Here is a 288,358-nt window from a genome sequence, read left to right as displayed (position 1 = left end):
ATATATATATCAAAGTTAAAAAATGTACAACTCTATTATCATTAATATTTATTATCATTATTGAAGTGCAGTTTTGGCTGTTGACAATGGATAGGCCATTGTATTTATTGTTTTGGGTCTTTTTTTATTGTTTTTGGTGCAACATTTTCTAACAGGGAGTGAGATTCTTTTTTTTATTTAATTTTTGTTTGTTATTTTTATTCATTTAGAAGTTCTGGTTCTGGACATTTCAATGTTAAATGAAGGTTTATTTGTTGCATTTTAAAGGGTGTACTTGCATTATTATGACATATTAACATTATATTAGTGGTTATTTTGGTCTAGATAATGTTGACAATGATATTGTTTATCATCAACAATTTTTTTGGACAAAATATCATCCAGCAAAATTTGTTACTTTCCCAGGCCTAGTCAAAAGTATAAAAAGTATTTATACATAAACGGTCCCTCCTGAGATCTGGCCGTTATTTCATTTCTGTGTTAGAGGACATGCTGAACTAATGTTTTACACATGATCATCACCCTAACATTTGTCACAATGATCAATTTTATGTCTATCGTATCTTCATTATTTCAACCTCACCTGTGAGCCTCCAGCCTCTGCTCCATCTCCTCCAGGCTCTCGTCCTCCATCTCCTACAGCCTCTCCTGCTGTACCTTCACCGGTCTCTCCTCCTGCATCTCTGTCAGTCACCTGAAAAAAAGATGCATGAACTATAAACAGTGGGAGATTTTGGAATGGAACAAACAGAAATATTTACAGGATGGTTCTAGTATGATTCACAATTATTATTAATATAATGTGTAAATTATTCATTACCAATTTGAGTGTATAAAAACATATTAAATATGTTTTTTCCCTTAAAAGTGTTTAAACAGTTGTTGCATTTCAACACACAAAAAATAAATGGAAAAAATAAGATAAATCTAATGAAAAGTGTACATCTTTGACATTAAGCTTAAAAAAATCTGTTGACGATGATACTGTTCATTTTTCAGAGCTTTTTAATGTGAAAATATGCATTGCAATAGATAAGTTTACAATAAAGTTAAATGATAAAAGTTTTGAAGTTACACTTCTACTACTAGTAATAATAATTATGATGATAATAGTAATAATAAAACATAATAATTATAATAATACGAATAAATTGTGTCTGAGGAGTCAGTTATGTGGAGGAGATGAGTTTGTAAAAGTTAGTTTTGAGTATGTTTGTGAAGGAGGAGGTGAGTCTGAGCTTAATGCAGGGGTGTCACATGTTCCAACTTACGTTTTGACTTTGAATGGAGTCTCTTATATCCACTTTCGTTTCTTGACATGCTGCCTCCTGGCTGTGCATAACTACCAAAGACTCACAAATGAACACTTATTCAAATGTTATGTAATGGAAACTGAGCTGAGCTCTGATATTACACAGCGTCTAGTTGACGATGTGACTCAGTACCGGTGTTCCCTAGCGGCTCCAAACTAGCAAAACAACGTGAGCACGTTCTGTTTACAACTTGAGTGACAGCAGCAACAGCCAATAATACGTTAGCAAGTATCAGCAGAGCCAATAGATTAGCTTTTGGGTGGGTCTAATAGGAAACCGGTTTCCGTTTCGGTCCTAGTGCTCAATCAAATCCATTTAATGGAGCGTAACATTGTTTTTGGACGGAAAAAAGTGAAGGGGACCGAAACTGCCTTTTGAAAAAGTGGGGGGGACATGTCCCACCCGTCCCCCCCCAAAATTACGTCCCAGCTTTTAGCACCCCCTTTTGTCCAATTGTAGAACCAAAACCTCGCTGTGCGTTCATCTTTTTAACACCTTAATCTAACTACTAACATGTCTCCCCAACCTTCCTTAGTGTCTAAACGAGTGAGTCATCAATAAATTAAACAAACGAGCTGTGTTCATGATCTAAAACATGCAGGAATTGTGGTGAAGCTGAGGTCCCAACAGGGCGGCACACCAGTTTGAAGCTGCAAGTGTGATTTTCTGGCCGCAGGGGGGGGCGATAGGGGCTGGGTGGCCTTTCAACTACCCTGTAAAGGGTCATTTTAACACATAGTGGCTCACGAAAATGATTTAAAAATATGAAAAAGTTTCAAAGTATCCCTTTTCTTGTTTCACCATCAAAAGTGAGTTCACGGCCACTGTTGGCAACTGGTTTTTAAACCTGCACATTTGAACTGGAATTACACTGATTTAGCACCTATGAAAATCTTTCTGTGAAAACTTTTAGAAAAGAAGTTTGCACGTTTTTTGTCACCCACTTACCGGAGTCTGGGTTACAGGGGTTGGTGCTCCAGCAGAGAGGTCCAAACTTCCCTTTTCAGGGCAACCTTCCCCAGTTCTACTTTATGATCTCCAAGCATTCCCTTAAAAACTTGAAGATATTTTCCTTCCAACGTGTCCTGGGTCAATCTAGGGCCCTAGCAGAACAGGTCCTCACCTGATCCAGAGAAGGCAACTGGACTTATTTGGTTTCTTGAAGATGTTTCACTTCTCATCCGTGGAGGTTTGCCAATTCTAACCAGAGCAAAGCTTTTCTGATGAGTGGCAAAACGTCTTCAAGAAACCAAATAAGTCCACTTGCCTTCATTCAAACCCCTTTGGATTGCCATGACCTGGATGACTGAGAACCTTCTCCAGAACATGCCCTCACCTGGGATGCATCCAGGAGGCATCCTCACCAAAGGCCCAAACTACTTCAGCTAGCTCCTCTCGACGTGGAGGAGCAGCAGCTCTACTCTGAGCCCTTCACCCTATCTCTAAGGCTGAGGCTGAGCTCAGTCATCACAGCTCATGACTATAGGTAAGGATTGAGACTGTCTTAGGTCCTCTTCATAACAGCCGAATCACTGCATACAATGCCCCGATCTGCCTGTCAACCTCCGCCTCCCCTATTGGAAGTGGGTGGGTCAATTCCCCTGGCTCACAGTTGGCAAATGTGGAGGTGTAAAATGAAAATATGGTCAGATTGCAAAATTTACACATGCATGTGAATTTGGTGCAAGTTTTCTTGTTGCAGCCTGCTCACAAAATGCCTTAACTGTCCTCAGATTCACTAAACACAATAATGGTAACAGAGTTGGATTCCAGACAACGATTTTTTTTTTTAATTCCAAATTCCCTCCAACTCTGGTGAAAAACCTTGTAAACATCTTGAGACTTTTTGAAAACAATCTTCAATAACGCCGCTGACATTTTTTATCAAAGCCCAGAGTTACTAAAGCTTTAATAAAGACCTCTGCTTCACCCCTTTGGCAGACGGAGAGCCCTCAAAAACAATGATTTACTGTTAGACTTTTAATGAACAGGCGTGTGTTTATCAGCTGTTTTACAGCAACATCGAACATAATTTAGAACCACGGCAAGAACAAAAACACGTCTACCTTATTATTTCAACAGCCATGAGTCATGCTCACCTTTTTAAGCAGAAAGGACGGGCGGAGCAGATCAAAACGCTCTAACAGGAACAAGAATAAACACATTTGTTTTTTAAAAATCCCATTATTGAAAATGGGCGGAGGTACAAACATCACAATAGAAGAATGGCAGGTAAAGACACACACACACACACACACACACACACAGTCTGCCTGCGCAGCCCTGATTGAGTGTAAGTTTCTGCGTTGGCGGTCAAGGTCAGCTGATAATGGGAGTGACTGAGGACAGGATGATGCGGCGGGGGGTCGACAGCAGACTCAAGTAATGAGATTTACAACCCTGAGCCCGTGCTGCACCCCCACCTCCCAATGCCTTAGCTAACATGATTTATAGATCTAATAGAAGTCAGCGCTCCCACCTCAGATAGAGGCCTCATATTATCACTGAGGGAAAGTCGTCTGTTCAGCCGTGCGAGAACACAAAAACAACTTTACCTTCATGCAGCTGTTTTATGTGATGTGCCAGCATCCTTTAAATGTCATTAACTAAAAGAAATCTTGTTTTTAATGTGGAACATTTTATTTGTTCAACACACTTAAGAAAGCCAATCAAGTTTGGAACTAACCATCCCGGACAAGCCCCCATGTTCAAGTTGCTGCCCAGTAAGCTGGATCATAATGATCAAAATGGCCTATTTATCAGAACCAAATTGCAAAATACGTTAATATTAGAACCTGTTAGTATGTTTAGCTGGAGAATTACTGCTTGACTAAATATCAGACCTGTAAATCATTATCATCAGACTTGATCAATTCGTAAAATAGTCACTCACACAAAATTATTTTGGGTTGTATAAAAGCCAGCATGCAGAAAGCTCTGTGTGTAGCATTGGAGCACCCTTGGCTCTACAATAAAATTGTTCAGACTGATCGGTGGTGCTTGTGTATAGCAGACTCGCCTCTGTCAGTGTGCCCTAGGGCAGCTGTGACTGCAATGTAGCTCATCACCACCAGGTTGTGAATGTGTGTGAATGGATGAACTACTGATCATGTTGTAAAGTATCTTGGGGGTTCTGGGACTCTAGAAGGCACTAAATCAAATACAGGCCATTTACCATTTACCAAATTGCAGATACAGAAATTGTGTCTTAACTGGATGTATCATTTGCCCAAATATAAATAAACTCTTCAGAATTAAAACTAGCTGAACTGACGTGTTTAATTTACTGGCAAAGAAAACCTGATGTCAAATCTTTAGAAAAGGCACAAAAATGAAGAGAACAGACCTGGTAATTTAGTAATGAATCAGATTGTATTAGGGTATCCACAAGTACTTCATAATATTGTCCTTTATTTTAATTTTACACAATGAAAATGACACTTTTAATGTTTTAATCACTTTGCTCCCAAATCGATTTAAAATGCATCTTGCCTGCTGTTTGATCGGATTTCTTTGTCTTAAAAATTCTACTTTTGTTCAATAATTTCATGAGTTTTGAACTATTTTTCAAGTCTCCGTGCTCCCATAGTAAGGTAAAACATAATCCTGTATGTTTCTAAATAAAATACAAGCTATCAGTGTCAAAGAAAGAGAAATAACTCATGGAAATAGAAAAGATGATGACAGAAAGAGGAGAGAAAAGATGCCATTTGTCCGTGTTCTTTCCATGTGATGAGACTCTTACTAAAGCTGACATTCAGCTGAAACAACACACGGATGATGCTATTGTTCCAGTCTTCTGCCATCTGAGGCAGACTGAAGCCACAGAACTTGCTGCTCATTACCAGAACAACCTCTCTTGGAGCTGCAGAACAACACAGGCGGCATTCGCCTCCTGCTCAGCTTTGTTTACTGACTCTCATGTGCAAAAAGAGCACAACAATATGGTGGCGTCCAGATTGCCCTCCAATAGATGCAGTGTTAATATTTGCACTAAGCCTTCTGTACGTGTTGAAAAACGTGGTAGATTGGATTTTCAGCACACCCTAACCCCCCGTTAGTTGTTTGTTCTAATGCAGTCTCCCATCTTTGTGTGTTTTGAGAATTAAACCAATAAGCCCCCCTGCTAAGCTGAGCTGAGCAGTTATTGATGTGCTGCCTTCTTTTATTGTCTGGAGTTTATTCTGTTCATATTTATTGTGTCTGCGTTTGTGCCAAGAAGCAGTTAGTTTGAACAGACCAACGCAGGGGGGCTCGGAAAGCTGCAAACAGCTGTGGAGTTTCAGGCAACAATATGTCGGAGAGAAAGAATTAATGCTCTGCTATCTGTTCAGGGTAAGTGTTTCTTTAATTCCCCCATTTGTTCATAAAAGTATCATTCGTTTTCTGGAACAGTGTGTTCGAAAATTGAGAAGTTGAAGATTTAAAAACCATAATTCAAGCTAAAATTCCTTTATTTTGTTATTTTCCCATCATGACTTTTTCTAATGTGTGCAGAACAACCCAGAACTCATTTTGGTAAATAGAGATGCCAGATTGCACAAAGGCATAACTGATAGTGCAGAAAATGAAATTTTAAGCACAGACGGCTTCCATTCATTTTAGTTTCATTATTTAATTTCTATAAATGACCTGTTTGTTGCTCGCAGTTGTCTTTTTCAGAAATAAATCCAGAGTGTGATTCTCAAATACTTTTTTTATCTTTTATTTCTGTTTTATTTCAGTTGTAATCTGGAAATTAAGCAACCTATTTGCAACCAGTGTGAACAATTACCCCCCTGTCACATTTCAAAGCATAGAATGTGTTAGATGTTAATTTCATTCAGTCCTTATTAAGACATCTTGGTGATCAGAATAGTTAAAACATCTTTTGGTTTTCACTTTAAAAGTTTTTCTTTGATTTAATCCTGATTTTCTTTCTTTATGCTCTCCTCACACACCAGTTCTCACCCAATGAATCATCACACCTGTTCTGCATCATCTCTCAAATACAGTTTGTTTCTTTGCTAGTTTATCCTCATTCTACGGTTTTGGTTTTGTTGTGTAGTAGAAAGAAGTGTTATTTAGTTTGTGTCTACCTTTAATTTTCACTCTGAAAATGTTCCTTTTTCCCATAAACGCACGATCATTTAAATAACCTTTTCAGATGTCAGCTTTAGTGTCCTCTGTTTAGCCTGTTGATGTGCAACAAAATAAAAAAACTTTAGGTTCAGCTCTATGTCTATGTCTATGGTTCAGCTTGACAGATTGGAAAATTTAAAACCTTTTTTTGAAAAACAATGTCCCAAACCAGTGGGCCAAAGACCGGTATCAGTCCAGGGATGGTTTATGGGAAGCACAGAAAGAAATAAAACAATATATATACAAATATATATATATATGTATATATATTGTTTTATGTGTAAAAATGCTATTTAGCATAATGCACCAATCTACATAAAAACAGTTTTCTTTAGAACTTTTTTAATGTTGTTGGCTGTAATCATGAAGCATTCCAAATTGAATCATTAAACCTATAAGAATGTGTGTAAATCTGTCATTTCAGAGTTTATTTTTAATTGGAATAATTCCAGTTTGGTGACTGTTGATTTAAACATTTCTTTCTGAAAAATGTATTTAAAACAAATACGTATGACACATTTTTTAAACATAAACATGGTTTCTACACTGAAAGCATGTAACATTTATCATGTTGGCATTTAATAATGAAGTTACAAAACCAAAACATGACCTAATGTAATGCAACCAGTGCACACGATTCAATTTTGTCAGTCCAACAAAGCTGCTAACATCAACCAAAACATTTGTTATCATAACTACAGCTTTTCGCCTAGAAGTCAACGTCCATTTTCATGTTTATATATTTAATATATCAAATCAAGACTCTGTTTACAGGGATGGACACTCCATGGAAACAAAAATCCTAAAAGCAGCAGAAACATCACCATGTCTTTAGAGATCCAGTGTACTTTATAGGAAGCACATTGTTTAAGGGTTTAGGAGCTCTTATTATGAACTTGTTTTGTTTTTTCCCACTTAGCTCTTATACCTGAGGAAACAATCTCAGCTGTGTGGACAGTTAAATGGTGTTGTCAAGTGCCTCTGTGATTTTCGGCTCAGTAGAGAAAATGCAGTGTTGATTTCTCAGTGGTGCCGCGTTATTAGTGCAGGACTGAGGGTGCCTGTTTTTCCTTTGCTTTATTCCTCTACCTGTGAAACTAGAGTCCTCCGTCCGAGCTCCAGGAGACGCCAGAAAGTCTGAACGATCCAGAAGTAATCTAAATGAGAAAAGGGATGCAGGGGATGGGTTTTCTGGTTTGGATGGTCAAGAATATGAATCCAGAACATAAAGCGATGGGAATAATAGTCAAACACAATTATGCTTTTATTCAAACATTTACATCAGCAGCTTTTAAAGGCAAAACATCACATCTTGTTTCCTCGTCACAAAAGAAGACGAATGTTGTCAGAGAGCTTAAAATGGCTCCTGAAAGTCAGAATACTGGAGCTGAACCAATCTCAGCAGACGGTGGACAGACTTGTGGTTGGATGGCTGAGTTCGAAGGCAGCAGCTTGTTAGGATGGAAATGGATTAACGCGAGGCACAATGGGAGTCTTAGGCGTGTCTGTGGTGTTGTGTTAAAGCTCTGTCTGTGTTGCCCGGGCTGCGAGACTCATTTATGCCCAGCGGTGCATGCAGCAGCCAACTCTCTCACACACAGGGCTTTTCTAATTGCCACGGTTTCTTCTGTGCTTGCAGCACAGCCTCGATTCAGCTTCCATCAAAGCCGCGAATTAACCTGCAGCGCGGCACAAATGTCTGTTTGTCACATGCAGCTGGAAGTGGAATTATTTCTCCATAACACTGTTGTGCCACGTTGTGGAAAAACATTTTACAGACGAGCAGAGAAAATCTGAACCTATTTCTTTTACCGGCAGCAGAATAAATATTTTTTTATCTCAACTGATTAAACTCGCATTAAATATTAACTCTCATTGAATTCTGGGCACACATCATGACGGCGCATTTAAATGGTGATTTTGGTTTATTTAAACCACCAGTTTTCCAATTAGAGTGGCTTTTGTGGCTCCGCTGGTCACGCTTTCAGGAAATGAGATGGAAGAAAAAACTGCAAATATTAGGATGGCTGGCGTGAGCGCCTTACAGCTTTCCAAAATAAATGTTTGTTTATTATTTTTTGTCCCGCTCTTCTGTATAAAAAAAGAATAAGCTCCCTTGGCCATTTTCTAACTTCATCAGCCAACTTTTGACTTGCAACCTGATTTAAACAAACCCGAGTGGTTTCTGGTGATGGCTGCATTGCTTTAGGGTTACAGGTATAATCAGGCCCACATTTCAGTCCAGAAAAAACTATCCATCATTCATCAACACAAAGATATTTTCTCTAATCTGGTCCTGAGAGCTGATGGGCACCAATATTACAAGATGTCAAAACAAAGCTTTGACTCCTACCTAATTTATTCTGCCCCTGTGGCACATTTTGATTTATGAGTCCTTATGGCAGCCCCTTTTACTCTCATCTCAAAAACCCAGAGAGGTCCAAACATTGTGCCAAAAGTCCCATGACACACAGCTTCGCCTTGTTCTGCAAGACTATTTGAAAACTAGAGCATCCATGCAGCTCTGAGCAGCCCTAACTGCGGGGTGCTAATTTTGATGCTCTGTGTTGCCTATTCAAAAAGTGCAATGTGCAATAAAAATGATAGAATATTTGCAGATTGGCATATTTTACAGAATTAAAGACTGTAGCACTACATTTTTTGCTGTTTGATGCAACTTGCTCATGTATGTTGATTGTTATCACAGACATGGCTGAAGCAAAATATGAAATCTTAAAGAAGTCCTTCACTCATATGTTTATTACATTTGCAGTGGTCTATAGATGAATGCCTTGTAAGTCGTACTCTGAAGAAAAAATGTCTGGTGCACCTGTTCCAGCATAGAGAATTCACCCAGAGGAGAAAGTAGCTTTCAGATGGCAGGATTTGGAGTCTTTTTTTCTGATAACTGGACATCTTGCCTCCGACTGGCTTACAGGAACTCAACTCTACCACTGACTCTTTTCGCTCTGCAACACTGATGTTTGATCTCCACAAATAACACAAGCTTGAAGGAGTTCTGCAGTGTGGAGGTGTTGCTAATGCTAACAGTTAGCTAAAACTAGTCGAGATGTGCTCTGCTGTTTCCTGGAAGCTAAACTAACAACAGCCTTCCCCGTGGCGAGTCAAGATAGGCGAGTCCAGAGCCCTTTTTACAAGACACACCACAAAATTACCGCAATATTTGTCTTATAGATGCGGCATGTCAGCATGGTGACGCACACATTTTGGGGTATTTGTTCCGCCTCCCTTGGTGGTGACATTGCAGTAATTGTTTAACTTATAAATGGCGATTCCACCTTGGCGCAACATAGGGAGGTGTCAGCATAGGGAGGTGCTGCATGGTGGTGCAGTTGTTAGCACCGTTGCCTCACAGCAAGAAGGTTGCAGGTTCGAAACTCGGCTGTGGCCTTTCTGCGTGGAGTTGCATGTTCTCCCCATGCATGAATGGGTTTCCTCCGGGTACTCCGGTTTCCCCTACAGATCACAACATGCCCTACAAGTAAAAAAATTGTACGTCGCTTTGGATAAAAGCGTCTGCCAAATAAATAAACATAAACATAATCACGTGGGGAGTTACTGCCAAGCTCCGGCCGGCAACTATATTGAAAATGAAAGTGAAAACAAGCCGTAAGTTTTGCTTTTGTAAACAGAACCAGCTGAGATGATGATCTGGAGCGACGCAGCGCTCCTGGAACTTTACTCTGTGACAGCTGGAGGTCAGATCACCAGAGACTGCAAAGGGACTGTGGGGGACAGACGATTGTAATAAAAATCAAGTTATGTTCAAAGTTAAACGTGAGTCTGCTGCAGTGCGGAGACCCCCCCCCGTACCCCCTTTTTGCAGCCATCTTTTGTGAAAAGGAAACTATTGCGCCACATTACTGCCGCGGTCTGACCACGTGTAAACAACCTAAGGCTACCAGATGCTGCTTCAGCGTGGCGGCAAATTGTTGTTTTGTGAAAAAAAAAAAGACTCATGAATGTTAGGTGACAGACAAGAAATAGGTGTAGGAGACTTTTTTCATCTTCAGCCTGAATGTTAAACACAGAATGATCATTTTCTACAATAATAAGTAAAAAAAAAAAAAAGTTTCTCAGTGAAGGACCACTTTAAAAATGCTCTAAACTTCTTAATAGACTTAACACATACATACTTAGAGGAATTACTATTATTATAAAAAAGCTGCTCATTGAATTTAAAAATGATTCAGCTCAGTTTCTGTAATGAAACAAAAAAAATGGCTGCATCATTAACAACATAAAGCTAACTCTGACGACTCCCCTTTGAAAGGAAGCCTTTTCACAGTGAAAATCTCAAACATAAAAGAAAGCGGCTTTGATTTGAGTTAACCCACTTGTCTTTGAGCTGTGGGAGAAGACTGGAGCAGCTGGAGAAAACTCCACAGACAGAGCCAAGGGAGACTCCTCACAGAAAGCTCATCAAAAGAAAATCCAGAGAAGGAAAGCAGTGGAGGAGACGCTGCGCGACTGACGGCCGGTGCCTCAGAAGTCAAACAAAAACGTCACAAAACCACTTGGAGGAGGAAGAAAATGCTGCAACAAACGAAGAAGAAAGTCTGGTTGTTGCAAAGTTTAAAAATATACATTATTTCTAAAAATGCCATCTAGTTTATTGAGTGTTTACTTGTGATTGATCGTGTTGTTAACCCACAACCTAAAGAAACCAGTCCCACTCGTATCTCTTACCTTTTAGTCACCCTGGTTCACAAACTAACAAAACCCTGTCATTAGGTCATGTAGCTGCAGCACGTCAGGCTCCATTATTACAACAAAATGCCAGATTTTTATTCAACTCTAAAAGTATTACAAAAAACTACTTCTGCTCCTCAACAAAAGCTCCTACTTCTAATCTGTTACTATATTTAGAAATCACACAAATTGTCACACACAATATTCTTAAAGAGTGAGTTTGAGGTAAAAGAGCACGAAATGTGTTCATGGTCACGGCTCAAGTCCTGTGTAAGTGCAGCCTGTGTAAATGAGGACTGACAGGCCCCGAATGCCCTCTGCAGCGAATAAATGGATAATCGGGAATCCTGTTGTGATGTCGCCTGTCCCCCCCCCCCCCCCCCCCCCCACACACACACACACACACACACACATCCTGTGTCTGAGATGAGACACAAAGCCATCTGAGCACTCCAATAACACAGCCACAGATTGATTGTGTGTGTGTGTGTGTGTGTGTGTGTGTGTGTGTGTGTGTGTGTGTGTGTGTGTGTGTGTGTGTGTGTGTGTTGTGCGAGACGTCGTGACAGAAAGATGAATTTATTCACTGAGTTTCACAGTATCAGTCACACTATTTACATATTTATTTGTTATATTAAAATGCAGTGACAGCGATGTTATTCTGCTGCTCCCTCCATGCTGTCAGCTTGGCACTTCTGCATTTTGCATGGACCTTTAAAGAACGGGCAGGGACACACGTCATGAGGTTTGAATCCGGTTTTTGCATTTCTATCTTTCACTGGCACGGACGTAAATCAAGACAGAACAAACGGGAAAATCTAAATTAGTCCTGCACAGGAAATTAAGAATGAACTTTTATTGTCTTTAAAATGGCAATCGCATAAAAGGGAAATGTGTTCACGTTCAGTTGTCTCTGCAGGCAAAAATAAATCTACAAGTTTAAAACTCTTGTGTGAAATTCAAAGTTTTGCCTCAGTAAAAACCACGAAATCAGTATTTTAATTAAAATAATATATTGTACAAGAATTTTTGTGCCATCTTGTCCCAAGTTAGACACAGACAAGTTCCAGATTCTTCCAGTCTTTAAAGTAGCTGTGTGTAGTTCCTGGCACTAGGGGGCAGTACATGTATTTCAGGGTAGTTTTACATCATGACTAGTTTAAAAACATTACGGTAAATGTTGTGACCTGTGGAACGGAAAGCATGCAACCTCGGCGTGACTTCTCAGACTTTGATGGTCCTTCAGTTGATTCCATCAAGAGAATGCAATGTCGATGTTGGTTTTCTGGCGCTGTAGTCTCCGGATCTGCTCAGAGTCCTGCACCTGCCGATGACATCGCCATACTATGTCAATACCCCTCGGCCAAAATATTTTGCATCTCTTTTTCGATTCTGCTCTTCACATGGGTTTTGTAAAGAGTTTAGCAGTTTTGTAATTAAATTTATGTTTCTTATACCTAAAAGTTTTCGAGCATCATAAAGTCGTACATCCAGCCAATCATCAACAGGCGCTGGACACTGAGCCGGCCAGAAGGAAAAATGGCGTCTAATATGGCGTCCGCCAAAGATGCTAGACCCATGCCCTATACATTAGAAACGATTTTTATGGTTATATGCTACAAAGCCGTCAATATTTTTCAACAACTGGACATCATTTGATCCATTTTTAACAATGTCATGATGGATATTTCCAGAGATTAAAGGTAAAACTCCACACTTCTGTGGTGGCCTCATGGAGGGGGCCATTGTCTAGCACACTGCTGCTAACCATTTAATCATTCTCCCTCTCCTGATAATAACTTTTTGCTTTCCTTGACGTTGGATGTGCTACTACTAGTTTACCCATTTAATTATAGATCCACTAGGAAAAATACAATAAAGTTTATCTCTCGCCGAATAGAATATTTACTAAGAAATCACAATGTAACCATAGACACATTGCTTGGTGTGTGTGTGTGTGTGTGTGTGTGTGTGTGTGTGTGTGTGTGTGTGTGTGTGTGTGTGTGTGTGTGTGTGTGTGTGTGTGTGTGTGTGCGTGCGTGCGTGCGTGCCTGCCTGCCTGTTCTGTCTTCTCAATCCCCAGTGGGTCGTGGAGGATGGCTGCTTATACTGAGCCAGGATCCTCTGGAGGTTTCTTCCTGTTAAAAGGGAGTTTTCCTCTCCACTGTCGCTATATGCTTGCTTTGTATGATGATTGCATCAAGTCACTGACACTAGCCAGTGACTTGATGCAATTTGCTGGGTTCCTTATATAGGAAACTTATTTCTGATTGGATTAATGAACTGACCTGAATTGGAATGTTCATTAAGTGAAGTGCCTTGAGATGACTCTTGTAGTGATTTGGCACTTTATAAATAAAATATAATTGAATTGAATTGAATTGAACTTCCCCTTTAAGGCCGCTCTCCTGCAGGTTTTAGTTTCTCTGCTCCAACTTAGCTGATTCATTAGCTCAATCACCTGTTCAGCATGTCCTTGAGTTCTGTAGAAGCTGGTTAATCACCCATTAATTCAAACCAGGTGTGCTGGAACAGGGAAACATTTAAATTATGCAGCAAGGTTGTTTTTCCGAAATTACCAGAAATGAACACCGGTGCATTTTAGGGTGTTTGAACCAGTGTTTTTATGAAGGTTTAGCTGTATCTCATATCAAAAAAGGCTATAAGAAGTTAAAATCCCACAGAACTGCTCATTTAATGGCCAGTTGCAGCTCATCTTGTGTTATCCTGCAATGGATGCATTCATTGCACAGTTGCATCAGATTCTTACAAGTCTGATGTTATTAAAAGAGCAGATAAAAGGATTTCTAAGAAATACAAGCTGCGATGCGACAGCTTTATCTGATGGGACACAAAAAGGTGGAGGAATTACTCCAGTAGTCGCAAAAGTTTCAGACAAAGTTAAATAAACTGGTTTCCAAGAAATACCTGGCAGATAGTTAGATCATTTGTAGTTAATCAGAATTTTTCAGATAATATTTTTGATGGCACGTTAGGAAGAATCAGATGCACAAAGCAAACATGACATATCAGAGAAAAGCAGTACTAAGAGATGCAGAATCACTGTGAGGTTGTTGTTAAAAATACAAGCAATCAGCCCTAGGATGTGATTTGAATCCTAAACCAGATGCGATGCTTCCTGCAGAACCAAGCTAGATTCCATAAGCAGCATAACAACAAGTTTAGTCCCTCAGAATCCAATCAGACCTCAAGATTTGGTAAAAATACAAAAGACTCGTCCTTCAAAGCAAAACAGAAAACTTCAAATAGGAAAACATTTTATATTCTAAAGCAGACATGAGCTGAAAGATGCTGCTTTTTTCCTGTAATTCAAAGCGTCAGCACAGAGAATTTCAAGTTCAATGGAACATAATGTGGAAAAAAGGGAACCGCAGATTTAACACTTTTTGCAAAACAAAGTGGCATTCAGAATCAAGAAAAACATGTTTTCCCCCCTTTCCAGCCTTTGATAGAGAAAGATAGTGAAGCGTAATGAAATAAAAGCCAGAAAGAGGAGATAGACTAGCGGGCAAGTCACGTCCATCTGCAATGCACTTATCAGGTGGGGGATTTTCTGGAAGTGTCAGCCGAATAGGAAGCCTTCAAGGCTCTCGAGGAAAGGGGATGCTGCAGTAGTGACAGGGCTATCTGCCTCTGACAGCCCAAAGACCTAAAACCGGATGGCTGGAAGAGATAAGGCTCGTCGGCAGTGGACACACACACAAGCACATGCACATACGCGCACGCCGGCCTGCATACGCACAAATACACAGTGTTGCCATTCACTTTCATGAACAAATTCCCTATAGCCTGACCACTCGCGCATTAATTCACTCATGCACACACACACACACACACACACACACACACACACACACACACACACACACACACACACACACACACACACACACACACACACACACACACACACACACACACACACACACACACCGGTTCCCTGTCTGCCAGCCAGCGAGGCTTCCCATTAGCTGTGCTGCAGTGTGCTGGGAGAGGAGCGCTGGGGCGAGAGACATCAATTTGCTTCCTCTAATGCGCTCGCTGCCCCCACAAGACATATTGATTATTTCTTCCCCGCAAAGCGACAAATAGCAATTTCGGGGGCATAATGGAGATAGATGGTTGGTTTATAAGATGCCCCCAAAGAAAAGTTGTAAGGGGGTGTAGAGCTGAGTGGGGGAACGGGGAGAGTGGAGGCAGGGGATGGGGATGCTCACCCTCCTCCCACTCATCATTCACCCGTCTGTTTCCTGCTCGTAAACTTTTAACACCACCTTGTTCACTTTCCCCTTAAAAACAAAGAAAAACAGAAGAACAGGATGTTCTTTTTATTTAAAGGATTTCTGGTAAAGATGTTTGAGGAAGGTGAGGGTATACTGGGGGCACAGATGTTGAGGCACACCAACAATGCGCATTCATTACGCGCCTCCTCCTGGTAGCGTCGCCTCCTCTCATAATGGTTGGACTGCAGAGAGCAGCTGGCTGCCGCAGTGTTTGCTCTGCCTCGCCCTCCGTCTGTTTCATCACATCCCCCTTGTTATCATCGGGGGTCTGGTCCATAGGATGCTCTTACGGGGAGATCATGAAAATGAGATTTTCAGAGAACTGTAGGTCGACCCCAAAGGGCTGAAATTCCTCTGAATTTTCAGGTATTTCTGTTCTGATGGATTGTTCCTGACATTCTCATCACTGGGTCAAATAAACACCCACCAGTTGAAAGTCTGTAGCTCAATTTTGGTTCCGCTTTTGGGCTAAGATTGGTTTAAAGCAGCTACGGCTTAATTTTCTAACCACCTGTTCTGTGTGTGCCTCCATTATTTATAGGATGAAATTCTTTATCTGGCTGCTATTTTTACTCATATCTACTGTTTCCTTCTATTTCTTCTCTGTGGCTGCTCACTTTAAAACACCCTTCCACATTTCTGTTGGCTGATAACTGCCAGCTGTGGGAATCACAATCTCCAGGCAGTAATTGAGGTGTTACACGTGTGATGGGGCTTGATAGCTGCAGAAAAACTTTTCTCTGCCAAAAATGATGCTTTCGTAGTTTGATTGTAGGATAGAAGGATGTTTGTTGGCCCATTTTGCTGATCTGATCCATGTGCTCAGCTTGGCTTGTGATTATTTCACATAAAACCACCTGCAACACTCAGAGACACGGCGAGGACGATCCTCTAAGCTGTTTGCCGTGTGAACAGATGGTTTAAGTTAAGACATACACACCCTGAGGGACTCCACAAGTAAACATTTGACTGTTGGAGCTGAAATTAAAATGTCAACCTATTCACTTTGTTTGCATTGGCAAATCCTTATGCTGGCGTGTGTGTGTGTGTGGGGGGGGGGGGGTTAAGAAGCCATTCAGGTCATCACACAAGAATATGAATTTTACAAGAATATTTGTAGCAACACCGACAAGCTGTAGCCTATCGATCGTGTTTTCTTTTAGCTGCGGAAACATCTAAATCATATGGTTATTTTATGGACCCATGGGACATAATCTGTGTTACAGATGTAGAATGAGTCTCTACAGTAGAAAACTGATGGGTTGTGACAAAAGGACTTAAAAGCAAACCTCACTTGAGCTGTAAAAATGTTTTTTTTTTTTTCAAATGTAGAAACGTTGTTTATGGCTATTTGGCCTGCAGCTCTATGATTTTATTCAAATAAATTTAAAATCCCTTTAAGCTTCAGGAAGAAACTAATAATGATACAGCTGCCATGACCCATTCCAAAGTTCTGAGAAAAACACCACTCCGATCATATATCAGAATAACATCTTATATATAAATGCATTTATTAGTTTTTACCTCTTTATTTTTCCCCTGAAATTTGTGGAACTCACTCCATAGTCTAGGGAAGGGATGTCCACACTTTTCAAGACAAGGGTCTTCATCGGCCATGAAGCTGTGAATTGTTTTATGTAAAAAATATTTTTGATTATTTTTTACATGTGTACATCTGAAAATAGGTCTAAATTTGGCACATGAGTAAAAACCTGAAAGTATCAACAACCTGAGGGAAAGACAAAATTCATCATTCTAGACACTAAGAGGGTCACAAATGTCCCCCCGGCTACACTTTGGACATGCCCCCTCTAAGGGTTTGGGCTATTAAGGGTAATTGAACAGTTGGCTAACAATTTCACTACATCAGATTAAAGGAGCAGTGTTGTGGGATTTAGTGACATCTAGTGGTTAAATTACAGAATAGCAATAAAGACTAAATCCCTGCATTCCTGATTATGCTTTTCAAGACATTTTAATGGCAGGACTAGGCGGTTTTAGCTTGCTTTTAGCACCCCCTAGTGTCCATTTAGTAGAACCAAAAGCAAAACTCATCTCCTTTCTGTGCCTTCATTTTTTTAACACATCCATCCAACAGCTGAACTGTTTGTCAAGCCTTCCTTAGTGTCTACAGGAGTGATTCATCACTTAAACACATCAGCTGTGATGATGATCTAAAACAAGCAGGAAATGGGCTGGAAGCAGACTGCAGCACCAGGTATGTCAGCTCCATCTTTTTCCAAGTCCAACAGACTAGACCGTCACTCTGAAGTTGCAAATGGAATACTCTGGCCACAGGGGACAATAGGAGTTGGTTGGCCTTTCAGTAACCCTGTAAAGGCTTGTTTTAGCACATACTGGCCCAAGAAAATTATTTAAAAATCTGGAAAAGTTACATAGTATCTTTTTAATACCAGTTAAGTCTAATTTCTTTAAAAATAATTAAAATGAAAGGTTTTTGTGTTTTTTCAAACCAGTTAAACATCTACCATTACTCTTCTGATGCCATAATTGAACAATTCAATCCCTCATATCAACCGCAAGCTTTTTCTTTTTGCCAAAATGTGCTTAAATATTGGTTTATCTAAAACAAAAACTGTGTATCCATTTTAAAAACCATTCACCTTTCCACAGGTTAAATGTTCTCCAGTCCGTACTTGTGCAGCATTTCTCTTTAAAATGACATTTTCTGTAAAATCAATATAAAAGCAAAAAGTCATCCAATCCCCTCACAATGTTTGAACACTAAGTAAACTTGAGCACACATACCTTCACTCAGGCGCTCAGTGTTTTGGATTTAAGTAACATGATTATTATGAAGCAAGGAAGAATTAATAATTCAACACTGACATTTACTTACAGTTTCTCAGACATTTGCAAACTTTTTGTCGTAGAATGATCTATTTGTTCTCTGTTGTCTGGAGCACGATGCACCACCTTCTGCAGATCCATTGTGTGCATCGATTTTGATCCAAGCCACAGGAATGTATTTTCTTCCTGAATGTGTAAAATATTGCAGGGGAGGTTTTTCCGAGTCTTTGATCTCTGATTTTTCTCAGCGAGCTGTCTTCCTCCTATTGCTCCTGCCTCACTTTATCACAGCTGCCCTTGAATATTTCATGCAGGCTTTTTCTTTTCTTTTCAAACCACTTTCATTGTTTAGTCACCAGAATACCCTGCAACTCATGTACTTGTTTAAAGCTTAATTATGAATTATTCAGCCTTTTAGAGGATGCGGTGTGACAGAACAGGAAAACAGGGAAGTCGTGGCTTCTCTGCTCTAACTGATATAAGCATAAAGTGAGCACTTTGATGTTTTTATTATGCATGCGTTATACGACTGTCATTTTAAAAACACTTTTTGTTTTTAGATAAAACCTAAATTTTAGGTCACTCATTATTTTAAAAGTCATTGTGTTTGCTCCATAAATGAAATTTTGACAATTTAGAGTGTTTTAATTTACAAGTTATTAACCCTTTGATGCATAATGGTCACTACAGTGGACAGGTACTCAAAATTGTTATTTATTTATTTTTGCTATTAAGCACAGCTGTTGAAGACTTTATTGCATTTGAGCCCCTCCATTTGGACTTCAGTAAGCCAAGCCAACATATTTCATGTTCAGAATGCACGCTGTCCACTGAGGTGGACATGTAATAAATTATTTGTAAATTAACAAAACATTACAAAAAATATTTGTTGAAATTTGTTTCATTCACACCTAAAAATGAATGAAAAAATTTGTTTGAAAAATCATGGTTGAAGATTTCATAATTCATGCATCAAAGGGTTAATATTTATTATCTTACCTGTTGTTGGTGGCTGTCTTGGTAGCTGACAGCATTTACACACTACAGGACTAAGTTAACACTTATTAACTGCAGCCAAACCTATGATGTATTAAAAGGGCTCCTGTTTCATAAATTATGCAACATTTTATCAGAGGTGTAACCCATTTTTTCCTGATTAGAATCAGTCACTCTGAGTTTTTCATGTTGGCTGAACATGAAAACAGTTTCCTGCACCTACCTCCTGCGTTAGCTTCTAAAAAATGGTGAATATTTAGGGTTTGAAAAGCCTGACAGATCTACGTCACGCTGTCACCTAACATGCATGGGCTCACCCATCTTGACTCATGATGAAGAAGGCTGTTGTAATTTTAGCATTCAAGGAACAGCAGCAAACATACCGATTAGTTTACGCTAACCGCTAACATTAGCAACATCACCACACAGCAGAAGCTCCGCCAGGCTTGTGTTGTTTGTAGAGATGAAACATAAGCATTGCAAGTCAGTGGTAGAGTAGCGTTGCCGTCATCCAAGCCTGTGTTTTTTTCCTCCTTGGTAACATCTTACAAGGTAATAATTTCTACTAGAGGCCAAAGCAAATGTATTGATTAACCCTTAGAACCTGCACACCACACAGATCCACAAATGAACCACACCTTTAAAAAATCTTTGTAGTTCCATCTGTTTTCATCAAACTGAAATTTTGAACTTCCTGCAGGAATGACTGGATGCATCAGAAGTTCTACATTTAAAATAATCTTAGAATTTCATGTAAATAAAAATAAAATAAATTTAAAAAACAGCATAAAAAACATAAAATTTGCAGAAGCAAGTCACATTTGTCTCGGCTGCACTCGTTTTAGCTGTTAGCTCGTCCGTCTTGTTGGACATAAACACTATTCCTCCATAAAGAGGCTATTCTGTAAGCCATCAGTGGGTGAGATGGTCATTATTTCTAACTTTTACACAGAAACTCACTTCAAATAGGTGAAAATACTCCTCTAAGTTTTTTAATCATTCTCGGTCCATTTCATTGCCTTTTGGTAATAAAAGATCTCTACTTTAATTGTATGCAACAAGCCTTCAACGGGCCATTAACCACAATAAATAATTTCCTTGAAGACTTGGGGAAAACTTTGACCGTTCCAGTCGCTTTTGTTTCCCATCTCCGCTTCTCCACCAGTTTGGTTTCTTAAATGAAGGTAATGCAGTCATTACAAAGTGTAACAGCGGCGAATTATCTGCTCACATATGAACTGACATCCTTAACGAAATGGAATTTTAAACACCGCAGACAATCCTCGGCAGACTAATAACAACGTCTTCCCCAGAGATGTGGCAGACCCAAATTATAGGAAGCAGCCAAGACAGACAGAAGTAACACAGGGCCGCATGCAAAATGAGCTTATTATCCTTGTTACTGTCAGTGCAGCACGGCCAAGCTGTCAGTGATCACAACAGACATGTTATATACGAAGGCGGCATTACAGGCACCTCGCCTGATAAGAGGAATGACCTGCAGCAGTGATGAAAACAGACAGTTTAGATGGAGAGGAAAAGAAGGGATGGATGGAGGAGGCTGGGAGAGGGTGTCGGTGCTGGTGCACGGTGATGATCTAAGGATATTGGGTGAGAGACGAATAGATGGAGGGATGGCGGGCCTGAAGGAGGAAGAGATGGAGCAGAGCGGAGGGGAGGGGAGGATAGAGGGCACTGGCTATTATTCTGCATCGATTTACTCCAGTCAGGGATGGCAGAACGTGTAATGAAGTGTGGGATCTAGGGGTTGCCGCATGCGCTTGTCTGAGCCTTATAGCTTTTTGGTTGTGGGCTGATGTGTCACTTGTGTGTGTTACACACAGATGCTGAAGTCTAATCTGTTAAGGCTCAAAACAAGAGTCGTTTCAGAAGCAGAAACAAACCACCTGCCAACATTCACAGATAATTATTCAATAAAGACACAATTTCACTTTCATTTACCAAGCCACCCTTCTGTGGCTTCCCTCACCAAACAATGAACAGAAATCCCCATTTTCCACCCAGGTTTAAAACAGAAAACGTAATTATTTGGGGCAGAGGACACAGAAGATGTCTGCAACTCGGAGCAGGAATTTCATCATGCATAGCGAAAGGTTGCAGGAGGGAAAATGACATTACTCTGCTACGAAAGACGCAGTTGTACCCCTGTTTGTTCCCATTCTTTCACCCAATTCCCGTGTTCCATTTTTACATCCTTCAACTTTTTGCATCCCTGATTCTCCACCCTCCCGAAGCCCCGCTCTTCCTTGCCTGGTCTAATCCGCTGCTCGACATGCTCTGTCTTTGTTCTGCGACCCTGACAAGTTGTCTCGCTCCCCGTGCTCCAAGGACAGCCCCGGTGTGCTCCGGATAATGGAATGAAACACAGGAGTGATAAACCCCCCAAGGATGCAGGTGGAAAACACAAGAGCATGCCATCCGAGGTGATAACACTCCATTCTTCTGTGTCTCTGTTGGGGGAGTGAGGATTGTGGTTTCACGGGAAAGGCTTTGCCGATTTGCTGCTCCTTTTCCGCGGGACGTTCAGGCGGTGTCACCAGAGGAACATTCCCAAGTCTGTCTCAACATTGCTTTACATTGTTGAATCTTAGAAAGGGTCAACCTCTGAAAGTTTCATGCATCCAAAAATCCCATCCAACAGATGTTTGCTTTGTCCGTATACTCAGGAACGCAATATCCCTCATTTAATCTACGCTGGTGCTTACTAAACTAACAATTAATTCAATTCAGTGAAGCGAGCTAATTAAAACTAATATTTATTCATCCGAGGGCTCTGCTGTCACCAGCTAAATGACATCAGTGAGACATTTAGTGCAGTGATATGCTCCTGCAGCTGCAGGAAAGTAAAAGTACCGGTCTATAGCTAAAATAATATGTCGTCCGTAAAAAAAGAAACAAAGTTCAGCTGCTGCATAAAGTTTGTTGTAATATAAAAATATATAATGACATGAAAACCATGAATGTTCAGCAGAATCCAAAAGAATGATCAACTTCTAATAGGGATGGATGACTGGGAAATAAAATAACATTCATAAGGACAGTCTGATGGAAGAAAGATGCTTTACTGACAGATTAGGGTCCGGTTGGGTTGACTGAATAATGTTTGAGGAACAAGCAGAATATCTTCCAAACCTCTGATGCCTTCTCTCTAATGTTGCAACTGCCAATGTTTGAACAAAAATATAATGATAGCTTACATTTACACCTGCATTCATAACAATATGAACAAGCACATGCTGCCACGTTCTTCCTCCTTCTAATTAAAGTATTATATATGTTAAACTCAAACATTAGAAAGCCTATAATTACAGCTATATATTAAATATTATATACTATATATTAAATGGCTGCCACATACACACATGTGTGTATGTGTATGCACATTCTGCTCTTTACAGAATCATTTGATAAATCCAGCAATTAAAACGTATGTTTTAATGTTTGTTAAAGAAAATGTTAAAAAAAAACGTAAAATCAAGTTGAATGATATGTAGTTTGATTTTCTAAACTGCTGCTGGATCAGAGGAGCATCATTTTTATGACCGTTTTCTCTGGAGGTGTGAATCTTTAGGCTCTTGATGTTTCAGCCTGATTACGATTCTGTAGGTTGTGATGTGATTATAAAAAATCTATCATTGTTTCTCAAAATATGACTGATTTCGGAAAAAAATTAACTGATTCCCCTGTCAAGATTGTGATGCATCAACAGACAGATTAGATATCACACCCAATATTTTTGCTGATGCGGATTATCTGGACATTGGGGTTGATTAACAGTGAGGCCATTTTGTGCCTTTTGAGCCACCGATGTGTTCCAGGTGAGACATCTTCTATTTGATATAAGATTCTGGAGATTTTGAGTCTTCTTGGAGTAAAACTGACACAGAGGATCAATAAAGGTGATTGGTGAAGAAGCGAGTTTTCCACAAAACAATTACCGGAGTTCAAGGCCGCTGGTTAAGTTGAAAAGATGAAAGTTTGCCATTTCTGGCAAACCTTCTCCAGTATCTTCAGCTATTACACTGCAATCCAGCCACTCTTGACCCCAATCTCCCCCAATATCCGCACAGCCATGGAAGGTGTATTCACTCGAACCCACCACATAACATCGACACCATCTGATCTGGCCTTAGCCACACGTAAAAATGGGGAGGGAAAGTGTGGGTGGAAGGCTCAGAAAAAAACCTCCCTTCCTAAAAACAGAAAAGCGGCAATTAAACGCCAATCTAATCATCCCTCTGGTAAACGAGCCCTGCAGTCTCCACCCCCCAAGGCTTTTCTTCCCCTCATCATCGCTGGCTATCGGCTTAATTACGCCCCCACCTTTCCCAGATAAGAGAGTGATAGCCTTATCACCACAGCTCATTTCCAAATCCATGAAGTTAATAAAGTCTACCTCACGCCTGAGTTCTGGGGCCAAACTTTTATTAGCTGTCACAGAGAAGGGCTCGGTGAGGTAGTGCTCTGCCTCCTCTTACAGCCAGAGGAAATCATCGTCTGCAGGAGGTTAAAGACAGCGAGGCGAAGGACTTTTGTGTCTTAGGCAAACGATATGTGATTTTTCACTCTGACGGGGGTTGAGTCTGCATGTTAGTTTTATGATTCCTGTGGTTTCTTTCATCAGTCACACAGTAGTTGGATTATCCATTGACTTTTGCTGTTTCCCCAAATCTCCGCCTAGGGAAAGCTACCTAATTGCCCTTTTTCCTGGGTTATGTACTTAACCGTTGACAAGTCTTTTCATTACGCGAGATTTAAATTAAAATAAATGTGCAACGATACTCCCTGATTGCTAAAACTGACAGTTTTTCAATTCATAGTTGATTGATGCAGCTGTAATCAAAATAATGGATCTTCAGATGCTTTTCAGTCGGTGCTACCTTGACTGGGAGTCCTCCAACTCTCCGTGCTGGCCGCTGTAATCAGTGGGGATGCAGCTGGCTTCACCATGATGTTCCACCTGCATGCTCCCCTGAGTAAAGGGCTCTGCTTCACCGACCAAATCCACTTTCTCGTCGTATACACAGCGGCATGGCTGGTAGGGGTCCCACATCGATTTCAGGGAGAAGGGAATGCTGGGCGGACCCGTCACCGTCGCAGCGATGCTGGCAATGGAACGAGACGGGCTCCCACTAGGTTTGGGTCTGTCATTTATTTCTAAACGACGGCAGATGGTGGGTTTGGCACTGGCGCCGTCGTCTCAGTCTCCCAAGGTGCACTGGCGTGATGGATGTGGCGAATAGGAGCGCTGCAGAGAAGGCTGAGGCACATCTGCGCGGGCCGATAACAGAGGGCAGAGGATGTCTGGGCTTTCTAGCATGCAACTTCCTTTCACCTATTTCTCATTCCCAAACAGACCTCCTGAGGACACAGCATTCTGTGTTTATTTGCTGCTTACTTTGATAACTTGACTTTTTATCCTCCTTATCAGCAGGGCAGCCTCTCATTTTTGTTCAGGTGGACTCTAAAGTTTGACATCCCTACCAGCTAAGAAAAATCCACTATACCTAATCTCACGAGACTCTGAAATTATGGCTGGAAGGGCAATAAATCATTGCAACACTGTTGCTGGACCTGAGTTAATATTCTTAAATGCAGATTCACTCAAAAAAATGACACAAAAATTTTTTTTTTCTTTTATAGGTGAACATCTTTATTATTTTAACGGGTCATTGTCCTTATCTTTTATATGTATTTGTAACAGTTAAGCTATAATAAAGTGCATCTTAGAACAGAATGGCAAGCTTCTAAAAATAAAAGTTGGAAGAAACATTTAAAAACTCCAGATTTGCTGGAATAGTTGCTGAAGTCTTACAAATATATTTCAATAACATTTTTTGGGGGAAATATTTGCTTAAAAACAACTCATTCCCATTCAGACTTGCATGAAAATATATTTTTTCTAATTCTCTGTGCCAAATTAAAGCTGAATATTAGAATTATATAAATGTTGATATAACAAAAAACTCTCCGAAAAAAACTTGTGACATGAACACTTGGGAAACCTCTCAAAATCCACGGAGTTTTTCCTAAAACATAGTTTGTGGCTATAAATGTCTGCTTCTTGCAGCTGTAATGATAAGAGACTCTGAATGTGGGCAAAAGGTTAACTTATGTGTCATACGTCAACTTAAATTTACTTGTGAGTGCAAATGTTATGACCTCGTCAAGTAAACATACTAAAACAATCATTGAGCACAGATTAATGAAGCATTTCATTGTTTATAATTAGCAATAACAAAAGTTCATTCAAAGATTATTTTTAATTATAAAATCTTCTTTTCTTCTGGGAATAAAGGAGTTTATTTTAAGAGTTCCTCTGTGATGGACCTTGGAGGACCAGATGTTATTGTTTGTTTTATTATCTCTGCAGTCCAGCTGGTGTGAGGAAGTAGGCTCTGATTAAAGGGGCTACGTGCAGACTCTCGGACTCCTGTCAGGGGAAAATACAGTAAGGTGTGTCATAGCCAGGGTAAATTGACCTGGCTGTGCATTTGACCTGTGGGATCTCAAAACCAGGCCATTTCGTGACGTTACATCTCCCCCCTTTTACAAGGTCACGGTGGTCCGAAAGAAGCCACCTGGCATTGTAACATCCCAGAGGCCCGAAGGACTCCGTCGCGGAATGGCAGATGCCATGTCCCAGTTGAAGGCAGAAGGAGTGAGGAAGCATTCCCCATGCCGGTGAACAGTCACGGATCATGTCTTTAAGAAGTGATTAGGTCAACAATCTGTAGATCATTTGTATATCCCCGTAACAAGAAGAATTTCAACAGCAATCGATCATTTGTAATTCCATGAAGTGATTATTTCAAAAAGGATAAATGAGCTCTGTGCTCCCACAAAGCGTAGTCCACAGGTAGGAGGAAGAAGAGTAGGGACCGGACAAGGCCCCAGGCGAACCGGAAAGCTCCCGCAACCACGGCAGGAACCACATCACGTCCAGACCCAAGCAAACCGGACCCTCAGGTAGCAGGCGTCCGAATCAGGCGATGGTGTAGAGAGGTCCTCCCAGGAAGCGGAGACCAATGGCGAAGCTCAGGAGAGGAGAAGAGCAGACACAGGGCACTTCAATGTAGACACACATAGACGTCTGATGCAAAATAACAAAGAAAAATAAACCTAGCAATATATGTGCCTGTATGTGCTATGTGAAGCAAATTATGTGAACAGAGTTCAGGTGTAGGAAATGGATGTAGTAAACTACGTGTACCGGAAAAAGTGTTGCAAAAAGAACAAAATGTATACAACCCTAAAATATAGGTAAGGGAAAATCAACTCTACTGAGCAAAAATGTTATCAAAACAGGAGGGCAAAATAATCTGTTGCCCATTACTGGTAAAAATCAAAATAAAATTAATAATAATAGAAATGACGAAAGAAATCAGCTGCAATAAAATAATGCAGAAATGTATATCTGTGAATATCTTTCTAACAGAATTAATAATATAATTACTAGTAATATAAAGAAGAAACACTAAAAATGTTAATCAGTGTTATTATTAATCAAACCTATATGTGAATATACCCCCTAAGGAATTATAGATTAGTTGATCAAAATAAAAAATGGAATTTGGATAAACATAACAGTTTGTGGAATACTCCCTTTTACTGTTAAGACTTAACCATTACAGGACTCCAGGAACCCACAGCATGACCATCCCAAGTCACTCCCAGTCTGCACGTCATGTATAGACAGGAAACACAACCATGCACACACACAAACACAACAAACTTGTGTAACCTGAAACAGGGAACTATGGGACTGACGAGTCTGGACAATAGAGATCATCCCACTTGTGAAGCTAAAAGCCTAGCTGAAGGCATAGGGGGTGCAGGTGGAGGTTCAGGACCGGCCGGCACAGGTGGAAGCACCTGGGCAGCCGGTGCTTCACAAGCAACCGGTACGAGAGCTCGAGATAACCGGCCACCCACGTGGCGGACCGAGTCCCCTAGAGAGGTCAATCGTGCGGATTGGTGACGGAACAGGAAAAATGACAACCCCAAAGACAAACAAAGGTTTAGGCATGCAGTGAATAACATGACAGAATCAGCGGAGGACCAGGAGTAAGACACTGGTTGAAACCTGAGACCAGGATCTGCAAATTTCATCATTTCTGCTATTCTTTAAAAGCCCTACCAAAGATTAAAGCCAGCAATTATGGTAGAACTGTTGTATTGGATTGCATTAGATTTCAAAGGTGATGCAACAAAGTGGCGCCGGGTGTGACAAAAAACCTTCAACTCGACACTTATTGTTCAGCAGCAACAGATGTTTGAGAAAACAGATGTTTAAAATCACCAGAATGTGACACTTTTTCAAACAGATTGTGACTTACATGTTATAAAGATGCATCGATGACAATAAAAAGGATTTAGAGCACACACTTTCTTCCCCTCCCCCCCGCACACACACACAGGTTCCAACAACACATCAAACGGAGCAATCACAGCCTCACAACGCCCTTGCAAAGGTCATGTCAGCTTCATCATCCTAATCACTGAAAGACACTGCATCCTGTGATTTAGGCGGCAGTAAAAGGCATCATAACCCACCCAGCCGCATCCCTGTGACTGTATCCACGGCAACAGAGGCCTGGCGCTGGCCCCCGCGATGGACGATGCATCTTTGGGATTCTCGGTGCATCGCTGCAGGGTGACAAGTCAGGCGTAAAGAGTCGATTTAGCTGTGGCACCGGGGAGGCTCGCACATTAGCAGGAAGGAAATAGGAGCCAGCAAATACTTAGTGGGTGATTGGCTCCGCAATAACAGAACACCCCCTTTGGCAGCTCGTCAAGCCGTGCTATACGGATGCCATTACAAACAGGGGGCCATTAGCAGGCACCAAGGCTTTGTGAAGCATGTCGCTGCATCGCGTGTCTTTAAATCGCTCCCAGGAGTTTTTATAAACCTACAAGATAGATAGATAGATAGATAGATAGATGCTATTTTGTTATTTTACTACTAGTAGTACTTTATGACAACTGCTACTGCTTTATGGTGTTTTACTGCTACTTTACAGTGTTTCCCTACAAAATGATGGCATCTTACTATTACTTTATGGCATTTACTACTTTACCGCTTTTTACTACAACTTAATGGCATTTTACTATTTATGGCATCGTATTACTACTTTAAGATGTTTTACTACTACGTTATAGCATCTTACTACTAGTTTAAGGCATTTTACAATTACTTTATGGCATCTACTACTTTGTGGTGTTTTACTTTTACTTTATGGCAGCATTTCCCAACCCTGGTCCTCAAGGCACACTGTCCTGCATGTTTTCCATGTTGCCCTTTTAAACGCTTGTGTTTCCCTGCTGCCACACTCCTGTCTTAAATGAATGAGTGATTAACAGGCATCTGCAGCCCTTGATGTCCTCCTGAGGAGGCAATGTAAATCACATGTGCTGAAACAGAGACATGAAAAACATGCAGGACAGTGGTCCCTAAGGACCAGGGTTGGGAAACACTGCTTTATGTTATCTTACTAATACTTTATGGCATTTTACTATTACCTTGTGGCAACCTACTACTACTTTATGACATCTCACTAAAACTTTAAGGTGTTTTACTATTATCTTGTGGCATCTTACTACTACTTTATGGCATCTAGTACTTTACAACATTTTACTACAACTTTATTGTGTTTTACTACTACTTTATAGTTTCTTACTACTATTTTATGGTGTATTACTGCTACTTTTTGGTGTTATAGTATGGGCTGCATGGTGGCGCAGTGGTTAGCACTGTTGCCTCGCAGCACGAAGGTCGCATGTTCGAAATTCGGCTGCGGCCTTTCTGCGTGGAGTTGCGTGTTCTCCCCAAGCATTCGTGGGTTTCCTCCGCGTACTCCGGTTTCCCCCACAGATCACAACATGCCCTATAGGTTATAAATTGTAAGTCGCTTTGGATAAAAGCATCTGCTAAATAAATAAACATAAACATAATTTTCAGTGTAATGTTCAGAATTTTAAAAGATTATCACATGATCTGCAGTAAGTGCACTTACAAACAGTAATATGCTTATAAATTATTAAAATAATGTTAATAATGCTAGTAATTCATTAATAATTAATGATGCAAAGCATTAAATAAGCAGTGAGCTTACTTCAGCACATGCTGATGGTCTTATAATGGTGTTTTAAACACCTTTAACTGCTTTTTGATGTTTTAACAAACAAATTAAAAAAATTCTAGTTTGTTTATTTTGTTGTTTTTCACCATTTATCCGAGTCTGGGGCGTGCAGCTCTATAGCAGTAAAGCCCAAACCATTATCTCCCTAGCAACCTTCATCAGCTTCACTGGATGTCTAAACTTCTGAAATATAAATCCTTTTTAAAGATATTTGTTTGTTTGTTTGTTTTTGTCAGTAACTAAAGTAATTAGCAGCTGCACTCACAGATGTTGGATGAAATAGCCAATTAGCAGATTTCCAGAGCAAAAGTGTGCACACTGAATATATTTTTGCTCCAAACAAAAGCTGTTGGTAAATTCCAAGGGGCTGATGGAACAATATGCAGGGAAGAGGAGTATAACATGTTTTTTCTGCTTCTTGACTCTGATTGGTTTGTGCTTGACTGCATTACCAGAATGACAGAGCAGAAATGGGTTTTCAGCATCAATTTGCATCTGCGTTCACACTTTATCTCACAGGCTAAATGCGTATTTTGCTCAAACAAATCCCCTCTTGAGATTTTACTCTTAAAAAAATAATAAATAAAATAAAGGCACCAATCACTGGCCTCAGTTTTGAAAGTTTATCGAAACTTTGCTCCAGAGAGAAGATATCATTGCATAAAATGCAACAGAAAACATGATTTAGACTTTTGTAGTTCTGTTTTTTTTTATATCACAGCATCTCCTTCTATGAACCCATCTGTTTTTTTTTCCACTCCAGTAATGAACTTTGCTGCTAAAGTTCTTGCTAAACTTTCCAAGGAATGCTGAAAACGCATAGCCTGGCAAGCCAGACTATACTAGGCTAGAAAACGCACACAGTCACTGAGAAACACTTGAATACACCACCAAGTTGTGTGTCATGCAAAAGGGCAAATGTGCACGCTTCACTCTTCTCCTCCACCACCCAAGAGATGCTGCACACATATCCCGGGAGGGTTTTTTGTTGTTTGTTTAGTTTTATTTATTTATTTTCCACATTGCACTGCCCCACGGGCACCCTCACCGACTGGCATCTCATTAAGGGAGCAGAAAGCTCATGTGCTCACTTCCAGACAGGCCACGCCACAGGCTGCATGCTAATTGCGGAGGCGTAGCCAGCTCAAGGCGACCTTGTGTGGTAGAAGGGGAGGGGGTCTTGGAGAAGTGGTTTTGTGTAGTGTCTGTGCAGCTGGGGGGGGGGGGGGGGCTGTCCTTTCATCCTGACCTTGTGCAGTTGCATGCTGGACCGTTCTCTGGATCACGCTGTGCAGTAACAGTCTCATTTTAAACATCTGAGGTAACGTCTTCTCTGCTCATCAAATGGACAGTGTAATGAGGGAAGAAATCTTAGCTGGTGACATTTCTCAGATGTTAATTTGCTGCTTATTATAAAGTTGCAACACAATCAAAACTCTCCATTGGACTTATGCTTGACAACTCATTAGTTTGAGGGCTTTGAGTGAGAGGAACACTTGAAACGGGTGATAAATTAGCACATTTCTGCATTAATATGTATACTGCCACCTTTTGTAACATTAATTCACAACATGCCTCCGCTTTATTACAGTTCCTGCGTTTAGGTCATCTTCACAAAGGGCATGTAATTTCCACTGAACCCGAGAAGCAGCTTTATAATCCCTGAATATGAAGGCATGTGATCCACACCACTTTTTTTTTTTATTATTCTCACACCATCTAGTAGAAGTGGACTTCGCATGATTAGAGCTTTTCAAAAGCTGAACCCTGTCTGGCTCTGTATGTGATTTCATCGCCACCTCTCCGTGGCCAATAACGCAGCCTTTTGTCACCACAATCAATCTCAGTGCTCACACCTGGCAGGTTTTCTCAGGTGGCTAAACTGTAAAGTCCTGAGATTTATTTCCAATCAATGACTCCAAACATGAACAGATGGATAAAATCTTGAGATAAAAGTAAGTAAATAAATAAACAAGATAGGAGATGTGGATGTATGTGCAATGACGTGTTTAATAAAATAAAAATGTAGCCAAGGCTCAGACCTGGACACGGTTTAAAGCAGTCATCTCTAACTCCCTTCCCTGAGGGCCGGTACCCCGCATGTTTTAGTTGTTTCCCTAATCCAACATTTTTGAATCGCCTGCTCAGCAGCTCATCGAGCACTGTAGAATCCTGTTAATTACCTGCTGATTAAAATCAGGTGTGCTGAAGCAGGAAACGCAGAAAAACATGCTGGATACTGGCCATCAGGGAAGGGTGTTGGGGATCACTAGTTTTGGTTTACTTTCAGCACCCCCTAGTGTCCGTTTTAATTCACGGTGGTACAAATTAAACTGTTGTATTGTAAAAAGATGGTAGAAGATTCATTTAAATGAGCTCAGGATGTGCGGAAGAGGAAGCAGATAAAGGAGAAACAGCACCTCCGTCACCCATGGTGTCCCTCAAGGTTCTGTGCTGGGGCCTCTTCTGTTCCTCTTCTAACTGCTTCCTCTTCAGCACATCCTGAGCTCTTTTAAAGGAATCTAACCACCATCTTTATGCAGATGACATCCAACTGTACATCTCCTTTAAGCCCAATGATTTGTCTAAGTTGCAGCTGTTACACTCCTGCTTAGACTCTGTTAAAACCTGATTGCCTGGGACCTTTCTACAGTTGAATGAAGACAAGACCAAGATCCTCCGATTTCCTTCTTTCCTATTCATTTTCTCCCTCTATTTCCTTACATTTTTAGTTGAGTTTTTTTATTTATTTTTGTCATTTAAAACATTTTTTTTTATCTTTTTTATATTTTAAATGATTTGTTTTTATAAAGCGCCTCAGGATTTTTATGCTGAGAGATGCTATTTAAAAGATATATTTCTTTCTTTTTTCTTAAATCAGCTGTGTTCACGATCTAAATTGAGCAGGAATCATGGTGAAAGCGCACTCCGCACACTAACATGTCAGCTAGCCACTTTTCTATTGACTAACAAAGTTCCTGATAAGTAGTATGGCAAAGGTTCTGGGAGGAGGAGTTGTGTGATTACAGGGAAAGGCTGTAGGGTGCCGGCAAACCCAAACACAGATTCAGAACAGTGGGTGATATCAAACAGGCAAGTTACCCTACAAGCCATGAGCGGCTAGCTGACAAAACTGGGGCTGACAGCAACCAGCTGGCTGACAGTGCTGTTTAGTGGCAGCTAGGGTCCACACGGCACACTGAGAATTTGATGATGTTTGAGGATACCAGGACCTCAAATAGACATCCAAAAGCATCAGTGACTGAGCATTTGCCTGGTAAGAAGAGAGCTTAGTTTCCCTTTAGTGATCTCTGAAAGGCCAGTTAGCGAATCTTGTTGGACAAATCTCTTCCCAATCACCAGCCATGAATTCTTCTTAACATTTTTTCAGCACTCCAAGTAGAAATCACAAAATATATGACTGAAGTACTTGCAGGGTTAGGGCAAGGGCTGCTCTGATCTAAAATAATGTTGCAAAGCGTGAAATCTTCAGTTAGAATTTGTTGCTTCCTCACTCAAAAAACAAAACAGAATCCAAATATCTTGTCGTCGTCATCTTCCTCCACTTATCCGGGTCCGGGTCGTGGGGGCAGCATCCCAACTAGGGAGCTCCAGACCGTCCTCTCCCCGACCTTCTCCACCGGCTCCTCCGGCAGGACCCCAAGGTGTTCCCGGACCAGATTGGAGATGTAACCTCTCCATCATGTCCTGGGTCGACCCGGGGGCCTCCTGCCGGCAGGACATGCCCGAAACACCTCTCCAGGGAGGCGTCCAGGAGGAATCCTGACCAGATGCCCAAACCACCTCAACTGGCTCCTTTCGATCCAGAGGAGCAGCGGTTCTACTCCGAGTCCCTCCCGAATGTCCGAGCTCCTCACCCTATCTCTAAGGCTGAGCCCGGCCACCCTACAGAGGAAACTCATTTCGGCCGCTTGTATCCGCGATCTCGTTCTTTCGGTCATTACCCAAAGCTCATGACCATAGGGGAGGATTGGGACGTAGATCGACCGGTAAATCGAGAGCCTGGCTTTCTGGCTCAGCTCTCTCTTCACCACGACAGATCAGCTCAGTGTCCGCATCACTGCAGACGCTGAACCAATCCGCCTGTCGATCCTCCGATCCCTCCTACCCTCACTCGTGAACAAGACCCCGAGATACTTAAACTCCTCCACTTGAGGTAGGACCTCTCTCTCTACCCGGAGTTGGCAAATATCCACATATCTCATTAAAATAAATTTTATATTTTGGCTAAATTGAAATTCTACTCTGCAAATGCAGGTCATGTCAAGTGAGCTGTGCGTGTGTGCGTGCGTGCGTGCGTGTGTGTGTGTGTGTGTGTGTGTGTGTGTGTTAGAGATAAATAAAGACACAAAGAGACAGAGACCAGGCCATTTTAGAGTCGTTATTAGTCCTTTCATGTCACTCATTGATGAAGAGGTGCTGCCACGAGCCAAAGCAGCCAACTCCTTTAGTACTCATTAAAATGTCATCATAATAAAAAAAAAAAATCAGGCCTTTCACTGATGAGTGTTTCATTGCCTTCATGAAAATGTTCTCCGTTTGGAGTCGACGGGAGAGAGAAAACCGTCAGTGAGCAGCAGAGATAAAAGGAGCACAACAGAGCAGACAAGGCGCTTTGTTGTGGGCTTGAGAGGGCAGCTTTGATTCTTGGACCATTAAAAATCTGTTTATTTGGTAATCCTTCTGAAACGTGCAGAGATACAGAAAACTGACCGAAATTAGAGTTTTCTTCTGAAAATCAGTTGTTTTGACCCTTTCAAAAGAAGGTTTAACAAATCTGTTTTGCTCTCGTTTCAGACAAATTATTCTAATCACACTTTGCAGACAGGCTCATCATCGAGGCCTAGGGGTTTTAGATGAATCTGCTCAGCTAAAGCAGTCGGAGTAATTTTTTAACTGCCGACAAGCAGAAGCTGCTGCTAGAATACAAAGCTGTACGTTGTGGTGAAGAGAAGAAATAAAGCTTCACTTTGCTTTGACAAACTCACCTGCAAACGTAGTTTAATATTTTAGAATATCACCTTGAGCCAAATATCCAGAGATGACCAAGAAAATTACATGGATTTTACTAATTTGTGTTTCCATCTGCATATTGGGCTCAGAGGGTACTTTTAATTGTGAGTGACCTTTCAAAATAAGACAATCAGTTGACGGTAACCATGAAATCTGCATGCTAGAGGCCACCTACGTCTTGATCATCTCACTCTGACATTTCCTGCTCCTTCTACAAAAAAATCCTCCTTCAGATGGAAACAGATTTTTTTTTTACCGTATGTGAAAATAAGCAAAGGCCCTTTTTTTGTGGTTCTTCATCATACACAGAACAAATATGCTTGTTTTTACCTTTGCTGGTATGTTTTGACGTCTACTGCCACCTTCGTCAGAGCATCCACCAATGTTGGTGGCGTCACTTCCGTTTATCTGCGAGCCATAGAGGACGATATCGTTCTCTACAGTCCGCGCCTTCTCCGTTGATCACCAAGTCCCATGAGTGATCCATCGTGTATACTTCCCGTCCCTGTGCATGGTCCTGGGTCCACGTCTCCCTATCTTAATCAGTGGATGTCATTTCTGCAGCAAAAGCCGAAACAAGCTATACTTGCGCTGTGTATAATGAAGAACCACAAAAAATGAAAATGGATAGAAAACACAAAACAAATGTAACAAATAAGCTAAGTCCCTTCAGAATAAAAGCTTGCATAAATAATGAACAATAGAAGATGATCAAATTAGTTATTTTCCTGTTAATTTAAAAAAATCCATCTGTTGCAGATCTTTTTAGCATTTTCTTCATTTAGTCTGCATGCTCCATTCCTTTTGGGATTTCTACTGATTCTCATGGACCCTGCAAAGCACTGCAACATGAATCAACAGGGGAAAAAAAATCATATCTGACTTTGTTAACAGCACCTTTCAACCTCACCGGTCACTCAGACGATGCAGGGAGTCCAGAGTTAATCTTCTACTCACTTACAAAATGCTTTCACAAGCACTTTTAACAGTGGGGATGTGGGAAATTGGGGGAAAAAAGCAATGTTCTGATACCCCTGCAGTGGAAAACCAGCACCAGCAGAAGCTGAGGACTATTAGATGGAGTATAAAGGTCACTAACGAGAAAATTTCAAACATGCATACTTTAACATTAGACTAATGAAAGTCCTGCTCCCTTAATGGCACTGAGACGTAAAGCTCAGCGAAGCTTGCCTGTTACAGGAGCGGGTTCTCAGATGAAAGTCGCTTTGACCCAAACTTCAAAGGCACAATCAAAGATTCGGTTTAAACGGACAAAAATCCCTCAGTGATTCGTCTCCATTAGCTTATTTTCCTCTGCTCCTTTTGTTTTGACAGATTTCCAGTTTTATTCTGTTTCTGAGATTTCCATTTTTGCTGTTTGTCCCAGAGATGATAAAAAAAAGCGCCACGCAACAACAGTCAGCATTCACACTGTATCCTGCAAGGGGAAAACAGGCAGCGCTGTTGCAGATCACAGTTCAAAATTAATGCCGCCATATGTTGTTTCCAAAGCGCTAGAGTTAATTAAACAATTTGCTTTCATCTTGATGAAGAAGTTGAAGATTTTGCACCATTTGTTTTGTTGCAGCACGCAATCTGTCTGTTCGCGATAATCAAATTTCCATTCAGTGTGGAGCCGGAGTAACAACATTAGCCGAGTGAAAACGCTGTTCCTTTGAGCTGTGTGTTTTCTTTATTGGATATTTTAATTGTAAATAGAAACAGGAGCGTGCCATGATTTATTAATGTGGGAAACCATGAATTATGAAAGCAAATTAAACTAAATTCATGCACAGAGAGAGAGAGAGAGAGAGAGAAAGATGGCACACACACGGCGCACACAAACATTCAGTTCATAGTACATTAGTGTCCCTGAAGACTTTGCATATAACTACTTGATTGGCCTCAAGGGATGTAATATCTGTGTTTTAATTTCAGATAGCAAGTAAGCATATCCAGTTACAAGCCATTACAAGGGTTTAACGTCAGGAAATGTGTCAGGGATAAGCTCGCATTTTATATCCTCACATCTTGGGATTTAGCATTCATAATACATACAAAAAGAAATAACAGCTGTTTAGGTTATAGCCAGAGTTTGTGTGCAGAATTTGCTCACACATTCAGAAATATATATTGGGAAATAATTTAATCTCCATCCGAGTGCTGATTCTGAATAATATGACAAACATTTCAGAAGCAAATAAAAGGAAATTCGTTCACTCCTGTATTGCATTTGCTTTTTGTCCCCTCAGGATGCACGCTCTGGGTAAAAATGATAATTTCCTTCTCGTGGCTCTGACTTTGTGTTTAAACTCTCGCCAGTCAGAGCTTCAGTTTTTGGTTTTTGAACAGACAGATGATGCCAAAAAGGTCATTAGCCAACTCGACGCAACTGAATTCTGGACATAGATCAGAAGCTAGTTGAGATGTGCCGATCCAAAGAAAATGAATGAAAGTTCATAATTACTGGAGCCTCTAAAAATAACTCAGATTTGGAAATGATGATTGATTTTGTTTTTACCTTGTGAAGAGTGATTTTAAAGGTGTGGATTACTTGTTTGTTCATTACATTTGCAGTGTTCTGTAGTGTAAATCAATGCCTTGCGAGTCCTTTAAAAAATTAAAAAGCTACGATGCTCCTGTTCTGAGACGCAGACGTTTGATGGTGCAGAGGTGAGCTGAAAACAGCAGGACTGCTGATTGTTATCAATGATATGCAAACACCTCGCTTCTGATTGGCTAAAGCCTACTGCACATGGAAGCGCACTGTAGCGAGTAACCTTTCCACTGCCGTTACGTGCCGTCGATGCTTCCAGTGTGCAGTAGGGGTAACAGAACGTGTTCAGCCATGTTGCAAAGTCACTATCGCCAAGACACTCTGCTCTTTCTCTCTTCACTGCATAAAAATTTTAAAAGCCTTCTTGTCTGCAGGTGCGAGCCGAGATGGGTGAGGCCATGAATGCAAATTCACAGTGTGACATAAGTATGTGAGGATTTTCAAATCCTAGCATTTCACCGTCTATCAGAAGCTAACGCAGAAGATAGGTGTAGACCTGCATGAAAAACTCAATAGTGACTGGTTATAATCTGAAATGTTCATTAAAAAATGGATTTTCAGTCAACTACGCCTTTAAAGAGGCACATTATCGTCGTCGTCGTCGTCTTCCTCCGCTTATCCGGGTCCGGGTCGCGGGGGCAGCATCCCAATTAGGGAGCTCCAGGCCGTCCTCTCCCCGGCCTTGTCCACCAGCTCCTCCGGCAGGACCCCAAGGCGTTCCCGGACCAGATTGGAGATGTAACCTCTCCAACGTGTCCTGGGTCGACCCGGGGGCCTTCTGCCGGCAGGACATGCCCGAAACACTTCCCCGGGGAGGCGTCCAGGAGGCATCCTGACCAGATGCCCAAACCACCTCAACTGGCTCCTTTCGATCCGGAGGAGCAGCGGTTCTACTCCGAGTCCCTCCCGAATGTCCGAGCTCCTCACCCTATCTCTAAGGCTGAGCCCGGCCACCCTACGGAGGAAACTCATTTCGGCCGCTTGTATCCGCGATCTCGTTCTTTCGGTCATTACCCAAAGCTCATGACCATAGGTGAGGATTGGGACGTAGATCGACCGGTAAATCGAGAGCCTGGCTTTCTGGCTCAGCTCCCTCTTCCCCACGACAGATCGGCTCAGCGTACGCATCACTGCAGACGCCGAACCAATCCGCCTGTCGATCTCCCGATCCCTCCTACCCTCACTCGTGAACAAGACCCCGAGATACTTAAACTCCTCCACTTGAGGTAGGACCTCTCCCCCGACCCGGAGGTGGCAAGCCACCCTTTTCCGGTCGAGAACCATGGTCTCAGATTTGGAGGTGCTGATCCTCATCCCAGCCGCTTCACATTCGGCCGCGAACCTACCCAGCAAGAGCTGAAGGTCAGAGCTGGATGAAGCTAGGAGGACCACATCATCCGCAAAAAGCAGAGACGAGATTCTCCTGCCACCAAACTCGACACACTCCACACCACGGCTGCGTCTAGAAATTCTGTCCATAAAAGTGATTAACAGAACCGGTGACAAAGGGCAGCCCTGGCGGAGTCCAACCCTCACTGGGAACAGGTCCGACTTACTACCGGCTATGCGGACCAAACTCACGCTCCTCTGGTAAAGGGACTGAATGGCCCTTAACAGAAAGCCACCCACCCCATACTCCTGGAGCGTCCCCCACAGGGTGCCCCTGGGGACACGGTCATAAGCCTTCTCCAAATCCACAAAGCACATGTGGATTGGTTGGGCAAACTCCCATGCCCCCTCCATCACCCTTGCAAGGGTATAGAGCTGGTCCACAGTTCCACGGCCAGGACGAAAACCACATTGCTCCTCCTCTATCTGAGATTCAACTATCGATCGGACCCTCCTCTCCAGTACCTTGGCGTAGACCTTTCCCGGGAGGCTGAGGAGTGTGATCCCCCTATAGTTGGAACACACCCTCAGGTCACCCTTCTTAAAGATGGGGACCACCACCCCGGTCTGCCACTCCCTAGGAACTGCCCCCGATGACCACGCAATGTTGTAGAGACGTGTCAACCATGACAGCCCTACAACATCCATAGCCTTGAGATACCCAGGACGAACCTCATCCGCCCCCGGGGCTCCGCCGCTGTGTAGTTGTTTGACTACCTCAGCAACTTCTGCCCCCGAGATCGGACAGTCCATCCCCAGGCCTCCCAGCTCTGGTTCCTCCTCGGAATGCGCATTGGTGGGATTGAGGAGCTCCTCAAAGTATTCCTTCCACCGTCCGACTATAGCCTCAGTTGACGTCAGCAGCTCCCCATCCCCACTGTAAACAGTGTGAGCGAGTTGCTGCCTTCCTCTCCTGAGGCGCCGAACAGTTTGCCAGAACCTCTTTGGAGCCGATCGATAGTCTTTCTCCATGGCCTCACCAAACTCCTCCCACGCCCGAGATTTTGCCTCGGCAACTGCCACTGCTGCACCCCGCTTGGCTATCCGGTACCTGTCTGCTGCCTCCGGAGACCCACAGACCAGCCACGCCCTGTAGGCCTCCTTCTTCAGCCTGACAGCTCCCCGAACCTCTGGTGTCCACCAGCGGGTACGGGGGTTGCCACCACGACTGGCACCGGCCACCTTACGACCACAGCTTGCAACAGCCGCCTCGACAATCGCAGAGTGGAACAAGGCCCACTCGGACTCAATGTCCCCCACTGCTCTCGGGACGTGGTCAAAGCTCTGCCGGAGGTGGGAGTTGAAGACCGTCTTGACAGGTTCTTCTGCCAGGCGTTCCCAGCAGACCCTCACTATGCGTTTGGGTCTGCCAGGTCTACGCGGCATGTTCCCTTGCCATCTGATCCAACTCACCACCAGGAGAGGCACATTATGCACAAAGAAATTACAAATTAAAATTTCCCAGTTGGTTTTGTCCCAAAAAGGGAAATAAGCATAGAGCCACTTCTCACATGCAAAGCAGAGCTGCTGCAGGAGGAGCAGCGGCTCTATTCTGAACCCCTCCTGGATATCGGAGCTTCTCAGCTTATAGCAGCCTGAGCAGGGGATGGGGGGGCATGGCCACCAACAGCTTATTATCTCTAATTGAGTCCTGGAACTGCTCATTCTGGAAGGTACTAAAACTGCTGAAATTGTTTTATGTGAGAGGGATTTGGTGAGAAGAACTTAATCAACATGCTTTGGATACACCAGGGGTCACCAACTCCGGTCCATGAGGGCTACCATCCTGCACAAGTTAGCTGTTTCTTTGCTCCTACACACCTGATTGAAATGAATGAGTAATTAACAGGCCAGTGCAGAGTTGAGGAGATGATTAAATTTCTCCATTCAGGCGTGGTAGAGCAGGAAACAGAAAACTAGCAGGATGGTGGCCTTTGAGGACTGGAGTTGGTGACACCTGGTATTGACCATAGAAAAGACATAACATCCATCCATCTTCTTTATTCGCTTATCCACGTGGGGCTGGTGCCTATCTCCAGCAGTCTCCGGGCAAACATGCAGGGTTCACCCTGGACAGGTTGGCAGTCCATTGCATGGCAACACAGAGACACACAGGACGAACAGCCATGCACACACACACACACACACACCCCCCTAAGGACAATTTTTGAGGGTCCATCATTCTGACGGTCATGATTCTGGACGGTGGGAGGAGGAAACTGGAGCACCCGGAGAACATGCAAACTCCTTATAGAGAGACCCCTGGCTGGCTGGGATGCAGGACCTTCTTGCTTCAAGGCAACAGTGCTAACCACTGCACTACTGTGCAGCCCAAGACATGACATGTCTCATTTAAATTTTAATTATGCATTTACCATTAACTAGTTTAGAATTGGTGAACTTTAGTGATTTAGAGTTTGCAACAAAGCCACGATGAATTTTAGATTACCCTAAAGAAAAATATTTTCACTTTCAGAAAGTTTTCAGCTTTTTTTAATGAGCATTTTCAAAACACCAATGGTGGATACTCACTTCATGCCATCCTTCAAATGTCTTTCCTGAGTTTTGATGGGATTTAGGTCTAAACTCATTACAACAGCATGCCCGTCTTTCCCCTTCCATCTTCAACTGGTTTTCTGGCACCGACTGACTCATTTTCCTCAGAAAAGCCTCGGTAACCCTGTGATTTCAGATTTACTTGATACATTTGGTGCTTCCAACCCCAGAGGCAGTAAAGCTGATGAAGGCTTCAGAAACTTTTATCATAAGGAGGTTTTTTTCCTCCTTTTCTTTCCGTGTGGACTTTATTTCTTCCCTCACAAACAAAATGATGCAGTGCCTCTCTGAACTCTTTCTGTACTGGGCAAAAGTCCTGAGACATCACTCAATTTATTTATGGTCTTTTTTTTTTGACATATTTTCTAAAAAAAAAAAAAAAAGAAAGAAAAAAAACTTTGATAATCTTTCAACTGGTCTTGATCAATGGATCTTCTGGCTTTCTAGGAGTTTTTCCTTACATTTCTTCCATTTTCAGTCTGGTCCTTGATCCTGACTGTGACAGCAGGTTGTGTGGTTTACAATGAGGGAAAGAAGGAATGTAAAAAACTGCATTTGAAAAATCATGTGTTTAAGAAACTGGAAAACCTTTTTAAAAACCCAACACAGAAACCGCAAGATGATCTTTGATTGATCCATCTTCTGCAGCTGCCTATTATGACACAATCCAATTGCCATAATGGGTTTTTCCTACATTTAACTAAAGAAATCAGAACAAATTGTGGGTTTTTTGAAAGGTGGCAAAATGCCTAAAGATCCCAATTTAAAGATTTTAATGACATCTCTTATTTGTTGACCAAATACTCACTCATCCCTTAGCTGTGGAGCTCCTTTTGCCTGAGTGATGAATGCCTGAGTTAACTAGCTTAATAAACATAAAAGCATTCTTCTGAAATATGTGGACTGAAAATAAAAGAAAAAGCAACCAGACACCAAAGACCTTCAGAAAGCTGGAAGAAAGAAATGAAAACTTGAAAAGGTTATGAGAAAGTCTGATTTTTAAGAAGCAAATTAAAAGAGGAATCCCTCAGTAATTTAGCACAGAACTGGACTTTGTTGCCTTAGACTCTGTTTTGCCATTTTTTCTCTCCTTTTTACTCAATTTAGCTCATCCGTGCAATAAAGTTTCCCTTTATTTTTGACTTTTCTTTATTTCAACTCCCCTCCAGTAACTCATAATTGGATTCAGTGCATGTTAGACCTGTTTCCAGACGGTGACACTTGGTTTAAATGTTACACAATTGGCGAGTCTGTTATAAAAAAGCAGAAACGTAAAAATTAAGCCAGTTACCTGCTGCAGCTGAAGCCCATTTCGAGGGTGTGATACAGCCTGATAAATAGAGCGATCGGGAGGGAGGAGTGATGCTCATTTGTGACATTCTCATTCTCATTCTCATTTCATATTCTCGCCAGTTGGGCATGCCGGAGTTTTGAGGTGTAATATAGCCCTGCCAAATCAGCAGTAGCCCCATTACTCATCCCCCTCTGTGCTGTCTCCTGGCTGGTGCTCCGGCGCTAATGCAGATTACAGGGATATATGAGGGCTATTTTGTTCGCTGCAGGGTGGAAACGATCACAGGCAACCCCATCCCTCTCTGATGCACGACTCTACATCTGTTCCCCCCAACAGAGCCTATCGGGATATCCATCAGAGCCGAGCTCTTATCAGATCGGAGCCCGGTACATCTATTGCACATCAATTATAGATGCCGGGTGTAAAGAATTGGGTCACTCTATCAACACTTGCTCTCGATCCGCAGAGACGTTGTTTAGATAAGTGATTAGTGGCTTGACTTTAGATACGGTTGCTGCATTTTTCTGGGAGTTAAATGATCCATTTATGATACAGCTGAGGCGTGAGGGCTGCTGAGAAGGACAATTATGTTATTTTTTCTAATGATGGATAATGGGGAGGTTTAACGTTCTTATTTATTTATTTTTTTGCAAAGACAGGAAAGGTGAAGTTTTAAAGTATCTCCAAAGGGCCTTTTTTGTGACATTTTTACATAGTGTCAGGTGTGCATGATGTGCAGGATGCTTGATGCTCTCCTCTTGAAAATCTGAAGTGATAAATGAGACAAACTACATTCTCTCCAAAATCACTTGCAACTTAAATTCATTTCCAACTCGCTCCCTGACAGAGAACACAGACATATTATTCAAATTTCTGTCTGTTCTGCGATCAGGACACAACCAAAAAAACCTGCACATTTAATCTTCATGCAAGTCTCCGCTCATCTGTTGGGTAAATAGACCATTCATCATATTACTGGGCTTTTACAGGCTGGCTGTTTGAGTGATCTGTCTCTCAAACAGCCCCTCTCCCTGCAGCCCAATCAATCATTTTTCAATGAAGATGTCACAGCTCATTGTACACAGTGTTATCCCAAAAGATTCCCAGAAGGTTTTGGATGACGGTTAAACATTTTGTCCACCTTTATGCTCACTAGAAGGGTCAATTTTTCCTTAAATATAATTAAAATTTGAGAAAAATGGGTTATATTATTGTGTTTTCAAACATTCTCACCCTCTTGGAGGTGGTAGCAGGTGCAGAAATCTCTTAAGTGTGCTTGCCATTAACTTTTCATTAGGAGCCTTAAACTGCACAAGTCATCAACAAGTAGTCGCTGCTCGTCGTAATTGGTTTGTGGTTAATGTCTGTTTTGTGTCAGCGAGCTGGTAAAATCGCAGCGTGAGCTCTTTAACTCTCCAGATTTTCTCAGGAAGAAGCACTTTTTAAAGACCGACAGCTTAAACCGTGTGCAATTTCTTCCAGGCTGAGCGTTGTTCTTCAAGCTCCTCATAATGATCCTTAATTCAATAACCAAGCCTTAGGATTGCCCGATAACATAACCAGCCGCAGTGCAGTAATAAAGATTTCACTCAAGCTGCATTCTTTCGTTTACACACCTCTAATCTCTGTTCTCCTGTGTTCCTTTGCTTTTGTTGTCGTTGCAGGATCCTGGAGGGTTTGGTGCAACAGCTGGACCTGCAGGCGTGATGTTCCATGGACAAGAGTGTTTCCACCAAACACAGAGCAGAAAACACACATCAGCACGACACTTTAGTGTAATTATCAAACTAACACAAGTTTCTTTCATCACTAAACTTTAATAACTTTAAATAACATCTATGTTTAATTGAGTGTAAGTCCGTTAGCTGAAAAATCCAGATTTATCAGGAAATATGTTAATAATAAAGACTCAACTGTTATTCTATGAATATTGTATAAGATAGACATGATTTAGTCAGTTAAAATTAGATTAATTGAGGTAATCAATGGTTTATTGCTTGATGCCAGTGACCAATCTTATCACAAATGGTTTGATTATTAACATTTCCATAGATCGACTGAGCCATTAATTGCCCTTTTATATCATATTAATCTGTGAAATGCCACCAACATGCACAAAAATAGACAAACACACATGAAATGTCAGTTTGAGGTTCACTAACCTCACCTCGGCTAGTTCACTTATGTTTATATAACAAGAAAATCCTTTTAGTGCTTCATCAGAATGGCCTTGACCAATAACTAGCAGGTGATTGACTGAGAGAGTCACAATATTGGTGACGTCATCAGAAGGAGGCATGCATTCAAGAAAACGAAATAAAATCAGTGTTTGGGATTTTTCTTTTTTTTCTTTTTTTTCTTAAATCTGTTTATTTACCTTAGTAACCACCAGAGTGAAACTATTTTTGTTTTCTTTGTGTTAAAAAATATTGAATAATTGCCTCTAATTTGATCGTCAATAGCGACCATTGAATTAATCTTTAATCTGATACATTACCTATATTATCACCTGCAGCCCTCACAGTCTCCATGGAAAGTCCCACTCTTTCTGCAGTCAGATTAGTCAGATTAAATCTGTTACCTCATTGCCAAAGCTTTATCTCATGAGGTCGTTCGGTGGCGCATCCGCCCTCCTCCACCTCCCCACCCCCGGCGCTCCTACGTTGCATAATTAAACTTGAATTAGATCATTAGCATACAAAGCAGGAAACCTACCGCTGTGGAGTCATACATATTTATCCGCCTGACTTGTGCATGCACACACTTGCACTGTAACACCCCCACACACACACTCATACACTCACGAGCACCTTTTGCTTGCAAACACGAAAGGCTTTCCGGTGCAGAAGAAGAGCGAACACACAACTGCATATTACCCACAGTGTGTCTGGTTTTCAGAGGCAAATATTTATCTGTGAACCATCTGCTGAAACACAGGCTTTCATTTAAACTACACTTTAAAAGGCGTGCCTGTGGAAAGTGTGTGTGTTTGGAATCAGAGCAGATGGATTTTGATTAGGTTCGTCAGAGTAGGTTGCTTTCAGCATAGCAAATATAGCTTACACACAGAGGAATTTTCTGAATCTACCAACACCTGCAGAACAAACTCATCTGCCGCACATAATCAAACAGAAGCAGGCAAACACCGAGCGCCGCCTTCTGAATACGTGTGGGTTCCCTCTGCCTCCTTTCTGTCTCATTTCCTTGCATCGTTCCACTTTAATATCATCTTTCTCCTTGACCACACTCCCCGCTTCCTGTGAATCTCTTTCTGCTCTTCTCCTTCCAGCAGAGTGAACAACTCCCTCCTTTTACGGCTACTTTGGAGTCCTCTATTAGTATTCTCTCCTCCTTCCTGCTTTTCCCTTCCTCCTGTGAGATTGCTGTTGTGTCTTATGGCTTTTTATTCCTACGTGATGGTAGATGGGTTCATGTAGGAGTAGAAGCCACTAAACACGCGGTGAGCGCTCGACATGCTGGCTGACACATGCAGAGAGCTTCCCGTGGATATGACAGCTGCCATGTTCACATCAATGTCCTGCCCATTACCCACAATGCCCACTTTTGCTGGAGAGCAAGGATAACTTTTAGACCAAAGTTGCAACAAAATGTAATCGATGCTTCCCTCTACTTAAGTCTTGCATTCCTTTTTTAGGTAAACAAGTAAACTTCATTCTAAGTTTGAGCTGAAATAAAATAAAAAACACCCATTTTTCTCCTTCTGCATGCTGGCTGCATGTGTCTTGAATTTAAGACTCATTCCTTCACCCCTCTGCCCTGCAGTCTTTTCTCTAAAAGTGGAACCATAAAGATCTTAAAACCAGTAGAAATGAAACAACTGATGCAGGTAGGTCATCAACGCCGTCTGATAATCTGTTCCCTCGCGATGACAGACGTGTTTACAGAAACCGGTCGCAGCGTCTCAGTGTGATGTAATGTAATGTGTTTATTTAAAAGTAATCAGCTTATTGTAACGTGTCACGTGAGTGATTTAAATGAACTATTGACATAGTGGTAAAATATTTAACTTGTAATTTTCTGAAAAAATGTGCACTTTTGGGGTTTTGGTGGGTTGTAGTACACCAGGTGACAAAATTATAACAAATAAAGCATTTCCTGACAAGTTACATCACTTAACTCGAGAACTGGCTGGCTCGCCAACTATGTTGTGGTCAGTTTCCTTCATCATCCATGAAGGGACTCAATGAGTGACCAAGAGAGATTTAAATAAACACTGATGGTCAAGTTTTACGTGGTTCAGACAATTCTAGAACTAGATCGTTCTCTCTAAGGGAGCAGCAGCACAATCATCTTTAGATGCTTTAGTTTTATCTACGGCAGAAATCTGGAAACGGGGAAGACGAAGTTACTGTCACTAACAAACGTGAGATATTATGACTCTTAAAGGAGTTTCTCTGGGACTGGCTGATGTCAGCAAAACAACAAATAACTTTAAGGGAAATATTAATCAATGCAAACTTTGTTTGTCCTCGAGGATAAGGCTCGCAGTTTACAGACGCAGATCTGATGCACCATTTTTGTGATTACAGGAGTAAAATCTCCAATAATAGGCTGCTCCTGCAAAAGAAATGGTTTCATTTAACCTGTTTATACAAATGCAGACTATTTTAAACTAAAGCTGATTCGACGTTAAAGCATCAATAATTTATGTTCATCCAATTAAAGCAGGAGTGTTCAATCCTTTATCCTATCCTACTTGTTTCAGATGCTTCAGCGCCACTTTACATTTATGTTCCCCTTATAACTAGCTAATAAATAGTTCATAAATAAGTTATTAATTAATCTGGAACACTTTCTAAATTATAAATCATGTGTTAAGTAAGGATGAAAAAGAGAGGACATGTTTGGCTCAACTTTTTTGCAAGAAACCGGTCAGTTTTCTGACTTTGTCACCCTTAATTAATGCATAATGAGCAATTATTAATAGGCTAATTAATGTTAAGTGTTACAGCTTATGTAACATATCTATAATCTATTCATCAGCCACCGAATTTGGAAGTCTTATTGAGTAGTTTTACATGTTGCTTTGCTCCAGATCATGAGTGACTGACATGTTCTTGGAGGACATGAGGACACCCTGAGGAGGTAAATTAAAGGAAACTAGGCTATTTTGGCTTGCCTCTAGCACCCCCTAGTGTACGTTTGTAGAACCAAAAGAAAAACCTCCCACCTCGCTGTGTGTTTGTCTTTTTATCACCCTAACCTAACAGCTGAAACGTCTCCCAGCCTGGAGGGAGTCATCACTAAATTAAACAAATCAGCTGTGTTCACTATATAAATCACGCATGCTGAAACCAGACTGCAACGCTGGCAAGTCAGCTAAATTTTTTTGTCAGTCTGAAGTTGCAAGTGGAAAATTCAGTCCAGAGGTGATGATAGGGGCTGGGTGGCCTTTCAGTAACCCTGTAAAGGTCATTTTAGCACATACTGGGTCGAGAAAATGATTTTAAAATATGAAACATTTGCAAAGTGTCCCTTTAACATTCAGCTACTGAGTCAGGTGTTGGAGCAGAGATGCTAAAACATATTGTGTGAGGCTGATGAGGTCCCAGTCCTAAACATAAAACTAACTCTTTGTTTATATTATAATAGGGACACGAGCAATTCTCCAAACTTTGATTTTAAAATATTGAAATTCATGTAATCTGCTGAGCATTTGAGACAATTCCTATTAATGTTCTTGTTGCAATGAAAAAAAGTAATCCGCTTTCCGAAGTCAGCAGCAACGTTCCATTTTTGTCTTGGAACCACTGAATCATGAAGGAATTGTTTAAACCAGTTTCCTGTTGATTTCCTCCTCCACCTCTTTAAAGCTTAACGTCTGGAAAACTAACCCAACCCCTTCACTTCACTCTTAAATTATGCCGAAAGTTTGGCTCTCTAATAATGGTATTTATCAGCAGCAGATTTCGCCCGAGCTGAACTCGGTGTCAACTAATTAAGCAAGAAATTCAAATGATCCTGCTGGTGGGTCCACGTGGGTGCTGCAGGCTTTGGGTTTAAATGTCAACTCTGTGTTTGTGTTTGCTGTGAAATAGGCTGCTGGCTCTCTGAAGCTGAATTAAGCCTAAATAGGATGAGTCCCCCCCCAAAAAAGTGAATTATTAATCAGTGGATATTACAGGAATCAGACACATGTTTGCGATTGAGGGATATTATATCAGAGGCATAATAAATCAGGATGAAATTGAAATAGATGAGGTCTGTGGACGTTTAATGATTAATTTAAGGGTAGTGTGATCTAATATTTAGTGGGAGGGTTGAGAAGTTTCTCGTTCTTGCATTATCGGTTTAATTTATTTTTCAGGTTCCCACTCCTACGTAGGCTCTTTTCATCAGTTTTAATCGAGTCATGGGGGGTTGAGAGACATTAAAGCAGGATGAGGAAGGATTCGATTTCTTTTTAAACCTGTAGGGGGTCCCCAAGAATCTAAAGGTGGGAATCAACCACAATGGCATCTATGGGAAAGTGTCAACACTATTTAGAAGGCTTTATGAGCCTCACCTGCAAAATAATGGTGTTCATGTTCAGCTCCAGTTCTACAAGGTCCCAGAATCCTGAATCTCAGGTAAAAGAAGGGAAAGCTCTGGAACAACAGGGTTTTCCTTTGACGGCTGCATCCGTGCTGCATGTTTGTGTACAGTATGAGCGTTGTTCCACTTTATCTGCTCCCCCCTGCAGCTCCAGATTGATTCTCCTGTAATAAATAATGCTCTTTTGTCTTCTGTGCTCCATTTGTTCCCAGCTGTAATCTCACTACTGCTCAATAAATGATGGATAATCCCAGCTCAACCTGCAGCATATCTCTTGTTTCATTTGTCTGTCATATATATATATATATATATATATATATATATTTTTTTTTTTTTTTTTTTTTTTTTTTTGCTATTTTTCTGTTTTAGAATAACGCACACTTCCCAAGTCAAAAGAGGAGTTTCCCATCTTCAAATGTGCTCAAGTCTCACTAGACCCTGGTTCAAAACATGACACTGGAGCCAATCTGGTTCATTTGAACATTATATAAGCGGCAGCTGAAGAGCGCTGTAGCTCATTTAGCTGCATATTCTTCAATAAGTGGGTTGTAATAAACAAAAACAAACTTAAACACATGGAAAAGCTAATTTAGTGTGAGTCAATCTGTTTTTATAGCCTCAATCCCTCGTGTTGAAAAGCATTGAGTCTCTTAACCCCATTAATAGAAAATAGAGGCATTATGCTGTGCTGTTACTCCGTCCAGTCGACTCGCATCAGGTGAGCTGAAACAGAATAAACTCCAACAGAGACTTGCAGAGACACAGCGAGACTCTTCTACTTTGTCTCTGAGAGTTTGAGACGCCTACACACACCGGCTGCCTGCTGTCTGGGGGAATCGCCTCAGCCTTCTTTTTTCTGATGAAATCAGAGGAAATCCACAAGCTGCCCAAGGCAGACCACACACTTCTCTTCCCCTCTTTTTGTTTCCCTTTAATGTCTTCCACATTCAATCTTTTTTCAGTGGAAGGGTTCTCCTTCCAGCTCTGGCGCTGCTGCTTTTTTCAATTAGTGGAAGGCAAAGATGTCCCCATGTTTGTTGGCACACACGCTGATTAAATAATCCCTGAAATTTGGTTAGAGTGCACAAAAAGTGTAATTAAAGCACAAAATCTGTTAACTACCGACACAGATGTGTCCTCACAGGAACCGATGTGGACGATGAGTCGACATGGCTGCAGGTTGTTTAGAATTCCAACGATTAATGCGGGGTGATGAAATAAGATCCCAAAATCGAGCCTGATGAGTTAAACAAAGTCATTTGTTTCACAAACAACATTTGGAGAAATTCAGCCAGATTTATTTCAAAGTAAATATACTTGCTTGCCGAATAAAATATTTGTCACCATTTTAGAGGAAAATGAGTTATTTCTAAAAGGGGGAAATGATTCACTGCTCCCTGCTGGGTTTGTATTTTCTAAAAAAGGCTGTGTTGTTTTTGCCTGCAAGGCAAGAAACCTAAAAATAAAAGCTCAGAAGCAGCAGTGAGATGGAGTGCAACAGGAAGTCAAATCCACACTGAGATGAGCTGATTAGCTAAAAAATGATTCCTGATGGAGCAGCTTTAAATCCGCAGGTTAAATCTCAAAGTATTTTCCCAGTTTTCTGGCAGCTATTCAGGTATTTTTCATGTAGCCATCGGAAGGCAGCGAGGAACAAGAATGGTTCTTGATTGTGACCATTTGTTTCCCCTTCAGAGTGTGAGATGCACCGCAGCAACGCTAATCCTGCCTAAGGAGCTGAGAACAGTTTCCACTGAAGATCTTCGGGGCGGGAAATTTCCCGACAAGCTATCTCAATCATTTCAGCCAAATCAGCTTAATTTTTACAGTGGAGGAAAACATCAGCTGGCTACACATCCACTGAACAGCGTGCTCAGATGAATTCAAGTCTAAACAACTTGTGACTTACTTACAAGTTTCTGCATAATCGCCTCGACCCGAGCTGAAATGGAAGAGCCTGTGAAGGCACGAGCAGCTGGAGTTCTTGTTTTGCAGCTTCTAATTAAAGAAAAAAGCTTTAGTGGCTTTGAAAGGTCCACATGGCATTTTGGAAATGATCTTCTCACAGCGTGGCCTGTATGGACATCTCATTGTGACAGCAACATGCTGAGTTCCACAGATTTTTCCCCGACGTCTCAGTGAAACCCATCATGACGAGACGATGACTTCTGTTAGGGTCCACTTAATGAGAGTGTAGCGTCAGCGCTCTGGCTGCAATTACAGTGTTTAGGACTCTTTAATGATGCGTTAATGGCTTGGCTGTATTACCTCTCAGCTGCCCAAACAACATTAAATACCCTGCGGCTGATTAATCCTGCATCGACAAAAACACCCAATTAGAAAAATGCTCGAATCAAGATCTGCCAGCAAGTTTTTGAGCGAAACACAAAACCATCGAGAAAAACTTTGCAAGGCTTTTTCTAGGGAAAAACTGCAGGATGGAGAAAAATTAAGCTTTTAGATGCTTTTTTGTTATTTTTGTTTTGCAGACTTCAGAACAGGTTGGGTGAAGTAACTTTGCTCAAGGATGCAGTAGTGAAACACACAGCTGCTTGGTTAGACAGGGGGCCAACCCTTTGACCCCTCGGTTATATAACACTATCTGTGCAGCTGCTTACTGCATCTGCTGTGTCTGCATCAAAGTCAGACCTAAGTTGTTAACCCTCTCAGGCTCCAAATAAGTTTTGATAAAAGGACAAACAACGAAGTCCTTCAGGGGTACTACTGAGTTAAAAAATGCTCGTGAGATACGTATGTGGAGTAACCAGGTAGGTTTTAACTGTTGCAAATCTGCAACGCCTGCCTCCAGAGGGTTAAAACGTCTTACAAAACTTCTACTATTGATGTTTCTATTGTTATTGCTTCATGACGGAAAGAAGGATCTCAGAGTATCATCAAAGGAGCAACATCCTCTGGAAAATGGTCCTTGCAGATCTAAATTATTTTATAAACAAAACACTCTTCGCTCCTCGGCACATTTCCGTTAAACACAATCAGTCTGCGATGAAACTGAGCTCAACGCCCGTTGTCAGCATCAATAAAATCACAAAACAAATACAAATTATTAATGTGCAACATCTGAAGCCAAAGTCTGTGGGGGAAATAAATTTTCCCATAATTTCATCGAGTCCGCAGAGAAGGTAGACAATCAAGTGATTTTACTTAAGAGTGCATTAAAAATGTCAGAAAGCTGCTTAAATATGATTTATTTTAAATTAATAACCCCTGAAATAGCTTTGCAAGAAATAAAGCAAACGCCTCCTAAAAGCTGATTTAGGCTAATAATCCACCTGGTCAGTGAAAGAGACAGCAGGGGGATATTGATCGTGAGGCAATAATGAACACAATTAAAAGAAGGTCTAATCTAAGAAAAGCCAGTGGGTGTTTGTTTTAGGTGAGAATTAAATGGCAGCAGTTAGAGAAACAGCTTGATTTACAGAAGGAGGCTATTTCAGGGCTTCTTTCCTCTCAATCATCCTCACCAGTAAAATGATCATTGCTGTTGTGTGGTCCCCGTTGTCCCACCATTCGTGTATTTTCCATCACTTTTCTGAAGGTAACTGAGGTGAGCTGTCCAGGAGGAAATGCCAGAGATCCCTCCCCAGAGACTCTCCAACTTCTCCAGGAGGATCTCACGACATTCCCAGCCCAGAGAATCCCCACTGGTCCTCCTGCTTGGAGAAACTGCTGGAAAGAAAAGGTGACTAGAAAGCATCAGACGCCAAATGGCTCCTGGTTCATTTCGAGGACGAGGGTCTTTGGTTTTAATCTCTGTTCTCCCTGACTGAACTCTTACAATTGTAAGTCATTTCTAAGACACTTGTGTCCACGATTTGGTTCTTTTGGTCATGATTCAGCTCCCATTAATCGTAGTAGAGTAGAAAGTGGTCCCTGAGTGGGGATGTTTTGCTTTTTCAGCAGCAAAGTAGATTCACAAGAACAAAACGCTGAATAGTGACTAAAAAATATACTAAAAAAATGTATCCATTGACTTTGTTTTTTGTTATTGTGTAAGAGATTGTAGAAAGTCACATGAAGCAGCGGGAAGGGAAAAGCTGTTTACTGGTTTTGTTGGGAGTAGTGGTGGTTAAAGAGTTTAACAGCTGCTGGGAAGAAGGAGCTATACATAACGTTCCTTCGTGCACCAGGATGAGCTCTCCAGCAGCTTCATGCATGAGGTGGGAGATGTCTAACAGTGATGTTATTTTCCCTAAAGTCCTCTTGTCTCTCCACCACCTGTGAGCATTATGTCACAGAGTAGGCATGTCCAAGGTGTGGACCGGGGGCCATTTGTGGACCTCAATGTGATTTTGGGCGTCCCTCACCTGAATGGTGTAATTGTGTCTCTCCAGCGGGCTCCAGATCAGCACTTTTCGGGCTTTTTTGGTTTGTGTTTTTACTGTAAAAGTAGCTATTTTAGAGCTTTTTAGAATATGTCCAAGACTATGAACTTCATCAGGGGATACGTTTAGATATGGCAAAAATTGAGTGCAATCCTGCTAAACGTTCCATTTCAAAATTATCTCTCAATTCATTGTGAGGAAAATTCGGACAGCGAAATGAACTTGTACAAACCACATTCGTTAAAAATCTTGATCAATTTTTTGACCTTTAATTTTCAGATAAATATGAAGTTAAATTCTTCTACTTTATCACCTCTGAAGTGGTCCTGGTGTAGCACAGCTTGAGTGAGACATGCGTGTCACCTCTTGGCAGGAGTAACAATGTTTTTCTCGTGGCCTTTACAACCGCGCACGCACGTCTCAAATTATTAAAAGAATTGAATAAATTGGAAAACCGTGTGCACTGTTTCGACACAGATTCCGTGATTTATGCTGTAAAACCGGGCGAGTGTGTTCTACCCACAGGATCGCTTCTGGGAGATCTGACCGATGAACTTGGAGGTGATTCCATTCAAGAGTTTGCATCATCGGGGCCCAAAAGCTACGCTTACAAAAGCCAGGACCGCCAGCAGGTGGTGTTAAAGGCTAAGGTTAGCCTTTAATCTTTTATCTCATCTAATCAGATTAATTTTGACAGCGTGGCACAGCTGGTGGAGGGATACCTCGGTGGAGAGAGGGGGGAGTTTCTGCAGGCGCGTCAGGACACCATTGGGAGGGATAAAGAAAGGTTCACGCTCTCAAATGCTTCATTTGTGAAAACGTTTCGTGTGGTTTTTGATAAACGGAGGTTATTTCCTGACGGAACAACTCTGCCTTTTGGTTATTAGATTAGTGAAAATGGAAACTCATTTTGATCCCAGACTGAAAGTCCCTTTCAGTGCTCTGATAGCAGGACCATCAGGCTGTGGGAAGACTTTTTTTTTTGTAAAAAGCATTTTGGAAAATTGTCTGGAATGTATGACTGAAATGCCAAAGAATGTCATTTGGTTTTTTACTTCTTATCAGAAAATGTATAATAAAAATATTGGATTGTTTCAAGGTCTCCCTTCTTCATTCAATGACAATCAAATGTTTCCACCTGAGCAAACTCATTTGATTATTTTAGATGACCTGATGCAGCAGACGTCCGACCATCCGGAAGTGGTCAAATTATTCACTCCGAACAGACATCATCAGAACAAGAGTTTTTTTACTCACAGAAAATGTCTTTCATCAAGGGAAAAATAACAGATCGATCAGTCTAAACACTAATTATTTTATTTTTAAAATTCCACGAGATAAACTGCAAATAAATGTTTTAGCAAATCAAATCTACCCTACTCAAAAAAGATATTTTCTCGAGAGTTTCCAAGACGCAACGCAGGACCCTCACGGATATTTAATAGAGGATTTGAAACCGGAAACACCAGAACGTCTAAGGCTGCGCAGCGGAGCACTTCCGGGTCAAATGCCGGTGGTATATTTACCTAAAATAGAACAATGTCGTCCAGGATAAAAAGCAACACCAGGATTCTCAAGGCTTTGTTTCGCATGAGCCCCCGGAAACGTCACGAGTTTTTAAAAGACTGCTCGCCGGATGTTGTGCACGCTCTGTGCGAGATTGCTTTAAAAGTGCTGAAAGGGAACATCCCACTCTCACCTTTTCAGTATAAGAAATTATCTAAAAATAAAATGTTCCTGCGGAAGTTGGCTGATAACAAAACTAGCTCTTTTAAAAAGAAAAAGCTTTTAATCAGTCAAAAAGGCAGATTTCTGCCGATTCTCCTAGCAGCTGTTGCACCTCTACTAGGAGAACTAATCAGTGGTGTTATAAAAAAATAGGAAATAATGGCTTCTCAAAAAAATGTTCATGATTACGCCTCAACAATTACACTGTCTCACAAAACCTACCATCAGAGACGTAGCAGAGGCGGATCTTGACGCGGCTATGAAATAATTCATGCAGGAGACGGGACTAACGCCGTATGAGAAAATTAAGAAATATAATGCACTGCTACAGCGTTATCTTGCTCTGGCGAGAGCCGGATTACAAGAAGATTTACAGATTGTCGTCCCCCCCACTGAACAGAACTCTGAATCAGCTGATGCCGCTGCTGCTGTTGCACCAGCTGATCAACCTGAAGCTGTCATTCGAGACGCACTGCAGAATTTGCCGGCACACAGCAGGAGAAATGCAGAGTACCTGCTGAAGATGACACGATTTAATTGGGGACCAACGGGTGAATTTATATATAAAGGCGATGTGCAGAAAGGATCTCACATCCTTGACTTGGTTAAAAACGTCACCAATCTGTTAAAAAAAACAACAACAACCAATGGGGTGGATCCATTTCCTAAAAACTCTGGTGGATAAAAATGTCCCGTTATCAGCGGTGACAAACCCGCTCGCGTTTCAGCAGATTACGCAACTCAGGAGCGAAGGGGGGTTACTTCCTGCTGCGGGTGAAAAAAGAATCAGCTCCTGGTCAGGAAATGCCCAGTATTTTAAAGAAGATGAAACCGAAGAGAGATATAATTTTATCTCCCAGTTGGAGTGATCAACCCGCTTCGAAGAAATGGATCCGCTTTAACCCTTAAATGAATCACATATTCAACTTTTTGTTTGTTCAATAAAACATTTATTCAAAACAAATTTCACAGTCTTTGACATTCTTTTAACATTTTGAGAGTACAATTTATCTGTGTGAAATACAAATCATGACATTTTATACAATTTCTATATTTTTTAGCAAAATCATAAACCATCCATCAATACATTTTTATGATATTTAGACAGAATTTGTTTGAGTGCAGCATCGCGGAAGGTCCTCTAATTTGTGGCAAAGGTCACATTTACCCAGCTGGGTCTAGCTGGGTCAAATAGTATTTTTAAATCCACAGATTAACCAAGGAGCCATGACGTCTGGAAGAACATTTCACCATATCTGCTGCTGTTCCATCCCAGAAGAAGGACACTTCAAGTTCACAATAATAATTAAATAATAATATTAATAAACTCTTTGATTTTATTACTTTTTATTATAATCATCATAAATGATCACTTGGTTCAGTATAAAGGTATTTTAATTACATGAAATGAATTATTATGCTTTGGGTATAATAATGATTAATTATGATTATGGTCATCGACATTATGGTTGATGACAGGAATGTGTTCAGCAAAGAAGGTCACTTCCACCTTATCCATCTAACACAGAGTTCATCTAAACCAGGGATTCCCAAAGTGTGAGGGGTGCGCGAGCTGCCGCTAGGGGGTGCACGAGGTGAAAAGTGTAATGGCTGCGGAGCTCAGAGAAGTCTGTGATATGTCACCATTAGCGTAGAAACTCATTTGTGGGTGGGCCAAAGAAAAAGTAAGTGGGCACAATAAATGTAATTGAAAACAAGTATATTTTTGCCTGCGTGTGTGTCCTCCACATGTGCCCTAGCTTCATAATAACAATACGCCGAGCTTCAGCACTCTGGCCTGCGCACGCCGATATGTTCCGTCGCGCGCGCGCGTGTCCTCCGCATGTGCCCTAGCTTCATAATAACAATGCGCCGAGCTTCAGCACTCTGGCCTGCGCACGCCAATATGTTCCGTATTTGATCATTTTTAACGGTGTTGGAGGAATCTGAAGGTGGCGAGTCATTCTGGCAGATTGTAATTAACACCTGTCTCATGCAGGTGTTCTGACATTGTAAACCTCACACACAGAACATTGTGGATGTAACTAAATAACAAGAAATGATTCCCATCCAGGCTATTAACAGCGCGCTGAAGATCTGAAGTTCAGAGTGCGTCTGTCAGAGGTCAGACACGTTCCGGCTGAACCACGGCTCACGGGTGCACAAGTGAGCACATCTGGGCTGGGCAGAAGTCATTTTACAACATTGGTTTAAATAGCGCGAGACGCGGTGACTTGAGCGGCTGTGCCGCGCGCGCACGCGCGCGCGCACACACACACAGATTCAATAAGCGCACACGCTGCTTTAACTCCGGCCGCTGTCAGACTGAAGGCAGAAATGAACGCTGCCTCCACCGTGATAAAAACTTTTAAGAGGTTATTTTTCATTCAAGGTCAAATTAAGATATTAGCTTCTGGGATGAGTCGGGTCCGCTCCAGCCAGTGACTCCTCATGAACCTGACCACAAGTCCACTGCAGCATTTGTTATTCCGGTCCGCATGACAGTGGATCGCAGATTCAGCCACACCATAAAACAGCAATAAGTCGGTCTGAGGCAAAAGTGAACATCATGGCTATATCTTGTCCCCTATTGACATTTGATTACGCACAAGTAGGTGATCCGTTCAGGTTTACGCAGAGCAGAGGGAAGGAGAGCGCTCTGGCCGCACAGGTTAAACGTTCCTACTTTAAGAAAACCGTTAAATTGCATTGTTTATGTGCTACCTGGGCACATAAAGGAAATTGTAATGGTATCAAATGTTTATTAATCACTATTTAAAAAATGAAAGTGATGGGGAATTTTTTTAACCCTTTCTGTTACGCTTGACATCTGATATATATATATATATATATATATATATATATATATATATATATATATATACACATATATATGTATATAGAGCCATGCCCCGATGTGGGGGCTGGGGGGGGGGGGGGGGGGGGGGCGTCGACATGGTCGGGACATAGAAGGGGGTGCGCGGCTAAATAAGTTTGGAAACCACTGATCTAAACAATAACTGCCAACACATGTTTTGACGCATGACCAAAGCTTTCTTGCCGAGAGAGTGGGAGTGTTCTGAGAGCTTTGTAAACTAACCATCACCAGCTTCAAGTCAGTTCTTGAACCAACATCATCCTGAGGAGACGGGACAGCCGTCCTGACCCTCTGCCAATCTGTTCTGTCACGCCGACAAGAATAGCTAAGAATAAACAAAACTGTAACCAGCTGATGAAAAACTTCTTCCAGAAGTTATTGATTTCTGAGTTAAGTTAAGACAAGAAACTTCTAAACAGTTAAGCCAAACGCTCGACACTGTGTACCCGGGACATCTCTGGACCAGAGGATCGGTTCACTCGCGTCTTCTCTGCTGGACCGAGTGTTATCTTGGATGGACACCAGCCTCCTGATCTCCGGATTCACAAAGAGGGTCTCCTGTTGGGTGAGGTAGCACACAGGAATGTGTTTGATGCTGTTTTCTCTAAGTAAACAACTCAGTTAGCCGCAAAACATCATTTCCATCCAGAACACTTTTCTCTCTCTGAAAGAAATCTTCTGAGAATTCCATTCACGCATCCAAACTCGTATTTCCATTTAGTTTTCACCCAGCCACAGGTTTGCCTCTTAAACAAGTTTAATATCAAAGCTGTTAAAAATTGTCATTAAATTGTCATCCATGAATTGTCGTTTATAATTGACGTTCAAATCTTTACGTTTAAAATTGTTAGTAATAAAATTTCTTCATTTTAAACTTGCCTCATTATTGAACTAAACACAGAAAAAGATCATTATTTCTGGTTATTGAAAAAGCAAAGATTCCTCTGATTCAAAAATAAAATTTTGCTATAAATTTAATTATCTTAAATTAAACATTAATCTTTGGATTAAAAATAGACCAAGTGAATTGGTGTATGAGCTTCTATTGATTATATAAGTATCTTGAATATTTATGCATGATATAAGCTCATATGCCAAAATGCTCGGTCATTCTCAGAATCTAACAACTGATAGCAAACAGTGTTGATTCTAGTATGTATTAAGCTCTAAATAGTTGGCCTACCCACCCAGTCTTATTCAATAATCTGGCGAGTCATTCTTTTACAAAATAAAAATGCTATTTCTGTGTTTTATTTTCAATATTTTAATAAAAACGGGAGTTGTGTCACTGTAATTTTCTTCCTCCGGAAACTTCCGGGAGGGAAGCTTTTTGCGGTAACACCGACATCCGGCATAAACATCCGGCAGTTCTAATACGGCGATAATCCACGAGTCTGTGGGACTGTTTAAAAGACATCCTAATTGCTAAAGTAAGTGAATGTGTTGTTTGATTGTGTGTTTGACCGTTCATTCGTCACTTTGTTGAGACACTGCGTCTCTAAGTCAGAGAACTCCTTCTTGCTCTTCACGTTAGTGAGAGCTAACCGCTAGCCAGCCAGACCGGCTGGAAATATAGCACCCCGTTCTCCGCTACAGCTTAAACGCTCTTATCTTAAGCTTTCGGGAACGTTCAGATTTAGTCTGATCGAGTGGTTTTGTACAAATTCGTCACTACCGCTCCCCAGCGCGCACCTGCTAGTTTAAAACGAACAAGAAGGTTCAGTTTTAGACAAGATAGCAAACAATAACTTTCCGTCTGAACACCGGAAAATACAGCTTCATCCAGCGTAAGTCGACCTGCCAGTGCATGGCGCGCCGCAGCTGAAGAGGAAATCACCTTATCAAAGGGGAAATACCTAAAAAAAATTCCAGAGTTAGTTCGGCTCGTGACCGCCAACGTAGCTAAAAACATATAGTGATGTTGTTGTAGGAGATAGGGTTTACTTAGATAGAACCGAGCAATCAAACAGGTCGCCGCCGACAGTAGCGTTCCCGCTTAATCCTTTTGGGTAAATATTCGGTATCAAAACCACTGTGTTTTAGCCAAAAACCAAGAGTTTAGCTTCAATAGCTTAGCTCGCCTAGGAATCTGGTTGAAGGAGCGAAGCACAGGCCTCCATCCATTAACCATATTTCCTTAGCCGATTGATGCTGCTATCTTGTGGCGATTTTAACACCCGGCTCAATAAAGTTCATTTTCTTTTCTGTTCTTTGTTGTTTCACTAAATAAGCTTATTTCTCAAAATAAGGTTCCTAGTGTATTATCAATGTTGTTCAAAGCAAAAATTTCTCCTGTAACACAGCTCAGTTATTAACAACTGAATCAGCTTCCATTAATTTTATGATAAATTAAAGGGCTGTACATTGTTATTAAAATGATCTCAGAGGAAATTAAGCTATTAACATCCCTGATCCTAGAGATGAGGAGCCAGTCCCAAATTCAGCTCGCTGAGATGAGAAGCCAGTTTCAATTGCAGACGGCTGAGATGATAACTCAGCTCTCCAAACTGCGTCAGGAAGTCAACGACATTGAGATTAAAACAAGCATGCTGCAGAGAAAGCGAGTGATAACTCCATGCTCCTCTGATCTCCCGCCTGATAAACAAGAATCAAAATATTCTGATGATCTACTTGGCTCTGATTTAAAACAAACACTCTCATCTCTGACTAACAAGCCTGACATAATTTCACAACATGGTGATGTTATACCAGATGTAAAGCTCTCTCATATTCATCTGCTTCAAGAACAAAACCTGCAAACAGAAGGGTCGGTCCATCAGGGAACAGAACCTGTTCCTGACGTTCACCCCGTCGCCGAGTCTCCCATAAAGTTCTTGGGACACCTAGTGCCCCAGGAAAAAGGTGGTAAATCTCTGGTGTCAGTCAAGCTGACCCAGAATCTATTCTGCGGCGCACTTCTCGACAAAAGTTCAGACTTTACACTGGTAACACGAGCCATGTTCGATCGCATTTGCATTTCTTGTGGAGGGGGGGTCAGGCCCCCAGAAATCCCATCATGTTCTGTAATTGACAGGACTTCCTCTCATGACTCAATCTTGTCTTCTAGGTTCGATCTCCAGATAACACTCTGTCCCGTGACTCTGACACACCCTGTTTAAGTCTCCGACCATGCAAGGATGAATTTCACCCTTGGCATGGACTTTCTGAGCCGCATTACTGCTTTCATTGATGAGGAGGAGGGAGTGCTCTGGTCAGAGGGAGACCTGCCTTCGACCGCGGCCCTGCCTCCGGACCTCCACTGTCTCACGGTTGGTAACTCTGAGCAGGTGGGGACACCATGTTCGCCACCTGGTTCAGAACCTATGCCACCACAGATTCAGCTTCCATCACAGTCACAATCTGCTGATTTCTCTAACATAGCTGAAGCTCCTACCTCAGTAGTCGACCGAGACAAACAACAGCTTGTGTTAAGTTATCCTGATTGCAATAATCTTTCTCTTTCCACCATGTGGACAGGTGAACACCTCACCAGTTACATGGATGGGCAGAATCTCAGCTTTGACATTCGACTTCTGCCAGAGAACTTCCTCAACGGCCATTTCATCGCTTGTACAGATGAGCTTGCCTCTCAGGGTGAGACGGTGGACACATCATGGGCCCTGAAAACCTTGTGGCCCCCTGACCCCATCTTAAAACCACCTGAAGGGTTTGTGTCTGTTCATCTTGGCTTTTCTGTAAATGACCTTGTCAGTCTTCAGGTTCAGCATCCTGCTGTCAGCGGGATGATCCTGAACCCTTTTGACCCAGAAACTTTTCAACATCTTTCACAGGGTTTTGACTCCGTGCCAGAGCTGCGTGCTCTATCTTGTGCTCGTGTCATTTCTCTTTCAGGTGTTGGCCGCTCGTGCTTCGGACTGATGAGAGAAACCAGCATCTCTAAGATCAGTGATGTCCACAGAGCCTCTGTGGCCTCGACAGCTCAGATCCTGCAGGAATCGGGAGTCCATCCAGGCGGAGCTGATGCTGGCAGAGACGCTCCACCGATGACTCCACACCCTGTCACAGGGAGAGTTGATGGTGGCTCAGAGACTCCAGCTGACGCTCGGTGCTCTGAGGTGGGATCTCCACCCACCGAAGGGGGGGCCGACGCACTCACTGACCTTACTCCACTACAGCAGGCGCTGATGACCTCTAAACTTCAGGTGGGTGAAACACCTACCAAAAGGGGGGTCAGATGTTGCCCTGTAAATCGGCTGGTGGACCCTGATCTCTCTGAATGCACCTGTGTGTCAACCGGGGACCTTCCCGGGAGCATATCTGCTCCGGATCCTCGTAAGCCTGCACCTGTCTTTAACCTAAAACATTCTTGGTTTCAGACCACAGGACAGAGGATGTTGCTCCTGCTAGTCACATGTCTCTGTCTGTTTTCTCAGCAGCACTCTCTAACTCGACCATGTGGATCTGGGTTCCATTTGGGTGAACATCCAGGGGACTCCCAGATACCTTGATGTCCATCCATCACTTGTGGGTCCAGCCAGTTCAGTCTCGTGGCGCTGTGACTTTTTCTAGTGAGCGGGCTCCCCACTCACTTGACTCACACACTCATCCACTGTGAACAGTTCGTGTGTGAAACTCTGCTCATATTTTTTATCAAAAACACCTCTGAGTTTGGAAATTCTCACATCTCCCCTTTTAAACTTCATTTTCTTTGCAGGCTTCAGTGAGGTGGCTCCGTAAAGGTTGTGAAACACCTGCCTTTGATTTTTCATGTTTACTTCAGCAGGGGGACATTTTGATGGAAGAGCGATGGCTATGGTTATAACCTCGTACTAAATCTTGAATCACATGTAGAGATGGGTGTTTTTGGCTGTGAAATATCTCCACATTCTACCTTTTAGAGTTCTATTAAATCTCTCCACAACTCTGGCCTTTTCACTGCTGGCTGTGGCAAAGTGCACAATGCTGTGTTTCTTTGTGAGGGCATCAAATTTCTTGTTAAAAAATTCTTTACCAGCATCTGTCTGCAGTTTTTTAGGGGTCCCACTGTCTTTCAAAACTGAGGCAAAAGCTTCTGTAACATCCTTCCCCGATTTGTTTTTCAGGACTCGTACATAGGCTTTCTTTGAAAATACATCTATGACAGTTGATAGGTAATTAAAGCCGTTGTTTGATTTTGACAAGGCCTGCATGTCGCATAAGTCAGCTTGAAACAGCTTTAGTGGCCCTGAGACAAAAACCTTATTTCTCGGAAAACGAACTCTTGCTGGTTTGTGGTGTGTAAGCATCCTGTTCTGAGAGAAAGTTGCGAGCCTTATCTGATGAAACTTTCTCCCCAATCTCTCGTTGTAAACCGGTTCTAAACCTTTCCACACCTCCGTAACTACCCTGATGTTTTGGTGAAATATAAACCTTTTTCATTACTTCCTCCATCTCTGACTGATGCTTGAAAAAAATGATACATATTCATTCTCATTATTTTTATTTCATAAATTGTACACATGTGACAATAAAGCTAGTCAGATATAAGAAATAAAGTCTATTCACACTGTAAAAACAACCGTTCGCTCCAATCAAATGTAAAATCTAATCACACTGTAAAAATCAGCCGTGAGGCCTAGTCAAATATAACGAATAAAATCTAATCGCACTGTAAAAAATAACCGTGCAGTTGTAATGAATCAATAAGAGGGTAAATTGGATTAAATAAATTGCTTAAGAGCTATTTATTTTTATTGTCATTACTTGTGACCCATAGCTGTGATAATCAATTAATTATAGAATATCACCTGCTTGGTCTTTAAGATGATTAGGCAGAAGATTCTAAGACTCTTTGTTTATTCAGGGACTGTCATCACTTCGTTTAGGATTCAATAACCAGTCAGGTTTGCAAACAAATAATAATTTATTTTACAATTTAAGACTTGACAAATGGTTTAAACTATTATTTACTGTGAGAGGATGCGAACTAAGAGATGGGTGTCTGGAACTAGGTGTGAATATAGTATTTCAGAGTCGGTATCATGAGAAAGCTGAATCCTGGATGGAGGAAATTTGGTTTGCAAGTAAGCTACAAGGTGTTATTCATCAAACTGCATACAGACGCTATCTGCGTGTCTACATTAACCATAGAGGCACCCACTTGACGGATCCAAAAGTCAGAGGGGGTCGGATGACCGCTGGTACCGAAGGCTGTAGAGTACCGAGGTACCGTCCTTTCAGTCCTAGAGATGTGTCTCGGGTCACGCCAGATGGATGGAAACCACGTGTCTTGGACTCTTAAGGAGTCTAAACAAATGAGCTTTTCTGCAGGAAGAGACTTTCTTGTGGTTCGGCTTCGCAGGTGCAAAAGCTTAAGGTTTTGACTATGTCAAAATCCTTCTGGTGAAAGAGGCTCGCTCAGACAGCCGTTCTGAGCTTCTCTCTCGCTGTCTGTCTGACTGGCTCTGTGAGAGTGAAGCTCTTTTTAAGGCCTGGTGTTATCTCAGAAGTTGCCAAGCATCTCAGAACACAGTCTCCGATTCTGAACTCTGAAATGTGGGACAAGGTTACTTATGTGTCATGTCTTTATCTTAGCCTTACTCTGTCTGCAAGTGTGATGACCTAATCCAGTAAACATACTTAGTATCATAGAAACAGATTCATGAAACATTTCATCATTTATACATGGCAATATTTAGTGATTATTAATTATAAAATCTTCTTTCTTCAATGATTATTTTGAAATATAAAATTATTACTTTTAATTATGAAATCTTCTTTTCTTCTAGGAATAAAAGTTTATCTAACAGAGTTCTGTGCAGAACCTTGGGGAAAAGAATCCTACTAGTTCATCTTTCGTAATTCTTGTCATGTGTCTTGCCCATGTATGTCTGATCTCTGAATTGTGTGTACTGAAACTCTAATTTCCCTCTAGGATTAATAAAGTATCTTTGAATTTGAATTGAGTTATCTGTTGAAGCTTCAGTTCAGCTGATGAAGTCATCTGATTAAAGAGCCTGCGTGTAGACATTCCATCTCCTGTCAGGGTAAAATACAGCAGAACATGTGTAGCCAGGGTTATTTGCTTTGGCCATGCATTTGAACTGTGGGATCTCAAAATCAGTCCTTCTGGTGATGTTACAGGGTTAACTACTAGAAATGTTTATAATAAAAAAACAAGTTGCAGAAGGGACAGCGTGCCCCCCACAGTTCGCTCCACCACCGCAACCAGTGCATCCAGGTCAGCTTTGGTCAGGCGATCATACACCGGTAAAATGTCTTTGTGAATGGGCATCACAGCCCTGAATCCGTGCAGCTGCGTCACAGCCAAGGTGAGCAGGATCTCAGTGTCCAGCTGGAAGCCATGCAGACTGAGAAAACTTTGAAGAGCCGGAATCAGCTTAGGTGTTAAAACTCTGCTGATAATGTCAGAAAGGTGAAAATAGTAAAATAATTCATTTTCAGCTACGTAAAGACATTCATGTTGCTGCTGACTGGGGTGATCGATCTTGTATCCATGACAGATTGTAGGTAGGAGAGCTTTGATCGCCATGTTGACCAAGTGAAGAAGCCCCATCTTCATTCGGTCCACCGTGTCTTCTGAAAACACCCGGTCAGGCAGACGTAGAGGCTACTCACCGGTGCTCTGGATGTCGAGGGTCTAATGCTGCTGCTGTTGCACACCGTCCTCCCGAGCCGGTTGAGGCAAAACCGGTGGCGGGTCAGGGATTGATGTCTCTGAAGAATGCGGAGTATCAGGACTTGCCGGAGTCTCATCAATCCAGGGTCTGAATGGTACATTAGCATAGATGGTCTCCGGAACCTCCATGATTGTGGGGAGCCGTGGGAAGTTATCCTCTGGAAGGCATGATGGTGGTGGCAGCGACATGGGCCGCAGACTGCCGTTGTATCTTGGTGATGATGAAGCGGCTAGCACCCAGCTCGATTGCGGGGAAAAGCTGTCTGGGATCCATAGTTCATCAAGGGTCGACTGAGTGTAGAAACCCATCATGCTGATGCAGTAGATCAGGGATTCCCAAAGTGTGGTGCAAGAGCTGCCGCTAGGGGGTGCGCGAGGTGAAAAGTGTAATGGCTGCGGAGCTCAGAGAAGTCTGTCATATGTCACCATTAGCGTAGCCAGAAACTCATTTGTGGGTGGACCTAAGAAAATTAAGTGGGCCCAATAAATGCAATTGAAAACAAGTATATTTTGTGTGTGTGTGTGTGTGTGTGTGTGTGTGTGTGTGTGTGTGTGTGTGTGTGTGTGTGTGTGTGTGTGTGTGTGTGTGTGTGTCCCCTCCGCATGTGCCCGAGCTTCATAATAATAATACGCTCCGAGCGTCAGCACTCTGACCTGTGCACGCTGTTAATAGCAAGATATATTTCGTATTTGATCATTTTTATCGGTGTTTTTATCGGAGAAATCTGAAGGTGGTGAGTCATTCTGGAAGATTGTAATTAACACCCTGTCTCATGCAGGTGTTCTGACATTGTAAACCGCACACACAGAACATTGTGGATGTAACAAAATAAATCAGGAAATGATTCCCATCTGAGCATTTTAGCATTATTGGGTGCGCGGCTAAATAAGTTTGGGAACCACTGCGGTAGATCATCTGGGATTAAATGGTTTCTAGCTGAAAGCTCTTTATAACTAGTGATGGGGGGGGGGGGGGGGGGGGGTCGTGGTTCAATGATGCGACGGCTGCTTCTCCTCCTCCTGAGGTGGGGCTTGGAATTCCAGCTTTTTTCGCACTGTCAGAATGTCTTTCCAGCAGCGGCTGGTACGAAAAAGTGAAGTAATATGAACCGCCACTTCATCTATTTTCTCACACCAGGCCTCGAAAGGTACAACCAGTAAAAGTCGGTAAATACCGCATTCAGCATGCACATTTTCCAGCACAAAAAAGAGCTCCGATCCTCTCTACCGGACCAAGGCCTTGAAAATCCACTGCTCTTCCGCATCCTCCAGCCCCTCCCATGAAGCTCTGAAAGCTATCACGGCATTCTGGATTTTATCCAGCGATGGAAGAGCTTGCAGCCTGTTGCGTTTTACAGCCGGACGAGGTCTCTCGCGATCATCTTTGTACACCCTGCGTGGAACTGCGAGGTTGTGCACTGCCCAGTCTTAGGAGAGAACTGCTGAATGTGATAAATGTTGCTTGAGAGGTTTGTCCTCAGCAACATCATGGATTAGACACAGCTCCTTAGTGTCATAGCTGAACCGTTACCCAAAACTACCGGAATAGCCGTAAGGTTCCAGCGGCCATATTTCCTCCAAGGACTCTTTACCGCCAAAAGGAGGAAGCTGAACTCTACACATGTAGAATGTAGATTTGCGGGGAGCACCACCCCCTGCAGGCAGCTGATGAATCGCTATGGATTTTTCACAGAGCAAGGTCTGTGATAGCGGCGACGGCGTGTCCACGCTCTCCTCTTTCACCTCCTTCTCCTCTCGGGTAGAGGTTGAAGCATCGGTTGTAGACACTTCATCCATCTCCTCTTGCTTCACCATTTTCTTAGAGGTATTTTTTCGGCCTTTCACCATCCTGATACGTTCTCAGTCTGTCCGCTGAAATGGATCAGAGCTTTTAAAGAGGCAAGCAGGGTTGGAGGGAGGGATATGGGGTATTACGTATGAAAGGGAGGGGCTGTGGGAACTGTGGGGTGAGGTATCCTAACACAAAAGAGTTATCAATCCTAACTTGACTTAAAGTGGTGCAGATTGAATACATCAAAGCAGATCATCAATATACATCTTGACAGAAGGGGTCTTGGGGACTACAATCAATAACTTCATGGGTCATTACACAACAGTCATCAATTCATGTCTTGACATATGGGGTCATTAAAGGTCATATCACAAAAGATCATAAAACAATACACCTGTCAGTTTTGTCTTACGGTGGTTTGGGGGAGAGGTCATAAAGGTCAAAGAACAATAGACCTGTCAAAAATAGTGGCAAAGGCTGGTTTCTTCACCTCTCTCTGTAGAGACCGAAAGAACAAGATCACAGATACAAGCGACCGAAATAAGTTTCCTTCACATGGTGGCTGGGCTCTGAGATACTTAGGGCCTGTCCACACGTAGCCGGGGATCTGCCCAAACGTAGATATTTTTCTACGTTTTGGTCTGTCATCCACACGAAAACGGAGTTTTTTCACACGAAAACGGATCTTTTGAAAAACTCCGGCCAAAGTGAAGATCTGCGTTTTCTCCGTGTTGGGTGTCGGCGTGTGGACGGACATAACCGGAGTTTTAAGGTCCGCAACGTCACTTTCTGCGACAAAAAAAATGCTGACATCACGTGTGCGACCTGTGTTTACACTAGCCAACAGCATGGATGCCCTCAGAGCTGCGCTCGCTTTATCAATTGTCCAATTGCTTTTTGCTTGTTTGTTTTTGCAAGCGGAATTACTGCTCCTTGCGGAAGACCACAGACGAAGGACGAGGTTAAGAACGGGGGAAGTACTGCCGCCTACAGGTCTGGCATGTCCTTAACAACGTATTTATCCGGGTACGTGTGGACAGAGTTTTGTTTTAAAACGAGGTGGTGTGGATGCAAGTTTTTGGAAGGGCGGATATTCGTTAAAAAAAAACCGGCTACATGTGGACTAGGCCTTAGTCATCAGTGGGGAGCTCGGAGTAGATCCGCTGCTTCTCCACATTGAGAGGATCCAGTTGAGGTGGCTTGGTCATCTGGTTAGGATTCCTCCTGGATGCCTTCCTGGTTAGGATTTCCAGGCAAGTCCAACTGGGAGGAGACCCAAGGGAGACCCAGGACACGCTGGAGGGACTATTTATCTCAGCTGGTCAGAGAACGCCTTAAGATTCCCCCAGAGGAGCTGGCCCAAGTGGCCGTGGAGAGGGATGTCTGGGCCTCTCTGCCTAGGCTGGTGCCCCCGACTCTGGCTAAGCGGCTGAAAATTAATGGATAAATAAAAAAGTTTTATAGTTTCCCTTTAATTTTTCTAAAAACAATGCCTGATTTTTTTCTACTAAAATATCACATTTTGTGGCCCTTGAAGACAAATAACACAAGGATTTTGGCCCTCTTCAATAAAAGAAAAGAAAAGGAAACTCCTTTATGACTATAAACGCGACAAAGCAAAGCATAATGACTATTTTCATCCTACCATTCCTCATTAACTAATCATCAGGATGCTTAAACTCCTCCCATTTAGGCACAAGCTCACTCCTAACCTGCAGGCACCATTCCACCTTTTTCCAGTCAGACTCGGGAATAGAGACTCTCATCCCGACATCACACTAGACTGCGCTCCACGCCACAAAGGTTCCTGCTAGTGAATTAAAAACTGGTGTCAAACACAGACATTGAGCTGGGGCTTTTAATTTAAAAACAGGAATTGGATCTCACTATAGTAATATAACAGGTCTAGCAGCTGCTGAAAGTGACCATTTAAATTCAGCGGTGTCTTTGTAATTTTATAACCTGTTAGAATAAAACTTGTAGAGCTAATAATCATCATTTTGTCCACCTTAAAAGCCTCTTTCGGGTTGTCAGGCAGGCCTGTGCTTTAAGCTTCATCTCGTTTGTCTCTTATCCGCCCTCATCAGCAGGCAGGAGAAAGAGGTGGGGGTGGGGGTGCTCATCCATGATCCTAAAGAATGTAGCATCCTTATCAAAGGCCTGGGTGCTGAGCCTGGGTTAAAAATAGAAACCAAAGGAGATTGGCATCGATTTCTGCAGGCGCTGACGGCCCGATTGACAGCAGCACCGCTGCATAGGGCTGTTGAGCCATCGAGGGAATCCGCCAGACTGCCTATGATGAGATGAGATGGAAGATAACTTCTGACAAGCCCTCCACCCGCCACCCATTTCTAATCACCCCATCTCCACACACACACACACGCAAACATGCACACATGGAGAGAAAAAGTAATTACCGCATGCACGCACACACATGAACACACACACATTTGCTGCCCCCTGAGCAAGTAATGGGTCTTTGGCTGGCTGAGCATCCACCTGTCCTCCGTCTTCTGCCAAGTCAAAGCTCATGTGCTCACACACATACAAAATACCTCTGGAAGTCCCTCCACAACTGGCCGCCGCCATCCTCACGGCTTATCTCACTCAATTATCTTCCATCAGTGAATACGGCCTAATATCCACCAGGCTTCCTGTCAGTGACCTTTGTTTTACTGCTGTAACCAAACCACACAGTGATTGGTGTGATTAGACCGTCCTCTTTAGTGCATCTCAATGTTATTCGTCTCCTCCAGGTATTAGAAGCGATTGAATCATGAAAATGGATGCTGCAGCCTTTTGCAGATGACAAATCTCTTGTCCCAGATAAGTGTTTTAAGTGAATCGTGTGGCATCTGAAGCACGGGCCCTGATGATTGTTCAGCTGCAACTAGCTAGTGGCCAGGTAGTGATTCATGCTTCAAAAAGAGAAATCGCATTTTCATTTTGAAAAACTCCCCAAAAGAGGATAAAATATCAGGAAATGCTCCCAACCTCGGCCAAATGTATGTAGCTTGAGGTTTTCCTCATAATTCTCCAGGGAAGTGAGCATTTCCCAGAATATTCCCGTCACTGCTGTGCAATTCAACATTTTTCTTCAATTATTCAATGTTTCAGCCAAGTTTCCCCGAGAGCCACAGCCTGGATTTCAAAAGTAAGAATTGAGAGTCAAAACTCATGACTCATCATGACAAAAGTCAGTTTAAAGAAATGGTTTTAACATCCGATTATGACTAACGTGTAATGTTTTCTTAGGAATGTGATAACTTAGAGCAGCCAATCGTTTTTTGTTTATATCTCACTCTAAAATAATCAGAATTCTTGAAAAAAAAAGAACTGTGTTGCGTTTAATCATAGATTTCATCCATCCATCCATTTTCATCCGCTTATCCAGAGTCGGGTCGCGGGGTTCAGTAGCCTAAGGCATAGATTTCTAAACTTAAACTAAATATTAACACTCAGAAATAAAAGTTAAAGCCATGTTTAGTCACTAGGACAATTTCAAAAATAATATATCACGTATGATGAACCGGAAAGCGTCAATACTTTTTCTGTGTACATTTGCAGTCAAATATTCTCAAACCTTGATTTGTATGTATAGGTAACCACTTTTAGGACTGCATTAAGCAACTTTTATTCAAATACTTACTCATTTGTTTACATAAATTTGGAAAAATGTGAACAGAAAATAATATGTTTGATTTTTATCATGGAAGTGTTTTTACCTGCTGCATCTGTGCTTGATTGTTGAAGAACATTGCTGATGATAAATAAAGCATATTGAAAATTATATTTTGCAAACACCGCTCTAACAAAGCCAGGATTATCCAGAGGAGACAAAACAATGATCAATAACAGCTGAAAGGTTGACTCTTTCTCATTATTTGCTGATTTGCAACCGTTTTTCAGATGGACTTTGTCCTTCAGGATGATCCATGACTGCCTCGGAGCCAACAACTCTGGGTTCCTCATAATTAGAAATATATTGGCATCTCTGAGAATCAGTTTGTTTCCAGGTTGGGATTATACCAGGGATGGTGGATTTCCCTACGGGTCCACTGATGTAGTCTCAGCATTGAGCTTTAAAATAGCTAGGTGTTTGTCTCCCTCTGGTGGTGAAAATGTGTATCTATCTAATTTATCTCCTGGAACAGATGCAATAGCAAACAATCTACTAGAAATTAATTAATATGAGTTGGGGAGATTTTCTCAGCACCCTGGTTGTGTCCCCAAACCTTTGGAGCTGCAGCACATCTTGATCCATCCTCTGAAGCTATTTAATTCTCTTCCTGTCACGTCGTTCTGTGTTTTATGAACGTGGAATAGGAAAGTGGTCAGTGTTGATCAGAAAACACAGTAAATTTAAAATTTTGACAACTTCTCAGCAATTCCAAGCCCACACTTGCACAGGGAGAACATGCTAACTCCACACAGAAAGACCACAGGATTCCAACCGACAACCTTCATGCAAGGCAACAAACTGCCACCAAGCAGCCCCAGAATGGTTTTGTAAAAGACTTTCTCTTACTGCACCTTTAATTTTAAGGTTTGGCCTCCAAAGGTCGTTGGGGGTAATTTCCTTCACTTCTTTTATTGAGTAACTATGGTAACGGGGATGTGGTTTCCATGTGGAAACAGCTGGCTGTCTTTCCTTTATCATGGGACATGTGATTAAAAACAGAAGAGATGAGAGTTTTGAAAAATATCAGAAATGTGTGTTTTAATAATATTTGTTTACAGCTGATGGAATAATCCAGTCATCATCCCAGAGTATTAAAATATTATTTAATTCTGTTTAATCTCTGATGTATCATTTATATTTGTCATTAAATAAATGAAACCAGAAAAGTTTGTTGTTAAACAAACCTTTATTTTGATAGGAAAGACACGTTAAAACAAGTATATCGCTCTTGTTCTCATTTATTTATTAAATCCACGGAAAACCAAAGATCAAAACTATTTGTTCCTACATCCAAACATGGCTGTGTGCTTGAGATGTGTTTCCATGTTGCATTTTGTGCAAAGGTCTTGAGACAGTTGATCTCACCTGAAATAGGAAACTGATGCAGAAATTAACCTAATTTTATTAAACACACACACTCACACACACACACACACACACACACACTTTTAGGCAACTTGGGTTGCCGCTGTTGAAACTTCAGAACTTTTTGCTCAGCACCAAACTTGAGTTAGAGTTTAAAAAAAATCCTAACATGGAAAAATCCTGTGAAAGAAAAGTTTTAATAGTTTCCCAGAACATTTATATCTTCCTCCAAATTATATTTTGTGTGTGAATCTGCATTCAAGAGGCTCAAAAGTAACAGCAATAAACCCGCTGTAGAACTTCCAGCTCTCCCTTTCTTGTAGCGATAAATATAGATTTATCTCTATATGTATCAAATGTGGTGTAGATTTAGTTTGTTTTCGTTGTTTATAATCTTATATTAATTAATTAGGGTGTTGGGTAATTTTATCAATCCAAGATTACCTTAGGGAAAGTTCAAAGCACAGGGGGTTATAGTAATCAATCGATCAACACCAATACAAATCATAAACCATCAATTTAGACTTTGCAAAGTGGAGAGAAAAGATACACACCAAACAAGGTTGTAGTTCACTCTCATCAGACAGACGTCCTCCGAAAGTATTTATTGAGCACACACACAAAAGATTGACACACACACATTTTGACATTCCTTAGACTCTCAGGCGGGAAGCTGTAAAAGGGAGACTAAGCTTTCTCCAGGTGCACCCTAAATCAACAAACTTTCTCAAGGGAGTTTTACTGATAAGAGGTCGGTGCCAGGGCAAGGTCATCCTCCTCCCTGTAAGACCTGCTGGAGCCTGTTATCTATCAACAGAGTAAAATAAATGGATGAAGCTATGTTTAAAAAAAACACCAGAGTCAAGGCATTAATATCAGTTCAATAATGTTAATATCAGTTTTTACCCAACACGGGGCACCACCAAGTCTTTGTTAGTGTGAACTTGGGACACTTGAATGGACATTCAGATTTGTTCAATGTAATCAGTCTCAACTTTAGCACCTCAACTCAACCTAAAGGATGAATTCTTTCCAGAATGCGCCGACTATTCTCAAGATCGCTAGAAATGATCTGGCGTTATTTACGTTTTTGTGAGTTTATTACAAACATCAGTTAATACATTGATAAAAGGACCAAACACAGCTTATAGTTACATGCATGTAATTAAGAACATGGTTATACCCAAAGCTTTATAGCAGTGATATGAAATAAGTGATCTGTAATAAAGTGGAAATTTGGTGACACACGAGATTATAGTAAAATGGGGAATAAGTTCTAAAAGGGGAACAAAGTGAGTGTGTCTGTGTGTCACGCTGTGAGTTGGGGGAGGTTAGGACCCAAGATGCAGTAACCAGGATGACACGAGGCAGGAGTTGTAGAAAAAGAGTAATTTCCTTTATTAGGGATAATTGTCCAAAGTAAAAACTCCAAAAAGGGCAGGAAGCCAAAAACATAAATCCAAAATCCTAATGCGTAAAATCTTAGAGACCTAGAGACCAAGTGCTCCTTTAAAGAGCAGACCTGGAGATATCCAAAACCAAGAGACCAAGAGAGGGAACGAGACAACACTGACACAAACAATGGACTGACAACACATTGAGACGCAGACAGGGTTTTACACACAAAGGGAAACAGTCAGGGAGACGGGTGACAGGTGTGTGGGGAGTAATCAGAAGGGATCCGGTGAGACCAATTAACTGAGTGGGGGGGAAACTGACTAGGTAAAATAAATCTACAGATGAGTGAACTCCTAGAACCTGAAAACAAGACACCAGAAGAAAAACACCAACAGGGATGGGATTACTATATCAGAAAACACTACGTAGAGAACCTGAGGGAAACCTGGAGGGAGCTTGAGACCTATAGGGGCACATAAACCAAAGAAGAACACCTAAGAGGAAAACCTGGAGTGGGCTGGGGAACACAAGGAGACACATGAGGAACACAGACACATAAGGGGAACCTAGAGAGGGATGGAGAACACAAGGAGACACATGAGGGGGACGTAGGATGCAGATCATGACACTGTGTTCATATGGGTGTAGGAATGCAGGAGGGTGTGTGTGTTAATGTATGTGCGTGGATGCAAATGAGAGTTGGTGTGTGTGTGTGTGTGTGTGTGTGTAAGCAAATAAGGATTTGTTGCGGCAGAAAAAGAAGGGTAAATCTTGAGAGCTAAACGTGAATTTGGATCGAAATAAAACACACCATAAAAATGGGATAATCTGAATTCATGAATCGGCTTAACAGAAAAGTCAGCCAGATGAAAATGATTCACAGACCTGTTTTCCGTCGCCAAGAGAGTGACCTGAGGGCTGAAGCAGCCTGTGCCCTCGCTTGAGTGAAGCCTCCAAGGGCTGTAGGACTTTTGGCACCCAGAGTAGGTCAACGGCGTCTGTGGGGTGGAGGATGTGGTATTCCTCTATCATGGCTTGACTTTCGGTTCTTGCAGCGGCACCCAAATGTAGGATTCAGAGCGTGGGTCCAGGTTCAAAAGCGAGGCGGGATCGAAACTGCTATAAGTTAGTTGTTCTCATAATGTGAAAACTCGACCGGACCAAGCCGACTTCCGGTTTTACGTAGAAAGTCAAAACAAAACAAAAGGAGTTGCCTCTGAGTTTTACCGTAACTTTTGAGAGCTAATGACTTAACTTTTAGAGTGGCGGTTTTTGCTAGGCCAAGATGGAAAAAGCCAAGCAGAGGTTCGCTTAAGGCATCTTGTTCTTTTTTCTGCCGTCACGAGGTTGAACTCTGGCCTCTTATAACCTTCCTTGGTCACGGTCAAATGTATTTCACTCCTTAACCACTGGATGACACTATGTCTCTTTCAAATAACTCAATCTTCCCACCAGTGAATAGTTCAAATCACAATTTACTAAACTTATTCCAGATGAGGCATCCAAGTAATACTTTAAACAGGAAAGAACTAATTTCATGTCTTAAAACTGGACAGTTTTGCCATTAGTATGAATTTTAACTGGAGAAACACAAATTGATAGAGGTTTAACATAAAAGAAAAAAAACACAAAACAAGCAGTTAGGTTTGTAACCGATAAGATTTTAAACATTTACTTGGAACACCTTGATTTCTAATGGTGAACAAACCTAAAACACCTTTTGACTGTGGATAAATAGAAAATACCAGGGTCTTGAAAAAGACTAAATTCTGGCACCTTCCAGAACAGACCCTGAGAAGTTTTACAAGTACCCAAGCCTTGGGGGAGAGTCAGGTTTTGGCAGGTTGACAAAGAACAGACCAGTTTCTGATATCGTCATGCGTCTCCAACTGGTACAGAAGAGAAAAACATGTCACTTGGTAAAATTTATGTCCCTGGGGGAAGGTAGGAGCTAGCCAGTTTCAAATTCCCCCCGTTGCTGTTAAGTGTGACAGGAAAAACTTTGTGTGAACCCGACGAAAGTTAAAACTGATGATATTAATTGTGGATTTCCACTACATTCTGTTGCTCACCTGAGAAAGAACTTGAACGGGGGGAACGGGGGATAAAATCTACCAGTTGTACCTCCGCATTTATTTCCTGCCATAAAAACAAACAGTTGTTTATTTATCACACATGATTCAAACTGATGTTAGCATCTACATCTGACCTACGTCTCTTTTTACCTTTTCAGTCACATTTGTAATTATCTGCTGGAAATAGTTGTGATGATTCTTGAGCGTTACAGGTCAGGTGTGATATTATTACCAGTCCCTCCGACCACCTTGCCTGCTGGTGGTGGTCGGAGGGACTGGTGGCGCCTGTGCTCGGCAGCCTCGCCTCTGTCAGTGTGCCCCAGGGCAGCTGTGGCTACATTGTAGCTCATCACCATCCGTGTGCGAATGTGTGTGTGAATGGATGAATGATACACTGTAGTGTAAAGCGCTTTGGAGTCCTTTCTCTGAGAGGTGCTATACAAGTGCGGGTCATTTATCATTTATTTATCATTTAACTAACTAACAGTCCAGGTGCAAACACAACACAGGGTCATGTGACTGAAACCAAGCAACTGGAGTGGGCAGCTCTAGGATTCATGAGTCCGACTGCAGAGGTTAAGAAACTGTCCTTGTGGTGAGAGGTTCTGGTCCGAATGGATCGGAGCCTCCTGCCAGATGGGAGCGAGTCAAAGAGACAGGGTGAGACAGATCAGCTGTGATCCGACCTGCACGCCTCAGTGTCCTGGAGGTGTACAGGTCCTGTATGGAGGGGAGTTTGCAGCCAATGACCTTCTCAGCAGAGCGTACAACACGCTGCAGCCTCTTCTTGTCCCTGATGGTAAGCTCCAGCGTACTACATGGTGATTGAAGAGGTGATGATGGACTTGATGACTGTGGTGTAGAACTGCCTCATCGACTATACTGGCAGGTTGAATTACTTCAGCTGCCTCAGGAAGTACATCCTCTGCTGGGCCTCTTTTATGATGGGGGTGATGGTGGGCTCGCATTTGAGGTCCTGGGTAATGGTGTTGCCCAGGAAGCAACATGAGTTCATCATTGTGATGGGAGTGTCAGACAGGGTTATGGGGGGGGGGAAGTGGTGCTGTGTGCTTCCTCAAGTCCACAACAACCTCCACTGTCTCCTGGGTGTTTAGTACCAGGCTGTTGTGGCTGCACCAAGACACCAGCCGTTCGACCTCAATTCTGTAGGCTGACTCATCCCCGTCAGAGATGAGTCCGATGACGGTGGCGTCGTCTGCAAACTTGATAAGCTTGACAGACTCATGGTTGGAGGTGCAGCTGTTGGTCTACTGGGAGAAGGGCAGAGGGGAGAGAACACAGCCCTGAGGGAAACTGGTGCTGATGGTCCGCAGCTCCAAGACGTTCTTCCCCAGCCTCACTTGCTGCTTCCTGTCCATCAGGAAGTCAGTGATCCACCTGCAGATGGGGTCAGGCACATTCATCTGGGGCAGTTTGTTTTGGAGGAAGTCTGGCAGGACTGTGTTGAAGGCAAAGCTGAAGTCCACAAACAGGATCCTGGCATAGGTACCCGGGGAGTCCAAATGCTGCAGGATGAAGGGTAGAGCCATGTTAATGGTGTGGCAAGGTGGAGAAACTAGGGCCCGGGCGGGATTCAATCCCCAGACTCCCAGGTGAAAGTCATGTGCGCTAACCAGTCAGCCAAAGGGACATCCCCTTGGCCAAGTAGCCAGGGCGCATGATCAATCGGGTCACAGTGACAGGACACTAACACTGTCACAATGGTATCAGCCACAGACCTGTTGGCTCTGTAGGCAAACTGCAAGGGGTCCAGGAGGGGAGCCGTATTATTCTCGCTGGTTCAAAGGTCAGCAATTTATTGAATAAAATATTTTTGCATAATTAGATTACTACACCATAATAAGTAATGTTTTGTTTCTCCCTTCAGAAAGCATAACCTTTAAAGCAAGGGTCAACAACCCGGTGCCCTCAGGAGACCTATAAGGTGTCCTCGGGCCTTTTCTAAAAATAGCACAATTCACCGCTCAGCAAAGTATGAAATGTTATTTTCTGTGGCAATTTTCCAAATCATTTCATGTGATTAAGACACATTTGTGGGAGCTACAGAGGAAGACAACACTATTAATGAGTTATACAGTGAAAATCTGGGAAGGAGTGGTGGAAGCTAGGCTAGTGAACATCTGTGAGCAGCAGAACAGTTTGATGCTAAGAAAGAGTTCTGTAAATACTACTTTTGTTTCAATGATTCTAAAGGAGAAGTGTAGAGAAGGTTAGAAGCTAATGACGGTTCTGAGAGAGGAGCTGTGGAGCATAAGGAGGTCTGGAGTTACCAAAAAGTATTAGAGTGGTGAAGAACATGAGAGCTGTGAGACGGCAGTGTAAGGACTTTAAACTAAATGTATAGTGTAACTAAAAATCGATGAGACAGTGAATGGATGACATGTGATGTAATCAGAACCAGCAAATCCGAAGAAGCGATTAGTTCTGACGGGAACTGAAGATGTTGTTTTGAAATAAGCTTGGGTTAGTTTCAGAACCGCATGAGACACCATCAAGCCGGGTCTACCTGCCTTGTGGAAGTCCTCGGTAGATCAGGAATGCCGAGGTCCAATGAACCCTCTCTGGAAACCAAGCTGGTAGAAGAAGTCGCGGTTCCGACCAGACCCATCTTGAGTCACCTCCGGCACACGACACTTTTACTGGCGTCTGGTCAGACCCAGCCTGGGTCGGTGGAGCTGTTATTCTGAAAGGAGCTGTTGTTGCCGCTGGTTGTTATAGCGACTAGATTTCTCCAGCTTGACGTGGTTCTTTCGGTTGAAGAGTTAAAGTTCGGATTGGCCACTCCGACGCTTGCTCTGGAACGCTTTGAACTGGCGTTAGAGCTGACGTGGCATCGTTATATACCTCGGATGTTATGGTTAATTATCGAATGAAAATTACCAAACACCGTCAGAAGCACGCCTCCGTCAGATCTGTAAGATTCTGGTTGGATCAGTGAAAAGAATGTGTTATGTCTTTTAAACACTACGTGAAACGAGTCCTGTTGGAATCCTTAAAGAGCAAGTCACCCCCAAATAAACTTTTTTTTTTGCTGATAAACTAAATAAACGAGTGTCTAATTGTGCTGCAGACACGTGTCGTCAATAATTTGGCACTTCAGTGCATCTTAGTTAAAATTTAAATATTCTGCCTAAAACTGTCAGTGTTGTGCCGTTGTCAGGTAAAAACTCTGCACTGTATTTAAATTAAAATCTGCCACCGCTATTGGCTAAGAGGTAAGCTATGATGTAAACTAGTACATTATGATGTCACAATGCTGTCGTGAGCCTGTGTGTGTGTGTATTTGTTAGCAACTCCGCCTTCTCGGTCTGCCAGGCAACAGCATTTGTTGCATTTTTCAAACATGAAGTGGAAGTGGAGTTAGACTCTGGTAGGAGTTGACTTGCTCTTTAAAGTCACAGTACTTATTATTGCTATAGAATCATAATAAAGTAATTAATATTTTTTATTTCACAGGTCAGTCACATCTCATTATTGACTAACACTTTGATGGATTAGCTTTATTAAAATAGAGTTCTTTGATTAATTAAAAGAAAAGAGTTCATTCTTCATTCTTCTGTCTTCATTGCTGGAACGTAAACAGTTTAGAAGCGAATGCATGACCTTGAGGCTGTTTCATGCACTCTGGCACCGTGTCAAAAGGGAACAGTTGTTAGAGGATAGAAACGGCTCCTTCCTCATGTTACAGCAGTGAGGGGTGCTGTAGGAGTTACAGAGGAGTTTGGGGGGGGGGTGCTCTGACCCCCTCCTTGTTCGCTTTGGTAATGGACAGGCAGATGGGAGATGTTACACAGGAGTCTCCATGGACTTTGATGTTTGCAGGTGACATAGTGATCCGCTGTGAGAGCATGGGGCAGGTAGAGGAAGAGCTAGAGTGATGGAAATATGTACTGGAAAACAAAGGAAAGAAGACAGAATCCAAATGAGAGGGAACACTTGAAGTGGGACAGTGATGTTACAGGGAGTAGAAGTAAAGAAGGTAGAGGACTTTATGGACTTAGGGTTTATGGTCCAAAGCAACAGAGAAGATGAAAACGAGGTGAAGAAGCATGTGAAGTAGATTTGAATGGGTGAATTTCAGATGTGTGTGAAAAAGGTTTCAGCAAAAATGAAAGGAAAGGTGTAGAAGACAGCAGTGAGAGCAGCCATGTCAGATGGTCCATGAGGACAAGTCAGACAACATAGGAGGAGGTTACAAAGCTCAAGACGCTGAGGTTCTCTTCGAGAGTGAGGAGGATGGAAAGGATCAGGAATGAGTCCGTCAGGGGGAACAGCACTTTATATCTTTTGCAGATTGTGTCAGAGAGGTCAGACTGAGATGGTTGGACAGGAGATTTATGAATGTGGTGAAAGAGGACATGAAGTCAGCTGGTATGAGGGTAGAGGATGCAGAAGACAGGTGTCAGAGTCCAAGCCCCCAGGCCGGGCTCTCCCAGCTGACCGGCTTCCGTCTTGGACCACATTACCCAGCATGCCCCTCGCGGGGATTCCCTTCACGTTGCACCTGCGTCATTCCATGTCTATATATGGAAGACGCCACACCGGCTCTTCACTCAGTCATCGTTCCACCGTGATCCATGATCAGAGCATTCCAAAGCTACTACAGCTAAACCTCCACCTTTCCTCCTCAGACCTCATCCGTCAGCCTCTCCAGCACAGCTTTCAGCCAACCGTCTGTGTAATAAAAGCTCTTACTCCCGAACCCAGTCTTCGAGTCTGACAACAGGACTAGATGATTGTCTCCTGAAGGGAAAAGTCCGAAGAGAAAGACTTTTTTTTAAATCTCTGTTGCACTGATATAGATTTGGAAATTTTAATGTTTAAAGCCTTAAAATGTGTTTATTATACATTAAGTTTAGTTAAGCTCAAATCTACTCTGGTTCAAAGGTCACTATTGTGCATCTGACAAAATCAATCAACCTGGTAGCCCTTCGTATGGCTCCGTAATCGTGAAGTAGCTCTCAGCCTCACAAAGGTTAGTGACCCCTGCTTGGATTGTTGTTGTAATGCTACCACATCGCCACCAAATGGTGACTGAAGTCCAGCAGAAACGGCGGACAAAAACCGAAGAAGAAAAAGAGGCTGCATGTTAGCATGTTCACAGTTTCGATCAATGGTGTCAATAATAGACATATTACATGATGTATTATTTATGCATTTGATTTTGAAAATTTTTGAATTCCAAAGCTCACACGCACTAACGCCACACTTCCAATTTCTCGCGCTGAATACGTCACGCAACTGTACACTTTCTCCTAGCTACAGCGCTAATAACTGCGTATTATCGCCCTCCAGTGGCGACAAGCTAGAACTACACCAGGTCTGTAGAAAATCTTCTGGCTTCCTTTTCCCAGCGAAGCTGAAAAACTATAATCTTTGTTTTTATTTCCCCGGGAGGAGAAAAGGGAACGACATTTATAAGTTACAATAGTTTCTTATAAAATATGTTAGGTGAATTCTTAAAACAATATAACATGTGTGGCGTTTTCAACAAGGGAACTTGCCCTAACAATGGTTTCTCATTATTCAGCTAGAAACAAACAAATTGAAATGTTATTAATGTAACATTGTTAAACACCAGTATTGTGTCGCATCAAAGTGCTTAACCCAGCTGGTCCTCGAGGGCCGGTATCCTGCATGTCTTTGCCCCAACACTTCTGATTCAGTGGTTGGTTCACCTGTTCTGCAGCTCATCAAACTGCAGAAGCTTGTTAATCACCTGCCTAATGAAATCGGGTGTGATGATGCAGAGTTGAAATGGACCAGGGTTCCCCAGCCCTGCTCTAGAGTCATGGTCTTTTATAAAAAATTAGGGATTTTTTGCCATCTGGTGGCAAAAAGCTAAAATTACACGTTGGTTCTGTTTAGCCTTGTTTATTCAGATAAATAGGAAATTTCAGTTATATCTAAACTCATGTGGTTTAAAGGAAACAAATTAAAGCAGGAGAAAAACATTTCCAAATCCACCCTATTCACAAAAATGCTTCAGAAACCTTCCAATAGGTCGTGTATATTTTACAGCAGTTGAACATAAATAACGACAGTAGTTAACCCTGAATGTAGTATTAGCAAATAAACATTTTCTGTTAATATGTTTGCCTGCATGCTATAACCTTACTAATTTAAAAGACACAAAATAAAAAAAACTGTTCTGCAAATAAAATAAATGTAATTTTTTTGTTCACGAAAATAAACATTTAGTTTTTCCACATTTTTATCTAATTTATTTTGTACATTTTGCTCATCGTTGATTAACATTGTGGGGTTTTTTTTACAAAGCAAATAGATAATAGATAATTAGAGCATCCATTTTGCCTATGAAAACTTAAATCTGGCATTAAATCATTTATTTTTTTTCCTCTGTAGAATTTATTCTACCAATCAAAATACACTGGACATGCTCATTAACCCACCCTTCTTACCCCAACATATGACGCTTGACCATGTGGACCAAGACCCTGGTCATCTTTAAGAGTTTATACCTTTTTTGTCCAGACACACTGATCTAAGTAACAATGGTGGAAGGCAAACAGCTGTTACTATGGGCTTTGCTCACTTCTTTGGACTTGATAGCAGAAACTTTATTGATATTTATTCGTCACATTCATTCATTCCTCTTTATCTGATGTGTATTTGTCTTGTCCTTTATTTGCTATATATAGTCAAGCTGTTAATGAATGTTATAAGTCTTGTGTTGTTTACAATAAATTTACATTTTGATGATAAATTGCCATCTTTCATGTTCACAGTTATGTGTGGACGCAAACGTCATGCATTGAAATTCTTGCAGCTTGTGCATTCGGCTGTTTTAGAGCAGCTGCTGCTCTGCAGGACAAAGACTGCTTCAGGGTGGAGATGGCCATGGCTGAGATGGTAAAGATCCACTAATGAATTGGACTTCACCACTGCACTTTAACTTACACATTATATAAACAATCTCATTTATCATTATTTCAGTGGTTACTCATGCTTCACGTATGCACACATTGCGATTACTACTACTACTACTACTAATAATAATAATAATAATAATAATAATAATAATAACTGTGGCTTAATTATAAGGTTAAATAAGAACCGTTTGAGGACCGAATGAACCGAATCTTGCTGGAGAACTGATTAAAATGATTCAAATCCTGGAAAAGAACTGTCATTTCCATCATGGTTAAATTGCGCCCTCTAGCGTCCATGTGCCTGAGCTGCCTGGTCGATCCGGTCTTCGTCAACCAACCAGGAAAGAGGGTTTGCCATGATCTGGACCGAGGCGGATGAGACCAGAAACCTTTGTTCTGTTTTTTTTCCCCTTCCAGTAAAAGACGAAATCCAGCTGCCTGTTCATGCGTCTAGCTAAACCGCACTCTTATTTTATGAGTATTCCGTCGCAGGTGGTTGATGTATTAATCAAAAATTAGAGGAATGTTTCTAAAATAACGGGGGGTTTTATGCTAGGTCCGCGTTTTCTTTTCCTGTAGCCACAACCCGAAGGCGACTTCCGGCCATTTTTTCTTCATTTTTATCAGCTGCTAAATGGAAATAACACGCGGAACTGAAAGTGGAAGCAACCGAGGTGCGTGAATGGTCATAAAAACAATAATTACAGCTTTATAATTGTCCGACATGCTCGTGTGTTGGCATCAGTTATTAGCTACCGTGACCTCAACGGCTAATATAAACAACCGCTTTGTTCTCCTAATTATCCTGGGGTGGTTTAGGAAGTGGAGGTTGTTTTGCTCCCCTCGTGGATCAGCCGTCGGGTTTTAGCTGAATTATCTGAGCCACATGCTAATCGATCGCAGCGTTATATTTATGAACTTGTCCCTGTCGACTTCTGTCAGAAATCCAACAGCCTTTGAAGCTTGGTAACAAGGGTCAGCTGAAGTAGGTGTGGGTTTGTTGTGGCTGATGCTGCTGTTGTCACTGCCAGCAGCTCTGGCATGTCATTATTTATTTTACAAGTTTACTTGTGCATGCTGAGCCTCCTGGCTGTCATCTGATGTGTCAGCTAGACGCTTGAATGAATGAAACTGTTTTTAAAGAGAATCTGTTCCAGCATGCATCCTGTCGGGTGGTTTATAAATAATCCAGTGGATATCTTAAACACGATGTGTTACTACAGTTACTACACAAAAACAAGCAAGTTTATTATGGCTCAGGAAATCCACACTACCAGTTCAGCTCACACTCATCTGACTGCATTGTTTATTTTATGTCATTTATTTATGTATGATGCTGTCACAGAAGAATAAATAGATTTAAAAATGCCTCTAAACTCCAAATATATATATATATGAACTATAATATTTTATTATTTGGGGGTCAAAACCTACTGGACTCTGTTTTTAAATGGCAATGAGATAATTGGATAGCCTAGATTTTTTTTTACTGTCAGGTCCTGATGTTTAACCAAATGTCATGCTTTGGTTATTTAAATGTACAAATAATATAATAATCTACAATTTGACTGTATGGTTGCTTTCATTGTTTACTTTTTGAGTAACTATAACAAAAATTAAACATCCTGCCAGCTGATATGCAGAAATGATCTAAACACTTAAAAAATATAGGGATTCACATGAAAATATAAACAAAGTTTGTGATTTTTGAGACTTGTTTATTCTCTACCTCTTCAGCTAATGATCTTCCCGTCCGTTATCTGCGGCTCCTGGCTCCACCCTTGCAGATTCTGTCAGCTGCAGTGTGGCAGGTTGTGCAGCAGGGACTCGTGGATCACTACGGGATGCTGGAGGAGTTTGTTACCATGGTGACGGAGCTGGTCCCAGAGCTGATGAGCTACAGTCAGAGGGCTCAGCTCATCCTGGGACTCAGAGCCAGGGTCAGGAGCATTCCCTGTTATAATACACAGAGAACAAGTGTTTCTTTTTATTTTTGAAGTTTTGAACTTTTAAAAACTGCACAGCAAATTTTTGTTTATTTATTTCATTTTTTTAGTGTAAATGTTTGTGCAGTTGCAATAGTTAACCATTCCATCTAGCCTTGATTTGATTTGTGTGTGTGTGTGTGTGTGCATCCAGCTGGTCCTGGAGCTCTGTCGAGGCGAACACCCGGTGGACATGCAGACCATTCAGCCACATCTGGACAGAATCAAAGCTCCCGTCAGCACTGCAATGGATCACCATGTGAGTTACCTGGAAAACAAACTGTTCCCGCTCTAGCCAGGAACGGAATAGCTGAAATTCTCTTCTCTATGTGTGCTTTGATCAGGTGACGATACACCAGGTGGAAGAGTCGGAGGTGAACTTTGTGGAGCTGGTGCATTCGTTACTGGAGGATCCCTCAGAGAGGAAGTATTTTTTCGAAGTAAGACGTCTCCTTTTGTGCATTGTACTTCTTTGGGAGTCTGCAGGCTTGATAAACGGGACTGCTGAACTATTCCTGTTCAGGAATATTGATGGTAGCCTAGCTTCTGCATCACCTTAGCACTGCTGATTGTGTGCTGAAGTCTTCTGGACACGCTTAGATGCCAGTCAGTCACGGTTTGAATTCCACAGCCTTGAATGACCTTTTATAAGAGGATGCATTCAGCATAAAAATCATGCAGATCTTACACATGTTGCAGCGTTTATGTAATCAGACTAATGCCAAAAAAACAACAATGAAGGGTTTTCATCCAGAAGAGCTAATGTGATTAAAATGAAAATTACTTTAAAGGCCAAAATTCAAGGAAAATCCTGCTGCATCCTCTCATAGCTCTGCGATTCAGCAGCTCCAGTTTGGTCTCTGGTTTTTGGAAAACAAGCTCAAGAATGTGTCTGGATTTAAAATACTGGGTTGGATTTGGTTGGAGATTGCTTCTGTCTTCACTCAAAGCAGCTGAAAAGAAAAGCTTTTAGAATCGCTGTTTTTAACAGTTTTTTCTCCTCCAAAACGAGGCTAGATTTTCTGGTTTCTCCTAGACTCTAAGCATAAACACAATAGATCTGAGTTCAGTTGGAAGTATTTAGTAAAATCAGATCAACTAAATGTTCATGAGAAAAGGGTCTCAACCTCTTGAGGAATCTGTTCAACTTAAGGTCGATGTGCGTCTTTAACAGCAGATTTTACGACATTATTGCAGAACAGACACAGATTCCCATTCTTGTCTCGAGTATTTGCATTGATTAGAGGCTTAATGAAACTCTACAGTCATTAACATTATTATTTGTGCATCAGTGAGAAAATGACGTCCCTCTTCTGCTGCAGCTGTGAACTCATTGGCTTATTCAGATCTCCCAGAATGCATCTCTTTGATAACTTTTTTCCCCTCTTTCTCATTTGCAGGAAATCTTTCCTGTATATTTTGGCCCAAAGTACGACACGGCTCTTGAGATGCTGGTCTGGGAGTTCATATCGAGGCTGGATGAGCTGCTGCCTGTTCCAGACTTCACACAGGTGTCGTGTTACTTCAACTACGGCTTGGAAAACAACCTCAGACTCAAACATCGTTAGTCCATCTGAGACCCCAGTGGCTAAATATACTAGTTGTATTAGTCTGACTCATGTTGTTTAGCTAACGTAGCATTCTGTGGCTCCAGGAGTTTTCTCTAACATTGTTCCAAACTGAGCTTTGAGCAGAGGTTCAGCAGAAGGGCTCAGGTGATGGGGGGAGGGGTTATCTGGGTGCAGCTGCTACGGTGTCCCAATAGACCAAACAGTCACTGGCGAAAAACACAAAACCAAATTTGTGTCGATCTCATAAATAAGGATATTCTTTTCTTCTTGAACGTGGATTGCATTAATTCCTAATAATTGCCTACAAGTACATCCATCCTAGTTAAACTGTTATTTATTGCAACTGCAGCATTAAAACATTTTAGACTAATAACAGGCTTGATGAAGATGGTAACTTAATCTTTTTTCTCAGTTGGCAGCTTTTCTCACAGACGCTCCGTCGGTTCTACACGACTGTTTACAATCTGTTTTCCCACCAGACGACATGAAGGGTGTGCTGGAGCACCACAGGAGCCTCGGCCATTTTGAAGAAAAGGGTACGGCTACAGGCGCTTGTGGTTAACACCATCCAATCTTCCTGATGGCTAAACCTATTTCTCCTTTTGCCAGCTTGTAATGTTTTTAACGTTTTTATTTATTCCAGAGCTTCTAAATTCTGGTTCCTGAGTTTAATATTTCTCAAATCAGCTCATGTTGGCGTGGAATAATTATGAGCTAATGTGAAGATGCATTAATCATGTTTGTTACATTTTCATTGATTCTTTTTTGTAATTAGTTTATTTTTATTCTGAAATTTAGAATCAAGATTATTGCCAATGGATGACTGCATTCTGTCCTCCCTGTCGCTGCCTCCCGGGGCCAGACCGGCCTCGGACACAGCCTCCTGCTCCCAGACTCTTAAAGACTCCACCCATCCAGATCATAAAGCAGCATTTCTCAGTGCTCCCAGCAGCAACATCGTCCTGGAGAACCCGAGCACGAAGAGCTTCGACTCAGCGAGGCAAAAACTGAGGGAGGAGAGGGACCCTGGAAGCAGGCACCTGCAGGCCCGAGGAGCACATGCATCCCAGGATTGGAGCGTACACAACTCCACACGCTCGTGTGATGACACGATAGACCTCACCATGTCTAACGAGGTTGCTGACACCGACTCAGAAGCAAGCAACCTCAGCTTATCGACCAGTCTGAGGAAGAGGAAGCGAAGTGGAGGGGTGGACGTTCCTGCTAAGCAACCTGTGGAGGCTTCGGCTTTCTTGTGAGATATTTGCTGTTGCTACTGTTTTATTCAGTTCACATCACATTTTGTGTGGCGTTCACGTCTCATTTAGGGTTCATTTCCTTTCTAACCTTTGCAGGGATTCATCTGTGGATGGCGAGAACTCAAGCGAATCTCCTTTGATCTCCATATGGGGGGATTACACAGGTTTGTCATGTTTCTCTTCCGATTTCTTTCTGTTCATCAGATGTCTACTGACGCGTCGTGTCTGATTTCAGACACTCAGGAACGCACTTTTCCAGTTCCAATGGACTCAAAGGTTCCCTGGTCAGACGAGGAGACACTCCACCTGCTTGACATTTGGGGCAAGGACTCCATGCAGCGAGCTTTGAAGGGCTGCTTAAAAAACAGACACATATTTACTCAGATTGCGCAGAAGATGGCCGAGAGGGGCTACATGAGAACGGTGGAGCAGTGCCAGACGAGGATCAAACGACTGAAGAAGTGCTTCCGCCAGAGCCACAGGTAGCTGTGCTCTTTATCTTTTCACACGTGGGATGTTGGAGTAACCTTTGTCTAGAATTCTTATCCATTCTTGGTCTTTTGTTAGAGGGAACTCGAGGCAAGAACACAAATTTTATTCCAAGCTGGAGCAGATCCTCATCTTCTCAGCTCCCTCCACTGTTCCTGAGGTGACCTACGACGTAGAGGAAGTCGCCGACGAGGAAGAGTCCAAAGACGGAGATGAGGACTTGCAGTTCGTGGGACAAACTGGCCAAATGGAAATTGGTACAATGTCACAAAATTGTCACTAGATGTCACTAAAGCTCAACTTTAGTAGTTTGGTATGGTCGACTAACAGTTAATGCAGATTCTTAAAAACCTTTAGACGTTTTTAATGATTATTTCTGATTAGAATGGGTCACTCTTGAGTTTTTCATGCAGACTGAACATGAAAATAGTCTCCTACACCTATCTTCTGCTTCAGCAGAGAACCCCCTTAACTAGTAGAAGGGCAACTGTCAGTGTGCCCCAGGGCAGCTGTGGCTACATTGTAGCTCATCACCATCAGTGTGTGAATGTGTGTTTGTGAATGGATGAATGGTACACTGTAGTGTGAAGCACTTTGGAGTCCTTACTCTGAGAGGCGCTATACAAGTAAGGGTCATTTTAACTATTAGCATTAGCAGCTCCACCACAAAGCAGAAGTCCTTCAGGATTGTGTTATTTGTGGAGATAGGACATCCATGTCGCAGAGCAAGTGGAGCCAGTGGTAGAGTTGTGTTGCTGTTAGCCAATCAGAGGCAAGATGTCCAAAACTCAGGAAGTAAGACTCCAAATTAGGGCTGTCGCGGTAACCGCAAAAATGAAATATCGCAATATGAAGAAGCCCACCGCGCTGCATCATGGGCCACCGCGATTACTGAACTTGGTTCAACACAATGATGCATGTTGAGAAGGATGGCTGCACTGGTATCAAAACGAAACGTTACTTCGCTCCTTTGGGAGCACTTTGGTTTTCAGTACGTCAGCTGCTGCGCAGCCAGAGTCCTTGGCCGAGACAGAGCTGCCACCAGCGGCAAAAAAATAATAATAAACGCTCGGAGACCTGCTGAAGTCCCGGACAAGCACTGCTTCTGCAGCCGTCCCGAAGAGAGTTTGAGCCGAGCTGGAGCTCACTCGCTACCTGCAGGAGGAACGCATCCACCCTAAAGAAACCCCCTGACATGGTGGAGCAACAAGCGGGAGAGATTCCCTTTGCCCGCCAGTCGCACGCAAGTACGTGTGCGTTAGTGCAACGAGCGCTCCATCTGAGAGGGTTTTCAGTGTTGCTGGAAATGTTGCCACCCCTCTCAGATCCTCTCTCAAACCGTATATGGTTAACATGCTGGTTTTCCTTGTAGGTAACAAGGACGTGACCGAGCTATAAATCACCGTCATTTGTGTGTGTGAAAGTGAAATGATAGTGCGCCCTCCCCCCGGCGCGCGCGCGCCCGGTACATGTAATTTTTTATGCTTGATTTTAAACAACTAAACAAAATGGGGACTTGTTTCTTATTTGTTAGATGCTGCAGCCAAATTTGCCTTTAAAAGTTTAACCTTCTCCTGAATTTTGTTGTTTTTAAGTTCAGTCGGACTCCGACTGTCGGAGAAACAAACGTTACTGCGATCTGTGTTGTTACTGCCCTTTGATCTGCATTCAGTAAAGTGTTATAAAAGAAGACACGGCAATTTTTAACCTTTTTTAAATGTGTAAACATTATGTTTAGATAGTACTGCAATAAAAAAAGGGCTGCAATAATATCGCACACCGCAATATTAAGCCACCCTGAATCACCGCAGGAGGAATTCCTCAACCGCGACAGCCCTACTTCAAATCCTGCCGTGTTAAGCTTCCCCCTGATGTGGCATTCTGCCAGTTTCTGAAATAAGTGCGTCTGAGCTCCCCCCCGAGTATGACTTGCAAAGCATTAATTCCGACTACAGACCACTGCAGATGTGTTGATTAAGGAAGTGTCCCATACCTTTAATTTGCCAGGCATTTTCAAAGGTTGTCAATGTTTGTGTTGAAGGAACTCGAAGTGTGCCGTGGACAGACCTGGAGTCTCTGGCCCTGATCAACGTCTGGGGTGCCGACAAGATGCAGCAGGATCTGAGAGGAGTGAACCGAACTGGGCACCTTTTCTCCCTCATATCCAGTCAGCTGGCCTCTCTGGGCTTCTCCAGAACACCAGAACAGTGTCAGACCAGGCTGAAGAGGCTCAAATCAAATTTCAGGCAGTGCTACCAAAACAAGTACACTACAAAAGATCCTTAAAAGTCTTCTTCTTTTAAGATTTTCATATAACTGATCATCCATCTTCTATATTTTACAGTTTGAAGGGACAAGAGCAAGTAAAATGCAAGTTCTACAACGAGCTGGGAAGAATTTTAGTGAAGGGCTTTGAGTCATTAATCCAGATGGAAGAAATGTCAGCCAAGGGAGAAGAGAGCGACTTTCTTCCCCCCAGCCACCAGGAGATGGGTAAAGCAAACAGAACAAGTGTTCCACATAGCAGGGTTTCCCCCAGCGCTTTATAAGCCTGGCGGCCCGCCAGGCTAAGCATCATGCCCCGCCCCCCTCCCCAACCCTACCGTGTCCGCTGACACGAATGGCGCAGCGAAACTAGAGTCCACCATCAGCTGATACCGGTGAGAAACAGCAGCGGAACTTGTGCAACCCCCCCACTCTCGCTCTCACAGAGCGCCGCGGGACGGAGCGAGAGACCCCTCCCCCAACGGCCAAAGCCGCACTCATTTTCTGGAGGAAGCCCTGCATTAGAATAATTTAACACACTGTTACACAGCTCTCAACTCTGTCATTCAGAGGTGGAATAGATCCAGTAATAAACTTTCTTTGTTTTCCTATAGAGTTGGCTGCGGGAGCTCAGGAGGACCGTAAGAAGGTGCCATGGTCGGACAAAGAGACCATCATCCTGCTGGAGATTTGGGGTGACACACAGGTATCATCCAACATTTACGACTCTTAAACCAGATTTTCCAGAATTGTTTGTGTCATTCAGAAAATATTTGAGGCTTTTGCTCTTTTTCTCAGGTCCAGCAGTGCCTGAGGCGCTACCCGCACAACGGGCACGTCTTCACCGAGGTATCGGAGAAACTCAACGCCAACGGTTACTCTCGCACCCCAGATCAGTGCCACACCAGGATCAAACGGTTGAAGGCTAACTACCGCCAGTGTAAAGAAAACATGAGGTAAGTTTAAACTCTCGTCTCGGTTTCTGCGCCGCCAGCCGGCTGCGTGCGCTCATGTCTTTAACCTCCACAGCCTTTCTGGAACGGATCACGTCGACTTTAAGTTCTACGACCTCCTGGAGCAAATTCTGGAAAAGCAGCCGTCAACGTCGGCCGCCGTGGTGACGGACTCCATCGAGATATCAGAAGACTCCAACGAAGAATCTGCAGCGGAAACAGGTGTGAAGTTGTGTTTACGTGGCTGCTTATTTACTTGTGTTTTCTGTTTCATTTTTCAGTTTTGGACAAAGTCAGCTTTAGAGTTGGATCACTTTGTGCTTTACTTTCTTTTTCTGATGTTTCAAACAAACTAGTAAACAATTTAATTAATAATCATTAAATTAATCCAAAATTAAGAAATAGGATTTGCAAACAAACTTCATTTACTTGCATTACAGCTTTTTACTCGATATATTTAAGTCTTCTATTTTCTTTTGTAATTTATGAAATTAATCAAAAAGAGGCGACAAGATTAAAGTAAATGTGCTGTAATTTAATTAATCTAATTAAACATTAATGATTGCTTGTGACGGTTAGTATAGGGGGAGGGCTAGGGCTGACAGATTTTGTCTCTGATGTTAGAGACCCCGGTGTCAACAGAAAGACCAGCCTCCAGCTCATGGTCAGACCAGGAGACCCTGGCGCTTATCGAGATCTGGGGCCAGGAGGAAGTTCAGAAGTCGCTCCGTGGTTTTATCCACAACGGTCGTGTTTATGCCGAGATTGCCGACCGACTGCACGATCGGGGCTTCTCTAAAACACCCGAGCAGTGCCGCTCCAAAGTCAAGTCCCTGAGGATCAACTTCCGGCAGTGCTACGACCGGAAAAAGTGAGATCAGTCTTTCTGTTTCTGTGCTTTACCCTTTTATTATAAACTCAAAACAAATGTTTGTATTTTTGTTAGATGTGGAAGGAAAGTCGATTACAAGTTTTACCACCAGCTGGAGCGAATCCTGGGACAGGAGGCCGTTTCTGTTGATGAGTTTGATGAACGGGACGAACAAACAGAACCGGATCCAGGTACCATCAGGATGCTGTTACACATCTACGCCCTTCTGGAGGAGACATGGTTTTCATGCCTTTGTCTACCTGCAGGAGTCACAGACAGCTTAAACGCACCGTGGACAGAAGAAGAGACGGTCGCTCTCGTTGAGGTGTGGGCTGCTGATGATGTGCAACACAGCTTGAAGACCTGCGTCCGTAACGGGCACATATTTGCAGAGATTGCTGAGAAAATGGCCACCCTGGGCTACCTGAGGACAGCAGAGCAGTGCCAGTGTCGAATCAAAAGGCTGAAGAAGACATACAGGCGTTACTGCAACAATCGCAGGTAAATTAAACAGATTAGTAGTGGAGCTCTTCCACTTAGCTCCTGTTCTGCTTACTAAGACTTTGTGTTTTCCAGAAATGGAGGGCGCCCTGCAGCGTTTCGATACTTCAACCTCCTCGCCCCGGTTCTCGGTGATGACTCAGGAATTGCTGATGCAGACGTTTCTGCAGCTGAAGCTACATTAGAGCCCATCTTGGATGCTGATCCGGTTTTGTGTAGGTTTAAATATTATCCGCCTCTTGCTGAATGACCTCTTCAGCATGTTCAGAAGCCTGTTAATCATCATTTGATTCAAACCAGCTGAGTTGGTGCAGGGAAACATAAAAACGTGAAGAAGAAGAAAATATCATTTCTGTAGCGCCTCTCAAGATAAAAATCACGAGGCGCTTCACAAAAACAAAAAATGTAAAAATATAAAAAATAATTTAGAAAATGGTTAAAAATATATTTAAAATGAGCAAAAAAATAGACAATTGTGATAAAAAATGTAAAGAAAGAGAGAGAATGAATAGGAAAGAGGGAAATCAGTGGATCCTGAGGAAGGTGGAATGGGTGGGGAGGCAGACAGTGGCCCTCAGGGCCTGGACTGAAAGGCCCCGCCTTAAGCCGAGCGTACACTGTGCGACTTTTTCACTTTTTTGAGCCGATTTTCCACTCGTGCGAGAATCCACAAGATCGGGGCGAATTTTGCGCTGAGCGTCGTGTAGTATACAGGGGGTTACGAGAGGTGATTAACACCACGTGACCGGCTACTGATCAGCAATCGTGAGCTCGCACGGACTTCTGGTGTGTTTGATATTTTGCTCGTCCCTCATGAGGGTATCGCACTGTATCAGAACCGCTCACGGCGCATGCACAATCCTGCATCAACGCCGCTCGCCCGCTATTTCCCTAATAACACACGCTGTTCGTTTTTATTTCTACACGTTTTTTTACTTTCAAAGATTGTCAAGAAAGCGTGTTTGTCGTGTTCATGTCAAATTAAACTATCACAAAACACAGATTTACTTTCTTTATTTCGTTTTCCTCATCCAACCCCATAAATCCCTGTGTGTCCTCCTGCAGCACTCCCGAAGGACAACAGGCAAAACAAAAAAGTCTTGACGTGTTGAGTAAAAACTGCTATTTTTAGCATATTTTTAGGTCTGACGTGTTGCTACCAGACGTGCAGTGTGAGCAGTCAGGTCGCATCCGAGAACTGGGTCGTACAGTGTCAGCACATGACTCATGAGATCTGCCCTGCGAGGAAGTCGTACAGTTTGAGCTGAAGCTGAGTGCTACGAGTGAAAAAGTCGCACAGTGTCCGCCCAGCTTTAGAGAGTCGTGCTGCATTTTTGAGCACTGACTCAATAAAACTCTGGTTTCCTGTTTTAGTCGAGCAGCCATCAACAAGCCACCTCCTGACTGACATGAGCAGAAAGATGCCCTGGTCAGACCAGGAGACTCGCACGCTGTTGGAGATCTGGGGAGAGGACAACGTCCAGCTCACCCTGAGGGGCTGCCTGAAGAACCGACACGTGTTTGAGTACATCTCAGAAAAGATGAGCATCCACGGATTCATAAGGACCACAGAGCAGTGCTACACCCGCATAAAACGCCTAAAATATGGCTTTGTCCATGAAAAGTTAGTCAATCCCAATTATTTTAACCACAAGTTTGTTCATGTTGTAGCTGCCTTTGATTTAACAGTTTTTTTCTATTATTATTTTCTTTAAATGTAGGGAAGAGTTTAAATTCTTCAACGAGATGGATAAAATCTTCAGGAGGGAGGTGAAGGTGGACGAGTCTGTCGCAGAAACGTTGGCCGCAGAAGAGTCGGACGACTGTGCTCAGGAACAGGACCAAATGAAAAGTAAAACTACGCTGGAAACCAAAATATAGAAACTTTTTTCTGTTGTGGAAAGAGGGAGGGGATTATTGTGCAAATGGCACCGATTAGGATTCACTACAATATAATCATCTGTTTGGGCGTCTTCTTCAGGTCTGCTAGTCTGACCTGTTAAAACCCGATTCACATCAACACTAGACTAATGCAGTGAAATTACCCAGTAAAGATGCTGTGAAGCAGGAACTGTAAACAGTTGAGCTCACAAATCCAAATTAAATTTACAAATTTGAATAAAAATTGGAAGCATTTCAAAATAAAACAGGAAGTGATGGACCTTATTGGTGAAAGGCCAAACATTTAGAGTTTTCTCAATCTTCCAGCTGATACAACTGCAACTGGAGGGATTTATTTATACAGCAGCAACGTGCATCTTTATCCCTTTAGTTGTGTTTTTCATTCTTGAAAGTCTTTTTAATTAAAAGTGATTGTTGATCATTATTTTAGTTGTTTTAAAATGCAGGTTTTAGTTATAAAGTTTTGTAAAATTTCTGAAACTTGAAGTGCCATTTCATATTTAAGCAGATGTATATAAATAACTTTGCTCTGTTTCGTATAGATAAAATTTGTTTTTCATCTCCTCAGGCAGCCAGTGGGCAGCTGATAGCACGAAGCTGGCTTGGGGCGACACAGAAACCGAGACTCTCCTGGATATCTGGGGGAGCGAGGAGATTCAGGAGAACCTGAAGAGTTCTGCCAAGAACAAACAAATCTACAAACAGGTGTCCCGGGCCATGGCCAGCCAGGGCTACGTGCGCACTCCCGATCAGTGTCAGTCTAGGATAAAGAGGCTCAGGGCCAACTTCAGACACTTCCTGGAAGGACGACAGTAAGCACAATCGACTCTTGTTGAAGCTGCATGATTTCATAACTGTGGGTGTTGAGGCGTGACTTTTTTACTGATGTTGCATCATTTCTGCAGGGGAGACAAACAGGAGTGCAAGTTTTTTGACCAGCTGGTGCAGATATTTGGCGACAAGTATGGAATGAACTCCAATTCTCCGCCTGATGAGGCACCTGAAGCCACGGGTATGTCATGCCTGCTTTATGCATTTATTGTGAAATTCTTTTAGTTTGTAAATAAATGTTGGCCATGAAGTAGCACCTGGCACAAAAATGCATCTGAGTAATTGTTTTGCAAAGTAATTATCTTTCAAAGAACATAGCATGTAATATTGTGGATGCACATATTTGGACAATAAATATCACCTCTGGTTGAATGTAGTAGAAAATTAATCCTACATCTGTTTCTGTCTGACCCAGAGTTCTGAAATCACCCTGCAGCTTCAAAGCAAACAAGAATCATGAAGAACAAAAACAATAATGATACAATAGTTACTGCTGTGATAAAAAGCTCCTTTTATATACTTTTACATTCTTTTAGAGATAAAGACCTACTTCAGGTTGAAATCCTGTGTGTGTGTGTGTGTGTGTGTGTGTGTGTGTGTGTGTGTGTGTGTGTGTGTGTGTGTGTGTGTGTGTGTGTGTGTGTCCTTCAACTAGAGTGTCTTATTAATTAATGCCAGAGCCATGACACGATGCTCAGGGTTCGAAGGACAAAAACTGAATAAAAGTCTAAAAATCCTCCCTCATGAGAACATGTTTTTGTAGTAAATCATTTTTACTTGAACTTAAATTGATTCAAAGCACATGTGAGTAGAATTGCATAAGAGACCCTCCTTCCTGTAACTAGTCTTTTTTTTCCTCCTTATACTTGATTTCATGTGTTAATCTTTTTCAATTGTTGATACAGAAATTCTTGTGTTTCAAGTTAAATTATTTTAATTGCTCTGTATTCTGTGTTTGTTGTGGGTTTAATATGTCAAGACTTTTATTTATTTAAATTATGTGTATTTTTGAAGTTTTATAATTTGTGCGTGTTAGATTGCAGGAGTTTTTCCAAATCCAATTATTGGAGAGAACTGTCAAAAGGCTTTTTTTTTTCATATCATTAAAATAATTCAAAAAATTGTCTGATTGTGAATTTATTGAATGAAGTTTTGCCTGAAATGATTATGTCTTCTTTATCAATAGTAAAAAAAAAAGCATTACATTTGTAATGAGGTTGAATTTCCCTTATAAAAAGAAAGAGTACAAACTTAAACTTAGATGAAAAAAATGTAGCAGTGAAATATGAAATGTTTTACTAGAAGACATTTAAAAAATCTTCCTTTTAGTGATTTTAAGTATGGTAATCAATGAAAGGGTAAGGTAATTGATGCTGCTAATAGCTTATGTTTTAATTTTTAAAGACATGTTTTCAGTATTTGCTTTTATAAAGATGTAAAATACATTTATTTTGATAAATATCCCTTTTTCTACTCCCTAGACCACCGTAACACGTTAAACCCTATACTGTCCACTAGGTGGTGCTAGTGGACAGTAAACTATCCTTACCAAGCTAGAGTTGACTTTGGACTGTTCTTGAAGCATCCTGTTCACATCACCTTATTGGCTGATTTGTAAAATGAGATGAGAGACTTCTTTTCTATCTTCAAACTCAAAACCTGACATCTATATACAAGCAGGAGTATTATTTACTTGTATCACCGCCATAAATGTGTTAAACAGATAAACAGACTTGTTTTTAAGTTGCAAATGTCACACAGAGACAGAACACATATACTTGAAAACACATGGTTCTCAAAAGTTAAAACAGTAATTATGCGTCTAAATCTGACAGAGCATCCAACCGCTGGAGCCTGTCTGTGTCAGCGAATGTGTGTTTGTGTGTGGATTACTCATGTTGTGAGGACATAAACCTGTAATGGAGAAAATTACTAAAGAAATTAAACATCCATAAATTAATAAATGTTTATAGGAATACTCATAGTGAGGTAATGATTATTATCATGGCTAATCGAGACATATGTGTGTGTGTGTGTGTGTGTGTGTGAGAGAGAGAGAGAGAGAGAGCAGTCACCGGAGGCTGACAGGCTGACTGCAAGCTGCTGGGGGAATGGCCACATTGAGGCTGTTGCTCACAATCACAACACACACAAACACAGTGCCACATCACCAACATGTCCACTCTGCACTCACACACTCTCTCTCACACACACTTTTGCCCTCAATTTAGGTGTGCACCTTAATGAAGCCACTCTCCTTAAACCAAACACGCCCCAAAATGTTTGTCATCCATTCACACTTTTTGTCTCCTGTGTGTGTGTGTGTGTGTGTGTGTGTGTGTGTGTGTGTGTGTGTGTGTGTGTGTGTGTGTGTGTGTGTGTGTGTGTGTGTGTGTGTGTGTGTGTGTGTGTGTGTGTGTGTGTGTGCTTACACAAAAGCACATGCCATCTTTTAACAGTGGATGTGGTTTCATGGAAGTGGACTGTGCAGATTGGGCTGCATGGTGGCGCAGTGGTTAGCACTGTTGCCTCGCAGCATGAAGGGTGCAGGTTCAAAACTCAGCTGCGGCCTTTCTACGTGGAGTTGCGTGTTCTCCCCATGCATGCGTGGGTTTCCTCCGGGTACTCTGGTTTCCCCCACAGATCACAACATGCCCTATAGGTTATAAATTGTAAGTAGCTTTGGATAAAAGCGTCTGCTAAATAAATAAACATAAACAGATGGGATATTTTTACATTGTTCTTGAGGTCATGGCCCTAGACTTCCAACAGAAAACCACACAGATCCCAGGGTGTGGATGGCTCTGAAAGGCTACTTTTAACTGGATTTTCACAGCAAAGCTTTGCAGTGAGTTAGTTTATTTCAGCAGCTGTACAGTAATTGTGCATGCTCCTTTTCACCCATAATTGGATGAGTGTTGCATGATTTATAGAAGATGATAATGGGTAAATCATATAAAAATACTTATATAACAGAAGCAGAGATTATCTCGTCGTCGTCGTCTTCCTCCGCTTATTCGGGTCTGGGTCGCGGGGGCAGCATCCCAACTAGGGAGCTCCAGACCGTCCTCTCCCCGGCCACCTCCACCAGCTCCTCCGGCAGGACCCCAAGGCGTTCCCGGACCAGATTGGAGATGTAATCTCTCCAACGTGTCCTGGGTCGACCCGGGGGCTTCCTGCCGGCAGGACATGCCCGAAACACCTCCCCGGGGAGGCGTCCAGGAGGCATCCTGACCAGATGCCCAAACCACCTCAACTGGCTCCTTTCGATCCAGAGGAGCAGCGGTTCTACTCCGAGTCCCTCCCGAATGTCCGAGCTCCTCACCCTATCTCTAAGGCTGAGCCCGGCCACCCTACGGAGGAAACTCATTTTGGCCGCTTGTATCCGCGATCTTGTTCTTTCGGTCATTACCCAAAGCTCATGACCATAGGTGAGGATTGGAACGTAGATCGACCGGTAAATCGAGAGCCTGGCTTTCTGGCTCAGCTCCCTCTTCACCACAACAGATCGGCTCAGCGTCCGCATCACTGCAGACGCCGAACCAATCCGCCTGTCGATCTCCCGATCCCTCCTACCCTCACTCGTGAACAAGACCCAGAGATACTTAAACTCCTCCACTTGAGGTAGGACCTCTCTCCCAAGAAGAAGAAGTAGAGATTAATGGAAGTAAAATAAGTTGTACAAATGCATGAAATGAATACAGAGCCAACGGTGTCTATGCATATATTTTTTAACCAGACTAGTTGCGTTATGATTTATTTTAATGGACCCAATAAAGGAGGAGCCATGATAGCATTGTGCAACCTGCCACTGATTCATGCAGCCTGAGGGCAGACTTTTCACCTCATGTCACTACAACAGGCAGGCTCACGTCCTCTGTGTGTGCTTGCAGACCTGATATTCCCCAGCTCTCATGCATACGTTTTCTTGCTCTCCCTCCACACACCTCAAAATAAAACAGAACACAAGGGTGAGGGAAAGATGCAGATTGTGTGCATGTGTGAGAGCGTGTGCAAGGATCCTCCCTACCTCAGGGTTGTGTATGGGCTTGTTACAACAACATTCTTTCACTCAGCTGCTTCTGAACAGTGCATTCCAGACAGAAAAGGAAGAGAAAAGAAAAGAAGAGAGTCATCAAAAAGAGAAAGAATGGCGGGAGACAAACTGATAAAAGAAAGGAACAGAGAGGGAGAGACATACGTACAAAGTTTCCTCCTGCGCTCTGTGCTAAAGTGGGAAGACAGGAACACAGGAAATTGGTGAAGGAGGAAGATGGGAAAAATAATATTACATGTAACCGATCCCTGGTGTGATATTTGAACCCCTGGCCCCCCTTTTCCCACATGGAGGTCAAAGGTCAGGTTCAGATAAAGTACAGAGTAACGAGAGCCAGCCTGGGAAAGTAGAAAAGGAAGGTCATGACATCCTACCATGCAGCTATTAGGCAAGTTATACATAGACACGCATGATCATCTTTGGTGTGTATTTCTACACCAGTGGAACTAACGTGCTCTCATAAAGCGAATCAATCATTTCTGCACAAACTATAATTTGCTTTAAACCTTTGAATCAAAAATGTGTTCAATGTTTTTCAAAAAGTTATCTTACAGAACCTGTAAAATAACCAAACATATATTTATATGCATTTGTTACATTTGATGTTTTTCTTTGAAAATACTGTAAAATAGCAATTCATTAAAGGTCTAGAACTCCAGAAAAACATTTTTTTTTATTATTTCTGATTATAATTGGTCACTCTGAGTTTTTCATGCAGGCTGAACATGAAAATAGTCTCCTACACCTAGCTCCAGCATTAGCTTCTGACAGAAAATAGAAGGTGAAACTCTAGGATTAGAAAAGCCTGACAGATCTACATCACACTCTTAATTAACATGCATGGATTCATCCATCTTGACTCACGACGGGGAAGGTTGTTGTTGGTTTAGCGTCCAGGAAACAGCAGAGAACTTCTCGACTATTAGAAGCTAACCGTTAGCATTAGCAACTCCACCACACAGCATAACTCCTCCAGGCTTAAGTTGTTTGTGGAGCTAAAATATCCACATTGCAAGTCAGTGGTAGAGTTGCATTGCTGTTATCCAATGCAAGGTGAGATGACCAAATAGGAGGACATAAGACTCCAAAAGCTGCTGTCTGAGGCTCAGCTGTGATGTGACTCACTTCTAGTTCCTAGAAATGGTGCACCAGTCATTTTTGCCCTCCGAGAACGACTTACAGTGCATTCATTCCTGCTAGAAACCACTACAATTGTATTGATTAAATGAGTGTACAACACATTTACACAAAGAAAAACAAATAAGGACCAAATAACGCAAGATAAAAACCAAGTGTTCATCATCAAAACAACATCAGTGGTTGCTTTCTTTGGCATGAATCGTTTCTCACAAACAACACACATACATATATATATATATATATATATATATATATATATATATATATATATATATATATATATACAGCCTATACATTTGGAATTCTATATTTGATGATGTATTGCAGCAGTTGGACTGGAGACTCTGAAACAAGGTTTGCTTAATGAGGATGGAGTGGAAACAGAAGGGACAAGGAAGGGGAAAAAAGCAAAGAAAACACTCAGTATGTGCCGATATAACAAGCAAATAAGTTTAAAGACTAGAGCAACAAAAAGCAGCTTGTGTGAGTAAAAGCTTGCTGGCACAGCGACAGCGTCCCCTCTTCTTCTTGCTCCTGCTCCCAGTGAATAGATGGTTTTGTTTTCTGTCACTGGTAGAACGAAAGGAAAACAAAGTAGCTCAATTCCCTTTTTCTTCTGTGTTAGTTTATTGGAGAATGGTTCATCAGGAATGAAGGTCTATTGAGTTTCTGTCTCCCAAAAGTCTTACGGAGAACACCAGTCTTCTTCATCTGTTCTTCTCATTTTTTGAGCTATAATAAAAGTTGAACTACCATTTTCTAGATTAGACATTCTATGGACAACATGAATTAAATTTGATTTTTCTGTTGCAATTTAAATGCATTATTAGCAGTATTAAAATATCTTAAAAGACTCATCTCACCCAGCTCATCATCTATTTAACCTCCTGGATGAAAAACTGTAACACCAGAGCTGTAAACTGTGCTACCTCCAATACCGGGCATATTATTACTTCATACTGTGATCCATCTATTAAAGTGTAATTTGTTGCTTCCCTGTGCAATGCTCTTACCAGACAAAAGTCACGGCCATCTTCTTCCACTGAGGCTCAGCTGTGATGTGACTCACTTCCTAAAAAAGCGAAGAAAACACTCCCATTTATTATCAAAAACAATAAATGGGAGTCTGTGGTGATAAAAGTTATTTTCTGATCCTGTTCGATATGTGTCATGGATTTCACTTATAGTTTGTGGGAATTTTAATGACACATTTTGATGCCAGGAAAGTACTTATTCACAACAGGCAACAAAAGATCCTTTAGGTTTTGTGTGGGAAGATGTACTGCCCGTCCCAACAATTTTACATCATCAAACCAAAGAGAAGAAAAATGGCTTTGAGTTTAGCGAGCTTCACATCCATCTTCCAGGACTAAAGAAGGAGAATTAAACATAAGAAAATCACTATAAATCTGACCATGTGGAAAGTGTCAGAGTCTGCTGTGATATCATAAATGAGACTTCTGATTTGTTGTCTTTTTATTAGAGAATTTTTTTTACAAACAAATACATTTCAAATTGTATGACAGACTGAGTTGAAACGTATAATTATCATTTTAACTGAATTACAGCATATGTGTAATAACATTGTAGCCTCATTCGCTGGAAGGGGACAGTTCATGTCAAATTCTGCATGCTGAATAAATAAATTGATTTGAACCTTTTGCTGATTATATTGTTTTGTTAAAAGGAGATACGTCTGTTCATTTTTCTGAAGTGACAATAATACACATTACATGGATATCTTATTTATTTATTTATTTATTTATTTATTTATTTATTTATTTATTTATTTATTTATTTATTTATTTATTTATTTATTTATTTATTTATTTATTGATTGATTGATTGATTGTTCCCACTATGAATGTTGGATGCCTGTGGCTGATAAACTGAGAAAAACAGGCATAAGTTTTATCCAATCACGCGAGGCCGTTTGGTAGAGCTGCAGCCGTCTCAGCCAATAACATTCTGTCACACGTTCTCTTGCTACCAATCAGAAACAGGTATATCCTGGAAAAGGCGGGACTACATCTCGTCGGTTTTGCCCAGTCCGGATGTTCTCCAGTAGCGAATAACGAGCACTAGTGTGAATGTGGCAATCGAGGTAGACAGGGAGGGGTACAGAGACTGACCGGACCGGGTTTTTTGGTATTTTTTCTTTATTTTGTATTTTCTCGCCGAGCCTCGTACTGACAGTTTATTCCACGCCGCGGTTGTAAACTTGTTCGAGGGGCTGGCTAGCCGGCCGTTGCAGCTTTTCTTTGGGACTAACTGCTGTCGTGAAAACAGTCCAGAAGAAAGAAGGAAAGGCAGAAACAACATGGGGCGATAATAAATAAATGTGCTGTGTTGTGGACCGACGATGACTCTCTGGGAGGACCCGTGAAAGCCTATTTATTTTTATTTATTTCCCCTTCTCCCTCTCCTTTGTCCTCTGCTGTTTTATTTTTAATGTTCTCCTCCCCTTGTTAGTCTGGGAGATATATTTAAACGGAAAAAGGCAGCGTTTTAAGAGGACTGAAAGATGGACCAAGCCGGCATCCTGAGACAGTTTATCCAGGGGGTGAAGACCATGAGTGAAAGAGACGAGAAGAGGGGGGAGGACAACTTTGGCAGCGACTTTATGGTGAGCCTAATTCAGCAGGAGTCTAAAGCTAGACTTCTTAATTTTTCCTGTGTCAAAATATCCACGTTTTCCTCATGTTGACCCTTTATATCCGAGCCCCCTTTCCCGTCTTATGGTTCCCTGTATCCCCCAGGAGGTGAGGCGGGGGCGGCCACACTATGCCCACTTCCTTTTCCTCCCATTTCCAGCCTTTATATGGCGGCCTTGCATTGTCTCCCGAACCGCACAGAAACGCCACCAACTCCTGTCTTCAAATCAAAGAGGCAAACAGCAAAACAAGTCACGTCACCTTAAAGCCATTAGATGTTTTTGTCTGGCATAGCGAAGAGCAGCTTTAGCTAAGGCTAAACTGGGATGTTCTGGTGTTTCCTATTGTGTTATTCTAACAGATCTTAGGTGCACACTAGTTCCTCTACCTCCAAGTTCCTTTGTTGTATAAATTTAAATCTACATCAAAAATACAACTGTACTGGGAACACGTGTTCTGCAGTGATTGATAGACTCACCAGTATTTGCATCTTCACTTTGTAACATAACACATCCTGTAATGTGAAACTACACCATCTAAAATGATAGCTAAGTTTAATTTAAACAGTTATGTGTGATAATCACGCAACTCAGTGCAAATAGTAATACCCAACCACAAAAACTACCACTCCCCTCCTCTACTTCCCTCTCATAATCATCAGCTGCAACTTGTGTCCTGGGCATGCCTGAAATTAAATATCTGAGCCAGTGTTGAGCCCTTTTTTGTAATTGTTTGTTGATGAAGTCATTTCAAAACCACATTTAGTTTGTTTTGTGATGACCACAGACTGCTCTGTAATGGGTCTGCCTCTCACTACATGTCTGGATGTTGCAGTTCTGATCTCCTAATTGGACCTCTCCCACTCCTGGGCTTGTGGCTGAAATAGTCACAACATGAATGACACGTCCATAATAGCTTTTGTGCTCAAGTGGCCACTTTAGTTGGGTGGCTTTGATTACAATGTTTCAAAATGTTATGTTAAGGACAAACATTTAATTCCACGTTTGTGATTTTTAGCAATCTGAAATATTGTAAAAACTGTTTTTCAAATAGTTGAAATACAAACTAACCAATATGTTTTGTTTCCGGGAATTAAATGTTTTAGATTGAGTTGGTTTGGAGTCCCATCCCTGTCAGAGTTCTTTTGCCTACACTTGCAAACAAACACTGCTTACTTCCCTGCTTCATCCAAGCTGCTTGCTGGAGCTTGCAACATTCTTTCTTGGCCTATTTCATAACATTTTGTGCTGGCTCAATAGTGGAACTTTTTCAACTCTAATTCATACTCTCAAAAACATTAACTAGAACTTCATGTCGGGCTAGTTGTGTCCTCACTCCTCAGACGCTAAACTTATCAATTCTATGTAGGAATGCACAATATATCGGCATCAATATCGATATCAGCACTTGTAAGTCATTTTTTAACATATCGGTATCAGCCCGATAAATAAAACCAGGCTGATATTAACAACCAATATTTTTTCCATCTTTCCATTTGTTTATCTTTTTCAGAGGGTGAGGGAGGTCATGTGTATTTGTTTAGTCATGTGACAGTTATTTTAATCATCGCAGAAGTGTAAATGTGTGTGGTGTGTGTACATAATAACGTAAATTCAGCTTTAATAATTTTCATTCTGTACAAAATCTGGTGATTTTAGAAGCATTAATGTCAGTATATTGGTATTGGCAAATATCAGTTATCAGCCATAACAGTGATTCATATCGGATATCAGTATCCGCCCAAATATTTCAAATCAGTGCATCACTAATTCTATGAATAGTTTTAATTTCAGAAAATCAAATTGGATTATCACATAAGGCATTCAGAGATTGGATAAAAGCAGAAGAGCTGCTTTTAAGTTTTATTGTGGTTTATTTATCATGTAAAGCTGTTGTTGCAATTATTTTACATTAACATTCTGAGAGTTGGTAACCTGATTGCATAATCACAACTTGAACACTGTTAGAAAGCACAACTCTGCTGGGGGTACTAGACTATGTAATATATGTATTTTACCAAAGTTGTCCATCCATCTTCCTTATATAACTGTATATTTCTAATTGTATCTGTTTTCTGAACCAAACGTATCCAGAGTTCATGTTTTAATGATTTAATCAATCAATCAAAGCTTTATTTATAAAGTGCCTTCCGCAACCCTGTCAGGAAGCCCAAGGCCCTGAACTTGGTACAGTAGAAGGTAAATATATTGAATAAATCAAAAATAAAAGCAATTCAAATTACACAAAAGGCGAAACATTCTAGTACAGGACAAATGTGTAAAACAATGGATAGAGTGAACCAATGAAAACTGTAAAATAAATTCAACATAAAAGAGGGCCAAAATCAAACATGTTCAGGAAACGCCAAGCGGAGGAGGTGTGTTTTTAGGCGACTCTTGAAGACTGGCAGAGATGGGGACAGCCTAACTGATGGTGGCAGCTCATTCCAGAGTGACGGTGCTAGGACTGAGAACGCCCGGTCCCCGCGAGTACGACACCTAGAACGAGGAACAGCGAGCAGGCCTTGGTCAGAGGAGCGCAGAGCGCGTGATGGGGAATGTCTGTTCAGGAGTGTGGCCAGATAGGGGGGAGCACCACCCTGGAAGAAATTAAAAACAAAGACGAGGAGTCTGAAGTGTGAACGATAGCAAACCGGAAGCCAGTGCAGGGAGGCCAGAACCGGACTGATGTGGTCCCGTTTCCTGGTCCCAGTCAGGAACCTGGCTGCGCTGTTCTGCACAACCAGTAGGCGATGCAGTGATGACTGACACAACCCTGCATAGAGAGAGTTGCAGTAGTCAAGCCTAGAAATTACAAAGGCATGCAGTACCCGCTCCAGGTGGGCTCTCGACAGCATATGCTTGATTTTTGCAAGGCGTCTCAGGTGAAAGAAACTGGACCGGGTCACAGAAATGATGTGAGCATCAAATTTAAGTCCAGCATCAAGTTTCACCCCCCAAACTGTTGGGGGTGAAAAGACATGAAGACATCAAATAATCAAAATTAAATTACAGTTTCATCAGTCACTCACATGAAGACAAAATTAACAGACAGCTTAGCTATAAAAGCAGACGAGCTAGCCTGGCAGGTCATCCTATTTACATAAATATATTGGTTGGCTGTCCATTGATGGCTCTCTGTTGTGGGGTGGGATCTACGGATGCCTTTCAAACTGCCTCCACATGCTAGTTCAGTGGTACTCACTCCTGGTCCTGGAGAGCCGGTATCCAGGATGTTTCAGTTTGAACTCCGCTTTAACACACGTGATTTCAATCAGCAGGTGATGAACAGGCTTCTGAAGAGCTTGATGAGCTGCTGTACAGGTGAATCAACCACTGAATTAGTTGTGATGGAGTAGAGAAACAAGAAAACATGCTGGACACCGGTTCTAGGCTAGAGAGGAGCTGCAATGGAAGCTCGGATGTGTAGATGCTTGAAAATTAGAACGCAATATCACTCAGAACCATTCTACAGAATGATTGAAGATCATAATTGACAATAGTAGAAGTGTATTTTTGTTGTGTGATGTATACTCCCATTGTGTTTTACCCCCATTCTGTCATCTTTACTTGAGCTGACTTTCTAAAACACCACAAGATGCTTGTGAGGTTAGCCATGCTAACTTTGACTGAAGTACTGAACACAAAGGCATAAAAATCATTAAACAGGATACAATTATGGAAAAACACAAGAATACATGCACAATTCTCTAGAACCAGATCATTTAGAAAGAACGACGAAACCATTGTAAAAATCATTGCCCATTACTTTATTTTTACAACCATTTGGAGCTGAAATTGAGCACAAATGTAATTAATTGCACAGCACAGATAATCTGAGACAAAACTCTTTTTACTCCATAAACATATGATGCATTATTGCGCTTTATGCTGTTGTTGTACATGTATGCTGCCAATTAGATCAATGTAGCTTCTGCTTTTAGCACTTCAAATGTATCCACAGCCTTTACAGCAAAGATGTTCTTATGTTTCACAAGTGAAAGAGTCCCAGTCCAAACCAAAGTTTTGTATTTTTTGTAAGGAAGATCTTTTAAATAAGAAATTATTTCTCTTTTTAGACACCTTCCACTGCTTTTATTGGTTTCTGTCAACAAATTCCATCAGAATCCCGCATTAGAATTTTCTGTTAGCCTTTAGGCTATCCTGCTTTTTTTCAGAGAGTATCTTCACTCACAGACAGTTTTTCATAAAAGCTTTTTTGGAGTATGGTGGTGCTTTAATATAAACTTTATTTGTCACATGGTTACCCAGAGTTTTTTTTTAATGTTGGCTTGTTTTAGTAAACAAAGCTTGAAGTAAAATTTGTTCCCTCGGCAGTGAAAAGTGATTACGATGACAGGTCAGCCTGGAATCAAGAAAGCGCCGGTGTTTTCCTTGTGCCAGCATACATTTACAGTTGAGATTTACCAGCAGAGTTCTTCAGCTAATCGCTGCCAGCCTGTTTTACTGATGCCAAGCCTTATGTGACAGACTCGTTTGCTGAAGTCAAACTCGCGCTGCCACAAGCGCATGGGGTGTGCCCTTCTGTGTAGTGAGTCACCAGAACTCCCTGACACAACTCCCACTTTAGCTGTCTATTGTTGTTTATATATAGAATGTGTTTTATAGGCATAATTACAGGCTCTGGTGGGGGTAAGGAGTCAGCGATTATATGCTTTGTTCAGTGGGCTTTTTTTAAAAGTCATTTGATGGACAGATAATTTTTCCATCTGCCATCAAAACCAGAGTTTTATTTATGATGAATCACATTAGAAACATCAACGTAATCCATTCTAATTGTTGGGATTACCTTTGTTTACATTGAGTTGTTCATCTTTGTTATATTTAAATGGAGGTAAATTACACGAGAGATGTTTGTGGCTGTGGTTCTCGGTCAACCCAGTCAGTAAATCAAAAGAGACTATAAAAAAATGATTGTTCAGGCATATTTTTAAATCCTAATATCCTGGTGCTTTACATTTTCAGAGCTACATTAGACTGGATGTTGTGGAGCAGTTATTTATACGTCTTCATATGGACCAGAGTTGCACAATGTTACGTTTGAGCATTGCAGTTGTATGTGTGAGCTATAGTCGCACCGCAGATGTTTGACTCAACTTATTCTCATCTTATGTTAAAGAGGCAATGTGTAGTTTTTACCAATAATTCCTGGAAATATCCATCAAAACGTTGTTGAAAATGAATAAAATTATGTCCAGTTGTTGAATATTTTTGTCAACTTTGCACCTTATAACCATAAAAATCGGGTCTAAAGTACATAGGATGCTGGTCTAGCGTCTTTGGGGGACACCACAGGGTTTCCCCCAGAAAATGAGTTAAGCCTGGCGGATTCGGCCGTCAGGGGGTTGCTGCACACGTTCCGCTGCTGTTTCTCACCAGTATCAGCTGATAGAGGGCTCTAGTTTTATTGCGCCGTTTGTGTCAGCGGACACGGTATGGTCGGGGAGGGGGGCGGGGCATGACGCTAAGCCTGGCGGGTGGCCATGCAAAGCCTGGTGGGCCGCCAGGCTTATAGGCTTATAGGCTGGGGGAAACCCTGCACCATATTAGACGCCATGTTTCCTTCAGGCTGGCTTGGGTTCTTACGTTTGTCGATGATAATAATAATAATATTAATATAATAAATTTATTTATATTGAGCTTTAAAAATCTTAAAATGCTTACGGGGGGAAAATGATGTCACAGTAGATCATTGGCAGGACGTACGACTTGCTGAAGTTACGTTACGTGTGCAAAAACATTTAGGCAGTAAGGAAAACAAATTCAATATCAAAACTACTAAACATTTTCCAAAACATACGTGAAAGAGCAGAATCAAAAAAGAGATGCAATATATTTTGGCCAAGCGGAATTGGCATAGTATGATGATGTCATCAGTATGCACAGGACCCCGAGCAGATCTGGATAGTACAGCACCAGAAAACTACAATTGCCATTGCATTCTCTCAATGGAATTAACTAAAGGATCATCAAAGACTGAGAAGTCATGCCGAGGTTGCATGCTTTCTGCTCCACAGGTAACATTTACCGTAATGTTTTTTTTAAACTAACGTCAGTTATGGCGATATGGTGTAAAACTACCCTGAAATGTATATACAGCCCCCTAGCTCCAGAATACTATACGCTGCCACTTTAAGGGTACCTGACGCACAGTAATCCACCAATAAGGATTGTTCTTCATCAGTTTGTGGAGGCCAACCACAAGGGAATAGGTAGTATCACATAACCCAACCCTTCACGTGAGATATCTTTTCCTAATTCCATTGGCAATTCGATGTGTCAGTCAGCAGTAAACTACATACGTTACAATAGAGAGCCACACTTTTAACCTATCGGCCAACGAGCAGGGTTTTTAACCCTTCACTTCTTGGGTCAGATAATATGTTCATCAAAAGTTTGAAGTTAATAAGAGGATGCTAATGAGGTTATGAAGAACACTTTGTTAGAATGAGGTGCAGCTGGAGAAAAATTTGAAGGATTTCTGCGGTTGATTATGTTGCGTTGTGGATGCAAGACTTGTGGAACAAATTTTATTGGATGAATTTATTTAGACTCTTGTACATGTAAAAAGCCCATTTTAGTGCAAGATGGCTTCATTATGTCTATGATAATCATCCATTGAAAATTTCTGTGTTTTTTGATAATGCCATATATATATAATTGGGTTATTAAAAAACTGCAGTGTGATTTATTTATTTATTTTTACCAATATCATTCAGCCTTAAAATGAATCATCTTCTATTTTCTATCAAGTACATTTTAGTATGTGTTCATCTGAACCACTGTATTTGAGAACATTATTGATCTTTGTAAAAGCCAGCTCAAGGCTTTATAGTGTCGGTCTAGCTATGATATCTTTAACATAGCAATCAGATAAGGCAAGTAGTTTCATTATTTAGGCCGTGTTACATGTACATTAAACGTTTATGACCCAAGAATCAGCTTCTGCTAAAACGATCCATCTTTAGAGTCTGCACAGCCAAATAATGGCCAGTTCACTTGTTACACAGGGATGGTTATCAGCTCAGTCAACCCACGGCTTCCCAAACTAGCTATTATTTTGCTTATGTAAGAGAGGCGCTTTTTCTTTTAAAGCAACCTGTCACTTAGAGAAGCAGAAGCATGACCACCTTTATAGAAGATTCAAGGGTTTAGGAAATGCTTTAAAATTAGCTCGAGACAAGGGAATAGTGATTGACTTTTCTTATCAGCACAGACTCATCAGCAGGTAGGAGGAACAGGTTTTGAGTCGAACACTAAACACGTAAGTGGAACTGTTTTAAAAAGGGAAATAAAAAGCAGTAGAACAGAACAATGAAATCCAAAGTCAATTCAACATTAGCTTATAAAAATCAAGGTTGTAATTGTGATTTCAGAGCTAATATTTGTTATACTGATGTTGTTTGTTTTTGAGTATTCATTCAACATGTAATATGTCAGAGTAGTGCCATGACAAATCCTTTACAGAAGCACAAACCTGACTTTAATGTTGCATCTTTATGGACAGCAGGTACGTGCTGTTGTCCTGTGTGGGCAGTCCAAAAAGCACCTTTCATATATAAAGCGCCTTCATTTAATCCATTTTTGCATGTGTCACACATATCATGCATGCTTTGAAGGTTGGAGTATAGAGTTTAGCTCAAAAGGCCGGCTGAGTGAACACACAGCTGTTGACGGTGGACATGCAGGCTGCAGGGATTAAGTTGACTCCTGTGTCGAGGGAATTGCTCCGTATCCGGCTACCAGAAATTTCTTTTGGAAAACACTCGTCCAAAATGCTTAACAGTGTTTTGTTGAAAATCTGTCTTATGTGATGTAATTAAATTGCAGAAGACATTAAATCTGAAACCAAATCTCAACTTTTTGTACTCAAACAAAACATCTGCAGAGGAACACAAAGGGGCATGTTGGGATGGAGCTGTTTCATTTTGAAAGTGGTGAGAATTTTGACAAAATACTTGCTTTTATTGTAAAAAGAAAAAGCTTAAACTAGAATGCTATGTGCTATTCATTTTAGCCTCCTAAACATAACATCATTAACATCATACAGCAGCTGTTGCTTGTGAATTATTAATGAATAAGGGAGTGAGGTTTATGTTCTTACTCTAATGATGTGAAAACGACACATTTCTTCTTAGCTGGGAATGTGATGCATTATCTGAAAATGAACAAATCTGTGTGCAGATGTATTAACACTTGTCAGCAGGTGAGACCACAGAAGTATCAAACAAGAGGGTGTTAAAGGAGCTCAAGGCAAAAGCAGGAAACCAGTTGTACAACAGGAAGTGGCTCTGTGTTTTACCTTTGCTTCATGTGATGTTTTACTAACAACACGACAGAAACACACATGTACCTTCTTTTAGGCTCAGAATTGTAGTCTAGACAGCTTTTAAGAGTTTGGCCCCTGTGTGTACGCGCATGTGTGTGTGTGTGTGTGTGCGTGTGTGTGTAGGTAGTCTTGCCACACCTCTGCATGCTAATTACTCCCAAGCAGCACATCAAAGGAAGTGAAAAAGTGCAAACACACATGCTTCTGTGAAGTGTCCTGTTTGTTAGACATAAAAAACTCAGAGGGGAGGCAGAAAAAAATGCCAGTAGCAAATAAGAACGTGTGTGTGTGTTGCACTAACAGCCTCTGCTCTTACCAGAGGGGTTCCCCTTCTTGCTTTAGAGCTGTGCACGCCTGTTAAGTGGCAGTTTTTACACAACCACAAATTTCTGGTCAGGGATGCGAGGCCCCCGTTTGTGTGTTACAGTACAGCGTTATAATGGCTGCACGCAGTGTGTGTTTCCATGAGAAAGGATGGTGTGTTTGACGTTGAAAAAGCTGAGTAGATTATCAACATTTTAGGATCAAATCTGATTTTCTCCCCTACAAGTTAGCAAGGGTTTCACCATGTGGAGGATGTGTGGCCTGTTACACGAAATCCAGTTGTAACTGCTTTCCACTAAACATGTGATAACACTAGAACCTGTTATTGGCTCTGGGAAAAGAAAAGAAATATCCCAATATATTGTAATATGAATTATATGGTGGAGCAGAGATGTTCATTATGTCTAAAAATGTGTTAACTTTATTATTACTAGTTCATGGGTCTTAGTAATAATCTAAGTAGTACACCTGTGTTTGACATTGTTGTTAATAGATATTTGACTTTAAATAATAAAGCTAGGTGTTTTGATTCAAGGTTTTAAATGTCAAACTCAGGATCTGATTGGTTGCTGGTCTCCTTAAACCCGCCTCCACTTCCTGACAGAAGGTTCTGCCCCAGTGAGGAGTTGGTGCTGCAGCAACAGCACAGCTTTCTTTGGTCCTGGAGCTGGTCCTTCTGCAGAACAAACTGGTTCTGAGCAAGTTCTGCTCCAAACTAGCTCTGGAACCACTTAGCCAATAAGGCCTGTTGGCAACTTTGGCGCAAAGCAGAACCTGAATCACCTAATTGAGAATTAAAGAAAAATATTCTTTAAACAATAAACAATATTACGTGTGTTTTTACTCTAAGCTGCTGACAAAAGCTGTTAACTTCCCAGGATTTGAGGGAAACAACTTTTCCTACACAATGTAAAACTGCAAAAATTTGCCTTGTTGGTTGTCTTCTCTGCTATCTCCATCAGAAAACGAGAATCCAGCTGTGTTTGCCTGTCTGTGCTTTTATGAGCTTGTTTTTGTGCGTGGTTGCAGTTGCAGAGGGGTACACTGCAGGGCTCGGCGGCTGTTTCTGTGTGTGTGTGGAGACTACTGTCTGCCCGCCTCATGTTACTACAGCAAGTAACACGACTTCCAAAGTTCTTTTAGTGTCACAAGCCTCCCGAGCTTTCACCCACCCCTTCCCACAGCTGAACCCAGACAGCAGGCAGTTTCTGAGAAGAAACATAGCACAAAATTTCCGCTCAGCAGCTATTGTGTGTGTTTGTGAGGCTTTACAGGATGAACGTGAGCAGACCCACCAACATAGCAGGAGTTAATTGATCAAGATAAGCAGATGACACGCCATCAAACAGGAAATTTTGAAGCTGTGAGGCTGGATAGAGTTCTGTTTTTGCTGTTTATTTGTTTTTTAAAGATGTATGGATGAATTTGAGCTTGATTGAGACTTAATATATGAGCGTAGAAGCAATCAATAAATATGTGCACACAAAATGTCCCAGATGACTGGGATTACATGTGGATACAGAAACGTGGACAAAGTGGCTGGTACCCTTTGGTCAATGAAAGAAAAATCCACAATGGTCATTTTATATATATATATATATATATATATATATATATATATATATATATATATATATGTATATGTGTGTGTGTATAAATGTATATGTATATTAATTAATTAATTAATTTATATATTTATTTACCTTTGTTAGATTCGAGTTATTTCTGTGACCATTGTGGGTTTTTCTTTCATTGACCAAAGGGTACCAACAATGTTGTCCTCGTCTGTATGTCTCAGAGGTTGTTTATGAAAGGAAACCAAGGGAAAGTCATGCTTTTAATGTAAATGTAATCTTTACACAATGTGTCACATGCTGCCAGCTGCAGAGCAGAAACTAGTGATCATTCTGTGTCTTACACGAGGACCAACATCCTATCACAATCCTCCTGCAGCGCTGCACCTGAAGCTTCTTAATATTTTTAACAAATGAACCTGCTTTTACTTTATTCTTGGAGATTATTTGCAGTTTCTTACTAGGAGTGAAATCATTCATCTGTTTGTCAAAAAGATGATCAGCTCAGATAAGAGAAACTTAAAAGTTTAGTTTTATAATTTTTTAATATTTGAAACATTTGGATTTATAAGCAGATTGTAAAAGAAGAAACTAATCTTATTTGTTTAAAAACTTCAGTTCTTTATTATTGTATTATTGTATATAGTTATCAAAGCAGTAAACATTATCCCATTAGGCAGAGGAAGCCGTTTGAGTATCTTTTCTATCAGGGTATCTGCAGGTCCTTAAAAAGTCTTAAAAAGTTTTAAATTTGCTTTTCCAAATTTAAGGCCTTAAAAATCCTTAAAAATGACAAATAAACCTTAGTTTCCAAAGGTCTTAAATTACCAAAGACCCAATAAACAAGATTCTTTTATTTCTATAAAATTCTCGTGAATTTCTAGTTAGTGGTCAGCATTTTTTGTGTATGATATTGGCGTAAGCGGAACCGTACACATTCGGTTGGTTGTGAAGGGGGGCTATTTTTAGATGAGCATGCTAGTGGGAGTTTGCGCCATGGGGAGGTGCAACATTAATGGTAACTGGATGGCTAATCCCACGTTCGCGACGTGGTTAGCACCGGATCCAGGCAATAGCTGGAAATTATAGCTTAAATTAAATAAAAAAAAGCTTAAATTTGGTCAAAGTGGCCTTAAAAAGGTCTTAAAAAGTCTTAAATGTGGCTCCCTTAAACCTGCAGATACCCTGTTCTATGTACAACAGTCTTGGGGTTACTGTATACCTCTGACTGTATGTGTGTTTTAGACTGACCTCAAAGGAAGTGAACTCCCAGAAGTGACGATGGTTAGAATGGTTGGCTGAACTGTCTGCTCTCAGTTCAACACAGGTGCTTCCCCCGGTCAGTTTGAACAAATTCTCTGACTGCATCATTCGTCGCAGACAAACTTACATGCACAGTTACAGCCACGTTTGTTTCCTTGTTACGTCGAGCATGAGTGTGTGCGCCTTGATGTTTGGATGTCCACAATAGAAGAAGAAATGAGGACAAACCAGACGGCTGGTAAAAGTCACAATCTGCTTTTTGTCACAGAAAGACTGTAAAAGCCCAGATGTGCTTGAGCTTTCCCACACCCTCGCCATTCCACCCACCTCATTCAGCCAGTCGTCACTGAATTCAATCGACAGCTTCATGATGAAGTGTGTAGGCTTACTCATTTGGCATCTGATCCAATCTGTTTGGCTGAAAGCTCTTCAGCCAATGCAAACCACTGACTCACGTGGTTAGAAAGGGTCAGAATTTTTTGCTTCTGCGTTTTTTACCTCATAAGTCAAAACTTTTGTTGGGGTTTATTTTTACACTCAGCTTAAATAGTCATCTGAAAAGGCAACTTGTTTGACTACATTGTTTTACTGTGAGTCCTTTTGTGAGTCCCACAATGTCAGAGTCCTTTTAAAAGGACTCTGACATTGTGGGACGTTAACTAAATTCCTTCTTGTAAAAGTTAGACGTATGAACGAACAGAACTCCGTTTTTGATTTTGTCTGCAGATTAAAGTGGAAGTTAGATGACTGCATAAGAGAACGTCCTGTCACTCTTTCAGTTTTTGAAAAACATATTTGTCAGTCTATCTTCTTTGTGAGGCTTTTGTTACGAACAGCTCATATTTTTAATAAAGTTATACTTATATACTTAATGTCTCAATTTAAATTGGGGAGTCAGTTGAGAGAAACCAAATTTTGTTACCTTTTTTAAAGTCTTTTCTTATAGTTTCTGTGATTTTCATTATTCCAATTCATCTCAAAGGACAGAATGCAATTGCTTATAAAAAAAATTTATTAACTTGAAAAATATGAATCTGGTGTAGAAACTTCCACATAGATTACTAAAATAAATAGTTTAGATATTTTCTTTTGAGTCAAAGCAGCTTTCTGTAAAGCACCTACATAATTGTTTTGACCAGACGTTAAGAAAAAGCTGGCAGAAGAAGAAAGAGGGCATCAATGACAGTGATTGGGTTAGCAGAGAGATGGAAGCAGAGCAGCAGACTCACAGACCTCCTTTTATTTTCTGCTCTGTTGCAGTGCATCTTTCCCCCTGCATGTTTGCAGCGTGGTAGATGGATTTTTCTGAGAGCATTGTAAGGGCTGACCTATTTTAGCTTGTGTGTATGTATGTGTGCATGGAAGGTGACCGTCTGCCACCAGCGCCCTACAACCCAACTTTCTGGCTTTGCTCAAAAAAAAAAGAAAATTAAATAAACACACACAACCTTTTCTCCCTCGACTGCAGGAAGAACATATTTCTGCCAATCAGTTCTCACTGCTGAGTTCAAGAACAAGAATGTGAGTGAGTGTGTTTGTGAGTGTGAATTATTTAGCATGCCAGGGAAGTGCAGAGACGCTGACTTATTCAGCTTGGAGACAAAAAGTAGGTTAGATCCACCAACAACTCTAAAGCTTTGCAAGCTTCTCTCTTGTCACGTTTAGAAATCACTGCCATCGTTTTCTTTGTGCCTTTGCATCCTTGAGCAGCTTTAAGCCAAGACAAGTCATTGTGAAGAAACGTGTCGGTGAGCACACATGAGTCAGGCGCTTCCGGAAGGGGGGTGGGGGGGGTCTGTGAAGTTGGCACAGGTCCTTTGGGGGCTCCACCCTGTGTGTGTGTGTGTGTGTGTGTGTGTGCGTGCGTGCGTGTGTGTGTTCACAGGAAACTTGCCAAGTCAGTCATGCTGTTACTTCTCTGTCTGATAGGAAGTGAGGAGGAACAGAAAGAAGGGGGTAAAGAGAAGTCGTCAGAGCAGAAACAGGAGTGGTTTTTCAAGTGTGAGGAAAAAGTGATGAAAGTGGAACGCAGTAGAGGTCAATCAGCTGCTGAAACCCAGGTTATCGTTTTCATTAATTACCAGTTAAACTCACACCAGTGGGAGGTTTTCAGTATGTCCTCCTCATAAATGTATGAAAACCAAGGTTTTTGTTAAATTCTGTTAAAGTCTCAGCCTCGCCCCGAGTGCCCGTGCCCACATCCAATTTTAAGCAGCACCTAGACACTGGGGGCTCTGGGGGTAAGTGGGGATGTGTGGTGGTGTCAGCTGGTGTAGGCCAGACGATGCCTGCGCTGCCCCCACCCAACTACAGAATGCACTTTAACAATATGCATCAACACCACATTGATGCAGGCGAAGGGAGACTAGGGGTCTTATCACACCTCTGTTCTCCGTTAGCTGTCCGTAGCTGGAGGCTAGGAGTGGGAGCTGGTCATCTGGTTGGTGTCTGAGGTGGCGTGTCGCTAAGCTCTGTGTTGGGCGGGGATACCTGCTCATGACTACCCTAGCAGAACGAGGTAAGCTCAGGTGTCCGGGAATGGTTGAGGGGGCTTCTCTGGTGGCTGTCTCCCTGGGATCCCTGTAATTCGGAGAGACCCATGGATCTCTAGGGCTTGGAACTCCTCCATCTTCCACATCCCTTTGGGGCCAGGTCTGTCTGTGGCTCCTCGCATTCACTATTGGACACCCCTTCAGAGAAACCATACATATACAAGTGGGTATGCACACAGGTGCTCACATGGAGCTCTCGCAAGGATGGACGTGGGCATTTTCAACACCTGTGTGGTAGGGATGCACCGATCAGGTTTTTTGCTGCAGAATACCGATATCAAAGAATGCTGATCACCGATACCGATCACCGATACAAATCTGTGGATTGGCCGGAAATTTTCTACAACATTATAATGAGTGCTACAAACTACATAATCTGGGAATAAAGGAAATGTAACCTAATCTAAAATGGTCTGTATTAGGGTTGTCACGGTGTGAAAATTTAACCTCACGGTTATTGTGACCAAAATTACCATGGTTTTCGGTATTATCGCGGTATTTTTTTTAAACTTGCTACATTTTCACACTATTAAATAAACCCTGTATGTCAGGAAATATTGTCTAAATTTTGCCTAAAATGTGTTATTTTGTAATTATGTTTATTTGTTTACATTTTTCCTTTTAGTCTTTAAAATACCAATATTTGCCCATAACTTCTTATTTTATGTCTGTTTGATGTCATCGTTTTAAAAATATTAGATCAGATGATACTCAGTACTCAAGTAGCCTTCTAATCAGATACTTTTTTTTTACCCTTACTTGAGTAATAAACCCTATATCAGGAAAATATTGTCCTCGGTTTGTGTCCTTCCAGCGAGCTTTGGAGATTTGGGAAAATGTCATCAGGCAATAATCATTGTTAAATTCATAATTATTCTCTGAGAGAGACCAACTCTTATCTGCCCCTGGGAGTCCCGTAATGCATAGCGTCATTTCAACACGGGGGTGTCCACGACACGGTTTATATAAAAGGTAGCGACGCTGCGGCTGCTTTATATAGCCACTCGTTGCCTTCTCCCTCAACCCAAATCCTCGGATCACGCATTTTAGCTAAAACGCTAACGTTAATTTGCCTTGCGTTGACTGTAGAGTTGTGGGTGATGGTCACGCAGATGTGTCATGAGATTTGAAGCGTTGCTGCCTTTCACAGACACTTTCTGCACGTGCTGCAAACAGGATAGCCGTCTTCTATAAACTCCCTCGGCATTCTTCAAATATCTAAAATATGGCCGTACTTCCGACTTTGTCTTCTTTGAGGGATAATAAATGTCCTCCTGAGCGCTGCCGTCTCCTCCTTTGACCATTATTTCAGCTTTAGCTTCAAGAAAGTTTTGGTTGTAAACAACAAAGCGTGCATGTGCCGCCGGCAACTTCAGCAGATGATACGGTGGCTGGTAAGGGTCACCACGCCTACACCGCAGCCACGGTAAACCCACCGAGATAATATAGTTTTTTTAAAAACAAGACGGTTATTATTATTAACTATTTTTTTAATGGGGTTTACCGCTACACTGGTTACCGTGACAACCCTACCTGATCGGTCTGCTTTGATCTATTTTGAAAACTCCGATCAAAACCGATAGGGGCGCTATCGGCCGATTACGATCAAATGCCGATCCATCGGTGCATCCCTACTCTGTGGTGGCTGAGGTTGGCACTAAATGTACTATGAATTATTACCGTGTAGCAATTAATACATATTAATTATGACTAATAAGATGTGATGATTCCATATAAATATGAAATATCCATTCCGAAAGCTGGAATGCTTATTTGCATCTAAGGTTGATGTTTGTTTGGCTCTAGAAGAGCCGGTTGTCTGGTATCAGCCACAGCGTTGCAGAGGCTTTGACAGGAGGTCAAAGGAGATTGTTTAAAAAGAGGCTTCTTTCCCGAATTGGCTGGTTTGAGGGTCAGCGAGAAATTGAATTACTCAGGAAGTAATTCTTCTTTTATTAAACTACTTTGTTATGTTTTCTGGCCAAGTTTGGCAAATCAGAATTTGACATGTTTCTGAGTATTTACCAGTATTTATCAGAAAGCCACGCCTTCCTTCAGATACAAAATTCTTAACAATGTGAATAAGAGTGGCTTAAAACACTTATGTGAGGTGAACCTTTACTTTAATTTGTATCTCATGAAGATGTGTATGAGTGTAGATAATGATTAACTTGTTAAATCAAACACATACTGATTTGTGATATAAATGGATCATTGTAAGAACAATTTTCATTTCAAATTCATTGATTTAAGCACAGATTATTCAAACATTTCATTTAATCGTCTTGTTCATTATTCACATAAGATTATTTTAAGCTTATGAGATGTCAAAAGTCATGGAGTCTTCCCTTATTCAGAGTGAAGAATGTTGACGTCTGGCATTCATGCCATGAGTGCGAGAACCTTGGGTGAGAATGTTCGAATGTTTTGTCTTCATGGAATGTCAACACGCGCTGAGCAGAACCTTCTGGATTTAGATGGCCAAACTGAAAGTGGATTTATGCTGTAGATGAAAGGTCACTATGTTGGTCAGTATATAGGTGAAAATGGACCCTTTTGGATGTTACAACTCCCCCCCCCCCCCTTTCCAAGGTCACAGGGAAAGACCACAAGGCATTGGACAGTCTGAGAGGCCCTGAGGACTCAGCAGAGGAAGACAGAGTTAGTTCTCAGGCACCGAAGCATCAGGAGTGAGGAAAGTAAAACCCCCACACAGAAGAATAGTCAATAGATATCCCAGTCAGGAACTAGTAATCCCACTTAGCGAAATCTGCAGGCAGGGACCATGATGAGAAGGAAACCAGAGCAATTAGCAGAAACAGACCAGATCCCAGCGATCCGTAGCAATCCAGGAAACCATAGCAGGAAAACCATAGGACGTCCAGAACTCCAGAAGAACTGGAACCCAGAGCAGCAGACCCAGGCGATGAAGCAGCGATGTTATCCCAGGAAGCGAGGACATCTGGCGAAACTTAGCAAAGTATCAAAACACACAAACGAGGCATTTGACCGTAGACCCACATAGATAGCGTCTGATGGAAAAGAACAAATGAAAAAAAAAAACACTAGTACTGTATGTACCTGTATGTGCTATGTGTATGGAGATTATGTGAAAAGAGGTCAGCTTAAAGGAGTGGATGCAGTAAACTACGTGTACTTGAAAAATGATGCAAAAAAAAAACAAAATAAACAAAACCTTACAATATATGTAAGGGAAAGTCGAAGCTTTAGAGCAAAAACGTAATCAAAAATGGAAGAGCTAAATAATCAGTAGCTCATAACTGGTAAAAAAAATTGAAATTGAATTAAAAGGAAATCATAAAAGTTTTGTAATAAACAGAATGATAATCAAAATAATGTAAATATGTCTGTATTCCTAAAATAATCAATAATATAAAATTGAAAAAGAAACACAAGAAGTTAATCAGTGTTGTTAGTAGTCAAACTTATATGTGAATGTACTACAAAAGGAAGTAGTGATTAGTAATGTCAAATTGAAGTATAAAATGAACTGAAATCAGTTACAAAATGTGTAAAAAATTAAAATTTTCTAAAATGTCTAGGATTTGAAAAATAGAAGTTAATTGAATTTGGATTAACTTAACAGTCAGTGGATTTACTCACTTTTAACTGTTATGAACTTAGTCATAGATCTATGGAAACTCACAGCATGACATCAAAGTCAACCAAGTCTGTACGTTATGTTTAGACACGAGTTATATCCACGCACACACACATACACTCAACAGAACTTGTGTGACTTGAAACAGAGAACAGAGGGAGAAAAGATAAAAATCATTCCCCCTTGAACACTGCTGGACATACGACTAGAGATGGAGATGTAATTGGAGGCGGCTTGCCGGTAGGTGATGGAGTACCATTTGGAACTTTCGGCGTCAGAGTTGATATTGGACGGTTCCCCAAAAGGTGGAGTGAGTCCCTTAAGGGGGACAACCGTGCATAGAAGTGTGGGAGTAGTGCGTACGCCAGCCCAAGTGACAGACAGCAGTCGGAGCATGCAGTGAGGAAAATGACAGTCGGAGGAGGACCAGAAGTAAGTCACAGGTTGAAAGGAGATGTTATCATAGAAAGGAGAGAACTTTACAGCAGACCTGTGTTTATCTGGATCCAAGTAAAATAAAGAGGCCTCACCAGTGTGGACTATGGTGGTCTGTAAGACTTGCTGTCAGGGGAAAGGTGCTTCCCTTTTTAAGCTTGGTGACGTGACGTTGGACAGTGGCAAACCTGATGAAGTTGACCGATGAGACACCCAAGTTAAAGAGCGACCCAAATGTATTATCAAATGACAGAAACTCAGAGACGAGAAGCTTCTCTCTGTTGTGGAAACCAGAAATCACAGAATTAGAAACTTTGAATTTCTGTACCTGTAGTAGCATGTGAGAGATGTTTTTGTTAGAGTGCCACATTCTCATGTGAGTGTAGTTGGTACCAGAAAGGGCGTTAAAGGAACTTCGAAGTTCCCTAGCGCATGCTATGTCAGGGTCAAACTTTAAGAAAATCTTTTGTGTGAATAGACGGTGGTTGGTCATTAACAGACCTGGGCTCTCCCCAAGTATGATACCTGAAGGGGAACCAGGTTCACACAGTTGCGGAAGAGAAGGTAGTAGAGGCGTAGCCGCATTGGACACCCTGAAGATGCACGTGACCAGCATAAGATAGAACAAAAATCTGAAATTGTGTGTTTCTCAGCAAAAATAGTTACTTTTATATATCCTCATGTTGTTGTTGCAGTGATATTTTGGTCTTGTATTTTTGTGTGTCCCCTTTCTCTCTCTCTTTCTGCAGGTCTAGAACCAGATTCTTGTTCATGATTTATTGATTTTACAGGGATTCTTTTTCTGAGAGAAAAAATGTAAGCTGTTTTTAATAAAGATTAATTTAGGGCATTAAAATCCAACATATTTGTTAGTGTTTCCTTTAAACACATCTGACCTTTAGCAGACAGAAGTTCTCAGTTATTCGAATAAACATTTTTTTTCCAGGAGAAACCGAAATACCCTACTGTAAACCACATTCCACATTTCCTCTTTTCTTTTGCCATTTTCCCAACCGGAGTGACTCCTCCATTTGTTGTTCTGCGGAGATGAAACACGGCTGAGCGCTGGATAATAAGCGAGAACAGAGCCGAGGACAATATTTACTTGTGTTTGTGCCCTTTCTCCTCACCCACCTCCAGACAAAAGTGACTGAGTGTGTGAAAAGTGTGTGTGAACGAGACACGGCTGTGATGAATGAAAGAGTCTTTTAAAACATATCCACTCTTCTCCACAGCCTTCATCTCTTTTTTACTCCACTCATCTTTTCTTGCAGCTCTCCTTCAACTTGTGCTTCAGTCCGCTACTTTTGCCACAATACTAAAAATTCAAACTCAGTATCGATACTAAAGAAAAATCTCCACAGTCAATCAGATTTTTATATTTTTGTTTGAAAATATGTGAATCCAGAATCTTAAACTTTTTAAATAAATGTTTCCAGACTAACTTGATTCACAGACACCACTGATGTTATGATTGGAACCATTTTAAAGATGTTTTTATTCTTTTATTATTTGCCAAGCTTAATTAGTGACATCCTCCATAAACACACAGATTTTTCAGAAGCAAGTGATTGATTACTGCAGATGTTGCTTTAAGCTAAACAACTAAAACCAGACATGATTAAAATGATTTAAACGATTTAAATTTAAAAAACAGGTTTATTTTCCAGCTTGAACACAAACTTAAACTCACTCTGTCAGAAAGTCATATTTTCCAGAAAGTTTATTGCCTCCATGGCTTCATCAATTGCTTTTTCAAGGATACTTTGAAGGATTAATGTCATTTTGTGCCCTGCTGGTCTTAAGTGTGTATCACACTAAGTCTGGTAATAAAAGAGGACCCTCTGGACTCATGTTAACTTACTTAAAATAAATGTTATGTCATAATTTAGCAGAATAAAACTCACCAACCACATCAAATGTAACTAATAATATCAACAATTTGTCATTTGTGAAATCTTTCATTTTTATATTTATTGTATTAATTAACAAGTTTAGAAGAAATTGGGGTGACGGTGGCACAGGAGTTAAGTGCTCGCCCCGTTGTTCAGAAGGTTGCAGATTTGAGCCCCGCTCAGTTTGTCGCTATCGTTGACACTTGACCCCCCTTGCCTGCTGGTGGTGGTCGGCGGAACCAGTGGTGCCAGTGCTCGTCAGCCTTGCCTCTGTCAGTGTGCCACAGGGCAGCTGTGGCTACACCGTAGCTCATCACCACCAGAGTGTGCATGTGTGAATGGGTGAATGACTGATTGTGTTGTAAAGCGCCTTGGGGGGTTCCAGGACTCTAGAAGGCTCTATATTAAATACATGCCATTTACCAAACGTAACCCGTGGATGTTATGGTGCGTATAAGGGGATTAAAGCTACTCGAGTTTGCAGACGATACGGCCGTTGTTGGACTCATCTCTGATGGGAATGAGTCAGCCTACGGAATGGAGGTCGAACGGCTGGTGTCCTTGTGCAGCCACAACAACCTGGTGCTAAACACCCAGGAGACAACGGAGGTTGTTGTGGACTTGAGGAAGCACACAGCCCCACTCCCCCCAATAACCCTGTCACCCTGACACTCCCATCATGATGGTGGACTCATTTTGCGTCCTGGGCACCACCATCACCCAGGACCTCAAGTGGGAGCCCACCATCACCTCCATCATAAAAGAGGCCCAGCAGAAGAAGTACTTCCTGAGGCAGCTGAAGTAATTCTACCTACCAGTATAGTCGATGAGGCAGTTCTACACCGCAGTCATCGAGTCCTTCATCACCTCTTCAATCACCGTGTGGTACGCTGGAGCTACCACCAGGAACAAGAAGAAGCTGCAGCGTGTTGTACACCCTGCTGAGAAGGACATTGGCTGCAAACTCCCCTCCCGGACACTGAGGCGTACAGGTCCGATCACAGCTGACCCGTCTCACCCTGGACACAATCTTTTAGACTCGCTCCCATCTGGCAAGAGGCTCAGATCTATTTGGACCAGAACCTCTCACCACAAGAACAGTTTCTTCCCCTTTGCAGTTGGACTCATGAATGACAATCCTAGGACTGGTCACTTCAGTGGCTTGTTTCCTGTCAGATGATCGTGTTGTGTTTGCACCTGAACTAATCCGTACCTGCACTGTCGTGCCGTTTCTCTAAATTGCTACTCTATACTATTAATTTATCATAATTACATTCTTACTTCCTATATTTGCTTATCTCTTTTTGTCTTTCTTTTTTGCACCAAGTACTGCAGCAATTTCCTAATGTTGTGATTTCTCGCACATATGGCAATAAAACCCTTCTGATTCTGATCAAGAACGAAAATGTCATCATTTAGAGTTTTTACAATAGAGATTGACTTTTTTTCACGGTTTGCTGTAAAGGAAGTGAACTGTTCTACAAGGGAAGCTATTTATCATCCCTACAGTCTGACTTCCAGGTTTTTTTTTTTTTTTTTGTGTGTGTGTGTGTGTGAATCTTTTTCTGTCCGTGTTTCTTCCCGGGCTGCAGCCCAGCACAGAAGCAGACCTCTGTTGTAAATGTAATTCACATGAGACCAGAGGAAAAGTAATGCTATTACCACACACACTGACATAAATGAACACACATGCACAGCTGCGTCGCCGCCCACGGCCCGACTCTTTCCCTTTGCTTCCTCTCCCTCTGATCACGATAGTCTTTTATTGTGGTTTGCAGAGATAGTTATGTTTTAAGGGCACTTCTCTCCTGCTACACCAAACTGTGTTCTTGTTTCAGTAGAGCGCCATGAGCATAGATTTGCAACAAAGTTAGGTGATTTAAGGATTTTAAATATCTAATAATTGTATTCAGAGCAGTTGGGGAGTTGTGTTGCAAAGATGAAATAAGAACAGGAAGTAGGGTCTTTGGCGTGAGAAGCTCAGGAAACCCGGATGTGCTGTCCATGCTGCAGTAAGGAGAGGAAAGCCTGCCGCTGCTTGAGCCAATCACAAGAGGTGGGGCTACTTTTCACGCAAGGCCTCAGAGGCCCGAACGCCCACGCCAACTTTCTCAGACTCCGTAACTATGGGTAGGAGTAAAAGAGAATATATGCGTGATGTCCAAGCTGTTTCAGAAAGCACAGAAAGGCCCCTGATAGTGATACCATGCTATCAGAGCTTAGAAGCATGAATTAGTTTTTATGGATTTAAAAAGTTTTCAGATAGAAGTCTGTAAAGGTTTTACTGGGACCCTCAGGATGGCAGCGATGGTGTTAAACGTCACACCACATGGCTGGCTGCAACATCCTCACTTGCCTTGATTTTCTGAAATATTGGAGTTATTAAACTTTGTAAATCATGAAGAATTGTGGGACAAACTTAAACTATTACACCTAAATTGAGAATCGTTGCTGCAAATAAGGTGATAAAATATGTCTGCCATGATTTTTCTATTCACCAAGATTAGTAGATTTTACAACTCATATTTAGATTAGTGAGTTATTATTGTTGTGATGTAGCTAGGCGTTAAACATTGAGAACCTTGGTTTTAGGTCACTCAGTTGCTCATTAAGTTGGTTTCTCACTAACATTCACCAGGGTCTTTTATTTTCATGTGCGAGTGGCAGGGCCTCGCTCTTGTGTCGATGGTGTTTCAAGATTCAAAGCTGTATCGTCATATATGCAGGAAAAGTGTTTCTCTATAAAGTGAAATAAAAATAAAAAATATCCTTTCTTTTTCTTCTTAATGGCTTCCCCCGCATTGAATACCAATAATTTAGGTATAAAATACATAAGGTTAAAATAGCTTGTGAAATGCAATAAAATAATTAAAGGTCTGGTTGACTGAAAATTTTTTTTCTGATTATAATTTAGTTTTTCATGCAGGTTGAACATGAAAATGGTCTCCTACAGCGATCTCCTGCATTAGCTTCTGATAGAAAATACCTGACGGAACTCCAGGATTTGAAAAGCCTTATAGATTTCCTCACATCACACTGAATTAACGTTCAGGGACTCACCGATCTTGACTCACGACGGAGAAGGTTCTTGTTGGAAACGGCATTAGAATGCACAAATCAGTCTCAGCTACTTAAGCTAGCCGTTAGCATTAGCAACACAACCATAAAGACGAAGCACCTTCAAGCTTGTGTTATTGGTAGAGATAAAATTTCCATGTCACAATTCAGTGGTGTAGTCGCGTAGCTGTTATCCAGTCCGGGGTGAAATGCCCAAATATCAGGAAACAAGACTCCGAAATCTGCCGTCTAAAGCTCAGCTGTAGCGTGGACAACTTTTAGGTCAGAGAAATGGTGCACCAGTATATGTTTACCCCCCAAGAATGACTTACAAGGCATTCATCCCTACTAGAGACCACTGCAAACACATTGATTAAACGAGTAATCCACTCCTTTGAGAATTTTAAATTGTACAGAAGCGACCGTGATGTTCTCTCTGGCCTTTCTTTATCTGGTTTTCACAAATCAGGAAACTGAGAGTCGTTCAGATGGCAAATAAATGAAGGGTGGGGCATAATTAACGCTCTGACTGTAACAAGAACATTTGCATAACATTCGAGTGAATGTTTGTTTGCAGTTGTGCCAAAAATTGAACGTGACCCCTGACCTAAAGTAGTTTAATCACATTTATAATTAATAAGGACCTTTGTAAGTAAATGGATTGATTGGAAATGTAAGTGCTCTGCCTGGTTGAGCTCTGCTGTGTTTGAGAACAGCCAGCTAAGCTTTTGCCTTCTGTCAGCCAAGAGACAATGTAATTGTTCTCCTCCCATTAAGTGAATGTGTCTTCATCAGTGTCAGCCTCTATTAGATTTGGCTGCACTAGACTTTAGGCTGCGTCACACATCAAAGGAGTGTGTCTGTGAGTCAGCGATACCTTGATATCAGTAGCATTTGTTTTCTTGGACTCGTGTTTGTTGCGTTTTTGATGAAGAAACGACTGATTTTATTCATCTGTTATTTAACCTAACTAAAGAGGAGAAGGTCTCTGATACTAATCAGAGGTGGCAGAGTTTGATGCTGATAAATGGACTCGTCTGACAAGTTGAGTCTGTTCTTTTCCGAGTTGTCTGATTCTTTTGACTTCTAAGAAAAATGAATGCACAAATCCGTTCCACCATTTGCGTTTTCCCTGCTGTGTGTTGACACATGCAAACAGATGTTATTATCTGCTAATAACTCCCCACATGTTTTTGTTTTGTTTTTTAGCGGTTACGACGGCTATCAACCAAGTACCGGACAGAGAAGATCTACCCCACCAACGTGGGAGAGAGGGAGGAGAATGTCAAGAAGAACAGATATAAAGACATACTGCCGTGTAAGATCTGGTTCATCGCCACTGAAGCTCTTAAAGCATTTCTGTTAATCTCATCAGTCTGCATTTCAGACTGATCCTCCAGCAGCAAACATGCTGTGTGCATTGGGTGTTGTGTCAGCAGGCTGTGCTTTATTTGACTTTTTATCTTTCCCTTTGCTCACATGTCTTTAGATGACGGTAACATTTTGTACACAGGTTTGATCTGAGCAGTGCTTCACAATTTAATCTCCATTCAGCCTTGTGTCCTGCAAGTGTAGCAGCTTTAAAATTTCATGCATTTATCCGCTCAGCTTTAAAGGTCACTGCCTGACTCCACAAATCCACGTTTAATCTAAAGTGATATCAGCACCTACACTGTAAAAAAAACAAGGTGGTGGAGGGGGGTATTAAAGCTAAAAGTGGAAAGAGGCCTGACAGTTTGAGGACGATGAGAAAAAATAACTGCAAATTCATACATTAATCATTTGTGTTTGTGTAAATGTTAACAGAATAAACACGGTGTTGTGTTTCTGCTGTACGCAACAACCTCGGGGATGTTCATGTGACCCAACATCTGTCCTAGTTTTATGTCTATCCTTTTCTCCACTTTCCATCCATTCATTCGTTAAAGCTTTTAGTGAATGGGCTGATAAATCAAAAGTAGGAGCAGGCTCATCCATAACAGATGGACCAGGAATGAGGATAAAACAGTTTCTCCGTTAAACTCTTGAGTCAATCATCATGTCCCTGTTTGCTCTTTTAACATTCTCTCATTCTGTGTTTCCCCATTTATCTCATTCTGATATTAATTTTGTGTTTTTCTCTCCACAGTTGACCACAGCAGGGTGAAGCTGACATTAAAATTAACCAATCAGGACTCAGATTACATAAATGCAAACTTTATTAAGGTAACAATCAAATTATATGTTTTTTTCTCTCAATTTTTGTAAAGTACACGATTATGTTGAAATGTCTAGTTTAAAACAGTCACAGTGCTTTATGTCGTTGCGTTCAGGGTGTGGATGGCCCAAATGCCTACATTGCAACTCAGGGTCCGCTGCCAAACACGGTCCTCGACTTTTGGAGAATGAACTGGGAGTATAACGTAGCTGTGAGTACGACCCCATGCAACACAGTCTAGTTGACATCTATTGGGAAATAGTTCATGAATATAACACTGTTAATTACAATGAAGGTGTTTTATTGATAAGTCTGTTTTTAGCTGTCAGATTTCGTTTCATTGCAGAGTTGGCTAATAGCACAGATTAATGGGAGTGCTGTTAGAGCTACCTACGCTGGTAACACACACAGTTACGTTTATAATTATTACATAGAAAAAGAAAAGTTCTGCGAGTTTTTTGGAATCGCTTGAAAAGAAAAACGTGGTGATGGTGGCAGAGGAGTTAAGTGCCCATCCCGTAACTGGAGGGTTACAGGTTTGAGTCCCGCCCAGTCACAGTCGTTGTGTCCTTGGGCAACACACCACTTCACCCACTTTGCCTGCTGGTGGTGGTTGGAGGGACCGGTGGGGCCTGTGTACGGCAGCGTCAGCTGTCAGTGAGCCCCAGGTTAGCAGTGGCTAGGATGTCGCTATCACCATCAGCGTGTGAATGGGTAAATGATTATGTTGTAAAGCACCTTGGGGGGTTGTAAAACTGTAAAAGGAGCTACAGGGAGCCTAAGTCACACCAATCTATTTTGGTCTATGGGTCTCCTACTGCACCATTTTCAGGAAGTAGACTGAGCCACTTCAGAGCTGAGCTTCAGACGACCGGATCTGAAGTCTTATTCTCTGATATTTGGACATCTCGCTTCTGATTGGATAACAGCAGCGTAACCCTATCCCCCGGCTCCATTTGCTCTGCAACGATGATGTTTTATATCCACAAATAAAACATGCTTGGAGCGTTTCTGCTATGTGGTGGAGTTGCTAATGCTAACTGGGAGGTTGTACTAGCCGAGACGTTCTCTGCTGTTTCCTGGGCGCAAAACCAAAAACGGCCTTCCCCGTCACGATGGGTGAGTCCATGAATGTTAAGTGACAGTGTGACATAGATCCTTCAGACTTTTCAAATCCTAGACTTTCACAATTTCACATTTCACAAAACTCAAGCGTGACTAATTATAATCAGAATCACTTTTTTCTGTCATTCAACATCCCCCTCTGCTCTTTAAGAACTAAGCCTATCCGTCACATCTCATTCCGCAATATCAAAAACATTAACCCAGTCACCCTGTCATCTATTATTAACACTATATCCATCCCTAGTTCTGCTTCTCCTGACCATCTTGTTTCTCATTATAACTCCACACTCCACAATATCTTGGATTTTCTTGCCTCTGTCAAAACTCTGTCCGTCTCCTTTACTAACTCTGCCCCCTGGTTTACCCCTGAACTCCGACAGATGAAAGCCAAAGGACGTCAACTCGAACGCCTCTATAAACGAACTGGTCTTGCAGTACCCAAAGAAATGCACAAAACTCATCTGCTTCAATACTTGGACTCAATTAAACATACAAAATCTGCTTTCTACTCTGGATTGGTTTCCTCCAATGAAGGCAACTCTAGGACTCTGTTCTCAATAATGCGCAATATTTTTCATCCCCCGGACTCTCTACCCCCCCCCCCCCCACACACACACACACACACACCTGTATTCTGCTGACTCATGTAACTCTTTATTAACCTTCTTTATTCAGAAAATTGCATCCATACACCAGCAATTAATTCCAAGTTCTTCCCCTCCCCCTGAGATTTTTTCACCCGGCCAGTCATTTTGTTCCTTTCTTCTTCCCACCTCATCCGAAATATCTGATATTATCTGTAAATCCAAGCCCACCACCTGCTCTCTCGACCCCCTCCCTACAGTTTTGGTTAAAACATGTCTCACCTCCCTTCTCCCTCTCATAACCGCCATAATCCACTCCTCCCTCTCTACCGGTATTGTTCCCTCACTTTTCAAAACTGCATCTATTACTCCAATATTAAAGAAACCCGGCACCGATCCCAATAATTTCAATAATCTTCGTCCCATCTCAAATCTTCCCTTTCTTTCAAAAATCCTTGAAAAAATAATCTCTGCTCAACTCCATGCTCATCTCACGCTCAATAGCCTCTATGAGCCCTTCCAGTCTGGCTTTCGTCCTGGCCACAGTACAGAAACTACACTCATAAAAATCACTAATGACCTCCTCACTGCTGCCGATACTGGACTGCTCTCCATTCTCATCCTCCTCGACTTGAGTTCAGCCTTCGATACCATCTCTCACACCATCCTCCTCCATAGATTGTCTTCCCTTGGCATTTCTCATACCCCGCTTGATTGGTTCCGTTCATATCTCTCTGGCCGTACTCAGTTTATTCAATTAAAATCCTTCACTTCCCGTCCCTTCCCTGTCACTACTGGTGTCCCCCAAGGCTCTGTTCTCGGTCCACTCCTTTTCTTCACTTACCTTCTTCCCCTGGGAAATATTTTCCCTAAATTTGACATCCATTTTCATTGTTACGCGGATGACACCCAGCTCTATGTATCCTCCAAACCCTCCTCTTCACTTCCTCCTTCCTCCCTCACCAATTGTTTATCTGAAATCAAAGACTGGTTCACATCAAACTTTCTCAAACTCAACAGTGATAAAACAGAAATGTTACTTGTCGGCACTAAATCTTTACTATCCAAAATCCACAGCTTTACACTTCCCGTCGACAACTCCTTAGTTTCCCCCTCCCCTCAGGTCAAAAGTCTGGGTGTCATCCTCGACTCCTCACTATCCTTCCAGTCCCACATAAACAATATTACTCGGTCTGCCTACTTCCATCTACGTAACATTAACCGCCTACGCCCCTCCCTCACTACTCACTCGGTCGCCATTCTTGTCCACAGCCTCATCACTTCCCGTATTGACTACTGCAACGCTCTTCTCTTCGGTCTTCCTCACAAATCCCTCCATAAACTCCAACTTCTCCAGAACTCGGCAGCCCGCATCATTTCCAGAACTTTCTCCTTCCACCACATCACCCCTGTCCTTCAGCAGCTCCACTGGCTTCCTGTCACTTCCAGAATCCAATTCAAAATTCTGCTATATACATTCAAAGCCATCCATAACCTAGCTCCACCGTACCTCTCAGACCTCCTTCATCCTTCATCCTCCACCCGTTCCCTCAGGTCCTCCTCCTCCATCCACCTCTCAGTCCCACCTTTCCGTCTGGTCACTATGGGGAGCAGAGCCTTCAGCCGCTCTGCTCCCCAGCTCTGGAACTCACTTCCTCCTGACCTCCGTAACATTGATTCCCTCACTCTCTTTAAAACCAGACTCAAAACTCACCTGTTCCGTCTAGCATTCCAATAGTTACTCTCGTTGCTCCAATCTGTCTGTTTGTTTTATGCTGTTTTATCTTTTATTGTTGTGTATTTTATCTCTGTAAAGTGTCCTTGAGTGTTCAGAAAGGCGCTTTTTAAATAAAATGTATTATTATTATTAAATAAGATTTAAACATTTTTCTTAGGCTCTCTATATCAAATACATGGAATTTTAGCGTTAGCCAAATAAACAGATTTTTGTTTTAAGTAAGGTTAGTTTTTGTCCGGTTTGGTCATATTTCTTTCTGCTTTTCTGTCTCTACAGGTTATTGTTATGGCTTGTCGAGAATTCGAAATGGGAAGGGTAAGATTGTTGCTTCTCATTTTTAGCAAAAAATGTTTTCTGATATTTCTACCATGGCTGCAGCTCATGGTACTAGCTCCTAAAACATCTATTAATAAATTTCTCTTCTATTCATCATTGATAGTTATGTTGAGGGTGGTTCATGAGAACACTTCTGATATTTCTTTGTTTTCTTTCTGCCATGCAAAAGCAGTACTGTTTCCCTCATACTTGAGCTAATTTCAGTTAATTCATGTTTGCATTAGCTACTGGAACTAAAATTAAGTATAACTGACTTGTTTCATGAGGAATTACCACTCAGATAAACACAGATATTAAATGCAAAAATGCTTTGGCTTCCTGAAGAGTGAAGTTGTTTTTCAGATCAGGAATGTGGAATCAAGGCAGCACCTTATACAGTGGTGTGAAAAACTATTTGTCCCCTTCCTGATTTCTTATTCTTTTGCGTGTTTGTCACACAAAATGTTTCTGATCATCAAATGCATTTAACCATTAGTCAAAGATTCCACAAGTATTTACGAGCATCTTCAACTCCTCACTGGAGGCATCTCATGTGCCTGCCTGCTTCAAGATCTCCACCATAGTCCCTGTCCCCAAGAAACCAAGAATCAGTGGACTAAATGACTACAGACCTGTGGCTCTGACATCTGTGGTCATGAAGTCATTTGAGCACCTAGTTCTCCCCCACATCAAGACCCTCACAGCCCCCCTCCTGGACCCTCTGCAGTTTGCATACAGAGCAAACAGGTCTGTAGATGACGCAATCAACATGGCTCTACAATTCATCCTGCAGCATCTGGACTCCCCAGGTACCTACGCCAGGATATTGTTCGTGGACTTCAGCTCTGCATTCAACACAATCCTGCCAGACCTCCTCCAAGACAAAATGTCCCAGATGAACGTGCCTGACCCCATCTGCAGGTGGATCACTGACTTCCTGACAGACAGGAAACAACAAGTCAGGCTGGGGAAGAATGTCTCGGACCTACGGACCATCAGCACCGGCTCACCACAGGGCTGTGTTCTTTCCCCTCTGCTCTTCTCCCTGTACACCAACAGCTGCACCTCCAAGCATGAGTCTGTCAAACTAATTAAGTTTGCTGACGACACCACCATCATCGGACTCATCTCTAATGGGGATGAGTCCGCTTACAGAGTGGAGGCTGAACGTCTGGTGTCCTGGTGCAGCCACAACAACCTGGTGCTAAACACCCAGAAGACAGCGGAGGTTGTTGTGGACTTTAGGAAACCCACACACCCCATCGCCCCCTTAAACCTGTCTGACACTCCCATCACAATGGTGGACTCATGTCGCCTCCTGGGCACCACCATCACCCAGGACCTCAAATGGGAGCCCACCATCACCACCATCAGAAAAAAGGCCCAGCAGAGGATGTACTTCCTGAGGCAGTTGAATTCAACCTATCACCACAGTCAATGAGGCATTTCTACACCGCTATCATCGAGTCCATCCTCACCTCCTCCATCACCGTGTGGTACGTTGGAGCTACCACCAGGGACAAGAAGAGGCTGCAGCGTGTCGTGCGCTCTGCAGAGAAGGTCATTGGCTGCAAACTCCCCTCCATTCAAGATCTGTACACCTCTAGGACATTGAGGCGTGCAGGTCGGATAATAGCTGACTCGTCTCACCCTGGACACAGTCTCTTCGACTCGCTCCCATCTGGCAGAAGGCTCAGATCCATTCGGACCAGAACCTCTCGCCACAAAAACAGTTTCTTCCCCTCTGCAGTTGGACTTTTGAATGAACATCTTAGGGCAGCCCACTCCAGTTGATTGGTCCCAGTCACGTGACCCGATGCTGTGCTTGAACCATTCAACAAACACTCAGATAAATACCTACACGGAGTAGATAGCTGCTTCTCTAATTCTTGCCACTTTTTACATTAATAATTTTATCATGAGTGTTTTATTAGTTCTTATATTTGCTTATCTCTTAATTAATTGTTATTATTATTTTTTTCTATCTTACCTTCTGCACCAAAATACTGCAGCAATTTCCTAATGTTGTGACTTGGCACACATATGGCAATAAAAACTTCTGATTCTGATTCTGAAGTAAACACAAAATGCAGTTTTGAAATGATGGTGTTTATTATTTAGGGAGGGAACAAAATCCAAACCTACATTGCCCTGTGTGAAAAAGTAATTGCCCCCTGAACCTAATAACTGGTTGGGCCTCCCGTAGCAGCAATAACTGCAATCACTCGTTTTGCGATAACTTGCTACGAGTCTTTTACAGCACTCTGGAAGAATTTTGGCCCACTCATCTTTGCAGAATTGTTGTAATTCAGCTTTATTTGAGGGTTTTCTAGCATGAACCGCCTTTTTAAGGTCATGCCATAGCATCTCAATAGGATGCAGGTCAGGACTTTGACTAGGCCACTCCGAAGTCTTCATTTTGTTGTTCTTCAGCCATTCAGAGGTGGATTTGCTGGTGTGTTTTGGGTCATTGTCCTGCTGCAGCACCCAAGATCGCTTCAGCTTTAGTTGACGAACAGATGCAGCTTTAGTTGACCGCTTTAGTTGACAAACAGATGGCCAGACATTCTCCTTCAGGATGTTTTGGTAGACAGTAGAATTCATGGTTCCAGTTATCACAGCAAGCCTTCCAGTTCCTGAAGCAGCAAAACAACCCCAGACCATCACACTACCACCACCATATTTTACTGTTGGTACGATGTTCTTTGTCTGAAATGCTGTGTTACTTCTACGCCAGATGTAACGGGACGTTTGCCTTCCAAAAAGTTCAACTTTTGTCTCATCAGTCCACGAGGTATTTTTCCAAAAGTCTTGGCAATCATTGAGGTGTTTCTTAGCAAAATTGAGACGAGCCCTAATGTTCTTTTTGCTTAACAGTGGTTTGCGTCTTAGAAATCCGCCATGCAGGCCCTTTTTGCCCAGTCTCTTTCTTATGGTGGAGTCGTGAACACTGACATTAGTTGAGGCAAGTGAGGCCTGCAGTTCTTTAGAAGTTGTCCTGGGGTCTTTTGTGACCTCTCGGATGAGTTGTCTCTGCACTCTTGGGGTAATTTTGGTCAGCCGCTCACTCCTGGGAAGGTTCACCACTGTTCCATGTTGTTGCCATTGTGGATAATGGATCTCACTGTGGTTCGCTGGAGTCCCAAAGCTTTAGAAATGGCTTTATAACCTTTACCAGACTGATAGATCTCAATTACTTTTGTTCTCATTTGTTCTTGAATTTCTTTGGATCTTGGCATGATGTCTAGCTTTTGAGGTGCTTTTGGTCTACTTCTCTGTGTCAGGCAGCTCATATTTAAGTGATTTCTTGATTGAAACAGGTGTGGCAGTAATCAGGCTTGGGGGTGGCTACAGAAATTGAACTCAGGTGTGAAACACCACAGTTGGGTTATTTTTTAACAAGGGGGGGGGGGGGATTACTTTTTCACACAGGGCAATGCAGGCTTGGATTTTGTTCTCTCCCTAAATAATAAACACCATCATTTCAAAACTGCATTTTGTGTTTACTTGTGTTATCTTTGACTAATGGTTAAATGTGTCTGATGATCAGAAACATTTTGTGTGGCAAACATGCAAAAGAATAAGAAATCAGGAAGGGGGCAAATTGTTTTTCACACCACTGTAAGATGAAAACATGCTAAATATGCTAATTTCTCAGCAGTAGTTGCATGATGATGAGACGTTATGCATGTGTAATATAATATTTATCATTGAACATTAATAATAATAATAATAATACATCTCACTAAAATAGCATATTTTAGGACACTCAGAGACGCTTTCATGCACTCTCACATTCACACACTGCTAGTGATGGTAAGCTACTTTGTAGCCAAAGCCACCCTGGGGCGGTCTGACAGAGGCGAGGCTGCCATTTGGCGTCGTCGGCCCCTCTGACCACCACTAACACAGGCAAGTTGGGTGAAGTGTCTTGCCCAAGGACACAACAGCAGGATACCTCTGGCGGGAGCTGGAATCGAGCCCATGGCCCTCCGATTATGAGGCAACTGCTGCCCCATTGCCTAACATTGCGAAGAGGATATAACATGTTGCAACCCTAGGGGCATTTAGGAGACTCGAGGCCAATTTAATTTTCACATATATATTCTAGCAAACTTTCCTTTATTAGATTTCTTTGTGTTATTGATGTTGTGCACTCAAATTTTGCAATATTGATCGTTTTCTTAAACATTGTGCAACCTTAGTCAGCAGGTACAAAAGTATGCTTGGAGACTTTAAAGCCAGCAGTTGCACATGACCAAACAACAAGAGAACTCAGTTGAAATGATAAAAAGACTGCAAATCATTTCCAGGTGAATAATCCAACACATAGTCAGGCAAAGGATATTTGTCCTTGCCTGCCAGTCGTGGTGAGCTCCCAGAAAATAAGGAGTGTAAAACAAGAACAGTGCCATTATAAAAGCTTCTGTGGTTTTGATGAAGATGAGAATAAAAAATGACTTTTGACACAAATATGTAGCCAGAAATCAGTGCAGGCCTAATTTTAGTGAAAATTGCGGTAGGAAAATAAAGAAAATCACAATCAGAATGGTTTTGTCGCCTTATGTGCGAGAATCACAACATTAGGAAATTGCTGCGGTACTTGGTGCAAAAAAGGAAGATAAAAATAAGAGATGAGGAAAAAATAGGAAGTAAGAATATAATCATGATTAAATAATAATATAAAGTGGCAATACTTAGAGAAATGGCTGCTATATACAAGACAGTGCATAGGTACTAATCAGAGCGAATCGGTTCAGGGACAAACACAACACTGGGGTCATGTGACTGTAGTGGGCAGACCTAGGTTGTCATTAATGAGTCTGACTGCAGAGGGGAAGAAACTGTTTTTGTGGTGAGAGGTTCTGGTCCGAATGGATCTGAGCCTCCTGCCAGATGTGAGCGAGTCAAAACGACTGTGTCCAGGGTAACACGGGTCAGCTGTGATCCGACCTGCACGCCCCAATGACCTGGAGGGCTACAGGTCCTGTATGGAGGGGAGTTTGCAGCCAATGACCTTCTTAGCAGAGTGTACAATACGCTGCAGCCTCTTCTTTTCCCTGGTGGTAGCTCCAGCATACCACACGGTGATTCAGGAGGTGAGGATGGACTCGATGACTGCGGTGTAGAAAAGCAGTAGCAGCAGTGTGAAAAGTTGATCTGTTGACTGCAGAAAGCATAAATCCGATCAAGTACATATATTTCTATTTAATATTTTTGCATCAACTACTTTACCTTCTAAAACGTCAGAGTGCAAATTAGTTCTATTAAATTCAATAAATTAAAACAAATTTCATGTTTGCATATTTTTTGACGTGTGTGTGTGTGTGTGTGTGTGTGCGTGCGTGTGTGTGTGTGTGTGTGTATATGTATATATATACACTCTTTGAATAGTAACTGCTGGTGCTCTGAAATGTGCATTCCAGACCACAAATTCAGTGTGTGCAGGAAGTTGTGGCATCTTTTTGGTGTGTTGCCCTGAGCCAAAGCCATCTTCTTTTATTTTCTGCTCAGAAAAAGTGTGAGCGGTATTTTCCAAGGCTGGACGAGGAGCCACTGACTTTCGGACCTTTTCAAATCTCTTGTGTGAGTAGACTAATGTGTAAAATTACAGAGGAGAGCATGGAGGACGAGATGTTGGACTCCTGCTTTTCTCACATATTTTGTTCTGAAAACTGTTTCAGTGGAAAATTGACAGTTTTCTTGTCTTTGTTTTCTAGGAATCAGAGCAGACCAGAACAGACTACTTTATCAGGACTTTGATTGTGCAGTATAATAACGTAAGTTACATTTCAGTTTCCTTCAGAGCTGGTTAATGAATCGATTTTAATGATTAATTTGGATTTGCTGTTTATGTAGATTACATTTTGGGGAAATTTAGATTTTTTTTTTCACTCCTTGGGCTTTGTTAGTTCAGGTCAGCCCGCATGCCTCCTTACGTACAGGGTTTTTCCCACCACTGTTTGGGTAAGGCGGTCCTCCTGAATGGTTTTCCCACAAAAACAAGCCATAAGATTAAAGGTGTGCAACACTGAAAACCCTTTTTTTATGATTATTTCTGATTATAATGGGTGGCTCTGTGTTTTTCATGCAGGCTGAACATGAAATCAGTCTCCTACACCTAGACCTGGGACGATAACAAATTTTGCTGGACGATATATTGTCCAACAAATTATTGGAGATAAACAATATTATTGTCAACATTATCGAGACCAAAATAACCACTTATGTAATGTTAATATATCATAATAATAATGCAAGTTCACCCTTTAAAATGCAACAATTAAACGTTCATTTACCATTGGAATGTTCAGAACCAGAACTTCTAAATAAATAAATAAAACAAATGAAAAATAAATAAAAAAGGACTTTCACTCTCTGTTAGAAAATATTGCACCAAGAACAATATAATAGATCCTGTCTCTCCAAAACAATAAGTACAATGGCCTATCCAGTGTCAACAACCAAAACTGCACTTCAGTAATGATAAAGTTTTACATTTAGTTATTCATTTCTTAACCTCGATATATTGAGGCAGGAAAAATATTGAGTTTGTTTTCATCTATCGAACGATTAATTGATTTGTTGATTATCGTCCCAGCCCTACCTACACCTATCTCCTGCATTAGCTTCTGATAGAAAATAGACTGTGAAACTCTAGGATTTGGAAATCCTGACAGATCTATGTCACGCTGTTACTTAACATTCATGGGCTTACCCATCTCGACTTACGATGGGGAAGGCTGTTGTTGCATGCTTGGAGTTTGTTACACATCTTCCCCGGCCCGAAAAGTCTTTGTCACTTCTCTCTGTCACTTGTAATTTCTGAAATGAAAGGGAGAAATCTGATTTAGTATGAAAAAATAGAATAACATTGATTTTATTTTTAAGCTGTCCATTTGTTTCACTAATGCTAACTTTCATGTAGTTATCATTGCTGTAATATTGGCAAACTACTGTATAAACGTTTGGTTTTACTTTTCCACTTTTACTTTCCAGCCAGCGCTTCGCTCTCAGTTTTAAATGTTTTTGTTTCCCTGCAGGAAACTCGGAGGATAACTCAATTTCATTACATCAACTGGCCCGATCATGATGTCCCGTCATCATTTGACTCCATACTAGATATGATTGGGCTGATGAGAGAATACCAGGAGAATGACGATGTTCCCATATGTGTGCACTGCAGGTAGGTCTTTACACGCCTAGAGCTGAAATATAAACACCTCCTGTACAAAAGAAGAGCGTAGAAGTCTTAAGTCAACAAAAGAATAAACTGTAGGTGATCAGTCAAAACAGAATCAACTAGAAGGTTGTAGATGTAGGTTCTGTGCTCTCACACATGCATGTGTTTACACACACACACTTCTCTCCATGTGTGTGTAATAAGCCATAATGAGCAGCCCGAGGACGTTTCCGGGTTCCTATGTTCCACAGCAGGATTCAAAGCCATGTCTTTGTATTTGTGAAGATGCTTTGTGTGGGCTGATGGGGGGAACCAGGCGCTTTAGAGTCCCACAAAGCTCTTTGACAGCGTGAGATCAGGTTTTATGATTTTATGCGTCATGCACGATCAGCTACTGTCTACTTCCTGTCTGAATGAGGCGTTGTTTTGTTTAAACATACCTGCATTTAACCAAATGTGTGACAAAAAAGTAGCTTATATTTTTAGATTTGTCTTTACAATTACATGGTGATGTGTTTAATGTGCTTTCTGTCCTCTACAGTGCTGGCTGTGGGAGGACAGGTGCTATTTGTGCTATTGACTACACGTGGAACCTCCTCAAAGCTGGAGTATGCAACACTTACACGTCCTGTATACTTCATGTTCTCCACAAACAAGGAATCTAATGTCTGTTCAAAATTTTCTCCACTCTTACAGAGAATTCCAGAAGACTTCAATGTTTTCCGGTTGATCCAAGAAATGAGGACGCAGCGGCACTCTGCTGTTCAAACAAAGGTTTGTTTAAGACATGAATTCACCTGCTTCCGACTCACATTAATGATGCGACCAAATGGTCATTTTTTCTAATATCAGTTTCTAAGACAAGTAGTTATATATAAAGTTGTCTGAGGCTTTCTGCCTCTGGTAGGGTCACCCATGGCAAACAGGTCCTAGGTGAGGGATCAGACAAAGAGCAGCCCGAAGACCTCTTATGGTAAATGGCCTGTATTTGATATAGCGCCTTCTAGAGTCCTGGAACCCCCCAAGGCGCTTTACAACACAACCAGTCATTCACCCATTCACACACACATTCACACACTGGTGGGGATGAGCTACGATGTAGTAGCCACAGCTGCCCTGGGGCGCACTGACAGAGGCGAGGCTGCCGAGCACTGGCGCCACCGGTCCCTCTGACCACCACCAGCAGGCAACGTGGGTTAAGTGTCTTGCCCAAGGACACAACGACAGCGACAGACTGAGCGGGACTCGAACCAGCAACCTTCCGATTACGGGGCGAGCACTTAACTCCTGTGCCACCGTCGCCCCCTTATGATGAATTATATAAATGGAAACCGTGTTCCCTTGCCCGGACGTGGGTCACCGGGGCCCCCCTCTGGAGCCAGGCCTGGAGGTGGGGCACGTTGGCGAGCGCCTGGTGGCCGGGCATTCACCCACGGAGCCCGGCCGGACACAGCCCGAAGAGAAAACATGGGTCCCCCTTCCCATGGGCTCACAACTTGTGGGAGAGGCCAAAGGGGTCGGGTGCAGTGTGTGACGGGTGGTAGTTGAGGGCGGGGACCTTGGCGGTCTGATCCTCGGCTACAGAAGCTGGCTCTTGGCACATGGAATGTCACCTCTCTGGTAGGGAAGAAGCCTGAGTTGGTGTGTGAGGTTGAGAGGTTCCGACTAGATATAGTCGGACTCACCTCAACGCATGGCTCTGGCTCTGGAACCAGTTTCCTTGAGAGGGGTTGGACTTTCTACCACTCTGGAGTTGCTCCCACTGAGAGGCGCCGAGCAGGGGTGGGCATACTAGTTGCCCCCCATCTTGGTGCCTGTACATTAGGGTTTACCCCAGTGAATGAGAGAGTAGCCTCCCTCCACCTAAGTGTGGAGGGGACAGGTTCTGACTGTGGTCTGTGCTTCTGCACCAAACTACAGTTCAGACTACCCACCCTTTTTGGAGACCCTGGAGGGGGTGCTGGAAAGCGTTCCTTCCGGTGACTCCCTCGTTCTGCTGGGGGTCTTTAACGCTCACGTAGGCAATGACACTGAGACCTGGAGAGGTGTGGTTGGGAGGAACGGCCCCCCGATCTGAATTCGAGTGGTGTTTTGTTATTGGACTTCTGTGCCAATCATGGATTGTCCATAATGTTCAGACATAAAGGTGTCCATATGTGCTCTTGGCACCAGGATAGCTTAGGCCATAGCTCAGTGATCAACTTTGTTGTTGTTTCATCTGACCTGTGGCCGCATGTCTTGGACACGCGGGTGAAGAGAGGGGCGGAGCTGTCAACTGAGCACTATCTGGTGGTGAGATGGCTCAGATGGTGGGGGAGTATGCCGGTCAGACCAGGGAGGCCCAAATGTATCGCGAGGGTCTGCTGGGAACATCTGGCAGAGTCTCCTGTCAGAAGGAGCATCAATTCCCACCTCTGACAGAACTTCCAAAATGTTCCGGGGGAGGCGGGGGACATTGAGTCTGAATAGACCCTGTTCCGTGCCTCCATTGTTGAGGCGGCCGACCGGAGCTGTGGTCGCAGCATCGTCTGTGCCTGTCATGGTGGCAACCCCCGAACCCGCTGGTGGACACCGGCGGTTAGGGATGCTGTCAAGCTGAAGAAAGAGTCCTATCAGGTCATTTTGGCCTGTGGGACTCCAGAGGCAGCTGACGGGTACCGGCAGTCCAAGCGGAATGCGGCTCGGGTGGTCGCCAAGGCACAAACCCGGGCATGGGAGGAGTTCGGTGAGACCGTGGAGCAAGACTTCCATACGGCTTCGAGGAGATTCTGGTCCACCATCCAGCACCTCGGGGGTGAAAGCAGTGCGCTACCAACACTATCTATAGTGGGGACGGTGTGCTGCTGACCTCTACTCAGGACGTTGTGGATTGGTGGGCAGAATACTTCGAAGACCTCCTCAATCCCACGACACGTCTTCCAGTGAGGAAGCAGAGTCTGGGGACTTTGATTTGGCCTCTCAAATCTCTGGTGCTGAGGTCACTGAGGTGGTTATAAAGCTCCTCTGTGGCAAGGCTCCAGGGGTGGATGAGACCTGCCTGGAGTTCCTTAAGACTCTGGATGTTGTGGGGCTGTGTTAGCTGACACGGCTCTGCAATATCGCGTGGACATCGGGGGCAATCCCACTGGACTGGCAGACTGGGGTGGTGGTCCCCTTATTTAAAAAGGGGGGCCGCAGGGTGTGCTCCAACTACAAGGGGATCACACTCCTGAGCCTTCCTGGTAAGGTCTATTCAGGGGTTCTGGAGAGGAGGGTCCATGGAATTGTTGAACCTCAGATTCAGGAGGAGCAGTGTGGTTTTCGCCCTGGCCGTGGAACATTGGACCAGCTCTATACCCTTAGGGGGATCCTGGAGGGTGTGTGGGAATTTTCCCAACCAGTCTACATGTGTTTCGTGGATTTGGAGAAGGCGTTTGACCGCGTCCCTCGGGGGGCCCTGTGGGGGGTACTCCGGGAGTATGGTGTACCAGGCCCTAACGGGCTGTTAGGTCCCTCTATGACCGGTGTCAGAGCTTGGTCCGCATTGCCGGCAGTAAGTCGGGCTCGTTCCCAGTGAGAGTTGGACTCCGCCAAGGCTGCCCTTTGTCACCGATTCTGTTCATAATCTTTATGGGCAGGATTTCTTGGCGCAGCCAAGGTGTGGAGGGCATCCGTTTTGGTGGCCTGAGGATCGGGTCTCTGCTTTTTGCAGATGATGTGGTCCTGTTGGCCTCATCAGAACGTGATCTTCAGCTTTCACTGGAGCGGTTCCCAGCCGAGTGTGAAGCAACTGGGATGAGAATCAGCTCCTCTAAATCTGAGACCATGGTCTTGATTCGGAAAAGGGTAGAATGCCTTCTCCGGGTCAGGGATGAGGTCCTGACCCAAGTGGAGGAGTTAAAGTATCTCGGGGTCTTGTTCATGAGTGAGGGAAAGATGGAGCGTGAGATCGCTAGGCGTATTGGTGTTGCATCTGCAGTGATGCGGGCGTTGTACCGGTCTGTCGTGGTGAAGACACGCTGAGTCAGAAGACGAAGCTCTCGATTTACCGGTCGATCTACATTCCTACCCTCACCTATGTTCATGAGCTTTGGGTAGTGACCAAAAGAACGAGATTGCGGATACAAGCGGCCGAAATGAGTTTTCTCCAAAGAGTGGCTGGGCTCTCCCTTAGAGATAGGGTGAGAAGCTTGGTCATTCGGGAGGGGCTCGGGGTAGACCTGCTGCTCCTCCACATCGAGAGGAGCCAGTTGAGGTGGGCCTTTTTCAGCCCCAACAAAGTTCCATGTACTATTTAGAGTCTCAAACAACAGTTTCCAATTGTAATAATAAAAACGTTCTAGAACCCCTTTAAACATTCATTGCTGCTCTTTTATGGCTTTATATTATCCAATCTAGCTCCAGTTACTGGTGACTCCTTTCAGCAGCCCAACATGGATCATGTCCAATGTCCTCGTCATCCTACATCACACGTTCCTTCTCTTGTTTGTTTTCACTAGTTGTAGATGTTTTTCTATTATGTGTGTTTTGTTGTTGACTACTAATTGGACTGAGTGTGGAGAACATTTATGTTCACCAATTAATTTGGTGTTATCCTCCAAGGTTCAGTTACATTAGTCAGCTGAAAACAGTAGTTTGTTTTTTATCTAAATTAGTTCATTCATTTTGAAGAAATAATTATTTAGTCTGTTGTTTAACAAAAAACTCTGAAAATGGCTAAAAATGATTGTTTAAAACGAATAACAATATTCTTTTCCATCAACAAATCTCTGTCTGACATGAAGATGGTCTTTATTCTGGTGTTGATTTTGTTGACTCTCATCCCCTTTTGCTTCTTCTCCTTTATCTTATCCCCTCCCCATGGAACTCCTCTCTGCATCTCTTTTTCATCCTCTGCCTCCCATCTCAACATGCTTTTGTCTCCCTCTCTGTCTAGGAGCAGTACGAGTTGGTTCACAGAGCGATTGCTCAGCTTTTTGAAAAACAGCTGCAGCAACTGGAGAGTCCCACCAACACACAGATACACGATGGCATGGTATGAAACGTTAACATTGTGCACTTTGTTTGGTGCTAAAAGAAGAGGGATGGTGCTGAGTAACACTTGAAGGAAAACAAAACAAATAATTAGTCACAAGAGGATAGAGAGTGGGAGAAATAGGGGAGAGTCAGCTTTCTGAGAACTCTACTGTCTGAGGGCTGATCTCATTCTGGTTTGCTTTTTACAATCTTCCATTACCTCCCAGCGTCCATAAAAACATGAATAATCTGTTTTATCTTCCTGCAAATTCTCTGTAGGATTAAAATATAACTTTGAGACAAGAAAAGAGCCATAGTCAGTTAAAGGTAGGGTCGGTGTTCCTGGAAAAAGCTGATCTAGGATGTCGCATTTTGAAAAAGCACAATTCAAAGGTCCAACCCATCATCTTCAGGCTCCCCTAAGCAATGCCTCCAGAATACAAGAAAACGCCAGATGCAAGGGATACTGTCAAACGCCCAGAGAAACTAAATGTTGTCTCAACTTTCCACCCATGATTAGCACCTTTTTAGCCATTATTCATAACATCCCTACGGAGCCTCCAGGCTTCTGACAGACTCCTCTGGTGCTGCTCAGGAATTCTTCGGACTCTGGCCCTACTGAAAGTTTAAAAGAGAAACCACTGGGACCCTGATCAGAGATCCAGCTAAGAGGTCTGGACATTTTACACCGGAACCCCCTCTGCTACTTCTGCACAGGCTATGTAACAATTTAGTCTGCTAGCTAATATAGCCGTTCTGGCTCTGGCTTCCCTTCCTGTTTAGCTGCTCCAAGCTGAAAACACATTATTAGTGCACATAGTGGGTATGAGCAGAGATGGGAGTGAGGGTTGGTGGTCAGTTTATTGAATGGATCAGAATCCAATCATGAAAAACAGGACATTCACAATGGGTGGGCCAGCTTTTTCCAAAATTGTACATTTAAAGTATCTTTTGGGAGCGGTTTCTTTCTACAGGAGCCAGTGAAGGCAAAAATTATTTACTTATTTGTAACAAGCAGTTACAAAACTTTCGCCATTCATAAAAGTTGTTTTACACTTTTAACTCCTTGTTCGTTGCCAGCGATGAAATGGAATCTGATGTGCTTGTCATTTTGCTGGAGGTTGAACCATCTGACAAAGTACTCATTCCAAAATTGTGCTCCCAGGGATTTTTGACCCTAATAGGGAGCCTAAGTGTCCTCCCTTTCCGGTCGGCTCATGGGTCCCTGGAAGAATGAAAACATTTTATTTAAGTCAATGGAGCTAAAAGAGTTATTTTCTAATCCGCTTTGCCTTACGCCTTGGATCACACATATGGTAAATGGTAAATGGCCTGTATTTGCATAACGTATTTTTAGGGTTTTACAACCCCCCAAAGCGCTTCACATCACAATCAGTCATTCACCCGTTCACACACACATTCACACGCTGGTGGGCATGAGCTACAATGTAGCTATAGCTGCTCTGGGGCGCACTGACTGAGGCGAGGCTGGCGCCGCCGGTCCCTCCGACCAGCACCAGCAGGCAAGGTGGGTTAAGTGTCTTGCCCAAGGACACAACAGCAGAATTCTCTGGTTGGAGCCGGGATTGAACCTGCAACCTTCAGATTACTGGACAACCCGCTCTACCTCCTACCTCCTGCAATTTAAACAAAAAGTAATGATGTGTTTTTCACCCACGCCAGTCACGTACTTGAGATTTATCAGCTTGTAAAAGTTTGTAATTAGCTTGACTACAAATCAGACGTCAGTAAGTCGCATATATGACTTCACCACAGAATCACCTCTACCCTATCGTAGCTGCTACTTACCACATGACCAGGTTTATAGTGGTTCTTTACTCCTGAAGGAAGGATTTGAAGTTCACTGAACTTACAGCTATTTCCCTCAGTTTTTCTCCGTGTCTGGTTCGATGATGTCCCTTTGGTTAAGCGCTTTTGTAGTCCTGGACATATTTTCACACAAAACCTAAAATAACGTTTCTCACCGTAGAAAATAAGCACTTTCTTGGTGTAAAAATTTGTCTTTAAAATTCAGACATAATATGTGAAATCCATGGCACATAACAAAGAAATTTAGAAAATAGTGTTTTTAACCCCATTGACTTACATTAATTTTTTCGTTCTTCCAGTGACCCATGGTCCGTAAGTAGATGGGCGTGACCTAGGCTCCCTATGACCATCCATTGGTATGGTCCTACTCTTAACACAATACTGCTTGCTTGCAACGATTTAGATATATACTGCCCCCTATCGCCAGGGGAAATACACATAGTCACTTTAAGGTTTTAAAAAAGGTGAATTAATTTATATTTGTTTGTTTTTTTAATTCCTTTTATTAGGTTAATAGACTCCTATCTTATTGGTGCTTCATTCAGAAACAAATTGAAACTCCCATGTCTGTTTGGTTAAAATAGAGACGTTGTAAACACAGTTAGTTTTTAACCCTTCCTTTCTTTTTAAACCATTTATCTGAATCATTACTGTCTAAGTTCATGTCTAATCTTGCAACTGCTACTCTTAATTCTAAAGAACTAAACACATGTTGTATGCTAGAATCTATCACAGCTGCTGGAAATCTGTTGGTAATTATAAATCAAGAAGGACAAAAAGATGTTCCTACTGAGTCAGATGGCTCATTAGGATAAAAGTAACAGAGTTACAAACTGCAGAATTACCCAAACAGTGTTTTGTAAACTGGTAAAAAGACACAAATTGTGATAAAATGTGAGCGGAGGAAGATCAGCACATTTAAAAACTGACAGCCCAGACATGAGGAGTTCGCTGGCAGCAAACCAGCCAGCTTCCTGCGCAGGAAGTCGTGATGACATCACCCCAGGCTCTGAATGCACTTTGACTCTGAGAATAGACGAGAATTCGCTGGGAAAGGAGGACCTTAGTGAGACACAATCAATCTTTTTATCACACAAGAAAATACTCTGCTGAGCCTTAACCTGATCTGTGTCTCTCTAAAATAGGGACAGAAAGTTGAGTGAAAGTTTGTCATTAAACATTCGGTAAAAGGGTGTGATGTCATCTGTAGTTTATTTCTGCTGATTTTAACTGTGGAGTTGCCTCACACACAGCTTATCATTATCAGGGAGCTATACTGACTCAGTCCGTACACACATTGACTCATGTCCAGTCAGCCATTGCTGAGGAATCCAACACCCACACAGGTGCTTCTAACGGCAGTACGAACAATAAACCTACACATACGCCCGTCCTACGCTCACTTAAGTGCTCGTTTGGACTCCGCGTTGTGCAGAATTACATTCCCACCAAATAACATCATGTAATACTACACTAACTACTTATCTGGGCTGTGTTTATACACCAAATCCCCTGAATGTGCCAACAACTGGGGATGTTTCAGACCGTAACTGTAGCCCAGTTTGTGAAGAGTTTATAGCCAATAAAGTTTGCTCGTCAACGTCTCCGGTGGGAGCGTCAAATTAATGAGACACAGTGGAAGAGAAGGAGGAAGAAAGAGAACAGTGATTTTTGAGCCTGTTCTTAATGAAGTTATTTCTAACAACCTCTAGAAACCTAAACTCCATAAACACCACAAAATAATTTTTAGCTGTTTTCACCTTTGGTTACATGACACATTTGACTAATTGCAGGAGAAATGCAAAACATGCTGATGGAGCAGTTTGTTTGCTAACTTTAATCCAAATGTGGAACTCTCAGGCTCCGAAAACGCTGTTTCATCCATGAGAACATAAATCATTTGTGTGTTTCTCCAGAGTGAAAGCAGTCCAGAGAAAGCAAGTCATCAGTCTGATGAGGAGAGATGGGACGCACCGCCTCCAAAACCTCCTCGCATACGCAAGTAAGATCTGTTCTTCTTGGACAGTTTGGTAAAATCCTTTCTTGTCCTTGTCTAGTTAATATTTTTAAGTCTGTTATTCTGTTAAACTTGATCATCAAACTCGTCATTGCAAATGAAAGTTTGCTGAATTATAATCATTATAAGGTATTATAAACTGACCGATGCTCATCCCCAAAGATAAAGTAGCAGGTTTCTACAGGGGTGAGAAGTGTCAAGTGTTGCTGCACATAGAAGAAATAGTGTTTTATTAAAAAAATCAAGCATTTAAAATGGTTTGTTTGGCTTACGTAGTAAAAACACAAAGCTGCTCAAACAAAAGCAGCAGGAGTTTTTCCCACCAGAGTTTCTGGTGTGGCTGCTCCGTTTCAGCCCCCGGTCTTCATCCAAAGTGAACTTCTGTGTGGTTGTTAGCTGCCTGAGGAGGAGAAGCTTTTGGAGATCATTTTGCCACGCTACAAATTGTTGAACGCACCCAAAGCAATATAAAGGGGAATTATTTCAGTTTTTTCCCATCTTTGTGAACAAATATTATTCTTATGTTCATGTGGACACATTATCTCATAGAATGAATTTGTATACACATAAATACAGTTATGTTTTTCTGTCGTTGCTCCCCCTTCCCTTCACATATGTTTTCCTCTAGCCCTGCAGGAGATCTGCTCCACTTCTTACAGCCTATCTACAGTAACCCTCCCACCCCTCTTATGCAGCAGTACATATTCTCCACAACCTTTAAACAGAGTTTCCTCAGTTCTGATGCTTTAATGTCGCTGGGAATGTCTTGTTGCCGGGAGACACCGTATCACTTAATAACGTGTAGAAAAATGTTTGTTTATCTGGTCTTGCTATCTTGTAAGCTTCTTAAGTAGCAGAAAGGAAAGGGAAGGAAAAACGATTTGGTCAGAAAAATCAGACAAGATGTTGGCGTATCATGAATGATAATGAGTAAGAAACCGAATCCTGCTGATTTCCAATCGAAACTCCTCTGACAAACGTCTAGCCCCTGAAACCGGATTGCACAGAAGGCATTAAATCATACTAGAAACTGGGGATGTTAAAACCATTTAAACATTATAAAACATAATGGAACTTACTTTTTTACTCATAAAACACACGGGACAATAATAAAGGTCATTCTCTGCTGTATTTCAGCAAATTGCAGCACAGGCAGCTAACGCCAGAGCAATGATGCGTTCAGGAATGCTCGGCAATACGACAGTTTGCATAGCTGTGACATGAAACCTCACATAAACTAAATAGGATAACACCATTTAAACATTATTAAACATAATGGAACATCTTGACTCATAAAACACTGAGTAATGAGAAAGGTAAGACTGTTGTATTTCAACAGACTGCAACCCAGGACCACACAGAACAAGCAGCTAATGCTAGCACTGGCTCCAGCAATGATGCGTTCAGGGACGCTCGGAAATATGTTAGCTTACTTAAAGGCTTTCCAACCAGATTGATTCTTGAGTTTTATTAATCGATTCTGAATCTTTATAAGTAGAAATAGCAATTCTGATGTGAACATTTTTTTTCAGGCACCTCTACTAGAAACCACAGCAAATTGGGGAAAAAAAATGACCTTTAAGTGTTTCTACTCACAATAAATATGAAAAAAGGGCAGGTCCCACCAGCTGATGAGCTCAAAAATAACATTTATTCAGGGTGTTTTTTAAAATCAGGGATTGTTGCAAACTGTATCATATCGATATACCCAACTGTATAGTGAGATCTGGGTCTGCTCAGACTGTAAATTATATCTGCATCACAAAGAAAATAATCTCTTAAATCTTTTAAGGTCCTGTTTGAGTACAACACACACACACCTTCCCATTCCTTTGGAAACACCTTGTGATGAGGTATTTCTGAGGAACATCTGACCTAAACATTTCCTGAACATCATGAAAGACTAAGCAGCAACTTCCCTTCCAACCGGACTAAACTGATCATGCTCCTGGTTTCTCTCCTAGTTCTTTTTTTACCAGCTGGTTTGGTAGGAAACATTTTCTGGAGGTCCTAATTTTAGACTGGAGCTCCAAGTCTTCTGTTTACTGCATAGTTTCTTTTCTGCTCTTAATAAAACACACACATTTAAAATTTGAGATGCTGCCAAGATAGCTCACTTTCCTGGAAACGGGACAGAGGAGAATCCCTGAAATATCTGCTTGTCTCTTTTGCCATTTGTCCTTCTCTGACGTCTCGGTATGTGTCCTTTGTTCTGTGTCATCTCTCTGTCTCTAAAGAGGTGAAGGCCCAGTTTAAGTCAAGAAAATAATCTGTTGATAGTGGGAGCTATTTTTAGCCAGATAAGTCACTTTCAGCCAGCCGCACTCCCTTTAGGTCACTTCAGTAGTGTGTGTGTGTGTGTGGGGGGGGGCGGGGGGGGGGGGGGGGGGGGGTTAGAGAGAGAAAGATGGAGGGAGATGAAAAGGAAATCCAGAGAGGTTGGATACTACTACTGAGTCATGGCTTTGGTTGTTTTCCTCTTTCCTTGGTTTTGCATATCTGTTTTAAACGCAGCCTGAAACTGGAAAATATTTCTGCTTCAGTGGATGAGAGCAACCAGGAGCTACTGTGATGCAACATCTTCTCTTAGGCCCGATTCACACAGCAGGATTTTAAGTCTGTCAGATAATTTTTAAAGCATGAGAGGACCCCATACACAAAGATTTAAAAAAATCAAGGATATAATAGATATTGTCCTACATTGTGTAGTTTGTTGCAACGTGATAAAAACTACACACAATCTGATTTCACACACAAACATTCCCGGTCAGATGGGAAATCTCGTAAACCTCTTGAGATCAAATGTGACTTCAGAGAAAGCAAACTTAATGGAGATGCAGCGTGCTTCCGTCACCTCACTTTCTGATTGGCTAAACGTCACATGCAAAAAGAACAATGTTTGTCTTTCAAATTGGACCAAGACAACCCAACATGTTGAATGCCCCCGATTTATGCTCGTATTGTGTCAGTGTCCTTCAGAACAGACCAGAGTGCTCTTAACACACCACTCACAGCAGGGGAATCTGATAAGATTATCTTTAGAGCCATTAGGTAATCGGCCCCAAACTTAACATTGTCGGTTCTGAAATTGTCATAATTATGAATGAACCGGGCTTTAGGAGCGCAGACGTGGACCAGATGAGAGACTATTGAGTGACTTTAATAATTAAGATGATGTGGCATAACATTTAATTGCAAACATGGCGTTGATGATTTTAGAAAGTATTTACCTTTTAAAAATAGAACTTTTGAAACCTCTGAGAGTTAAATAAAAAACCTGTTCAGCAGTCTGATGCTCAGAGCATCCAGTGAAAATAATTTTCTCTCACTTTGCTTTTATTATGTTATTCATATTTACATCTGAACACACCCGTCTGTGTGCAGATCCTTGCCTGCAGCCACTTCTTCTTTTTCAGTGTTCATACAACACTTTTTCCTTGTGTCTTATTAGTGTTTGCTCAGCCTCCCCCCAAGGAATAATTAAAGTTTCATCACGTTATCTTCTAGGACCTGATAAATCTGAGCCTCTTCTTAATATCCCAACCCCTATGGAAGCAATCAGCACCAGCAGGAGTCATCGCTGTGGTTGTTAAATGTATCTTCTGCTTGTTCAGGCAACAAAGATAATATAAAAGGAATTCTCGTGGGTAACTTATGTTTTCATTAAAGAAAACAAAAGGATAATGTTTGGCCGGGGGTGTAAAATTGCCACTAAATGACTTGTGGGAGGCAGTGGGACGTTGAGGTTGTTTCACAAACTAACTCAATATAAACAGCAGTGCTCTCCTACTCCATGTTGTTACTGTGACCACCTCATCACTGTTAACAGAAGTTGTTAAGTTATTATTCTAATGTTTATCAATTAGAACAGGGGTGTCAAACTCAAACTCACACGGGGCCGAAATGAAACTCTGGGACGGAGTCGAGGGCCAAACTTAATATTTTTGAAAAAGTGACGGCAAATTTGCACATTTTCTTTATCAACATATATGCAATTTTGAACCTTTAAATTTGGAAACAAACATATTTCTGCATTAACACTGAATGTGGAATAACCAAATTACACACGAGCAAGTCCGTTTTAAATAAAAGGCATCAGTGGTATTCATTACTTGTGGTATAATCAGCATTTTATAAATCTATTCAGGATTTATGTTTTCTTGTTTATTCATTTTTCTTATTTTTTATTCTCCCTTTTTCCTCCTGTAATAAGTGTCATCGCTGCTGTGACATCTAGCTTTCCCCACTGAGGAACAATAAAGGGATTTTCTATTCTATTCATCTATCTGCAGCCTTTCCACTTCCTGTTTACTGTAGGTTAAATCTTTTCTCACGGGCCAACAACAAAATAAAAAAATCATTTTATCTTAAATGAAAATGCAACATCTCACCTGTTAACTTTCATGTTTTCGAGCAGAAAACCAACATATTTAAAGCTCACTTTGCTCCACTGGTTTACTGTGATGCTCACCTGTTCCAGCCAGATACCTGCATCATGGGGTTGATCTGAGCTGAGGAGGAGACTCCTGTTGTTTTGTTCATCTTCATCATAATAATGACAACATGACAACAGGTGCTCACATAGGTTTGTGCTGATGAACATGTCTGAGCAGCTTGACCACGTTATTGTGTGTCAGGGAGGAAACACAACGACAGCAACCACAGAGCCGTGCTGGTTTGAGCGTGTCGCTGTTCGCTGGAGTTATATCAGCTCTGTCTGGACGTTAGTTGGAAAACTTTCTCTTTCAGTCGTGAACACATTACTGAGCGGCTAGAATCTCCGTTTCTGGGCTTCAACGTCAGAAAACAGCTGAGTGAACTCGGCGCTGAGAGGAGTGTAGTTTGTCCGAGACAGCGGAGCTGCAGACACCCGGCAGCAGGCGCTGAAAAAACACAAAGGAGGGGCGCGTCGGCTCCGCGCTGACGCCGCAAAGCATCATGGGAGTTGAAGTCTTTGTGGTAAAATCGGCCAGCGGGCCAGTTTTAATATATTTTTGATATTTATCTCGCGGGCCACATAAAAATGCTCCGCGGGCCGCATCTGGCCCGCGGGCCTTGTGTCTGACATATGTGAATTAGAGCAAACTAGTTAAGAACATATTCTAAATGTTAAAGACCAAGTTCACTGTAAAACGTTTTTTTACATGTTTGAAATATGGTGGGTCACTCTGAGTTTCACATGCAGGCTGAACATGAAAAATAGTCTTCTACCCTATAGAGCTCCGGACGTCACGCGACTCTCAGAGAGTAGACGCCATGTTGGCAGGCAACAAAGGTAAACAAGATGAACGAGATCGGCTTGGATTTTACTCCGTCTGAGTTTACTTCCCACTTTAAAACCGAAGAAATCGTTTTATATAGTCAGAAATTAAATAGACTAAACATCTCCGACCCTTACCGTGCCCCTGGGATACTTTTTAAAAACGCCAGAAGCTGTCGGAACGGACTTCTTACTGGACCTGGCCGGGGAACCCCTTGGGATTCCTCCGGAGTTGCTGGCCCAAGTGGCTGGGGAGAGGGAAGTCTGGGCCTCTCGACTTAGGCTACTGTCCCTGCAACCCGACTCCAGATAAGCTGATGAAAATGGATGGACAAATAACATAGATTTACATGTAAGTAGTTTAAATAGAGTGCTGTGCTGTTTGAATGTATAAACTGAACGCTAAGAGAAATCACTAGTCTGATTTTTTTTCCGTGAATAAAATAAATATGTCAGGCAGGAGCATCTCAGGATCTGTCTGAGATCTGTCTCGGTGAGACAGATAGTAGCAATCCAAAGTGCTTTTTATGTGTGATCTGACAATTGATCAACCATTGCTTAAAAATTAAATACAGCTTAGCCGGTTAATTGCTGTGATCCTAAAACACGTTAACGTTTTACGTCACGTTTACTTGTTGCTATGAGTAATGAGACAGAAAAAGCCACGCCAAAATAAGTTTAGGAAGCCCACTAAGAATCGTAATAAAAGCATTTAAAATAAACACCATATACAGTTGAGGAAACGTTGGTTTAAGTACCTGATATGAAGTGGACGTTGCATAAGCGAAAACCTTTACTCTCGGGATCCCACAGCTTCATTTTAGCCCGGTCACTAGCGCGTTTTATTACAATGATCCAACGTTTGTGGCGCTCCGGATCTTGGGGAATCCTGTAGATGGCTCATTATGTCGTCCACGTCCGTTCTGCATCCTGGGGCACAACAGGAATCTACCATATTTCCCGTTTGTTTGAGTTTTCTGACAATAACAAATGTCCAGCTGCGGGCTACTGCCTGCCAATATGGCGCCGTTTCGATTTGAACTGTTGCATGCCGGGAGAAGTGACGTCAACTCCCGGAGCTCTATTTCCTGTGTTAGCTGTCATAGAAAAAAGAGGATCTTGCTCGGATTAGAAGAGCCAGTCAGATCTATCTCACTGAAAATTAACATTTGTGGACTCGCCCACCTTGGCTCACAATGGGAAAGGCTGTTGTTGGTTTAGCATCCAGGAAAGAGCAGAACACGTCTTGGCTAGTCGAAGCAAACTGTTAGCATTAGCAACTCCACCACATGGCAGAACTCCTCCATGCCTGTGTTATTTGTGGATATAAAACATCACCGTTGCAAAGCAAACACACTCAGTGGCAGAGTCACGTTGCTGTTATCCAGTAAGACTCCAAATATTCTTCAGTTCCTGAAACAGAATCGTTGGAGCTGTTTTCTCACTGAGGTCGACAAGGCATTCAGTTATACTTGAGACTATTGCAAACGTGTTGAAAAAGCAAGTGAACTTGGTTTTAGGACATGCTTCTTCCAAATGTTGAAACGAGGGCACACACAGTAGATCACAGGCTTTATCAAAGAATGAGCCAGTAACAGTCGTTCTGTAACACATGTGCTTAATGACGAAGGCTTTTATTGTTTGACTCTAGCATAGTGAAGGAAAGGAAATCCCCGGTGCTTGTATGCTGGCTGTGTTTGTCTGTTTGCCTTTCATCCATCATCTCATCATCATCATCATGAGAAGTCCTTATTGTTTTAGCCCTGTGGTCTTGGATTAGCACACCACCACATCCTTTGTCTTATTTCAGCCTTTTCACCTTAACACACATGCAGCATGTAAATGCATATTTAGTGGATTGGATCCATTTCTGACTACTTGTTCTGTGTGGGGTTTTATTTCATTTTTTGCTCTGCACACATGATTGATTTATTTTCACTGGGTAGATTGTAGGGTTAGTTTTATGCACTTTATCATCTGAAGGGAAATAAAACTTTTTATTCTCTTCTTGACATAAGAATGCTGTTTAATGGAAAACACTTAACTCCCATATTTGTCATACTGGACTTTGTAGACTTGTTTAATAAGAAGTTAAACTGATCATCAGTCAGTTCTCAGTTAGCTAAACATCAACAGGTAATGTAATACTTTAATCTACAAAATGTGATCTATAATGTAAAAACAGTCTCAACAGTGCCATCTCTGTAAGGTGCTGCCCTCTAGTGGTAAAATATACTGTTTAGATTACGAATTAATGATTCAGAGTGTTTATCTGCTTTTGCCGTCACCTGAGTGTGCATTCTTTCTCCTCGTCTAGTTTCCAGTCAGAAGGTGATGTTAAGGAAGAGATTATCCAGCCCCCTGAAGCTCACCCTGTCCCCCCGATCCTCACACCGTCTCCCCCTTCAGCGTTCCCCACAGTCACCAATGTACGGCAGGACAATGACCGCTACCATCCCAAACCTGTCATACATGTCCTGGCTTCTACACAGCGCAACGCGACACAGGTTGTGAGTAGATGTTTTAATTATAAATCTGTCTAATGAGGAAAGTGATTAGTTGTTGATTTGGCAAAAATTAGCAGAAACTGTTGAAACTGTGACACTTCTTGTTGTATACAAGAGCTGGGGTTCACTCTTTGTTTTTTTAATCCCATTTCAGAATGCAGATGTGGACCAGGAGCAGAACCAGTCAGAACCCAGTCTAACCAAACAAACCAGCCCATCAGAGCAAAACGATGTAGACCTACTCAGCCAAAATCAGCAAACTCAGGTCTCAGATCTGGATCTCAATGACAACTACAGCAACAAATTGTCTTCAACGTCAACCCAGTCAGAGTCGGGTCAAAGTGAGACTCCCTCATCGCCCCTCTCCTCGACCGTTGAATGTTCTGGTGCTCCTCGGATCGAGAGGAAACTCAGCATTGAGATTAAAAAAGTCCCGCTCCAGGAAGGACCTCGCAGCTTCGACACCTCCTCTTCCGTTGGGGCCCCAGGTGGATTAGGCAACAGTTCAACCAACAGTAGTTCAACGCTTCATAGAAGCCACGCCTTCAAATCTCGTTCCTGTCAGACCCAGCTGACGTCTAGCTCCTCGCTGTCGGAGGACTCGGGCACCGAGGGAGGAGCGGGTGGATGTGGAGAAAGTCACACGCATGGGGATGTCCTAACCAGACCAAATCACCTTCCAGTGAAGAGCAAAGAGAAGGGGAACGCATACGAAGAGAAAATGGTGGAGCTGAAATCTGGTCACGCTGTGTGGATGGAGCACGGCAACAGTCCAGAAAAACATTTCCCCAAGACTTCCTCCTCCTCTTCTTCCTCAGACAGAGTCGCTCCATCTTCGTCATCCTCTTCCCACCTCTCTTCGTCATCTTCCTCTTCCTCCTCCTCCTCCACTCCTGTTAGGACTGCCCTTAGTTTCACCAACCCCCTCCACTCTGATAACTCAGATGAGGAGGGGAATGGAGAAATGCCCGAAGGAAAGGAGAGTTATCATACAAACGTATCCACGGTAACGACCACCGTAGCCGCGTCCCCTCACCATGACACCCAACAGTCGACCAGAAAGGTGCTGACGATGTCGATTGCCGGACAGGCCACTCCACCTTCCACAACCACAGCAAGTATGTCAGCCAGCTGCTTTTGGTGTTTCTAAATTGACTTTTTGTTTTTGTTTTGATAAAACGAGTGTTAAACAGTTTAATAGTTAGAGGTGATCACATTTATTGTTAGTCTCGCTGAGATTCTCTCTATTCAACTCATGCAAAGGCACCAAGTCTTATCTGACAACATGCCTGTATATCCCACACCCACACACGCACTGATAAACCACTCTTACCGTCATTTTCTGGGTCAGCAACACATCTGACCAGATGCTAAAGATTAGCCCTATTTGTTAAAACACACAGAATCAGAGAGAGAGAGGGAGACATAAAATAAGTCTGCTGTCGGATTTGTGAGGTAGGTTGTAAACATCACATCTATCAAAACACTCTTCGTTGTCCGGCTTCCTGGTGAATAACTCTGGGAATGAAAGACATGCTGTTTGGGTTTCTGTGTGTGCATGTTGGGACGGTGAAGGATCAGCATTGCATGATACTCACACATGCATGTCAGATTGAACAAAACCAGGTGACACGTTTTGTCTTTCTCTCACAAATGCATCGACACCTTGTGGTTTTATTCATCTGAGGGGTTTAAGACCGAGATTCCTTCTCTTCCTTTGTGATTTCAGAATCAGATTCTGAAGCATGATTCTTGTTCTGGTCTGAGCTGGTGTGAGTGGGGGAGTTTGAGCTGGACTTTTATTGGAGTGGATTGAATATTCTAACACATTTTTAATTTTCGCTCATCTGTGAGCAGATTTTTGATTAGCCAACTGCTGATATGATGTGAAAAGTTAGACTAAACTATAAATAAATCAGTCAAAGCTGAGTTTGACTGTTTGGTCTGCTTTGCTCTTCTTTTTTTTTATTTATTTATTTGGGCATACTCGTGTTTTTGGCGGGTGCATCTTCATTTACCAAACACTAAGCGGCTGCTGTTTGATTTGTGGCAAGAATCGAATGGCTGCTTGTTGATGGTTGCACTGAACAAAATGTTGCTTTTGTGGTTGAACAAGCGGAAGCTGGTGGTGGCTGCTTGTTTCTCTGGCTGCTTCACTAAAGAAACACCGAACCCTTACTCCGATGCACACATTGTAGTCGTTTATGAGCCTTTAGTTTGTGGCTGAAACACCAAAGCACACTTTACTGTAGGTGTACAAATAGATGAAAGCTTAATAATGAAAAAATAAATGAGGAAATGAGGTTTAAGGCAGTGATTTCAACCTAAAACTGCTTTTAATGTAGTCCTCTTTAAAGTATTAAAAGTACATGAATATTTGTTGATTATTGTAATACTAAATAACACCCTTTAAACAAAAGCTGTTACTTACACAGATCTTCAGTTAAACCTGTTATTTTATTAAATAACTCAGAAATAGCACGGTCATCTCCAAGAACAGTGTTGGGCCTCTTTAAACGTCTTTCCTGGATTATTTTTGTAGAGTTAAAATAGAAAAGTTTCTAAAAAACAGGAAAAGGGTTCACGTGTTTTATTATAGGAAAATATAGAAGTAGCATTTAGTACAAGAAACTAAACTGAAAATATATTTTTATTTGATTAAATGTTTTATTAATTTAACCTTTATTTGTAAATGTGCATACTGCATAAGTTGTACAGAGTGTTGAGAGCAAACAACATTTAGGATTAATTGAAAAAATTTGTTAAATTCTAATAAATTCCACGAGTCAAATGGTTTCCCCAAAATCTAGAGAACCTAAATCAGGCCAAAGTAGCCGATCATATTTCATGACATGATCTTTTTGGACAGTGTTTAACCTTGCTCTTTATTTGACCTCTGACCTCTTGACCCAGACTGCTGGGACAGCGATGACTCCCCTCCCCCCCTCCCCGAGAGAACCCCTGAGTCCTTCGTATTGGCCACAGGTGCGTTTGCATTGGTCAATATCCTCAGTTGTGTGTCCAGTGGAGCGGGTTCACTGGGTCGCCTGCCGGGTCGGTGCCGTTGGTCGGATTGGTGGTGAAGAACTTCAGAGGAGACTTGAAATGTGCCACAAAGATCCAACAGTTCAGATTTTGTTCCGTTGATGTTTTCTGTTCTGTGATTTTTACTTTGAGGGCAGTGATCAGAGTTCTGCGATTGTGAAGAGAATCAGCCAGCGGTGGTTGTTTGTGGCTGGTTTTACTCTCATTTGACCTGGAACCGGAGGAACTTTGGTTTCTGGGTGGGAGAGCTTTTCTGAACTCACCCCCCTGTTGTGTGTCTATCTCGTGCATTTGATGTTTTAAGTGAAAGGCTGATGATAAAAATCGCAGCACAGGAAAAGTGACTTTGTAGATGCTTTGCAAGTTTTCAGACACTAGAGGGCAGCAAATGCTGTTTTAGAAATTTAAAACTAGCGTTTGTGAGTTGAGGCTCAGTAAGTAAAACAAGACATTCCCCTGAGACCTGAGCTTTTTTAGTGGAAATGTTTTCATTGTTTTAGTTATTTCAATTTAGTAGGACCTCATAAACATGGAAAGTGTTTTTTTTTAGTAAGAAAATCCTGTTTTTCTATTTAAAGTAAAGGTCCCAGTTGAACAGAATAGAAGCCAGCATCCTCTTTAGGGGGTGCATGGTCCCAGGAGGCAGGAGGAGATGATAGTTGTAGGACAAATGTTGTTTGCTGCTTTCATATTTGGGGTGTGTGTGTGTGTGTGTGTGTGTGTGTGTGTGTGTGTGTGTGTGTGTGTGTGTGTGTGTGTGTGTGTGTGTGTGTGTGTGTGTGTGTGTGTGCGTGTGTGTGTGTGTGTGTGTGCGTGTGTGTGTGTGTGTGTAAAGTGTGCGATTAGGTTAGAATGTGTATCTACCGGTACTCTTGTGAGCGTGTCTTCAATGTTTTGCAGATTAATCTTTAAATTTTGCTGCTAGTTAAACTGACGGTCATGCGCTCTCCCCCTCAGACCCTGTGGAAGTAAAAACATCTGCTTCAGCTGAATGGAGTTCACAAAAAGGTTTTTAAAATACATACACACACACACACACACACACACACACACACACACACACACACACACACACTACCTTAACTCTTTCCATTTTTCAGTTTGGCTGGCTGTGTGCGCACACATCCCTGTTTATTTGCTCACAGTTGTTAGGAAGCAGGAACCAGGCCTGCTTTGCGTTTGTAAATTAGCCTTCGCACAATAGGGATAACAGCAGGAGTCAGGTGCAGCTGTAGGAATGAGACTACGGGTAAAAGGAGGGAGAAAATAGCAAATTAAAACATGTCTGCAGAGAAGTTCAGTAAGAGTGTTGGTTCTGATGTGGGCATGGCAGCCTGACTGAAACGGAATAACTTGATATAAGAATAAGACATTTTCAGTATAAACAAAAGTGTATGTTTAATCGTTACTATTTCAACTAGTTTTGATTTGTCATACCATTTGTTTTACACTTCTCATTATTCTGTCTGCTTGTGTTTATATATGTCAGATTGTGACAAGACACCTCCAGCTGATCCAGGATCTGCTGGAAGTACAGTAGCAAAGAGCCAAGCAGACCTGGGTGGGTAAGTCTGTCACATTCCTTCTTTTAGACTTAGTTTTAGTTGTTTTTGACAGAATGGCTGGAAATGTTTTTTTTTTTGTTTATTTCATTCTGTTTAGTTTCTGACGGAAACACTGCTCAGTGGCATGTTTTCTTTTTAAGTCAGCATTTTTTATGTGTGCGGTAGCTTTTGCTGATCAGAAAGCAAGCTTTGAGCTGCATGTGCAAGAAGAAAAAAGGTTTGGCTTTGAGACCAGTCTGAACAGAGGGAAAATTCCTGGATTTCTATTCCATTCAGAGAAAAGCAAACCCAAATGAAAACTTTCCCATTTTCTCCTCAGGGTTCGGTAACCACTGCATTCAACCCAGAAGTCCTCGAGAACGCCCCCTTGGAGTGGACATGATTGAACAAGCCGTCTGCCTGTTCACCAACAACATCCTACCTTGTCAGGATGTGGGCTCCCACCTGGATGGTCCAAATGAAACTTGCTAAATGCCACACTGACCAAATAGCACATTATACAGAGAAGCTTCTTCTGTGTGCAAACTTCCTCCTCGTGTCCTCCTTCTAAGTGCCACCGAGCAAAATAACAAGCAGCTACTGGTTTAAAGACATCCAAACTTTTCCTCTTCAGAATGTTTATGCTTAGGCTGTTTGCTGGCCTGAGATTAGTCTTTGCCCAGTTAATGGTTGAAAGATCAATTTTGAGGGGATTTAACAAAGATGAGGCCTAGCGCCCCCCCCCCCCATCCCCCAACTACATGTAAATTTCTCCCTTTTTTTAACACAAAATAAAGTGACTTAAAAATTACTTTTACTCGTTGTTTTAAGCCAAATGAGAGGAATGAGACGTATTCAGGAAAGCTAGTGTGGGAAGCAGATCCCCGAGTTAAAGAAAACAAAACAAGCTGCCTCTCAATGAATGAACAATCTTCAACGCGAACTTGGATAATCTTTTACTCATGATGCAATCTTATCAGAACGGTGTGAGAGGTTGCTATAGGAGGCTTTCTGTGTCTCTGTGTGCTGCTGCGTTACAACCACTCTGCATAGAAACGGCCACGCTGGAGCTGATGATAATCATCTCTCACCTGTTTCTCATCTGTGCTGTGGTTTCCTGTTGGATTTTATTCATGTATGGGAAAAATGTAAAAACAGGCCCTAGTGATTTCTGTTTCTCTGCTCTTTTGTTGCCATCAGGACATGCACCCATTCACCTAAATACAAAACGAGTTGGTTTGCATAAAGCTAAGCTAACTTGAAAATATTCAGCTGAAAGCAATAACTTCCAAACTTACTTAGAGGTTTAAGGGAATACGACCATGATGCCAAAGCATCCTAAAAAGGTTCCCAAACAAGTTGCTCGTAAAACCTGAAGTTTTAATTTATTTATTTAAAATGCATTTGAATGTATTTCACCATATTAAGAAGGGTGATAGAAATCAGTTAAGAATCACATAAAAGGGCAAATTTTATTAATGACATCATTATCGGCCAAACTCTGAATCATGAGACCACGAGCCTGTTAAGGACGTGTCCTCTTACTATAGAAGCTATTGGCTGCTTTTCACTTCCCTTTTCTCCGTTTTAGTGTTTCTTTGTTTCATTTGCTCGTCTCGCTGTCTCCTACACGTTTCTCACAATAAAACCTCCAGTGTTACAGAGTATAGATGTTGCACCTGAAACACTAGAAACTGGTTTTGACAGGTTGAACGCTCTGTTGTTTCTCTTTACCGGCTTCTGTTTGTGTGATGTAGGGATCCAGTAAGAGATCATCAACAGCAGCTAAGGACCCAGGAATTCTGTTTTCTTCTTATTGTTAACATCTTTTTTTATTTGCTACCACGACGTCATAGTATGTACATTGTTTTTCTAAAGATGAGAGCTGTACAGGGCAGTTGAGGTATATAATATTTCAAATTTCTTTTTACTGTTTCCTAAATATTTCTATTAACAGAAGATGTACGAAAGTCAGTGCATGATGATGATGATGATTATTATTCTTCCCCATAGTTTTCTTTAGATGTGTAAATTATTCAGTGACCCTTTTGATTTTGCTTCTGGCAAATAGTTCAGGGTTAAATTGTTATTTTTCAACTGTGTGCTTAACAGATTGATAAATGTTTTAGCTGTTGGCAGAGAAATGGCACAAGCTGCCACCCAGCCTCCTCTGAAGACTACAATGGGCTCCGAATAAGATTGTAATAATATTATTAATGCTGATAATAATACTGATGGTCATTTTTTGTAAATGGTATTTTAAAAGTTATTTTTGTATACGCGGTTTTGTTGCATCACAGCTCCCACTCTGAGTTCATGTCTTATGTTTTCACCGGCTCACTCCACCTCTTCATTCTATTAAATCTTGCTAATTATTCCACGCTTTCTCCTTTTTCTTTGTTCTTTCAGTGGAACGACTGCGACAGACGGTTTTGCACCTATGTGCCAAACGATCACGAGTGATTTTAAGATTTCAGCAGTTTAAAGTTGGAAAAGGAGAGATAATCTTTTATGGCTGTTTGACCAATTTTTGTTTTTCCTCCATCGTCTGGCACACACACTGATACTCTTATTTACAAAACTTCAAACTCAGACAAGAGCCCACCTGTGCCTTTAAGAGATGCCGCCCACTCTAATCATTTCCTGTCCCCTCCAGTCATCATTTGACTCACGCCTGAGGTGTTCAGTTGCTGCTTGCTCATCACTTCAGAAAAGAAAAGTCCAGTCTCACAAACACAAATGTTTGTATGCTACAGAAATCAATCAGTAAAAATTAACGTTAAGTAAAGATGTCTGCTTTATTTCTTTATTTAAATGCAAACATGATGCATGTATCAAATGGCTTTTAATAAACCGCTTTATCTCCGATGATGACATAAACTTGTGAGCTGCTGGAGGAAGTGTGAGTAGAGAGCAAGTTGCACCAGGAAGTGGATTAAATGCTAAATTGGCCTCACACACTACTATGACAGATGTAGGAGGTGGTGTGTACGCACACTTTGGCCTGGCACCTTAAAGGTTACACGTTTATATTTCCTCCTATTGAGAGACAGCAGCAAGACACTAATTACTAGTGCTTCCATGTTGCCAATGCTCATTTCAGATTTACTAAAAGCATGAATATATTCAGCAGAGGTGGTCTTTAGTAAGTACTCTGGATCACAGTTGTGCACAACATGGCCTCTTTCTACTGTAAAACATGGTGGTGTTGATATTTGCATGTGCCTTTTTCACAGCAGCAGTTCATGCTTATTTTTAAAAGCACTAATGGATGATGAACTGCCTTAAAATAGGAAACACACCAGCAGTGAGATTTTCTTTTCAAAGGTTAGCAGGTGTGCATCTAATGCGTGACACACAAAAATAACCTAAGTAAATTACTGAGCTCAACTCAAGTGTGTTCTTAAACGTTGAAGTGCTGTGGAATAAGATGCACATTGCAAAATAAAGAAAAGAAAAGTCATTATGGCAAAAATATCTCATTGTTTATGCAGAGTTCTCAGTAATGCATCAAGACCACACAAATGCACAGTCCGTCCCTTTTTCTCCGTCTCTGTGTGTAAAAGTCGGTTGCTGACTTAACTAGGTCACCTCAGTTTTCCCAGTGAGCATTTTAACATGTTGTGTAATGGCTTATAGGCGGTTAGAGTTGTGTGTGAGCAGCATCAGCAGGCTTGCGTTGCCATCTGTAGTAAATATATGTAACAAGTCGGGGCAGAGAGAAAACATTTTCCACTTCTGAATTGCATCTCAAATTAAAGAGCAAGTCACCCCCTACCAGATTCTTACTCAACTCCCACTTCCTATTTGAAAAATGCAACAAATGCTGTTGCCTAGCAGACCGTGAGGGTGGAGCCGCTAACAAATACACACACACACACACACGGGCTCAACCACATTGTGGCACCATATGGTACCAGCTAACGTTCTAGGGTACCTTTTAGCCAATAGCGATGGCAGATTTAAATTCAAATGCAGTGCTGAGTTTTTACCTGACAACGGCACAACACTGACAGTTTTAGGCAGAATATTGAAATGTTAACTAAAATGCACTAAAGTGCAAAATTATTGACTGCAAGTGTCTGCAGCACGATTAGACACGCATTTATATAGTTTATCAGGGGAAAAAAGTTGATTTGGGGTGACTTGCTCTTTAGGCGTGTCAATGTTTAAATTCGGATGAGCAGATTCACAGCTCATATTTAGTGTTCATAATTGTATGGCAATTCCTGACCTGAATTTGTGCTCAGATGTATCAGTTTTTAAAAGAAAATTCTTTAATTTCAATAAATAAGAAGCATAAACACAGTCAAAACATCTACAGCACTTGTATAATAAAGATTGAGCACAAACGTGATAGATTATTGGACTAAATAATGGATTATTTTATGACATTTCAGGAATAGCTCAAACTCTGGAAAAATATTGTCCACACGTTATATCAATCGTTTTTGTTTTAATTGTTTAATTTGTCATAAAAACATGTTTATCTTTTGAAAGTTCATTCCAAATTTTACATCAAGTGTTATTTACAATAATTGTTTATTGTCACTCCTTGGAGATAATCAATGGGAAGCAAAAAAATATTCAGGGCCACGAGAAATTTGGTTTAGCTACATTGTTTATTATAATTTTTCTAATGCTAACCGTGTTCTATTCTTGTATTTCAAAAACATTTTAAAACGCTGTTTGTTTATGCTGCTTAAGCCCCGCCTCTAATGTACTCTACATGCCATTCAAGTCTTAGCACCGCCCATCTGTCAATCAAACCCAGACCCCGCCCCCGTCACTGCTCGCGGAAAAAAAAAGCAGCAGCGCGGCCGTTGGGGAAGAGAGTAAATAGAGGGAGAAGCCTCAAGATGGCTGACTCGCTGGGCTCTGTTCATCTCTCTGGAGCTGCTGCTGCTGCGGTTGCCTCAGTCAAAAGCGCGCTCGGTAAGCCGACGGAGGCGAAGGAAGCCCCGGACCGCTCGCAATATTCCCGAGATTTCAGCCCGCCGCCACCCAAGAAGGTCCGAATAGAGGAGAAGAGCGTCAAACCCAAGAAACTCGGTACGGACGGAGGTGTGGGAAGCTATAGCGGGAAAGTCCAACACACCGCGAAGCAGCAGAGTTTGTGGAGCTTCAGCCCTGTTAAGACTAACAGCAGCGACCCCCCGGTGCCTGCTACCGGTGGAGCCCATCCACCGACAAGCGCACACAAAGTCTTTAAACAGAGCGATTTTTTCCTCCACAAGGCGCCTTCCTCGAAACCCAAGAGTAAAGACACGCAGAGAGAGAAGGGGAAGGGAGGCGGGGAGGAGAAAAAGAAACATAAACTGTTGTTGACCTCTGGACCCGGGAGCAACATTAACAATATCGGTGGATTTAACAACATTTCTGCAGTGAAAAGAGAAAATGGAGATGTCACGTTACCACCCCAAGGTAGGCCATCAAAACATTTATTTTTGATCAACTTTTATTTTTAAAGTTTAGGTTGTATTAGAAGTACTTGTTTTATGTGAGATTCCACTAATGTAACATGTGGTTTGGAGTGTCTTGTTTTATAATGCGAGTATGTCAGTTTAGCTACAGAAAAAAACATGATGTCGTTTACGGTCACGTACAATTTGATAAATAAAGTGTGTTATTGGAATCTATAATAGTTCGCCTGGGAAATGTTCACGTCGTGTTTAGTGATTTTTTAAAGCTCACTTTAATCGATAAATCCACGGACTGTTTGCAGGTTTTTACTGCTTGTTCATTCACTCGTGAGCCCTCGAGCTCAACACGAGCAGCCGTCGCGCGACCTGGCAGTTGAATTGTAACCAGCTGCTCTCGTGCTGCGGCGGAATTGTTACGTAATTATTGAGAAAATAAAACCGAATTTGTTCGAATACATCGACCTAATTCGCGGTAGACGAATGAAAACGCGGTCTTATTAACAGGAAGTGTTCAAATTATCACAGATACAACAATTTAGCTAAATTGTTATTCATTTGTATGACATATCGCATGTTAGAATTCCACGTCCGTGTCATAACAGTATGACAGCCGCCCGCCATTATAGGGCAAGTGTTGTTTTGGTACAACACCACGCCCCCCTCTGTAACCCCTGGCTGTTTGAGAAACGCGTCCTGGCTTGTTGATACTGTTATTAATGCAACAAATCTTTACATTCATTCACTTAATTATTTTTCCCCTTTATCTGGTGCTATCGTGTTACAGTTTTGTAACGAACGTAGCAGGGTGCTATCTGAACGTTCTTTATGGGAGAATTGTATTATTAGTTAGTTATTGTCTGAATCAATGCCAAACAGTAACTTGTCATTTATTTTATGACTGCCTTATGTAAATTGTTGTGTATCATTGTATCGCTTGGTCATTGTTACGCCATACTAATGCCTCAAATAGCTTTTTTGATAAATTAATATTTGTTTATGTTTTCTTTATTTGTGTGTGTGTGTGTGTGTGTGTGTGTGTGTGTGTGTGTGTGTGTGTGTGTGTGTGTGTGTATGTGTGTGTGTGTGTGTGTGTGTGTGTGTGTGTGTGTGAGAAAGATGGAGAGTGATGTCACCTTTATCCAGTTGGCCAGTTTAGGAGGACATGACACACAGCAGTGATAGGATTCCAGGATATGTTACTTTGTTTTTCTGAAACATTAACATAAACCATCTTGTATAGACGTGGGAGGTGTGGCGTTACTGGAATATGAAACTTTGAAAGTGCTAGTGTTGATGTGTATATTTTACTTTGAAATGTGCTTAAAGCTATATTAAGGATTCTCAAACACAACACCTCTTTTCGTGTTATTATTTATAAGTTAAAGCATCTTTAATTTCTTCTCATGGAAAGCAAAATTTTGTTGCAGATTATAATTCATCTAATGTTACTTGTGTGTTGTTTGTACTTAATAGTGTATTTTTTTAGAAGAGGTGCCTAATTTGAAATCCAGGGGCCTCATTCATCAACCATACAGATGCACAGATCTGTGCATAGGATCTAATTTAGTCTACATATGAGAAAATCACTGACCATGCGTACAAGGGCGTAGAACTGGTAACCACAATACTGAAGGTATCAGACAGTCGTCCACACGTATTCCCCATCCGCAAATTATTTAACCAAATAAGTAATTATTTTGGTGGAATAACAGCTGTGTCACACAGTGCTAAAACCTATAAAATACACCTGTGAGCTGCGGGAATCTGACATTGTAGCATGGCTGATCTTGTGTTATTGGAGGATGTGGTAGAGTGTGCACTCCGGGAACGTGTCCTCTAAGAACGCACTGATCTGATTCCTGAAGGAGATCCTTCTGGAGCTATGCTATGATTTGGGACCCTTTGGCACGACAGACAAACTGCACAAATCAGATTCCAGTCCATTTTCTATTTGACAACTACAAGAACTCCCCAGAACCTCCTCTGCTCCCCATCATACCTGAGTTGCCAAGGTAACCAGACTGACTGGCAGCTCAGAAAAGGCTTTACTCTCAGACAATATTTCCAATTAAAACCAACTCCAAACAGTATGACTCCTTAAATTGAAAATGTTAATGGCAAACTTGATCTCGCTGTCAATAAAGTTTATATATATATATGTATATATATGATAGGGAGGAACATAGGGATTCCCCTCACGAGCTCAGAGCTTGATGTGACCAAATATGGTTAATTGAGGGTTTTCCTGAATGTAAATGACTAAGAATGGACAATAGCACCTGGATACACATAGTTGGGATTTATCAACGGATAATTGCGGAGGAAAATGTGTTCGAGAGGTCACCTCGTGTTTCATAAATCAGGATTTTGGACATTTGTAGAAACATTCTAATTTACCCCGCTGTGTACTGGCACACAGCAAAGCTTGTGAGTAAATTGTTCCGCTGCTGTTCCACGCCGCTGATGCCTCCAGTATAGGGATAGGGGTTAGTTTTCACATGAAAATGTTTCTTGGACTATGATTTTAGCTCAATATTTTTAGTCTTTGATGCCTTTGAGCTCTTGTGCAAAAACCAGTTAGCTTGATTTTTTTCCAGTAGTCATAACACAAAATAATAAAAACCAAAGGAAACCATGTGTCAGTAATAAAAGTAGTTTACTAATTTACTCGGCAGCAATATATTTTCTCTTTGGTAGTTAAATATAAAACCCAGACCTGTTTGCTGAATTATTTAAGTGCATTTATTCCAGCATGTTCTATTAAAGATCACAGTGTGTATATTTTGGTTTCCTTCTGGCTGGAGACACGAAGGCCATGTAAAGGTTGCCAGTGTCATCATATTGCAGTCTCACTCACAAACCTGGCTGCCAAATTAACAAGTCAGAACACCGATCTCAGAAAAGTCGTCTTAAGCACAGATGGTGGATGGAGTAAGCAGGTGTACCTTGCTAAATAAATGAAAAGCCCGCTGATTTCATTCATTTTAAGTTTTGCGCTGACTTAAGAAGCTTTTCATTAAGCTTATGAGAGAGCCTTTTCACTCTCTCTTAAGCTGTGATGAACCATGCTAGTTTTCCAGAGCATTTAAGGTCAGCCCCCTTAGCCAATGTCACCTGTTGGCTGTAAATGTTTCGTTATGATTGTCAAGTCTCTGGCCTGGTTTTATTATATTTTCAAAAATCTGGCAAAACATTTGAGGATCCACTGTAGGTTTACCTCTCCAAGGAGCTCAAATTATTTTTAATGCACTTTGTTTTAGTTTAATTTAATCAAGCAGGTTATAGTCCTTGGTAAATTTCCATATTTTAGTAGTTAGTTTTGACATTCTTCATATTATCAACCAAATACAACAATACGCCTCTGTAAGTGCGCCCCAGGGCAGCTGTGGCTACATCGTAGCTCATCACCATCAGTGTGTGAATGGATGAATGATACACTGTAGTGTAAAGCGCTTTGGAGTCCTTACTCTGAAAGGCGCTATACAAGCGCAGATCATTTATAACAATAGTGTGCTGAATATGAACATAAACTAGTTTCCAGTTCAAAAATATGTTTATAAATGGCACCACTGCTACATTTTTTAGTAGGGTAATTTTATTTCTTTTGATCATTCTCTAAGGATTTCTACTTCCAGAGTTATTTTTCAGGGTCTTTTGATCCTGCAAACAGAGTCTCACAAAAACAATGTTGGTGTTCCCACTTTCTACATCCACAGGAAAAACACAGCTTCCTTTTTTCTGACAGTTCTGACAGAGTTCAAAAGAAAAAGTTCTTTGCAAATAAAAATGAGTCAGCTCAGAATACTGTGTTAAATTTAATGTTTCTTTTAAAACTGGACATAAAAGGAAGTGGACAATATAAAAAGGCAAGTAAAAAAAAAGATTTGCTAAATTTGAAAGCTGTTTTCAGAAAGGAAATGTCTTATGACTCAGCTGGATGGTGGGTGTTTGTTGGTACACCTGCCACATATTTCTGAAGGCGGGCGATGCAGGTTTACTTCTATTTTAACTGATCTTCTCCACAACTTATGGAAGTGTTTTGATTTAGATTATGGACATTTTCTAAAATATCCGGTACCTCTTAAGGTGAAACATGGAACACAAACGCCAAAGCAACATCAGGTGTGTGGAGTTTGTAGTTGCAATAATAGAGCAAGGTTTCGAGCTGCCGGGACACCAGGTTCGCTGCCGATCTGTGAAATTTTAATTTGGGTCCATCTGTTGTAGGCTTCATAATGTAAATTCAGTAGTGATGCACCGATATGAAACATTTGGGCCAATACCGATATCTGATATTAAGATCACTGTTATGGCCGATAACCGAAATTTGCCGATACCGATATGCTGACATTAATCTTAGGTGTGTTCTTGCTGTGTCTTTCTAAATCCATGCTTTCGTTCTTTTTTAAACACAGAAACAGTTTTGTTTACCTGTTTGTAGCTACAGTTTCGCCGACGGCTGCCGGCTTCTTCAGGCTGACGCTGATGGTGGCGCTTCACTTCCTTCTCCGTTTATCTGCGGGCAGCAGAGGACGTTGTCGCCCTCTACTGCCCGCTCTCCCCTCTCCGACGATGCAGTCCCATGCGTGGTCCAGCGTGTAAACTCCGTCGTCCCTGTTCATGGTCCCACATCCACGTCTCCTTATCTCGATTGCTTCCTTGATCCATCTTTTGTATTTTTGTTGTTCGGTGGTTATGATCCGTGTGTTGTCCCAGTCCATTATATGGTTTTCTCTTAAGCAGTGATCTGTTACGGCTGACTTTTTTATTGTACTTTCTGCTTCTTCTTTTGCTGCTCTTGTGTGTTTACGATTTGTCTCTTTCTCGCACTCCTTTCTGTGTTCTATTGTCCGTGTATTGAGTTGGCGGACAATAGAACACAAGAGGACAAACACATACAATACGCTTTAAAGACCTGCGCATACCCGACATGGGCAATAAACAAAGGAAAACAACAAACAAAAACAGAAAGCAAAGAACAACCCAAAAAAAGAACCAGAAACCCAGAAAGACAAGAACCAAAACCAGTGATAACCCTACCATACATCAGAGGCATAATGGAAAAAATAAGAGCAACAATGAAAAAACACAACATAAACACACCAACAAAGCCATACACAACAGTTAGAAACAGACTAGTGCACCCAAAAGACAAAATATCAGCTGGACAAAAATGTGGAGTCATCTACGAAATCCCATGCAAAATATGCAATAAAACATACATAGGAGAAACCGGACGCCAACTCAATACACGGACAATAGAACACAGAAAGGAGTGCGAGAAAGAGGCAAATCGTAAACACACAAGAGCAGCAAAAGAAGAAGCAGAAAGTACAATAAAAAAGTCAGCCGTAACAGATCACTGCTTAAGAGAAAACCATATAATGGACTGGGACAACACACGGATCATAACCACCGAACAACAAAAATACAAAAGATGGATCAAGGAAGCAATCGAGATAAGGAGACGTGGATGTGGGACCATGAACAGGGACGACGGAGTTTACACGCTGGACCACGCATGGGACTGCATCGTCGGAGAGGGGAGAGTGGGCAGTAGAGGGCGACAACGTCCTCTGCTGCCCGCAGATAAACGGAGAAGGAAGTGACGCGCCACCATCAGCGTCAGCCTGAAGAAGCCGGCAGCCGTCGGCGAAACTGTAGCTACAAACGGGTAAACAAAACTGTTTCTGTGTTTAAAAAAGAACGAAAGCATGGATACTGACATTAATGCTTCTAAAATCAGCAGATTTTGTATAGAATGAAAATTATTAAAGCTGAATTTACATTATTATGTACACACAACACACACATTTACGGTTCTGAGATTATTTTAATCCCTGTTCACATGACTAAACGATTACACATCACTCCCCTCACCCTCTGAAACAGGCAAACAAATGGAGACGAGTTGGAAAAAATATTGGTTGAATATCAGCCCGGTTTTATTTATCGGACCGATATCTTAAAAAAGTGACTAACATTGTTCAAAACCAATATTGATTCCGATATATTGTCTATCCCTAAAAGTCAGCTTTAATAATTTTTATTCTATAGAAAATCAGCTGATTTTTAGAAGCATTATTGTCAGTATATTGGTTTTTGGCCATAATGGTGATCTTATTATCGGTATCTAGGGTTGGGCAACATTTGATTTTGAACGATTCCGATTCCAATTCCTCGTTTCGATTCCGGTTCCTGTCGATTCCCGATTCCGATTCTTTCAAGACATGACATGTTTTACATGAGCCAGCTAACCACAGGTCCTACTTGATGAAATGATCTTAACTTCAACATGAGTTCTAACTGTATGAACAATAACATCACCTTCATTTAGACAAAGACATGTTTTGGAGAAAAAAAGAAAAAGACTTGCAGCACAACCAGTGTGTTTGTTTCTGACCACAACCAATGTCTGGAAGAAGCCTCTGGGATGAGAGGCTAAATGTCTGCAACACATCCAGAAACGTCCAGCTGTTTTCAGCTAAAACTCAGGATGGTCATGGATGACTGAGAACTACACTTCCATGCTGCAGCAGCATTCAGTCAGAACAGAAAGTGAAACTTAAATGCAGCTGCTGTCAGTAACAACCTAACAGATTTTAAACATTAAAACTCAACAGAAATAGTTCAGAAAGGAAATTAAAATGTTCACAGCTTTGTGTGTGATTTATTATTATAATTATTATTATTTATTTTGGCGGAAGCTGGTGTGGTCCACCACAGAGAAGCTGCTCTAGCATGATGACTTTTAATTTCTGCAGGTTATTGTTCAGCCTTCTGATGCTCACGTGTCAGACTGCTGACGCTCCGTGTGTGTTTTCATTTCTGCAGTGAGACAAACTCGCCTCACGCCGTCTAGAGTTTGCTCTTTAAAGCTTCTATTAAATCCACCGTGTTGACGTATTTTAACAAGTTTTCTCTACGCTGCAGGAGTTAAAGTTTACATTACGGAGTAAAAGTTCAGCAGACGCATTTGTTTATTTTTGGCCGCTGCGCGTCAGGTGGGAGGAGGGGGTACTCGTGCTGCACACACAACTGGTGTGATCAGCTCTGAAAAGCGTTGATCACAATTTGCAGATCACATTCATTTTTCTGTGAGATCGGCCGCGGATTCCTCTTCCGTTGGCACACTAGGAATCGAGATACAAAACAGTGATTCTGGGGAAAAACAGTTGGAACCGGTTCCAATCGATGTTCGATGCTTGATGCCCAACCCTATCGGTATCGGCCCAAAATGTTTGTATTGGTGCATCACTAATTATTTAATTAAAATGTATTTTTAAAGAAAATACTGTACCTTCATTCTGTTGTAAACGCCTTGGCTGTTTAAGCACTCAAATGATTCTGTGTACAGAAAAGTACGAGGGGTTTACAAGTGAGGAGGTGATTTAGGACTTCTTAAAGAAAGGAAGTGTATTGAAGGTTCTGAGCGTGCACTAAAAAGATGCATATGCTTATAGAAAAAATGCTGGAAGTGCTGCAGGGGTGTGAGAAATCTTATCTGGTGCTCTCACTGGTGCTCTTCAGCCAAGGGATTCACATAAATGTTGGCAAAAGGAGATCTGAGGCACTCAGGAGATGCAAAAATAAAAAGCATTTATTAGTACATGGCTTAAATTGTTAAAAACATCAATGCCAATGCGTTTCAGCCCACAGGGCTTTCGTCAGGGCTCAAAAAATGCATATGCTTGTTTATATGTGCTAATGATGACTTGTGAGTGAAGTTGCAGGGTGACCGTACGGGATTTTCATAGGAAGAAAAGATCACAGTTTAAATACAAATCAAGAAAAATAGTTGGTGTACACATGTATTTGTGTGATTATTACAAGGTTAAAAACCAAGCTCTGAAAATGTTTTCTACCTTTGAAACCTGACTCTACCTCACTGCTTTCACAGAACAATCCACCAAGGACAAGGCAAAGGAGCGGGAGAAGAAGAAGAAGGTCAAGGAACGAGAGAAGGAAAAGGAGAAGAAAAAGCACAAAGTGATGAATGAGATCACGAGGGAGAACGGAGAAGTCAAGCAGCCGATTAAAGGTTGGTGAAGACAATCATTCATGTCAACTAAAATGTGGGAGCAAAAGAATCTGGGCTGTTATTTGAAGTAATGAGTGGTAAGAGCAGCATATTTAAGATTTGATTATGCATAGGAAATTAGAACAAAAGTGTTGTAATTTAAAAATGAAAATCATTTTTTGTAATTAAGTGAATTGGGGACGCACGTTTTCCAGAATATCTTTAACCGGCTATTGACGCCCCTTAACGGTCAATAGCTGGTTATCCCTAAAATGAATAAAATTCTTGTGTGGCTAAAATATTAGCGGCGGGTAGGGATGAGTACCGAATTCGGTACTTTTTAAGGTACCGACCGAATTCCATAGAACCGACCGAACACCGATTCACGTCATTTCAAACGGTGCCTCGTTTCGGTACTGCCAAGACAGTTGCGCATGCGCAAGAGCGTTATGTCGCCGGTCCCTGCGAGCCCGTTGTAAACAGAGCAAGCATGGTAGAAAGAACGCACGCTAAAGCTTGGGTCCACTTCACTAAATGTGATGGGTAACTGGGTGATGAAACTAGCGACAGACAACGATCTAAGTGAGACATCCTCATCTTAATCTGCTCCAGTAGGTAAATAAAATGTTTAAGATAACGTTACCTTGATTTGTTAGCTTCCGTTTCGCTAATGGTGCGTTCGCTTTCTCCTCGGAACTCCGAATTTCCGACTAGAAGAACATGAACGCGCTCTAAAGTTTGGCTTTACTTTACTAAATGCGACGGGTGATTGGGTGAAGGTAAAACCAGTGACAACGATCTAAGTTTGAGGCATCATCGTTTTAATCTGCTCCAGCAGCTAAATAAACTGTTAAAGATAACGTTAGCTTGATATGTTAGCTTCCATTGCCACCATTGTTATCAGCTAATGGTGCGTTCGCTTTCTCCTCGGAAATTCTAACTTCCCAGTAGGAAAAATCAAATGAAAAAGGACGGCAAAAGGAATGAAGATACACAGTAAATTTAGTTCACAGTAAAGATGTTTGCTTCAGTTTAATTATCAGCTTATAAAACTACAAGGACTATGTTAAAATACAAACTTGTATGTTATTTATCGTGATATTTATCAAATATGGTTATATATTGAGAAAAATATATATTTAATTATAAAAGAGAATTAAAATAATAAACACTCAAAAGTATCGAAAATTGGTACCGTTAAGTACCGGTATCGACTCGTAGGTACCGGGAATTAGTACCGGATCGATTCAAATGTCAAAGGTACCCATCCCTAGCGGCGGGTCGTGTTGACAATTGCACAAAGTTTCACAGAATTACTCTTTAAAACTCACAGGCAACGTTTCCTCCGAACTATGTTTGCTGTGTTGGAGTTCTACAGAAAATCCCTGTAAAACGGCCTATTAATGATGCCAAACATGACCCACTTCTACATGCTGCAGTAGTTATTCATTGTTACTACGGTGACATTAGCAGCATACACACCACTCCTGATGCTTTGTACTGAGCAGCAGAACAACTTTCATTTTGAAACTTTACTTCAGACTTTTGTCCCTTACACTGGCGTTTTCTCTGTGCTTCTTTTAATACGAGTGCTTCTAATTTATTTAGCCGGGCCTTTTGATTCTCTGTGAGGTTTTTTGAATGTCGTGGCAGTGAGATTATAGGACAAGTTGTGAGACGAGCCAAAAGCAGCGTAGCTTATTTGAACTCGTAGGGCAGATCTTTCTGTCACCTTTCTCCCACTCTTTTGGTCACTCTTCTTGCTATTTTCTGTCTCTACCAGTCGTCTATTTCTCTACTACTCGTATTTCTATTATCCCACCTCATAGTCTAACTTTGATTATGCTGTCTTAGAGCTCGATAGCTCTGCATGTGCTTATTGCTCACCCCACGCTGTGGTCTTGGTGTGTATAAACCTTTAGCAGGAGGCAGACGGATACATGAGAAGCTTGTTCCAGTCCTCTGGTTTATCAGTCAGGTTTTTATTTATTTATACATGCATCTGCAACTCTAGGTGTTAACCTTTTCACAGTAGTAAATTATTTCTACAGCCCTTTGACTGTAATCCCTGTTTCCATCTGTGCGGATTATCTGAGCTCTGCTGTTTGTTGACATTTATTTTTAGACTTTTTAGGCTTTTAAAAATGACACACTTCCCACCCAGATGTATATATCTAAATATAATATGCCTGTTTTTTGTCCATAGATTAGATTTATTCTAATGCAGGAACACCACAACCTCACTGTGGCATTTCGTGGACTTAGTGGCATTTTACCCACAAACTATGACCAGTTGCTGCAGATGAAAATTACAGAGATTATCTGCAATGTCATTTTTTTCTACTAGAAAGGACACGCGCCCTCGTAATGTTGATTCATATTTTCATTTCATGTGAACAGTTAAACGGCAGGGCTTACGAGAGAGAGACTGAGAGTAAGAGTGAGTGTTAATCCTGCCTTCCTGCGAGAGAGTCTGGTATTTAATCATGTGTGTTTACGATAACAAGAGACACGCGGAAATCCACAGTGAGATTTTCAATCAGCTGAAAGAAAAATGTGGCGTGGAGGGCTGTCTCTACCAGCGGGGAGATTTTCAGCAATGGATCCGGTGTTTAATCAGGGAGCATTACGTTTAGTAAATGTTGAGGATGACTGAGAGACTGAGAGGGAAAGTTGGGAATCTGATTAGAGGAATAGTGTCACGTTTCCAATTGAAAAGGATGTTCGATAAAGAGAGGGGGGGGGGGGGGTCAGTAGAGATGAGTATTGCAAATCATTGAGCAGCAAACGACCGTTCTGACAGTAAATCTGCTTTACCATCGCTGAAGTTGTTGTGGGTCTCTGTGTTAATTTGACTGTAAACTCGGTTGACCTTAAATTGATTGGGACCAGTCAGACGAGCGGCGCTTACCAAGGTCTAGTTATTCATTAAACAGATGTGAATAATTAGTCATTGTCAGGATCCTTCCACTTTCTTAAATGTATTTACTGATAAACCTCAAGTTGCTTTACTGCAAAAAATGTCGTAAGGAAATATTTGGGATATTTATATTAATTACAACTAAGTATCCTTATTTGTATGTTAATCCTAGATTTTAAGAGCTCTGTTACTCTTCAGCAATATGTGTAATTTATAACTGTACATTTATTAAATAGAGATTGACCTCACCGTACAGATATCTTACAAATTGATCACGTAGCACTCATTTTGTAGTTATGGTGTGTTGCTCTGTGGTTTGGGATCTAAGAACAAAAACATTTGTGTCTGTCTTTTGCATGTTCTGGGGGGTGGGCGAGGGGGGGCGGGGGGTGATTTATGCATTAAAGAGCTTATGGATTAGTAGCTTCAGTATAGCATTTTCACTCCCTTTAATACTCTCTGCCCTCAACTCCTTCCCCCTTCCTCCTTCATCTGATACAGAAAGATGTATATAGGGTACCATCTGTGAGTGTGCCTGACTGTGTGTGACCAGTGTTGTAGTTGATTTATTCTGATGGAGTAGCACCTTCCAGTGTGACTCACATGTGTACACGCACACAATAAGTATATCATTGTCAAATTTTACATGAAAGATGAATCATCCCGCACATGTTTGCTAATTGTTTTGCTCTAACACACACGGTGACAAATCGACTCGCGCTTTGCATAAATTTCCATGTTCCAATTTGCCCTGCCACTGGCGGACTGTCATGTACATTTTTGTCTCCTCTCGGAGACTGACAAAACTGTGTTTCCTGACTTAGTCATAGCTGCATTACTCATGGGATTCTATTTCTAGGCTTTTCTATTTATTTTGCGTACACACCACAAAGGATGCTCATGATCTGGGAAAATCTGAGTCATCTGTCTACACTTAAAATACTTTTTGCTTAATAATTTCAGATTTCCTGTTTTTTTTTATGGTGATATTATTGGGTGTCTTGTTTTTTATTTATTTTAATTTGACTTATTTTAGACTTTATAATTTTTTTACTAGAAAACTTTCCTATTTATTTCAAATTTGCAGCCCAGCTGTTTAGTACATTTACGTCTGTTTTAATGATGTCCGCTTCTGTAACACAGTTCTTTTCTTATCTCTGTCCAGAGGAAAAGGAGAAGGCAAAGATCAACTCGGAGGAACTGCAAATCAAAAAAGTGAAGAAAAAGAAGAAGAAAAAACACAAAGAGGGAGAAAAGCACAAGAGAGTGAAGCTGTACCATCGCTCCTGCCAAACCGTCTGTGCTGGCCTGCTTCCGTCTACCAACTCTTCCTCTGAACTAACAAACAACTCCTCCTCAGCAGTTTTTAAGTCCCCTCCACCTTTTCATCTTGCACCTAACAACAAAACGTCCCACCTCAGGCCCTCCTCTCCGTCTCCTGCCTCTAAACCCTTTGGTAACTCATCAACGAGCCCCTTCCCAACTAAACAGAACTTGCAGTATTTCTACCCGGGAATGGCGGGGCTGGAGTTTGCGCCATACATTTATATAGAAAACCAACCTAACGGAGGAGCTCTGGTTGCCCATGCATATGCATCCCAGCTTTCCTCTCTCTCCACGGATCAGAAGCAGAGATTTGCCCAAGAGTTTGTCACTTTATCGTTCAGTGAAGACAAATCCAAGGTAAAGTGAATAATTTGATCTGAATATTGATTTCTAGGTATTTTTTTGTGTGTGCAAAAGTGTCCGGCTGCAGTTTTTCTTCTACTGAGAAGATATTACTTTGAATTGAAAGAGGCAATATTCATATTGTACCTGTAAATAGTCACTTTATTAGTAATGAGATAATATGGATGTGAAGCTTTTTAATAACACTCAGAATGTAATCCATCCTCTTCCTTTTTGCAGGCAGCTCATTATGTTATGGGAATTGTTCACGGAGAAGCAAAGTACCTTCCAGACTTTTTGGACTACTTCTCAACCAAGTTCCCTTCAGCTCCAGTCAAAATGGAAATGCTGGGAAAGAAGGATATAGAAACCACCACCATGGCTAATTTCTATTCACAGGTCAGTTGGACACGATCACGGAGAACATAAACATGTAGAATTCTGCTAATTCAGCTCCTGGCTTAGAAATCAGAACAAATGGTATCTATCTGATAAAAAGGAAATGTCTGAAGCCCAAAAATAAATGGTTGTTTATTCCCTAGTTATTAACCTGGTTTCAATCAATCAACTTTTATTTATATAGCACTTTATCCTACAATTAGGGATGCACCGATCAGGTTTTTTGCTGCCGATCACCGATACCGATATCATAGAATGCTGATCACCGATACCGATCACCGATACCGATCACGTTCATTGGCCAGAAATTTTCTACAACATTATAATGAGTGCTACAAACTACATAATCTGGGAATAAAGGAAATGTAACCTAATCTAAAATGGTCTGTATGACCCCCAAATTCCACTACCTCCGGTCCGCCCCCGCCTTCCGCAGCCGCTCGCTTCCGAACTCAATTTTTACTGGTACCCGCTCTACAACGGCTCCGCTCCGGAGACCTGAGGGGGGCAAACAAGCATGCGCGGGATTTTCGAGATCTTGCGATACAGTCTGAGCAGTAAACGCGGAAGTTAGATCCAAACACCCGTTGTGTGGGAGAAACATCGGCATGAGCTGTTTAATCTGCCCATCATTTGTGTTGACAGATCAGCAGTGTTTGGATCAACAAAGTGTGACTACTTTGATAGTAGAAACTGTATTTATGGCTTATTTTTGTGCATTTAAACTTCAGCCGCCATTGATAGTTGTTAAAAGTTGTTAAACCTGTGCATATGAAACAAAAAACGCCTTTTGTTTATCGATTTATTGTGAAAAACGGAAATTGTGCTCGCTCCTTTTCCTGTTGGGCCGTTGTGATTTCTGTCCATTTACTGCGGAGGTGCTCCGGCGTCCGGCGAAAATAGGATCGATTCTATTTTTGCCGGACGCCGGAACAGAGGGCGGCGCACGGCGCCGCACGGCCGGAGCACGGTTATTGTGACCAAAATTACCACGGTTTTCGGTGTTATCGCATTTTTTTTTAAACATGCTACATTTTCACACAATTAAATAAACCCTGTATATCAGGAAAATATTGTCCTCAGTTTGTGTCTAAATTTTGCCTAAAATGTGTTATTTTGTAATTAAGTTGTTTATTTGTTTACATTTTCCCCTTCAGTCTTTAAAATACCAATATTTGCCCATAACTTCTTATTTTATGTCTGTTTGATGTCATCATTTTAAAAATATTAGATCAGATGATACTCAGTACTCAAGTAGCCTTCTAATCAGATACTTTTTTACCCTTACTTGAGTAATCCGTATATCAGGAAAATATTGTCCTCGGTTTGTGTCCTTCCAGTGAGCTTTGCAGATGTGGGAAAATGTCATCAGGCAGTAATCGTTGTTAAATTCATATTTATTCTCGGAGAGAGACCAACTCTTATCTGCCCCTGGGAGCCCCGTAATGCATAGCGTCATTTCAACACGGGGGTGTCCGTGACACGGTTTATATGCAGGTAGCGGCGCTGCGGCTGCTTTATATAGCGACTCGTTGCCTTCTCCCTCAACCCAAATCCTCGGATCACGCATTTTAGCTAAAACGCTAACGTTAACTTGCCTTGCGTTGACTGTAGAGTTGTGGGTGATGGTCACGCAGATGTGTCATGAGATTTGAAGCGTTGCTGCCTTTCACAGACACTTTTTCTGCTCGTGCTGCAAACAGGATAGCCGTCCGTCTTCCATAAACTCCCTCGGCATTCTTCAAATATCTAAAAGATGCCTGTACTTCCGACTTTGTCTTCTTTGAGGGATAATAAATGTCCTCCTGAGCGCTGCCGTCTCCTCCTTTGACCATTATTTCAGCTTTAGCTTCAAGAAAGTTTTGTTGTAAACAAAGCGTGCATGTGCCGCCGGCAACTTCAGCCAATGATACGGTGGCTGGTAAGGGTCACCACGCCTACACCGCAGCCACGGTAAACCCACCAAGATAATATAGTTTTTTTAAAAACAAGACGGTTATTATTGTCAACTTTTTTTCTTTCTTTTTTTTTTTTACCGGGGTTTAGCGCTACACTGGTTACCGTGACAACCCTACCTGATCGGTTTGCTCTGATCTATTTTGAAAATTCCGATCAAAACCGATAGGGGCGCTATCGGCCGATTACGATCAAATGCCGATCCATCGGTGCATCCCTACCTACAATACATGCAACTCAAAGTGCTTAACAAATTAAAAAGGTTCCGCATACCCACATTCCCTCCCATCCCCAGAATTTTAAAAACAGTCGGACAATAAAAACCCCTTCACAACACATCCTCCGGCACACACACACGCACACCCACACACGCACACATACACACACACACACACACATACATACATGCCCCCTTCCCCATGGTAAAAAACACGATTGACTGAGATCAGATGAGCCAGACCAGCTAAGATAAGGATAAGGAAACACCATCAGGGGAGCCATCCGCCTCGGCAGCAGCAGATCCACAGCAGCAGCCGAGGCACTGACACAGGGCGCCCAGGGCAGGGAGGGCAGAGACCCCCACCTCCACCTAGGCACACCTGGAAAGCACCCAGGCCACCAAAGCTGACCACTGCTGCCGGGGCAGAGGGCTCCCACAGAGGAAGCGCTGGAAAAAGGTTAAATTAAGGTTAAAATATAAAATCAAAAAAGCTAAAATGAGAACTGTAATATAAAAAGAGTGGTTTTTCTTCAGGTCGATGACCACAACGGTCCATAAACCATGGAGACTTAAATTCTACTTTACACCAATCTTATGAGCTTCTCTTTAAGTAGTTTATTTTTGTCATAACAATTACTGGAATTTGTTTACAATCTAATTTGACGTCTGATATAACGGGTTTATTTGAGGACATGGGAGAAAAGGTATTTGTGGTAAAGGCGTGACGCGTAAAGCGCTGTCTACACATTTTCTTTTATTGAACTTTCCCACGTGTGCAGGCATGCTGACAACAGGAAGAGGCGGGGCCCGCAAGCTAAAGCTTTTCCTTTTCTATTATACAAGCCTTGATCTATGCATGCACCCCTACACCTGAGCAGACGTGTTCATGTCTGCTCCAGTGGGATGTTAGTGAGTGGAGTTGGCTTGTAGAGACGTGTCTACTTTGTGCCTTTTAGGCGTTTCTACAGAAATAGTTCTATAAATGTTTTTGCCATTTCAGATTTTCTTGTGTTTTACCGCATCTATATTTTGCATGTGTGAGCAAAGGTAAAGAGAACATGTTAATGAAATTACTTCAATTGAAAATAGCAGTACAAAAATTATGTTTGGGCTTTACTGTTTTTTGAAAGGGTCCTGTTTGTTTTTGTAGCTGGTAGTTTTTTTTATTATGACTGTGTGTTGGGGTTGGTTGGAGAGAAGCTTGTGTTTAAAAACTTCGTGTTTAAAAACAGCCACGATCACTAAACAGGACTTTGAAAATAAAGATGAATAAGATGAAAACAGTCATGGAAAACCTGCAGCAAATGTTTAAGAGGATGTGAATGGAATTGATAGAGAAATGTTTTATATTTATCATAATAATGGGGGATGCACTGAAACCAGAAGGTTGGTAGTCATCTTAGTCGCAGGAACTTTCTGAGCTCAGTTATAACATCACAACCATGCACATTGTAATCAAACAGTACTGAGAAGCCTAAAGATTCCCTATCCTACTATAAACATTAGGAGCGGTCATCAGTTATGTTGCTTTTTAATTTTTCAGTATTTAATGTTAAATGAACAGACCTAAATTCACTGCATCATACATAAAATTACCTGCTTGTGATGTGTACCGTATTTTCCAGACTATAAGCCGCTACTTTTTTCCCACGCTTTGAACCATGCGGCTCATAATGAGGTGCGGCTTTACTGAAGATTTTCCTTCACCTGCAGGGGGCGCTTTAGCAGAAAGTGAAACAGGTGGAAGTCAAAAGTGGAAATCGAAGAAAGTGCTCATTTTAATTTAGCACATGCAAGCAGCTGGCACGACGAATTTTTTTCAAATCCATACCCCCTCATCATGGTAACTACACGTACGAGTTCATATGATGCCATATTTAAGTTGATGGCCATCGATCTACCAGTAAAGGAGGGAAACAGCGCCGCCGCACGTAAGCTTGGCATGAATGAATCCATGGTTCGGCGCTGGAGACGGCAGCGGGAAGAACTCATTCAAGCCAGCTTCACACGGGGATGATGACAGCAACACTGATATCGCCACAGAAAAGGTTTGTGACGAAGCTCTTCTGAGGCTGTTCAACTCCGACACTGAAGAAGAGGACTTTAATGGCTTTAGTGCGCAAGAGGAAGATGAGAGCAAATTACTTTTTCTGGTAGGAAAGTGTGTTTTATTTACTAACCAGGCATGTTTTGTGTACAGTTTTATTTTCTAATCATCCAGGGCTTATTAATGCTGTGTCAGTGCTGTTCTTTTCTTCTAAACATGCATGCAAATTACCGGTAATAACGTGTCAGTGCTGTTTTTATTTGATAACCATCCAGAAATATGAATGCTATCAGTGCTGTTTTCTTTTATAAACTTGCGGGCACGTTCACCCGTGTTTAAAATCCGTTTTGTTGAATTGAAACAACAACGAAAAACCTCCGTGTAGCATCTTTCTGTCTAATTATCTTATGTTATGGCCATACATGCGCTGTGTGCCGGAGACCTGCGTGTGGCTGCTGCGCCGCGGCTTGTATTTGAGTGCAGCGTGTGTGCGTAGAAAACCTTTTTTTTTTTTTTGGTGCAGCTTATATTGAGGTGCGCTCTATAGTCCGGAAATTACGGTACATAAAAATATTTCCTTAGACAAGTTTTAGGGAAACTGTTGCTGTAACTTATGACGTTGTTTTGGTGTCTAGTGTCTTTAACTTGCAGAATTTTGGCCTTGCCTTTTCGCTAAAACAGTTCTTTGGCAAGTTTAAATGCAGAGAGGAAGAGGATGAAGGACTCTGAGCAAAGGATTGAGGTTAGAAGTCAAATGCTGGGGAACTGGCTGCTGTGTGTTTGATAAAGTTGTGCTGTTGTGGTTTTAACCATCTGGTAGAAGCATCTGTCTCCATCTGTGCAGCATTAATGCAAACGTCTGATTTCTTAGACTAAATGACAGCATAATTAACAGCAGTAGAGTTTTGTAAAAAACAAAACACATTTGAGCATTTCTTAATGCTACTGCTAATTTTTAAATGTACAGTTGTGGAAAGGAAGAGTTTATGGTGAAGATAAGAAAATATACATTAATTCAAACAAAGTGAGAACAGAAATTCCAAGTAAATGAAAAGCAAGAAACTGAGTTAGCAGGCTGTGAGAGATGAAAGCTGTCACACACGTAGCAGGTTCACAGTAAGTCAGGCTGAGCCAATACCACTTACCGTAATTTCCGGACTATAGAGCGCACCTCAATATAAGCCGCACCAAAAAAAAAAAAAAAAAGGTTTTCTACACGCACACACGCTGCACTCAATTACAAGCTGCGGCGCAGCAGCCACACGCAGGTCTCCGGCGCACAGCGCATGTACGGCCATAACATAAGATAATTAGACAGAAAGACGCTACACGGAGGTTTTTCATTGTTTTAATTCAACAAAACCAATTTTAAACGCTGTCGAACGTGCCTGCAAGTCTAGAAAAGAAAACAGCTCTGATAGCATTCATATTTCTGGATGGTTATAAAATAAAAACAGCACTGACACGTTATTACCGGTAATTTGCATGCATGTTTAGAAGAAAAGAACATTGCTGACACAGCATTAATAAGCCCTGGATGATTAGAAAATAAAACTGTACACAAAACATGCCTGGTTAGTAAATAAAACACACTTGCCTACCAGAAAAAGTCATTCGCTCTCATCTTCCTCTTGCGCACTAAAGCCATTAAAGTCATCTTCTTCAGTGTCGGAGTTGAACAGCCTCAGAAGAGCTTCGTCACAAACCTTTTCTGTGGTGATATCAGTGTTGCTGTCATCATCCCCGGGTGAAGCTGGCTTGAATGAGTTCTTCCCGCTGCCGTCTCCAGCGCCGAACCATGGATTCATTCATGCCAAGCTCACGTGCGGCAGCACTGTTTCCCTCCTTTACTGCCAGATCGATGGCCATCAACTTCAATGCAGCATCATATGAAATCATACGTGTAGTTACCATGATGAGGGGGTATGGATTTGAAAGAAATTCTTCGTCGTGCGAGCTGCTTGCATGTGCTAAATTAAAATGAGCACTTTCTTCGATTTCCACTTTTGACTTCCACCTATTTCACTTTCTGCTAAAGCGCCCCCTGCAGGTGAAGGAAAATCTTCAGTAAAGCCGCACCTCATTATAAGCCGCATGGTTCAAAGCGTGGGAAAAAGTAGCAGCTTATAGTCCGGAAAATACGGTAAAAATGTGTTTTTTTATCTTTGCTTTATAAGCCACAAGTGTTAGAGCAGCTGTAGTCTGAAACCTCTCAGCTGACCCTTAAAAACACCACATAATCTTCTGAGGACAACTGGAAGAAATGGGATTTTCCTCCTAGTGGCTGATCTGAATGGCTCCCCGAGCCCAGCGACACAGTGAGACCTCCTCAGTGAGAGTTGTGCCATCTCTTTCATTTAATAATGAAAAGCCTTTTGTTGCCTCAAACCTCCTGAGTGGCTTTGTACTCTGCTCCAACTTGTTCTTTTTATAAGTGTTTTTTCGTAGATCTGTTGTTGCTTTCTGGCTTTTTTCTCTCACAGAAATCTTAATAAAAAGGCTCATTGCAGTTTGCCCTCACAAAAACTTTTCCTTATCTCTGCACATTTTAGCAAAAAAAAAAATTATCTAAATTGCCCATTGTCTCTATTTGATCTAATCTTTCCCTGCAAACCCGTGTCTTGCACAGCCCCATTTTACAGAGCAATGTTCCTTGCAGGGCTAACGTCATTGTCCGCTGGCCTTGCTGATTTTTTCTTCCCTTGCAGCTCTCAGCAGTGACCTTGGGAGGTAGATATACAGTCACATACACACAGATGTGAGCTTGCATACTGATAACGTGTACAGAGGCAGGTACGCATACACACTCGGATTAATGGCATATCGTCCACATTTTTCTCTTCTCTTCTCTTAGCCAGTGTGCCTTTTTGAGTCCCTCTCTCTGTTAGTTTTTCAGTGTCTCTTTTATCCCTCCACACGGCGGTTCTGCTCTGTTGTGCAGCCACGAGAGGTGAAAAAGTGCAGCTGCTTGTAAAGATTTTTTTGTACTTGTTTCTTGAGCTCTGGGAGTTCACGGTATAATTGTGATGCTCTGAATGTGAGTGCAGGCAGCAAAGTTGATGGGTGTCTGTGTTTTGAATTTCGTACCTGACTGAAGCCATTTTCAGTGCTGGTGAGGATTATAGAAGATTACAGCACTCCATTTTCTCAGGGTAGACAGAGCTCAGCAGTCAATACACAATGTGCTTGTACTGTGAGCTAATTTGGTCTGTCTTCAGTTACTGAGCAAAGAAATGTAGTTACAACACTAGGTGATGCATACAGTGCAAAAGAACTCAGTGCAGCTTATCATTGAAGCTTTGTTATTTTTATCTTGTTACAGTAATTCCCAGCTTTGAATTATTTCATGAAACTAAACGGAAATCATAAATTTGCCCCAAAACAGTTGTTTTGTTTTTTGTTTTTAAATTGAGTTATTATAAATGCTGAACACAGTTTCAACAGCACCCTTATTAAATTACTTGTGTGATGTCACTACTGGGATACTTACAGGTGCGAACTCTCTCTGAAGCTCGGCTAAAGGAGACGAGATGAAACAAAAGTGTGTCTCGTGATGTCTGAGGCATCAGTCAGCAGCCAGAAGCTTTGTTGTGACGCAGGCATGATAATGGACTAATAGACTTATGGTCTGAAGGACTGAGAACCAATCCACTGAGAGTTGTGGAAGAGGAGGATGCAGCCAGATAAGCAGAGGTTAAACAAAGGTCCGGTAGAGTAGTGAGATTATGGCAAGACATGAACTTATTACTGAATATTAGAGAGAACTAATGTTGGTGACTTCACATCAGGGAGGTGGGTTTTAGGAGGGACGGCAATGGTAAATGGTGTTAGTAAAACAGCAGTGTATCATGTGTTTGCACTGACAAACACAATGGTTATAGAACTATTGAAGAGAAGATCTCATAGGAATATAAACTTGTTTTCCTTTACATAATACAAACAAAGTGAACCACTGACTGTTTATGTGAGCCGGGGTCGTGTTTCCTAATGCCTCTCTTTGCAAACAGCATGGGGGTTATTCAGCTGTTAAATTATTCACATGTAAACACACGCATACAGAAATGGTAGAGATGTTTATAAACAACAGCTAATTAAATTCATGCACCCAGACCAATGGCCACGACACTCGGCAAGTCAACAGTTACTACTTGTAAACGTGTGTGTGTGTGTGTGTGTGTGTGTGTGTGTGTGTGTGTGTGTGTGTGTGTGTGTGTGTGTGTGTGTGTGTGTGTGTGTGTGTGTGTGTGTGTGTGTGTGTGTGTGTGTGTGTGTGTGTGTGTGTGTGTGTGTGTGTGTGTGCGCTCACATTTCCTCTTTGTATCTAGGTCATTGACTCAGTAACACCTTCTCAGCTGTCTTGTGTGTCGAGTGAATATTCTAAGATTTTAGTCCTCATCAGAGTCGAGGCACAGATGCCATGAAATGAAGCATTAAGCATAACGTTCATGTGGCTTGGCCCACTTTTCACAGATAAACAGAATTGATCATGAGTAAAATGTTCAGTTATTTGTAAATAATGACAGAATACACTTGCTGCTCTGATATGATCGACTCCATGATCTTCTGGGATTTGGTTAGAAGTAGCTGTGGGGATTCTGTCGTTTCCCTGACACAAATCTGGGAACTGCTGAGAACCTTCTTTTGTCCAGTTTCAACCCTCATTAAATTCAGTAAACTGGATCTTTTTATCCCCTTCACTTGCCTCTGACCATCTACTTTTTTCCATCTGATCTATTAACCTTTTATTTCCCCTCAAATTAGTCATTTAGCTTTTTCTCAAATTCCACCTTTTCTGTCATTTTTCTGAATTCTTTCATGATTGAAGCACACTTTATTAACCTAAAATATTGTGTAATACATTAAAGTTTAGGTGAAATATTCTGCTATATTTCACAAAAACTGACAAATTTACAGGAAAACATGTTTAATTTAGACAAAACTTTCGTTATGTTCATTACGGGTTCTAAAAATCTGCCTGTAAATTATTCCTTTAGCATTCTAGCCTTTGACAAGTGATGCAAATGTAAGTAAAGACCATTAGTTTTGTACAGTAAGTGCTTTCCGTATGAACTTTATGAATGTATTTATTATATCAAATAGTATAAAACTATTTTGTTATATTGTTCGTGTGGTCCAATACTAATGATCTTCAGCATCCTGGCATATCTCCTCATTCATGTGATTCAACTCCTCAGTTTATTAGCTTAAGTTTGACTGAGGCTAAAAATATTTTCTGGTGACGCTTCACCTAAACAGGCATAGCCTTTATTGTTTTTATAGCAGACTATCTCGCTGTACATATACAGCTACAGAGTCTCACATTTATCTTCTACTGATGTGTTTTAATTCGGAAGCATGAGGAGAAAAGGAGACTCTCCTTCTCTGTTCTGATGCAGCGGGTTGGTTGTTAAAATCGTGACATTATTTCTGGTGTTTCTGGCCAATCATGTACCTAGTAAAACCACAGAAAAGTTTTTCTCAGAAACCATGGGCATTATTCGGATTTATTCAGCTTTAAACTTTGGACCTAGTGATTAATGTAGCGTTCTTCTGCAGCAGACCTCTTCACCTCACCTCACCTCACTACTGCATGTCTCCCTTTCGTCACTTCACATAAACAAGCGAGGCTGTAGTGGCTAAAGTAGGGACCCGGTCTTTGTGAGCATCATTTTTACAGTGTGAGCTACTCTTAAAACCTAAGATTTGTTTGATCAGAACCACATACTAACACCTTTAGTGTTTTCTGGTAAATCCCATTTCATATCCAAATTAGAAATTCCACCAGGCTCCTCACCTGTTTCTGCTGGTTGATTTAATCTATTAACATCCCAAAAACACATCCCTCATTTTAAATTGTACCTGCTCATTATCGTCTTTCTGTTATTTACTTTTACTTCTTTCAGTTTTTCCCTTCTCATTTCCTCCCGTTCTGTCTCGTCTCCACGTTATTCGTTTCAGACCTTGCCTTCAGTAACTGCCTCTCTTTTTCCTCACCACTTCCACCCATCTGTTTAGCTTCTCCACATTCTTTTTCTCCTGTGGCTCCTGCCTTTTCTCCCTCCGCTCGGTCTCTCTTGCCTTTGTCTCTGCCTCGCTGTGGAGTGGTGACTCACTGGAGGCATGCAGCCAAGGATTTGGCTAATTTTAACACGCATAGGGACACACACCAACAAATACACACACATCCTGATCAGCCAAGGGTACAGCATGCACGCCACATGCTGCACAAACTGCATACATACACGCACACACACACACACACACACAATGCTCTGTCAGCCAAGTAAAAAGCAGCAAACAGTCTGAGCAAACAGTCTCCTTTACCAGAATGTTTCATCTATCTTGTAATTTCCATTTTGTATTTTGTAATTTGAATTTCTTTTATTGTTGATTTATTCAATATATTTACTTACAACTGTACTATGTTCAGCGCTTTGGGCTTCCTGACAGGGTTGCGGAAGGCGCTTTATAAATAAAGCTTTGATTGATTGATTGATTGATTGATTGATTGATTGATTGATTGATTGAGTGTCATCGGTGAATACATGAAGTGGACACACCAACACATGCAGCATCTATTCTGACGCCCAGTAGTGGTTTACAGCCTCTGTTTGTTGTTCTCCACTTTAGACGTGTGTTTTTAATTCAGTGTTTTTCTGTCGTTTCCACTGGAATAAACTGTGAGCATTCATGATTCTAGGCAAAGATGTGGAACCGGTGAGTTCACTGACATGGGAAAATTTCATTAGTTGCATAAACAGACAAATCGGGCCTTTAAAAAGTTTTAACAAAACACTCAGAGGAAAAAAGTCTTCCATGAATATAAAAGTCAGAAAGCGTGTAATAATTTGTTTTTGCCTTCAGGGGTTTAGTATTAAGTTTTCTCATCGGCATAAAATACCAAATAATTATTTTGTTGTTCAAACTCCTTTTGAATGGGAAATTAATTAGAAATGTCATATTAAATAGAATGCTTCTGTTTCTGCAGCTCAGCAGGGAGCATTTGAAATGTGTGGAAGCTCTGATGGGAGAGGATTTTAGCTGCAACGTTTGCTGCTGTTTTTAATTCATTTGTTATTTCCACCTGAGTTGCCTAATAAAAAACCGAGTATTCTGTAGAGAACTTCCTATTAAACGTATTGGGTAATCTTTCCTTTTCCACCAGGTGAAGAGAACTTACAGTCACGGCACGTACAGAGCTGGGGCAATGAGACAGGTCAGCCTGGTCGGAGCTGTTGATGAGGAGGTGGGGGATTATTTCCCAGAATTCCTCGGTTTGCTGGAGGAGTCCCCCTTCCTGAAGGTGAGTCTGCACCAGATGATTGGCAGTAATCCAGTTGATAAATGGCTAGTGGATAGAAAAGCGACAGAGAGATTTAGACCGGCGTAAAAGATTTAGAAATTTATTTTAGGGTTATTCGTCTCTAAAGACGTTTCAGATTTTACAGTCTTCACTTTCATTTTTAGATAAATATTGAAATTCTAATTCTAACACTTGTAAGGGACCAATATTGAGATAAAACGGTAAAGAGTTTTTTTAAAAAGGATTTTTATGTGATTTGTACACCAGTGACACATTTTTCTCTTCAACATCAACCAAAGCATCACTCAAAATAATCTCAGTGTGAAATAAATAAGCGATTTGATGCAGCTCCGAGTTCTCCTTCCCAAATGCAGCAGCAGACAGCAGAATCATGTTTTTGCTGCTATCCCCAAATGCAGAATTGACAGGAATGTCTCCTGTTTGCTGTTTTGTGTTGACACTTCAAATCTCCTCCGTGCACAGTAGAGGAGCAGCATCTCCGAGTCTAAAACGGCAAACATCCTCTGGCTTTTTCTGTGGATCACTGGCTTTGATTCTTCACTATCTGAAGGAGGTTATTGATGTGTTTAAGGGGAGCAGTAGCTGCTCTTCTGACTGCTGTTGTGGATGAACAAACACAATAGTTGATGAGATGATCAGCTGGTGGGAAAAGTTGAGAGTTGAATTATTTCTTGTGTTTTCTCAGTCTCACTTTTCTGTCTGGTTGTCTCCTCTGACTCTAGCAAACTCTTCCCTGGGGAACAATATCCAGTCTGAGAGACATGAGTCCCACGGAGAGCGACGACGGCCCGATAATGTGGGTCAGACCGGGAGAACAGATGATTCCCGTAGCTGATATCCCAAAGTCTCCTTTTAAAAGAAAACGGTGAGTAACTGTAAAATGAATGCAATAGGATGTCTTGTTTGTTTTTGTCGATGGTTCTGACGAGACGTCTTAGGTAGATCGGATCGGCTAGAGTTTTCACTCTCCGTGCTGCCTGTGAGGACTTACCACAGGGAAAGAAATTAACGCTTGCCAATTTGAAGTGCAGCCGCGGTAACGGCATGGAGCTTTGTTGTTGTCAAGCAGCTCCAGATGGGGTAATTACCCTTCTCTGTCCATCTGTGTCACAGTGTCATTGTTGCTCACACATTGGGAGTGTGTCAAACACACACGCAAATGATTTTCTCAAGAGTGAGAGGAGGAGTTTGTGCAAGTTACTCTGATGATGCTCACAGCTCAGAGATGAGATCATGGTTACATCATTCCATTCCATTTATTTGATAAAGCACATTTAAAAACAGCATGTGAGCTGACCAAAGTGCTGTACAGGGGTAAAAACATATAGGGTTAAAAGAATAATATAAAAGAATAAAACAACTAGAGCAGAACAAAAAGAACCATGAGAAGTCAATAAAATCAGTCAAAGAACAGTGTAAATAAACCATCGATAAAATAGCTAGGTAGTGAAAGCAAGAGAATAAAAATAAGTCTTTAAGTGGGACTTAAAAACCCCAATGGAGGAGGAGATTCTGATATTCAGTGGGAGATCATTCCAAAGTTTTGGAGCGCAGACAGAAAAAGCTCGTTCACCACGGGTTTTGCAGCGTTGACGGGGAATCTGTAGTAGGTGTAGGTCACCTGAACGGAGAGTCCTGCCTGGCACATAAGGAGTGAGTAACTCGGATATGTAGGGTGGTGCTAAGCCATTCAGCGCCTTAAAAACAAACAATAAAATTTTAAAACGTATGCGGTAGTGCACAGGAAGCCAGTGAAGTTTTGCTAAAATTGGAGTGATGTGCTGACGACGGCCAGTATTGGTCAGAAATCTTGCCGTCGTATTTTGTATCAGCTGAAGGCGAGATAATGCGGCTTTTGAAATACCAAACAGAATTGCGTTGGAGTAGTCCAACCTTTAGGTGATGAAAGCGTGAATGGTTGTCTCGAGGTGGCGCCGATTCAGAATGGGTTTTAGTTTGGAAAGACGTCTTAGCTGATAAAAACATGATTTAACCATGTGATTAACGTGAGAGTCCATTTTTAGAGCCACATCCATTTTAATTCCAAGATTAACAATTGTCTGACTAATTTTAAAAGGAAGAGCAGAAAAATCAGGAGCGGAGGAAGACGAGCCATTAGGAGTAAAAACAATAAACTCGGTCTTAAAATCATTCAGCAGCAAAAGATTTGCTGACAGCCAGTCTTTAACCTCACTCAGGCAATCAAGGAGCGGCTGGATGGAGGTAAAAGCCTTCAATGGAACATAAATCTGGCAGTCGTCCGCATAAAGATGAAAGTTAATGTTAAACTTCCTGAAGATTAGTCCCAGTGGAATAATATAAATGCTAAATAAAAGTGGGCCGAGGATAGACCCCTGTGGAACGCCCCAAGGAAGAGCAGCAGCGGGAGATGAACAGTCGTCCATTCTAACTCTAATAGACCTGTTGTCAAAGTAGGAGCAGAACCAGTCAAGCGCGGATCCCTTAATGCCGACCAAATTCTCAAGGCGGGACAATAAAATGTCATGGTCCACCGTGTCAAATGCAGCTGAGAGGTCCAACATCAACAAGAGTGAGAGGAGGAGTTTGTGCAAGTTACTCTGATGATGCTCACAGCTCAGAGATGAGATCATGGTTACATCAGACGCTCATTTGCTTGGCTGCCAGCCAAACTCAGGACAATGCACATCACTCATGTCTGCATCAACCTTTGTTTTGTTTTTTTTTTTCCCAAAACTATTCATTTCAAGTTGTTCTTGGAGAATAAACTGGAAACGGATGGATGAGGATGAAAATACAAGCATTCACAAATCTTTGTTCTGTGTTGTAAGAACTTACTGGACTATAGTGTTTATCATGTTATTTTTACTAAGGTTGCGTTAGATATTAACTGGCCAAATAATCAATAAGTCGACTGTCATTTAAACGCAGAGCAGAGCCTAAGAGCTACAGATCACGGATGGCTAATTTGAACATGCTTTGTATTTACTCATGTTTGTAGAGTATTAAAATAATTTATGGAGAAAATGTGTTTAACATAAAAGACTAATCGGGTTTGTGTTTATTAATAAATTATTATCAACTATCCATTTTCATCCGCTTATCTGGCGTCAGGTCTTGGGGCCAGTAGCCTAAGCAGAGAGGCCCAGACTTCCCTGTTCCCAGCCACTTGGGCCAGCTCCTCCAGGGGAATCCCAAGGTGTTCCCTGACCAGCCGAGAGACATAGTCCCTCCAGCGTGTCCTGCGTCTACCTTTAGATCTCCTCCCAGTTGGATGTGCCTGGGAAACCTCACCAGTGTACAAGAGGCATCCTAACCCAGGGTTTCCCTTACATAGGCGTAGCCGTGGCAGCCCGCCACGGCTGAAATCCCACCGCCACGCCTACAAGATCCCAAATATATAGATATTTTTTGCGCTGTTTCCCGAAGAAGCAGAGGGAACTACTATGTTGTCGCTTGTGATCACAGCCGGCGGGCAGCAAGGAGGAGCAGGCAGGGCAAGGTGAAGTTACAGCATAAGTTACTGAGTATAAAATTAGAAAGGTAGCAGTGGATATGATGCTTTCAATAGCATTAAGATAAACGAGTGCTGACGATCTTGACAGGGTTCCCTCCAGTGCTTATTAAGCCAGGTTTTCCTCCCCCCACCAGGCTAAGCATCACTTATTCATGTAAAATTTATTTATTTTATCATGTCTGACTTTAACCGCATCTAATACTGTATTACGGCGTGAGCGCAACAGCGACAACTTAAGATCGATATATGAGCAGCGTGAGAGGTCGGGTGTTTTCATCTGAACCCTTAAAACCTCCAGCAGGCTACGCTGCACTATTGACGTGTTAGCGCGCGGCGCTAACAACTTAGCGACGTGACATGTCTCGGAGAAAGCATAAAAACACGTTGGACGCTTCTTCTGAAGCGGGAAAATAACACCTCTTCTTAAGCAGAGCACGACGTCTCCTCGGCTCGTTCACGGCCGAGCCGGACTGAGCTCGATAACATTGACCCAGCACAGCCACTGGGTCGTTGGAGCTGCCCCGTGACTGCCTGATGGAAAACCAGCGGGTTTCATCAGACTCGTAAAGTTTCTTGTTTTTGCTGGGGACCCCCTGTAATTTACCGCTCCCTTCTGCAGTCTTCCCCTATTAAAATTTAAAATGATTCTGTAAATTCTGTGTATCAATAGAAAAAATCTCTGCCTCTGCCAGCTGCAGTAAATGTAGACTCCAAATAATAAATAAGAGGTGCATTCATCTGTGTATCTCCTTTGATCCCCATTATTGATATTTTCAGCACCAGAACAGTGAAGCAAAGAAACAGATTCCTGAGTTTGTTAGTAATTTTATTTATTAGGTACATCAAACCTGTTCTATTTTTCTCTGAAATGAGATCAAATCAGTGCTTCTATAGGTTGTCTCCACTCTGCACTAGAAAACTTTACTTTATTTAGAGACGTTGTTATAATTTCTCCCCCAAGACCCCCCCACCCCCGGCCGGCCCCACCGCCACAGCTGGAAAAATTCCTAGGGGAAACACTGTAACCAGATGCCCGAGCCACGTCAACTGGCTCCTCTCGATGTGGAGGAGCAGCAGATCTACTCCAAGCCCCTCCCGGATGACAGAGCTTCTCACCCTATCTCTTACTCCTTCTTTCCACCAGACGTGGAAGCGGTGCGTAATGAAATAGTTTCACACATGAGCTCCCTTCCAACCGGGAGCTATTCTGACACGAAACGGGAGCGAAAGCATTTCACACCGTTAATCCCGTGAAGTCACAAAAACACGGGAGAATTGCCACACCACGTGTGATTTCAAAAGTCCACACAATAAAAAGCAAGGAGAAAGACCGCTGCATGTATACAGAACATCTGTGGTTTATTTTCTGTTCTGTTTACGTCGGCTACGTGGTTTCACTGGAAATTACGTAGTGCACGTAACTTTTATTTAGAAAAGTTCCCGGATATTTTACACTGTCTTCGTGTTTGACTTCCTGTCTGGTTCGATCTGAACTGCAGAGTTTGAAATGTTTTTGAAGCGTGGTGTGTAACAAATCTATTTAAAATGTAACGATAGCGTCCCTTTGCTTCTGGGACAAACTTTACACGTAGCTGCTGGTGGAAGGGACCCTGTCCACCATAACGGTGGCTGATTAGAGCATACTACGTTTTGCAGCTGTTGTGCGCCATTTTCACGTCTAGTGGAAAGACGGGGTGAGGGAGAGCCCAGATGAGAAAACTCATTTTGGTCGCTTGTATCCACGATCTCATACTTTCGGTCACTACCCAAAGCTCTTGACCATTGATAGGGTTGGAACGTAGATCGACCGGTAAATATTACAATGGTTGTTTGAAACCTAATTTCTAGGCTATACCTACAAAATAACATGTACTGATTGATATTTTTTGTTATTTCTTTATTCGTGCAGCTCTCTGTTAGTGTTGTTTTGGAGGAAGAAAGGCTGCTTGTGCATAGGCAGGATCTTTCCATGACAATTAGATGTTTTTTTGGTTTTTTTTTTTGTGGTTTTAGTAAATAGGTCAGATTTTCCTGCATGTTTCACAGCACAGCCTGAAAATTCAACTTGATTATAGTCAGTCATGCAATAGAAATAAACGAGAATATCTCAGCTTTAGGAAAAATAGTGTTATGTTAATTGTCTGTTAGCATCAGCCACAGTTTTGGCTAAGACAGCAGGAGAAAAGGCTGGGGTGATCCAGAGAGGAAGATGTTTCTGTGGAAATACAAATTCCTTCAAATCCTGGTGTTGGATTAAAGGAAGAACCAAAACGATTATTTAAAATTAAATGAAAGCTCCTTAAAAATGGCTGGTGTCTGGAATCAGAAACTATTTGAGCTGTGATTGGCTGAGCTGAAACTTAAGATGATTTATTTTTCTGTCTTTGAAAGCAGAATCGCCAAACGGATTTGCCCCGGTCTGTGAGCAACTCATTGCTAGAAATGCAGTCGGCTGGTCGTTTTGTGCTAACAGTTTAATAATGGAGGATATTCCCATAAAGCAGATGGAGATCAAATGTAAACAGTTTAATTCTTTGTAGTTTATAACTGTGCAAACAGATTTCCACAAAACCTTCCACAATCATAGGATGAAGCAGTAACCATTAAATTAAAATATTTACATAATTATTTGTTTCACTGCCATATTTTACAATGCACACACACCTCTGGTCTGCTGCCACACAGCTGCTGGGCTCATGCTTCCCACCTCTCATGGTCTCCACTTTATCTGGTCATAAAACAGGTTGAGATCACTGACACATGGAGCCGGGACAGCAGGACCCCACATTTAGAGGATATTTATAGATCTATGGGTGATGTTATGCTTCAGAGCGTGTTTTTTCAGAAATGCACATTCAGCCATCCTCCCTCTACACCCGAGTTTCTGTTTCACTTATCAGCTTTCCTGGTTTCCTGGTTTTACATTTATTACTGTCAGCCTGCAGTCAGCGTAGAAACACGTGTGTGTGTGTTTGTGTGTGTGTGTGTGTGCGTGTGCGTGCGTGTGTTTTTGCGGCTACATCTGCCCCTCCACTCTGCACTATTTCCCTCCATTTCTCTCCCCCTTCTCCAGCGGCTCATGCGACTCCTCTTATCTCTGAATGAGCGAGCACACGATCCGGCGTTCAGCGCGGGTAGTCTTGCTGTTGTTCTGTCTGTTGGTGTGCGCGCCCGGGTTTCGCTCTTGAAGAAATCTCTGCGATTCCGTGCATGTGTGTGTTCATTCTGCCGTTTGAACCTGACTGCAGCTCCGGTGTGAGTCACTGATCTGGCATTGAGCTTACTGCAGTACTTCCATTGTTTGGCAGTACGGCTCATTTTTATGCTTCTATTTCTAAGCTTGTCGGTCTGAACAAAATAAAGCAGAGCGGCACAAGTTCTGCTCGACACATTTCAAATGTAAATATTTAAATGGTTTTTAGAACAGCGCAATTTCTAGTTCTTCATTAATAATCTGCCCGTGTGGCTCCAACATGAAAACACTAAATATTTAGCAACAGAAAAAGAAGCTAAAGTGCAGATAATTATTCTGTGCAACAGTTTTCTGTAAATTACTCACCTCACAACATAATGATGGCTATAATTATAAACTTATTTATTGTTGAAAAGCCTGAAAGTATTACATTTTTCTGTTTTGACACGGTGGAGATCAGCTGAGTTTTTCTCTCCATAGCATTTAGGATTTATTGCTACATCTGTAGTTTTTGTCTGTTTTGGCACTCGAAGACAAGAAATTAGAACAAATTATACATTTTGGTGTAAACTAAATAGGAAATCTTCCAGTGTGGTTTTTGTAATTTATGGATATTTTTAATCAAAATTAGTTAAATGAATACATAAATTAATAAATATTAGCAGCTATTCCATTTAGTATAATTTCAAGTAAGAAAAGTAACATGTTTTCTCACTTTTGTAGTCCTTTTGTTTTTTGAAAAACCCGGTTAAATAGAATTAAACATTGCTGGTTGAGCCATTATGAACTCTGATGATCTCTACTAAACATCAGAGCAAAGATGAATCCTAACGTGTCCACATGCAGCTCCACAGATCTTCTCAAAGCTTCCTAATGTGTTCTGTGTTCTTTCTGTTTCATCATAACTATAGCATCCTTCTCATTTCATTCTCTAACCTTTTAATCTTTTTTTTACTAGAAATGTTTAGAAAGGTCAGAACAGAAGCAGCAAATAAGCTCTTCCCAGTGCCTAGAAAGACCAGACGGGGAAGTCAGACTGGGAGTGAATCTTCTTCTTACCTTTAGTTGTTGAATTAAATCCCAGAGGAAGTCTGCATGACTGGGTACTTTGTCTCTCAGCTCCACCAACGAGGTGAAGAACCTGTTGCAGTCACTTCCCCGGACCAGCGAGCCCAGAGAGATTCTGTTTGAGGATCGAACTCGAGCTCACGCTGATCACATCGGACAGGGATTTGAGCGCCAGACGACGGCCGCCGTGGGCGTGCTGAAGGCCGTCTGCTCCGAAGAAAGGTGGGCAGTAAAGTATCGCACTCAGTTTGAGTTTGTTATTTAGCTGTTTGTCTAGAGGCAACATACACTCAATATTTACACAACGTACTTTGTGATGGGTGGCGTGATCGCTCTTGTTCTTCCTCCCTCCCTTGTTCTCAGTGCCGAGCCTCCTCGTGTAACCAAAGATGTCGTGTGTTTCCATGCTGCTGATTTCCCCTACGTGGTTCAGAGGCTGCAGCTGGACTTGCATGAACCTCCACTATCACAGGTGTCACACACACACACACACACACACACACACACACACACACACACACACACACACACACACACACACACACACACACACACACACACACACACACACGCGCGCACACACACACACGCAGAATTATCCCAGTGGCATTTTAGTGATCACACTGGTGACAAACTAATGTTGAATACTGCCATCTGGTGGAGGAAGCATAACCTCAATTAGATCAGTGACTTTCCTGGAAGGAGACTAAATTTAGACATTCATATTTTATGAAATGGCTCTTTTTATTTGACGTCTGTAGTTTGTTTTGTCTTATTGCTGTTTTTTGGGGGAGGCACACATAAGCTCTCCATCGCTGCAACTACAAACAAAATACATTTTAAAATCAATAAAAACCAAAACGAATATTAAAATGTGATGTTTCAGCGATGCTAATCCAATAGTTGTATTACGCTTTACTTTCTGTATCTAAATGTCTCCTCCTTCTGTTTCAGTGTGTGCAGTGGGTGGATGATGCCAAGCTGAACCAGCTACGGCGGGAGGGCATTCGCTACGCCCGCATCCGCCTTTGCCACAATGACATCTACTTCATCCCCCGCAATGTGATCCACCAGTTCAAGACGGTGTCTTCCGTCTGCAGCCTGGCGTGGCATGTGCGCCTCCTGCAGTACCACCAAGGAGAGGGAAAGCAGGAGGAAGAGGAGGAACCATCTGATCTTAAGGAAAAGCAAACTGAAACAGTGGTTCTGGTGAAGAGAGAGGAGGAGGAGGAGGAGGAGCAGAAAGGAGAAAAGAAGGGTGAGAGAGGAGTAAAAGAGGAGAATGAGGAGGTGGATGTGGCAGAGAAAAGGACATTGCAGACAGTTAAAATGGAGGAGCATGATGATCCACCTTCGTCTGACCCTGTTGTTCCTGTGACCTCAGTCGTTAGGAGTGCAGGAGGCAAAGAGGAGGTGAAGGAGAATGCAAAAGGAGAAAAACCCAAACATCAAGAGTCACCTGCAAAGATGAAAGCAGAACCTCCAACGTCTCCCTGCAAGAACAAATCACCTCCTCTTCTCACCTCCCCTCCTGCTTTTTCTTCTCTTCATAAGGACCCAAAACCCAAAGCCTCGTCTAAACTACCTCCTCCTCCTCCTCCTCATCATCACCAGCGACACTACCACCACCATCATCATCATCATCACTCAGACAGGACAGTGTCTTCCAGTAAACCTTTTTCCTCTTCACCTTCCAAACTGTCTTCTTCTCCTCCTCATTCCAGGTCTTCCTCCTCCACAACTTGTTTGCCTTCTACAGGATCTGCTGTCACTTTACTTTCTTCCCCAGCAGCCCCTCACTCCTCCTCTACCTCTTCACCGTCCACTGTTATGTCCTCATCTTCCTCAGTGTATTCTTCTTCTTCTTCGGTGGTTCCCAAGCCAGCAGGTCCTTCCTCCTGCCACCTGCCCCCTGCCTCTCAGTCAGAGCACCAAAGGGACTCGCTCCACATGAAGCCCAATGTCCTGTCAGAGAGACTGACTTCGATTCAGTCGGCGGTTCAGTCCTCACAGGAGGAGGTGCAGAGCAGCTCTTGGACACACTCGGTGACCGACACACGCGAGCGAGCTCTGGCAGACACGCGGACACACGTGCTCTCAGACATGTGGACTTGCAGTTCTGACTCGGACTCCAGGACGTGTGTGGATCTGCAAATACGTTCTCCGCAGAACGCCAGTAGACAAGGAATTTACATGCAGCAATACACACCACAGCACCTCCCCCCTCCTCCCCACCTCCCTCCGATGCTTCCCCCTCCTTTCCCTCCTCTCCTGTCCCACCCTCACCTTCCACACAGACCCCCCCTCCTCCCGCCAAACCCCCTCTCCGGTCCCGAGCCCCAGACTCTGAACTCGTTCCTCGGACCGCCTGTGCCTCCACACTCGGTTCACATGAGCCACCTGCACCAACCCAACATCACCACACAGGCCCAGAACTACTTTCAGCCCTCCCTTCTTGCCCCGTCCTCTCAGCCCAACACCCCCCCTCAGCCTCTGTTGCCTCATCTGCCCTACCAACATCAGTTTTCCAAACCCTTCTTCCCCCCTCAGCCCCCCAGCTTTGCCTCTCACCCGTTCCTCCCCCGTCAGTCTTACCTTCCACAGCCACCAGGCTCTTACCCACTGCAACCACAATACCAAACATCTGCACCAGTACAGACTCCACTACCCCTCAAACAGGCTTTTCCTCCCCCTCCTCCTCCCCCTTCCTCCTCACCGCCTCCCCCTCTCCCGCCTCCCCCTCTGCCTCAATCCTCTCCTATGTAACCCCCTCCTCCCCGGCATGAAGAGCAGCAAAAGCAGATTTTATAGTAGTATTTGTATGTACCAATGCTCATTTTAAATGACTGTAAATGTATGGGCTTTTATTTTGGTGGTCTTGTAAAATTGTGTATAAAGGAAGTAAATAGAAGGAGGTTAAGAAGTGTCGGTATGGGTACAATGTCATTATTATACAGAGTTGAACTAATATATCCCAGACCGCTGGACTGAACTGGTTTAGATTGTACCGGCGCTTTGTGCAGAAGCAGAACGTTGTTCCGTTTTATCACAGGTGGTTTCAGACCAGCAGTCGGTGAAGTGTGCGCAGACGTTAGCTCCAGATTACCAAGGCTCATGGTTGGAACGAGTGGCCCGGCAGGCCAAACTACTGTTTGGTTTTGTGTTTTCTAGGTGATCAGAACATTGAGCTGTCAGATGTAGGAAGAAAACAAGAACTTTTATTCAGATTTGTGTTATTTATTAAACAAAACAGTCTTAGGAAAGATCTGTTTGTGAAACCTGCAGCTAATGCTTCCATTTTTGTGGCTTTTTTAAACGTTGTTCTTGTTGCCCACAGATTGAGGGCCACACGGTCGTACTATCTACTGTATTTTATTAATACATCTTAATCAGTACAGACAATGGCAGGACTTTTCCTTCATATTGTATTCAGAGCAATGATGCTCGGCAATAATCCGCTGAAAATAAAAGTCCTCTGTATTATTTTTTTATTTGTTCCGTTTTAAGATGACAATGGGAATCATTAACAAAGAGTGCAATTAATAGCTGTCTAAATGACTTCTCTATTTGTTTCCAGTGTTAAAAATCAAAAGGAGACTCTCTGTTATTGTAAATTCCCACTTAGACGGTGAGTACTGTGTTCAGTCAGGCCAATGAACAGCCTCATTTATAAATACTGTTCTTTATACTTGTTATTATCTCCATCGGTGGCAGAGCTCTCTTGGTTGATGTCTGTCTTGTATCTGTTGGCTGTGTAACAAACGCTTCCCAGTTTTAGAAACCAAACATTTGCTTTGGAGCTTAAAACAAGGATCCAACCTGGACAAGGCTGTTAAAGACCAGCTTTCAGAGTCTCAGGAAAACACGTTCAGGTCACATCTGCAAATATCCATTGCACGGTTTTCAGTTTCAGGTAGTTGTTGCAGTTAATTATCTAACATAGTTTCAGCACATGTGGCTATTTTAACGTTCAACTTATGATCTTACATCACCTGGACACAAATACCAGAATTCAGAGAGCAATACAGTCACAGTTGGTAACGGCGTTCAATTATGACAGTTTACAGCACTTTTTATCCTCCATATCCACGTCTGTGTGTATACAGGTGATGTTAATGAAGAAATAGTCGTAATTATTTTAGATGATCAATTTCTGATTCTTCCAAGACTTGTAAGTCCTCTGTCTCAACACGTGGTGTAAGACACTAAACATAAAAGGTTCAGCGATCACTCCCAAAGCACTTTTTATTTACCTAAAGTCCAGTTTTACACGAGTGTTCCGCATCATGTCTAATAAATGTTTATTTTCTAACCAGGAACTAACTTGTAATTTTAAGAAGTGTAATAGTTTATTGAAGGTCCTTTGTAAGTATGAAGAGAGTTTGCTTCTCCGGTGATCTGTCTCAGTGCATGCCTCTCAGCTGAGGAAGCTTTTTGTCAACATTGGAACGCAGCCCACTTACTAATGTAGCCCACAGCATTTCCCCAGTGCCTGTCCTTCCACCGTGGCCCAGAGACACGCAGCGCTGAGAGTTCTGTCCTTTCAGGAGTTTTAGGTTCTCGTCGGAAGATGAGAGGAAAGCCTTAAAATTGGTCCTCAAATCAGCTGGAAAATCCTCCAGAAATCTGCAGTTTAACTACAGACAAATTTGAGGGGTCATATCCCCAAAACAGAGTCGTATTTCGCCTAAAAAACATGATGAAACATGACAAATATCGCCTTACATTTTTTCTGCCTCCAACAACTCCCGTCTCAGAGACAGAACTCCTCTCTGTGTGGCTCTGAGGACGCGGGGGTGATGATTAAGGACTTGATACCACTTTATAAGGCGCTCTGCAGCTCTTTTTTATGCTTTTGAGTTTTAGATGAAACATGACAAGAACTTTGATTTTGTCTTGTACAAATGTGACGAAAGCTATTGTTGACAACAGAAGTCTTCAGAGGCTTGTGGTGTTTTCAGACTTTATTTATCTCAAGTTTGGTTTTTATTTTTGCATTTTAGTTATTTTTAACTGTCAGCACTGTAGTGTACATAAGACGTTTTGTAAAGAGGAAAACAACTTGTAGTGTGGTTTCTACTTTAAATATGAGCCTAACTAATAAAAGGTTCACTGTATGAAAATGTTTGACTCAAAGCGTTTTTTTATTTTAGTTATCTGCACCCTTTTTCTCAGAATTTAAGGTATTTTAAAAATTGTTCTCCATAATCACTTTCAAATGTAAATCACTGATTTGTCTGTTTTTAGGTCAGTTTTCCATTAGCCTAAAATCTAGACCTAACCCTCACAAATTTAGGATGACTTGCCAGTCTAGTTTTCCACATCTGAACAATTCTACCTCATAAATTATTTAAAATGTTGTGTAATAGCAGATTATGTGTGCACATTCCAGGGGGGCTGAAGTGTCCTTAAAAGGGCAGAAGCACCAAGACTGATGCAGGCCTTTTGGCTCCATCATAGTGAATTTCAGGCTACGTTCCAATTACATGTTCCCAGCCATAGCACTTTATAATAGTTCAGATTCTTCAGTTGGAGGACATTTAAGTGTAAAAGTACACATCAATACAGGCTAAATGACAACATTGCAATCAATTTAAATCATTTATTCTACAACACATGAATAAAGTTCAAAACGGATTTCAATAAAGTGCAGATGGAAAAAAACATCTGGATCATTGGCACAAATCAAACTTATGCACAAAGAATAAAATATCCAAAACAGGTCAAGGAGTGCCAGAATAATACAGCCCAATCTGCTTTTAACACAGTCTCACAGTTTATAACTGGACACGTATTTTACAAAGTAAAAATCAACCCAGTAAAAGTCAAATGAAGAGCAGCGTGTTTTCTTTATAAATATGCTTGTATCATATTTAAATAAGCAAAGCAAACAGCTCAGAAGTGATGAGAAAGGGTACAGCCGCCCTGAATGCAGCCGCACACATGTACAATTTAAATAGAAACATGTGTTTGAAACCCTTAACAGGAAATGATTAGTTAAATAATTAAAAGTGATGCTGAATATTGTAAATTCAAAATAACACTAAACAGCTTTTTTATCTCCAGTGTTGGCTTCACAGTAAGACATTATATATATATATATATATATATATATATATATATATATATATATATATATATATATATGAAGCTTTTAGGATTATTTTCCCCCAATAAATGAGTCACTAGCAGCATTTATCTAAAACATTCAGATGTTGAACTGAACAGCCACAATTCTCCTCTTTAAAGTACGCTGTAACAATAGGAGCCAGTCAAGATGGCTCAGGCAGGCCACACAAATAGCCTAACACATTTTCATATGTTTTTTTATACTTTTTTTTATTTTAAATATCAAGTCCTAAACAGATGTTAAACCTCTCTCCTTTCAGGAAAGATGTTCAGTCCTAGTTCTACCAGTGCTCCCAGCATCATGGCCCACAGAGGTATGAGGACAAATGTCAGCTTGACATCAGCTAGTTTTTCCAGTTTGGCACACAGTGTCAAGAAGAAGCCCAGTTTGAGCAGCATGGCTGTGAGGTACCAGGTACGCAGACGGAGGTCAGGAGAACCGTTGCGTGGGTCATACCCAGGTTTGCAACGACCTGCCATCTTGATGGCAAGCATAAGGATGAGGATGCCGTCAAAAACCCAGACTGGAAGGAAGATCAGGAACCAGTTCCACTGCACCTGGAGAGAAAAGGAGGAGATGTAAAAGAGTACCACAATTCCTTTACGGTAGATTCTTTTGTCTGCTGTCAGAAAAAAATGTGAGCATTAGATTTACAAAAAACCCAAACAAAATTTACTTCAACTATATGACTTTAATCTATTTGATGAATAAACATGAAATAGCTTGTGGCACACCTTCCCATCCAGTTTGAGTACCAGCATGATGAGAAAAACCAGGGTAAAGACCCAGGTCAGCAGAACCCTCTGAGCCAGAGACATTTCACCGTCAGGAGACCCACATCAGAGAACTAAACCTGCAGGTGGAAAGACCACACAGGCAGGTAATAAACACCGAAATGCAAAAGAGTTCACAGAACCTATGTCAATGCGTGCCTGATGATACATTCCATTATTTATGGGAAAACTTGCATTTAAGAACAGTAGCGCTATTAGATTAACATGCTAGCTAAAATAAGCTAAATCAGAATGCTGCACATGTTAGCTTAGCTAGCTGTTAAGCGTTTTGTAAATCGGATGGCTGAGTTGTCGGGTTACCTCAGTGTTTTCTCAGCTCAACGGTCAGCCTCTTCTTCAACTGTGTACTGCACACCAACAACATCATACCATTACTGCCCATGAACCCCGTAATGATTATTAACCAACGCCATGTAAATGAGCACAGTTTGATAGATATTTGGACCCGTTATTTTTGAGCCAGACCAGCCCCTCCCCGAAGCTGATTGGTTCTTCTATTTCAGCGTCCTCTAGCGTGTTTTACCGTAACGTTTTTGCATGAGGCTAATCCATTTCTTCTCCTGCAGTGAATTTTAACTTCCGCTAGAGGTAAGTAACGTTCTTACTTCATTCTGAAAGCTCGACGAAACATGCCATTCAACGAGCAAATAGCATATACTGTTTCTTTTATTTTACACTTTTAATCGGAACATGTGTGCCATTTATGCTACGCGTCCGTGCTGTTTAAACGCGCGTAGTTGAATGAGCTAAAATGCAGTGGCGTCTCTGTGTTAATCTTTACGGTAACGGGCTCGAGCCTTTTTTTTTTTTACACTGACTAGCGACTTGGAAAGGAAAAATATTTTAACATTACCGTGCAGGCGTTCAGCGCCTATTCCGATACAATGAGCAAAGCTGGCGGGCCATTACACTTTAAATGGCCCTACTATAGCGTAGTTTACTAGTGCAAGGAGACGCAGGGTAGCTGCTGCAGTGAAAGGAGGTAAGCTTGATTCGGACAGCTGTATTGGTTTTGTGACTGCCACCGGTGGCTTAGCTAACCATGTAGCTCGACTTCAGTTAGCAGCGGATGGAGGGGGATCACTTTGGAGCCGCCGGAGCTGATCGAAAGCACCTTGGCTGCATCGAGTTAATTGTCCGCTAGCTTAAAAATCTTCAAAATACTTATCAAAGTGGTAAAGAGCTCGTATTTTTGTAGTAAAAAAAAACACAGGAACGTCCCCTCCATCTTATTCCTACCTTCTGCTAAAAACCTTTCTAAGCACGTTTTACTTTACTTTTCATGTTTCTTAATTTATTTAGAAAAATTGAGAGTTAGAAAATTTAAGGAAATGGTTTACAGCGGCGCTTAATAAAAATATAGTAATTTTATGTCTGAAAACTTCATATCCGGAGTAAATATGATACGCATCATAATAAAAATCAACACTTTGATATATGGCTTTTGAGAGATGTGTCATTGTTCAGCAATTTCTGAGTTATTTGTAGTTGCTAGCAGCTAAATGCTGCATCTCCTGACAACTTTTGGATGAATTGCATTCTCTTCTGATAGATTTTTGCCTAAATGTTAACATTTATTCAGAATATAGACCAACATTCGTATAAATCAATTGTATTATTAGTAAATAAATGAATATAGAACAGTTGATCTATCTTGAATTAATTATTTTTGCAACATGTATGGATCCTGATGCAGGATAGGCAGCAAACTTGATGTGAATCTGACAAGATAGCTGCTTAATTTTTAATAATCAATTGGCCGTTCTGATCCAAACATTTGTCATTAGATTATTTGCTCGAATCTGTTAAAACGTCCTGCACTACTTCACATATTTAGGCTCACCGAAGGGAACGGGTCCCGCCTGTTTTGTAGACCATCTGATTACCTTACAAGTGTATTACCCAGAGTTGGTCATTTATTACAGCACAAATATAAATCCTAAATTTACCATCTTTGTCATGTTGGCTGAGACACGTCTCTCTAAATAGATCAGAGTTTCAAACTGAAGGTCAAGTAGACCAGGTTACATTTAACTTGTAAATCCTGCTCCAAAATGATGACGAGCTGTTGTTGCAGCTTGCTGTTTTCATCTAAACTCCTTCAGGTTTCAGTTTACTTTAGACACACAGCAGTGTTGTGCAACAAAACCTGCATGGATTTGGCTGCTGCTAAATATAAAACATAATAAATATTTTATCCAGCGAAGATGCAGCAGTCCTCTTGCATAGATATTTGCTTTTTGAGTCCATTACCATCACTGCTGCTATTTTCCTTTGAATGCAACGTTAAAGAAAATATTGTGAAACATCAAAGCACATTCATTGTCATCTGAGTTAACAAAAATAACAAAACTGCTTTCAAATGATCAATCACACTTGCACAGGATCGTTAAAGAAATATTAGAACTATTTTTTGCAAGGTATTTTATTTTTGTACCCTTCCTTTACCAGCGGCTGTTTTTAGGCACTAGTGATGTCTGATTAATGAGTCTGCACCCAGCTGGCGTCTGCAGATGCAGGGTTCCGAACACGCTCACAACTTGAAGGCATACACAAAGTATTTGAGACATGACATGTCGTCTGCTAAGCCAGTAGGTCTTGTCAGAGTAGTTGTTTGTCAGTTCCCAGGCAGTCAGTATGTTCTTTGGGGTGTGTTTTAGTAATTATCCAGATTTAGTGACCAGGATATTTACATCAGTGCTGAAGTAAATCCCTCTTTCCTCCCATCTCTTGTGTTTACCTTATTTAAGAGTTTAAGTGATGTTACATTGCATTTCATCTTGCTTTGCATGTATCTGCCTGCAGAGTTGGTTACATCATCAGCTGCAGTATAGTTGCATCACACACCAGAATATCATTTTGTGTTACTGCAGTAGCATATTTTCTAGGTATACAGTTCAAGTTCTGAGACATGTTCTTTGCCGTCTGCTTAGCTGGGCTGCAGAACAGAATAACTCCTGGTACAGGAGGTTGTGTTTATAGTTGGGAATCTGACAAACATCTCCTGTTTTATTGGCTCTGGCACTTAAACCTGGCTCCAGTTTAAACAGATTACTAACAGGTTCAACTCAAAGTTATTTCTAGTTAGGTAATGTAAGACACACCACAAAACGCTACAGCTTGGATTTAGCTGTTTTGAAGGTCAAAAGGTGCAGAAATACTAATTTGATAGAATGACTTAACATCAAACAAGCATTTTTTACTTTAAAAATGTACTTGTTCTTAAGTGTGTTCTTTACACACTTAATTCTTAACATTTAATTTTTGCAATATAAATTGAGGAATGTTATTTTTTGAATAAACTTGTTCAATAAATTGGTGTTTTTAAATAGTATCGAAATCGAGTATCGAGTTTTTTCCCCAGTATCGTATCGAGTTTGAAATTTTAGTATCGTGACAACCCTACTATATTGTTGTACATGTGTTGGTCTTACGTCTCTGATTACCGTCATTACCACATGTTTTTTTCTTTTTCTCCTCTTACTTTCCTTTAAATATTCTCACTATTATTAATAAGTGTTATTAGCATGTTTAGTCTTTTTTTAAATAACTTAAATAGGATCTTTTAAACAGTGTTTTTGTTGTATGTTGATCTGCTAGTCTTATTTCACTTTTGCATTTACTGTCTGTGCTTGTTGTTTTGTTGTTTTTATTATTATTCTCTTTTAACTATGGCTACTTGTTGCCTCTTCGATAAACATGCTGCTTTTGTGATCCGGCATTGTTGAATACATTATGTACTCCATAATGTTTTATATGTCCCTTTGTAGAAAGCCAAATTTACTTTGAAGAAAGCCGAATTTACAGTTGCCACAGGACTACAGATGAAAACTAGCCGATGGCTAATTCTGGCATGTTTCAGCATGTCTGATGTTAACATGCGCTGTCCTGATGAATAACCAAATGATTGAACTTAAGTTGCATTTTATAATCATTCTAAAACATTTCCTCATTTTTCAGTTGTGCTAAACTACAGCCTTCTGGGTAGCAGGTGGTTTTAGACGTGTTTATAAATGAATGAAATCATCCTTCTCAGAGTTGACTGATGGTTTCTGTCAAACTAAAGTGTAAAACACACACATCAAAGCACTAAAACAAGGCCAATGGTTTTTTGTTTTCAACCATAAAAGGCTTACAATCAGATGCCATTTTAAGACTGTTTAAATTTTGCTCTGTTTTTTTATTAGTATCACAAACTATCCAGATTAACTCAAAAATAAGTCAAAAAGCCACGTATTTATTCTGCTCACTAGGGATGTGTATTGGTGAAATGCTGGCGATACAGTGCATATCACGATACAGGGGAGACAATACGACATATCACGATATATTGTGATACATTCAGCCAGACGATATTAGCGATTTTTGTTTTAGACTGAAATTATTGTAGGAAAATTCAATAAACAGTCCAAACTGATACGCAACATCTTTAACAGAAGGTATCTGAACCTCAGTGGTGGAAACAAAACCCAAATGCACACTGCTGCTGATAACTAGCGGTCAGCATTTGAATTGCACCAAAAGAAAAGAAAATACACAAATGTTTGCATGTAAAGTCTTCCAAAAATTTGATACACAGCTTTTGAATATCGATATATCGCAGGAAAAAATATCGCAACATATTGCCATATTGATTTTTTTCTCACATCCCTACTGTTCACCCAATGAATCTTTGCTTTACAAATTCCAGCTACGTAAAAAATGCATTTGTATAAAATATATCGTGTTTAAATTCCCTAAAGCGATCCCTGCTGTGAGGTCTACTGTAATCAGTGTCTGACGTATGCTGAGCCGACATGTCTATACTAATAATATTATTCTGAGTAAACCACATCTTAAAGATGTGCAATTACACAATCAATTATTATTTTTGACTTTAATTATGTAACATGATCCTTGGACATCATTTGTTAATTTATACAATAAAGCTGTCATTTGCATTGCTTCTGCTGTGTAGCAACACACACCTCAATAACTCAGTCTTCATGTGGTCATGGAGTTCTGAGATGTGCTTCATGTAAAAAAAAAAAAACCTCTGCAAAGCTAATTTACCATGAAGCTATACATCCTTTATTTAAATTCCTGCTATTTTGATAACAGTTTAGCCTAAATATACATATAAAATTTCACTTTTTAACCATAAATGACTTCCAGCACACATCTTTACAAATTTTATGTTTATTGTGGCGCAGATTGCTTTAAGACAATACTGATTTAAATGGTTTGTGTGACAGGCAGTGCAGTTTTTTATTGTATCGTGTAATTGTGTGTCTGAGATGTTTATTAGGCCAGTACAAAAAGCTTGAATATGATTTTTTTTTTAGATCATTTTCCAGACCCTCCCCATGAGCGCAACTGTTGGGTTGAAATAGTCTGGATTATTACTGTTTCAGATAATTCATGATATGTGTGTGAACCTTTTTCCTACATCTTTTCATTTCAGCAAATATATATGTAGCTCCTTCAGTGGAATTATTATGTAAACTCAGTCTCACAGTGATCAGATTGTAATCAATCGTCTGAGTGAAATTTTACCGATTACCGGATTAACAAGCTTCGACTTTAATTCAGACTCGGATGTAAATAACCTCTGCTGTCGTTGGTTTAAATCCCACAAGGGGATTTTTTCAGACTGAGCTTAGTCTGAATTGTCTCTTTTCTGTCCCCCTGATGTCCAGATCCTGCCGTAATTTGGTTAAGACAAAACCGCAGTCAGCTAGAAGACCAGACCAGAGGTGAGTCGTGTGTTTGTGTTTGTTTGTGTTTGTTTACCATTTTGCTGTCCTCAACCAATGTCCTCAGACTGGCTAAATTTGTTTGTTTGTTTGATGCTTCAACACTCACACATACAGAGCTAGTTCAGGCACCAGTTCATGAGATGTGTTTACTGTCTAAAAGAGAGATGGATGGGAAAAACTGAAACTGAACAAAAACATACTCCTTCAATTCCTCTTTGAGGAGTGCCCATAAGTGGTAAACACAGGGGTGTGTGTGCGCGTATGCGTGTGTGTGTGTGTACTAGACCTTGAAGATTGTCTACAGTCAGCATCTTCTTTAGTCCATCACAGGTCTCTGGTTTAGACTCAGCCCATTGCCACAGGCAGGTTTGGAGGTAATTCATAATTTAAACTTGCAAACGGCTTTTAATCCTTCCTTTTGACTTGTGTAGCACGATGGGGATGAGGTCCAATTTGATTAACTCAGGGGAAAAGAAGATTCAGTGTGGGAGGGTAATTCTCTAATCTTAGATGTCAGGTCTCATTGAGTTTATCTACAATGTGCAGGGTTTCCCTTACATAGGCGTAGCCGTGGCGGGCCGCCACAGCTGAAATCCCACCGCCACGCCTACAAGATCCCAATTATTATTTTTTTTTTTGCGCTGTTTCCTGAAGAAGCAGCGGGAACTACTATGTTGTCGCTTGTGATCACTAGGGCTGTCGCGATTGAGGAATTTCCCCTGCTGTGAGTCATGGCAGCTCAATATTGCGATATGCGATATTATTGCACCCCGTTTTTATTTATGTACTTAGCAAATTTGTTTGTTAATTACTAAACTCATGGCAATATTTCCTTTGAAACATTGTGCTTACACATTTAAAAAATGTTAGAAAAAAATACATGGCCATTTTTAACACTTTATTGAATGCCGATCAAAGGGCAGTAACGGCATTCTCTGACTGAACTTAAAAACAACATTCAGGAGGTTTAACTTTGAAATGCAAATTTGGCTGCAACATCTAACAGAAATAAAAAAAAGTGCCCTACTATCTCCTCGATCAGCGCGGACTTTACCTCTCAGCATGCGCTGTCGCGAGATTTAATCAAGTGCGGTAATTGCGGTGGCACGTCATGCAGCGCGGTGGGTTTCTTAATATCGCGATATATTGTTCTTGCGATTATTGCGACAGCCCTAGTGATCACAGCCGGCGGCAGCAAGGAGGAGCAGGCAGGGCAAGGTGAAGTTACAGCATAAGTTACTGAGTATAAAATTAGAAAGGTAGCAGTGGATATAATGCTTTTTGGTTTACATGTTTCAATAGCATTAAGATAAATGAGTGTTGATAATCCTGACAGGGTTTCCTCCAGTGCTTATTAGACCAGGTTCTCCTCCCCCCACCAGGCTAATCATCAGTTATTCATGTAAAATTTATTTATTTTTTCATGTCTGACTTTAACCGCATCTAATACTGTATTACGGCGTGAGCGCAACAGCGACAACTTAAGATCGATGTGTGAGCAGCCTGAGAGGTCGGGTGTTTCATCTGAACCCTTAAAACCTCCAGCAGGCTACGCTGCACTATTGACGTGTTAGCGCGCGGCGCTAACAACTTAGCGATGTGACATGTCTCGGAGAAAGCGTACAAACACATTGAACGCTTCTTCTGAAGCGGGAAAATAACACTTCTTCTTAAGCAGAGCACGACGTCGCCTCGGCTCGTTCACGGCCGAGCCGGACTGAGATCGATAACATTGACCCAGCACAGCCACTGGGTCGTTGGAGCTGCCCCGTGACTGCCTGATGGAAATCCAGCAGGTTTCATCAGACTCGTAGTTTCTTGTTTTTGCTGGGGACCCCCTGTATTTTACCGCTCCCTCCTGCAGTCTTCCCCTATTAAAATTTAAAATGATTCTGTAAATTCGTGTATCAATAGAAAAAATCTCTGCCTCTGCCAGCTGCAGTAAATGTAGTTTCCAAATAATAAATAAGAGGTGCATTCATCTGTGTATCTCCTTTGATCCGCATTAGTGATATTCTCAGCACCAGAACAGTGAAGCAAAGAAACTGATTCCTGAGTTTGTTAGTAATTTTATTAGGTGCATCTAACCTTATTCTCTGAAATGAGATCAAATCAGTGCTTCTATGGGTTGTCTCCACTCTGCACTAGAAAATTTTACTTTTATTTTATTTAGAGACATGTCATAATTTCTCCCCCGAGTTTTGCGCCGAGCGTCGTGTAGTGTACAGGGGGTTACGAGAGGCGATTAACACCACGTGACCAGCTACTGATCAGCAATTGTGAGCTCGCACGGACTTCTGGCGTGTTTAATATTTTGCTCCTCCCTCGTGAGGGTATCGCACTGTTGAAGCGGCGCTGCGAGCAGCTGCGACCCAAAATGTATCAGAACCGCTCACGGCGCATGCGCAATCCTGCATCAACACCGCTCGCCAGCTATTTCCCTAATAACACACGTTGTTCGTTTTTATTTCTACACGTTTTTTTACTCACAAAGATTGTCAAGAAAGCGTGTTTGTCGTGTTCATGTCAAATTAAACTGATCACAAAACACAGATTTACTTTCTTTATTTTGTTTTCCTCATCCAACCCCCATAAATCCCTGTGTGTCCTCCTGCAGCACTCCCGAAGGACAACAGGCAAAACAAGACAAAAAAGTCTGACGTGTTGTGTAAAAACTGCTATTTTTAGCATATTTTTAGGGCCAACGTGTTGCTACCAGACGCACAGTGTGAGCAGTCAGGTCGCATCCGAGAACTGGGTCGTGCAGTGTGAGCGCATGACTCGTGAGATCTGCCCTGCGAGGAAGTCGTACAGTTTGAGCTGAAGCTGAGTGCTACGAGTGAAAAAGTCGCACAGTGTACGCCCAGCTTTATTAATATTCTTGTGTGTGTAGAAGTGGGTAATCCTACACACTTCTTTTTTAGATTATCATTGAATCAGCATTGGTGATTGGATTTATGGACAGCGTTCATTCCTCTTTAGTGACAGACTCTTTGTTTCACAGAGGAGGGTTCGTTAGCATTAGGAGTCTGTAGTTTCACTACTGACCCGTATGAGATCAGGTTTCCTTTTTAGCTAACAGAAGTGGAGCTCATTGTGGTCCTGTGCTGCTGTGGTTTGCCTCTTTCATGATCTTGTGTGATGCTCTTCTGCTGCAAATCATGGTTGTAGTTTTCGAGTTCCTGCTGTCAGAACACCCAGATGCTTTAAACTAGAACATTTCATTTTTATTTTTGTCTCATTGCAAGATGTCGTTAGAATAATTTTTCCACCACAAAAAGAATCTTTTGGGAAGGCCAACTTTGCTGTTCTGTACCCACTTGTATATATGTAAGGCAAATCATACAGAATGATGGAAATAAGAAATGACCTTCATTCTGACACAAACTCTTCTGAGCCCCCATCTGTTAACCTTTGCTCGTCTATTGAGCAGCCTTGTGTTTCCGCTAGGCAGGCAGCACGCTCTAACAACCACACCACATCCCCCAAACTGCTCAGAGCAGAGACGTGACCTGTTCTAATCAACACGCTTGGAGCACCAAGATAGAGGAAAGCGGTTAGAGGTGTCATGAAGAACATCTCTCTGCTCTCATGGTTTCTGCAGCTGTTGATTATCAATGTAAAGCAATCTCAAGTCAAAACAAGCAGCAAGCTTTTAGTGTACCAGTTATAAAAAGACTAAGTCATGACCCCAGTGAGCCACTGTAATGGCGGAGATTTTCATGTTCATGAAGGGAAAACCTGTCACCTGATCCCTCATCTGATTGCATTTTTTAGATGTTGTGATTGGGTGGAGATTAGTTATTTAGCTACGTCGCAAGATTTAGGAAACCTACACAGCGTCATATGATTTTAAAGGACCTGTGTCATGCTGTTTTACACATAGCAATGATAGGTATAATATATGATAACATATTAGCATTAGCACTATTAAGATGTCATATTTTTCTGAATTACAAGTTATTTTTGTGAGCCATTACTTCTACCCTGAAATAAGATGCCTGAATCCTATGATCCTATGAGGGCACCAGGAGGTTGAGTGGATTGTCCAGTAATTGGAAGGTTCCAGGTTCAATTCCAACCCTCCTGTTTTTGGATCAAGCATTGTGAAGTGTCACATTCTTTAAATGTGTAGTACACACTGGTGGACGATCATGCCTGTAAAAGTGAAGAGACCTACACTGGATTTCTCACTAGCTGTAATTGTCACATAATTTATTCTGATTATACATTTTGATAAATGTCTGTGATTTAAATTAAAACTATTGGAAAAACCCATTAACCTGGATGGGGACTCCCTATCTTTTACAATCAGATTGTCAACACTGGTGGAATGAAGATTGCACGCATGCATGCTCACGCACACACATAGACATGTTTGCTTTGCAACACTTGTGGGGGCCTGTCATTGATTTCCCTTCATTTTAGTGACTGAATAATGCGTAACCCTAGCCATAAAAAATACTGATCTATTCCTAACCTTAACCCCAACTAAGGTATTGCACACCATACCTCTGAAACCAAGTTTTAGGGTTTTTGTCATTGTGAGGACCAGCCAAATGTCCCCACGTTACAGGTTAAATGTGAAAAAAGATGTAGTACGCTCACACACTCACACACATACACGTGCAGTCATGTCTTGTGCACAGAAAGAGCCCTGACGTAAACTGTGGCCTACATAACACACAGTGCTGGTTTGACCGCGCTCTTTGAAAATAGGTCAGCTCAGGCAGGCGACTGGTCAGACAGATTTGGCAAGCCTCTAGGCTACAGATGGTGTGTGTGTGTCTGTTTTAGATATAGAAATGTCACATTCTTTAAAGGGTTTGTTACTGGGCTAACTTGTGAAATGAGCAGTTTTTGTTGACAGATTGTTCCTGTTGTCAGACTTTCCAGTTCAAAGCCAAACAATGAAGGATGCAAACAAACATCAAAAGTCGTGCTATCAGAAGTGTGCAATGCTGTAATGAGAACACTCTGCTCTAACCGTTTCCTCCTTCAACGTTTTCATATTCTGGGGAACATGTAACTATAATGACTGTTTGTGTTTCTGTTCTGTGGGCTCCATTCCCTGAATATCCTTCAGGAAACCACTGAGTATTTTGGGATCTGCAACTGTGTGTGGCTTATAAAAGTTTTCCTGCAGAAAAAAATACACTGTAGTGTACAGTTAAGCCTTTGCATATGATTATCTCTGCTTGTTTGTGCCCGTTAATGCGTGTGAGCTGACATTAAGTATGATGATGGGATTTAGAGGATTGTAACAAAGTCAGATCTGCCTGTTTTGTTTATCAGTGTTGTTGCAAGATGGGGGGTGTCGTCTGAAAACTCCCAATCTGGGCAACATAAAAAGCCAAAAAAAGACCAGGTTGTTTCTGTCATAGCGCTGTAATAACAGGGTGTTGCTCTGTTTGGGGTTTCTGTTTTGATTTATGCATTTTCAGCTGTTTTTGAGAATGTGTCTGTGGTAGTTACCGGCTCTGCGTGTCTTCATCTTTTTATTATATGACATGAATTATTTTAAATCTTTTCACTGCTTTATGCTCTGTCTCCTTTTTCCCACCTTAGTCAACTTGTTTTTTTTTTAGGTACTCCTTACCAGAACCTCTTTTTGCCTCTAGAACCAACTTAGATCTTAATATCACAGATTCAACAAGATGCTCAAAATATGTCGCAGATGTTCTGGTCCTTATTGACATGATAACATCACAGGTACATCCATGATGTGAAGCTTCCCTTTCACCACTTCCCAAAGGTTCAGGACTAAATTGAGGTCTAGTGACCGTGGAAGCCATTGGAGTCCAGTGAACTCATTGTCATGTTCCAGTTGGAGATTATCTGAGCTTTGTGACATGTGACATCAGAAGTTGGGTCTGCTCTGGTCATAACCAGCAGGACATCTTTGTTAACTCTTTCACTGCCACTGACGACTAAAGTCGTCATTTGCATTTTTTTACTGTGTGGGCATCGGAACGAGCCCCCGCACCACGAGAACAAACATGTCAGCTCTAAAGCCGATCTTCATCCACGTACGTCACACGTCACGTGATCAGGAAGCAGAAAATCCATGTGTTAGGAGATCGTTTTGGGCCGCTGCTGTAACAAAAGTGAGGCGCGAACCGGAAAAGCTTCTGCCGATCACAATTCAACAACAGATTATGAAAGAATGGATAATGCTCGAAACATGCGTATTCTTCCTGATGTAAGAGGCGAGTCTTCGCTTTCTTTTGGTTGTTTTGGCGTTGACATCATCCTAGCACGCAACGTTCTGTGACTCTTAAAAAAACTGTAAAAATGGTGAGAAACGCTGGCAGCCATGGACGTAATTTTGGGGGGGGGGACAGGGGGGACATGTCCCCGCCACTTTTTCCAAAATCAAGTTTTGACCCCTGTACTTTTTACCATCCAAAAACAATATTACGCTATATTAAATTGACACTGGTTGAGCTCTAGGACCAAGCGGAAAACAGCCGTTTGTGTTGAAACCTGTTTCCCATTAGAGCATACTGTAAAGATCCCCCCCCCACCCCCACCCCCCTGTGTCCCCCCCGCTTCTCAAGTGAAAATTACGTCCATGCTGGCAGCGAAGGGCTTTACCTATCAGGAAACGGCTGGCAGTGAATGAGTTAATAGGAGGATCTGTTGTGACATCAATGTTTGTTTCTTGCTTCGCATCATGGGACTGTGATAAGAAACAGTGTATTTTGTAGGGCTGGGGGTAAACGATTATTTTTAAAACGATTATTCTGACGATTATTTTATCGAATAGTCGACTATTCTAATGACTATTTAGAAAATTAATCTAATGATTATTTTTCTATTGCACAATTAACAAAAACCAGAAAATCTCAAATAAATTCCTCAAAAAATTGATAAATTCTTACTGTAAGAGAATAAACACTACAGGCCTTCCATTTTGTATAACACTGCTTTTATTGTGTTGCGGTTGGTTATGTTCTGGTGACGTGTAGAACTTGGGAGTGCAGGCTGCTGCCTGAGAGTTGGTAGAAGATGGAGTGTCTCCATGCTGCTTTGTTTTGGTCACTTATGTGCGTGAGGCGAGTGGTCTTACGGGTTAAACCAAACTCAGGTGATATTTTACACTAAACCGAAAACCCACAACACTCTAAATGTAATAAAAGGGAGATCTACACCACAAAAAAGATGAACTCTAAACCAAAACGTAACAGCTTATCCCAACGCAAGAAGCTGTTAGCGAAGATGCTAACAGTAGCTTTACCAACGTTAAGTTCAAGTTACCAAGTTTAAATAAACCAAAAACACCCAGCAGCAAACAGACCAGCACGGAGGAGAGACTGCTACCACCAAAACAGCTCTCCTCATGTCTGAAAGAAGCTCCTTAATGAAGGGAGAAGCGCTCCCGGTGATTTTCTACATCTGCGATTGACACGAAGCAGCGCATCTGACCCCGGAAGTTGTTGTCCGTTGCCGGGAGACGAAGGGGCAAAACAGGAAAATAATCTAGTAGTGGACGGACGTTGTTCCGGGTCTTCGGTATTTGGCGGAGATTTTAGTGAAGGCGGAGAAGAGGGCGAACTAGAGGAAAAACGGGCAGATTCCTCCTCTATTTACAAACTCCTGGGGATGCAACAAGTTGGCGCGGTGCGTCGACTTCCGGATCTGACGTCGACAAATTTTTAGAATCGAGCCGTCGACTTCGTCGAGGCTTCGCTACAGCCCTAGTATTTTGTCTATTATTCAATTGTTTTGCAAGTTTTGAGGATGATTTAGTGAAGCAGATGGATCATTCGTGCTGTATGGTTGATTATTCGGCCCATGGGAGGCTTGATACAAAGTTTTATTGTAATTTCCTCCTTAAGGACCATGAAATACATAAGAGATGATTAGGGCTGCAACAACGAATCGATAAATTCGATGAAAATCGATTACTAAAAGCGTTGGCAACGAATTGCGTCATCGATTCGTTGTGTCTCACAACTCTTCCAAAAGCGCCCCCCCTTTCCCGCCCGCCGTTGCGCGCTGACAGATCAGCGCGAGGGAGAGCCGGCAGATCAGCGCGAGGGAGAGCCGGCAGGTGTTTGGAAGAGGAACATGGCAGAAGCAGCGAGAGTCAAAAAAGTAAAAACTTTTTAAGTTTGGGAGCATTTTCAGTTAAATCAGGCGAAGACATGCGTTACCTGCAACGTTTAGGTAAGACTTAGCATGGCACGGGGTGATGCAGCGTCTTAAACGCAAGCATGTCGGGATCATCAGCGAGGAAGGAGAGAACTCTGTGTCCGGGTAAATTAAAAACTTTTCAAAAGTGATTCATCCAAGTCCCGGATTATTACACAGGCTAGACATGCCCTAAGCTCGTAAAAAAAGAGTAAAGTCGTGAGCGCGACGCTTATTAGATTAGCGGGGGGACTCGCGCTGCTGCGAACCGGTTCCGCCCAAGGTCGGATTAACTGGGCAATTGCCCAGGGCCCACGAACTCTAAAGGGCCCAGGGCACGAGCAAAATACTGTATCTATAATTTCCCGCTTTATGAGGACTATGGTGACCGTACGTTCCGTTTTCCCCAGACGTGTCCACTTTTCACTCTCTGTCCGGCGCGTCCAGACTGCGGGTTCTTGTATTGATGAAAATGTCCGGCATTTCATCCAGGAGCAGGGATCGAATTATGGGGGAGCTGTATATCCTACACATCCAGGGGAACCGGAAAAAAGTTTTCTATATTATATCATTTTTGGACTCTTTTGAGCAGAGAGCGGCACAGCGCATTGTTGCGCAGCGATCCAGGCAGCTGCTTCCAGCGCACGGTCCATTCTCAAAGTGGCGCAACCAAAAAACTATAATTAGCACACGATCGTTCATGTAGTCTGCACATGTTCTTTTTTTTCTGTCTTATTTGTGCCTGCAGCGCGCTACTGCAGATCTCATCTATGGCAAGCCAGAACCGCCACAATACGCCACTTTCCCAACCCGTCTAGTTTTGGCTTGCCATACTCATCACCTGTGCTGCGGTGATTTCACCTCACGCAGCATCGAAAACGCGCTCTTTGCGGTCAGGAGATCCCTTTGATCTGCTCAGAAGTAATTGATGTGGTGAAAAAGTAAGAATCCAGGCAGCAGTTTTTCTGGAGAATTAAGAGGAGATGCAGGAAGATGAGAGACAGACAGGACGGGAAAATAGTTCAATAAAAACAACAAAACAAAACAAAGTGTTGAAAAGTAAAATGTAGATAGATTTTATCTCCACTACACGTTTTTACCTATAAAACAATAAGTTACACACATGTAATATTTATAAATTTGATACTATTCAGGTCACCTTCAACACTCAGTCACACACCCAGGGCCGTTTCAAGACATTTTGGGGGCCAAGGCAAAATGCCGCCCCCCCCCCCATAACTGGGCTCCCCAGAAGCCTCTGTGTAATTCATACCCTCTCCAGTAGTGTTAGTTATACAGTGTTTATAAAAGCCCCTCAGACATTACTGACATGTTCTAATATTATCAGATGAAAAACTAAATTATCAGACATGCTGTCTCATCTGCTTCTTTTCTTAACTTGCAGAAAGTAACAAAACCATTTGAAAGCCACTATTTGTGGATTCTCTGAAAGTTTCCATAGAGTGTGTGACAACTTATTTTTTCAGTCATTTTTGGAAATAGTGATCAATTTTGATTAATTCACAGCCTATGTTTAATTACATTTAAAAATTAGTTGTTTGACATCCCCAGTTATAATAAATGTCTACAGATGAGTTCAAACAAAACATATGAGAATTGCCCTTAAGCTGTTTAATTGGACCAAGCATTTTAGGTCACAGATAGATGTAGCTTAGGGTCTCTGTCTGTACACCTTATAAGACAATTTAGGTGATGGCATGTTGTTTTTCTGCTATTGAACTGTTTTCTAATAATGTTGTGTTAAATAAAGTGAAGGAAGGAGAGAAATAACGTTTTCCTAGCAGTTTTTAAAAATTTCCCCATGTAATCCGATTAATCAATTAATCGTGTCGAGACCCCATCCGATTCATCGATTATCCAAATAATCGTTTGTTGCAGCCCTAGAGATGATTACGGGTGACACTGACAAGACCACATAAATGTTTTTCTGATGTCATCGCCACAAAGTAACACATGTAACACCATCAAACAATATCGTAAGTACCAAATAAGCGGTGCTACAGCATTGTTGTTGTTGTTGTTTTCCATTCCTTTGGCCTTTGTGCATATCTTGTTTATACAGCATTTGTTTACTACTTGTGTTACTAGCTAACTGGAAGAATGCGCACGGGGTTCGGGGGCCACAAAGAGGGGCCCCGTGGGCCGCCTATTGACGACCACTGTTATAGAGTTTTCATTATACTTGTGTGTTATTGGGATTTTATAAATACAATGCAGTCTAGCCTTCCTTTGAAATCAACAAGACCTTTTCAAACACACAGCACCAATTTCTGGATACTTTTGGTCCATTCTGTCAAGATTGTTGTAGGGGTTTGATTTTCAGCAGGTCGTCTTCATCACATCCTGAGATGATGCCATGTCATTGGGTGATTTAGTTATTTGCGTTAAAAGTGATTGAACAGGTTTTGAAGTAGCCAACTACTATATGTATATTTTATTGCACAGATGTCAGAAAGGAGGAAAGTGAGGTATGGAGGGACTGGGCTTTCTCAGCCCTAGCGCTCACTTTATCCCTTGTTTTATCCATTTGTTTCTACTTAAGTGTTTTAACCCTCTTGGCACTATTTTAATTGCTTTTATTATCTATTTATTCATTCATTGTGATTTACATTTCTTATGTTTTGTGTAAAGCGCCTTGGGCTTCCTGACAGGGTTGCGGAAGGCGCTTTATAAATAAAGCTTTGAGTCGAGTTGAGTCGGAGGTAAGAGAGATCACACATAAACATCAGTTTTAGACTTCAGACAAACTTCCTTCCTGTATCTAAAAATGTTTTTGATATTTTAATGTAGAAGCACACAATAATGCACATTGAACTCTGTTTTGCAACATTTTGTAGACCCAGGCAGCCATGCACCGTAACCGGTTAGCAACATATTCTAGTGCTTGAGGGACATTTTGGTTCTGCTGCATGCTGGTGATGACATGGGAACTGTTCACATTTCACTAAAACATGTTGTCTCCTAAAGAATATCGCATACAGTCTCTAAACATTCCAACTTTGCTTTGTTCAAAACGAGTTTGGCTCAAATACAGACAGGTTTACATTGTTAAAACACCGTCCACCACTGCAGTCTACAAGCTATCAAACTGCCAAAGGGTCCTTCCTCTACAACGGTCTCTCACACTCGGACTGCAAACACAAGCTAACAAACGTCTGCGGTGAGATGTTCTTTAGGGGTTTACCTTCTGTACTTCACTGTCTCTTTGATGCTGACTCGGCTCATTTAAATGCAAACTAGTGTTGAAGTTGAACTTCCCTGAGCGTGATGACATCAAATCAGACTGGAAAAGAACATGTTAGGGATTATCCACGGCGCGAAGGCTGGTGGCGCTGATGGGCTTTCGCGTGCAAAGAAGCAAACGTTTACTTAGGAGCCGTTCAGCTATAAGTCGTAAAAGTAGTGTAGAAAGCAAAGCAGCTTTCCTTAAATTGTAATACTAGAAGCTTTTCCAAGGTTTCACTTGTTTTAAATTAGGCTATTACAGTAGTTGGGAAGTTTTTTGTACTTCTGAGGTGTTTGTGTGTCGAAAATTATTAAAACATTATTTTTTGTAAGATCCTCCCATTAGTCGTACAACCTCAGATAAACAACATTGTATAAGAAGTTTCTTTTTGCTATTTATTTGAAAATAACTCTGATGAAGGGAGCTGTGTCTAATCTTGTAGAACCAGAAAACTCTGCACGGTCTGTGTAACTTTATCACTCTCTCACATCTTTGTGTGTTGCGTTTCCTCATTTTTTGTTAGGTTGTACATTTCATTTACACACACCTTCCCTCATGTCCATGCTTCGGTCCTGTTAGCTTTAGGTTTATTTGTTTTTTAAATCTGTTGTAAATGTATTAAAGTGCGTTAGAAGTTTAGTTTTGTTGCTTGTTACTGAAAGGTGTATACTTCAGTTTCAATCCTGTCCTGAAAGCCTCACACTCACTGCAGAACAAAACCAGCAAAAAGATTAATAATTAAGAAAAGTAGAAACTCAGTCACATGAGGATAGAAAAGTGGCAAAGAGAGAAAAATAAATAGGAAGGACAGCAGCTAACCACAAAGAGACAAACAGCTGATTAAGAACCACATCTTCTCATCTACTGCGTCTTCCTCCACTGCCTGAAAGATGCGTTCTTGAGAATAATCTATGAATGATGATGCTAATACTGTTCAGAGGATTTATGGGTTCTTACTGAGAGTACGAGAGAGGGAAATGTGTGTGATTAAAAAAGATGACAGGAAAATAGAAATGCTAATATTCTAGGATGTGTTCATCATGTTTGGGTCAAATTTTTGGACGGAGCTTGATGACAAATACTGATTGAGACGTTGTGGTCTCTAAACCGAGATAGAAAATTGTGCGTCATTAACTTAAAAAAAACTATTCTGTAGTAACGGATTTATGATTGTAACGGAATTGAAGTGATGTAACTATCTAAAGTTGTATTTTAATACACTGTAAGTAGTTCACTTTTTATAAACAGAAGAATAGGCTGTTTTTATCATCAGGGAGTTTAATTAAACACTCTGTATTGACTTTGAGACAAGAAAAGAGAGAGAGATGGGATCGTTTGAGAATCTTTAATTTCTGAATTATAAATTCTAAACAATCTACCAGGACTACCTCTGTGATGGATGAAAATGGATTCGGATGTTGTGTTGGTGCGTGTGTGTGTGTGTGTGTGTGTGTGTGTGTGTGTGTGTCTGGTTCAGACTCTCTAGGCTGACGTCATTGAATCTGGTCGTCTTTGTTATGACTAGATATCACGAGGCTTATAAAGTGATGACGAGCTGCTATTTTGCCGTGTACGTACCCAGTGGGGGTCTCCCAGGTAGATCAGGAAATGCCAGGTCTGGAGACCTCGGATGTACGCTGGAGCTGTCGGTGAACGTTTCAAAGCCCGTCTGGAGGGTCGACCCCGGTACCGTTCGGCGGTGTCAGCAGGTGCTCTTATTTTGAAAGGACGTCGTCTGGTTGTTAAACGACGAAAATCTCCCGCTTCACAGTTCTTAGTTTAAAGACGAAACACATCTGGCCAGGCTGCGCTTTTCTTTAGGATGACGGTGAATAGAACTGAAGTCAAAATGGAACTGCCTTAAAATGGCGTTGCCTTGTTTTATATCTCTGAATTGTTGATAAGTTGTAGTAAAGCGGATTGGACACTTGAAGTCAACACCAGATTCTCCTGCGGCAGCCGAAAGCTCTGATTGGTTGGAACAATGTGTCATGTGTTTCTATGGAGATGAGGATCAGTATGTCTGTGCCGTAGTCCTGTTTTCATTAAACATAATTCATGACATATTTATTTCACAGATCATTCACTTGATTATTGTTGATCAACATCTGTTTTGCTTAATAATTTTAATCACAAATAAAGTACTTTGATTAAGTAAAGTTTCTTCTTCTCCTTCGGACTCTTCTCCTGGAATGTAAACAGTCTGAGGAACACCCGACCTTGGTTTTTCTACACGGGTGTTATTGTGCACAGGGGGCAGCTGTATGGAGTTGAAAACAATGAACTTCATAACCTTACATGATGCATAGTTTGAGGATTATACATTTGTTCACCAGCACAAAATAATTGTGTAATAATATTACTGCTATTGTGAGCCATATGTTTCATATAAGGCACTCTCACTGCTGCTTGTTGTGACTGTTTAATTGTCCTATTCTATGTGAAAAGTAATGAGAACAGAGAAATGTTTCCACCCAGACCTTTTTAGATGTGACACACTCCGAGCCTGATTGCAGTGTGTATTCATAAGAAGAAGGAGCGTTAATGCCAGATATTTCTTTTGGGATAGTTTTGAGTTTCAGTCTGTAACCATCACTGTTGTGTTAGCGTTGCTAGCATGTTAGCATAGGAAGGCTAATTAATATCAGCAGCTGTTTGTTTTTCTTTAAGAATTAGGTTTAAACTTAAAGTAGTAGTGCGGTTAGTTCAGTAGCAAATTAGTGTGAAAAACAACAGTTAAAAAATAATGTGATAAAGTCATGATTTTAATAGTAAAATATAGTCTTGTGATTTTATTTACTTGGATTATTGCCTACTCATTAAATCTTGTTTAGTTTTATTTCATTTATTTTCTTTTCCCACACAAATGACACATAAGTTTATTTTGTGTTCTAAAAATGTTTTAATAGTTAAATTTAGATTTAGCAAAACAGTTTTTATTGCAGGGAAAAAAACATTTGAACATCTTTTTTGCAAGTTCAGTCTTCATGTTTTGAATGAATGTATCAAATACTGGTTATTCTGAATACTGGTCATCTTTATAAAAAGCTCATTTCAGCTCAGTTGAAAAGTTTTAGGTCTATAAACCTTTGGTGTTTACTGGCGTCTTTGTGGCAGAAATCTAAAACCAAACTGACCTGTTTATATTGTTACTACTGCCTTTAGCTTGTAAACATTAACTCAGGTGTTCAGTGTTGTGTAAGTGTGTGTCGGAGACGAGTATGAATCAGCAGAAATGATCATCTCTGCATACAGCCTGGTGTCTGAAGGCTTCCTCATATTTCTTTTGGTTGAGGACTTTTGTCTCAGTGTGTGTAATTATGATGAAGGTTCCTTAAGAAAAATCCATTAGTAATCGGGTAACAAGTGTTTATTAAAATAAGGTGTGTGTGTTCTTCTCCCTCCTCTTTGTCTGATCTGAAGACACACCCTCTTCTCCAGGTGTAGATCTCAACCGTCCTCTCCTCGTACTCGTTATTCCGTCGCTCACACCGCTCTCCTTTTTCTCTCTTTCAATTTTCAGTCTAAGATGCCCTGAGTGGGAGAAGAGAAATGTAAATGGCTTCCAAAGTAAAAGATGCTGTGGTGTGGTACCAGAAAAAGGTAAGACTCTTTCCTTAAGTCCCAGTGACATAAAATCTATAAATGTGCTTTTGGGTTTAAATTATCTGCATAAAAATATTTGAGGGAGAGCAGGACTGAGTGAAGAGCAGTGTGCTACGGATGTATTTCACCTCTATCTAGTCTTAATCTGGCAAATAAAATGTTCTTGAGGTTTTCATAAATAAAGGATGCTTTTATTTAGCGGAACTGAAAGGAAACATTTTTTTTAGTCATACAAGCTTACCATTGTGTTTATTATGGGTTTTTGCTCTTATTGTGTAGCTTTTTTAGTCTTTAGACTAAACTTGTTTAACATTTTTAAAGTGTGAAAATTTCAGACGATCACATAAAATATGGAACCCTACAGATACAGTAAAGCTGCATCCTGAATGATGAACTTAGGACAATGTCATCATGTTTGTTTTAAAAATATCTCATGGGAAATCTGAATAAATGCAAAGTTCATTAAAAATAAGACTTTACTGTGGGGGAAATGTTTGCCAGAAGAAGATCAGCGTGTTTTTCTGCAGAAATTGTGAGTAAATATTATTGTTCTGTATCAGTCAGAGGAGAACAGATTAAAAATCACCCTCGGACGTGTAAAAAGCTTCCTGATTCTGAGTAGATGTCAGGTTTTATCCTCCTCGCTGCTGTCAGCAGGTGCTTCAGCCGGGTCTTCACCAGGCTGGTGTTGTATGTCCTCTTGTTCCATCGTCTCAGATATCAGATATCAGATCCTCTGCTGGACTCCTGCACTGCTTGTCCCATATCGCTCGGCTTACACGCTCATCTGCCTCCACATACCTGTCCACCTGGTCCTCCTGTCAGCCACTATCTCATCCTCAAACCCTCTGTGGGTTCCTGTAATCTCCTTCTCTCTTTGCCCTCTTAAGATGCAAATCTGAGCTCTGATCACAGCCAACATCAGAAGTTACTCACGTTAAAGGTTGGCTCTGAAAACACAAGACAAACAACAGAACGTATCCATTGCTTCAACTTAATGCTAGAGTATGAACCAAAAACAGAGAGGTCCTGGTTTGATTAAGGACTCAGGGCATCCAGCCTGGGTAGAAGCATCACTGGTGACGGTGCTCTGTGACTCAGGAATGATTAAACCTTTGACGAGAAGTCACACCTGCTGAGACGATGTCTTTACCCACACCAAACTGTTTGGAATAATTAATTGCTTGTTTGCTCACTGCGATTGTGAGCTATAGGATTAGACGACATCACAGGTTTCAAATGGAAAACAAACCATTTGCACCTCCTGACAGCTTACTTTAAAGAAAGCAAAACAAGTACTGGCAGTTAGTAGGCTCCTAAAATCCTGCCAAATAATCAGACTCTGCTTTTTAAAGGTGGGATTTCTAGCTAGGAAATTCTTAACGTTCATATCTTCTCACTGAAACAGGTTTCCTCCTGACTCTGCGGATTGATTGCATCGTGAAAGTATAAAACTTTTACATTGAACAAATCACATAAACTTACAGAGAAGGAAGAAGAGAACCTGCCTAGCTCATGAATTAGGTAAAGTAAGCCTGAAGTCTGTCCGTGCAGAGATGCATTGCTGCTAAATTATTTAAACAAGCTTCTTTTTAGCACCGTGAGCGCAATACGCCAAATTACTTTCACCAAAGTATCGGATTTAAACCTGCTGTCTGTTTTTTCCACTACTTTACAAGTCAGGAGAAAAATCTCCAATCAGAAATCTTTGTTGTTCAGAAATTGCGTAAAAAAAGTTAAGAATAAAACAACAGCTGATGCCAACATCTGCTGATTCCCCCCCCCCCCCCCCCCCCCCCCCCCCCCCCCCCGCAGGCATTGAGTCACAGTGTATTTCTGACTGTCTGGACACGGGCTGCAAATAGACTGAGCTGTGTTTGTGTTGAGGCGGTGCTTTTTCTCATCACAGATTCCAGTCAGACCCATATCTCTGATGGCGACCGTGTCGTCTGTGTCTGCTAGGAGCCAGAAAGGCTCAGGGTTCAGGCCTGACTCCGAGTTTAATGAGGTTAAAACAGAAGCTCGGCTTCTTTTGGAGATTAATCAGCTTAAAGCTTTGAGTTCATGCTGGGGTGTGTGTGTGTGTAAGAGAGAGGGAGAGTAGTGGGTTTTAATGATGTTAGCAGACCAGTATGTGTTTATATTTAGAGCTTGGGGGGGTGGGGGGGGTGCTAACACTTTTGATCATCTAATATCATGTTTAGCTGAGAGTCCAGTGTCACTTTTCTCCTTTTCATAAAAATCTGCAGACGGAAACACTGTTGGAATTTAAATCTGGCTCATTATTCATAAATGCATCCATTTATCCTACAGGCAAGTGATCGTCAGTCAATTATAATGTCTTTATGGTTACTTAGATTTGTTTTTACATCTGGAGTAACTTATGTTCATGTTTATGTATTTAGCAGACGCTTTTGTCCAAAGCGACTTACAAGTGAATTTACACAACTTGACTCGGAGATGCCGTTAATACCGAAACCTGTTCTTAGATTTAAGAATTTGAGTCTAAATTATTTTACTTTTTTACTGAGATCCGTGGACTCCTGTAAAAAGCAGCTGAAAACTCACCTGTTCAAGCTGGTTTTGGTGTGACCTTCATCACCCCCTCCTTGTTCTGCTCTCCCCACCTATTCCACCTTCTTCAAGATCCGCTAATTTCCCTTTTTCCTATTCACTCTCTCTTTCTTTACATTTTTTAATTACAATTGTCCAATTTTTGCTCATTTTAAATATAGTTTTAATCGTTTTCTAAATTCTTTTTTATTTCTTACATTTTTTGTTTTTGTGAAGCGCCTCGTGGTTTTTATCTTGAGAGGCGCTAAAGAAAAGATCTTTTCTTCTTTTAACTTTTAGCTTTTCAAAAATCTACCAATAAGATGCATTGTTTACCACACACACGCACGCACGCACGCACGCACACACACACGTTTCAGCTAAAAAAGGACCCCACACACATTGTCACCATGGTTACTGTTTGGAATGCACAAGAAGCGTTTGTGTTGGCAAACAGCTGTCCAGCAAAAGTCTCTGACATTTCAGATAATGAGACCAATTTAAACTTTCATAGAAATTAGAATTAAGAGTTAAAAGTTTCAGTGTTTTAAGTTAGTTTGTCTTTTTTTAATTTTGAGCTTTTGGTCAAAGGTGTGATTTAGGTTTTATGGTTTGAACAATGAGAGATTCATTATCAGGAATCAGACTCTTCTAAATGAGTGAATCTAAAGGGTTTTAGAAAAGATTTTCCTCATTTGTTTTGTTCTGAGTGAAGTTCCTCTTCTCATCCTCTGACTGTGAATGTCCTTGTGTACCTGTAGCACGGGACCACACCTGAACACACAAATGTGAGCGTGTAATTCCCATACATCGGAGGTGGGATTCCCATCAGATGTGTTACTAGAGGGAAGTTGGTGGTTGTGTTTTTGACAAGACGGTATCTTAGCTGGATGCTGAACAAGGAACATAACTAAGACGATGGAAAATGTTGACTAAATGTTGACATATTTAATGGTTTTGGAAGCACATAAAGTAAAAGTCACTTTAAAAACATGAATTCTCATTATAAAAGGTAATGCTTAACAGCTGACGAACTGGAATCTGGCCTCTGGATGACCATGGATCACTTATTTGCCAAACTGGATTTTTCTTGCCACACAAACCACCTCCTCCTCTGTAAACCTGTGCTGCAGAGGCTGCTGTTATGTAATCCCCTCCTCCTGTAGTCATGGTGATGCTACTATTGCTGCAGCGGCGCCCTTCGTCTTGCCTGCTGCTTTGCTCTCAGTACTTAATTTGCCTGTCAAATATCTGAAGGATGGCATCTTCCAACTCCCTAATGCCGGTTAATCCGAACCAAAATCTGTCAGATGATTTCTGTGTGGTTTTGGGTTGTTTTGGTATAAAAGCAGAAGAAAAGATGCAGAAATTGAACCGTGAGTCAAGAGAGATAATAAGGTGTTTGCTTATCAGAGGCTTCATTTATTGTGAGAGGAGCAAATGAGGTAAATAGATAGGCGTTTATGTGTTTTTCCTTTTTCCATACCTTGTTTCCTCCTCTCTACCCCCTCCAATCTTCCTGCTCTGTAATCTGGTCATGTTCGTCCTCCAACTGTCTCCTTCATGCTCTCAGAACACATTCTGGGTGGGGAGGAGGTGGCTGTGGGTGTACTGGCTGACTGGTGGGTTGATATTAAACATTTATATAGCTGACTGTCACAATCAGTGAGAATTGAATATAAATTAGTTCATATTTTTAGGTGGTTTTAAACATTTTTAACTCGCGCCTGCTGCTAAACTACATCTCTGTCTAAATCCTTATCCAGCACCAAGACTGTCAGCCAGCCACCATCAGTCAGTGTTTCATTTTTGATAATAAAGCCCTTTGTACACTTTATCATTAACACTGGTTACCACCTTCAAATCTGCATTCAACTCATCAGCCGCTCTGATCCTGCAGCTCTGGCTGCACAAAGGTCTGACGGGTTCAGCTCAGCTAAATCATGATTACGTTTTTAAAAATGACAGTAGAAGCACAATAAGCACTAATGTTGTTGTTGGATTCAATGATTTGAGCTGCATAAAACACATCCAGCATGTTTTAGTTGCTTCCCTGAACTAAAACATGCTGGAAGTCAGCCCTCCAGACTTGACTGAGCACCTCTGGTTTAAACACCACAACCGGTAATTTATTAAAGTTTCTGTAGATTGCATGAAAGTTTAAAGGTCAGATGGTTACTGGCCCTTCAGTTGACCCATCAGAAGCCTTCAGTGATGTTTGTTTGGGGGGTTTCTTTTGTTTTGTGTCATGTTTACAGTTTTTATGATCCTGTGAAGAAAAGTTGCTTTTCTAATTAAATTAGAAGTGCTTTAAATCTGTCTTTAAAACATACTGGCTGTTTTTATTTTGTTCTGCTGGGTGATATGAAGGGTGTCTAATTTGTTAGAATAATTTAAATGTCTGTATTAATCTGTATGATGTCATGATCTGCGTGTTAAGAGTTAAATTAAGGTTGATTGATAAACATTCTACCGTTGTTTTTAAAACCGTTGTTCTGATTTTCAGAAACGGATCATTTTGCACGTGAAAAAGCTTTGCACACATGCAGAGCTCGTGTCTTCTTTCCTCTCTGCTCCTGTCTCCATGTTCTTCCTTCCTCGTCTTTGCCATCTCTCCTCTTTCCATCAATGTTTAATGAGACCTCATTAAAGATGCAGACTTTCCACTGGCAAGCCCTTAGGGTGACTCCATGCCTGGGACACACGGGTGCAGCGATCTGCTGAGGTCAAGTCGGACAATGTTCCCGTGACTCTGAAACACACCACCTGTTTCATCTTTATATGGTGGATCAGCACATGGCCTCTCTATCATCTTTCATTTGTTATGTCTGCATTTAACCGGTTGCATACAAACTACACTGACCCATGTGATAAAAACTAGTGCACAGAAGTCTCAGTCCTCCTCCTCTTCTCTCCATACTGATAAAAAACGGCTGCAGAACTGGATCATGTGTTTAAAAAAAGTCTCTTTCAGACTAAACTCCATCTGAGGCTCAACCTTTAAGCCAGTTTCACAGGCCCTTCACTTCTGTACAGAGACAATAGAGACTCAATAAGATTATGAAGTAGAATAGTGATTTTAGTTTTCTTTAGGCTGCTGATCATGTAGGATCAGTTCAGGTTAGAAGCTGGTCCTTTTAACGGGAGCCGGGGCAGGTTTGTGTTGGGGCGGCGGTGGCACAGGAGTTAAGTGCTCGCCCTGTAATCGGAAGGTTGCTGGTTCGAGTCCCGCTCAGTCTGTCGCTGTCATTGTGTCCTTGGGCAAGACACTTAACCCACGTTGCCTGCTGGTGGTGGTCGGAGGGACCGGTGGCGCCAGTGCTCGGCAGCCTCGCCTCTGTCAGTGCGCCCCAGGGCAGCTGTGGCTACATTGTAGCTCATCCCCACCACGGTGTGAATGTGTGTGTGAATGGGTGAATGACTGATTGTGTTGTAAAGTGCCTTGGGGGGTTCTAGGACTCTAGAAGGCGCTATATCAAATACAGACCATTTACCATTTACCATTTAAAGTGTCCCAGACTGATGCATTCTTAATCCATCACCTCTGAAGCCATCACCACTTCTGCAAAAACAGGGCTCTAAAAGTAGAGAAGTAGGTGGTTGGGACTGAATCATTAAGTGGTTTTATTGAGAAAGGACATCTTCATATCTTCTCTCTGCACTTCTCCCTTTTTCAGGATTCATTATAATTGTTTCTGGGTGGTTGTTATGTTTTTTTCAGATTGGCGCCTATGACCAGCAGATATGGGAGAAATCGGTGGAGCAAAGAGAAATTAAGGTCTGTTGGTTTAGTTTTTGATCATTTCCCTCTTGGCCCTATACTTTCCTCCAGTTCTGTACCTATTTTCCTGATTTCTCGACTCATTTTGCTTCTCCTCGACAAGTCTGCTCTCTGTTAATGTTGCCTCACTCTTCTGCCATTGTTTATTTTCTACTGTTTTGTTTTTAACTTTTTTCTTTGGCCCTCCGGGTTTGGGTGTCACCTACCCATTTCACTTCTCTCGTTCTCCTCCATCCATCATTCCCTTCTCCCCCTTCTCTCTACAGTTTATTTCTCTGGTGAGTACACAGCAGGGAGGTTGACCCTCTCGTATCCCACAGTGCATGTCTGCTCACCCACTCTGTAGACGCCTAGGACGTGGTTGGTTGGTTTGACATTAGCCGTGTATACTAACCCAGCCTTTGCTCACACGGTTGTGCAACTCTGCTGCGGTTAAACTGGCTGCAGGGAAACTAAAGAGCAGCCAGAGTTTAAAATGAGGGAGCTGAGTTGTCTGGGTGTGAGCACAGCGTGATGAGTCACGGCATTAAGGTGACACGGAGCTGCTTGTTTTATTTTTTTTTGCATGATTGTCTAAAAGGCCTCGTTCAGTCAGGGATGCAGAAATAAGTTCAGGGTTGTGTAGTTGGTTCCTGTTGTGGGTCGGAGGTGTTTTTTTCCCTCAGCACAATCTATGGTGCATTTGCAACAGAAATGTGTTCATCTTCTCTTCCTCCGGTAAAAATCAACTGTCATCTTCATCACTAATGATCAAACTTACCTGTTAAACTAAAAGCTCTACTTTGCCTCCAATATTCAGTGGTGCTTTGATCCTATTTTAATCTAAGTGTAGTAAATGTGTCTCCTCTACTCTTACAAAGACATGTTTTTATACTGAACACTTTTAGTTTAATTAAAACCAACTTGATTGTTAGTTTTGGGCATTTGAAGAAGCGAGAGTGTCACCCAGAGCCAGCGGCAGCAGGTTTCGCTTCACTTTTCTTATTGGAACCACCTGCTTCTTCACTAGCTGTCTGCCTGCACGACTTCCTCATACCACCGACCTGTCAGACTCATATACTGATGAAATTATGTCACCGATTAGCTCACTCCAGTCCAAGATGTGTGTGTGTGTGTGTGCGCTTGCGTGCGCTGTCTTCTCGATCCCCAGTGAGTCGTGGTGGATGGCTGCTTATACTGAGCCAGGATCCTATCCTATCTGCTTCCTCTTCAGCACATCCTGAGCTTGTTCAAAGGAATCTCCTACTGTCTTTATGCAGATGACATCCAACTGTACATCTCCTTTAAGCCCCATGAGATGTCTAAGCTGCAGCTGTTACACACCTGCTTAGACTCCATTAAAACCTGGATGGCTGGGAGTTTTCTACAGCTGAATGAAGATAAGACTGAGATCCTCATCTGTGCTCCAGACAAGCTGGTTCCCAAAGTCAGAGACTCTCTTGGTCAGCTTGCTTCCCGCACCAAACCTTCCGTCAGGAATCTTGGAGTGACCTTTGACCCAGCTCTCACCCTGGATTCTCATGTCAGTTCTCTTGTTCGCTCTTCCTTCTTCCATCTCAGGAACATTGCTAAGCTGAGTCCCATTCTGTCCCGCTCTGAACTTGAGACAGTTCTCCACACCTTCATCTCCTCACACTTAGACTACTGTAACTCTCTTTTCACGTGTCTGAGCAGAACCTCCCTGAACCGTCTACAGGTGGTTCAGAATGCCTGTGCTCGGCTTCTGACCAAGTCCTCCAAACACACCCACATCACCCCGCTTCTCCTCCAGCTTCATTGGCTGCCAGTCAACTTCAGGGTTCATTTCAAGATCCTGGTTCTGGTCTATATGGCCTTACATGGACAAGCACCATCTTACATTGGTGATCTTCTTAGTCCCTACACCCCCAGCAGGTCCCTGAGGTCCAGTGATCAAAGCCTACTGGTTGTGTAGCGCACCAGGCTAAAGACCAAAGGTGACAGGTCATTTGCTGCTGTGGCCCCCAGACTCTGGACCTCTCTCCCCCTGAGCCTGAGATCAGTGGACTCAGTGGTCTCCTTCAAAAAGCAGCTGAAGACTCACTTGTTCAAGCTGGCTTTTGTATGACCTTCTTCAACCACTCTCTCTTTATTCTGCTCTCCCCACCTATTCCACCTTCCTCAGGATCCACTGATTTCCCTCTTTCCTTTTCACTGTCTCTTTCTTAACATTTTTTCTTTTAAATCCCAATTGCCTATTTTTGCTCATTTAAAATATATTTTTAAACATTTTCTAAATGCTTTTTTATATTTTTACATTTTTTTGCTTTTGTGAAGCGCCTCGTGATTTTTATCTTGAGAGGTGCTATAGAAATGATATTTTCGTCTTCTTCTCTGGAGGTTTCTTCCTGTTAAAAGAGTGTTTTCCTCTCCACTGTCGCTTTATGCTTGCTTAGTATGAGGATTGCTGTAAAGTCACTGACACTAGTCAGTGACTTGATGCTGGGTGCTGGGTTCCTTATATAGGAAACATTATTTCTGATTGGCTTAATGAACTGACCTGGATTGGAATGTTTATTAAGTGAAGTGCCTTGAGACGACTCTTGTTGTGATTTGGCGTTATATAAATAAAATTAAATTGAACCAGAACATTTATTCTGACGTGCATCACTGCTGTCAACATGAAAAGGAGCATTAAACTTTACCTCTACATTTAATCATGGTGCTTAAACTCATTGACACGTTGTTGTCTACTTCACAGTGCTTCTGTAATTCAAGTTTATTTATATAGCGCCAAATCATGACGAGAGTCGTCTCAAGGCACTTCACATAATAAACATTCCAATCCAGGTCAGTTCATTAAGCCAATCGGTAAACAGTTTCCTATATAAGGAACCCAGCACATTGCATCGAGTCACTGACTAGAATCAGAGTCTTTACAGCAATCCTCATACTAAGCAAGCATAAAGCTACAGTAGAAACGGGTGGAAAACACACACACACACACACACACACACTTGTGTGTGTGTCCTTTTTCCTTTTCAGTCAGTAAATGGACATACACAGTCTCATTAGAACTGTGACAATACAAGGTGTGTGTGCATGTGTGTGTGTGTGTGTGTGTGTGTGCATGTGTGTGTGTGTGTGTGTGTGTGTGTGTGTGTGTGTGTGTGTGTGTGTGTGTGTGTGTGTGTGTGTGTGTGTGTGTGTTTCTGTCTGACTCACCCTCATTAAATGACAATTATTCCATTTATGAGCTGATAAAATCTGAAGCAGCTGCTCATAAATCTGGAGAAACTCTTTGGTGTGACTTGGTCTATTTTTAGCTTTATCAGTTATCCCTTTTATTATCACAGCTCAACACAGTTAGAGCAGCTGATTTTGGCTTGGGCCCTTTCTAAAACACATTGACTTGATTTTTCTCATCAGAAGCTCTCTGTGTGAATGTGAGGTGCAAAACCAGCAAAACAGTTTCTGTTCTCTAACAAACATGTAGTTATGTGCTAACTGGGAGCGCTCTATAGCCTGCAGTCCAACCCAGTCATGCTAAAAGCGGTAAATATAAGTGAAGAAGAGTTATTTATGACAATAACTGGTAGCGATTATGAAGCATGTCCAAGTCGTCGCCCGGTCTACAGATTAAAGTTGGCACGTTCCGTTGTATACGTTGTAAGCTATGGCTAACCTTGATGAATTTTTTTAGTATTTTTTAGGATATTCCTTTTGTTTGTTTCTTTACGTGTCTCTGAATCTAAATGAGTCAGTGCAAAACGAAAGGACTAAGTTTGATCTGAAATCATAAAACAACAACCATGGAATCAGGCTGTCATGTTTAAATGCTGATTCAGAGACACAACATGAACACATTAAAAAGTAAATCAGCATTTCCACCATGCATTTATGCACCAGTGACTTGTGTCTCAGTGCAGCGTCAACAAAAGCAAAGAAAAGTGCTAAAATTGACCTTTGTAATCCAGGAAATAGGAAGCTAAGCTGAACTTCATGCAGGTGCCTCCTGGTGCTGCTAACTGGAAGTGCATTATATGTTTATGGGTAAACATAGTATGTTTATATGTAGAAACTATAAAACACAATCGAACCTGGCTTTATGACTGATGCTGCAACGGCATAACAGAAAGCCGTTTTTATCACTTTATTAACAAATCCTCTTTTAGACATTAATCTGATTATTTAAACAAGGCAGATTAATTAACTATCGCTGCAGCAGTCGGTGAGTGAGTCAACCTCTAATGTACGAAGATAAGAGGTAATAAATGGCTCAGAGAGGATGGGAGTCCTGCTACTGAAGGACTTTAAAGCTACAATAAATCAACAGACAAGAGGAAGCTATTGATCAGCTGCTTTTACCCTTGCACACACACACACACACACACACACACACACACACACACACACACACACACACACAACTTGTTGGCTGTGCTGTTTAAACATACAGGACTTTAGATCAGAGTGTGACTGATAACAGAACCTTATTGGTTTCCGGCTGACTGATGGGAGTTACGTTTCAGAGAAATCAAAATAATATTTTGGAGCTCCTAGGATTAGCCCACTGACACGAGACTGACCAGTGAGTCATATTTTTATTACCACTGATGATATAATTATGTTCTCATAGTTGAAGCATCATAGCTGGACTTGCGAACCCACTAAAATCAAATCAAATGGATTACAGTAAAGTATCTATTTTATTTGTATCTATTCTAAAAGCAGGTACAGTTAGCATGGGTTCTTCTTGAGATTCACACATTAAAACATAATCTACCATCTTTGCTGGTGTTCCCTGGGACATAAAATCAACAAAGCACCAACTTCACTACAGATGAAAAAGACTCGACCAGTTTCAAGGTCTGACAGAAACTTCAGACCTAATCAGAAACGGCTCATAGAGGCTGGAGGTCGATGTGATCCTGCTAGAAGTGACAGATTAGAGCCTGTAGTGGTGTGAATGCACGGTGTGCCCCCCTCCTTCCAGTCAACGTGTGTCTCATGAAGAGCACCAGAGGCATTTTAGGCGTGTTTTCATTTCTGCACAGTAAAACATTTTGTCTGTCTTGTTGACTCTCTGCTCCCCCAGGGCTTGAGGAACAAGCCAAAGAAGACGGGACATGTCAAACCAGATCTTATAGACGTGGACCTGGTCAGAGGTATGAAGTCACGTTGGCCACACGTTTTTGTATGACCTTCTTCACCACTCTCTCTTTACTCTGCTCTCCCCTCCTGTTCCACCTTCCTCAGGATCCACTGATTGCCCTCTTTCCTGTTCACTCGCTCTTTCTTAACATTTTTTTAATCCCAATTGCCTATTTTTTGCTCATTTTAAATATATATTTTAAACATTTTCTAAATGCTTTTTTATATTTTTACATTTTTTACTTTTGTGAAGCGCCTCGTGATTTTTATCTTGAGAGGCGCTATAGAAATGATACTTCCTTCTTCTTCTTCTTCTACAGATTTGTTCTAAAACCTTTTAAAATGGTTTCTGTATCAAAAATCTGTAACAACATACCACCTCTAGTCGTAACCTCCACTCTCATTGTGTTTTAAATTATTCAAGCAAAGAAACGTTCTCCTTGTAGACGAACGAGTGATGAGGAGAAAAGATTTCTGCGTAGATTAAAGAAGGAGCAGATGAATAGATGATCCCAGAACAGAGTTCATCAGCTTTTGTCTGATTTATTTTTTCAGGTTCAGCATTTGCTAAGGCCAAACCAGAGAGTCCGTGGACGTCGTTGACCAGGAAGGGCATCGTCAGAGTCGTCTTCTTCCCGTTTTTTTATCGATGGTGGATCCAGGTCACCTCCAGAGGCATCTTCCTCCTCCTGCTGTCTCTCTATCTGCTGCAGGGTAGGACAGTCCACACTTCTGAGACACTTTATAGTTTATTACGGGTTTACAAACATGTCATTGCTCCCCCCTGCACACAGAACTCACTAAGGCCCTGTCCACACGTAGCCGGGGGTCTGCCAAAACGTAGATATTTTCCTACGTTTTGGCCTGTCATCCACACGAAAACGGAGTTTTTTCACACGAAAACGGATCTTTTTAAAAACTCCGGCCAAAGTGAAGATCTGCGTTTTCTCCGTCTTGGGTGTCTGCATGTGGACGGACAAAACCGGAGTTTTAAGGTCCGCAACGTCACTTTCCGCGACAAAAAATGCTGACATCACGTGTGCGACCTGTGTTTACACTAGCCGGCATCATGGAAGCCCTCAGAGCTGCGCTCTGTCACTACCCGATCCATCAATTGTCCAAGCGCTTTCTGCTTGTTTGTTTTTGCAAGAGGAATTACTGCTCCTTGCGGAAGACCACAGACGAAGGACGAGGTTAAGAACGGGGGAAGTACTGCCGCCTACAGGTCTGGCATGTCCATAACAACGTATTTATCCGGGTACGTGTGGACAGAGTTTGTTTTTAAAACACGGTGGTGTGGATGCAAGTTTTTGGAGGGGCGGATATTCGTTTTCAAAAAACCCCGGCTACGTGTGGACTAGGCCTAAAACACACCACATGTTATCCACCTCCTACACGTGTGTCCTTTTTCTGACCTGAAGCAAATACATCAGCCCCTCCACCCTTCCTGCTCACTCGTTTCCCCCCCTGAGAACACACATCTCACACACTGTGTTGCTTTAACTTCAGCATGCCCAGATTAAAGTTTCACCTGCAGATATTTGTTTACAGAGGACAGACAAATCAAATGCTGAGATAAAAAATAAACTCGGGTCATTTAGATGACACGTGTCTGCAGAAAAAAACAAGTTATATGTTTAACTTTTCACTGGAAGTGTGTGTTTATGACGAGGGACTAAAAGTGAATTAATTCAGGCATGCGTTAACAGCATTTGTACTAGAGTCATAGATGTAAAATAGTTTTTATTGTTCGTAAAGACTTGACTCACTTAGGCAGGAAACCTTGATGAAACCGACTCAGAAAAGCAAATTTCATGTCTTTCTGCTGTTGTTCATCTTCACCTCAGTGGCAGCAGCAGTCCTGTACGTGACCATCCCTCAGCCTCATGGGATACCAGCTACAGAGGTGTTTGAAGCCATCTGGCTCATGCTGCTGCTGGGAACCGTCCACTGTCAGATCGTCTCCACCAGAACCCCCAAACCCTCCTCCAGCAGCGGGGGGAAGAGACGCAGGTAAGCGTAAACGGAGTGATCCGAGGTTAAGATGGCTGCAGCGACGTGAGGGAGGGAAAGCAATGGAGTCGTGAGATGAAACGCCTCCGGAGAAGGAAGATGGGAGGAAAAGACAAGAATACAAAGGAAGCATTCAGAGGAAATAAAAACCTCGGGACAGGAAGAGAGTAGTGGAAACTTTTAGTTTAATTATTAATGAATACATCCTTTGTTGCTGTTGTTTTTCTGTCGGCTTGTCAGTCAAGAGCTGCTTGTTTATTTAGGACACTTTTACAAGTTAGGTTCATCAGGAACTCGTGAAAATGAACAGAAACCCAGACGTGCGCCCTAGAGACAGTCTGTGAGCCTGTGGGAATTAGACTTAGTTACGTTTGTCATCTTAAAGAATTGGACAAGATTTATGTTTATGTGTAGCTAAATTACTTAAAAACTCCCATCCTGATCATTTGTTGTAAGTTAGAGAAACGTGTGTGTGTGTGTGTGTGTGTTTAACTGCATTTTGAGTTTGATCTGGTGTTTTATGCTCGTCAGTGTGTGCTGCTGTTTCTGCCTCACAATGTTTTGCAGACGATTTTCAAACGGACAGAAAATTGGACCGTTGTTGTTTTATGAAGCGTTGAGATAAACCAGCAGCAGTCTCGTGTTTTTTTTATTTTTATTAAACACAAAGAAGCATCAGATTTCTCTAAAGAGCACCTTGTGTTGCTGTTTTCATTTACACGATAAACAGAATTTATGCTGTCAGTTTGATTTACAAAACATTAATAGTTAGTCAAAGCAGAGAAAGGGTTTTGTGTCATGGTGACCGTGTGACTCACTGGCTAGGATGAGTCAGAGGAAGAGTTAAAAACAGCTGAGCAGCTTCTAAATGTTTCACTTGTGTAAGTAATTTAACTAGAGATCCCGTTCAACAGATGTTAGAGAAAGTCTCTTGTAATGCAGATTAAATAAGAACCAACCAAATGTCTGTTTTCTGTCAGTGATCATAGAAGATTTATTTATGCTTGTGAACTTTGGAAACAATCATCTTCTCGATAATTCTTCTTTCTGATAATGACGACAAACCTTTTCAGGGTAATTCTGCAAAAGTAATAATAAAAAAAACACAAAAGGTTCTACTTTTGCAGAATCAAACCCACATACTGATTTTTGTGTGTGATTACACTACTTTTTGTGTCCAGCGGGTGCCAGTTTCTATCATTTGTCCTCATGGGGTTTTAAATCCTAGCAGACGCGGTGTGAAGTCTGCCCGGTGCTCGCTGGACACGATGCTGTAGTTTAAAGATTCTCAGCCTCTCTAAGTCTCTCTTTGATCTCCGTTCTTTCCAAACTGAAGGAAGTTGAGGAAGGCATCTCAGATGGAGGTGCATAGGGAAGGAGACGGGTCTAGTACTACCGATAACACACAGGAGGGGGCGCCGCACTCTCACTCGGCCAGCTCCACTTACAGCCTGGGTGCTTTCTTCCAAGATTTCTGGCATGATATCTGTAAAGCTGGGTGTGTATTTTCATTTCTTCTTGTGGTGAGTTGATGTGGCGAGGCAAGGCTGTGCTGCATTTGTTTACATCTGTAAGGAAGCCAGCCTTGCCTCAGACTGGACTTCGGTTCATCCAGCTGCAACATCCTTCATCGCTCTAAAGCTACTCGTGTGCAGGGAAGCTGGAGACAAAAATAAGGCTTCTCTGTTCAGTCTGGGTATTTCGGAGCAGTGGAAGGATTTTGCAGCTATTTTGGATGTAATTAACTTGTTGACAAAAGCAGGTATGCGGGGAGGTTTCAGCTGAGAAATGTTTTCATGTTGATTTTATTTGAAAACGGAAACGTCACCTCACCTCCCTGCATGCCTTCACCTCATCCAGCTGCATTCGTTCACCATTGGGTCCATTTTTTTCAGCTGATCAATAATTTAAATCATTTCATTATTTTACCTCCGAAACAGACAAATTGGCTTTCGTTAGAACAGCGTACTGTTCGTGTTGAATGAATGTTCCGCTGTGCGCCTTCCTTCGGTCACTCCTTTTCCTTCTCCTCCAGATCTAAGAAGTCCAAGCTTTCCATCGATAAATCAACAGAGACGGACAACGGCTACGTGTCTCTGGACGGCCGCGTGACCAATCGCAGCAGCGAGGAGGGACTCCAGCTGCACGAGCAGCGGTGCGAGGCCCTGAACCGAGGAGATGAAATGTGCTGGAGCCCACACATCCAGCCCCCCCACATCCACACAGCCCGCAGCTCGGGGCTGCTCCTGCCCACTAGCAACAAGGTAAGAACTCAGAAAATTCATAATTGCATTTGTTTTTAACACTGTGAGCTGATTTATGACGTCGGCACAGGAAAACACAGAAACTAGTCACTGGTGGATTTTGCTGTTTTTGAAGGGGCCGGCCTCAGATGAGGCATCGAGCGAGGAGGACCCTGAGTCGTCCTACAGCGCCCTCCGCAGAGGAGTGGAAAGAAGGAACAGCGACTGCACGCTCAGAAACCGCAAGAGTACTCACCATTACAAGAAGCACTACCACGTGGAGGTGATCTACACATTTCAGTTTAAAGCGAGCTCTATTCTCGTGTCTATGTGTGAGTAAACTTCTGTTGGCCGTCTGTCAGGACATCCCAAAATCTGGAACCAGCTGCAGCTCCAGATGTTCCAGTCAGAGAACTCAGGACTCTGAGAGCACTCGTCACGAGTCTGAAACAGAGGACTTGATGTGGGAGGACTTCCTGCACTGCGCCGAGTGCAGATCATCCTGCACCTCAGAGACGGGTGAGAGGACGGGTGTTGAGCTAAGCTATTAGAGGAGCATCTCTAGAGTACAGCCTGTAAATCTTCCTTGTCTCGCCTTCCTACAGAGGGAGAAGGAGGAGGAACGTCTGTATGTCCTCCTGGTAAAAAGGAATACAGAGATGACCCGTTCCACCAGGTGAGTGAACCCGATCAGATGCACCTTGTGTGTTTTTAGTGAACGGCGTTTTAAGTTGCTGCTGCGTGTCTTTGCTGCAGAGTCACGTTCCCTGGCTGCACAGCTCCAACCCTGGCTTGGAGAGGGTGAGCGCCATCGTGTGGGAGGGGAATGAGTGTAAGAAGGCAGACATGTCTGTGCTGGAGATCAGTGGAATGATCATGAATAAAGTGAGCAGCACTTCCTGTGAGGGAGGGTGAAACCTTTGAGTGAATCCTGCTGACGTTTGTTTCTGTGTTCAGGTGAATCTTTACACTCCGGGTATTGGGTACCAGGTCTTTGGGAACCTGGTTTCAGTGGCACTAGGACTTACACCCTTCATATACAGGTATAACAACCGTTTCTAATACCCACATCGTCACCATGGTTACCTTTTTTCATCCTCTAATCGTTTCCTCCCTCCTTAGGCTGGCTCAGCATCGTGACCTGGATCAGCTGACTACTCTCTCAGCAAATGAGATGTTGTCTGTAGCTCTGGGGGGTGGGTGTGGCTCGGATTTCTTGGTGATTACCATGGTAACGCTCAGCTTCCTGGTGCGCGCTTGCCTTATATGGCTCTTCTTCTTCCTGCTCAGTGTGGCGGAGCGGACCTACAAACAGGTGCCAGAATGAGATCCTGGTAGATTTCTCCCGCTGCCAGAGATGTTTACTTCTTTACTTCTTTTGTTTGTTTTGAATTTCAGAGGCTGCTGTTCGCCAAACTGTTTGGTCACCTGACTTCAGCCCGCAGAGCCAGGAAGTCTGAAGTTCCACATTTTAGACTGAAGAAAGTTCAGAACATCAAGATGTGGCTCTCGCTACGCTCCTACCTCAAGGTACGTCGACCATGGAGACATCTGTTCAGATTATTGGCTATGTCATCACGCCTCCAACTCGGAAACTAAAATCTCTGACAAATTTGCAGAGACGGGGTCCTCAGCGGTCAGTGGATGTCATCGTTTCATCGGCCTTCCTCCTGACGCTGTCAGTTGTCTTCATCTGCTGTGCTCAGGTGACTTCTGGCTGTTGAATCACAGCAGAAACGTTGGAGTGGGACAGTTTCAGGAGCTGGGGTTCAAACTAGTCGCTTTCATTTGAACACTTTATGAACATGTGACCTAAAGCGCCTCATTCCTCTGAGGAACCTGAATGTAAAACTTTTTGGTTGCAAGTAGAAACACGATGGACATCGTCTGACTCGCCCAGAGTTTGTAATTGTTCGTGTAACCATAGCAACATGCAGGGATTTACCTCATCAAAGTGAAATGGGTTACTCTAACAAACAGATGTCGGTATGTTTCCAGCTTCTTCACGTCCATGAAACGTTCCTGGAGTACCACTACAACTGGGAGTTGGTGATCTGGTGCTCCAGTCTGTCTCTGTTCCTGCTCAGGTTCGTCACTCTGGGCTCAGAGACCAGCAAGAAGTACAGCAACACCTCCATACTGCTCACCGAACAGGTACACACACACACACACACACACATAACAGAAAGCAAACTTTCAGTCAGTCACACTGACCATCTAACGTGTCGCCCACAGATCAACTTATATCTGAAGATGGAGAAGAAGCCCAACAAGAAAGAGGAGTTGACTCTGGTCAACAACGTTTTAAAACTGGCCACCAAATTACTCAAGGTACTGCCCACAACCCTTCTCACCCACATCTCTTCGTAGGAGGATTTATTTACTCTGCGTTTCCTCCTCCAGGAGTTGGACACTCCGTTCAGGTTGTATGGTTTGACCATGAATCCTCTCCTCTACAATATCACACAAGTGGTCATCTTGTCTGCTGTATCAGGAGTCATATCTGACCTGCTTGGGTTCAATCTGAAGGTAAGTGTGTGTGTGTGGCTTTAATGGAGTCTGATGGGGTAACAGATCTGCATTTTTTTAAATCGCAATTGCTTATTCTTGCTCATTTTAAATATATTTTTAAACATTTTCTAAGTGCTTTTTTATAATTTTACAATTTTTTTATATTTTTTGTTTTTGTGAAGCGCCTCGTGATTTTTATCTTGAGAGGCGCTATAGAAATGATATTTTCTTCTTCTTCATTCCCCCCATCAAAGTGTCAGATGGTAAAAGCTAATCAACATCCTTTATGATCACGTTGGTCTGACTGGTCCTTTAGGTCCCACGGCCATCTAGAGTCCAACATTGTGACTGGCCCTGCTGACACCAAGCCTACGGCTGCCTCCTGTTAACGTATACATTAGTTATTATACAAGTGAACTTCTGCAAACTGCAGTTTGACCTCATAACGCCTGTGGGCTTGTGCTAAGTACAAGCAGGCTGGCAAACAGGCGTGGTGCCCCCTGGTCAGGTTGCAGGTCCATCGTAGGGCAACACAGAGACACACAGGACAAACAGCCATGTGCGCACGCACACACACACACACACACACACACATTCACACCGACACCTAAGGACAATTTAGAGAGACCAATCAACCTGACAGTCATGTTTTTAGGACTGTGGGTGGAAGCCAGAGTTCCTGGAGAGAACCCACAGGGAGAACATGCAAACTCCCCCCAGGCTGGGATCTGAACCCAGGACCTCCTTGCTGCAAGGCAACAGCGCTAACCACCGTGCCCCTGTGCAGCCCCGTAAATAGTCATAGAAAATCCATTTTCTCAATGACTACTTCTTCAGATGAAAGCCATGTACATGTTGGGTTTTTGTGCAAAACAAATATCCTTCCCCACCTATCTAGGAAAAACACGTGTCCACTCAACCACGTGCTCAGCAGTAAATCCAGTGCGTTGTGAGGCACACTCATAAGCAGCATTGTAACTTTGATTTCCTTTTTGATGAAATCTAGATGCTGATTAAGCTGTTTGGATGTAGAGTCATGGAAGAACTAAAATGCATCTTTGGTGTCTAAGTGAGAAGCTGGGTCAGGCCTTAGTGTCCACCTCTAAAAGGCTTTGGTTCATGACTGCAGTTTGTAATATTTACACTCATGTGGACGAAAACCTGTGATCGTGTCCCTAACTTCCTCACTTGTCTTTGTAGCTGATGAGTAACAATGCTACATTCCTATAAAGTACACTTGATGTAGGACAGGGAAACAAGAGAGGCGTACGATGTGAGGTTACAGATTGTTGGCCAGGTAATGAAAATGATGTGTAATATAAAATTAAACTCAAAGGCTTGCCGTAGAACTTTATGGTGCTCACTTTTAAAAGCGCGTAGATGGATTCTGTCATGAGTGTTACCTGCAGTCACAAAACGCCAACACTGCATCTGGTTCAGGATCAGTTACTAAACTGGGCTCGGTGTCAAGTGTCAAAGTTGTTTAAATGTAAAGAAAATCCATTGGTGGCTTGTGAGCGGTAGCTACACTTTCAGCATAAAAGGGTGTTTGTGTAAATGTTTGAACTGGTTTCTAAAACCTGTCTGTTCCCATTCACAGCTGTGGAAGATCAAATCATGACATGAAGGTCAAACTCAATCCTCACAAAGACTGTCGACACATCCGAGTGCCCTGACCTTCAACGTTTCCACTTTGTGCAATTCACAAACAGTTTACCCACTCAGTGTTTTTACTTAGGGTTTATTTGAATTCTAGGTCTCTTGGTTTTTTACAGAAACTTCTGTAAGTTAGTATTATTGACATAAATTATGGTTTATGTTCTGAATGGCTTTTGAGACTTTTCTTTAATTTCACCTCGTGTGAAGGCTGTTTCAGGGCAACAGTTATTTTAGGTAATTTCCTAAACTTTTAAAGCTGTTTTTTTTTTTATTGTTTCTGACAAAAATGTTGGAACGGGTCAAGTAAAATTTCATTTTTTGCAGTCCTGTGCTGAAGGGGATTTACGTTAAACGTTTAAACATATGCTGTTGGATTTCCCCTGATCTACCAGCTTTCACGTGTGCATACCTGATGATCACTGTCCTGCAGGTCCGGTTCTGTAAAGTACTTCCTGGGCTTGTTCTCTCTCTCTCAGCACTGAAACCACAGAGTCACACAGTCGATTCCGATTTCTTTAACGGGTGTAAACTCTTCAGTCCGTCATCCTCACGTCAGTTTCAGCAATACTTGTAGAACGTTTGTTTACTTTACAGAGCTGACGTGGCTCAGAAGGAGGATCTGATTCTGCTTTATTTTATCTTAAATGACTAACGTCAGCTTCTCCAGTTAAGTCACTCAGAATAAAACATGAAAACACAACTCCAAACCTTCAGATAGAAACCATCTATGTGCTGTTCTGGGTTTAGCTCACCTTACTGGGTTTAATTTCATACTTAAAGATCCCTCACATACGTTCTGTCACACAGTAGCTTTGTTTCAAATCACCTCCATCCATCACAAGTCTGTATGCGAATCATGATATGCACTTTAAAAACAGACTATGCGGAACAAAAGGTTACATCGTCTCATGTTTCTGTACCTCTGTGTGTGTGTGTGTGTGTGTGTGTGTGTGACATTAAAGCGAACGCTCACGCAGAACTTCGTTACATTAACATTTCACATCACTTTAAAGTTAGTCCTACATGGTACGTGAAGTGCTTACAGAAAATGTATATTGCACAATGTGATCAGAACACTGACATTGGTGAATACTTCAGCAGATGAGGTAGCATTCAGAAAAGGAGCTTCATAAAAAAGAAACGCTTGTGTAATCAGTTACGTGTTTGAGCAGGAAGACCAAAGTGCTTATTTAAATTTTGTTTATTCTGGGATAAAGAATGTATTTATAGAGACTTGCTCTAAAATCTCTCTTCAGAAATCCTGTAGTTTGTATTTTTATTTTGTTACTGTGCTTTTTGTCCTTTCGTTAGTTACGGCGGTTTTTTCCTCATGCCTACTAGAAGACAGAGGCGCCGTTTTCTGTGTTTATAAGCAACAAAATGTTACGACGTATAAAAGTGAACCTAGAGAAAGGCTTGTGTTGTGATGCTGTTTTTTTTTGTTTGTTTGTTATTGATTGTTTAGTTAACTGGTCTGTCCGTGAGGTCTACACTTTTATAAGAAAAATTAAACATTTGAATTTTGAGTCTGGTTTTTTTTTGATTATCTTCCAGCTTAAAGCCTTTGTCAGGATCACCTTATACCAGATCTAGTTCAGAAAAAGTCAAACCTGAGCCAAATCATCTGAGGAGGAATATGACTAAACTTGCTGTCACACATATTTTTAAAATCTTTTTGTTATCCTCGCCAGTCTGAGGAATAGTATTTGCATGTCGTAAAGACTGCGGTAAAATGGCGCTGCTTAAAATTAGTTGAGCGCATGTACTGACCAGATGCCCGAGCCACCTCAACTGGCTCCTCTCAATGTGGAGGAGCAGCGGGTCTACTCTGAGCCCCTCCCGGATGACCAAGCTTCTCACCCTATCTGTAAGGGAGAGCCCAGCCACTCTGCGGAGAAAACTCATTTCGGCCTCTTGTATCCGCAATCTCGTTCTTTCAGTCACTACCCAAAGCTCATGACCATAGGTGAGGGTAGGAACGTAGATCGACCGGTAAATCTAGAGGTTAATATACCACACTTAAATAACACCATTTCAAAATGCATATTAGAGCATATTTGTTGGCTTGCTACTCCTGTAAAATTAAAATCGGTTGCCACAATGTATGCTGTAAGCTAATTAGAATCTGAATGTTAAGGGCTGGAGCAGGAATTAGAAACGGAAAAAACAATCTCACGCAGAAACGATAGCAGACATAAGACTTGTTATAAGGGTTAAGGGTTGAGAAAGATGCCTTATCAAAGATGGAGGAATTATAACCAGAATGGAAATCTCACGCCGACTCTAGAGAAGACATAAAACCAGTTACTGCTGAGAGAGTGAATGTTTAAAGTTGGAGCAGAAATTAGAAACAAAGACTATCTCATTCAGACTCCATAGAAGATGGGATGATTTTAATCAGTATATTTGCTGGTGTCTAGTAGGAAGGAATGACTTGCAGTGCAATAGAGTATGCGATAAAGTTGTGCTCGGGGGAGTGACAAGGAGCAAAACACTGGTGCACCATTTCCAGGAACTAGAGGTGAGCCACGTCACAGCTGAGCTTCAGACGACAGAATGCAACAAACGTGGAGGTTTTATCTCCACAAGTAACAAGTCTGGAGGAGCTTCTGCTGTGTGAAGTTGGTAATGCTAACAATTAGCTTCTACTAGCCAAGACTTCTCTACAGCCTGCTGCAACAGCAGTCGTCCCCGTTGCAAGTCCAGACGGGCGAGTCCAAGCTACATCTCGATGTAGAGCTGTGAAGCTTTTCAAATCCTACTTTCACCACATATTTACTATCAGAAGCTATTGTAGGAGACTATTTTCATGTTCAGCCTGCATGAACACCTCCCGTGCACCTCCTTGATGAGGTTTTCTGGGCACGTCCAACTGGTAGGAGACCTAGAGAGGCCTCGGCTGGCCAGGGAACGCCTTGGGATTCCTCGGGAGTTGGCCCAAGTGGCTGGGGAGAGGGAAGTCTGGGCCTCTGCTTAGGCTACTGCCCCCGTGACCTGACTCTGGATAAGCAGAAGAAAATGGATGCGTGGACAGAAATATCATTTGAATTGTGTTTTTAGTTGGCTCAAACTGGCCTTTCTCTGCCCCTAATTGTGTCATTCCCCAATGTCCCCCATTCCCCCGCCCCCACCAGTTAATGCTGAGTAAAGCTGTGTAAAGAAGAGAATTTCTCTATATTAGCTCTAAAATGAAACACTGCGCAGTGTTTTTGCACTTACAAAAAAGAAGAATGAAGAGTTTAAAAATCTGTTTTATTAGAACAATCCAGCAGATATAAAGGTCTACTGCAAACCAAACATTCCCATCAGACTGGAAAATGTGCTCCAGACATTAAGCACATGGAAACAGGAATAAATTAATATAAACTAGAGAAAACAGAACCAGAAAAAGTACAAATGAAAAAACAAGATTTTTTTTTTGTATTTCTGCAAAGAGAAGCAGCTCAGACAACTCGCCCACTTTCAAACCCAACTTCAAGCAATCTTACAGTTTACGATAAGCTCAGAATCGGAAGATTTTGGTTATACCAGAAAGTTAGGGTTAAAAAGTCTGTTTGTAGTCAACTGGTGAATTTTTAATCTTCAGCTACAGATTATAATCCTGTCCTCTAGTCATATTTTTGAATTTACAATTAAAGGGAAATTATTTTTCTAACTTTTAACACAAAGGAATTCAAGCTTGCATAATAATACTATTGATAGCAGTGGGTAAATTAAAACATAAAGCAATCAAAAAGAAAGATAAACAAAAAGATTCTCCTTGTTCTGGTTGTGTGAGACACACACTGGATTAAAAACACATTTGCCCTGAAAACCTCGGTTTCATCGCTTCTATTAGCAAAAAACATATAGGACAGGGGCCTTGTTTGTAAAAAAAAACTACCAACCTAAGTTGGTCTGGTGTCTTATCGCTGGGGGGGGGGGGGTATGGCATTAGAATATTTAATACAATTTAACAGCAAGACAAATAAAAAAACTGCTACATATCAAAATATTATTTTATCTTTGACTTATTTTGGTTTTGTAAAGCCTGACGTTTAATTCGAAACCAGGTTGCCGAGCAGGAAGGAGCAGATCAAACCCTTTCCTTTAGCTTTACATCATCACCTGCATTCTTATTTCCTCCTCCGATGAAGGATGCTGCCAGAGCTCTTAGACGCTTCATCCTCTCGATTGGTTTATTATCTAACTTTTTTGTTATTTATAACATCTTTTTGTTTTTTGTTTTTTTTACAAATCTATAACTAAAAGTTTAGAAATCTTATTTATGAACAATTCAAAGACATTTCCCACTCCATTTTTTATATCTGAAAGTGACTTGAAAAAACAGCATTCACCCAAAAAATAAAAAAACACCCCAAAGCTTTTTAAACCAAATTTCTGTATTTTCTTGAAATCAGATAAATTCTTAGTCAAATTACTGAAGAGGATTTGCGGATGTTTCATCCCTTCCAAACCAAAAACAGCTTCATTATAAAACACGCCGTCTCAGAAGTGTCGATTTGAGACAAAGCAACAGAGCTAAAGAAGGTCGGTATAGACAGGCCCACAGAGATGGACAAAATTAGGGAACAAAGCACTTGTTAGTTTTCATAGTGCCCCCTGGAGGCCACTCTGGTCACAGCGGGACAGGCCGCTGTGGTTGTGATGGTAGGATCACGTGAACATTTCTGTCTCAGTGACGCTGTGCAGATTATTTCAGCCAGTGCTTCCTCATGAATCTGTCAGTGAACAGGTGAGTCAGTGTGGAGGTGTGCATTAAAGACTGCCGTCATCGGTGCAGCCCCCTCCTGCAGTGTACCGAAACTCCTGCAGGTTGGAGACACCGTGAAAGTGGACGAAAGCCCCGGCGACCACCAAGATGTGGAACAGCTGATGGGAGTGGAACTGTGACGAGAAAACCACCAGAAAGAAAAAGGTTAGGAATATGTGAGGTAGAGAGAAAAGAGAGAATGAGAGGAAAACATGCAGCACTAAAGAATGGCAAGACTCGTCTGTGCCGTAACTCGCGAGCGTGCGTTTCGTGGAAACTCACCCAGATGTCACACTTGCCAGGAAAGAACCTCTCGGGGATGCGAGCGGCGTACAAACAGGCACCGGTGATGTAGAGAGTTGCCATCAGCAGCAACCAGCCCATCTGACCGATGGTGGTGGCTTTGATCAAACCCTCGCTGATGACAAAGTGCAAGGTAGGAACCACGCCGCTCAGACCCAAACCCACAAACACACCTGAACAGGAAGTAGAACCCAACATTAGCTCAACAACATGCAGTAATACACAGGTACAGCTGCACATACATCAATATTCATGAGAAAAGTCCAGGTTAACTTGATTTTACCTGCTCTGACTCCTCTGTACTGCGGTGTAGCAAAGAAGTCACACTGTGAAACAATGATGGCCGTCAGTCCCAGGATGCAGATGACCATCAGGTAGATGAAACAGGGCTGGGGGGAGCAGTAGAAGGAGTAGTACAACCAGGGGACAAAGGAGCCCATGATCAGGAAGGCAATCCCACTGTAGTCCAGTCTGAAGAAAACCACACAGGTTCAGGTGTGTGCACCTTTGCTGCTGCAGAGCTCTGAGCGCCTGTGTTTCACTTACTTAGAGAAGACTTTAGAAACGCCCTCTGAGTGACAGTAGACTGTGTGGAAGAGCCAGGAGAAAGACAGGCAGAGGATGGCTCCAAGGAAGAACATCCCAATCACGACCTTCTCCTGGACAGGAGCCACAAAGGACATGTTGGGCCTAAACATGTACATGAGACCCAGGAAGAGGAAGAACAAGCAGCCTGCAGAGGAGAGAGAACGAGTGATAAGGGTTTGCTGTTATCTTTGCAGACATGTTTCGAGGTTTACTGCCGATGATATCGTCCTCTGCTGCCCACGGATAAAAGGAAGTAACGCCAACAAACATCCATGTTGGCACATTCTGATTTGCCAGAATATGCAAGAAATTGTAAATAAGGAGTTTGTTAAAACAGGATTTACTTCCCGATTAAGTCAGTTTCTAGCTGACTCCCGATTCGGCCAAATCGGGAAAGAAGCCTCTTGAAACAAACTCCTTCGACCTCCTGTCAAAGCCTCTCGGCAAAGCTGCAGCAGATACAGCCAGATGGATCCTTAAGAGCCACTCTTCCACCTTGGACACAAACAAGCATTCTAGCTCCTGTTGTGACTCGGAAACGTCTCAAGACTGGACGGGTCGTATCAGAGTTGATCTACGGCTTTGGATATCTTGGGGTCACCCGACTTCTGACAGTCCTGGATCTGCACTGGGGGTCTCCACAAGGGTAGTAGACGCAACAGATTGCGTCTGATGAGGTTTTTATAACCAACTCTAGTTTATAACAAACAACAAATTCTTTTACAACCCAGTCTTCACTACTTTCTCAGATACAAAGAATGGTTTTGCTAAACATCTAGCTTCCTTTACATCACCTCACATCCACTACTCCACATCTCATCATTCATATCTTGTCATGTATAAATTATTAGTTTAGGAAAAAGAATTAAATTCATTTTATAAACTATATGCCTGACTCTGAATTAATACGAAGCGTGTTTATGGTCCCTGAAGAAGTAAAGAACCCTAGAATCTTCTGATTAAACTTCAAAGATCAACCAGACAGATAGTTCATATTTATATGGAATCATCACATCTTACTGGTCATATTTAATATGTTTTAATTGCTACATTATTTAGGCTTTTCGAGTCATTTTTGTGAGAAAGTGGTCTCCTTCTCTGATGGGACACAGAGCAGTTGGGTGTGTCTGGTGAAGTGTCGGCTTGTCAGCTCGACTCCTGACAAAACACGGTTTTTATCTGATTTTAATGATTTTTATCACTTTTTCGTTTGAACACTGGGCGCAGTAATTGCATACCGCTTTTTTAAATGCTGCTCGGTGTGCACTTTTAATTATCAATTTTTTTATTGCATGTTTTTACTTTTCTGAAGCAGACCCAGGAAAATACAAGCAACTCTGTTGTTATCCTGGGCCGGACTTTCTCCGCCGCCACTAGCGCCCAACTGGCTGATACGGTTCCCCTCCAGCATGACGAAGTTACAGAGCGGGGATCCACCATAGGGTCGCTGATTGGACTTGGGGTTCCGAATGTCCATGGCTCCCCTGCTGCAGAGGACGATCGCTGGTTTCAGCAGGGGCGAAGCCTAAAGCCCCGACCAGCTCCACTCCAGTCGTGTCGGGTGCCTGGTCCACAGTTGCATCCAGCCGTGGTCGGGGAGCATGGGGCGCTTGCCACCGCTCTCCTCCCTCCCGCCTGCCACTGACCAACAGGTTCAGAGCTCTGGATCCAGACTTCCCCCATCTGACGGCTCCCGGACCCCACTGCTCCGCAGGATCACCGCTCGAGTCCTCTCAGCCCTCGATGATGATGCTGTGCTGACAACACGTCGCAGCGGCCCTGAAGATGCTCCTCAGCCTGGACCTCAGCGTGCCTGAACTTCCGGCAACAGCGATCAGCACGCCGACACGCCCAACACGCTCATAATCGGGGATTCAATCATCAGGATTGTACGGATGAGAGGAGTGCTCACTCAGTCCTTCCCTGGAGCAACGGTAATGGATGCTGCTGCAAAAATCCCGGGTCTCCATCAGCATGTGAGTAAGGTTTTTATCCACACTGGAACTAATGACATCAACAAGCAGCAATCTGAGCTTCTGAAGCGTGATTTTATCCACCTTTAAAAAAACTCACATGTGTCTGTTTATATCTCTGGCCCCGCTCCCACCTTTGGCAGAGGAATTGGTCGTTTTAGTAGACTAACTACCCTAAAACTACCCACTCTCCACACTGAGCTGAGGCAGCACCTAGCTACGTACTCCTTTTGGTTAAGTAAGAGATTCAGATTTAGAAAAAAGAGCGTTTTTAGAAGCTTTGCTGAGAAAGGTCACGTTTTACTAGAAAGAAATTAGAAAAAAAATTAACCTACAATTTGCTCTTTAAGTTTTTGTGCTGCTTTAACAAGTGAATTTACCCACTGTGGAATCAATAAAGTCTATTCTATTCTATATTACGGCTGCACCTATCAAATATTTTAGTATTTGAATATTCTATCAAGTCCTCCATCGATTAATCAAATATTCTATTTGCAGACGTTTCAAGTGAAGCGAGACTGTGGTCTGCTGCTAAAACTTTTTAAAATAAAATAGCTAAATTACAAAAGGCTCAATAATATACATTAAACTGGTGTCTATTTCCCTGTTTCCCATCTGATATTTATAGTTAATAAATATTTAATGGAACAATCGTTAACATTTTAGGTTTGCATTAATATCCCTCATCCTAGTCATAATAACATATATAAATATATTCACATATAATCAGTAGAATTGATTTATTTCACGAACGTGTTCAGGAGTAAGCTACTGGAAATGCTAATAGCATTTCATTTCTACTGGTAACAATGTAATGGTGCCATATCTACTTATAAATGTCTGTGGTCAGGATGCTACCTGCTAGCTGAGAATTAGCAATTCTGCTCGTAGTTCCACTCTTGATACCAAACTTTGGGCCATCTCTGCCTTTTACAACGGTTTGTGTCTTTGTTGATTTCTCCATTTTCCTCCACAGCATCCAGATTACCACGTAGTGCACCAGTAACGTGTGTCGAGACATTTAACGAAGCTTTGAATCAGTAAAAAATTACTTGAACCTTTCAAATCATTTGATGATTCGTTTCAGCCCTTTTCTATTTAAAGTGTAATTTAGATGCACTGTCTGGATTGGCCACTAGGTGTCAGCAACAGGTTTAGCAGCTTAAACCTGAACAGGAAAAGCGTTGCCTCACTGAAGCTGAACCAAATAAAAACAGCTGTATGAAACTAAAGTTAAACCATTACTACTGAATCAAGTCCCAGACCCACAAACTTCTGATGTTTTCCACATTTTCTGGATTTAAGCTACAAAAATCAGAACACTTGTTACGCTGAGTGATGAGCTATTTCAGACTAGTCAGATTACACAACAGCCTGGGTAATATTAAAGCTATTTAACTGCAGATTAGCATATAAAGTTAAATGTAGGACCGATGGCAGCAGGTGAGAGTTAAACGAGGGAGGCATTTGGGCTGATGTAGGAGTTTTTACCCAGCAGATGTGTCCAAATGTTGCCCGTCTCTGTGTGGATTCTGAAAATGCTCTTGAAGCAGGCGCGGAATGAAGGCATCGGTGGTCTGTGGCCATGGAGCAGGAAGTCGTTGTCCTTCAGCCAATCGGGGAGCACGTCGTGTGGTATGACGCGCCACCGGCCCTCCCACACCTGATGAGTGGAGAAACAAAGAAACGCCTCAGTAAAGGTTGACTCGATGCTGCAGGGTGGTGCAAAAACTAAAATGTCTATTTTAATCTCAAAAAAACATCTGGTTGTTTATAAATACAGTGTGTGTGTGTGTGTGTGTGTGTGTGTGTGTGTGTGTGTGTGTGTGTGTGTGCGTGTGTGTGTGTGTGTGTGTGTGAGAACAGGTGAGGCGAGGCCTCATGGCCGGTTACACAAGTCGTCTTTCCTCGGACAGATTCTTTAACTCTTCGTTTCTCCAAACTCGTCTGTTTTAGTTTATAATCATCTCCAAAGATGCAACACTATGACATCTTGTGTGTGTGTGGACATATCAGATATCAGTCAGAGAGACGGACGACACCCGAATTTATCTGGAACATTTAATGGTTTTATAGTGTTATGGTTTTCTTTTCCTGAGTGGATTTAAAACGTTGTGATAAACACACCTGTTTCTACCAGATGTGGAAAAAGTACTAAAATTTCCTACTTACCGGTAAGTACGAGTACCAATACTTTGATAATTTTTTACTTAATTTCACCACTGAAATCAGTTTGTTCATTCCAATCCTCCTAAATAATCCTTCAATCATCCAACTGGAATCCTTAACCCTCCCACTGTCCTAATGGGTGTGACCCCACGAGGAAAGTTGACCATTGAGCAGGGTTGATGGTTTATCCCTTGGGTCCATGTAGCAAGGGGGAGGTGTCAACTTTCCTCGTGGGGTCACACCCATTAGGACAGTGGGAGGGCTAAGGATACCGTAATATCCATCCTATCAGAATAGGCCTTGGGAGGCCAGGTGTTACTAGAACTAATGGTGTCTCCTCACCAGCGTGAGCCTCCAAACTGTGAAGGTTGGTCTCCAAACATGAACTTTAAATTCATGCATTTATCTCCTCTTGTAACACTTGAACATGTTTTAAAAGGCTTGAATCATGATAAGTTACACCTCCCAGACCAAAGATAAGATAAAACATTATCGTAGACACTACTGAGACGTCATTTTATGAAATAGAAGTTATTTTTGTTCACCATTACTTCAACCAAGAAATAAGATGCATGAATTTGATGAAACCACACTGCCTCATGCAGTCCTATACGTGTAACACACACACACACACACACACACACACACACACACACACACACACACACACACACACACACACACACACACACACACACACACACACACACACACACACACACACACACACCATTTTACAATCATTCGAATGACTAAGTTAACTACAGTAATTTAATCTCTTATTCTGGAGTAAAATAAAGAAACAACCTAAATCATCACATATCTGCGGCATCAAGGAGCATCTTCTGAGTTCAGACACAGGGATGGAGCACAATGTTTACACCTGAACAGTATCAGGATGTTTTAACTCACAGAGGCCTGCAGGTCTTCTGTTTTATGATCAGAGCGCTGATAATCCGCTTGTTATGAGCGCTAAACGTTATTTTGCCGCTTCCGTGTGGAGCGGTAGGGAAACACATTTCAAACACGGAACCAAGCCCGGCTACTGAACTGAGTGGAATTCTGATGACGTCACACCGGTGCACGAAGGTGCGGGTTCCAACCCACAGGAGAGGAGGGAGAGAGGAGGTAAACAGCGAGTGGATCACAGGGACTGAACAGATGTTTTTGAGCAAAAATGCAGTAAAAATGGCTGTTTGTCCTCCTCATTATCAAGTGTACCCCCCCCCCCCACCCCCACCCCCACCCCATGGTTTGGCCGCGGTGCTCATGCTGCTCTCTTTCTGTTTCGACGGTGCTACACGTAATATTTTTAATTTATTAAGCCTATAATTTATTTTTACTCAATAACAGATATGATTTAAAATGTAGCAAATTAGAATTCCTTTTTAAAAACATACTCAAGTAAAAGTAAAAGTACAGATTTTAAATACGACTTAAAAAGTATAAATACTCAAAAAAGCTACTTAATTACAGTAACGTGAGTAAATGTAATTTGTTACTTTCCACCTCTGGTTTCTACCTTTAGTCTGCAGTCACTATAAATATCTGAACAGACAAACCGGGTAAAGTTATATATATTTCTCACACCTTGTGCACAAACTCCTCCATCTTTTCCATGGCGTGGTGAGCCTGCAGCAGTGGAGTCATTCCCATGAAGCCTTCATCGCTGCTTCTCTCATCCTCTTCCACCTCTTTCTTTTCTCTTCCTCTGTCGTCGTCTTCATTTATTCGTCTCTTGTCGTCACAATCTGGGACATTCTGACAAAAAACAGACACAATTTATCATTTTTCTCCTCATTAAAACAACTGGATTCAGAATTTCTCCCAGCGTTTGCAGACGGGAAACACTAGAAAGATGACCGCTGAGTGTGTGCATGAACCTACTGATTTATGTTACCTCGAACATAAATCGAGAATTCAGATTCCAGGGTTAACCATGAAATACTGTTGCATGAAAAAGACACCCACACAACACTGTGAGATTACTAGTTTCTAATCCAAGTGCAAAAAAAGTTTGATTATTCATTTATTGAGACAAATAAAGACAAATGTCTGTCTGAAGCATCTTACAAAAGCAGGAAGAAACATTCAGAGTAAATTTAGTCTCACTGGTGGGAAGTCAGGGACAGAAGTAAAAAGTTCACTCATTCATCATAACTGACACCCAAACATTTGATTTATGCTCTTATTTTGAAAAACAACAGCTCAGAACTCGCCCACACCCACTTCTTGAGATAATGAAAGAGAAGAAAAGAGGAGGAGATGTTTACAGGAAGAAGTAACCGGTGTTTCGAGTGAAACGGCACTAAACTCTGCAGCGCTGGGTGTGATGTTAACAACCAGATCAGCTGTTGGTGGGAGTTGGTACCACCCTTCAGACATTTACCAAACAAACACTTTGGAGCTTCAATAAAGCAGCAACACGTGTTTGAACCGGCGCCACTGCAGCTCCAGCAGGTCGTCAGAGCAAAGGGCGAGGAGTCACATTTCCCTCCGTATGGATGTTTCTGTATCTGAGGCTAAAGATAATTCGTCTCCAGCAGCTTTGCTTTCACTGTAAGATACTTGGTCCTAACTCAACAAATCCACACGTTCGATGCCCATCATAAAAGTCATTCAGCAGCACAGGCAGTTCCTGTTTTTCCTAGAACAACATTTAAAACTAAACACGTGAGCTGAAGCTCCCAGAAAAACTAAATGGATTCTGCTACGTGATCTCTGAAGAGAAAGGCTACAACTGCAGGTGATGTTACGCTCATTCCCAAGTCTGCCATTTCCAGGGAAACTATTCAAACGTTGGCTGATCCTGCTCTCGGGGGTGTGGACTCATTTCATTTTTATTCTAGCTGATGAACTTGAGCCGTGTCTGACGGAGCTAACCGCGAGCTTCCTGAGACAAACTGTAGTAACAGCACAAGCCAACTGCTTATACTGCCTATCAGTCTAAAACTGAATAACCTTCTGCTACAATTACCAAAAACAAAGAAAACTGGAAAAATTCCCATTTGCTTCACCGGAACTCTTACACATTTAGGAATAAACTTTCCAGACTGCAGCTAAATGTTCTTCTGCTGGTTGTCACTGCCCCGTGGTTGGTTCTGATGGCACAAGTTTGAGACAGACGATAACTAAACAGATATTTGCAGAAGAAACCGAAGGTGCTCTGTACTGTGACTGAAACACAGCCGAGGGCAAATTTCAGGAAGCAGCTGTCAGAAAACAAGAATACAGCTCCAGCTCTGTGGAGCGATAAGAAAACACGGAGAGGAGGAAGGAGCTCAGCTCTGCACACACCAACCTCTCCTCAGCACAGAGAGGGAGTTAGCATGTGACCAACAAGTGCACAGAGGTCTGTAGGGACTCCAGAAACCAGAGTGACCCGCACGCAACGCACACACACACGCGCGCGCACGCACACACACACACACACACACACGTCTGCTCTGGCCACAGTCGCCTGACTAAAACCCAGACAGAAAACGGACAGAAGCACGGGTTATAAAGACTCATAACTAAATGTTGTAAATGCTCAAGACTCAGTTTTGTTTTAGAGTTTTGGGATTACAAAAAGTCCTCGAAACTAAATTATTAGATCGGAGGTTTCATTTAAACCACATGACTGCACGCTGCTCAGTGATCACATGTTTGACGGGGACCGTTTTCATTGTCGGACAGCGTGTTGATGCTACGGTCTTTGTGATGAAGAGTAAATGAGAGGAGACGGTCAAGCGGGAGATAAGAAAAGCAAAAGTAGTACAGTAAAATGTTAATAAAGTGCTTTGTAGTGATAATAAAAGTGCTGTTCTGCTTCTAGATGAAATACGTCTACTTTAGCAACTTTTGCCAGTTCCTATTAAAGGAATCACAAGTTCTTGGACTAAAGCATCTCAGCTGGTGCCTTCAAACCAATTTAGTTTAGGAGAATATGTACACAAGGACGCAGACGAAGGACACAACTGCAGTAATCAGGCCAGAAGTGATAATTCCCTCGGCTCTACGTACCTGTCAGAGATTTTATCATCTTGTAATAAAAGGAAGATGGTGAGTGTGGCATAAATTGTTTTGTGTCTCATTACTGAAGAGAGCTATGCAAGATCTAGTTACTAAACGGACTAAAACCGGGGCGAACGTTCTAAAAGGGTTCCTTATAGATAAACAAATGAACACCATCATCCGAGGCCTGCTGGCGTATGCACAAGAGAGCATTCTGGTAGCAGACGTTACTACGGAAACATTTAAGAGGTGAAACCATCATCTTCAGATTTGCACTTTAATAAAAAGCAAAAACAGACATTGAATAAAATTCCCCACATGAAATACTTTCAATTTTGAAAACTTTCTAAATGTATTTTTCCCAACCACAGGGACAATCAAATCATGTCATAATTACAGCTGGGTATTGATACAAATTTATAGAATCAATTCAATTCCGATTGTCAAGGGTTAGAATTGATTATCTCGATCCGATCCAATTCAACCCGTTCCAGTTTCAGACCGATATGAGTCAGTGCTACTAAAAGGTTTTTTTGACCTGTTACCATAATTATACGTCCGTAATTCAAAGATGCAACACTGGGTGAGTTCACCGGGGAAACTGTATTCACCCTTTGGTTATTCCCAAAGCTCGCACCTCCTTTGGCCACTCCTCATTCCAGTTTGCTGCTCCCAACGACTGGAATGAGCTGCAAAAATCCCTGAAGCTCACTACCTTCAATAATTCATTGCAATCAATAGTTACTGATCAGCGTGCCTGCTTTTGAGTACTTGAAGACTGTGTTAAGTCTGTTTTGATTGCATGTGCATATTGTATATGAGAACAATCCTTTATCTTTGTGTCTAATTGTTTTGATCTCATCTGTTTTTCTTTGGTTCAAAGCTAATTATGCTTCTGTTGCTGCTGCCTCTTGGCCAGATCGTCGTAAACGAGAAGGAGTTCTCAATCGACTCATCTGGCAAATAAAGGTAATAAATAAATAAATAAATAAATAAATAAATAAATCTGGACTTTTCCTTCTAATGTTAGCTGTAAAAAAGTAAAACTAATTAAACTGATTCGATTCAATTCCTAGAATTTTTATATGAACCGATTCAGAACAGATTTTTCGATTTTACCCACACGGCACTATACAAGAAGCCTTAATAATAAACCAACGTGTTTCTGTAAATAATAAATAAACTCTAAAGATGAAAAACATAAATCAACCAGGCATTAAACAACAGAGATGTTCTACATCAAATCTAACCGCAAACAGGATGTGTGACGACACAAAGCTACGCCACTATGTGCCAAAAGGTTCAAGAGAACATGTAAACAAGCTGTGGATATTTAGTGTGTGTGTGTGTGTGTGTGTGTGTGTGTGTGTGTGTGTGTGTGTGTGTGTGTGTGTGTGTGTGCGCGCGCGCGTGTGTGTCTATGGGGCAGGAGGCCTCTGAGGACTTCTCGGATGTCAGAGCAGGTAAAAAGGTTCAAGCCTAACAGACGCGTGGACACAACAGACCCACACACACTATTGTGTTTCAGCTCATTGGCCCTCTGCAGATTGTCTTTCACACTGAACCCTACACACACACACACACACACACACACACACACACACACACACACACACACACACACACACACACACACACACGGAGCGTGCCTGATACTCGTTTCATCAGTTGGCTCAGCTGCCTGTAGGGACGTTACCACAGAGACCTCTGGTACCGTGCTTGTTGTCTTTCTGGGAAAACATCAGTTTATCAACAAAACAAAGACTTTTTAAACCATTTTAATTGTGGATTTTGAAAGCTTTTAATAACCGCATCCCTTCAGAGCAACTACAAGTGAACATCAGTTAGAGGCTGAGCCGACCTCGTCATAATGCAGCCCTAATTACTACAGCACAGGGTGACTCATCGTTGAGTCTGCACAGCCGTGGAAGTGGTCAAGTTGTCAATAAGTGGAGGTGGTGGAGGAGCAGCCTGGTAAACAGGCTTGTGACCAAACCGTGCAAACTGCTCCTCAAACGGATTCTTCTTCTTCAGCTGACCTGGCCTCTATCACTCTCATCGTTTTTAGAGCCATCACCAGTGTTGTTGCATAAAATACACTAACTACATTTGTATTGCTTTAAACTCACAAAGAACGCCAAAGAAGACGATTTAGCATAAAAAAACAACAATCTGGTACCAACTGGACGGTTTAAAACAAAAAGGTCACATTTAAAATGAGTCTTTTTAAAATGTTTGAACTCTAGCAATAGAAGCCATACTCTGGTGTTTAAAGTGAACATACTTAAGTGTTAGCTTTCATCAAGCTTTATGAAATGTTTCATGTTTTAGCATCAAACAGCTAAAAGATTATCTTAACTTAGGGATTACTTAAAAGGCTGTAAATGTTTGAAACCAGCTAAATCTCATTTTAAAGTGTGTGATTTCAAAAGTCCGTCTACAAAGTAAAGTTGATGAGTCTTGCAAGAGTTCCCGTAATCCTCAGCGCTCCTGATTAAACCACTACGATTACTGTGTTTCATGTGTGTAACCTGTTTAGTGCGTCTCACAGGATCCTCAGAAAACAACACGAGAGAAAAATGAAATTTGCTTCAAACATGTTGGTGTAAATATTAAATTTGGGAGGAGAACTCAGGATTTTTGTCATCTGACAGCCGGTTGGGTCAGGTCAGCTCCAGGTCCCTCCCTGTTAGTGAGACCTGCTACATTATTGATATGAGAAGGTGAGTTCTGGTTTTGTTTTACAGAGTGACCCGGTAAACCCACACCACACGGCTCTGAATCAGGCCCATAACAGCGTGAAGGTGTGTCTCGGATACTCACCCCATTGTGAGCGGGGCACTCTGTGGTGCTGAGGTGACTGGGTGAAGAACCTGAGGTGGGCGTGTCTTCTTGCTCCCGTGGACTCATGGGACTTGTTCGACTTGTAGGGTTTTCCAGTAGAGTTGAGGTTCTGTGCCGCAGCACAAAGGTCGGGCCGTCAGCCCTGCTCGTCTCTCCCTCTTCCAGCTTGAAATGTTTGTCTGTCTTCTGCTTGTGGAAAACAGCAGGTGGAACCAAACCTGGTGGGGCCAAACAAACATTACAAATGAAAACTAAATAACACACCTACATAAGAAAGGACGGTGAGATGTGGCCAACCTGAAGCTGCGGTTTCTGGACTGGACTGCGTTTGATTCAGACGAGGGTAAGGCACTGCAACCCAGGAGGAGGAAGAAAGGCCAGGAAGAGAAAATAAAAGACATTACGCTTTACCCTTCAAAATAAAACAATGATAATGCTTCATAAAAACCAATAGGAGTTTATCTTAGTAACCTTAAAAGTTTTAGATAAAGAATAAACTAAATAAAAAAACAATGGTTTTGGTATATTATAAAACAATCAACTCAAACATAAGTTGATGCTATTTTCAAGTTTGACTGTCCAGACTGGAGGCTTTGCTTAAGTTTAAAAGATTCAGTTGTCTTAAGACAAAGTGTCTTTAATAACTTAGCAGCTATTAACTGTATCTTGTTAAAATGGTATTGATTTGTGTTTTGTCTCCGTGTCTGATAAGACTTGCAGAGGGTTAGGAGCTGCCAACACGCTGCCAAACTGAGTTACTTAGTGATGAGAAGTGTGAAGGCCAGGAGCTAGACCTTCACACACCACAAGAGGAGGTGTTCCTTTATAAATACAGAACACACACTCTGTCGTCGTTGGGAGCCAACAGACGAGTTCTCGTGCTGGCAGCAATTAAAAAGGTCTTTGGGTTTTCTTAATAAAAATGTAAAAAGTTCAGAATCTTTTCCTGTAAAAGTGACAATTTAATTAGCTCTGGTAAAAGCGCTGGTGTCAGCATGTTTCTGCAGCATTTTCCAGACTTTAAAGTGTTGATGTTCAGTAAATGGTGAAAAATGTAGCTCCACACTTTATATCAGCATACAGTTGCTCTTCATGTTTTATTCTACACACACACACACGCACACACACACACACACACACACACGCACACACAAACACACACACACACACACACACACACACACACACACACACACACACACACACACACACACACACACACACACACGGAGAGGCCCAGTCACTGTAAACACATCCCTGAGACCAGCACCACTTCATCACCCGTGTTAAGACTCATACACTGAGGGATTAAACTCAACAGGGATTAAATTAACAGAAGGTTAACATATCCACAGACAACAGAAGGAATAATATGTATTCTAGTTGGTCAGTGTAAAGAGTTTATTTAAAAACGTAAAAAGAATAAACGAAATTCACTAAACTCCTTCATATGACAATTGATGGAAATCCCCCCCCCCCCCCCCCCAAAAGAAAAACTATTAGTGAAAATTAAATGGGCACTCTTCTTTGGTAGCTGCTGCCTCACTTTCTGTCACGATGAAAAGTTACGCAGCACAAAGGCACCTCAGCAGCTCTGATGGGTTTGTCAGCAGCTGTAATGATTTCCCAGGATAATAATCTCTGGTGGCTTCATGGTGTGACGTCCAGCAATGGTCAGTTTAGGTACTGTTCGACTATTCTACATCTGGTCAAAAAGGAGACACAAGACTGCACATGTTCCCTTTAAATCAGCCTGCCTTCCTCACACCAGCTGGAGCTCAGAGCCTGCAGCTCTGACAGAGATAACGAAACCATAACATTAACATCCTGTTCTTTCCAAGGTCCCTCACAGAGCACCCCTTTTATCGAAGTGTAGCATGATGAATTGTCCATCTTTGACCTAAAGGCCCTGCTCTATTTGTTCTGCCCAAGCAAAACCATAAGTTTCTGACACAAGCCTAATCTACAAGATATGGGCCACTCATGCTCTGTGCTCTTATCTAAACTGTTGCTTCTCTGGACAGCACAAGAAAGAAGAAAGAAGAACTCTTTTAGAAACAGAACTTTTCTTATTAAATAATAATTAAATAATGTCTGTTAGTCCAAATAATCATGTGAAGCTAATGTTCAATCAATCTGTGAAATAAGAATATTAATTACTTGATATTATAATCCTATGATAGTATTATAATAAGCAATATAACTTTAAACTAGACACTAGACTGATCACACGTAATGCTAAAAGTCACATGACACATTTCCTTTTTCTGGATCAATCAGAACCCTCCAGATCTAACGCGAGGCGTGGTTTTGTTGGTGTTTGTTGGTGTTTATACCATCCCCTTTTTTGTTGTCAAAGTCTGATTCGATCAAAAATCAAAACATCCAAATTATAAAGCTATGCCCCACGTAATCTTAACTCGAGTTCCAAGCGTTCTAGAGAAGTTATCGGAGTGGCCAATCCGTAACTTTCCTCTTAAAGCCGAAAGAACCTAACGACAAGCTGGATTAAATCTGTTGCATGTTCCACCTGCTGCAACGGTTCCTTCAGAATAAAAGTTGAACCATCACAACCCTTCAGGGTCTCACTGATGCCAATAAACTGTCGTGACCTGGGAGTATCTCAAGACGGGACTGGTCGGCAACTGCGGCTTTGCTACAGGCTTCGGTTCCAGACAAGGTCCAAGCTGGACCTCAACACCTCCTGATCTAAACGGGGACTTGCGTTGGGTACGTAGACCGACAGATGGCATCTCAATGTGTGTTATAATCTCAAACCAAAGCTTAGAGCGAAACACCATTTCACTCCCACTTAGAACTAATAGTCTCTGCAGATTTGCTGGTTGTGAACATATTTCACACACACACACACCATCCTCAGTCTTACTCCACCTTAGTTCATCATCACATAGTGTTTAAAGTTAGTCTTATTTAATTTGTTTAGAAATAAATCTTTTAACTTTTTAAACCTGACTCTCTTTCTTGGAGTTGATACGGAGTGTTGCTCAATCCCTGCAATAAAAAGATCTGATCTTCTGGTTAAATTTACTCAAAGATCCATTAAGGTGATATTTCATATTTTATGATATTTCACATTCTATGGTTTCTAATTAAATGTAAGAACATCTTCTCTACATAAGTCTCCTTGCTCACAGAAGAAAGAAGATTTTTAAAATTAAATATGAACTTCTAAAATGTACAAGCTAGATAATCATTAATTAAACATTTGTTTATTGCTATTTATAATAATTATAAAATAATGAAATGTTCATTAATCTGTGCTCAATGATATATGTTTCAGCATGTTTAAGGTCATAACCATATTGCACTCATACAAGAACAAAGTAAGGTAAAGTTAAATCCATTACACATAATTAGCCTTTGCCCCAGATCAGAGCCTCCGGCTCAAAGAAGGCGTGTTCCTGAGATTCTTGGTAATATCCAAACTTGTCAACCTTTGGTTGGCTACACAATCATAACATGAGAACATTAAAACCAGATCACTCTGGTGATTCTTCAGTTGTAGAGAAGCTTCAGGCCGGCCACCTGAAGCAACACCTCTTTAACCACCAAAGCTTTTGACACGTCGTCAAAACCTTTTTGCACCTGCGAAGCGGATACAACACAATAGTTCCTGCAGAACAAGCTGATTTGTTCAACTCCTTAAGAGTTATTCCTGAGACGCAAACTAGTTCCAACTGTCGTTACCTGGAGATGACTGGACTGACCAGGTCGGAGGAACCAATAGAAGGGCTCACATAACACCAGTTTTATCTTCTTTACGTTGGCTACCGGTCAAGTTTAGAGTCGATTTTAAAATTTTAGTTTTGACTTTTAGAGCTCTTAATGGACAAACTCCACAATATTTATCAGACCTTTTAATCCCTCACTCTTCTGGCCGCACCCTACGGTCCTCGGGTCAAAACTAGGGCCCGACCGATATATCGGCCGGCCGATATTATCGACCGATATAGGGGTCATTAATACTATCGGCCAAAAAGACGGCCGAAATGGCCGATATTGCGCTACCTATCCAGCAGATGGTGCCAGCTTTATGAACTCATGTTGTGAGGCTCCACTCCTCGGGGGGTGGAGCCACCGTCACAGCACACATGCAGCAGAAGCAATTCAGTCAAGCAGAGACCACGATGATGAGGAAGTAGGAGGAAAGTCTTCAGTTTTAAGCATATTTGTTGGGTCAATGGTAAGTTGAATGGTAAAATAAGCAATGACAAAAGTATGTTTCCCCTCAACATGCTTCCTAAGTTTATTGTGTGCCTCGTGGCCTCGTATTGAAAAGTTAACCTGAAAAAATTAAATAAAACTGACGCAGCATTACGCTCTATGCAGAGCTCATGCTGCTTCCCCTTTAGTCATGCAGGGCAGTAAGTAACATTGGCCTTTTTCTTGTAGACATTCTGGAATATTCTCAGACAATTTCCTCCGCTCTTCTTCAGCAGTCTATTCAAACTCACGCGGTTCACCTGCGGCTCGCGAAAAAAATAGTGCAGACGCCGAAACTATCGCTGCACGGCGCGGGCTGGAGCGCCGGCGCGCAGCGCTTCGGCGGCCCATGTGGCCTATAGAATAGGATAACAAGGGCGATGAATGAAGGCGGTCCCCGTTTCACAGCGCTTCGGCGGCACACGACCGTTGTCGCAGCTGAGGATGGGGGAGGGGGGGGGGGGGGGGTTGGCAACAAAGCAATGAAACGCTGTGCAGGGAGTCCTCCTCCTCTCCCTAGCTGGGGGGGGGGGGGGATACGAGAAACTAAACATTCCTCTCTACAACAGAATAAATCTATTGTATTTTTTCAGCCTTATATTTTGCATAAGGCTTATACATTTGTTGGGGTCCTGCCCTCATGAGAAAATTACTATGCAGTATTTTCTCCAAAGGACTGTTTATCTATGCCCTGAAGCGTAGACAATATCAGCGCCAGCAGGGACTCCATGTCCCATGATCCTCTACAGCTGGCAGCAGCTTGATGAGGTCATCAAGCGACGCCAAGTCTGACCAACAGCTACAGAGATCGCCCGCGGGAAGGGTCTATAAAGCCGAAGCGCAGAGCAGAAATCACTCTTCCAGTCCAGTTCATCTGGAGTAAGGAGATCTTCGCCTCTGCTTCGTACCTCTCCGGACAGCATGTGCACGAGGCCTAGCTGCTGATCAAGGACCAGCGCCATCTGATCTGCTCAGCCTAACACAGAGGGACGCCTTGTGTTCGTTCGTTCCTTCAAGATTTTTTCTTCCCTTTTTTTATCTCTCTCTCTTTCCCTCCCGCTTTCTCTAGTAGTCCGAAACAAGCGGTCGACCACGTGACCGCTTTAAAATAACAACGGTTTCTCTCCTCCGTACCAAAAACGCCAACGGATCATCTCAGAGTAAGCCCGTTTCTTTCATTGTTTAATATCTAAGTTTGTTTATGCTATGGCCAGGCTGACAGACTGTGATTTGCCTTTATGACTGATTTGTTTTTTTTTCTTGACCTTTGTGAAGCGATTTGAAGCGTTTTGATTAAGTTTACTGTGACGTTTGCACATACCCACTGATTGTGCATGTTGGGAAGATAAGCTGAAACACACACACACACACACACACACACACACACACACACACACACACACACACACACACACACACACACACACACACACAGAGTCGATCCTTTGGTCAGCCAAACAAAGGATCCGCCATTTTGTTTTCAAATTCCCTCCAGTTTGGTACTCAGCTATCTCTGCCTAATTACATCACCATCTTCCTCACTGGTCTGATTAGATTGTTACTCCATTATCATTCCATGGTTTCATTGCTTGTTGTTTTGATAAAATCAGTTGGTTGATATTGATTGGCTAATACTTTGAAGGAGCTAAGGTGATCATATTAGTTAATGAATGTCATTGTCAATTAAGTTTTGTCTCAAGTAAATTTGTCTGTGCTGGATAAAATAGGACTGCTGCTCGTTAAAAGAACTTTACGAACTTTAGACAGATTGATAGAGGTTTGGATTCTTTTTTCCCCCATTAAAGGGGTGGTGCCCCGAGGCATATCCACGGATATCCTAATTACGTAATAAATCTGTAAATATTTCCATATTTACGAATTTTATTGATGAATCCAAATAGTAAGTAAAGCTTACAAATTATTTGTTGGCTAATAACCACAACACATTGCCACATACTAGTCATTTAACGTATCTTATTTTTATTTTCCTAATACTGTCAGCTTTGGAAAGGATCAAAACACAAAAGTGTAAAACTCCACAGACTCAGAAAACAAAAAACTTGAATGTTAGATTCATACTGACTGAGTTTGTGTGTTCTGTTGTTTTTGAGATTGCAAAATAAATATTATTTGCATTACTTGGAAACCCTAGTGAGTTATTGAGACTGTTCTTTGGTGTGTAATATAGAAATAAGTTAGCATCAAAAAGGCAGAGAATGAAGGGTTTAATCTTAAGAACATTTTTTTTTTTTTTTTTTGTGAGGGAGATTCATCGGCCATTATATCGGCCTTTGTTAAAAGTTTTATATCGGTATCGGTCCCAAAAAAAAGCATATCGGTCGGGCCCTAGTCAAAACCTACTGAAGGTCCCTAAGACCAGATTTAAAACTAGAGGGGACCTGTCCTTTCAAGCTGTAGCTCCCAGACTTTGGAACGCCCTGCCCTTGTTTCTTCATGTGGCCGACTCTTGATTCTTTTAAAAAGCAGCTGAAGACACTTTTATTTAAACAAGCTTTTATGTAAGTTGACCTTGTGCTCCTGTCCCATTTTGCCTTTTTATGTATGTTGTGAAATACTTTGTGATTTTATCTGTGAAAAGTGCTATATAAATAAAGTTTTACTTACTTACTTACTGCAAGTTAATCTACGGACTTCGGTACTTGGGGTCTCCGACGCTCACAGCTTAACGCAAACCAAATTATTTTACATCCAGAACTCAGCTCTTCTAGATACGGAAGTTCTGACTAACATCGCATTCACACATAGGATTCATACATTACATCTAGTTCCACCCATCACAGTAAATGTTAGTTAACTTGTCAAGTTTTAATTGTTTGTAAAAATAAATTCTTACTTTTATTAACCTGACTGTTTTCTGAATCAAAACAAAGTGTGTACAATCCCCTAATGAATAAAGATTCCTAGAATCTTCTGATTAAAGCAAAATAAAGACCAGACAGGATGATATTCTATATTTAGATAGGAGTATCACAGCTTATTGGTCATAAGCAGCTGTAATATATATTGGGCTCTTAAAGTACTCAATTTACCAAACCCTGCTGCTGCTTCATTTTCTGTCACGATGAAAAGTTACGCAGCACAAAGGCACCTCAGCAGCTCTGATGGGTTTGTCAGCAGTTGTAATGACTTCCCAGGATAATAATCTCTGGTGGCTTCATGGCCTCACAAGAACAAACAACCTCTGACGCTCTGAGAAGGTAGGAGGCTGCTCTGCATGGGTAAACATGTGGTGAGAGTGAAAAACAACATTTTAAATGAAACTTAATGCAAAATGCAGACCATAGGAAGACATTCAGCAGATCTGTGATTTAGATGCCAAGTCCACATGCTAGAAACAGAAACTATTTTTGTTTGTGCTTATGAGGGTTTATTTATCACAGAAATAATAGTTTTCTTCTCTGTTTAGCTGCTTAAAAAGAGTTAAAAAAAAAGACCATACAGACAATTACAGGAGATGTTTCTGCACAGCCTTGTGAAAACAAGCAGGAGAGAACACATACAGAGATAAAAGAGAAACTGGAATGCGTGATACAAAAGTGACTTCTAAACCAAATAACTCGGACCACGTGGGGTTTCCCAGGTCTAATCTGATTCCGACTCCAAAAAAGTAGCACTTCTGAAACCACCTGAAACTTTTCTGTCCACAGCGACTCATTACAGTTTCATGCGTGGTGACTATAACCACAGCAGTTAACAGAAACCCAGAAAGCTCATATTTTCTGCTATATTTAAAAGAATAAGAAACATTTAGACAAACGCTTCACTCATTTTTCCATCAGCTGTGAGCTGCTTAGGCCTGATTCGTGTGGCAGGACGATTTTCAAAACAAGAAACTCCATATGTGACGATGAATAAATCACAGACATCACAGTTTTGGTCTTACACGGGTTGTGTCCAGCCACACCGCAAAAACTACATGAACTACATGAACGTTCTCCAATTAGACAGGAAATCTCACAAAAACTCTAGAATTAATAAACATGATGGAGGAAGAGTGTTCAGCGTGCTTCCCTAACCCTCTTCTGATTAACTAAACCTCACATTAAACAGGCAGCATGCCTGTTTGTCCTCAAAATCAGGAAAACCATGAAAATCCTAAATGTTTAAAGGTGCAGTGTGTGAGAATACAGTAAAACTTCTATAGTGAAATAACCTCAAAACAGTCTGTCTGAATATTGTTGGTAGCAGGGCTATACTAAAACATATTTCATTCTCAGAGAGATTGTCAGAGGGATGTAGCTACTGTTCAACATCAGTGAGTGTTTGATTGCCGTGATTCCTGCGAGCTAACGCCACAGTACTGGCATTTGGAATTTGACTACGACCAGCAAAAAGCTCCAGAGTTGTTTAAAGAACCGAGGCCAGTAACAAGAGCGACCCAGAAGTTGTGTCTTGTACCCCTTAGAGGCCACAGCATCTTTTTGTTTTACTCTAATATTGCTAGCCTGAAGGCTTCATTATCTCTTGTAAGTCGCTTTGGACAAAAGCGTCTGCTAAATACATAAACATAATATTGGGTAAAGAAGGCTAGAGGCTAACATTGAGCTAACCGTGCTAACGATAAATTACAAGCAAATAGTCAGCTATAAAAATGTCCTTCTACTTTTTCAATTACCATCAACTCAATATTACAGTGAAATGCATGTATGAAGTGAAAAATGAGTCAATTGCGGCGTTTTACTTCCTTAAATGAGCCGTTCAGAGCAATAACAGCAAGCTAATAGCCAGACAGTAAAAATAATCAGCTTTAGAAATCATCAAAACAACTGACTCAATCAAAACAACTGACTCAATCAAGTGTCACGTCAGTGTGAGTGATAATAAAAACAAGTCAACATCTCCAACTGGAAGCTGTTTTTGAAAACCATTCAGTTTAAAAATACATATGCTAAACATCCATTTACTGAACTCCACTTAGAAAATTTAAGCTCAGAATAAAAAATAAATTAGCGATGCACCGATATGAAATTTTTGGACCGATACCGATATTAACATCACTGTTATGGCTAATAACTGATATTCACCGATACCGAAATACAGACATTAATACTTCTAAATTCAGCAGATTTTGTATAAAATGAAACTTATTAACGCTAAATTTACGTTATGTACACACACCTCACACATTTACACTTCTGAGATGATTACAACCATGTCATGTGACTAAACAAATACACATCACCCCCGTCACCAAAGATAAACAAATGGAAACAAGGTGGAAAATGTATCAGTTATTAATATCAGCCAAGTTTTATTTATCGGGCCAATACCGATATGTTAAAAAATGACTAACATCGGCTGATAACGATATTGATGCCGATATATTGTGCAACCCTAAAAAAAGGTAGATAGTTTTGCAAGTAACCAGTTTAAAAAAACACTTTTTGTGTTTAAACGTGTCAAAAAATGTGAAAAAGGTTCTCCTGTTTGGACTTTGTTCTAACTGCGTTTATTTTTAGTGTCCTGTCACCAAGCACGTCTCAGCATCTCACCTGTGCTGCGTGTCGCTGCTCTTTTATCAAAACACCAATTCAAATATTACTTGCAGCCATCAAGGCCAGCTAGCCAGAGTTAATCACCGTTAAGGTGAAAACAAAAAGATCCTGGACACTAGAGAAACTTTTATTCTCAACAATCAAACTCGTCACTATGAATTTAGGAGTAATAACAATAATTATTAATATCCCTGAACACAGAAGGCAAAGGTCAATGTGAGATGATCAGTTATTGCTCTATTTTTGTCCTCCATGATAATGTGGTGACAGATCTAAAACACAGAAGTGACATTTTAAAAAAGGAGAAATGAAGATATGAATTTCTAGCTTGGAGAACCAATTTCTGATTAAACAAAACTCATATTTTCTGCTAAGTATTGCCTTAGACCATCACTATAATTAAGTTTAAATGATAAAAAACATGATTTTATTTTTCCAGGTGAGGATTAAACCTGCGACAAAATAAGAAATGAGTAAACATTCACAGGCCTGAAGTAGGTGAAATCCATGTTAAAGGAGAGAAAATAGTAATTATGACTCAAAAACCGGTTCTGCGGCAGGTCTTCTTGTCTGATCCTGAACTATGCCTGAGAACTATGGGAGTTGCGTAACGACAGAAATGTGGGTCACAGATGATTTGAAGGTAAACACGGTTTCCTTTACCAGGAAGTAAATGTAGGACAAAGGTCATGCTGAGGAAAACAACCTAAAACAGTAACACAACAATAATGATTATAATTCTTTTACATTGGAACGGATCATAATGAGTTTCAGTGACCACCGAGGAGGAGACTTAAGAATTTTAAAAAGTCTAGATTAAAAAAATGTAGATGGCTCAGCAAAAGCACAATCTCTGCCAGCTCTTGCACCTGGTGTGAATTTTTGTTAAACAGCCCAACTTTGTCACTTTATTGAGAGCTGGCTGTATGAGTCACCACACCAGACATGTCCTGAAGCTCGTCACCTGCTACGTCATAACTCTCTCCTTCACAGAGTCACAACAAACTGTTACACCACACCCTAACGCATAAACTACACAGAATTTCTCTCCGACACAAATGTTAGTGCCACAGTTTTCACTTGATTATCAAAACCTGGATGAGACAAAGAGTAAAGCCTAATTTATACTTCTCTGTCAGCTCGAGTGTGGAGTGGCACAAACATATTAAAGAGGTTTTCACTTTGGACTTCTCCGTCACCTGGGGAGTGTTGCAAAGCAGAACTCCTCGCCAAGACAACAGAGGGCAAGGCACTTTTCTGGGGTATCCTGCTACCATTAAAGTCATGTATTTAGTCCAACATAGTGTATTTACTATTGTGTTTACATTGTTTTAATATGTTTCAGAAACTTTTTAACACAAGCAAATCTGTCCCTCATTTTCCTCCACCTTTTCATGTGATTGCCATTTCCAAACCCTAGTTTCCAGTTATTTCTATCCCCGAAAATGCTTGCTGCATATCCTTCCTTCAGTCACGGGTGAATATACGTTCATATTTAGACTTTTTCTGCAAGGCGTTCTACAACCTGTTCTGTGTCTCACTAAATATCTTTAGGGGTCAATGGTGGTGCTGTTGACTACTTCATAGGAAGAGCCATCCTGACCAATCACAAGCTTGCAGTCTATCACTTTTGATGGATAGGCCCAATCTCAATACTCCTACCACCACGCTTGCACCCTTCCATTGCGTGATCCCAGCCAGGGTTGCATGTACATTTGTTGTGAACTGTGGGGGAGACTGGAGTACCCGGAGGAAAACCACACATGTATGGGGAGAACATCTCCACGCAGAAAGGCTGCAGCTGAGGTTGCAGGTTCAAAACTCAGCTGTGGCCTTTCTGCATGGAGTAGCAGGTTCTCCCCATAGGTAAAAAATTGTACGTCGCTTTGGATAAAAGTGATAAAACATAAATTTATTTCAAATAATTGTGAGGTTGTTCATTTGAAAGCTGTTAATAAAGGTTTAAAAAAATAAAATAAAACAGCGATCAGCATCCCGGCATGTTTTGCGATCGATGACGCAATGCTCCCTGTCCTCATTCAGCAATTGTTTGCACACTTGCATATCACACGCTCAAAGCCTTGCTGCGCACTTCCTCCAAGTGCACTTCACAGAAGACCGTACGGCACAGTGTGAGTATTTGGATTGGGCCATATTTAAAAGTTGGGCGTGTCTTCGTCAGTCTCTGTGCATAATTATGTTGCGTGTCTCTGCACCGACACAGATGAAGTAAAAATTAGGCTCAACGCGAAGAAATAAAGAATCTAGAATTCCTATTTAAGGCCAGCTGTGATCTCATGTGTTTCATTGTCATTTTGATCTATTATAGATAATCTAAGTGAATCATTTTTATTAACCATCCCACTGTCTTCATGGGTGACCCCGCAAAGAAAGTTGACCATTGAGCAGAATTGATCCTTGAGGTCCACGTCGTGGCAGGGGTGAGGAGTGAGCACTACCTCAATGCCTTTACTTAAGTATGACCTAAGCATTTTTCTGACTTGTACCACAAGTTTCTTAACTCAAACTGACGCCCTAAACGGTCACAGAAAAGTCAAGCATAGCTGGTTACACAAGTCTAACAAAACCTGACTCTGAGGTAAACCTGACATCTATTCGGTGTTCGGTATTATATTTCAGGGTTTTTTTGCTCTTATTATTTGTATAAATTACACATTTTATTTAAATTAAATTGTTTTCTTTGGCTGCTGACAGTAAATTGATTTACTTATGCAGTAAATGAAGTTAACAGAACTGCACAGATATTTAGACCTTTGACCAAGACACTGTTCTGCTGTTATATCAATCCATAACTATAAACCCAAAAAACTTAAGGCAACACCTTGTGCACATTGCCCTTTGAACAACATGATGGCTTCCATCGGTCTTTCACCCTTAACATACACAATCAGTCATGGTGTATAGAGCTATCAAAACCACAGGGTCAGCTTGAGAAGTCAGTAACGAGACTGATGTGAGCAAGAGTTTTATTGTTTTTTGAAGACATTTTTTCTCTACCATTAGCTCAAGTGCTTCTCTTTGTCTTCTGGCTCTTGGAGAGTACAGACACTTTTTTCCCTCTCCCTCCCTCTTATCCCAAGGCTCTTTGTCCTGTCTTGTGTGCACGGTGCTTCTGCATTTTTTCTGGAAACTGGAAATTATTAAAAAAGGATCTGGTCAGCTGGTCACTCAACGCGACTGACAAATTTTTTTCAACGATGAGAACGGGAGAAGGGGCTCCCGGGTGCCCCTCTGGGACAGAGCCAGCTGGGTATATCATGGACTCATGGAAACAGTGGAATCTTTAGAGCTGATTGGAGAACGCACAAGGTTGGCTGGCACCATATTGTCTTTAGCCAATCACAATAACTCAAATGACATTTAACATGTGCGCCTGAACAAAATCTGAAAAATAAAACCTAAAAAAATTATTTGGGTAGGAAAAAAAGTTGAAGGGCTCTAAATTTGTCCCAAACAGTTGCAGCAAACTTAAATTAAGTTCTTATTTCCTGTACTCCAGTGGTTTTATATTCATTCGTGCACATTTACCAGCTTCTGCAATGAGATTACTTTGAGCATGATTCTTATTTTCTGAAATAAAACAGATCTAAACTCACTGAAAACATCATTCTGCTTTGCATATGAAACAGAAGCTCCTCTCCAACATGGCTTTGCTCTGTCCCTTTAAAGTTTTTTGTAGACTAAGCAGAACATTTGCTTTTACACACTCACATCACTGTGCTTTATGCTGTGTGTTCCTGGGCCTCCCTTTAAACTTGGGGTAGCTTTACAGTGACCTAAACCAGCTTTTAGTGGCCGCATAAATGCTTTGACTGTTCAGTCCGACTATGATGTTTCTCTGATGCCAACGCGTAAACTCAACCAACATCAACCAAACTGGGACATTACTTAAAATCCTTGCTTATCTCCGTCTCCACACAGGTACAACAGAAGTGTGGTGTTAGCCTTTACACACCGTAATGTTTTACATGGGTGTGGCTGGCTTCTTAGAACACAATGTTAGAATTTTAAAATCATCTCAGATAATTTGGCATTTTTCCTAAATTAAAATGAATCCACATCAAAAATGCATGAGTAAAGTAGGTGTCCCCTGGTGTCCTGATACAACAACGACATTCTGACCCAGCTGCCAGGAGTCTTTAGCCTAGTGAACTAGACCAAATTCTTGCTTTGCAAATACATTTATTTAGTCTGGCTTGCCAGGCTAAGGAGTCTTATGATTGAGAGCTAAACAAAGACAGACAGTGTGAAGATAACCACACACACACACTCTTGTTTTATGTGCACACAGTACAGCTGCTACCGAGAACAACCCCTGAACACACATAGTGGAAAAATGCAAAAACAAGTGATGAATGTAATGAATTAGCCGTTTGGGAGTGAACCTTACAGAGCAATCACTATAGCTTTACTTAGCAAATCGAAACACAAACGCATCTAAATTTGACTTTCCCAGATGAGTTGTAAGCAGACAACCCCAAAGACACAATGTTTGATTTACTAGGCAGAGAAAATTACAAAGTCTCTGCATGGTACCAGACCACTACCAACTGTGTGAGAACAGAGAGGACCACACCGAGGTGAACACACTGCTGGTGAAAACCAGATGAGGTGGCTTTAAGCACTAGGTGGTAATCCAAAAGTGGGTCAAATGAAAATTAGTGGTCTCACATGGTAAAAAGAGCAACATCAAGCTCTTAGAAAGTAATTTTCTTTGTGCGGAATGTCATACTGACTGGAAAAGCTATTTCATTGTATTTTGCTATTATTAAAAAAGAAATTTACAAACTAATTGTGGATCTTCCTCACAGCTCCCTACCTGGGAGAGAATTGTGTTTATTGTCTTCGATAATGAACTCAGGTTATGTCTCCATGTTAGATGCTACAACATTAAGTGGCTCATTATGTTTTATTAATAAAACAGTTGAGATATTACAGAAAGACACTAAATGCCTCAAATGCAGGATTCATTTTCGAACCATCAATTTCATTCTTTTATTTATGGTTTCCTAAAAAATATGAAACAACTATTTTTGCATCTTCTAAAGCAATGACCGAGTCTCCAATAAAAAAAATAACTAAATTAAACAAATACTTTCATATTGTTTGTAAATAAAAAGTCTATATTTTCCGTAGCAGATAAACATTTTCTATCATTAGATAAAAGCAAGTGAGGGGAAACAAAAATACATGAATATAAATGCCATTGGATATGTACATAAACACTTAAATACAAACTAAGTCTTATTTACAGTCTCAGATGTTTAGGAACGGGATGATTTCTCTTCCATCTGACAAACTAATTAACTTACCACATGCCTCTTGGTTTTATGCAAGTGATGTTTGTTTATACTTCTTTAGGCAATAACATTTCAAAGTAAAGTATTTTAAGCAAAGCTGTGTTTTGCTTCGTTTCTCAGCGTACACACACACACACACACACACAAAAGTACACACAAAAAAGCATAACAGAAATGGAAGGCAGCTACATCTGTTATGATCAATGGATTTAACAGACAGCGCTACTATTCTTAGGAGCCAAATTTAGCTGCTCGCCTGTCTGAAACACTGTCAAAGACAGACTTCATTATATACCACCATCACTGGGGAGCTGTACTTCCTGTATAAACCATGATAGGCTTCTTAAGAACAACGTTTTCCGGATGAGAGGTGGTGAAAGGATGAACTCAAGTGGCTGCATTCTTTGCATAAATATTGATCAATATCTTTATAGCAAACTTCCATGTCAGATAATCAGATTGGCGCTGGAACATTGCAAAGAAATAACGTGATAAACGTCAGTATGTTTTTTCTCAGAAGAAGACAATGTACACAGGTGCCAGGAATACAGCAAGGTGAAGAACACCTAGAAAAGTCCTAAAAAGAGCTCACAGAAAGATCATGATTACAAAAACATCTAAAATCATTTAAGAAAAGTATAGCACAGGTTTCAATTAAGTAAACTAGTGTAAGAAGATTGCTGAGAGTTTTTGGTACATTTAAAGTTTGAGTTCAAGACAAACTGGCTTGCAGCTTAGCTCCCCAACCCATTAAATATTTATATAATGACCTCATGCTTTGTGGCACACTGAACAACCAGAGAAGCACGAACAGACGGCAATCATACAAACAATATTCTTCTGGTGGGAAATATTGGGATGCTGTAAATAATAATCTACACTTTATATAAATATCAATAATGTATAAACACCATCTGTTTACTGCTATGCTACAGATATACAATTCTGAGAAGTTAATAGCTGATAAATGTTTAATTGCAGCAGGTGGGTTGTTTGTCAGTGTTGCCAGCTGGTGATGACTGTAGACAACCAACTGACTTGGTAAAACTCCCATCAAGTTGTGACAGCATTACTTGGCTAAACATGAATGTTGGGGGTGGGCTAAAGCACTAGCTGGGCAAATCCCATCATGAGCAAATTCTTAAGGTTGTCTTGGAAAATTTTGAGTAAAACCCCCCACTTATTTTTATATGAAAAGTTTAAAAGTAATAAAAAATTAACTTATATTTATCGTTTAGTTTAAAAAAAACAAAATCATAGGAAAACTGCTTATACAATGATACCACTTTAAACTATAAAGTAATGTAAATACATTTTAAGTGTTATCGCAAGTATGACTACAAAAAGAAATGTTCACAAAATAAGCGCCATAAATCATCAAATCACAATCACGATTGAAAGTAAATACTAAACAAATCACCCTGGCAAAACCAGACTAATACTGAAAAATAAAAATAAAAAACAGCAACTGTCTGATGTCAATCATCCAAGTACAAAAAAATATGTGACGACTTCAATATCAAGGCAATACCCATTAAAAATAAAAAAATAAATAAATAACATAGTTAAATGAAGCAAACATTGTATCGACTCAGACAAAAGTCAACACTGGCAAGAAAACAAGACAAAGAAATGCCTGAAACTCCAGTCAGACTGCCCATGAGAGAACTCGTGCACTTTTCACACAAAACATCTGAAAATCATATCCTTTAGTTTGTTTAAACTACTCTTTATAAACACGTATCTACTTATATTTGAAGCAACGTGCGATGTAAGAAGAAAAACACCTCACTACAGCCTTTCGACTGTCTACGCTGAGTTTGTTTACAAGGAGCTAGCTCGATGGCTAGTTCGCTAACAAGAGCTGCCACGTCCGTTAGAAGCCAAAAAAACTCTCCAGACAGCTAATGCTCACATTGACAGCTTTCCCTGTTCAGTTGTCTGGCTTTAAACGTGCCAAATAATGTCTTAGCGTAAGAAATAATGTCTCGAATTGAGAAAGGAAAGCTGTTCAGATTGAACTCCTCTGTTGTTTGGACAGCTAGAATTAGCTGCTAACTGGCAGGTTACATTCAGTGAGGTGCTAACGTTACGCTGAGAAAGTACATGGTGAAATTTAAAAGCTTAAAACAAGCCGATAGACAACAATAAAATTTAACAGTGAAAAACACGAACTGTATTATTCACCTGCTCCGGTTACCTGAGGAGGAATTGCCGCTCAGGGTGATAGAAAACAGTTGGAGTTAGAGTTTCTACTCAGCTCCCCTCCAGTCCGAAGCAGTACTGACCGCGCCGCGGCTGCTGGAGGACCAGGCTCGACTCACCAACGTCGATGGGAGGAGTTCAATTCTGACGCAAGTCGCATGAGCGCCAGTCATCCAATCAGATGAGTCAATGGAAAAAGCCGCCCAATCAGCGCCTGCTAGGAAAAGACGAAGTGCTTTTGTAGTTTTATCCAAACCAAAGGTTTAAAATACCAAGAAATTGAAGTATTGCGTAATAGCTCAGGTGGACCACACAAATCTTATAAATATGTGAAATTGAATGTAAAGTATGCTTTTATTTATTGAAATTAAACTATGTCGATTAATATATAATTAAAAAAGTAAACTTTAGCCAATAAACACAACTGCCATTTAGTTAAAAACATGTTCAAGCATAGGTCATTGTTTGAAACAAACGTGAATACTAGTAATCGATTTTATGACTGTTTTACAAGAATGGAGCAACATTTCCACATTTGGTATTTAGGTCAAAGTGGTGTGGTATTCGTTTGCTTGGCACGTCTGCCACGTGTCTATCTGTTAAGCGGAAGTTGTGAAAGAAGCACAAGTAAAATTAACACTATCTGCCCTCTCTGCTGCACATGCGAGTGTATCCATAAAGGTTTCATGCCAGAATACATATGAACTCACATCCAGATGAACTGCCATTATATGATTTGCTCTCATTGCACAATTGTGCAAATGTGAATGTTTTGTTATGATGCAAAGCTTTGGCATCAGTGTGTTGCTCAACTCAGTCCAGCTCAGGAAAGTTTCATGAGTCTGGCTGATCAGGTCTATGGACTCACCGTTGAGCAGGTTCCACAGCTTTTCTTAAAGAAATACTTAATTCTTCACTGTTTCTGGAAACCTTTTGATAGGAGCCAGTCTGAATTTTTGAAATGTTGCCTTCTTTGCTGATGGTATCATTTGTTTGTGTTGATTCTCAGTGGTGTCAATAGAAAACTTTGACCCAAGCTGTCTTGTGAGGAACAACTTCTACATTATTAGTAAGTTGTCATTCGAAATTACGCACAGTGCTCTACTTAAACTCAACATCTCCAGAAACTTTAATAAATCAACACAAGAACCACTAAAATACTTTTTCTGTCTTAAAATATCCCAGTTTAATCAATGTATTTATTTATTTTTCAAACATAAGTTTTAGAAACATGTATTTTTTTTTTCATGTTGGCTCATTAGTCAAGATAAGTGACGTGGAGCTGGATCTTCTCTCTGCCAAAGTCCATTTGTGACTGACAGCCTCAGGTCCGAGCCAAAGGCCACATATACTTGACCACATAACCAAGCTGTGATATAGATTTTTGTATTGATATTTAAATTTAACTTCATGCTTCAGTTCAGTCACACCAAAAGAGTATATAATACATTTATACCTGCTAAACTTCCTCTTTTTAAAGAAATCAGATCAAATCAAGAGACATTTGATCTGAAATTTGCAAAAATATGATTTAAAATTTTGAAGTGTGTGTGGTTTTTTTTTTTTTTTTGCTTTCAGCTGACGCAAATGTGCTTATTTCTCTTGACTGAAGCAATAACAGGACTGAGGAAAGGCCTTCAGCTAAGCCAACTTTCACTGAACTCACTGAGGTGGTGTAACCAGTTTCTTTGCATAACCTTGATTTCTTCTTGCATCACAGCAAATCCAGCATTAAATGTTTTTGTTTCTTTTTCTGTGTCTAAAAGTATTTGTTCTGATCACAAGATGGAGGATGTTTTTAAAAACGACCAAACAGAGATTTCTAAAATGTGTTTTATAATAGTAATGCAGACAGGAAATGTTCTAAATTTTTGCATCTTAATGGAAAACTCCTCTGTCCTTATTTCTGAATGACTCAGTTTCTTCGTTACGTTTTATTTCCTACTAAAAAACTGAATTAGTCGGATAATTTGTCATTAGTTTTCCTTGATAAACGTCAAACCTGAAGCAAAACTCGCCTAAGGAATCCTAATTTTTAAATCAAACTTTTGTCGTCACACTTTAAAAACGTTAATAATCATGACTAAAAACCTATAAATTGAATTCATTTTCAATAGATTGTTAATGCTATTTTTAAATAAAATCTTTTTATTACAATCAGAAAAAAATCCTATAAAGTTTACAGTGACTACATAAAGATGTGTTTTTCTTGGTATTTTTCCATCCCCTGTCAGGTTTTTAAGGCGTGAGAAAGACTGTGAAGCTATTATAATTTTTACATAGCATCAGGTTCTAACATGCTAACCACACCTGAGAACAGGTTTATGACAATAATTTATACTTTTTTATGAAGCAAGCCCAAAGTCGTGTTCACTTATCTACTGGACTTTAATATCCATGGAAAGTAAATTTACACAGAAGCTATTGTTATATGGCATATTTTATGATTGTTTACGCTGATGTTTGGATGTATACAATCATTTCAAGCTTTTCTGAGAATTTCCTATAAAAGAAGAAAAATGTGTTGATTTTATAGTAAAACCAGCCACATTATCAGATATTAACCCTCCCACTGTTCTTATGGGTGTGACCCCATGAGGAAAGTTGACCATTGAGCAGGATTGATGGTTTATCCCTTGGGTCCAAGTGGCAGGGGTGAGGAGTGAGCACCACCTCCCCCCTGCCACGTGGACCTCAAGGGATAAACCATCAATCCTGCTCAATGGTCAACTTTCCTTGTGGGGTCACCCATAAAGACAGTGGGAGGGTTAAAGGTGTGGTTGACTGAAAAAACATTTCTTTATGATTATTTCTGATCATAATCAGTCACTCAAAGTTTTTCATGCAGGTTGAACATGAAAATAGTCTCCTACACCTATCTCCTGCGGTAGCTTCTGGTAGAAAATAGATGGTGAATTGCAATGATTTGAAAATCCTCACAATGTGATGTCACACTGTGAATTTGCATGGACTCATCTTGAATCGCGCCTGCTAACAGGAAGGCTTTTAAAAACATTTTTGCAGTGAGGAGAGAGTGCCGAGTGTGTTGGTGATAGTGACTTTGCAACATGGCTGAACGTGTTCTGTTAGCCAATCAGAAGCGAGGTGTGTGCAATAATAATGAACAATCCTGCTGTTTTCAGCCGACCTCTGCTCCAGCAAACTTCTGCATCTCAGAACAGGAGCATCGTAGTTTTTTAATGACTCATAAGGCATTATACACTAGAGAACACTGTAAATGAATTGAATAAACAAGTAAACCACACTTTAACCATCAAACCATGAAATCAGCCTAAAATCTATCAAATAAAGATGTCTATTAAACCGTAATCTAGCTCACCTGCTTGCAGGTTGTGAGAGAGGATTCAGGAAATGTAACGCATCCCTCTGGAAGAAAATCTGTGTAATTTATTCTCCATAACTCTTAGGTTACAGTGGCGTGTCCAGATCTTTTAGAATGGGGTGGCCCAGGTGAGACTCTACTTTGTGCATATGTGGCACCAGTGGTTATGCTTTTTTGTTTTACCTCAAGCCTTTTGTGCACAATGAAAAGCCTATTTAAAGGAAATTCAGTGTGGTGACACCTGGGGTGGCCAATCAGATTCCAAGGGTGGCATGTGCTACCCCAGGCCACTCCCTGGACACGCCCCTGAATTTGAAGATATTTCTTTGAAGTCAAGATAAATGTGTTGCTCTTGTGTGTGAGACTCTTTTTGGCCTCAGAGTTGTTTTGATCCTTCATTGCTACACACCTGGTCCCAAGAGCATACCTTTAACTCAGCTGCAACATAAAGACAGCGGTGTAGGAGAAACGCTCTCATGTGTCTGTATTCAGTCCTCCTCTGTTTGCAGCTCAGTCAGAATAAAACATAACTGTATTTAGCCTGTTGAATCCATACATGACAGGAGAAAAGGGTCAATGGGCAGAATGGGTTGAGACCTGACAAAGGATGGGGTGAAAAAACACAGAATTGATGTAGAAATGGACCGTCCAGCTCACAGTGTATCTTTGAAATCTGCAGGAGCATCCCAGGAAGATTAGATATTCAGGTTACTCCGGTCTGCTCCCAAACCCGTAGAAAGCACACGGATAAGTGGCTGAGCATTATTTTGTGTTTGACCCGAGCTGTGTTTGTGTTGGGGGGACTACAAAGACAGAGCAGCCGACTCAGAAATGAGCTTTGAACATGTCATTTGTGTGTGTAAAACAAAAAACTGTTCTTCACTTGTGCTAATCCAGACCTGTGAACATCTCAACTACAACAGCTGTCAGTTAATCCACCAAAGACACGTGCAAGATGTCCCTGTGCAGCTCGATTCTATCAGTGTGCTGAAATGCGGTGAAAATGACTTTCCTTTGACGTGATAAATGGTCCATTATGGGATGCAAGATATTCTCAGCCTTTTGCAGACAAGCTGTTCTCTTGCTCCTACAAGGAGAGAGAAATGGTCTCATTGCTCAAAGTCCACTTCAGCTGAAATAAAGGAGATAAGCAGAAAAAGATGAATGCACTTTTCATAACAGTTCAGCCCAGAGAAGATCAATAACTGCCAATAAACTGGGTTTTTAGGACACCTAAAGGTCCTTCACCTGCCTCAAAGAGAGTGATGATGCAATTTGAACAGGTTTGGTGAGAAGCTGGGGTTCCTAGAGGACTTTTATTAGTCTGGAAACAGGTTAAATAAACTATCATTTTAATTCGGTCAGGTTTTCATTCTAAAAGCACAAAACATGTTAATTTATTTCAGTTATAATAGCCTTAACCCTCTCAGGCTCTAAATAAGTTTTGATAAAAGGACGAACAACTAAGTCCTTCAGGGGTACTTCTGAGTTAAAAAATGCTCATGAAATACGCACATGGAGTAACCAGGTAGGTAGGTTTTAACGTTGCACATCTGCAACGCTTGCCTCCAGAGGGTTAGATACCTTTTTTTCTTTTGAAGGAATTCAAACGGGCGACATCACAGCAACCAACACAGCAGCAGATGGCTGTCAGGTGAGGAGGATTAGATGGACCTCCAGATTACACTTTCACTAGTCTAATCCTCACAGATAAAAATTGGAGGCACATCAGGTGATCAACAGTAACTGAAGGCACAGTTAGCCACTTATCCAGTTCTAATAAGCAACATCAGCGGGTCTGTGGCAAAAAGCACCACCAGAACACAGACCGCCTTCTGTCAGGTGAGCAGGATTACATGGAGATACTCTAGTACTGCGGGTCGATCACGCTGCTCAGGTCAGTTGTCTAATCCAATTACCTGCACGCAGCTGCGAGTAATGGGATTGTTAGGTGCTGATCCGATTAACCTCGACTGTGCTCCACAATTAGACCTAAGCATTTAACGGGCTGTTGGAGAAATTAAACATTTAAATATATGTACAACTTATTGTCAAATAGAGAAAAAAACAGTATGTGTGTGTGATCTCTCGTGAATTCGGACAATTAGTGACATGGTTTGGGATTTCAAAAGAGGAGAACATGGACAAGCTGTCTGACCATCTGTTGGGATCAGCAGTCCCAACAAGCCGAGAGCAGAAATCAAACAGAGCACACACACACACACACACACACACACACACACACACGCACGCGCACACACACACACACACACACACACACACACACACACACACACACACACACACACACACACACACACACACACACACGAGAGATCAACAAAAGCCAGGAAATCCTGATGAAGGATCATCGGGAATGAACGAATTAATCAATTTTACATAAAAATACAAGAAAAGTATTTATTTTGTAGCTCTAAAATACTTTTATATAGCAAAAAAGATTCTGGTGAAGGTTCTCCGTCATATGAGCGTGACCCTAACCCCCATATTCAAGTCGGAGTTGACAAAGCTCCTCAGATGAGAAGCAGGACATCTTCAGGAAACCAAAGAAATCCAGCTGCTTTCATTTGAACCCACTTTGATCAAAAAAGATATTGAAATCTTCTCACTATACATTTCGTTATCAATGAACACAACAGATCCTCCACCATCTTTTTAAGAGTGTATTAATCCAGAATGAGTTCTTACTGTGTTTTTGCCTGGTTAAATAAAGGTTGAAAATCATCACTGAGAACATTATCTATGGAAGGAGAGACATCCGAAAACATTTTAGCAAACATTGTCTTTTTGTGGCTAACTCTCTGTAGTTGTAGTTATGTGTGTGGAATCCAGTTGTTGCATTTCAGAATAACGCCAACAGAAACAATGTGGAACAAGAACGTGGAAAAAAAACCTCAAACACTTCGGGCAAAGAAGATGTCACAGATTCCAAACACACGTTACATTTTAATCATAAAACAACTTGAAACATTCAGTATTTGGATGTTTTCTGACCACTGGGATATGTTAAAGGTGTTGAACACGTGTTTAATCAATACAGGAAGTAAGAAGGAAATGCCTTGCAAGTCGTGCTCAGGGGACAAAAAGTACAGAAGTGCCTGGATCAGCATGGACAAGTATGTTGCAGCAGAGAATGGCAGCAGACGGCAGAATTTGGAGTCTTATTTCCTGATATTTGGATATCTTACCTCAGATTGGATAAGAGCGATGCAAATCTACTCCTAACTCCATTAGCTCTATGACATGGATGTTTTCTCTCCACAAGTAACACAAACCTGGAGGAACTTCTGCCGTGTGGTTGAGTTGCTAATGCTAACAGTTAGGATCTGCTAGCAGAGACATTCAAAGCGCTTTCTAGGATGCTAAGTAGAGTGTTCAGGCATTTCTAATCCTAGTGTTTCACTGTCGAATGTTTATCAGAAGCTAAAGCAGGAGATAAGTGTAGGAGGCCATTTTCATGCTCAGCTTGTTGAAAACCTCAGAGTGACCGATTATAATCAGAAATAATCATTACTTCAGTGTTCAACACCTTTAATGTAACACGGATTAATAAAAAATATTCGTGCTGAGCCATCCTAGAGCTTCAGCCACTTTTTCCATCATAAAACCTCATTTCCTTTTCCATGGAATGACGTCCCATTCCTGTTAGGCAACAGAAGCATAATTTTCCAAAACAGCCGCCTAATAACAAAGATCTCTTTGTGGTTGTGGTGTTTGTGGGAAGCAAATCGAACATGTCGGCCTGCTCGCATTTAGATGTTTCCCAAAGAAGTGCAGAAGACGGGAAATGTTCAAAGACTACTTTATCAGGGGAATAAACAATAATATGTTTATATAAAACACAGAAAACACGACAATTATAAACAGTAATAAAATATATTTTGATCTAATCTTTAAAATATAGCAGTCCAGTTCTGTTTTCTCACATGTTCATCTTCTAAATGCACATTTCTGACTTTGTCCTCTTTGTGTTCATCATAACCTGCACCTGTCATTCAAAACAAACCAGAACGAGCGATAAATCATGGCACCTTAAACTTAAATCAGCCAGATGGACGTGGCAGGGCTCCGTCCTCACTTCACACTTTGTGCGACACGAGATGAAGAGGTCCACTCACTCCAAACACATCTTCATCAGGGCAGATGTGGCACATTATTCTCACTAACGGAGGGTTTGTTGATGAGGGTTGTGGAGCCGGACTGCCGAACACAAGCTGCTTATTTGGACGACCGCAAAGTCAAGACGGCAGTGAGCAGCAGGCCTCATTACCCTGCTAACAGACGTAGCTGTCGGGTCATGGGGACAGGAACGCAGGGTGTTGGTTTGGGCTGAGGGGTGTATTCCCAGGACTTCCTGAGAGTTGAATGTTATTTCCACTTTGCTTTGCCATCACATAAAATCACCCTTTTCTATGAAACAGCGCACAAATTGTGTCTTTTTCCCCAGGTAGTTATAAGTTGCTTAATTCCTGGTGCTGAGATGAGAAGACGCTCCGGAATCCCAGATCTTTGATAAAACACCAAACAATAAACAGAATCCGATTGCTGCAAACTTCAAACCGTGATGATTTAAAATGCCTCCTAAAACAGTTGTGCATTCATTTATTATTTAATTCTATATTCATTACATGTTTTCCCTCTCACTAATCAAAGTGTCCCCTTTTAAATCATCCAGCTCCCGCGTCTGGTCCATTCCTCCTTGTGTCCTTGTTTGCTCATAGCCGTTTACTTCCTCCTTTAGTCAGGACAGTGATCAGATAAATGGACGTCTTTTCATCCATCTGTTGTTCAGCTGTTTACATTTTAAAACAAAATAACTAGCTGCACAGATGTTCTGCAGCTGTTTTTCCTTCATGTGAAATAGTTGGGGACTTCTAGGAAAACTGAGCAAACAAAACCTAGAAGAAATCCCCCCGCTCCCCCGTCTCCATCACACACCCACCTCCCTCACCCCTGCCACCTGCCAAACTGGCATTCAGGTGCTATTTGCACACAAACTGGTCCACTAGTGTGGTGCAGCGTTTGCACTTGACGTAGCAGCACCAGTGGAACTTGCAGTGGCAGCGCTCATGCTTGTAGGTCTTAAACTGGTCGTACCCTCGACCGCAGCACATCAGCTCGCAGCCGTCCATGCCCTCTGATGTTTTGTTGCAGAGTCGGCCTTGCGTGCCCAGCGAGCCCGTGGTCTCGTTTCTGAGGCAGTAGTCCGGGCTCGGGTCGATGTAGACCATGTCCTCAGGTGTCGGGTTGTTGAAGCGCTTGTCTATGAGCTCCAGCTTCCCCTGTTGGGACAAGATAAGAAGTTAGATCAACATTTGAGGTACTTACAAAAACAG

At 41.6% G+C, this 288,358-nt stretch overlaps 7 protein-coding genes across 16 annotated transcripts in view; 4 read left to right on the top strand and 3 right to left on the bottom strand.

Annotated features, from left to right (window-relative positions):
* The first annotated feature begins 83,039 nt into the window (after positions 1-83,039).
* On the top strand, positions 83,040-95,885 carry zgc:113263 (uncharacterized). Of its 2 annotated transcripts, XM_015958436.3 has the most exons (24): positions 83,040-83,294; positions 84,358-84,560; positions 84,760-84,864; positions 84,950-85,045; positions 86,006-86,116; positions 86,589-86,712; positions 86,975-87,431; positions 87,532-87,599; positions 87,671-87,917; positions 88,003-88,181; positions 89,966-90,188; positions 90,269-90,417; positions 90,804-90,895; positions 90,988-91,145; positions 91,219-91,364; positions 91,767-92,013; positions 92,089-92,204; positions 92,280-92,514; positions 92,590-92,729; positions 93,889-94,138; positions 94,236-94,366; positions 94,985-95,228; positions 95,322-95,428; positions 95,663-95,885. In XM_015958436.3, the coding sequence occupies exons 1-24, from the start codon at positions 83,255-83,257 to the stop codon at positions 95,668-95,670; spliced, it is 3,876 nt and encodes a 1,291-aa protein (XP_015813922.3). In that variant the 5' UTR covers positions 83,040-83,254; the 3' UTR covers positions 95,671-95,885. The 2 variants fall into 2 exon arrangements, with proteins under 2 accessions (XP_015813922.3, XP_015813930.3); XM_015958444.3 differs by lacking the exons at positions 83,040-83,294; positions 84,358-84,560; positions 84,760-84,864; positions 84,950-85,045 and having other exon boundaries at positions 86,656-86,712.
* Positions 95,886-102,748: 6,863 nt separating this feature from the next.
* Positions 102,749-161,320, top strand: ptpn12 (protein tyrosine phosphatase non-receptor type 12). Of its 5 annotated transcripts, none has more exons than XM_015958466.3 (18): positions 102,749-103,070; positions 127,379-127,487; positions 128,298-128,374; positions 128,482-128,577; positions 132,090-132,128; positions 137,643-137,714; positions 137,849-137,908; positions 139,172-139,314; positions 139,853-139,919; positions 140,008-140,085; positions 144,227-144,325; positions 148,053-148,138; positions 155,731-155,920; positions 156,075-157,038; positions 158,834-158,905; positions 159,923-159,973; positions 160,455-160,526; positions 160,850-161,320. In XM_015958466.3, the coding sequence occupies exons 1-18, from the start codon at positions 102,969-102,971 to the stop codon at positions 160,999-161,001; spliced, it is 2,529 nt and encodes an 842-aa protein (XP_015813952.3). In that variant the 5' UTR covers positions 102,749-102,968; the 3' UTR covers positions 161,002-161,320. The 5 variants fall into 5 exon arrangements, with proteins under 5 accessions (XP_015813952.3, XP_015813943.3, XP_015813967.3 ...); XM_015958457.3 differs by having other exon boundaries at positions 155,731-155,923; XM_015958481.3 differs by having other exon boundaries at positions 155,731-155,923; positions 160,455-160,530; positions 160,850-160,988.
* A 3,691-nt stretch (positions 161,321-165,011) lies between these two features.
* LOC107384960 (lysine-specific demethylase RSBN1L) lies at positions 165,012-201,144 on the top strand. The gene is made up of 9 exons (XM_015958500.3): positions 165,012-165,933; positions 173,833-173,973; positions 178,038-178,555; positions 178,781-178,939; positions 190,328-190,465; positions 191,209-191,351; positions 198,295-198,465; positions 198,607-198,715; positions 199,198-201,144. The coding sequence occupies exons 1-9, from the start codon at positions 165,228-165,230 to the stop codon at positions 201,007-201,009; spliced, it is 3,897 nt and encodes a 1,298-aa protein (XP_015813986.3). The 5' UTR covers positions 165,012-165,227; the 3' UTR covers positions 201,010-201,144.
* A 3,251-nt stretch (positions 201,145-204,395) lies between these two features.
* On the bottom strand, positions 204,396-205,619 carry LOC107384987 (transmembrane protein 60). Its single transcript, XM_015958540.3, has 3 exons — positions 205,468-205,619; positions 205,108-205,226; positions 204,396-204,930 (listed from the first exon to the last, which is right to left on the bottom strand). Exons 2-3 carry the CDS (start codon positions 205,189-205,191, stop codon positions 204,613-204,615), a joined length of 402 nt encoding a protein of 133 aa, XP_015814026.1. The 5' UTR covers positions 205,192-205,226; positions 205,468-205,619; the 3' UTR covers positions 204,396-204,612.
* A 372-nt stretch (positions 205,620-205,991) lies between these two features.
* On the top strand, positions 205,992-245,961 carry LOC107384969 (protein PHTF2). 2 transcript variants are annotated; one of them, XM_015958522.3, is made up of 21 exons: positions 205,992-206,149; positions 210,846-210,902; positions 225,812-225,891; positions 232,169-232,225; positions 237,285-237,354; positions 237,896-238,054; positions 239,188-239,353; positions 240,690-240,851; positions 241,389-241,617; positions 241,733-241,879; positions 241,959-242,115; positions 242,202-242,272; positions 242,353-242,481; positions 242,554-242,639; positions 242,719-242,911; positions 242,995-243,126; positions 243,216-243,302; positions 243,595-243,750; positions 243,832-243,927; positions 244,000-244,125; positions 245,708-245,961. In XM_015958522.3, the coding sequence occupies exons 3-21, from the start codon at positions 225,847-225,849 to the stop codon at positions 245,726-245,728; spliced, it is 2,289 nt and encodes a 762-aa protein (XP_015814008.3). In that variant the 5' UTR covers positions 205,992-206,149; positions 210,846-210,902; positions 225,812-225,846; the 3' UTR covers positions 245,729-245,961. The 2 variants fall into 2 exon arrangements, with proteins under 2 accessions (XP_015814008.3, XP_054595658.2); XM_054739683.2 differs by lacking the exon at positions 240,690-240,851.
* Positions 245,962-250,301: 4,340 nt separating this feature from the next.
* adipor2 (adiponectin receptor 2) lies at positions 250,302-279,778 on the bottom strand. 2 transcript variants are annotated; one of them, XM_015958560.3, is made up of 9 exons: positions 279,641-279,778; positions 262,690-262,743; positions 262,372-262,610; positions 257,143-257,313; positions 254,875-255,046; positions 251,369-251,555; positions 251,106-251,293; positions 250,802-250,995; positions 250,302-250,653 (listed from the first exon to the last, which is right to left on the bottom strand). In XM_015958560.3, the coding sequence occupies exons 3-9, from the start codon at positions 262,456-262,458 to the stop codon at positions 250,525-250,527; spliced, it is 1,128 nt and encodes a 375-aa protein (XP_015814046.1). In that variant the 5' UTR covers positions 262,459-262,610; positions 262,690-262,743; positions 279,641-279,778; the 3' UTR covers positions 250,302-250,524. The 2 variants fall into 2 exon arrangements, with proteins under 2 accessions (XP_015814046.1, XP_015814053.1); XM_015958567.3 differs by having other exon boundaries at positions 279,654-279,778.
* Positions 279,779-287,835: 8,057 nt separating this feature from the next.
* wnt5b (wingless-type MMTV integration site family, member 5b) overlaps positions 287,836-288,358 on the bottom strand; it is an 89,723-nt gene continuing 89,200 nt past the window's right edge. For all 3 annotated transcript variants that reach the window (XM_054739684.2, XM_054739685.2, XM_015958578.3), the window contains one exon: positions 287,836-288,304. In XM_054739684.2, the coding sequence (XP_054595659.1) occupies positions 288,005-288,304 (300 nt within the window). In that variant the 3' untranslated portion in view covers positions 287,836-288,004. The remainder of the gene's footprint in view (positions 288,305-288,358) is intronic.

Source organism: Nothobranchius furzeri, chromosome 1, assembly GCF_043380555.1.
Source record: "Nothobranchius furzeri strain GRZ-AD chromosome 1, NfurGRZ-RIMD1, whole genome shotgun sequence".
NCBI classification, from domain to species: Eukaryota; Metazoa; Chordata; class Actinopteri; order Cyprinodontiformes; family Nothobranchiidae; genus Nothobranchius; species Nothobranchius furzeri.
Note: the sequence above shows the minus strand (reverse complement) of the source record. Positions and strands in the feature narration are given on the sequence as shown.

Coding starts and splice junctions, on each gene's coding strand:
- LOC107384987 (XM_015958540.3), bottom strand. CDS start 205,191: ATGTCTCTGGCTCAGAGGGTTCTGCTGACCTGGGTCTTTACCCTGGTT. Junction 204,931..205,107: donor TACTCAAACTGGATGGGAAG/GTGTGCCACAAG, acceptor TTTTCTCTCCAG/GTGCAGTGGAACTGGTTCCT.
- ptpn12 (XM_015958457.3), top strand. CDS start 102,969: ATGGACCAAGCCGGCATCCTGAGACAGTTTATCCAGGGGGTGAAGACC. Junction 127,488..128,297: donor ATATAAAGACATACTGCCGT/GTAAGATCTGGT, acceptor TTCTCTCCACAG/TTGACCACAGCAGGGTGAAG. Junction 158,906..159,922: donor GTCCTTCGTATTGGCCACAG/GTGCGTTTGCAT, acceptor TCTCCCCCTCAG/ACCCTGTGGAAGTAAAAACA.
- LOC107384960 (XM_015958500.3), top strand. CDS start 165,228: ATGTACTCTACATGCCATTCAAGTCTTAGCACCGCCCATCTGTCAATC. Junction 178,556..178,780: donor TCAGTGAAGACAAATCCAAG/GTAAAGTGAATA, acceptor TCCTTTTTGCAG/GCAGCTCATTATGTTATGGG. Junction 198,466..198,606: donor GCCGTCTGCTCCGAAGAAAG/GTGGGCAGTAAA, acceptor CCTTGTTCTCAG/TGCCGAGCCTCCTCGTGTAA.
- adipor2 (XM_015958560.3), bottom strand. CDS start 262,458: ATGAGTCCACGGGAGCAAGAAGACACGCCCACCTCAGGTTCTTCACCC. Junction 251,294..251,368: donor GTTTCTAAAGTCTTCTCTAA/GTAAGTGAAACA, acceptor GGTTTTCTTCAG/ACTGGACTACAGTGGGATTG. Junction 250,654..250,801: donor CTGGCAAGTGTGACATCTGG/GTGAGTTTCCAC, acceptor TTCTCGTCACAG/TTCCACTCCCATCAGCTGTT.
- zgc:113263 (XM_015958436.3), top strand. CDS start 83,255: ATGGAAATAACACGCGGAACTGAAAGTGGAAGCAACCGAG. Junction 90,418..90,803: donor CCCCAGCCACCAGGAGATGG/GTAAAGCAAACA, acceptor GTTTTCCTATAG/AGTTGGCTGCGGGAGCTCAG. Junction 94,367..94,984: donor GGAACAGGACCAAATGAAAA/GTAAAACTACGC, acceptor TCATCTCCTCAG/GCAGCCAGTGGGCAGCTGAT.
- LOC107384969 (XM_015958522.3), top strand. CDS start 225,847: ATGGCTTCCAAAGTAAAAGATGCTGTGGTGTGGTACCAGAAAAAG. Junction 225,892..232,168: donor TGGTGTGGTACCAGAAAAAG/GTAAGACTCTTT, acceptor TGTTTTTTTCAG/ATTGGCGCCTATGACCAGCA. Junction 241,880..241,958: donor AGAAGCACTACCACGTGGAG/GTGATCTACACA, acceptor GCCGTCTGTCAG/GACATCCCAAAATCTGGAAC.